Below are 218,063 nucleotides of genomic sequence, written 5' to 3'. Positions count from 1 at the left end.
TTATCTCCACCTTGGCCAGTTTCATTGATTTCTGCTGCCTGATGCAGCAATTCCTCCTTGGAACAATTAGTTGGAAAACCCATCTTGGCCGCCAGATTGTTGTCAAAGCTTTTAGCTTCCTGTTATTAATTTTATGCACAACAATGCCCATTTTAAAACAGCTTGAGGCTACATTCCCCTCCTGATAGGTGAAAGATAATGCAGCTCAACAGTGGCAGCAGCAACTTGAATGTGAACCTATTGTTCTAATATAGTCATAATCTAGCACTTGACCACAGATAGCTGCAACACAAAATTAGAAAATAAGCACTTTATTTCAGTGATGTGTGGTCAGGGGATTCACCTGTAATCCTTACAGGTAAAATGAGAACATGCGAAGTAAAATAGATGCTAACGACGATGAGAGGAAATCAATTTGTCTACTTGAATTTTCTATAACCTGTTTTTTTTAAATATTGGTAATATTTTTGCAATCAATCACCGAATTTACTCATTGTTGAAATTCATAAAAACAGTGCAGTGTTGTGCCTCACCTCTAGGGGCGCTGTGTTACACAAAGTGGATGAACCAAGCAGTTGGAGTGTGCTTATTGTAGTTCTCTTTATATCTCCAATATATAAAGAAATATAAATACGTTCACACTGCATCCTGAAGTGGCCCGCATCCGTTTGTTTTTGTGTGAAGTATGATTTTTTTGTGGGGTCGTTCACACTTCCAAGTATGTGATCTCCAATGTGAACTTCAAACGACCTAAAAGTGATCCGCATGCGCAGTAGAGGGCGTGCTCATTGTTTGCGGAAGTAAACGTGGATGCTAACGGTGGTGGGTGTCTTCCGATTCTGAAGTCGATGTCCGACCGGAGCCAGCACATTAACGCCTTAATCTTCATTAAGGTCTGCCATGGTGGTTGTTTTTCTTCCCGCTTGCGCGTATCAGGACGCAGAGAAGTGACGTTTGTCGAGTATTAATGACGTTCAGGTCGGATGACTGCGAAGAAATCGGATTTGGGTCACTTCAAGCTGCAGTGTGAACGTAGGGTTGTTTAATTACACATGTTCTACATATGCGGACATTCCTTTGTCTAATAAATTTAATGAATATGAGTCATTGTGTGACATATTTAGTATTTTTGACCGGCCATAAATGCGCAGTGAAAATGCGGAGGTTGAAAGTACTGTGCCTCACAGATAGGGGCAGTGCTGAGCCCCATAGGCACAATAGGCAACAGGTGCTCTTCTTCTACGCATTGAAAAGACTGAAAACATTCGTAAAAATAGAGACGTTCAAGCCCTTTCTACTTTTTTTACTGCCATATTTTTAAAAACGAAAGAAAAATGGGACAGAAACGATGACACTTTTTACAAGAGAATGACAAAGATATTCGTGGAGAAGGATAAGAGTCTGGACGTCGAATGAAAATGAAGGTAAGCTCCTACACGATGTACAATTTTTACCTGAAAAGAGGAAAGACGGCTAACGTAAACATTTAATGTTTTTAAGAAATCAACTGTGACCTTTAATTATTTATTGTTGAATTGAATTTTATTAAAGCACAACTAAAAGCTTTAAGCAGCTGAGGTCAAACTGAAATGTAAGCTTCTACACTGGGTTTTGGATTTGTATGAACGTGACGTCACTGCTTTATAATGATTTCATAGTCAGATTGTGATTCAGTTATGGATTTTTGCCATCCAATAACAATCAGAAATCTTTTCCCTTTCATTCTTTGGGACTTATTGATAATTTAGAATTTTGGTAGTTTTAATATTTTGTTTTTGATAGCGTTACAGAAGAATTATTTTGAATGTAGAATCAAGTTTGTCTTCCTATCTAATGTTGCACCCCAATTTTTTTGTACAAGATGTTTCATACTGATCCATAACTCCTTCGCACTTGCTTTGACAATATTTGAAACTAATCCTGTACTGAAATACGACTCCAATCAATTTCTCCCAGCAGGAGGTTGCTTAGTTTGATCCTTCAGGAGGATTTTGGTCTGAATTATACTGTTGGGAAGCTCCACAGTATAATTCATTCCATTTTCTTCAGATTTAAAACCCCTTAGAGGATTTTTACAGCAGGTGTTTGACCTGTGGCTCACCTTCGTTTTATGATGGAGCATTTCTGAATTTATGTGCAGCAATGCAATAAAAGGAGGTAAACTCCGCATGTAAGAGCAGCCAGTGATCTGCTGCACAGGCTGTCTGGACTTAAATGGTCATGACATTTCGCAGCTGCAGCGGAGCAGTGCATCATGGAACGATGTTTAATAGCTGTTCACACATCTGCAAATGGAAAGCCGGGTTATTTTCAGCTGGAAACGTGTTTAGATGCTGCAGCCTAAAGCTACTGAGATGATAGCCGAGGCATCACAGGAAAGGATGTATGCATGTTTGAGTAATGTGTTAAAGAGAGAGGAGGGAGGACAGGGCGTGTCTGGACCAGCTGGATTGTGAGAAAAACACTGAGCATAGAGAGGAGACAGGTTGTGTCTTCGCAGCTTCTTTTCCATTATTCTTCTGTTTTCTGATTTTTCATAGCTTATTTAGGAGATGATTTTACATTTATTTAACATTTGATAGTTTAAATGTTTAAAGGACTGAATAAAAGTTCTCTTTAGAGATTCACTGTATTTCTGTAATTGGCACTAGGAATTAGCCGCATAGGAACTTGTTTTTTCTTCACAAATTACTGTCATGGTATTAATGGGGGATATTTAAAGTTTCTTTGTATCTACTGAACAAGTAAGAAGTACTTGTCTTTTTCCATTTTAATGAAAATGTTGAAGTGTATGCTGCAGGGTTGTGGTCGTCTCCATTACTTCCTTTACTGGTTTTGGTTGTGACTCAGATATTCATCACAACATCATGACATGCTCTGACACAGCGTTTTTGAAAGCAAAGTTACTACGTGTAGGAGGATTTAGTTTCTTATATTTGGGCGTACGTACTACATACAGTATGTACTAGCAGCTGAACATAACCTGTCCTTTTAACCAAAGGATTAACTTTACCATGGTCTTGTCTTTTCCATGTTTCCATCATCTATTGAAGGATAATCTGCATTAATTAGATGGATTTGGTCCTTAGAAAAGGAATGGAATTGGTGAATAACACTTGAACGATCCAACAAGAGAGTGGGTGAACTGGAATGTGTTCAAGAAAGATTGATCCTAAGTCTACATTGGGAACTAAAGACAGAGTGAAAGCCATAGAAGCACACATTCATTGACTTTCTTTTGCACAAACCTTAAAAACAAACATGAAAATCTTTTGTTTTCTTATTGCTCTGACTGATACAATAGAATCTCATACTGCAAGTCTAAGCTTGACCCTCACCTTTCACTGACTGGAATAACTGAAAACAAAGGAGTAATGGTGCTAACAGTAAAATCGTGATGCTTAACATCTTTTACGCATAGAAAGCATGAGATAAAAGGGAGCTGAAAACACTTTTTATTTGTTAAAAAAAAAAAGAAGAAAACCGTTCATATTTTTCTCCTTACAATTCATATTCATGTGCTACTTTTCTATTGCAATGAAGCAGCAGTGTGAATGCATCATGCAGGTTCCTGCTTGCAAAAAAAGGGGCAGAGTCAGAGTGGGGGGGATGAAGGTGTCCGTCCGTATTATGGCTGTCAAAGCGCATTAAATCCCTGCTCCTGCCTTCATTTTGCATTATTCACACTAACCCTGCTCCGACACGGCTGGCTGACTGGAGGAGGAGGATATTTTTGGGATATCACCTGTTTCCCAACCATATTTCGGCTGCAGCGGCGCGCCGATTGAGAAAAAGAGAGACAACAATGCCAGCACGGAGAATGATGAAGCGCGCATGCGCGGCAGCGATGGGATAAGTTTTAAATCTCACAGAAGAAGAAAGAGTGAGAGCTGCAGGGCGTTTGGGTCACTTTTTAAGAAAAAAACAACAGAGCGACACACAAAGTACAATTCATTGATGTTGTAGCATCGTTATCCCCACCCAGACGGTACAGGGAGCTTCTGAATCAAACCAGGGGAAATTGTAGCGGAACACGGACTCGGGTACTTCCAAAATAAAAGCATCGCAGTTAATCAATAAACAGGGAAAACGGTTAAAGTCAGTGGCGCTTCGGAGTTCAATGATAACACAAAAAGTATCGGTAAATATGTCGCATTTAATCATTTTTAAGTCATGTTTTTATTTATTTATAACATAAATATGCTTAGTTTATGTGTATTTCTATTTTCTAGTTAGGATTTCAACATCTTTGGTTTGTTGAATAGCTACCCCTATGAAAAACTACTGCCACAGATTTCTGATTTCTCATGCAACGGCATAATTGTTTTGAAGCAGTATTGTTTGTGCAGTGTAGTTCTGAATTTGCTAGAAAAAACAAACAAACAAAAAAATAATCTTTGACATTTTCTAGAAAAAACATTTGGAAATTTTCTGACCTCAGAAATTTGGAATTTATCATTTTTTTTCTAAAATTTTTTTCTTATTTCTTAGCCTTGTCTTGAACTTTTTTCCTTTTTTTTTTTTTTCCTTTTGGAGCTCAGAAATTTTCAGGTTTTTTTCTAGAAAATTTCTGAGGTTAATCTCAAAGTTTCTGACCTTTTTGGCAGAAATGTATTCCTCCTTTTTTTTTTTTTCTATCTACATTGGCTCCAATACACGGTTATAGAAATTGGCATCATCACTACCTGGTTTTTATATGTTATCTAACAGAAAGAATACATACGCAGAAGGCCGTCCACGGAGATTTGAGGTTTTATTTTGAAAGGCACTACCGGAAGCCAGTCATTTAGTTTGGTGGAACTTGACCGCTGAGTCTGAGCCGACCCTGATAACCGCCGGAGCAGTGCGGTTGGTTCGCCGGAGAGACAGGGAGGAGGTGAGCGGACTGGGAGAGCTTTTTGTGGCTGCAGACGGAGTTTCATCTCCAGTCTGTTCCCAGCAGAAGCTCCGGAGGAAACAGGACAAAGAGGGAGTTTCAATTTTTATTCTTTTTTTCTTTTTTGATCCGGCTTTTACTCTTCACTTCGGGCGTGCTAAGGGGGATTTGTTTCAGGATCAAACGCCGGGAGTACATCACGCAGCTGTGGATGTGAATCAGCTGAGGTTGCAGGGCACCAGGGGAGCCGTGCTCTGCAGCATCAATAACACCCACTTCCACGCAGCGAGAGGGAATCCTTCCTTAGATGCTTCCCCGCGGCAGACGCTGAGGAGTGGAGGGATTTTATGGAAGATTTGTTGGATTTTCTTTGTTTTATTAATCGCCCTGTCGTTGCAAACTTGAGAGTCCGGGATGGGGAAGGAGCAGGAGCTGCTGGAAGCCGCCCGCACTGGGAATGTCGCCTTGGTGGAGAAATTGTTGAGTGGGAAAAAGGGAATACTGGGGTCAGGATCCGGCTCCATCCCTATCCCCAACCTCTTGAGGTAAGCAGCCTCCTTCAGGTGGAGCTCTGCAGTGTCCTGGGAGTCCCAGGGGCACTGCAGGGGATTCCTGGAGGTTTCCCTTTCTGCAAATCTAGGCTATTTTTTAATCTTATATTTTAGCTCACAAGTGCACTACAGTTATCACTTACTATTACAACTGTAGAACAGACGGCACATCATGCATCAACATTAGTTGCTGCAGGAGCTTTATGTTTATAGCATGAAGCTGAATACAGACGTATTCACACCCTTTAATATGTCTCACATTTAGTCAGGTTACCACCACAAAACCAAAAATGAATCTTATTGGGAAAGGTTTGTCACGCATTTGCTTTCAGGCCTCGTTTACTCCGATATCCCTAAATAAAATAATAAAGTTTTCCCTCCGTCTGGGTGAAATTTCTCTTGAGAAGCATCCAAGAGGTCAGTGGTGGCTCTGGAGGAGCTACAGAGAGCCATAGCTCAGGTGGGAGAATATGTTGCCATGGCAACTGTTAGCAACGCAATGCAAAAATCTGGCATTTCTGCAGACTTGACAAGAAGAAAGCTATTTGGTGTCCTTTTTAAAAGTTTTTCTAAAGCGGTGTAGGGAAAAAGTCCAAATTTAATGTAGGGGTAGGAATTTATCATGAAAATGTTAGTAATATAATGATATTTTTTAATATCATTTTTCATTTTTTAATATAATTGAGTTTTTAATAAACTCAACTTACTGTTAAAAAACAGATAAAAATTTTATTTCTGCTATTCACTGTTTTGTCCATGAGATCATCAATAAATATCAGTAAATATGGTTAAATGACTGCTCTATATGAAGTTTAGTGATATAAATCACATTTCCTTTTGGCATTTATGTTTGGGGTGCTATGAATTCTGTCATGCTTTTATCTAAAACAGAAGTAATACATAGTTTTTATCATTATTTTTATCATTATCACAGTAGTACTACAAAATATTTTGATAAAATTCTAAGTCTATATCATCCACCCCTTTGTTAACCCTTTGACCGATATGCAAAACACTATTTGTTGGTCAAAATTAAGCATCATAATGCAGGGTTTATTGGAATAGTTTGGAATGTTGTTAGAATGGCCTAATCAAAGTCCAAAATTGTACATTACTTTGAGCTGCCACATCAAATCCCATTAAAATTCACTCAAGTTTGTGGTTTTAACATGACAAAATGTGTATGAATATGTCTGTGAGTCACTAAGACTAGTAGAGAACCTGAGTGAAATGAAAAATATTGGATTGCTTGTCATTTCCTGTTCTCTCCTGGTGCCAGGTGTGCTTTCACTGTTAGGTGGGGAAACCTCTGCACAGCAAGAACAAAAGAACAGACAGCAGCTACCTTGAGATTCAGGGCTGTGACAGCTTCTATAGTGCAGGGACACACTTTGATGCTCAGATGATGGAAGCATTTGTAGCTTTGAATTCAGTCTTTCACTCATTTCTCCATGCAGCAGGCGGCTTATACTCCAATGGTGCGCGGATGTAAGTTTGCCATCGCTACGTTGATCATTTTGTGTGTTTGGAAAGAACTGAGTCTTTTTGCATGAAACCTGGCGAGCTGAGTGTAGGAGTTGACTGAAGCTTTTAACAATAATCGAAACGCTTGCAGCATCACTTCTATTTTTGTTCCGAAGAAAGAGGATGTCCAGTTATGAGGAAATGCAGTTTGACTGTAGGGTCTGCAGGTTCCACCTTTTGCTACTGCGAATTTTTACGTCAAATTTCCCATGAGCCAAACAAAAAACTTTAACTTGAAGTGCGGTTTTGATTTTTTTCCTCTTGGTCTCTGTGTTCATGCTGACGCTGACCCAGGTGATAATCAGATCAAAGTTAGGGAGGGGTACCGCCTCAGGCGCTGCCCCTCCTCCACTGTGTTTCTTGACTTCCTGCTGGGGAAAAACTATGCCACTTTGTAAAAGAAGTTTGGTGTAACTTCTTTGGAAGCTATTTGGAGGTGAATGTTGAAATTTCCTCAAATTCAGCAGCACTGAAGCATAAATTAGCACTTAGGGGGCTGTTTAGGGGTAGTTCTTGTTTACAACTTCTACTAGGAAGTTGCAGATATTCTCTGTGGGCTGTCAGTTCATGAGAAGTATATTTTGTGTGTAGTCTTTACGTGCGTTCATGAGTCTGTTCCCTTTTTTCTGCAGGGTTAATAAAAATTAATGTTTGGCCTGTGGTAATGCAATGCTGCTACCTCAATATTGTCACCTTCCTAAAATCATTTTTTAATTTTTGTTAAATATCTAATGTTTTCACACCTTATCGTACGGCACTACACTATCTGATGATTTTCGTCAGCAAAGAGATCCTTTCTCTTTCCCATATTGCTTGAAACCTGTTTCCTGCTTAATAATGTGGAACATCCTTCTTAAATAAATTTCCTTTAATTGAGCTCACCAGACAAACTAATCAACCCAGCTCTCTGAAATTAATTATAGTGATTCAAAGAGCCCTGGCACACAATACCATCTATAAATTTAATAGCACTACAAAATATTTAATCTTTATGACACTTAAATCCAATTTGCATAATAATTTGGAACACGGTGTATATCTCATGTAAGTGTGTATCACGTTAACGAGCTTATTCATGTGGGATTTTAATTTATGTAATGGAAACATTGCAATTGTGAAATTGTGGGGGGGGGTTTGACATTAGCAGAATATAGACAAAAATTGACACATTTTTTATTAGGAAGTCGGCTTATGATGTTTTAAATTTAAAAGTTTCAAAAGCCAAAAAGAACCAGACTCTTACTGCGTCCAACTGGTAGGAAACCCAGTTGAAGACCCAAAACTAACCGTAGGGACTAGAAAACCCGTCTAGTTTTCTAATGCTTTGGGATCCCCCACAACGAGTGGCTTAACGTGGCTCCCTTTTTACCTGTCACACCTATGGTCAGTAAGTCCTGGATTTATCAGCAAGCTAATAGATGGAAGGATGAAAAGAAAGAAGATTGGATACCATGGAAGTTTACGCCCACAGCCAACTGTCACTATTGTTACTGTTGGGACGGTTGCTGATTGATGTGTAGCTTCGAGCAACTTCATTTCTTTATAAAAAATGGTTTCTAAATGACGTCCTTTCTGTCGGGTCTCATTCTTTTAATAAATAATAAAGATACAGTTGGTGCCTACAGATCATTTAGCTATGCTCAACTATTGTGTACCACTGAGCTACAAAATGCCCTCAGTATTTGTTTATTTTTTATGAATGTAAATAATGAGAAAGGAGCCCAAATGTCAATTGTAATATATTTTAGGAGTATTTTTATTTTAAACCCAGTTTTCATTGATTCTGAGTCATTGTGAGACCAATAAACTGACCCCTGAATAACCCAAGATAACCCTTGTTGGTGGTTAAATGGAAATTATTTATAATCATTTTGTTAAAAAATACAAAAATTCAAGTTTAGTAAACAAGTAAACATTTTAACAGGTTAACATGAAGAGTTCATGCAAGTATGGGAAGAGATCAATTCCAATAAAACTCTAAAATTAATATCTTAATCAACATATCTTGCAAATAATAAAAGTATATATAATCAAATATACCATGCCATACTTTTACCTTGCTTATTTGATTAACATGCTCTTAACAACACAAAGATTTGCTGTGAATAACCAACTTAAAACCATGAAATAAATAAAAAGCTTTAACAGCATAACTACTAATGTATTTAAAAAAGTCAGATTCTTTCTAAGCTGTTGATCAGCAGCTAAATTTGCTTCATCGCTGCTATAAATTCCTCTTAATGTGACCACAACACTGATGTGTCATTAAGTCCGAACGTTTGTCGTAAAATGTTTCAGTAAAACCTCGACATGTTTAGCTGGTGATTCATAGAAAACTCTGCATGTTTCTCCAGAAATGTATTCCAAATAACTTTCCTGATCTTCTTTATGAGCTTCATGGTATATTAGTAACCGTGGAGACGGCAGTTTCATGCACAAGTAGATGTTGGTAATTTTCTGAGCCTTGTCAGACATCTTTTGGCCTTCAACACAGACTGTTGTTATGGTGATCATTATGTGGTTACTTTTAGTGCCACTGAATAAAACTACTAAAGACTTTTAGTGATTTACACTGATGTGAGATTTGTTTTGCTACTTTACCACTAATATTAGTGTTGTATATTAGTTAGTATTATGTGGTGATATGGCTGGAAAACAATATAAACATTCCATGTCAGTCGATAACAATAAGTATACATTTTATGTTTTTAAGTACTGCCAAACATGACCTTTCCTCTACTACTACTACTCAACAGGTTGTTGCTAGGCAACCAAACAGCGAGGGAGTGAGTGGGTTGTTGCTAGGCAACCAAAGAAATGAGTGAGTTAGTTGATTCCGCCGAACTTGCTTAGCTAGCCATGAGAGATTGAGCAGATAAAAGTATTGTTTCTGCCAGAATCCCCCAGAATGCCTTGCGGTTATGGATAAATTCAGTGAAATTATTGAATATTCTATTGATATTGACCACCTGCCTGTCGCAATATGTATTATTATTGATTTATTATCTCGTCATAGTATGATGCTGTGTGGTAATATTTTTGCTTAAACCTGACACTACCCATTGTTGCTTTACAGTTATTTGCATGCATGCATACATAGTTTATTGACACAAACTCAAAGATTGAAGGCAATGTTTAGGATGTAGTAGTAAGAATGTGTAAAAGATCACATTTTACACAGAGTCAAAATACTGGCTTATGATGTATGCCTCCAGAACATTGGGTAGATAACTCACACACAATACTGCTCATGTGATTACTATGACACCCCTGCTATCAGAGCGCTCCCTTCGGTGGGTCATCAGAAAGGTCGCAGCAGAGGAGTGTGTGTGTTGGGTAATGTTTTAGGAATGATCTGTGGAAATAAATGCATAGTTTTCCATCCTTATGTACCCAAGCCAACGACAGCATTCCTAAGTCATAAGGTTCACCGTTTTCCTGAAAGAATCGCCCTCGATGGACCGGACCAAAGGCACTCTGCGTGTAAAATCAGACATATGCGTATTAGGTAACGGGATGTGGGGAAGACGATCCTCGGCTGCAGATTTGTGGTGTGGGGCGCAGTGGAAAATCAATACCGGATGATCTCACTCCAGTTTAATGGCTTTTTTTGTGTGTGTCTGTGTAAATGAAGTCTACTGTAAATGGCAAGTGTCTCTTTGTTTGGGATGGAAAACTAAATCATAAAACACTCATCTGTTGGATGGATTTAGGGGAGTATTTAATTATATTATAAATACTTAATAATTGCACTTTCTCCTGAATATCTAAGTAACTCACTTAGAAAATGGCAAACGTGTCATTTAAATTAAATGCCTGTTCACTGCACTTTTCTATAAATTCACTTTACTTATGAACATCATGCTAGTTATTAAAGGGAAGTTATTATGTAAAATTGACATTTTGAGCTTTTTTATCATGTTTATAGTGTAATTCCCTCATCTAATAGATACCTGGAATATTACTTGATTCTTTCATGGATGTTTGACAAATCCTTGGCAACCAAACGGCTGCTCTCAAAACGTATCACCTACTTCCACTTTGCTCCTCCAGACTAGTGGCAGCAGCAATTACCAAAACACCTGGTGTAATTGCGCGTCTGTTGAATTCATCATACAAACTATTTCTCAGTCCAACACTCTAAAGATTATTTTGTAAATGCCATAATGGAGGAGCTGAAAAGGGAGTGTCAGAAAGAGCAGGACCTTCTTAAAGAGATAGAGGCCCAATTTCAAGGCATTAACTTGCAAAGTCATATTTCTTTTAAATCATATTTGGTATATATATAGCATTTTTGTGGTATAAAATGTCACCATGTGCCTGGAAAAATATACTGCCACTTTAATAAATGCAAAACAGATCGCTCAAAGTTGGAGTAAAATAATAATGGTACAATAAAACGAGCTACTGGCTTTCCCTTGCATTAGTAATGGCATAAAGAGGAAATTAAAACCTGTTTATGGATTGGTTTTGACCAGCCGACAGCTGATCTGCTTATTCAGGTCAGTAGCGGCCCTGACACCAATCCGATAGGTCGGCCCAGTGGTTCTCTGAATCAGCTAAAGGAACAAATTCACTGAAAAGCAACAGTTGTTGAAGAGAATGATGGCTTGTTGACACAGATAGATTTCATTTTAATTTGCTGTATATGAAAACTGATTGCATTAGAGGAAAGGGGTTTTGGTGATGTTTTAGTATAATGAGGATAAATGTGTGTGTTGTACATCATGTACTAGTGAAACGGATTCACTGTTGGACAGATGGTGTGTGATCCCTCCCCGTTCTCGGTTACGTTCAGGGGAAACCCGTCTTATTCTGGTGTTTACTTCCCTGTAAACAAACAGCCTCTAAGTGGAAGATGGCGACTCCTGGAGGGAACGAACACGTTCACCCACTCCTGAGTGGTGGATGCTCCGTTTTAATTGCCATCCCCACAGACCCCCTCTTGAGTGTTTAATATTTGATTTCTGCCTGTACTTTGTCACAGTAGGGAGTCTAGAGGTGTGCTTTTCAGTGTGGTCCACTAAGGATGAGGTTTTCCAAACCAGAGTTTATTTTCCTTGCCACAGTACTTAAGATCCGATCCAAAGGGAAATGCGATGACCAAAAAACCCGCGTCTGGCAGGTTTTTCTCTGTGTGTCTTTGGGAGCCAGAGCGTGTGACATAACCACTGGCTTTGCGTAACCGCAGCGAGTATCCACGGCTGTGAGTGTTGTGGGAGGGGAGCAGTGAGGAGTGAAAGCTAACGGGGGAATCTAGGAACCACATGTGGTGCTGGGAATCCAAAATAGGTCAGAGGTTAACTCCGGGAAAAGCAGTGCATATGAAGAGGCGATTTAAAGGGGACACAAACATCCTGAGAGTGGATATTTAACATAGTTTTTAACAATGTGGAAAAACTGAAATAATTAAAGGGTGTTTTCACACTTTATAGTCTGGTAGATTCAGTTTGATTGGGGACCAAAAGTGCAGTGTTTGTTACATTTTCAGCTGCTGCAGTTTGCTTTCACACTGCGTTGTGCCAAACAGTCCAAACTAATTGAAAAAGCTGTTCCCCTCCTCACCTGTGGTGGCGCTGCAAAAAATAACCACTGATGAAAACGACACAAAAACATCTGAAGACATGAGCGCCACTTTCTTCTTCAGAAAATGTAAACAAAACTAGAGTGGCATTAGATTTTAACGGTTGTAGGACATTTACAACAACAACCAGGAGCCATTTATCCCCCTAGGATTAGACTCGCCCCATTCTTTTGGTTCTATCTACCCAGAATACCTTGCACCATAGTCCACTTCCTGCTTTTGGAGCGGTATTTCTTGTCTTCTTCCATCCACATATTCACTTCAACTGTACCAAGACCAAGTTTGTAGGCGGACCAGAGTTAGATTACGTGTTCATACCTCCCCAAGCAAACCAGACTTTCTACACAAACGAACTAGAGTTGAATTAAAGTGGACTAAATGGGTCAGGTGTGAAGAACTGGACCCTGCAACATGACAATGACCCAAACAAACCTGAGAATCTATCATGGAGTGACTAAGAATGAAGATATGGAAAGTCCTGTTCTTTAATGCACCTTTTTGTTTTGAGTTTAATAAAAAATAACATAAATGGAAAAGGATGTCCCAGTAGAGCTGCAGTGTTTAGGAAACTTTAGTTCATAATCCTGTACTGAACTCTGGCTGTCAGAAAACCCAGAATGTCTGAAACTGGACTGGTTGAAATGAGTTGAAGATGTGAAAGAATATGATTTTCCATGCATGTGATTAAATTAAAACTCCTGGATCCTGCCAAGAAACCAAGCTGTGCACTCCTTTAGCCTGAGTCTCTTTTTGTTCCTCCCTTGTTTGGTCTTTTTTTTCCATTTGAAGATGAAGCCTTTTTCAGTCTCTGTCCATCTGCTCCCCTGAATTCCCCTTTAATTTCACTTCAGTTTCCTCTCCATCACTCATTTCTCTCACCAATCCCTTCCTAAGCCTCCCCACTGCCACGTTTTTTCTGTTTTTCCTCCCACTGCAGCCCACCCTCTCCCATCTTATCACTCACCCCCCCGTCTCACCGCTTACACTGCACTACATCTGTTGTCGTCATGCCAGAGCATCTTTTACCCATCATGCCTCTGGGTTTAACATAGATGTCGGTTGACAGCAGAAAACAAGAATCCAGGGAATCTGTATCTATGACTGTAAGAGAGTCATTGGGGATTATATTTGTTTTATAAAATCTGAGGTTCGTTTGTTTGGATGATGTGTATTTGTTGCACCAATTTCTAAATAAAATCAGTTGATTAGTTTTAAATACTTGGTAGTTTATTCCATTTACTCTTCCATTTATGAATGAAATCAGCTAGTAAGATGTTTTTATAATCTATCACACATTAAGTGCTAATTAAATGTTACGTATCAGCATTAGACAGTTCCTACAGTTTTGAAAGATCTGAGATTGAATTGTATTAATTCCCAAATGTAGAAAAATAGTTCTAGAATGGGGAAAATTGTCTTCATAATTTATTTTGTATTGTTTTCTGGACAGCTTTAGATGCATTTTTATTTCACCAATCTATGTTTGGTGTTAGAAATCCAGTCTAGACTTGATAAAAGTGTGTTATAGAAGATAAGTTTAGACAAATCATTGTTTCATTTTAGTTTAGATCTGTTCTGTTTGTGTAACAAATATTTAGAAAGCAGAAAATATATTTTGATGCAACATAAAATCAATATATTCAGTTCCAAACTTTGGAAATGGGCCGGAAAATAATCTGGAGCTTTTCACTTTAGAGACAGAAAACTTTGTCTTGTTTTGAAGAAAATGAGAACAAACATTTGAAAAAGTGCATTTAGTGTTCAGATAATTATAGTCTTTAGTAAGAAGAATGTGTAGCTGTTTACACATTACTGACATTATAACACTGTTGCATACTTGCAAGATGTTAGCATGATTAACGCTAGTCCTGTAACTATCCGGTATTATCACAGCTTCTTTGTAAGTTAGAGGAATTATTGCTGGGGTTTTTTTGTATCTTGATCTGATGACTTTCTCTTCAACACATTTGGCAAACGTGTTCGGGTCGGGTCTGTTAAGGACCAAACATGTTGATGCAGAGTGGAGGAGACGTGTAGGCGGGGGGATGGAGGTGTGACGCCCCGTCTGCCACGATAATCTGCAAGTCGGCGACCCCACGTACCGCGGCGAGCGTTGTGGAGCCACATTCCACTCGGCTCGCCGCTCTCTGATGGATGGCAGCTTTTAATGAAGCTCTGCTTTTGCAGCAGATAAGGAGCAGAAGCAGCAGAGAATGGGGCTACAAGTGCTCATGTCATTATGTGGTCAGGGGAAGGCTTTCGCTGGAGGCCTGTTACGCTTCCAAGTGTGTGTTTTAGTCGTTTGGATAACTTTTAATGCCCAATTATTTTATTTTTAATTGAAACTTACCAACTCTGTGGGGGTTTTTTGTACTGATTTTTTAAAAAATCTACATTTCACCTCACTTTCTCCTGTCATTTAGATCATAAAACTCGACCACTAAAACATTTTTGTGGCGATAGACCTGCAGGTCCACTTTCAGCATTGATTTATTTTATAAAGACTTTAGTTTTGACTAATGTACTTGTTTTTTCTTGTCTAACTGCAGTAAAGCTGTAAGTGTAAAGCACATTTAGGTTGTTTACAGGTTTTACTGACTACTTAGAGTCATGTAAATTTTGCTGGGGTGTTTTTTTTAATTTTTTATTCCTCCTGATCACCAAAGCTTTTAGCTTTTTGTCTTGATATAGGCTTTTCATATCTGTTTAGCCAAAAAATTCTCTGGGTTTTTTTTCAAGTGAATTAGAACTCTTTTGCACCACTGAATCCAAAAATCACTTTGGTTTCTGAGCTATGGATGTAACATGAGCATCAAACTTTTTTTCTCTCTCCTTAAAACCTTTTTGGGTGAGACATATTAACATAAATGAACTGATAATGACTCAAAATTGTCATCAATTTAGTCCGAAAATCATATTTCTCTAAATCAAATTATGGTAGAATAAAAACCTGACCTGATTAAGAAAAATGGATGTTATTTTTGGATTTAGTAAGTTCTAATTCACTTGAAAAAACTGACAACTTCCAAAATATATTTTTTGTAACCCAGTGTAATAATTGATTAGACGTTTATGTTTGTGATGGTAGGACAGAAAATTCTTTTCCTGGTTTTTTTTAATGGTTACTATGGAGACTGGAGACTTTCTTGGCTTTGGAGATTTTGTGGGAATATAAACTTGAATTCCTCATCCAGTCTCGTCCGTCACAGTTTTATTCTTTTTTTATTCTGGGAGTTAAACTATATTATAAATCGGTGCACCCCTAATTTTCGGTGCCATCCAATAACGTTCTTCTTTTAATGATTATTATATTTAAATCAATACAGGATGAGATTCTCATGTCTTTTATCAACACATCTCGTTTAGATCTTAGTGACTTAGAGCAAACATTTGGTGCATTAAATTATGGAAAAGAAGCATTGTAGTGTGAAAAGTGTTGGTCGTCTTAGAATAGTTATAGGCCTAATTATGTTATTTTTATACTGCAGGCAGATGGGAAGAGTTTTACAGAGATCAGCTTTAAAAAGTCCAGTTTAATTGTTTGAACAGTGTTTATTCAGGAAATTGAATAAACAATATGCAATTGTAACAACAACAAGAAGCTTTGTGAAAAGCAGGTGCATAATGTTTCACAATATTGCTACATTTAAAAAAAAAAAGGTGGTAAATATAATATGTCAAGTGAAGACTATCAATAATTATGTCAAGCCAAAATGATCTATGGCAGAAGCCCACAAGTCTGTAAACAAATCTAGTTTCAAATGAAGTTTTGCAATACTTTTTCCCATTAATTAGACATTTTTAAATCTTCTTGGCATTGAAGAAATTTTATTATGTTCATAAATCTAATTTGGAGTATTTTAGCTTTCTTATTTTCTAATCCACCCAATGGCCCAAGATAGAATACGTAGGTTTGAGTGGCAAATTAAAGTTGAACATTGTTTGAGTTTCTCCTTGAATCCAGTTTAATTGAACAAATTGCTTCTGTTTCTTTGCACTGATTAATGGGATTGCATGGACTTCAGATACAGGAAATCCTTCCTGCCACATGCCATCTCACTGTACAATAAAAGCTAAATCATTGTTCTGCACTAATCAGTCCAATTTTGCACAACTGCACCGTGGCACACTTACTGTACATATATTTACATATACATACTGTATCTGCATTTTTTGAATCTTTGCAAGGACTGCTCTAAGCTGCTTTTTATATTGACAGCATGTTATATTTTATTTTTATTTTTATTTTGTCTACAATTGCTACTCAGTGGTGGTTGTTGTGTGTCTTGTCTCTATGCTGTAACTGCGAAATAATTTCCCTGCTGGGATGAATAAAGTTATTCTATTCTATTCTATTCTATATCCACATTTGAAGATAAAAGACAAAACTAACAAAGCAGGTTAAGATTTAAAATATAAATGTTGAAACCTAGTATTAGCCTTGCCACATTGTGTTCGGGTATTATTGTTCTGTTGTATGAGACATTCAGGTTTGGAGTTGGACAGTGGTAACTTCATTAATCTTGTTCCTGGTGTCGTATTAGAGATATAATCTGCTTCTGTTCCTGTAGATGAAAGGCGCTTTCTTCTTACAACTCGTCCTGTTTGTTGTCACTCCCAATTAGCTGCTAGCAACAAGAGGTGGAAGCATTACAAATATACACAGACAGACTGTGTACAGTTGCAGTAAAACACATGCAACTGTATTTAAGAACTGTGGGATTTGAACTATATTGCTGTATATTCCACATCTTTGGTCCTCAGGCTCTGCTGACATGGAGTCTTCCTGCTCCTCTGCTAATCACATCCGATTAACTGAGTGACTCTGCACCTCCGGGGCCGGGCCGTCACGGAGCGACTCCATGGAAATGTAAAACACAAAGTCAGACTTTATGTAAACACCCTGCTGGCGTACGGATGCATGCAGGTGTTTTTTATGCGTTTTTTGTCCCCAGACGTGTTTACAACTGTTTGTATGAGTGATTGAGCTGAGCAACCAGCGAGTGAGTTATGATCAACTGGCAGATTCCCAGTGGACGCACATTTCCCAGCAGGCCTCACTGGTGTCAATACATCACATGTTGTTATGTCAGGTTCATGCATGCATGGAAAAGCACTCTATTCATTATATTTATGCTACAGGCTAGTCGATGTAGCACATAAATGATGTAATGTAATTAAATAGTCCCAGCTGTTGTGGCCTTCCTTCAGTTGTGATTAAATATACAAAACTTCCTTTATTTTTTATTGATTTTTAACACTCGGAATAAGTAACTAAGTAAGTAGATGCATCAGTTGCTTGGCTCCTAAAAAGAATCTGAATTTTATATCTATTTTTGTCCAACCTGCCAAAAGGAGTCTCATTATTCTATCTTTTTTCCGTGTTCCATGAATGCACCATATAGTAATCGTACCCATCATTTTCCCACATTCTATTTTACCGATTATTTTAGTAATTTATTAATCTATTGATAATTCTGGCAATTAATCAGACAAAAAAATACCACTGAATACAATTTTTTTTAAATTTACTTTACCGTCCTACAAAAATATTGCAAATAATAAACAAATAATTCAATTCCTTTTTTAAATAAGAAACATTTTATTGCCTAAAAAGCAATACCATATCATTCCTTTAGTAAATCTGAACCAGTTGAAGCTAAAACTATACCTATCGCTTTACTCCAGGAGATTTGGCTAAAACATACTTATAAACAACGTTATAATGTTGTTTATAATTAATGTTTTAGAGCATGTTTATTTGACTTAGCCATGAGATTCATCTCGGTTGTATTTAAATTAACCTATCTGAATATTATTTTTAAGATTTTATTGAAAGTTGGTGCCATTTTTAGAGAAAATCTTGGTAGTTTTGTAACCAATTTTTTTAAATATGAAGACCAATTTGCATAATTGCTTAATCCAGCTGACCAGCAGTGTGGAGCTTCTTACGGTTAGTGACTAAAGCTGCTTAACATGATGATCTAAACAGTTCTGCCCACATGGTGATCCAGCATCAGTGCACTCTGTCTTCCTGATAATGAGCCTCAGTAACTGGACTCTTTCACAAAGTCCTTCTTGTCATAACCTCATTCTTCATTTGTGGGCCAGTGGGAGCTGCGCCGTGATGAACGGCTCTTTAAACAGAAAGGCATCAAATATTCAGCTGCCCCCGAACTGCAGTAGTAAAAATTGAGATTATATTGTTGGTGGTGATGAACTCATTGCCAAATTCAGAATTCACTCCTTCTCTTCTCTACAAGCGCAGAGAACGAGGAAGCAGCTGGCTGTCGAATTCTCCTTCAAATTGTTTTATTCATGATGAAGATAGAGATTCCTGAGATGGGAATGGATGGCAAATTGGAAGCAAAAAAAACGTCCTTTTCGTGGCTATGAAAAGTATTCACACCCTTGGGTATTTAACTGTTTTGTGGGCGTTTTTTGACCTGATAGTCTGGTAGACTTGGTTTGATTTGGGACCAGAATTGCAACATTTGTTACATTTTCAGCTGGTACAGTTCGCTTTCCCACTGCACTGAGTCAAATGAGCCAAAGCCTGTTCCTTCAGTAAGGAAACGACAGGAAAACCTCAGAAGAAGACATGAGCACAACTTCCTTTTTCGGAAAATGTAAACAAAAATGGAGTATTGTGAGATTTTAACAGTTGTAGGATTTCGCTTTTTTATTTTGCAAAAAAAACTAAAAGCCATTTCTCCTCTTAGCACTAGATTTGCACAGTTGTTTTTGTTGCATTTATCCAGAATGCACTATGGTATATTACACTTCCTGCCTTTGGAGCTGTTTGCATCCACATATGCATTGAGAGTTCACTTAAAACAAACCGATGTCAAGGTCTTAAGGCGGACTGCAGCTCACACAGATCAGAGTTTGATTGTGCATTTCCTACTCCCCCCAAATAAGGCAGAATTGGATTAAAACAGACTAAACATAACATTACTGCACTCTAGAAATAATGACAAAAAAAAGACACAAAACAAACTTACTTAGCCCCAAGTTCCCAACAATCTGCATATCAGTGTTTAAGAAGTGTGTGTGTTTGTATTATAGGTTAATGTGTCTGTTGTGTAAGGCGCTTTGAGTAAATGAAAAGAATTACATCACATTAGTTATTCTTATGGTTTGGTTTGAACGCAGCTGATTAGTCCTGGATAAAAACAGCAGATATGTCTTTTTCTTAGAACTAGATTGAGGTTTTAATATCCAGTCATGGTTTTCTCCTTTGAGTCTCCTCTTCTCTCTGGGAGGAACTGGGAGACAACTGGAAGTATCTGCTGACTCAGCATTCCTACATCTCTAACCTGTGAAATCAACTGTCTTCGGCCAACACATCATCCGCTGTGTGTGGATTATTTTTTGTCGTCTTTGTGAGTGGGTTTCTTGTCTTTTTTTCACTGTCTGCTGTCTTGTTTTCCAGTATTTTGGGGGAGTGAACTCTCTCTCTTTTTTTCTCTTTCTCTCTGTGCCTCTTTGTCTGTTTCTGGCTGTGTGTGTTTGTGTGTGTGACTCTTTCTCTCTGGCATCTCCACAAAATGTTTTTTAGCTTCTCCCCTGTGTCTCTATCCCTTCTCCCCCTCATTTTTGTCTCTTCTTTTTTTTTTTTTGTTCAAGTGGATGAGTAAATGAATCTCGGTCTTGCACTGCTGTGTAACCTGCTAATCAGGCCATTCACTGATTACACGCTTCATGCTAATCATGAATGCGTGTGTCTGTGTACAGCGACTTTTTTCTTTATTAATTTTTTTTGTCTAAAGCTTCTTTGCTGTTCTGGCTGCTCATTGTTCCAAAAATAATGCTGAACGTGACACACCTAATGTGAAAAATGGTTTGTACACCGATTCCCTGCTGCGTTCTTTGTTACCTGCATGGCTGCATGTGGGGTTTTACGCATCTGTATGTGCAAGAGGAGATAAAAGAGCGAGGGAGAAAACGAGGATGCGAGTGGAGTGCAGAGCGTAGAGGGGGAACCAATTATCGTGCAGATAACAGAGAGGCTATGGATTTTCTACCCGGCTTCTTCTGCAGCTCTTTTCATTCGGCTGCTGTCACTCTGCCTGCGTCTACCTCTCCGTCCTTGTAGCATATTTAAATTGTAATGTATTGACTGGCAGAAAATCCCCAGGTATAGATTCTGTAATGTGTTGTCTTGTGTTTTCATTCAGGTTGTGTGTGCGAATTTTATTTACCACCGTAGATGGTGGGTTGAAACGTGTCAGACACAGAGCGACGTTTCGTCAATATGCCCCCTGCCTTTTTCTGTGTGTCATTGTGATTGACAGTCACATTGTCTGACCTGCATCGTCATGCTGCTCTTCTTCAAACTTCAGCGTTTCCACGATATTTTCCAGAATTGGCTCTTTACAACTGGTAGCTTATTCTAAATAGAGGTGATTCTTCCATGGAATATATCACAGGGTTAAATAGTCCCTCTAGGTTGTTGCAGTCATTGTTTTTGTGACTTTTGCAGCCTAAAATTCCTGATTTTTCAAAAACGTTGCAGTCAAAGTTGCAAACTTTATTTTTGCCATAACACGACCTTATAAAATAAGAAAGATTTTTGCACATAGCCTTACCAAAAACTTTTTTTTTGACATAGTCAATATTTAATGGAAAAAAACATATGTTCAAGTACCTTCTAGAAACAGACCTTTAATACAAATACAATCATTCACAAAGTCATAAAGAGTTGTGAAAATGCAAAAGAAGAATTGCAAAAACAAAACCTCATTGTAAGAAAAAAAAAGGCATAATTTCATTGAAACTATTAGAATTTATGCAAATGATGTGAAAACGGTAATTTAAACAATTCATGATCTAGCTAGTGAGCTATCTCTCTAGCTAGTTAGAGCTAGCTCTTACTGATTTATTGTCCAGCCCTAAATTCATGTTAACTTTAACTTTAATGCATGTTTGCAGCCCTAATCCTGATTCAGTTCTAACCAACTTGGTTTTCTATCAGTGCTTTAAATTTACAGCAGCAGCGTATCAGACACAAATCAGTTACACATTTTCTTCTTCGGAAAAATTGGAAAATCTTTTCACAGATGCATAACTGTCAGTTGTGAATCAGTGTGAGGAAGATATTCTATGAATATATTACAAATTTTCTTTCTGCAGCTGTCCATAATTATTCATGTGTTTTGCTTCTTCATTATGTTCTTTCCAACTGCTCCAATTACACTATAGTATGACGTAGTCGCATTGATTTCAGGGATGAAAATACATTAAAGGATGGAGTACCTGTCAGATATATTTAATTCAATTTTTGTTTTTTATCCAGAATTATTCATGAATTCTCCTGTTTTGCTTTTACTTCTTTTGTTGATTATAACTGATTTGTAGAAGCAATCCAAGATGGGGAATACTTTAATTAAGCACTGTATGCTGAAGGGGCACATGTTGGTGTATTTTATATAATGGAAATAAGAACTTAAAAGATAAAAAGTGACTCTAAAATACACAATATGGCTGGATTTTATTCTATTTTGCATCCACGCAGCTAAATTTATGCAGAAATAAAAACAACCAGGGACCCAGGAGGGTTAATTCTTCAACTTTATGCAGCAAAGTACTTTTAAAGAGTTTTCTCCTGTTGATTTGCTGTGTTTGGTTTGTATATCCCAAGAACTTGGAGAGGAATTTTGTTTTTTACACGAATAAGAGTTTGTTTGTGTCTTTGTTGAGAGGCCTTAGGAAGAGATGTGTTTGGTTTTGCTTTTTAAAAAATCTTAACGTGCTCTGTGTGAACTCCAGACGGTCCCCAGTGTCTGACTGGGCTGCAAATAGCCATGGGAAAAAATCAGAGAGGAACACACTCTCACAAAGACACAAAGATGCTATTTGGATGTTTTTCATTCAGTATTCAGAGATCTGGTCTCTCTGTCCTCATCCTCACAAAGCAGGTCTTTCCTCGTCAGTGTTTAGGAATAATTAAGTGGCCCCACTTTCACTTTGGCTGAGGTTTTGATGGAAGTTATAAAAAAGACTGGTGGTTTGTTTTCTGGTTCATTTGTACATGTGTAATGGTGACTTTTTGTTGTAAATTGCTCACATTTTTAGGGTGAATTAAACATTACTGTAATGAGACGGATAATAAACACTGTTGAACATTTTATTTCAGAACGTTATCAGAACGTAGAATAACAAAGTTCCTGTAATCAAATTTAAACCATTTTATCAGCTCAGTACCTGCCTGCCAATTACAGTATTGTTTAACACACTGGAAACTTAAACAGCTTGTCTGCCCTGTCTTCAAATACTCCTTTCATGTACCAATTAGAAAAGTATGCAGGAAAGAGTGGGAGGTAATGAGAGCTCAGAGTTTGACATTTTGCCAAGCGGTAGATTAAAAATCTCAAATATTTGTAGATATCAGCTGTAGATTAATTGCTGGCACATTTATTTTAGAAGAATTATTCAGTAGTTATGATAAAAGAAGCAGATATCGCTCCTTATACGGCAAGTTATGACTGTTCTTAATCCAGTGGCCTTTTCAGGTATGTCATATGTAACGATAAAGGCTTCATCAGTCTTATAAAACGACAGAAAGCTTTCAGAAATAGGTCACTTTAATAAGCGTGCTCCCTGTGGCTCACTGTTTCAATGTCACAGTGACAATTTATAAGGAATAAGTTCATGCAGGTTGTGTAAGACATGCCTCAGTGAGGAGAGCTGTCAAAACCGGCAATTTAAAAGTATAATTCGGATACACAGTGGAGACAGTCACAAGATTTAAAAATATAACACTTTAGTATATTATTATCAGGGTTTCCCCGGTGTATTATAAGTCTGGTGGGCCACCAGGCTTTACTTGTGCCGCCACCAGGCTTAGCATTAATCATTTATTTAATTTTATTTTTAATGTTTGCATTTTTTAAGACTTTATAGTTGGTGTTCAGATATTAAGCTTCCCATCTTCCAATAACACATAATTATTAAGCAATATTTTCAAATTCCTGTCAACTTTAAACATATTTTAACTCTAAAACATGATGGGCTGCTGGATGAATGACTGCTGAGTTCCCAAGCACTGGGCTTAGCATGTTTTCTAGGGGAAACCTTGAATAGGTATAAATTTCCGCCTCTACATATTTAAAGCAAACATAGACAGACTCCACAAAAGGCAGTCTCCACGCTGAGCATTTGTGGCTCTGTGCACAAATGCTTGCATATTTTCTTAAATTTAAAAAGTTGTATCATTTTCAGTTTGCAAGGAACTCCACTTGTCTAATTCTGATTGCTTAATTAGTCCAAGTTTGCTGTTTAGAGCTCATCTAAATTCTCCGAACCATGTTGGTTGGATAAATATTGCCCCCGTTAATCAATAATTGCACTGATGAGCAATGTGGCTACTTGTATTATTATCACAGGATTATTCTCTCTAGAAGAGTTCTTTATCACCCAAAGGTGTCTCTTCTCAGGGTTTTTCTTACTTTTACCGTTGTATTTTGTAGGAAATGCGATCCGTTTCTCTTTGTCTGGTTTCACACATCTGTTATTGACTCAAGGTGAGAAGATATGAGTTGAATATTTAGTTTCAGTCGACTTAAAGAACAATGAAGGCGATTATGGAAAGATGTCAGTCATTCACTTCTAAGTTAGTTTCTGCTGCAGATCGTTGTTTCGCCGCCGTCGCAGACATTCAGACGGTGGATGACATCCCAGCCATTTTCACAAATGAATCGAGCTTCTCACAAATGATCTATCACTCCTTTGCTCCGTCTCGCCCCCTCCCCTCCCACTGGCATTCTTCATACCACGGCGGCATTTTTTCCCTGCAGCACACGAGGTCACACACCCACAAACGCGCACATTGCGACTGTCATGAGCCACCTCCTCTCAGCGGGAGCAGTCGGCCTGGATCTCGGCGCTCTGCCTCCTGAGGCGTCTCCCTGAGCCAGGGAGCATCTGACCGTCTGTTGCTGTCATGGAAATAGTTTGTCGGGGACAGAAGTGGGCGCCAGCAGGTGTCAGCAGGTGGGCCTCGCCTGATCGCACGCTTGCAGCAGATCTGCTCATGTGTGTGGTTTCCTCTGACCAGCAGCCCAAGGCACCAGTTGACCCTTTAACTGAGCTATTCTTGCCATATTAAGAAATAGAAACTAATCTTAAAGAGGACATATTGTGCAAAACTCACATTTTGCATTTTGCAGCTGCTTCTAAAAACAGCCCAAGCTGCACTTAAAAAAACAAACAAATGAAAAAACACCCTACTTTATGGCAGTAAATATTTATAGGTGTCTGGAAAATTTGTTGTTTCAAAACTTTTGAATGTTACGTCACAAATCAGCAGGCACTACCCGTCACCTAGCAACCCTGGCTAAGCTCAGTCTGTTACCTGGCAACCCCAGCCAAGCCCAGCCCGTCACCTAGCAACCCCAGTGGAGCTCCAGCACTACAGGAGACTCTTGTACAACTTCTGTTTTTCAAATATGTTCGATTGTATAATTGGGCATCTGTCTGCAGCCATTTTCATGTGTGAGTGTAAATGTTGAGTTAGCAGAATCTTATTTGGATTTAAAGTGACAGGATGCTCTTAAAAACAGCTCATTCTGAAAGAAGCTCAAAATAGGCAGAACTGATCAGTCTAAAATCTTATCTAAGAGAGTGTGTACAAAAAAATTGTAGTGAACATGTTTTATGAAGCCCATAGATCCTAATCTGTTCAAGGAAGCTGAAAAGTAGACATTAGATTCTAACATCACGTGGGAAGTAAATATTTTCAACATTTTGTATTCACTTCCATTATTATTATGACTATTTTTCACTTATTTCACTTTATTATTTTTCACAATAACAGAATGGGAATTATTCCAAAAACTGTTAAAAGCACAGTGGCTGGAAAACAACTAGGTGCAACCAGTTAGCACCTGGTAATCATGATGATGATGATGAGGAGGAGGAGGAATAATGACTCCATTATAAGAAAATCAGTGGATTCTTGACTTAAACAGAACATCAATGACTTAAATAGCTTTGCAGTTTAATGGTGGAAACAATTAAGTGGAAAAATACCAACATGAAATGACTCACCAAGCTCTATTTTTATCTCGGTCATTTTTGGATAAGTTTCCATGTCTAGTAATACTTTACAGAACTCAGAAACCTTTTAACAACAATAAATTAAAGTAAGAGAATGATTCTATGTAGGACTTAAAAGGTCCACAGTTTAAATATTTTAAATTTCAAAATCAAAGAAGGTAGCAGCAAACACTTAGCCGTCATATTTGATAAATAATGGTAAAAACAACAAAATGCAGAAGAGAAAGTCAGGAGTACTTTCTCTTGTAAAGAAAAGTATACAAATTTAATGCTCTCCTTTTCTGGGTCTGTGTAGCAAAGACATACAGTTAAACACAGTAACTCTGTGCCAAAAATACCTTCAATGGGAAATAAAACAACTTTAAAAGCAGCAATAACTCTGTTAATGGGCCTTCTGCAGGAATAAAAATGCAGGGAGAGAACAACCAAACAGCGAAAGTCAGCCTCATAAAATGATCTGTTTCTAATTACCTACCTGAAGTTGATATTTATGTGTTTTGAAGCAGCTGATGTTGAATCTCTAACATGAAGGTCACAGGTTTCTAACCAACCCTGGTTTTAAAATCCAATATGGCTGCCTTATTCAAAACAATTAGCGTATGACACTGGTTTAGAGACCTAAAACTGGAACTGGTTTAATTTCTCTCATGTTTTCCCATTTTATAGCTCAGTTTAAATGGAATTCGAGAGAAACTAAACACACAACCAGTTGAAAAGCAAAAATATTGAATGTTTTCTCCAAATTATATGTCTAGACATAAAAGGTTTTTGACAGTATTATAGTTACAAAATTATAAAAGTAAATGTTGGTTTTTGCAGTTCTTCAATATGTTTTTATGCAATATTTGCTTAGAATATATACAACAAAAGGCCATAAAAGGAAATTTAATCGTTTTTTTAAGCTTCAAATGACCTGTTTTATACTTTTAACTGTTCTAATTATTTTTTTCCAAATGGAAAGGTTTACTTTATTTTTTATAAAAGTTATATTAATTTTATTCTAAAATCTGGACATAGAAAAACATTTTGGTTCAATTTCCTGAACCAAATAAGATGTTTTATTTAGTGTGTCTTTATAAGATCTATATTTTGGTGCAGATCTAGACAAAATTTTATTCTGTAGCAGTGTTGGGAAAAGAGTCTCTGCTGAGCCCTGATATCAGCTCTGCCTTTTACGGCTGATTGATGTTGCTAAGGTTTATTTTTAAAGGTGTAAAAAAATCCAACATGAATTTGTATTGATTGGGTAAGTTGTGTTTTATAACCTCTCTTGGCCTCTTTTAAGGTTTTTTTATTTATTTTTTTTTATCTGTGGTTATTTTGTGCCAAGAAAACAAACTAATGGATCTTCTGGCTCTGTCAGGTCTTGTGTGCAGTGCGGCTCTTTGACTTGCCCTGATCGATGCTCTTCTCCTTGAATCTCCTTCCAGGTTTGGAGAGGGTAATAGCTGCCCAGAAGTTGTGACCTCTTTAATGAGCAGCTAATTTATTTATGTGGGTTAGACGGTGATGCTGAGACAACGGCAAGCCGCTTGTTTGGCTCTGCTCTGCTACCCCAAGCAGTGAGACGCAAGAGTTTTCTGTGTTTTCCCAGAGGCTGAATGTAGGAAGATATTATAGCTTAAACTCTACTGTTGACTCTTTTTATTTGTTGAATTGATAGATTTCTAAAAGTTTGAATGTGTTGGATTATTTTATTTCAGATTCCTGATTGGATGACTCCAGGGTAGTTTGGTTGTAGATTGTTTCAGATTTAGATTAATTGATTTTTGTTGTTTCAAATGCAGAATCAGCTGCTGATTTATTTTTATGCTAGTAATCCTAGAGCTTAGTTTACTACTAGTATCCTAATTGTAAGCTAAGCTCTGACAGCTTTTTGATTATCTTGCTTCTTTTGCAGTTTAAAGAACCACAAAGCAAAAAAGGCAAGAAAAGAAAAAGTTGTGAACTAAAAAGATACCAATATTTATTATTAACGACTTACTGTTGAATAGGTTTGGTTCAAAATGACTTTATTCTTACTAAAGTAACATGGTTTTGCATTATTAATTAAAAATATATAATATGATCAAACTGATTTTATTTAAAAAAGAGGATTAATTATTTCTGTTACAATTCTACAATGCTTATTTATTGTAGGTATTATAAGGTTGTCTAACATTTATTTTAATTTAAACAAAAAAAATTAAAAATTTTGGATATTAAAAAAAATCAAAATTTGACTAAAATTTTGAGATTTTTTCGACACTAGTATCAGTTGACGGATAATTTTGCCACTTTTAGTGCTGGTAACATAATAAAAATCTGTCATGTTGTAAAACTTTTTCCTAATTATGATTTCTCTGTGTTCGTTTTGATTTCTGATTAACTTAAATAATTTATGTTTTTAACCCCAGTTGTAGTTAATAAGATAATTGGTTTATTGGAAGTAGCCTGTAATTGGTATTGGACAGATTTTTGATCTCAGATTTACAGAAAGTATTGAAAACTGAAATGCAATGAATTTCCTTCATTATTTTTGTCATTGAAATAAATCATGAATATCCCCAACTTTTCTGTTAAACCCAAAACAATTTGGCTTTAAGTCACAAGTTTTTGTTTTAAAAGCTTTTCTTTTGATCCAAAGAAAAGTTTGGCTCCTCTTCTTTCAACTATTATTCTCCCTCTCAGTTGTACATTTTTGCTTTGAAAAATCTTAAACATAGTTTTTACTCCAGCCATGGTTTAAATTCCTGGCAACTGTCAGGTTAACTTCTATTGAAACTAATGGTAAAAATGTCTTAATTTGTCTAGATTTGCTGTGGTGTATCAAGGATTTTGTTTATCTTTACATACAAAAAGGCAAGTTGTGTGCAGGAGAAGAGAATGCTTCTTTCACACGTCTCCCACAAACCAAAGGGCGCTCCCTGTCCTCCTACTGCGCTGATGGACACGTGGGAGTAAAATCAGCGCTCCGCTCAGGGTTTGATCGATCTGCTATGGAGGAGTCCTCTTTGGCAGCTCTTCTTGTTGATTATGAATCATCTGGGTAACAGTTGTGCTCTGAGAAATGGAACATGGAGTTTTCTTCCCTTTTCTCTTTCGGGTCCTCGCTGTTATGCAGGATATGAATAATTGCTCCTCTGGCTGGCACAATAGCAGCTCAACTCGGCTAATAATTTAGGTGACAAAGGAGGCGATAACAACTGTAATTTCTCCATTCTATCCCGTTATATTTCACAATGAGGAAGAGTTGAGAGGATCATTCAGGCGCTGGAGATAAAACGAGGACCGGTTGTGAATGAATGATTATTTGTCTAACTGGACAAAAGAGATGCCTAAATGGCCGAACAATGACTTTGTAGCCGACGGCATGAAAGTTAGCATCGAGATTAGCATTCTTTACTTCCTCAGCAGTCTTTTCCTTGCACATGAGCTGCTCCACTTATAGGGAGACTTCTCTGTCGTGAAGGAAATCTAAAAGTTCTAGATTTCTTTGGATCTTTTCCGTCAGTCAATTAAAAACAAAATGGAGGCACACCGATACATGTAGTTTAAGGTGAGAGTGTCATTAGCTACAAGAGTCCTTTACCTGAAAAGCAAAGAAGAAGCCATTACTCCAAACAAAACGTAAAAAACCAGATTCATTTCTGGAGACATTTCCTGTGATCTGATAAAACTGAATTTGAAATTTGTCAACAATTATAATTTTTACATTTGAGGGGAAAAATGTGAGAGCTTGCAATTTGAAAACACCATCCCAACTTTGTGGCTCGGTGGTGGCAGCATGATGTGTTACAGTTTGCTGCAAGAGGAACTGGTGCACTTACGCCAAATCGAAGGCATCTTTAGAAAAGAATACTATGTGAAAACACTGAAAGAGCTTAAAACAACAGCCAGGAAGTTAAACCTGACAATTGCAATTATTTTGTCAACAAATATAAATGAGTTTTAGTAAGCCTAGCTAACCTAATCCTGGGAATGTTTAGTATGATTTATTGTCAGACATGAAGAAAAAGTTATGTTTCTCTCCTGTTTTGTTTTTTGTTTGTCTAAATATTTGATTTAACCCTTTATGATCTATGTTTCAAATGTCCGCCTGGATATTTTTGCTTATTTTAATTGTACGCAGTTCTCTAAATGTCCTGTGAGTAAATATATTTGCCCATTTATCCATAACAACTGGAACTTTCAATAGCTAGCAGTTATTTTTACCAACTATTAAAAGAGCGCCCCTCAGATTAATTTTACTTCCTGCTACGGCGGGAGTGAAATTACCGTAATAACCCGATATTGGCTGGAAGGCACAACATCTCCCCTTTCAGAAACTGTTGGAATTTTTCATATTGCACAAAGTGTGGCGGAGTTGCTGCAAATTTGGCTGGATCATCGCCGATACGTTTGGTCTGGAAAGGTTAGTGAAAGTAAAATGGTGACTGGGACAAATCTGTAAAGATTGCACAAATTCATTGAATCAGATTTAAATTTATCGACTCGATGTGGGACACGTTACTTTATACTTCCTGCTCTCTGTCACGTTCAAAGCATTTCCTCTCAAACATCTGTTTGGTTCTGATAACCGGTTTCCCCGTCAACAAAGCAATCACCTTCTCACATTTCATTTAAATAAGAAAACTTGCGAGCTGGTTTGTTGCTTGTGGGATTCGGTGAACGTTCGCCTGCTCAGTGAAGGCCGGTGAGTTAGTCACCATGCAGGTCAACCTGGAGTGGGAGTCAGAAAGGAAGAGGAGGAGATGAGCTGAAAGGAGCGAGAAACAATCCCACTTTGATTTTGTTATTTCACCGAAAAAGATCCACCCACTTTCAGAGATGCACTGATTGCAGATTAATGGTCAATTTCTATTTTGACAACTGTCAGACAAAATAAAAACATTGGAAATGAAGTTTTCTAGCCTTCACATGCATTATTTTGTAAATCAGCAATTAATGTATAACTTAAACAATAGTCACTTTGTGAATTAACTAGAAAATTGGTATTTCTGACCTTGAAGATTCCCAATATGTTGCCAACACGACCAGATCTAAATGTTGAAAAGGATGAACAATAACTTTCTGTTCAGCCTTCCCGTTACCTGCTCAGTTTTACTCTCTGAAGCTCTTTTGTTGCCTGAATGATCAGATGTCACAACATATCTAAGAAAAAAAGTTTTCTCATCTTCTGGCTTTAGTGATATTAAAAATAGATTATTTTCAGTTTTCTTTAGTCAGTAACAGCATCCACACCAAAGAGTGTTAACTTAACAATTTAGTTTATTCATTCACTGATTAGAAAACATATGATATTTTTTTAGTTTCCAACCAGAGAATCATTGGTCAGCCCTGACTAAGTAGAAAATCTTAACCTGTTTGTTTTTATGCAGCTCATTATGATTTCTTCACAAAAAAATGGCATAAAATTTCAGTTTTGTCTATTTTTATTGGTGGTTCTTTTCCCTCCAGGATTCCCAGTGCCAGTTCTCCTGTTCTGCCATCTGTGTATATTTGGATTTTTTTTTAAGGCATTCCTTGTTTTTGTTTCTATATTTCCATCTCACTTTAGAATTAGTTTGCTCAAACTTTGGTTGACTTTTTTTAAAGCCATAATGTCCGAATTACGGCAGACATTCATGAAGGAAATTCAAGAATGTCTGTCCTCTTGTTGGACTGCAGAGCCATAGGGAGTTCTACTTAAGCGGTACCATCCATCTTCACTGCTTAGCGCTCACGTGGGTCTTGCTGAGTCACATATTCCTGGACTCTGGAGTGTGTACATATTTGTGTGTGTGTGTGTGTGGGGTAGAGTGCATGCAGATGGGTGTGTGTATACATCTCATTCTTTCTGCCTGAAAGATCTTTGGCATCGGCTGGGACTTCCTGGCCGGTTCTGAGCCTGGCACATGGACATGTTGGACTGCCGGTTTCATCTCCCAGACAACCTGAGGGGGTGAAGGAGACGGGTCAGAGGGATCGGGCATGGAGAGACAGAGAGGGGGCATGTGAATGTGTTGATGGAAAGAATCCCGAAAGAACAGAGGGACTGTCTTGTACTCCGTAGTTTTAAAAAGTATTTGAAAAACATGGAGTCCCAATTTTAAGGTTTAGTCTAGTTGAAACCACCATTTATCCCTAAAAATGTAATGGAAACATTTTATGATGTGCAGCTTAGTTCTGTGAATCATGGTTTAGAAAATGTCAGCTTTTTCTCTTTCGCAAAGTTTAAGTTGCCGGATTAAACCAAAACATCAAGATTTCTCCTGGTGCATTGTAAACCTCAGAGGGGAAAACATAAAAATAAAACCTGTTTAGTCTACTATTAAGTTCTCACTTTTACACAGAATGTTGATATAAGTTATCCACTGGGCTCATTTAATACTCTTTGGATGTCCTTTAATTTGAAATTGCTCCTTGAACTTGAGAGCTGGATAAGATTTCTAGTTTTAGAGAGTACTCAAAACTCATCCCTTTTTTTTTTTACAAAAATATAATTTAAAAATGCCAATGTCCTATTTGGCAAAACAGTAGACAGGATAACAATTAAGTGTTAATTGTACAGCATTATTCTGTCCTAAATTTGCTTTTTAGTGTACAGTCTTTTACTTTTACTGGTTAATATATAGAAAGTGCAAGTTGGTTTATTAGGATATAATAGAATACAATATTTGTGTTGCAGAGATAAGGAAAATTGATTGATTGTGCAGTTTTTCTGCGACCTGGTGTTAAATTTCATGGTGACATTGCAGTTTTCAGGGCATGTTGGTGTCCTTCAGAGTGCAGGTCTGTGTCCACTGGTCACGTGAAATGACCTGAAGCTGTAAAGCAGACGAACACAGCCCATTTCTTTTTGCTTTAATCCACAAACATTTCCTCAGACATCCAACATTCACCCCAGGCAGCATATTCCCTGTTTGCAAGCTGAAAACAGGGAAGGAATCAAATTCATGCAGCTCAGTTCTGCTATCACAAACAAGTAGCAAACGGAAAAGTGTTATGTGATCTTGAGAATGGAGAGTCGACCTTCGCCTCTTTATGACTCACCAATTGGGGGTATGTTGGCACCAAATTGTGTCGAGCCGCTTTGAATAGCAAAGTTTTGACTCAACATACACCTCGAAATACCAACATGGTCACCTTGGTGTTATCAGAACTTTGTTTTTCTTTTCTTTATGCAGTACCTTAAGCTAGATTATACGTATTTATGTTGTTCAACAGACATGTTTAAGGTTTTAGATGCTGTCTAATACTAAGTTTTAGTTTAGTTCGCTTTAGTCAAACTCTAGTTCGTTTGTTGAGAACGTCCGGTTCGCTTGGAGAGGTTTGAATCCGTAAAACCTAATTTTGGGTTTGAAATGAACTCCAGCACCATTTGAATGCAAGCAGACCAGAGACTGCAAGAAGTGGAATACAGAGAATGGCATTCTGGGTAAATAAAACCAAAACAAACACGTGAGTCTAGAGTTAGCGGGAGAAAGGACTCGTAGTCTTTTACTGTCTACAAAACAGAAATCCTACAACCACTCAAATTTGCTGCTTCTCCATTTTTGTTTATGTTTCATGAAGAAGGAAGTTGCAGTCATGTCTTCTTCTGAGGTTTTTGTGTCGTTTCCTTCAGTAGTTCTTGGTCCAGCGCCACCACAAGCGAGGTGGGGAACAGGCTTCTCAATTATCTTGGTTCGCTTGACTCAGTCCAGTGTGAAAGTGAACTACACCAGCTGAAAATATAACAAATGTTGCAATTTTGGTCCTCAGTCGAGTGTGAAAACACCTTTAGTGTCTACATAGGAACAACATAAGCGGGTAGGTGAGAAAATGCATCGGAAATCAAATGAGGAACAGAAAGTTCTTATTTGATTTAAGTGTGAAAATGTATTCGGTATCATTAAACTCAGTTTATTATCATACAAAGCCAAGCGAAGCTCTTGATTTAATGGACTTTTCCACTTTTGTCTTGGGAATAACAGCCTGTTTAAAAATGCAGTAGCAAGTTCTGAGATAACCATCGACTTAGCCTAAAAAAACTAGTTTTCCATCCACCACAACACCTTATCGGTTCACCCTCTTGGCCCTCAGTTACACAACAGTCTGCCCTTCACAGCGGAGCCTGCCGATAACTTTAGAAATTACTCATTACTTGCTAGATACAGAAAACTCAACCCAAAACTGTATTTTGTATTTACTTAACAACATTTAAATCGGTTTCAAGTTCTGTGACACTTAAGTGTGACCAACTTGCAAAAAAAGAAAAAAGTAGGGGTGCACCAATTGCAGTTTTCTGGCCGATTATCGATTACCAATCTTTTAAAAAGCTTAACCTGCTGATTCCGATTTTGGCCGATACCAATTTTTTTTGTCTGAAATGTTGTGCAATATAGTGAGAAAGTTGTTGAGTTGGCAACAGTGGGGTAACTATTGTTGATTTTAAATGTGCAGACAGAACTTGGAGAGCCAGTTTGTCAGTCAAACCTTTCTCAGAGAGCAAAAGACGACAGTGGTTTATTCTTAGACCTTTGATCGGTGGATAAGATCAGCTTCACATGTAAAAATCGGCCAATCACCGATCTCCCAAAATTAAGGAAATCGGCACCAATAAATCGACTGGCTGATAAGTCGGTGCACACTTAGAAAAAAGGAAATCTCTGCAGATCACTAGAGATTAAAATTAATTTTACTTTTCAAACTTTGGTTTAAATCTGAAGTCTTTCTCGTCAATTCAAACAAAATTGGTAGTTTATATTGTTTCAGTGTTAAACCTTTAATAGTAGGCCCTGCAGACTTGACATTACGAATTGTCACTGTGGAGGAGAGGATATCTAAGAATCCTCAGATTTATCGGTGAAATTCATGCAGCGTTTCCTTTTGCCCTCTGCATAACACCGTTCGCTCGTCGTCTCCTGAGCTGCATATAAAATAGGTCATGCTGTATATTCAGTGAAAGTACAGTATACATGTGTGTGTATGCATTTTTCATGATCACACTTTGTACGTGTGGAGAGATTGGCGTGCTGCTGTGTGGAGGAGGGACACCTGGGATGGAAATCTCTCTCTGTGTGTTTCAATCTCTCTGTTAATTGAAAGGGCAGGGAACAGAGGAAGAGTTGGACGGCCTGCAGGGCCACGGAAAATCCAGAGGGAGGATGATGGGGGGAGTTAACTGAGAAAGGAAGTGGGGATAGTGCAGATATTTCCCTGCTTTGATTTAAATATTTTTCACAATTAGAGCCTAATTAGTCAGATAAAAATCCTAATCCTCTGCTATATCAGTTGTTTCAAGCATTTGGCATGCTGAGGTGAATGCATCTTTATCAGTGCAGACAGGACGTCTTCATAGAGAAGAAGTATGTATTGTTATTATTATCAGATGTGTAGAAAGGTGTTGCTGAAGTATTTATGTGTATATATAACATATCCTACTGCTAATATAAGGCAATGAGAAGCAAGATGCTCATACAAAACATGACGGTTTCTTTCTTTAACAATATCTCCGACTTTTTAAACCATTTCTATTTGCTATTAAATACATTTCCCATCTGTAACTAACACATTTTTCAAGCCTCGCTCTAAACAAATTCTACCTAAGCATCCAAAATCACAAAAACAAAAACAGGAATTTTTTGCTCCTTTTAAGCAAATTATAAAAAAAAATATGGAATGACTTAGAACTTCTGAACAGTTTACGTTTTAGGTGTGTATGACTAAGAAAACCATGCTGTACGTCAAATTTATTCACAGATTTGAGCTTTGATTATTGTGGCGCTGTTTGAAGACAGAAAAGATTACATAAAGATGCTGCGATGTGGTGCTTTATTTTATGCTGCGCATTTAGTCAGACTGCATTAGAGAACAGCAGCTGCCAGCATGAATGGGCTTTCTGTCGAAATTGTTTACAGGGTTAAAGACGATCTCTGAAGCTCAGAACGTGGAGGCAGCTGACGTCTGAAGTGCATTTCTTCTCTTCAGTGATTGCTCATAAAGTAGTGCTCTTAAAACAACTCTTTTGCATTTACAGTTGTTTAACTTCTTTTTTTTCCTGCTTGCAACACCTGAAGTGCTGAAACTGCTGCTGGAGAAACTGGGTTGTAATCAAGGCCAGGGCGGGTTAGCTGGTGGGACTCAATTGGACCTTTGTCTTTGGGTGCATTTAAGTTTAAAATTAGCCTGTTTACGTGATTTTCAGCATTCCTGGAGGCATAAACTGCGCCGCATGACAGGAGGGGACGTCTCGGAGTGGAGTGGAGTGTAGCTGTGGGGTGAAACTAATCAGGACTAAATGTTTTGTATATTCAGTTTTTTTGCTGACTCATAGAATAAAATTATAATTTTTAAAAAATGTAATTGGTGCATTCTTATCTAAATTCAGCATAGCAAAGTTATCAAACAGGATAATGGTTTGTCTTACTGAGTTTCTTTACAGAAATCAGGAACATGCTCAAAGTTAAAACATGCGACTTGGCACTTTGTAGATTTCTGAATCAATCAATAATCTTTCCGAACAGGATTTAAAAAAAAAAAAAAAAAAAAGTTTTAAGGCTTAATCACCCGCAAAATTGTTGCAATCTTTTATTATTACAACTATTTCTTAGCGTCTTTTAGCAAAACAAATCGTCATTCAGGCTTTGTTTAAAAAAAAAAGAAAGAATGAACTGACCCCAGTTTTTTGTTTTGACATAAATAAAATGATAGTAAAAACTGTTACTTTGTTTTGTGATGCAGTTTGTTTACTAATTAGGTGATTTCTAATGATAATCTGTTTTATTTTGGGTATCAGAGTAAAATGGGGGGAATACAGTAGCATAGTACGCCTTTTATTGTTTTATTTGGTAAAGTTTATTGTGAAAACTTGAAGGGAATCCAGACATAAAGTTAAATATTCCTAAATTACATGCAGTAATGCAACATAATCCAGTTGAAGCAGAGAGTGATGTGATTTAACTCGGTATTAAAGTTGTACTTTAACGTTCAACTTTGATGGTTCAGGTTCTCTTTTAAAAAAATAAAAAGATATCTAGAATAGCATTTCTTGACTGGCAAACTGAGCTCTAAACTTTTAAAGCTGAGTATTTAAAATTTAACGTTGCATGAAGAGCAGAAGGTGACAGGAAGTCAGTGAATATTAAATCAGACAGATCAGCCGCAATGATTAGAGGTTTTCAGTTTAAAAAAAAAAATGCAGATATCAGGGGAGGAAGTGACAAATTCATGCCAAGCATCAGTTCTTGTCTAGTGAGGCTTCTTCTCTGCATATTGAGCCTGTGTAACTTTTCATTTAGAAGAGCATCACTGTGGGAGTTTCCCACGCTAACTGGGGCTGAGTGGGCATTTCCCATAACGTAGCCGAGTCTGTGGGTGTGTTTGAACCAGACAGAGGTTAAAAAAACATGGGACGAGACATGCAAATTGTTTAAAAAGACTTTTCTTTTGGGGTTTTCTCTTCATGCACGGCTGATTTTCTCTCGGACTGATGAAAACATCCAGCTCTGCAACCAGAGCGCCCAGTAAATGCCTTTCAGGCCTTGCACATCCTTGTATTCCTATCAGAATCTACTGACGCCCAGGGACTGATATCCGCTACAGAAATATGATCCTTCATCTTGTCTTTCTTACATAACTGTCTGCACAGACACCGGCAGTCGTAATGCAGAGGAGCTGCTTTGGTTTTACGCTCTAGAAATCACTTATTGAGGTTGTTGGATGTTTATGAGCCCTAAACATTCAGCGTTTTACAGGATACACTTGTCCACATGCTCCCTGTGTCTGCCATGTATTTATAGCATGTGTTAAAACTGCAGGGCCGTCTGCATGTATAATAACACAGCGTGTTCACGCTGTGTGTGCGCTGTCTCCAGTCTGCGTCGGTGCGGCTGGCCGTAGATTTATACAGTGGCCTGTAATTGCCCCTTGTTTGCCTGCACCTTTTTTGGAGGCGTCTTGCTCTCTGTAAGCGAGGAGATTAGTTAAATGACAAAGCGTTTCCCACGCGACGCCTCACACGCAGTTGTGCGAGACCAAAAAGCGATCATTACGTTCTTGTTTTCTCTCTTTAACTGACCCCACGCTCTAAATTACACCGTGCGCCGTTCCAGCATTGTGTCTGAGAAAGGGACCGGGATTACAAGGAGCTTTGCGTGAGTTACAGCAGAGCCGTACGTTTCCTCTGTGCCGACATTTGGCAGGTGGATTAAGTTCAGCTAAATTAAACTAAACTTTTATTACATTTCTTCCATTGCACACATGTGCTGCTTGTTTTTTATACACAATTTTTGGCATCCCAGCTAAATGTTTGCATAATCTTTGATTTCCCATTCATTTATTGTGAAAAACTGGTGAAAGATGGAGACAAATACAGGCCAATGCCGAATGAAAACCTCTTGGAAGCTACAAAAACATTTTCATGTGTCATGATGGCCCAGTCAAAGTCCATAAACCCAACTAAGATGCTCTTCATCGAATCTGATTGTGCTAAACTTCTGAGAAAAGCTGATGGAGACCCCAAAAGACTTTTATTGTTCAGAGAGATTAAACATATGTATGCCACACTTTTCAGCCATTTTCTCATGGTTTCTTATCTTGATATCTGAAAAAAATAAACATATTTTGTGGAATATCAAGTTCTGCAACATCTTTGAGATATATCACTTTTCATTCGCTCCTTGGTTTAGAAAGTGCATTTTTATTAGAATTTAGGGTCAAAAATTCAGTGTTCAACTGTGTTAGCGTGACGTACATTACTGCTTTGGTTTATTTTTTGAATCAACTACACTTAGGTTCCCTTTAGTAGGAAAAGAGAGAATCTGTTTTAGCTTCCCAGCGTCCTGCTAGTTAGCGCTACGTAGCTAACCTGGAATAAAAACAAAGTATCAGCTGATATTAGCTTTGTCTTTAATTTGGCTGTCAGTCTGATTTACATTAAAACAGTTGAAACTAGATTTACATACACTATATAAAAAGACAAAACCTATTTGTTCCTACTGTGTGATTAAAATTAAATTTTTAATTAGAAAACATTTATTTTAAAACTTAATTTTTAATTTATTTGTATTTTTTTAATTCAAAATTGACAATAATGAATTAAATGACAAATTAATAATAAATTAATGCTCAACACTTTAAATCTAGCTTCATTAGACAACAAAATTGAGGTGCAGCAAGAACATGGGAACAACTTTTAGGACTATGACCTTTTAAAAACCGTCTTTTTACCTTCATACTGGTTAAATTGGTTGAACTGGCAGTTTAATTAAGGTTTTCTCCCATTGGAGACATTTATTTTCCCAGTTTCTGCCTTTTTCTTTCCCTTTTAAATAAAATTACCTTTCTAAGCTAGCATTATTTCATTGTGACCAACTGAAAACAACTGCAGGGATAACATAGATGCCATCCTTTATACAATAGTAGTAAACGTAATATTCTGCTGCTCTCATTGGATACGCCTGGTTTCGTTTTTCTCGTAGCGATTTATTTGCGGTCCCAGTCAATTACATGCTGACAAATCGCCCAGAAAGAGTTTTTTTTATGGATAATGAATTTAGTGATTTGCTTTGAAGGCTGTAAGTATTAATGAGTAAAGTTACAGCAGCGTGCTGCGCTGCGGTCAGACGGTTGTTAGTCTGAGGGAAAGCGGAGCTTTGGTTGACCTAGTCACACCGGCAGCTTCTTCACTTAGATTGGTGGAAAAATTTGTTAGATTAAACACTCAGTTGTTGTTTTTCTGCAATATCACCACTTTTTAACGGGTCCTGATTGTGATAGAGTTCAGTTTTGGGAGTACGAGATTGATTTTAAGTTTAAGATGACGTAGAAAAGAAATGAAACGAGTATTTAAATGTGTCGGATTCATGGGAGATTTCATCCCCGCATTGATTCACACTGACACACTTATTTACTCCTACTCGATGGGTTTGTAGACATGCATAGAAGAGCTATTTTGATGGACCCGATAAATAACGCAGGCCTGAGAGTCTCATGTTTTAAAAACCTTCTTGTGGTGGGTAATTGCATGCAGCTGTGCGTGAACACAACTTGGCAGCGGACTCCTTAATTTGTCTGTATGAGCTCTTTTTGGCTGTTTGTGTGAGAGAGAATCACTGTTTAAATTAAAATAAAAAATATAAAAGTGAGTTTGAAAGCAGCAGCTGAAGAAGCAGGTCGTAAAGGTATTTAGATGTAAAGAAGGATAAAGTAAAGAGCTGTCGTAATGTCGGGGTTAAGGGTGGAGAGAAAGTGTTTCTGCTGTGGCTTCAGGCAAAGTTTGTTTCATCTTCAACTTAAAAATAAAAGCTCTCTGTGAGGATTAAATGCTCCATAAAGTAGCCAAGCTGCAAAACATTCAAAGTGCCTCAAGATCTAAATAACGAGCGTTACATGAAGGGACAGAAAGATTATTTAGATTTTAACATTAATGTTAAACGCATATCCTGTGAATGAAAGTTTAGCTTAATTCTGAGCAGAAATACAGAATTAAAACTAAATATAGTTTTTGTTTAAGAGGTTACTGCACATTTATTGTTCAATTATTGCCTGGGTAGCTAGCCTGCAGTCAGTTGCCGAACAAACATGCAGCTATTAGCTTAACAGATGTAGTTTTAACACTCCTGTTTTTGCAGTCAGTGTAATACTGTAACCCAAAAAAGAAGTTCTTGTTATTTTTATTGTTATCACAATAATACCACTAAATATTGTGATAAATGCTATTGATATCCGGTTGTTTTTCTTAAACACTATTACAAAATTCAATTGGATGCACACTTTCCAAAATTGTCCAATTTTGTCTCTTCAGTCCATTGAACATTTTCCCTAAAATCTTGAAACACTAAAAGTTTTATTTGCCCAGCATTTTTCCTACTTTGCGACCTTCTGAATGAAGAGTTTGGGTAGATTTTGGTTTGACAATTTAAAGTGAAAATGTGTAAGGCAAAGTACTTTTTCACAGCCCTACAGAGAATATTACAAGTATATGTTCAAACATTTGAATACATTTGTTCTGGACATTTGAGCATAATATAATTTAACATGTATTTATCAGTGTGTAAGTGTAATTCTATTCTAATTTGGCCTCCTTACTTTCTGGGACTGCTGATCATGTTTTTTATTATTATCTTTAATTTTGTTTCAAGCTGTATTTAAATAATCAAGACTAAACTAGTGAAATTCGCTGAACCTCTGGACCCGACTGCTCCCTCTGTGTTTAGAAATTTGGAGTTGTGCGTGAGAGAAAGAAGCATTAAAATGCCTCTTGGGTAAACTCAGGTCTTCAAGGAGTCCTTTTATAGCCTGGACTGCCTGCTACTGCTGTGGGGGTGAACGCATGCACACACATGCATACACACACACACACACCCCTACACACACAGAGACGGAGAGCAGCCAGAAACGCCTTCCCTGGATATCTGCTTTGTCACCCAATAGAGCTCTAATCAACACAGTAAAACCGGAGAATAAGTGTTGAGCTTTCTGATGCAGCTTTTTGTTTTAACCCAAATGACTTTCCCTGTGGTATCGTCGTCTTATCGTGGTTTCTATTGCAGCTGCTTGGCTAATTTGTGTTCCTCGTGGAGCTGTAGATAACTGTAACTACACTGATAATTTGCCAGATGATATTTAGCTTTAACTCAGTCACCCAGTTACGTGCCATGCATTAAAGCAGTCTGGTGTTGACATGCATTTGAAAGCATGCTCTTGTATTTAATTTGTAAAAAAGCTAATTAAAATCAAGATTCGACCGCGGAAATCCAAATCGAGGAAGGCTTGAGACAAAATTGAGGGGAATCTAGAATATCAAATGAATTCATGTTCAAGAAATTCAAGGTTTTCAAATATCATTTTCCAGTTTTTTAACTGATAGGGTTGGACAGAGAGAACTGGATTGTTCTCTATTGTTTTAAGAACTGGAAATCGTCCGACTAAAGTGATGCTGTTGAGCTGAATTAACTTTTACGAAGGTGAGTCAAATTTCTAGAAACCACAGTGTGTCTAATGAGAAACAACAAAAACTGTACATTTGTCGTAATGCAAAAAACTTACGTTTTCTTTCTCACTCATCTGTGAATGTGTTCATTACCTACACAGACCGATTATTTCTCTCAACTCGGAGTGAGTTTCCTAGTAGATCTGCAGGATAAATGCATCGGCTGGTTCAGTCCAGCGAATAGATCCCAGAGCAGACGACCTTCCCTCCCTCATGCTGAATCGACATTGGGCCAAATGGATTTGTGGCGGCTGCGGTTAAGTGGAGATCCAAGGCTTTCTGTCACTTACTTACTGTGAGGAGAATAGCTTGAGGAACACACACACGCACCCCTACACACACACACACCCCGGCCCACACACACACACCCTCACACACACACAGTTTAAAAGCTGATTGTTTGTAGCTCCTCAAGGTTGTGACTGATTAGGAAAGCTGCAGCATAAATCAGTAATGGCGGTGGTTCTTTTCAAACTCCTCTTCAATTTGATTAATTTGAGAGGAGTGAAACAATGAGCATACTGTTCTGTTTCCTCTAATGCAGCGCATTTATTACAAGTGTATTGTACAGAGTTTTTTCCAGATGTGATTGTTTTTTTTGTTTATTTGCAAGAATCGATTAAGATATAGAATTTTTCTGGGGATAAACGTCCCAACGGGGCTCATTAGAAAAGGATAAATTACTATTTTTTCCTATTTGAGATGATTGTATTTATTTGAGACTTTATTAAACTTGTTCTGTGAGCTTAGGACTACATACATGCTAACTGGTTGTTTCCATCTCTATTTAAGGAAGAAAAGCAGCGTGAAGCTGTGAATCAGCTGTCTTTAGATGAAAGCATTGCAATATCTTACAATAATAATCTAATCTAGTAATACATCAGTTTTTGACACATCTGAAATATTATTATCTTGCTGCCTGCTTTATCTTTCCCCTTTATTCGCCCATATATACAAAAAGTCTGACAGTTATAAGTCAAGTTAATATCTAAACAACCTGTTGGTTATAATTCAGGACAAAAGTCAAAGATATTTAAGTCTAGAAAGTTTCTTTGATTCATTATAATCTTACTAAACATTGGTTAATTCCAGGATTTTTTCTCACTTCAGTTCAAATTCCTCATTAATTTATAGAGCTGCCTTTTAAGCGCTGTAATCTGAGTCAAAAGCTGAATTTAGTCAAGTTTAACAGTTGGGATTCGACTTGAACCCCAATTGTTAAATTATCCACTCATCTGCAAAGATGAGCGAATAATTAATCAAAGCTTCTTAAATTTGTTCTTAAAGCATCTATAAATTTACAATAAATACAAATTGAATTTTAATTTGTCATTTTAATACTTAGTTGTTGTAAAAAAGACAGCTTTGAGACTCAAAATGCTCAGCAGACTCAGGCTCAGTTTCCTTCTCATGTATCTAATCTTGTGCTTTAACTGAGAGGTGTGACTGGTGTATTGATTTATTGATTATTCAGTCCTTTTATTGGATCAGGTTTAGGGTTCAGAGAGTTTATCTGCCTGTTTTCTGCCAGCTGTTCAGCAATGCACAGCAACCTGTCAGTGCGGCGTTACTCTGTATTTATAACAGCTGGGAAAATCCCTCAAACGTATTCTAGAGTATGTCATTAAAAAGACGTTAAACCACAAGGCAAGTTTATTTATATTGCACCGAAAGTAATTTACAGGACATCAAAGGGAAGAAAAAATACATGAAAAGATGTTAGAAATCGGATTTTAAAGGCAGAACAGAAACAAATGTTTCAAACAGCTAATTAAATAGCAAAAACTGCAGGAAACGAGTGTTTTCAGGAACCAAAAAAGCAGAATTCCTGTTGTATTCATTATTATAGGGGTGTGTTGACATAAATTACCTAAATAAACTACTAAATCATCAGCAAAAGCTTTGCATTGTAATCCAAACCACAATAGCTGAAGTGTCTGCGAGGGGTGACCCAATTTATCGGCCAACGGATTTTTTGGTGCCAGTTTTATTAATAATCGGTGATCGGCCGATTTTTACATGTGAAGCCGATCTTATCCACATTGGCAAAGGTCTAAAATCCACCAGTGTCCTCTTCTTTTTCTCCCGTGAGAAAGGTTTGACTGACAGACCGACCAACCAGGTCACGTCTGCATGTTAACAGTTCATAGTTGTTACCCCACTGTTGCCAGTTCAGCAACTTTCTTGCAATATTGAGCAAACTTTCAGACAAAAAGAATTAGTATCGACCAAACTTGTAATCGGCTGGTTAGGCTTTTTTTAAAGGGTTGGTTATCGGCGATCTGCCAGAAAACCGCAATCAGTGCACCGATTGTAGACAACGTTCAAACTCATTTTTGTTTCCCTTAAATGCTTTAGGAGACAGTCTCTTTTACAAAAGTTAGAAATCTTAATTTACCATCTATTTCTTGCAACTATACCTGATTTAAAAGTTGATGTATCAAATCTAGTTATAAGGAGTGAAAAGGATGTTAAAAAATTTGGAAGTCATCAGGATCACCAGAAAGCATTTGAATTTTTCCTTTGTCTGTAAAAATTCATGAAAAAACTTCTTCCTAATGAATATTTTATAGTCCAAGACTGAGTGAGGATTTCACTGCTTTTGTAATTGGTGGAGAGCAGCAGACAGTGACAGATAGGAGCGATGGGAAAACACCTCCATGTGTGAAACGGGGCAGAATCGCCTGCAGCACTGAGGAGGTGTGAATGGGATTTTCTTCCTGATGTGGGAATCGACTGAAATGAAGATCGGTGTCATTCTGACGGCAACACCTGGGGAAATCCCTCAGCTTCAAATATTATGCAAGTACACTGTACTGTTATAAAAGTAATTGATTTCTTGCGTTTTTTTGTTGCGCTAAAACACGTGTCAAACTCAAGGCCCGGGGGCCAAATCCAGCCCGCCATAGATTTTTATGCGGCCCTTTAGAACTGTCAAAATAACTGTGTGCTTAAATATTATTTTATCAATCTAATCAAAGCAGTTTTCTATCTATTTACTACCAAATTACGTCATGGAAATTCACACAAAATCAACAAATCGCTGCACTTTTTCAAACTAATACATAATTGTGAGTTTATTGCAGATTTTTGGATCTAAATGATTATTTACAGTATTTCTTTCTTCTACTATACAGCTGCTTCAGCCTCACTTGATGTGAAGTTATAATCCATAATGATACGGCAAGTAATAAGAAGTGCAAATATTTCCAAATTAGTAGCACAGGCTCTTTGATTTTTATTGCAAAAAATCACAAAAACAATCGTTAAATCCTGGAGGGACGGAAAAGATTTTCAATATTATTTAATCTTAAGAATTGATTTATATTTTAACAGTTTTTTTTTTGTGGGTTTTATCAATACGTTCTGGCACAACCGGCCCCTTTAAAAGCATTCACAATCTTGATTTAGGCCAAAATGAAAATGAGTTTGATACCCCTGTGCTAAAGGATCACAAAGATTTTTAGAGGAGAGAAAGAGAACCTGAGTAAATATAAAATTCAGTTTTCAAATGGTGATTTTATGTACTAGAAACAAGATTTTAAAAACACATGGCCGTGTGTGAAAATATAATTGCCTCCCATATTAAATTATGAATTTACTCTCAGTAACCGCATTTCTCTGAGTGCAACACTCAACCCTAATTATGACCAGATCTGTACGATCAAGAAATGACTTCAGTTGGACCCGCCTGAGAACATGGAGCAGGAGAAAAGATTTTTAAAAAGCAAGACATCATCTGAGTGTTATTTTGGATGTTGTGCCTTTTTGCTCATCCTGTAATTGTGCCAATCAAGATGCCATCTTAAAACATTCACACATTTATTGAAAGTAGTTCTCTAAAATAGTCCCAAACTTGTAAAGATATCTTTGGATAAAGGGAAATTTTCACTCAAACTAACAGTTCCGTTAGTCTCTTCCAGTATTTTTGCAAATTTGAATTTCACCTCTGAATTATTTGTAAATTTTTATAAAAATCCTTAGTTGTGCAAATTTTTCCGCAAAGTGATGCGAACCATCACTTTCTATGCTCTGATTGGTCAGTTTTGTAAATTTTATATTTATTCCACAAACAAGAAAAGAGAAAAATGCGGCATTGCTTCGTATTTTTCTTTTTGCAGATGTAACCAGTAATGTTGCTGTTTTTCACAAACATAATGTTCGTGACATGTTGTGAGAGCGCTGTGTGCGTGTTACAGGGAAAAAAGACGGGAACATTAATAACTTGCATAAAGCCACAAACTCATTCTGCTGTATCTGCTCTCTTCCTGTGTATATTTGTAAAGCCACGCATATTTATCAGCTTTGCTTAAATTTTACTTTTAGGAAAAGGAGTGATTCAAGTTTTCTTCACATGCTGCCTTATAAATGCCTACTAGTTGCTGCGTTGTCATTTCAAATGTGCACAAAATGTTTGCTAATGTTGAAAAAACACAAAATTGACATCGCAATGTTTCCATTAGATAAGAATCAAAATAAAAAAATCACATCAATAAGCTTGTTTACGTAATAAGTCATTAATAAACATCATCCTCCTGTGATGATGGCGTCTTCTTTGTCTTTTCTGCCAGTAGAAACGTCCAGATGTTGGTCACATGACTTGTGATCAACACAACCTTTTTGTCTTTCCTTGGGTTTGTTGTTTTGTTGTATTTCCTTATTATTCATGTACAGCACTTTGAATCGCCTTGTTGCTGAAAACGTGCTATATAAATAAAATTACCTTATGGAAAAAGTGTCTCCATTGCAGTTTTGTGAATTTTACTAATTTCAATAGAGCCGAAAAACTACAAAAAATGTTATTGACGTTTTCTCAAAATTGGTACCTTTCCATTGAACTAATTTATCTCCGTAATTCCAATTGGTGCAGTTATATTGTCAATGGAAATGCAGCTAGAGACTAAAGTGATCCCGACTCCGAAAATATCAATAAAATTTTATTTGTGTAGCACATTCAGCAGCAAGGCATTTCGAAGTGCTTTACATCATAAAGACACAAAAATACAAAGTCAACAACATTACATTTTGCCATTGTTACACATCAGATTATTGATTGATGTTTTGTGATTATGTTTCAAAAGCAGCTCTAAACAGCTGGGTTTTTAGTCCAGATTAAAAGGAACTCAGTGTTTTGGCTGTTTTGCCGTTTTCTGGTAGTTTGTTCCAGATTTGTGGTGCATAGAAGCTGAATGCTGCTTCTCCATTTAGACCAGAACCAGAAGACCTGAGAGGTCTGAAAGGTTAATACAAGAACAGCAGATCTTTAATGTATTTTGGTGCTAAGATGTTCAGTAACAACAATATTTTAAAGTCTATTCTAGCCAGTGTTAGGACTTTAAAATTGGTGTGATGTGCTCTTACATCATAGTTTTAGTCAGAACACCTGCAGCAGCGTTCTGAATCAGCTGCGGCTGGAGGACTGATTTTTTAAATTTTATTTTATTTTTCCAGACACTGTTGCAGTAATCAATGCGACTAAAGATAAACGCATGGATGAGTTTCTCTAGAGCTCGCTGAGACATTAGTCTTCTAACCCTGGAAATGTTCTTCAGGTGATAGAAGGATCCTGATCTGTGCATGTCCGCCTGCAGGAGACAGGAAAACGCTCCTGGCCTGAAGCGTCTCTGTGGCTGGACTGACTCTGTGAGAGTTTGGGAGTTTAAACATCCAAGTAAACTACATATCTCGTCTTTGTGCACCTTGTTTGGTCATATCAGCCAGAGAGGATTCTCTGTGCTGCTTTAAATCAGCAGGTATCTCTTCTGCTTCTCTCTCAAAACAGGATGTGAAGCAAGTCCACTTCCTGTGTGGCTTGTTGTGCTCCGATAACAAGCCGCACGTCGCCTTATATCTGTTCCTCTTTATGATTTCCCCTGAAGTTTTTGCTGTTGTTGAACCCTCAGTTCCCCCTAAAGTGCCTTTGATTTCGTTTTTATTCAGAAGCACGAACCTCAGCAGGTTCATGGATTAATTCGACTTACCTTTCCCTCTTCTGAAAAGAAGCCTTGACTACAAAGGTTTCACTTATTTTTCCTCCCTCCTTTGATGGGAATTCTCTGCTTTGATGTAGCTTGAACTTTCCTGCAGCATGATGCCTGCTTTACTGTCTGTAATGAGATGCTGCTAATAAAAACGTTCCTTCTCAGACGCTAAACGAGGAGTTTAAATCCAAAATAAGAAACTGTGTTCAACGTGAAAGACGTCAAAGGTTGGCTTCTTTGAAATGGCACTTTTAAAGATGAAAGGAGTACGTTTTGCTCCTTCCTCCTGCCTTTGCTTTAAATTTGGACAAATCTCGCTACTGCAGCACTTTGCTGAAATATGCAAAGCAATTAATCTGTTTCGCATCTTGTTGTGTCACATCTGCAGACTTCAATGTATTAGATGGATATTTGAGGCATCAAACCAACTCAGAGTAGTACATAATTGTGAGTTTGAATTAACACATAAAAATCTGTAAAGTGTGGTGCTGCTTTTGTCCCACTTTCCTTTGATAGTAGTGAATAAAATCAACCAAATTAATATGTAGTCCAGCTGAAATGATCTGATTTTGTAGTCTGGAAATTATAATACAAATTCAGCTTAATTAAAAAATGTTCATATTTGATTTGACAGTGAAAACATGTGCATACATAACCAAGAACAAAATAATATTTTTACCACTACTTTTCTGTTTGAAAAGGAGTTGAACACTTATTCAAGCCTTCCTCTTATTTCAATTTAATTTAATATACTGCTTACTGACTCAATAGTTATTGAAAATTTGTAATTAAAAGATGGTCATAATATTTATGTGCCTGTTCAATATACTGTTAAAACAAGTAAATTATATTACAGACAAAGTAGTAAACTAAAATAATGACAATTGTAAATAACTGGACATACAGAATCAGAAAAATGACCAACTCTTCTCCAATTTACACCTATAAATTCTTCTTAAACTGTTCTATAACAATAAATAAAATATGAAAAAAAACCTTATGATAATAAGATAACCATAATAAAACAATTACATGACATGCTTTTCAGAAAAAAATAGTGAAAATCATCTCCTTTTTCATACATTTTTTATCAGAAACTCATAAAAATCATTGCAAGATAACAAAATGTAGTCAAATTTCAGAAATTTTAACTTCTCTCTGTCTCATCCTGTCTTTGATTTGTACATGTAGGTGCAGGTGATGTTTAAAAGTTTTCCCATGTGGTTGTAGAGCGGTTCAAACCGTCAGTGTAACTGAAGAAGGGTTCATACAGAGGGCAGCATTGCTCTGCCTGCTGGGACGCCTTTCATGGGGTTTGACCTTTTCACCTTTCAGTGATTATGATAAAACAATGAATGAGTTGAAGATGGAGTCAAAAATCTCCTGTGGGAGTAACCAGATGAGAATCGTTATTAAAGCTTTTATGGAAATGTAAAGTTTGGTCGTCGGTAAGGACTTTCCGTTTCATTTCTGGGGTTAATTAGAAAGGATTATGTCTGCGTGTTTGACAAACGCAGCAGCTACTCCCTCCCTATCGCCTTAACTCAGATTAATCTTCTAATTCTGTTGGAACTCGGCTGGACGGGTCCGCGGTTCCACTGGAAGCAATGCAGAGGCAACCGGGAGGTGGAGGAGCAGATAAGAGAGATGGATTCAGCAGGAAGTGACTCATCAAGTTGTGATCCACTGAGTGTGATGTTTTATTTTCTAACAGGGACGGTATCTGTGTTTTGGATTTATTTCCCCCCCCTCCCCCAGTAGACAAGAGTTTATCATTTTTGCAGGTTTCAGCATCATCTGTAATATCTGGTTCATATAAATTAGAATTTGAGTAATGGTTGTTTCAAACAAAATCACAATTTCTAGAAATATTTGGTTGGTAATTCATGCCTTTCTACTTCCCTACGAAGTGAATAAAGTTACACTAACATTTGTAATTAATTTGTGTGTTAATTCAGTTCAATTATAGCAAACAAATTCACAATAAATGTAGCATCAGATCCAGTTTACATAGATGAATCATAAAGGCAGATTTAAAACCAATTAAATTAATTACCAATAAATTTATGTTGCTGACTTTTTTCTTTCATCTTGTGGATGTGTGTGGCGGCAGTGGAAAGAAAACCTCTATTTAACAGGAACAAATCTCCAAAATCTTAATCGTACTGGATAAATTATTAAATTTAACACATACTAAAGAATAAAGTCACAGAAATGTTCTGCAGGTCTTATTTTCAATCAAATTTGAGTCAAAACATAAAGTTTTAAGGACATAATGTTTGTTGATCTGTTTATGGACTCAAAAAAGGTGGGAATTTTCAGTTTTCATTCATGTAATAAATGAACCAGAGTTTCTACCTGGTTTTTAAAAAGTATGGAGAACTGTGGAATATGATTTCACTGCTTTCCAGAGATGGGTAAATATTAGTATTTCCAAATCTTTCCCAATGTCATTTTGTTTCATTCCTTCCTCCCTTATTCACTTCCTTCTTTTATTTTTTTTTGTTTTCTCTCTTTCTTGTGTCCTTCCTTCCTTCCTTGGGCACTTATTTTACTTTTTTTTGTCTTTCTCTCCTTGTATCCCATCTTTGTCTTTTCTCATCCTTCTTCCCTCATTTCTTCTAGATTATTCTTTCCCCCTATATACGTCATAGAACTGTCTTCCTTAAATTTGTGGCGAACTTCAGTATTTTATTTTTAAAAACTTACTGAGACCTCTAGAAAGACAAAAAGAATGTTTAATGTTTACATCAAAAGTGAGACGTGATGATTTAGTTGCCGATTATTTCACAGCAGAAAATCAGAAACTGTCTGTCTGTAGTTTAACTGGACTCCAGACGTCACCGTGGCTCATTATTAATTGCGATGTGTGTTTTTGTGCTGCAGCATGTGGAAGGGCGTCAACGTGAACTGCACAGACAGCTCAGGATACACACCTTTACATCACGCTTCGCTCAACGGACACAGGTAGGAAAACGCTCCCTCTGCATCCATTCACACTCATTTTCTTGGGCCACATTAAAGTCATGAACGCTCTTAAAGGGCCAGTTGTTCCAGAATCCATTGATAAAACCAATTAAACTGCTAAAATATTAATAAATCGCTGTCCCTGCAGGATTTTGTGATTGATTGTTTTTGTGGGGGTTTTTTAAAATAAAAATTATAGATTTTGTGGCACTGATATTTTTAAGGATTTTGTTTTACGATATTTGTGCTAATGTATGATGTTAAATGTGACTTTTTATCACATTTAATATTAATCACAGACTATAACTTGACACCAAGTAAGGCAGCAGTCACTTATACCCAATGTTTTTGACCAATTTGGAGAAATTTTTTTAATAAAATAAAAGAAACTGTGGGGATATGTTGATTTCGTGTGAATTTTGCATATTTGTTAAAACCTGAAAGGTCTTATTGATGTAATTTAGAGGGCCACATAAAAACCAATAGCGGGCCAGATTTGGCCCCCAGGCCTTGAGTTTGACACGTGATCTAAACTGATCTAGAGGAGCAATACAGGATATGCATCTGGTTTAAAGTTTCCTGCTCCTTTATGTCAGCATCATTGCTGTGCTTCTTTAGTTGGGACTTCTCAGAAAACACATGGGATTATCTTTCCATTTGTTCTGCTCGGTGGAACTGAGGGATTAATGTTTGGGGGCAATTATGTGGATTTCTTCCCTTATATCAGCTGGGGAAGGAAAGAAATGAAAATACAGACTTACTAAAACTTAGGCTGCCAGTAAAAAGCCTCAGAGATCTTAACATTTAGTTAGGAAGTAAAGAAAGAAAATACATGGATCTGTTCTCAGGCTGGTAGTCAGTACTTTTTTCCCCCAAAATTTCCTTGACATTTATTGAATCTTCCAGGTTGAAAGCAAACATTCTCCTCATGTAACTCAGCTCCCGCCTGTCACCACAATCAGATGGAATAATCTGGGAATATTACGACATTAACATGAGGCGAGCAGCTCATTAAAATGCTGAGCTCCTGGGAGACGTTTTGCCCTTTTGTCTCCCTTCTGACATTTTCAATGCTAATCAAGCTTCACATAATTTCCCATTTCCTCTTTGGATGGAGGGGGCAAATGCAGCCTGAATTCTGTCAAAATAAAACACATTTTAGTCAGAATAACAAGATCAAATTGATGCTAGGAAGTGGGATTATTTTTGCGTAATGCGGTATCCTCATCTTAACTTAAAGATGAACCAAGTATTTTGTATGGATATTATTGTTTATATCCAGAATTAGAGAGGGAATTTCAGACATATATGCTTTCTGAGACATATATACTGTTATTAATTAATGTTTCTGTTCTTTTAGGGAAGTGGTGCTGAAGCTGCTGCAGTCCGAGGCGTCTCCAAACCTGGCTGACAGTAAAGGCTGCTTCCCGCTGCACCTGGCCGCCTGGCGGGGTGACGTGGACATCGTCCGCATCCTCATCCACCACGGCCCGTCACACGGCCGGGTCAACCAGCAGGTAATCCCAGTAATCCCATTGTTATCCTCAGGTAACCCTGTAATCTGGAATAAACCTGCTCCTTCTTCCTTTATTTATCCTTTATCTGATGTCTATTTATTTCTCATTTTGTACTATTCATTTCTTTATCTTTGTATATTACGTATATACACATAACCTGCATCTTAACTCGAGTCGAGCAAATCTCAATCTCGTTGTAATCTGTTGATGACAATGACAAATAAATCTTATCTTATCTTATCTTTATTTAGCACTGCTGACTTTTGAAGTTGATGCCACAAATTCAGGAAACCAGAAATAAATAAATCCTGAGTATCAGATTGTTAACATGCCATATTGTCTCATTTACAGTAGTATCTAATATCTAACAGTAATATTTTTTGACGTTAAAGCTAGAAGCCAAAATACTGACAGTCATTAATTAATTCAATGGAAATGTCAGAGAAAGATGGAAGAAATGAAAGTGAACAAAGATCCTCATAAATAGGAAATGAGCACAAGTTTTTACTTTATGCAGGTTTTTGTATGTAACATATTTTGGCGTTGGGTGTTGAACATTTTTAAAAGGAAAACTTTCCTCTATATTAAAATTTGATTCTTAGTTTTGCACATAACATTTGAGTTTTTGGAAAAAACATGTGCGGGAAACACTTTTGTGTATTTAAGTATTTTTATTTACACGTGGCAGCTGATTTCCGACTATTTTTTATTTGCCAAAAGTAGTTTACATTTGTATTTATTTTATAATTTGTCTGACACACTAAAAGTATTTTGTGATTATATTTATATATAAATATATTTTGTATTCTGTTCTATAAAGTAAAAAGGAGTTACTTATTTGTTTGGCCAAATAAATAAAAAAACAAAGCACCCGTTCTGCAGAACAAGTGGAATATTGTCTGTGATATTCATATCAGGGTATTAAAACAACATAATGTGATCATTTTTATTTTGGCAATATCGCCCTCCTCTATTTCAGATTATTCTTGTTTTATGTCTAATAGTTTGGATTATGAATGTTTTATAATCTTTGTCTTAAACATTCAGTTTACTTTCATGGCTCCTCGTCTTGGAACAATGGCTGCACGTTTGCGTTTTATCTCTGCTCTTGCTTGAGGTAAAAGCATCGTCTTCTCCACCGCTGTATTTCTGAGATCATGCGATCCGACGCCGCTGCAGGTTCTGTTATGGTGGCCTCTGTCGGAGTGAGCCCATCCCTTCCCGTTTCTGACAGGCTGCTGGGAGCGTTCAGCCTGCCGCCGCTGTCATTCCTTATCTGCGAAAACGACCTTCTTCTCCTCCCTCACGCTCTTCCTGTCCGTCTTCGCTTGCAGCATATTGACGGCGGCACGGATCACTGGCGCAGAAAGTGGCAGTGAATCAGATCCGCTGTGGAAAACGCTAAATGGATGTGTGTGTGATGCCAGCGTAAAGCAGTAATGGACCCTGTAGGTTATTGGGAGGGTTATTTAGCCTAACTAATAACTCAGTTTTCCTGTGTCTCCATTAGCCAAATGCTTCTCCTATGGGAGCTGTTGCTTTAATTGTTTGCAATGAGAAATGATGCACCTTGCCCCTGAAATTAAGAGGTTTGTCAGCAAGTGAACATGCGTAATTTCCTGTTTTTATTTACCCACTCTGTGACTGAAAGAGCTGAGAGAGCGGCTGTGTACAAACGAGTAAAAGCTGCTGATGCAAAAGATATCGTACAGACATTATGACCTTCAATGGGTTCGTCTTCTGGTGTCTGCTTGTTTGGAGTAGATATTCTAGTCAAATTGTAATTTTTAGGCTTGTTGGTGAATCATTTCTGAAATTTTATGGATTTGACCACAACGTCTGGACTTTGAGATCAGCTTTTTTCAGATGTGGAAGCAGAAAAATCATATTTTTAAATTTTTTCCCCATAATAAAACCATATAATTGTGCAAATTGGAATTACGAAAATAAATTAGCTTAACTCACATTTTGTCATAAAGGTTTTGAGCTAGGATTTTCAGCTGTATTGATATTTCTGAAATGGAAACACTTTTCCTTTTTTGCATCACACAAGTTGTCATTGACAATCGGATGTTACTACTGGTGGGAGAGACGAAGAAGACGACAGAAAGTAGCAGGAGAATGATGGCATGCCATGTTTCGTAATGACTTATCAGATGAATGTGTGATTGTAATTGCATTTTTTATTTAATGGAAACACCACAATTGTTGGTGAACATTGACAAAGTTTTGCTCACATTTGTGATGGACACGTTTTGTGGATTTAGTTCTGTCTTTTCCTTCCATCCATCTGTCTTTTTTTTTGTAACATTTTAAGTTTTGAGTTCATAAAATTAATCGAATAAATTGGTGATTCGATGGTCATCCTGGAAAGAGAGCCAGCAAAGCTTATAATAGTTGCAAAAAAACACCTAAAAGGAGAATCTCCTCCTGGTAGATTCCCAAACATTCACTTGAGTTTGTCCAAAGATAAAATTTGAAAGATATTGTACCTAAAATAATAATGCAGAGAAACCTTGTTGTTGCAGTTATTGATGTGAGGTAGTTGTTGTTTTCAGGTGGGAGTTAAATGGATTGGCTGTTTGAGTTTGTTTAGAAGCCTAAGTCTAGTATTTTCTCTCTGCCTGTCATAGGTCGCCATTAAACTTATTTTCATTCACATCTTGAGAACTAAAAGTTGCAGAACGTCACCCGGTTCTACCAATTCAGACACTATAGTTGTGTCAGTAAAACTAGTTTTAAATCTGATTTAAGATGTTGTTTTATTTGTCCTTATTGGTGTTTGTGAAGAGATGAATGACATCAATAAGGAGAATTACTTGGAAGTAAATGAAAAAATGGTGTGTAAGTAGGTTAATCCCACTCTGCAATCAATAGGTGATTATTGGAAGTTGGTGGATGTTATGAGGGAGAGGTAGACCAGTTCCAGCTCACTGCTTGTTGCCTAATTGGTCCCAGTAGTTTCCATTGACGGCTTGTTTTTGTTTATCGCAGGAGCATGTGAGTGTGAGAGGTCTGGCTGCCTGGATGGAGAATGTGATTACTATATTCTGAGTGTATGTATGTGCAGGAGAGACAGTGATTGATAGTGAAGGATTGCTTGTTTACCGAAGGCGTACACTCGGCTTCTAGAGGCCAAGTGAATGTTTTGAAGGCTGACAACTTACTTGTTGTGATTTCTTTCTCTGATTGACTCTGAAGCAGCTGGCTTACTCAAGCCTGGACTTTGATATGTTGATTTTTTTTTTTTTCTAATTCGTTTTGGAGTAAAGTCACACCTTCATAAAGGAAATTACTTAAAGTTGGTATGGGAATCTGTCATCCTTCCATTTTTTTTGATATTGTTGAATTATTAATGCTTTACATAAATAAATATAATAATTTTTTCAAGTTTATCTATTTTTCTAACTTTTCTGCAGTGAGGGGATATAATGTTTAGAATAGAGAACAGAGAAGTGTCCTTACATTAGCTGTTAGCATGATTAGCAATTGTAGGATAACGAAAGCAGTAATGTTTGTCTTTATTTCCCAAATATATAGATTATTACCTTTACTGTGAGATTTCCAAAACCTTCATAACAGAGGATGACAGCTGTAAAGAACACAAGAGCGTCTGTTTTACCTTCCTGTTATCTGCTCAACATCTTGCTCTCTTCTTATATATAACTGCCTGAATGAACTGCAGACAGAAATAAAATGCAGCTTTTACAGCAGATATATTCCAGCAATGTTATGTTTTCCATCAGCAGAAGGAATAAAGTTACTTTGTTTTGCTTTCCTCCTCCTTTCTTCACTCTCCTAAAGAAGACATCAGCAGCCTGCTAAAGAGCAGCACACCTTTCCCCAGTAAGGCCTACTGGAAATCATGTGAACCAAGCCAAAGGTTACAGACTCATGAGGTCATTTGCCTTTCATAACTTTCCCCCCAATTTATTTCTGTGCAAATACCCATAAGCATTCACCTTACATTCTTGGTAACTCGACGCTCCATGTTGCTACGACACAGCAAAAACGAAACCATATGTTTCCCAACGATCAACGTGAACTCTCTGAGAACACATGCTACTGCTGGGAGAAACCGCTCTGGGAAAGGCCTCCGCCACGCCGACGGCTGCCAAAACACACAGTCACTCACACCGAGCCGTTGGGCGCTTTCTTATGAGTAATCTGTTTAAGGAGAAAGAGGCGGCAGCCGTATGGTTTCCACAGCCCGGTTCGGTCTTATTAAAGTTCAGCTAACGAGAACCGGCTCATCTCCGTGTGATCCCAAACAAATTACCACCCTAAGTGATTATTGCAAGATGCGAGCAGATTGTGTGTGTGAGGGCATTTAATTGAGGTGTCATGTAGAAACACTAATAAAAAAAAAGTTACTTTGCAGTTGTGTAAATAAAACCAGAGCTGTGTTTAACTTTGTAGGAAGGTCAGTGTTAAAAGAAAGCGTTCACCAGGCAGAAAACATTTGAAGATTTTTATACAATTCCTCTGGTGTCTCAATCATTTTCTAACCAAATCGGGTAATTTTTAAGAAACTTTTGCCATAGAGATTATAAATAGTTTAAGGTTTATGAAAAGAACATTTCTTAAAAAGCAGTGTGCATTAATTTGTATGTTAAGGAGATGATTTCTCAATGATCCACATTTCTTTTGGCATCTCTGCTGTTAATCCATCCATTTGGACGTCAATTTTTGTATAATCTCTCTACATCCAGTAGAGTCCAGGCTCTTCCCTTCTCAGTTTTTCCTTTGGATTATCTTTATTTAAGTCCAAAATTACAGTTTGTTTGATCAGAAACATTTAGGAAGAGCAAAATCTCTGAAATACTTTATTTATCTTTTATTTAGTTTAATTAATTTTGATTTACGGATCTCTTTTTAAAACAAATCTGGAACTAAATAATCAAGAGTCAGCACTCATCTTTGGTTTCTAGAAGGTCAGAAATCTGATGTACTGTAGTGATGGACTCTGACCTGAACCTTCAGAAACACTTAAAGATAACTACAAAGTCAGCCTTCTATCAGCTGAAGAACATTCAGAATTAATGGACTAATGTCCCAGCAAGAACTATTGAAACTTATCCATTCATCAGAGAATACTTTTAGTTTATGGCTTAGCACCAAAGTATACTAAAGATCTGTTGATGTTGTAGCTTCCAGACCACTCAGATCGTCTGGTTTTGGTTTACTTTGCATCCTCAGAGTCAGAACCAAATATGGAGCAGCAGCATTCAGTTTTTAGCTCTTTTACTCTGAAATAAATGTCCAGAAAAACCACAAAACTGCTTAAACATTGCTGAAGGCTAAAAAACATACTAAGGTGTAGTCTGGTTTTCAGTATGTCACTGTTCTCCTTTACTTTACAACTTAACTCCTTTGCTTGCTTTTTGTTTTTTTCTTTGCCTTAGAAAAAAAGGCAAAGAAAACAGGAGTTTTGTGGATAATAAAAATACTTTGGTGTAAAAAAAGTGCTTATTACTAGAATACTCCATCATTAGAGGCGCTGTGTTGTGATAGATTGGTAATTATTTTTTGTTTTCACACTCTTATGAACTTCAGCCTGTTAATCACCGCAGACTTTCAGTTTCTTTTTCTCACATTTTGCCATTTTAATCTAAAGATGTGTTAAGAGGGAATAGAGATTGAAGTAATTATCCTCATTTCTCTCATCCTCTTATTCTACAACTCGTTTCTCTGAGCTGCCAGGATTATGGGATGAAGCGACAGAGCTCATCCTGCACGTCAATCCATCAGGCGTTACTGCAGAAAACCTTCAAACAACTCTGCTTCACCTGCTCTGGTTACAAATGTAGCTGCTGCAGCACAGATATTTTTATTTTGTGGACCATATTAAAGAGAAAACAGGAAGTTATTTATCTCTTCTGGTAAAGTCAAGGTTCCAACACATTTTTGAAAAGTTTGCAGATGTTTTAAATCTGTTTGTCCTTTCTTCTGCCTGTCCATGTATAACAAAATAGGTATACTTCAGGGGTGTCCAAAGTGTGGCCCGGGGGCCATTTGCGGCCCTTGGAATGCTTTGGAGTGGCCCACTGCCACAATTCAAGAATAATAATAATTTGCCAGGCCATTGCGCAGGCATTTGGAGCATGAAGACTTTTTATTTTTAATTAAGACAAAATTATTACAGAAAAATTAAAGTCTTACAATGAAAAATGTTGGTGACAACTCAAAGTATTTAGTAACCAAGCTTTTGTCCTTGAATTTATAAAATGTGGCTGTATACTTTTAAATAAAAGTGACATAAATCTTGTTTTTATTGCTACGACTAGATAAATAAGTTGCAGACAAGATGTTTCAAAAACCTGCAAAACTCTGTTCACATTTTGGATCTAGGATAATTTATACAAAAAAACATGACTACTTGTTTAATGTATTGGAGCTTAGCTTGTTGTTGAGTAGGGAAAAAAATAAATCACAGTGTCTTGTTTTTCCTCTTTTGTGCCTTAGTTTTTTGGCCCAAGTGTCAAAAAATTTGGGCATTCCTGATCCACTTGGCCGTTTAGTCCAGCTGTGTTTGTCCTGGCCAAATGTAACCAAAACAAAAGTAAGCTATTTGTTTGGTTGCTTGTTGACAGGATTCCTGCTCAGCAGCCAATGTGCAACAATGGACCAAGTGCTGATGATATTGAGAGACTGTCAGACTGCATGTAATGGAAATATATAACCCGCTCTGAGATCACAGAGCGAGGATTTCTCTGTTTCCACTCCTCTTCTGCTTCATCTCCTCGTCCTGTCACGCCGAGTCTGAGCTCATCTCTTTGTCACTCTCCTTTCTGTCGAGGAAATCACATTTTCCAATCTGAAGCGGCGTGTGTGAGACACAGCGGCTCAGACCGCTACGTTTTATTGTCCATTTAAGGCTGCAGGGACAAATGGGTCAGTGGCAGAACCAACAATAGCTTCAGTTTTTGTGCCAGTGGTTCCTGGATCACATTTGTGATGTTCTTTCAGTATTTTTTAGTTTCTGGGTTGTTTTTACTCTTTTTAGAGCAGATATTTATTGATATTAGTGGCTTTCAGATGACCATTTGAAGCAGCGTTCTTATGGTAAAGATTTAATTCTTTACACAGTACAGAATGTAAATTAAAATATATTCTGAATGAATATAGTAAATAAAAAGTAATTTACAGTAATTTAAAGAAAGTATATAATTATACTTAATTAATCCATCAACAATATTTTTGGATGGATCCAAATTTACAGTAAGATAAGATAAAGGTAATTTTATTTCATTTTATTTATACAGCACATTTTCAGCAACAAGATATTTGAAAGTGCTTTGCATAAGTTTAAGGAAATACAAACAAAACAAAAAAGAAAACCAAAACAATAAAGCTTAAGATTTTTTTACATACCAAAATAAATTTCAACATATATAACATATACATATATTTTATGTTACACATAACATATATATGAATAAATATCAGTATTTATTCATATATCTCACATCCTCAGATCAGTCACCAGTGCAATTTTTGAGAAAATGAATTCATTACACACTTAAAATGTAATAATTGAGACAGTATTTCTACTGACTTGTGTTCATTAACTTTGCTTTATTTGTATTTTAAGAATATGTAAACAGTTTGTCTCTGAATGCATCTACTGCTTCCAGGAACAATATCTAAACAATATGTGGTTCATCGGTTTGGATTCAGAAATACAGTGCTGAATTTGCTTCTATAGCTACATGTATACTATACTTTTTCTTTTTCTTGGGGTCGGTCGTTTATTTATTTCGGTGTGACCTCAGGGAATACCAGCGACGCTGCTGATGGAGGCTGTTTGGAGACTGAGGACATGGTCAGACATTCTCAGACAGTCCATGACCTTTAAAATGCCCAGACAGACCTTTCTTAAAATATTTAGCTAGAGAAATAAAAAGGAAAAGATTCATTCATGATATTAAGCTATAATAAGTTGCTGATTTCAGTTTATAAAAGTTGTACTTCTTGTGTTGGAGGTCTTATTATTTTGAATAAAGCTGTCCAGTGTTAAATATTTGAGATGTTTTAAAATCTAAATAATTGTGTCCTGCAGATCTGAAGACAATCCTGTGTCCTAATTAGAGGTACATGTTTTCATTTAGGAGGCTCCAAATAATCCAACGTTGTTCAAAAATTTTCTTGGAAACAGATTAGTCCAGTCAGGTGTTCCTAAATCAGTTTGAAATCCCTGTGGTCAAAAGGACCTCCATTTTTAATCCTGTATTCTTTCTCTGTTTTGAAGAATGATCTGTATTCTGTGCTGTTTTTCTCAAAACATCTCCACCTTTTCTTGCTAACCATGTCTCCTGCTCCATTAATCCTCCAACTGTCCATCTCAAACTCTGACCTTTTCTTCTTCACCCCTGAATCGGCTCCACCACTTCTACGTCTGTCCTTTCACCCATCATTGCTCCCATAATTCCTGCAACCATCAAAGCCAATCGTCCCAACGTTTTCTTTCTGTTCTGCAGAACCATGAGAGGGAGACGCCGCTCCACTGCGCGGCCCAGTACGGACACACCGACGTGGTTTCAGTTCTTCTTCAGGAGCTGACCGACCCGACGATGAGAAACAACCGGCAGGAAACTCCTCTGGACCTGGCTGCACTTTATGGACGCCTGCAGGTCTCTGAGAATAAAATTTATGTGTTGTATTAAAAAAATACTGCCTTCTCACGGACTACAAGACAATATAAACACATTCGTGTGTTCAGGCGACGTGCAGTGATAGTTTATCTCCACGAATAGTTGTTTGAATTTGTCCAAAACGTAGCAGTTTCATATATCTCCTACTGGGTTTTTATGTATTATTTCTGGTGTCAATGTAAAGATGGCTGAATACAAATGAAGTACAGCATGCTTCAGATGTTTAGATATGTGATATTAGCATAGCTAGCTGCTGCTCTTAGTAGAATTACAATCTATTCACATTGTTTTGTTGATTTATTGAATCAGGTTTTATTCTTTTGCCATGCTGAGACTTTATTGGCTTTTGCAGCTCGTAATGTAACCTGCTCTGTGCTCAGACTCTGTTCCACATAGAGACAAACTAAAGAGAGAGCAGCTGAAACACCAGTAGATAATTTGATGCCGTTCAAAGCAAGGATCTGCAATTACGTTTCATTTTTTTCTCTCATGCAATTAAATGGGAGCATATTGAAATACATTACTGGGCTAATTAACAAGTCAATTCAAAACAGAGAGCAAATATGCTATCGCTAGCTTACTTCTTTAGCAAGCTTCTCCATTTGAAAGCATTTTAACTGGAGAAATATTGACTTAAATGACTTTAAAATCTTAATACTGTCCTTTAAAAGCTTCTGTTTGTCCCCATATGATACAGATGGAATGTAACTTAATTTATTGGTCCTTCAAGACATCAAATTGATCAAATTTATAACATTGCTAATTGTGAAACGCATGGTTGTTCTACATCATATTAATTTATTTCAGTAACTCATTTACTAAGTGAAAGATATAATGCTGATAAATTACACAAATAAAATTTTCAAGCCTTTAGTTCAGTTAATTCTGATAATTTTCTACTGGTAGCCGATGAACACGCATTTAATTACTTTAATTAATCAGAATGTCACATCAGACTACTAATTAAAAAAGTGTTTTTTATACAGAAATGTGGATTTAATGAAAAATATGCTAACCTGCTGCTGCTTTACACCATGGACATACTATATTAGTTCAGTTTTGTGAAAAATGTGGCAAACCACACACTGAAACACACAGATTTCTGCTGCAAATGTCTGCTGACGTTCCGACGCAGTCACACATTCTGCACGCTAAGCCAGCTGTAATTGCAGTCAAGCCACACAGGTTTATCTGACTGCAGATGAATAATTTATGAAAGCAACAGTCTCTTTCTGCATTATAACGAAGAAAAATGTAACTTACACTGGAGGAAGGTTTGAGACATATGTAGAACTCACTCTAGAAAACAGGAAAGCTGTAAATAAAGGTAAACCTTGTTATTTTCATACAGAAATCTGAGCAAAAATATAAAATAAGGTCCTTCTAAATGTATTAGAACATCACCCGATGCTGTAATAGTAATCTGGTTAAGTCAGAACTAAATAAAAAAGCATTATTGTCAGACTAATGGATGTTTTTTGTGATTTCTAATAATGAGCAGAATTGCAGATGTTAATTATTGTGACTCAACACTGTTTTATATCTGATAATTAAGCATTTTTTTGAGAGCCAGGAGGAAACGTGTCATCATTTCTGTGGCGTTTTGCTCTGTGTTTGTGGACAGGTGGTCCGCATGCTGGTGAGCGCTCACCCAAACCTGATGACGAGTCACACCCGCCTCCACACGCCGCTTCACCTGGCGGCACGAAACGGACACCACAGCACCGTCCAGACCCTGCTGGAGGCCGGCATGGACGTCAACTGTGTGGTGAGTTCAAGTCCTTCTGTTTTTTTTATATTCTTATGCTTATTAAAGGCGTGGCACTGCAAGTCAGCTCAGGCTATAAATGGTGATAAAAGAAAACATGAAAAATTTTATGGACTTTTGAGATGAGCTCTGATTATGACAACTTTTTTATCACTTGACCTAAATGTTTTGACTTTTTAACAATATATTTATTGAGCTTTTGCATATATGAAACATAGAAAATATACATTCAAACATTGAACATCCTCCACTCACAATTAACACTCAGCGTAGAAAATAATAAAAAAAGAAAATAAATAAAAACAAAAAATATTCTGATGCATAAAGGTAAATATATGTATAGATATACAGATAAATAAAATAAAAATTGAATCATTCAACTCTTTTATCGCTCTTTTATTTAAAATATTATAAATATGAATTAATATTAGTCTTTTTAGGTGATGTTCTATTTTAAAGCAGCTGTTTTTTAAGTTTATCCATGTTTCAATTACAATTATTTCCGTTATTATCAGAATCAGTTTGAACTTAAAATCAGAACCAAAATTATCCTTCCAATCACCTTCTGCAAATATCAAAGAATTGATTTAGATTAGATGGTTATTAATGTTTTTTTGCACACTGTCCCCGTTTTAAATAAACTAATAAAATTAATTTTTTCCAGTTGGATAATTTCCTAATTTTTCAAATGGCTAGTTATCCAATAAAACAAGCTTAACTTTGATCCAAGTATTTATTTCAACATAATGAATACATGATCATGAAGGAAACCTTTTCTGATTTTAAAATACTATAATGGCATAATATTTAGTTTTTATGCGGTTGTGCTGTCATTGACAGAATTAGCTAATAAAGACATCCTCAGGTTGGTTGACACTCACTTGGTTATTTGTAGAAACGGTTTTGGTGACACACGAGACGTGAATCCCACAGTTAAAATACTGTTAGTGGCTGTTAGCGGCTAACCATTTCTGGCTAATAACAGCGAAGTTTACCGTCTGATTCAGGGCTTCCTGTTGGTGTTGAACTAAAAGACTTTCCTATATCTTTAAAAAGTCTGAACCGAAGTACCTGTATCATTAAAATTAAGAATGTGATGACTTTCTTAAGTTTAACTAAAATATATATACTGAAATCATGCTAATAGCAGCCAAAGAAGCTAGTAAGACACTGCTTGTTAACGTATGAGAAGTTTTACAAGTGTAGGAGTTAAAGTGAAATCTCTCTGTGATCTGGGCAGCCAAGTAAGTTCTTTGGGGAAATTTTGTTTTTATCAGCCGAGGCGTTATGAGACAGTAAGCCTTGGTTTTGTTTTTGTTACATCCCAGCTAGATATCTGTAATAAACTACGGGGGGCCAATTTCTCCAACTCTGGCCTCAATCCACAGACTGCCAGTTTATTTCAAGACCTGGCTTAAACTTCTTTGATTTAATTGAGAGTTTCTTAACTCCTCCGCTCCATTTGATCTCCCTGAACTTTGACCCATTTGTGCACCGTTTCAATCTCTCTGGTCAGCAGATCAGAAGAATCCCAAAGCGGTGCTGTTAAAAAAAAAGAAAAGTTAAATGCTTTGCCTCTGCAGGTCAGACAGGCGCTCTTGCTAACTGTTCTTAAAGCTCCTTTAAAAACAGACAATTGCTGTTTGTAAAAACAGCATAAAATGTTGTTTTTTTGTTGTTGTCTCACTTCTACAAATTCGAATCTTCTGAAATCTACAAGCTGTGACTAATTGGTCAAATCAAAAAATGTTCAGTGTCATGTTTAATGCTTATATATGCTTTTTTTTTTTAATTTAGCAGAAGGATTTAACTGTGACATTTTGTTAAAATAATGTAATCCACCATGAAAATTGAATGCGTCTATAAGGACATTTACCTGGATAAACCCTTTAAAAATCCTCTGCTGCATTTCAGTAATTGAAGAAACGAGTAGCTGCAGACGTTTGTGTTTCATGAATGGCTTAGGAAGCCGGCAGATTAGCAGTCGTGGCGGGTTCCTTCGTTTAAACTCGACGTTTTCTCCCCGAGTGTGTATCAGAGAGCCATGTACGCTGAACGTACCTCACATGGTTTGGTGGTTTGAAATGAATAATTGATTGTGAGGAAAGGGAGAGAGAGAACAAGGTGTTCCTGAGGGGTCCTCATAGTTCATGGTCTCTTTTCTCTTCATGCATTCATAGGGATTAGATGTAGACATTTACTGGATGCAAAGCTTAGTTACTGATAGTTCTCTGCTGAATTGGTTAAATGAGCATTACAAATTGGTTAATTTTGTTCAGTGTAGCTTCGGAAAAGTGGCTACAATCACTGTTACAATAAAAGTAACTTACTGATATTGTGAGATGTTTGATTTAAGTGTTAACCCTTCCTTACACTTCACAGCTTTTTCCTTGGAATATGGACAAAAAAAGTTAATCATGATAATGGTCGTTTTTGGCAATAGATGGTATGGCTGCAAATCAAAGCATTAAAATCTGTGAACAAAAATGGTAAAAGTAGTAATTGAATTGAATCGTATTTACTCAATTTAATACCAAAAGCCAGAATTATATGCTGGTAAAAGTTGAATCCACAGAGTGCTTTCATTTAACACTTGCTAGTGGATTTTCTTTTTTTAAACGTTGGATTATTTCTCACCCGATGTGCTGCTGTTCATTGATCATAAAGATTTGAAGGAAGAAGAAAAAAAAAAAACACTTCAAGGGATTTATTGCTCAGAGTATGAAAAATTCAGGGAGCTGCTGAGTCTGAAGCAACATAAACAAGGAGATGTAAAAGTTTTCTCACCAAAGTTGAGACACTTAAGAGATGTTACAAATCTTTGAACAACCTTATTATTGAACTTGTTTAAGCTCCATCTTCCTGCTGTTTAAAAGAAATACATATCAGATAATCTCAAGGCACTTTACAATCAACTAAATTCAATACATTCGTTCATTATTCAGTTGGGTTAAAAAGTTTTCTGTTCAAGGAAGTCATCGACTTGCAGTGTCTTTACTGAGCAGACCTGCTAAAATGAAGTCATTAATTTTAGTCTTTCTTGTGCAGATCCCTGAATCAGTGACACTGCAGTCATTACTGCCTTCACTCCTTTTATGTGTGTTCATGCCTACTCTGATCTGGAGAGCCGGGGTGTTTCTCAGCCTCAGGCTCCATGCCCCTGGTGAAGATGAGCACAAAGGTCTTTGATATGTCATCTCCTCTGCAGGACTCACTGCTGCTAGTTTATCAAGCTTGTTATGCAGAGTGGTGCAAGCCTTTGATAAATCTCATCTTTACTTTGCACCCTGCACTTTTGACTAATTTTTTAAAAATCAGAAAGGCATTAATACTGTACTCTTGTGCTTTTCAGGTTTAGCCACATATGGTGCAACAGTTTATGTTCAAAAGAACAGATAAATGGTGTGCACCAAAAATCATTTGTGTTGGATAATCTTAATTTTTTTTCCGGTCGTAAGTTACTTACTAACTCCATTTACTGAAGTATTACTTAAAGTGAGGTCTTAAATTATTAAATCTAGTAGTAGTGCAAAATTACGAGTCACTTCCATTGGTTTCTTTTTGTTTTCTTCAAATGTATTTAAATCAGAAAAAGCCAGTGGAAAATAAAATGATGTAACTGAAACTACATTAGCTGTAGTTCATACAGGTAGCTTCTGAAATCTTAGAAAATGATTGATAGGCATGGATTTATGGCTCCAATGTGATGTTTTGGTTAATGAGCATGATTCATTTGTGTCTGTGGTATTTATACAATCTAGAAAGACTGCCTGAGAGGAAAATTAAAATTAAAAAAATAAGGGAAATGAAAGAAGTCATTATAAAATATAGATATCTTATGCTGAATTTATTTGTTGGTAACCAAGGTTGCGTGCAATTTTGTTCACTTTGGCTAATAACTTATTTTTAAGCAGTTACGAGGCACAGTTGCGCCAGTAACTTGACAGATTGTTGCTAGGTAACCAAGAGTGAGTGAGTGAGTTGCTAGGTAACCAAAGAGTGATCTTGTCCCTTTCCACTTGACATAGCATAGCATACTGAATTATGTCAGTGACATCAGTAGCACCTGTGATGTCACCAGCATGGTTACCTACATTGACTTAATCCATTCAATATGGTAAATATTGCTAATAAATATGAAATTATGTAAAATGATTATTTTAAGTACAAGGCTAATGTTAGCATAATGGCTATCATTAGCACATTGAGTCAGTAGCATGTTGATACTACTTGCATTACTTAAGCTAACCTTAGCATTTTGGATCATTTTAACCTAACTCAGTACTAAACAAACAAGTTTAAAATGACCTAAGTACTAATTTAATTATTTTAAAACGACCTAACTAACTACTAAACCAACAACTTAAAAAAAAAAACCTAAGTACTAAACAAGCAAGTTTAAAATGACCTTACTAAGTACTTAAACAATTTTAAAAAGCTCTAACTACTAAGCTAACAATTTTAAAATGACCTACAGTGGATATAAAAAGTCTACACACCTCTGTTTAAATGCCAGGTTTTTGAGATGTAAAAAAATGACAAGACAAATATTTTCACAACTTATTTCTCCTTTAATGTGACCTATAACCTTTACAATGCTATTAAAAAACAAACTGAAACCTTTCAAGCGAAATATAAACTAAAAAACTTGCAATAACCTGGTTGCATAAAATATGCACACCCTTAAACTAATACTTTGTTGCAGCACCTTTGGCTTTTATTACAGAACTCAGTGTTTTTGGGTAGGAACTTATCAGCGTGGCACATCTTGATGTGGGAATATTTGCCCACTCTTCTTTGCAAAACCGCTCCAAATCCAATAGATTGCGAAGGCATCTCCTGTGCACAGCCCTCTTCAGATCACCCCACAAATGTTCGATGGGATTCAGGTCTGGACTCTGGCTGGGCCATCCTGAGACCTTTATCTTATTCCAGTGAAGCCATTCTTTTGTTGATTTAGATGTGTGATTTGGATCATTGTCATGTTGAAAGATGAAGTTCCTCTTCATCTTCAGCTTTCTAACAGAAGGTCGAAGGTTTTGTGCCAACACTGACTGATATTTTTAACTGTTCATAATTCAGTCCACCCTGACTAAGGCCCCAGTTCCAGCTGAAGCAAAACAGCCCCGAAGCATGATGATACCACCACCATGCTTCACTGTAGGCATGGTGTTCTTTTGGTGATGAGCATTGTTGTTTTTGTGTCAAATATACCTTTTGGAATTATGTCCAAAATGTTCACCTTGGTTTCTTCAGACCATAACACATTTTCACATGTGTTTGGGAGATTTCAGATGTCTTTCTGCAAGATTAAGTTGGGCTTTGATGTTTTTCTTTGAAAGATAAGGCTTCCGTCTTGCCGCCCTATCCCATAGCCCAGACATATGAAGAAGACGGGAGTTTGTTGTCACGTGTTCTGCACAGCCAATACTTGCCAGAAATTCTTACAGCTTCTTCAGTGTTGCTGCCTCCCTGACCAGTTTTCTTCTCGTCTTATCAATTTTGGACGGACGTTCTGTTCTTGGTAATGTTACTGTTGTGCCATATTTTCTCCACTTGATGATGATGATAGTCTTCACAGTGTTCCATGGTATATTTAATGAATTGGAAATTCTTTTGTAGCCTTCACCTGACTGATATCTTTGAATAATGAGATTCCTCTGATGCTGTGGCAGCTCTTTGCGGACCATGGCTTGTGCTGGATGATGTGGCTACAAAAATGTCAGGACAAGCTGAACAGCTGAACTTTTCCAGAGGCACTTTAATTGGTGACAGGTGTTTGCTGACTCCAATTTAGCATGAGTTTGAATGTAATTGGTTAAATCTGAAAACAGCCACACCCCCAGTCCTAAAAAGGTGTGCACACTTAAGCAACCACAGTACCTCAGTTGTTTATTTTTATTCCAGCACCCTGAAAGATTTTTGTTTGTTTTTCAATTGCATTGTACAGGTTAAATGTCACATTAAAGGTGGAAAAAGGTGTGAAATTGTTTGTCTTGCTGTGATTTTTACATTAAAAAACCGAACTACTAAACAATTTAAAAATGACCTAACTACTCAACAATTTTAAAAGACCTAACTAACTGCTAAACAATTTTAAAAGACCTAACTAACCGCTCAACAATTTTAAAAGACCTAACTAACTGCTAAACAATTTAAAAAGACCTAACTAACCGCTCAACAATTTTAAAAGACCTAACTAACTAGTAAACACACAATTGTAAAATGACCTAACTACTCAACAATTTTAAAAGACCTAACTAACTGCTAAACAATTTAAAAAGACCTAACTAACTGCTAAACAATTTAAAAAGACCTAACTAACTGCTAAACAATTTAAAAAGACCTAACTAACCGCTCAACAATTTTAAAAGACCTAACTAACTAGTAAACACACAATTGTAAAATGACCTAACTACTCAACAATTTTAAAAGACCTAACTAACTGCTAAACAATTTAAAAAGACCTAACTAACTACTCAACAATTTTAAAAGACCTAACTAACTGCTCAACAATTTAAAAAGACCTAACTAACTAGTAAACACACAACTGTAAAATGACCTAACTACTCAACAATTTTAAAAGACCTAACTAACTAGTAAACACACAACTGTAAAATGACCTAACTACTCAACAATTTTAAAAGACCTAACTAACTGCTAAACAATTTAAAAAGACCTAACTAACTAGTAAACACACAATTGTAAAATCACCTAACTACTACCAATTTAAAAAGACCTAACTAACTGTTCAACAATTTTAAAAGACCTAACTAACTGCTCAACAATTTAAAAAGACCTAACTTACTAGTAAACACAATTATAAAATCACCTAACTACTACCAATTTAAAAATGACCTAACTAAGTATTAAACAAATTTAAAATGACCCAATGAATGGCTCCACAGGTGTGATCTCATCAAATTTGGGCTCTGGCTCGAAATCCTCTTCCTGCAAGGTCTTCGTGTAAACGAAGGCCTCCCTGGGTATGATTTCAAATCTTGGCTCCAGTTCTAATGATTGTACCTGTGAGCCTTTGGTTGACAAAATCTCTGGTAGATAGGTTTCTAGATCTATGATGTCTGACACATCATCTTGAGGAATGTAGGCCTCCACAGGTGAGATTTCATGACACCTGGCCTCCAGGTGTAATTTCTCTTCCAGCAGATCTTTGGTGAAGATCTCTGGAGGAATCAAGGCTTCCATGGCCACAGTTTTGTTGGCCATGTTGTGGGAGGTTCCTGGTTTTTCTGGTAGGTTCACCGGAGCCACCCTAGAAGAATGTTTCCTACTGAACTTGGTGAAAAAATTCTTGATCCTTCCTTGCAGACCTTTGAGCATAGATTGTGGCTCAACTGGGTGGACAACGGCTTTCCTGGGTTCCTTACTAGATGCGTGCAATCTGACAAACAGATCCTTAACCACTACTTTGATTTCGCCAACCATATCGTTGATTGCTTCATCAACGTGATTGCGTGGATTGTCGTTAGAGTCAGAGTCTAAGATGGAATTGACTCTTTCCACCACATATTTGACAATGAGATGGTTTAAATTGTCAGTATGTTCTGTTCGGACTTCTCCGCCAACCTTTACGACCTTAGCAAAGGCTTCAGGCAACTTGTTGCCTACGATTGCTTCAATTGCTTCAGTGCTGCAGTTGTCCTTAGGAAGACTATCCAGAGCGTTGGCTATAAAGAGCTCCAGGATATCTTTCAAAATCCTGACCAGAATGCAGGTGGTGGTGCGAGCGGGGTCCCCTGTTGCCAGAAGCATCCACTCCATCCAGGTTAAGTTGGTGAAAAGTGGGTGGATTAAACCCCTCAGGATGTTGACTGTGATGTTCCGGGTCTCTACAATTGGAGAACGCATTCCGCTTGTCATTCTTGCTGGTTTGAGGATAGGTTTCACGTTTTCTGCTCTAACAGCAAGATCAACAATAAACTAATCCGTACTCTGCGACAAACGACTGCAAAGTGAGGATTAGAGAATAACAGAGAGCAAATAAACATCTATATGACGTCCGTTATATGAAGTCATAAGCATCAAACCCGCCGAATTCTAAGTTCTCACGTAATAAGTCACGTTTTCTAGACTTGTGTTAAAAGCTGTTTCCGAATTCTGGGTTTGCATCCGGGTCCTTCGGAGACCGGAAGAGAGAAGCTATGAACAGTTCTAGCCTTTAGCTAGCAAAAACAACCAATGCGCTCCTTTAAAGTTAGCCAAAAAACTGACATGTGGTAGTCTAATATCGCTTTTATTCAGTTTATTTCACTTTAAAAATGCTCACAGGATGCTGCGCGGTAGGCTGCAGAAACGGATAAGCATAAAAACCAAACTTGTCATTTTATTACTTAACATTTAAAGAGGAACGACGCGGCGGCAAATGATAGCAGCTGTCAATCATAATGACTGGCAGCCCTCGGTGTAACAGTGAACAGTTTTTGTCAGGTAAGAAGACTACCTCACCTTCTCCCCTTTCACAATAAACGTATACATTCGGGTGTGAAATATATACATTGTATACGCCACAATGTACTTTATTAGTTAATGTAATTAGAAAGATATTGCATTATGGAGAAGGTAAGCGTCCAACCATTGGTAACCATGGAATCAGTGCCGCACCGTCATGTAGCCTAGCATGTATGGACAAACTGGCTAGCATCTCGTCTTTTCTACGTTTTTCTACTGCTTTTCCGGTTTAAGGGGAAACAATGTTTAAGACATAGTGATATAAATCATGTGGTGTGAATTCAGACAAAGTCGGTACTTTGATCAGCACATCAGGAGGGAGGAGGTTAGGGTCGGTTTCTAAGCTAGCTGTTTCCAAACTTGGTAAATACCGCCGTCTATGAGCCCCAACCAGGTGTGTTACGTTCACAGACAAATTAGCTCGACTCGAACAAGTTAGAAGCCATGAATAAACTGGCAAAACAACTTTGGAAAACAATTTCAAGCGCTCTGTTCAATACTTCGTCCCTCACTTCCGACGTCTGTCATGGCGCCTCGAATGATTTAGTGACGTAGTTGCAAAAGTAGCTTGTTGAGTTCATCAACCTTGCTTAGCTGGCCATGAAAGCTAAAGTTTTTCCTGTGCCTACATCCCCCAGAATACTGTGTGGTTCTGGATCAGAGCTACGAAAAATGATTGGTTATTCTATCAGACGTATTATCAGTTGATATTAATCATGTGTCTATAGCGATATATATTGTTTTTGGTTTATTGTCCAGTTCTGACTGATAGCGTGTGTTTTAAAAATGAACAAGTATCAACTGGGGTTGTCATAAATTGTCTCTAGCAGACAGGAAGTTGTACATGTGAGTGGTAGTACAGAGCTGTGTGTAGGTGTGAGTGTGAATGAATAATTTATACAAGTAGCAGTGTTTCTCTTTCTCACTTCCTACTGTTTCCATTTTAATGAAGGAAATTCCCCGTAGAGGATAATTCTACTACCTGCATGTTGGGCAGGAAGCCAACGCAGGGTAAAAGCCGTAGATTTGAACCAGGATGTCGACAGGACAGCGAGTGCTTTCTTTATCTTCTCAGAAAGTGTGCTGGTAAAGCATTGTGCTTTGGATCAGCTGCCAGTGTTGCGTAAAGCCATCTTAATTATGTAGAGAGACTCAAATGCATGTCTTAAGTGATTCCTCTGTTGACATGCTGTAAGTTTTTACTCTGTCATCTGAATTCAGCACAGCCAACAGATCAGACTGCCCTCCACTTTTCAATTGCAGGAAACTCCTCAAGAGTCAGAATCGCCTTTTTGCTTCCTCATGACATCACGGTATTATTGCCAGGGGAAACGGGGCAGGAAGTGGTATGGGAAGTTGAAAAGGGAAGGTCAAATGTGTCAGAATACGGGGCGGCTCCCTTCCTGTACCAGGGCCTCCTCTCAGGCATGGGCTTTAAAACCTGGATGATTTTCTTTTTGGGATTATCCAGCAGAAGCCTTTCTTGAACCTTCCGCAGGCTCTCGATTTTTTTTATTTATTTATCTTTTTTTAAGGATCCTTGCAATTGGTTTCCTTTCCCGTGCATCACTGGTGATGTTTCAGGAGAAACGGTTGGGTCACAGTAAGTCTGATGTGCCGCAGCGCTGCGCTCAGGGTGCAGGACTGGCTGCTGTCCAGATGATTTGTCTTCATTAAAGCTGGGAGTTCAGTTCACGGCACTGTTTTCATCCAACCATGAAGGATGCAACGTATTTAGCTGTTTGGCTGCATTTACGCCTTGTTGTTTCTGTGTTGATTTGTGCGTCTTTGTGCCCCACATGGGCATTACTTCTTGTAGCGATGGTTGATATGAGATGCAGAAATCAAACTTTTACAACACTTTGTTGCTAAAAAACTTCCTACCCCTGCAAACCAGATTTCTTCTGGAGAGACATAACATGTAATTGTGATAAAAATAGTAAGAATTTGACTTTTTTTGGTAATTTTTCCAAAAGACCTCATTTAAATCCACTTGTAAGCTCATAAATAAGCAGTTACGAGATGGAAATAATAGTTATGTAGGCTCACTTAATAAGACTTTAATGCTGAGTTTTCTCTACTTTGTGTTATTTTTGTGCTGCAAAAGCTCACATCATTGACCCAAGATGCCACTCTTTGCTAGACAAGGGAGCTTTGGAAGTTTTTATCATCTCTCTCTTATTGTACCTGAGGGTAAGATGATGCCACTGTGCATTAAACAGTTATTTAAAATGTTTTAATTATTGCTCTGATAACTAAAATATGTTCAAGTCAGTCTGGAGAATAAAATGGAAAATTGAAACAGAAGTAAAAGGAAACGAAAAACAAAAGTAAAACAAAACGAAGTGGTAGGAAACAAAAAGAGGAGAAAGTAAAACACAGTCAACAACAACCTGCATCTTCATCGCAGAGTTTTCTTATGGGCCATTAATAACTTTGAATGTCTAAAAAGAGAAAGATTTGGAGTTGAGTTAATATTCTCTGCATTCTGGATCAGCTGAGGAACTTGAAAAAAACCGCATCAAGCGGTTACATCGCAACTAAGTCTACAGATCACAAACACATGCCTGGTTTTTCTCCATTGCTTTGGGTCGGGATGCATCAGATTTTTCAAATATTGCTCAAGTTGAAGAATGTAGTTTTAAAGACTTTACTTTAAGTACATTATGGTGTAAAACGTCCCCAATGTTCCTCACAGTAGCACTCGTAGTGTATTTTTTTCATTGTGTGGAATTAGAGCAGCTTGTTCTCTGCAGCTTAATGAATTTCATATTTCAAACCTCCTTTTTCCAAAACATCCTGAATTTGGTGTTAAAATGTGATTTCAGTCACTGAAATCTGTGCTAATAAGCAGAAAAAAAACATTAATCAATGTTCCAAGCACCACCACAAACTCCAGAATCGGTTCAACTCTGCAGCCTTTTCTGAGGAGGAAACAGTTTGGTCCTTTATCTGCCTCCCTGTGCTGATTTCATTGTATTGCGTCATACCTGTATTATTATTAGCACCCAAGACAGATACTATAGGATGAGTGAAAATGGGATGTTTACACACACAATAATATCACTGCATGACTTCTTTTAATCTTTTGACCTGTGAGAGAGATTAATATTTATATCAGATCATAATGATGAATTTGATACGTTTTAATTGCTGCGCTCTTCTGCGATGTCCGTTGTGCTATCAGTCCACCTCTGGTCTATTTCTGTCTTCGATTTAAGTTGTAAAAGTTATTGAATATTACCACATGTGTGTTCTCTCCGTTTCTTGCAGACGGAGAATGGGAGTGCCCTTCATGAAGCTGCCCTTTTTGGAAAGATGGATGTGGTTCGCCTTTTGCTTGACTCAGGTTGGACTATAAATATGCTACAATAAAACAAGTGCTGTGCTTTTTATAGGTCTGCGCTCCCCTTGTTTTTATCGTAACCTGCAGTCAAATGCTCCACATGTTTAGTTATTTATGTAGACGCGAGTGTTCAGTTTTTTTTCCCCTCTGATGAATCAAAGTTAAATGTTTTATTTTTGGCTTTGATAATCACATATTTCAGGATGTGATATCAATGAATCACTCAGTTTGATTGTTGAAGTAAATGATACATAATTGTATGAAAATGAATTCATATGCTGAATTCTTATGCTAAAACCACATTTCTGACAAAACGGTACGTTAAACCCTGAACTACTTTCTGGACAATGTTGTCCTTTGGTTGCGCTGCCATCTTCCCTGCAGCTCCCTGTTTCCTGCAGGACTTCCTCCGGTGGCCATGCTCTTTCTGGTCAGGGTTACAGTACATCAACATCCTGGATTGTTGTAAACTGTGCTGTCATAAATCATTGGACTTCCTATTTGAAGCTTTGAATGTATTGTATGTTGTTTTGCTAAAATAGTCATAAAACCTGAACAAAATTCATATTTTGTCAACTACAGGCTTCCTTTGTGTGTAACACTGGGACTTTATATGATTGATGAACACAGAGTAGTGCATAATTTATGAAGTAAATGAAAATGCAAGATGGCTTGAACAAATGAAAATATGAAAAATTTGTTGTTTCTTTTATGTCTACACCTTGGTTGTTACCGCTACATGTTTTTTAGACTCATAGGCCATTTCTACATGAAAATTCTACTGACTTCATTCTACAAGGTCAACAAGGAACTTGTTGACCTTGTAGAATGAAATCAACAAGTTCCTTGTTGACCTTGAAAATATAAAATAAAAAAAATGGGTTTGCAAAAACTTCTCTATATATAAAAGAAGAAAAAAATACAAACACCCTTTTCAGAAATTTAGCAGTTAAAAAATTGTGAACAATTACAATTTTCCTTCTGCTTCATTGAATTGTTTGTCTCCCACATAAAATCCAAATAATATTCATTATGTTGGATAAATGGATTTGTAAGACACAATGACGTTTCCAACTTAATTTTGTAATATTTATCAATGAAAAAAAATGGTTTCAGTTGCAAGATTTACTTGAAGAAGCAAATGTTAGAAAAAGCAACAAGAAAGAAATTAATAGATTATGACAATCGCATCTCAGTTCGTCATTTTGACTTTCATTCATCATTTCAGTCGTATAGAGTGAATTAGTCAGTCAATAATGTGGAAAATTTAATAAAATAGTAACATGGACAGTTATTCATCTGCACAAATTAATGGTATTTTGATTATTTGCAATCTCTTCTTAGACTGTGACGGCTGTTTACTCCATAATTTTGTGGTAACTTGTTGCTTCAAAGTCAAGTTTTTTGTATTACATTTAACAAGTTAATAACATTTGCGCCTCTAAAAACATTCAATTCACCAGTTTTTGATTCGTCTTGATTGATTACATTGTAATGGTGCGTTAAGTTCTGTCAAACATTGTTTCAATTTTTCGCTTTTGTGTTACTATTATTTTGCATGTGAACTTCAGGGATAGATGCCGATTTGAGAGACAGTCAGGGGAGAACAGCGCTGGAGATTCTCAGAGATCACCCAGCACCTAAATCTCAGCAGATAACCGCTCTTATTCAAGGTAAGAGACACAGACTGTCACTGAGAGAACCTGAGAATTTGGGGTTGTTGCTGTTGCACAAATAAAAAAGGTAACGACTTCCAGATTTAAGTGGAGATTTTTAGTGTTTTCATTTTTCCACACCTGACTGCACAGTGATTTGTGTTTGCTCAGAGATCAGTGGCTGCTGTTTGGGTTTTATTGGCTGTAGGTGACAGTTGAGATTGAATTTGTTGAATGGTGTGGACATATTGAGCCACAGAGCAGCATATTGGCACATATGACATTGTGACCTTTGAAACAGGTTGTTGTCTAACTGAGAAATCTCATTTGTTGAGAAACTTTGTCTTCCCTCTGGGAAACAGTGCAAGTTGCTCTGATACCAAAAACAATAAAGCATCCGTTCCACATCTCTTCAATTGTCTCACAGGATGTGATTTATGACGTTGATGGGTTTCTGGGATGTGTAAAGTGAAAAGCAGTTGGTTTAAAATCTAAATCTGTTTAGAGAGTAATATCTAATAGCAAAAATGCTGAATTAAAAAATACATGTTGTAGGATGTACGTGTCTATTTAGAAGTTCAAACAATGATTTGAAAAAAACTTTACATTTTTGCATTTGGACAAAAATGTCAGTACATAAATTAAAGAATCTGTGAGTAAAGACGACAAAATAATGTATCACAGAGGTTTAAAGCGGAGCGGCAAAAGCAAAGGCGGTGGATTAGGAGTTCTTGCTAACAACCGATGATGTCATCCAAGACATGTTGCTGTCTCTGCTGCTGAGAAATTAAGTTATAAGACTGTCATACAGCAACAGTCTTCAGTCAGAGGCCTTTTCAGACTGACTGCTACTGAAGTTCTTTCCTCTTCACAGTATCACCACCAACAATGACTCTTGAAGGAACAGGAAAAATTAAAACTAACTAACTGTTCCAATGGGCTTTATTGTGTTTCTTTGGAGGTTCAAGCACTGGAAACCTGATTGGCATTAGGGTGTTAATGTGTGATAGGCTGGTTCTAAAACTGTTTGCGCAGCTAGCATTTATCAAAAGATATATTTTTATTTCAGAATAATTCTTTTCCAGGTTGCCGCCGTGTTCTTTCTCATGATCTTACTTTAATTTGATCTCAATTCATTGGTCTTGAATCATTAGGTAACTAGGTCATAGATTTGTCCTTTGGACTTTAAACAATAACAACTCTTTTTGCAGTTTTTTCTTTCTTCAACCATGCACTAAAATTCCAGTTTTTGCTCTCGTACATGTTTTGTGTTTAACCAGTGATTACCAGTGTGAATTTCCTGCGCAGTCCCCAAGGATCCAAAAATTACATCTTCTAAACGCGGTAAACATTAAAACGCTGTAATCCTGTGGCTTGGAGGCCCTCTCTGTCTGTCAACGTGGCAACTATGGCGTGTATAACGGGCACGTAGTTATCGTTAATTTAAAGCAACAGAGATAAATGCGCACAGAAACCAAGGAGTAGTTGGATGAAGAGCATTTGCGAGAGCCAAAGTCAACCACAAATGAGGTTTAATTAGGAGGCAAAAAAAAAAAGAGAAGCTGAGGCTCGGGAATGTGACGAGCTGGCAACAAAACTGATAGTTAAGCCGAAAAACACAATGAAATGGAAAGAAGACTGTAATCTGAAGTTAAAAGTACAAAAATCATGGAGTAACAAATTAGCAAAATATTTATCCTGATCTTATCTGTTCCATTTAGTTCCTTAATAAGGATTTGGGTTTTTTGTTGGTGGATGAAATTATAAACGGTTCCAAATACTCGACAGATTTGACTCTGTATCTTCAGGTGTCTGCAAGAAGATGTAGGTGAAGAAAGTGTTTATTTTTCAGCATCACAGTGACATGAGTGTATAAGAAGTCTATCCACTGTGTGATGAACAAGGAAACCACTCAGTGATCCAAAATAATCACTTTGCGATGGTGGACAGTTTAAAAGATAAATACAACTGAATGTCATCTGCATAGATGTGATAGGCGTTATGTAATAAAGGCTGAATATTTTCAGCTAATGGAAGAAAATAATGTGCCTAGAATTGACCCTTGTGGAACACCATAGATTAGAACTTGATGCAGGATCTTCTATCAGATATATAGCTACTAGAGCTACCGGCATCACACAACACAGTTAATTGAATGCTTATGGATCTATCTTAAATTAGTCTGAATGCTAATATTGAATGAAAATGACAACTTTAAAAAAAAAAAGTTCCGCCTTAAACGTGCAGCATACAAGTCAAATTAAAGGTGGAACTGGTTTTAAAGTTTTTGCGTGACAAAAATCTGCCTCAATGTTCATTTTGAACTCAGTTTATCAGCATAAAGCTGAAATACTTTATATTTGAAGATGCATTTTAATATTCTTTTCAGTTAATAATACATACAAGAATAAAGAGAGATTAGATGTTCTTCCATGTCTTTACTTAACTGGACTTTGCATATTGATCATGGTTAAGGAAAAAGATCCTACTGCTACATTATAAATAGTCCTGCATTAATATGGAACAAATCTTTATATATATGCTTTGGAAGGGATTACAGCATTCGAAACGTAAAAATTCACTCCGCTGTAGATGTCTGTCACAAACTTTTCTATCCAAATCCAATCTCACCAAGCCAGAAGTGGAAAGATGTTTGGGCATCAGCATGAACAGGAGGCTGGCTGTGTTTGCGTGTGATAGGAAGGAAGAAAGGGCGAGAAGGGCGCACAGCTGCGGCTGGGTGAAAGGATCAGCTGCGAGCCATTTCCTGGTGGAGAGGAGACGGAGAAGGACACACGCATGCAGAGAGCTTGTAGCTGCTGAGACTCGGCTTTCTGGCACATTGTTAGGAATGATTCTCACTTGACTTACTGGACGCCTCATGCTGCACACAAAAACAAAAAAAAAATAAACCAACTGGTTGTCGTTATTCTGCGGTTTGTAGAGAATCTGTAGAAAGTACAAGATAAATACTTTCTACATACTATACTTTCTCCCTTATTTTCAGTCTTTTCTGTTAGATTCATAATTAAATGCCAAAATTGGGGATTATAAACAATAACTCAATTAATCGCATGATAAATTAAAGCAAGCTCAATAATTTCCATTTGCATGATTTATAGTTTTTCTCCTTCTCTCTCTTTCTACCAAAACTGGTCTTCAGTTTGGTTCATTGGTCTCATCTAACCTTTTTGTTTAGAGAGACTTCATAATTAATTTTTATTTGGTGTTTCAGTTATTTTGTTTATTCATTTTGGATATTTAAAATGTCTTCCAGTTACAGTGTTAAATGTTCATTAGAATTTAAAGTTTATTGATCTTTGATGGCGTTACGATGTTACGATAATGTTGCAGCATTATCACGATAAACATAATTATTTATTGCAATAACTTCTGGGACAATTTATTGTTGATCCTGCTTCGTCTCCTCACTCACTGGAATTTCTTTCCCCTATGTTGCTCTATAAACAGCAGACAGCTCTGCTAGCAGAAGCTGTGAAGTGACTGTGTGGCAAAGGCGAAGGTGTGAATTGAATGCAGCTCAAGCTGTTTTCCATGCTGCTGATTGCTCTACTTTATTGATCCAGGAAAAATAACTGAAGTGGGATCTCCGACCCGGTTTGGCTGGTACCGTTTTGTCCTTTCACTCATTGACCGTCCATGTCTTTGTAGAGTACATGATGGACGACATGGAGAGACAGAGTATTTTGGAAGAGCCGGTCCGGAAGTGTCCCGTGCCCGCACCTCGGACCTCGATCTCCTCGCCTGCTGCCTCGCCGTCCCTCCGACATAAGAGTGAGTTAGAAGATGGCTGATTTTTCTGTGTTTGAACATTATCCCATTTGTGACCCATTTTCAGTTTACTATGAGAGACCAACATATTTTTATTCCAAGGAATTCGTAATTACATGCATCCCAGGGATTTGGAAGAGAAAAAGGCCCACAGCATCATAGATCCTCCACCGTACTTTACAGTGGTCATGATGTTCTTTCCTGAAATTAACTGTGAAACTTTGTCTTGCTTGGTTTACCCATCGGCTTGAAACATTTAAATTAATGCACCGACTGTAGTCGATTATTCACAATTATTCAAATGAATCATGATTAATTGATTATAATCAACTCATTTAGTAATCAATTAATTGTTAAGAAAAGACGGACTTAAAAAAGAGGCCATTTACTGGAAGAACAGCGTACTCGGATTAGTATTTAGGAAAAGTGTCCAAAACAACCTGTTTTGCATTTAAGATAAAAAAAAAACAAAAAACCTTGTCTGTAAATATGTTCTACACAAAACTCCTCAAATGACAAAACTTTAGCTTCACTTAGTTCAAAATTTGTTAAAAAAACAGTCTCCTATTAGGCTCATCCTTATTTTAAGACACAAATTTGTTCATTTACATTTTTAATGCATTTCTAATATGATAATTGAATATAATTTAATGAAAAGTCAGCAGAATTTATCAGTTTTCTTGTCTGATTAATTGTCAGAATAATTAAGACTAAAATAATCATTAGTTGCAGTTACTGTAGATATGATAGAAGAAATTGATATGCCACTGTTTTATTATAGTCATTATCTGATCTTTGTTTTCCTCACACTGAAAAGTGATTTTGAGAAATTGGCCGCTAAGTCACAGGAAGTAATGGATTTACCAGTTAAATTCCTCGACTCTTTAATTTACTTAAAGTAAAATTAATAAAGTGCTCGAGTTTTGTTAAAAGTTTTTCTCCACAGAATAAATGTACTTGAATAATTTTTTTATTCAAGTAAATGTAGATTTATGCTGCTGCAATAAAACACATCTAAGGCTGTCAACAGAACTATGAAGGCTTCAGTGAATGTTTAAATCCACTACAAGATTATAGATGTTTAGAATCCAAATACTCAGGATTTATAACTTCAAGTAATTCTGCAACAGCAGCAAGGAAAACAGCTGTGAGCGCCACACAATGTTTTTAAAAATTGGTTAGCCCTCTTAATGTTTCTGCTTCATCCGTCAATCAGAGGTTAAAGTAAATACTGACACTTAAGAAGTTTCTGGATGCATGCATAATAATATTCCAGTAAAACCAGACTGTATTTGCATAAGATGATCACAATGCATTTGCTGCATTCGGTTTAGTTCATGAATTATTGGTCAGGACTATATTCCAGATAGAAACTAATTAATGTGTCTGATTATCATAAAGACAGTCAGGTTGCTAAATATTCAAAATATGTGTTTTTTCATTATTCTGTCATAAAAATCAGGTCTTCTATAGGGGAACAATTACTGCCCATCTGTGCAGCCATGTGTTAAACTGGTCCAACACTGCCCCCTCTGTTAGAAATATGGCATAACAAGTTACATTCCTTCATATCTCCTGTTCTATTAATTATTTAAAAATGTAAAGAGTTGATTATCATTGACCAGAAAGCAGATAAAATAGGTCCAGTCTTCTATTTTTGCTAAACTAAATAATCGTTACTTTCTAATCGTCCTCCTCTCACTCTCTCTCCCTCCACAGATGATGCCGTGACGAGCGAACTGTCGAAACTGCTCCATGACATCAAGAAGTGCCGGGACCGGGACTACTCCTTCGAGGAGCTCTGCCACACCATCTCGTCCCACTCCATGGACAGCTTCGGCAGCGGGCGGCTGTCTGACGAGGAGCGCCCCGACAGACCGAACGGCACCTTGACTCGAGTCAGCAAGGTACTTTTTAAACTTAAATTAGCATCTGATACAAAGTTTACATCCATTCATCCTGGTAATCAGTGTCGTATTTCAGGGTGAAATGGTAATGATTTTTGTTGAAATTGATAAATAGACACAAACTACTATGCGGATAAATGTTCCTCAGCGACACCTTTTGTGTTTCTGGCTGGATATGTGAGCATGCTTTTAGACAAAATTGATAAAGCTGATTTTATCTCTGCCACATACCTGACTTTTAAGGATAATATTTACGTTTTCACTGAGTACATGATCTTTCCAGTTTGTTTGGAATCATTGTCCTGTTGGACAATTTCCTCAAAATTTCATTGAGTATAATTTTGATCCTTTTTGAATTAGAACAAATCCAAAATAAATGCAAGATTGTCTAAACTTTAGTTAGAAACAATTCTGTTATCTAATAATTTTACGCTGCAGTAATGGTTTAAATAGACCCTTTAAAGCCCAATATTAGCATGAAAACAGCCATGATGAATGCATATAAAGTATGAGTCTCTGGTGAAACATTTAAAATCAAGTTTAAAAGAAGTCTCCATTAAAAGGAAAGAAATCGGTGTTATCTTACTGTAACGTGGGATTGGACGGTGTTACGCGCAGCTTCCTGTTTACTTCAGGAAGAGGTGTACGCTGAACAGATGGCGTATGAAAATCCCCTTTACGTTGTGCAGATTCAGCCCACGCTTCACATATCATTTCGTGGGCAGGAGTGTTTTGGTTTCCTGTGCAGATTATCTACACAGAGAGGGAAAACACTCATTTATACATTCTGTATTCCTGTTTTTACTTGTTCTGTTAAACATTCAGACTTTAAACTTCAACAGCACTTCCAGGGAATATCAGATAGATGTTTGAGGGCTACGCTTGAGGGATTTTTATCCTTCGTCTCTGCTATTCCCTTTTTACAAACCACAGTCAGCTGTGTTACAAAATAATTTATTCCTACTGGTGCAACTTCTATTTTTCAGCTTGTTTTACATTTCCTGTCATTAAGGATACAAATTAGAGAATATTTAATCAAGAGTTTGATTTCTTTAGATCCCAACTCCTGATAAGCGTCTGCTGAAATCGATGTTTTCTGATTAGAGTGGTTTAATTCAAACTTTGGGCTGTTTTTCTCAACACATAAAACTGACTTAAGACTTAAACTTAATGTTAACAAGCATGACAAGCTTGAAAGTTAATTTTCAAATGTTAGTGTGGTAACCCAAATGCATTCCTGACGTACACCAATGCAGGGTTAGAGATGCACTATCTGTCATGGATTTCATGAGAAAATATTTATTTCAGTCAGTAAGAGAATTGAAAGAAAAATGCTTGTGAACTTCTGTGCATGACAATAGTTTTAAAAAAACAGCTGCTGCTGTCAACTCTTCAAATTTATTGGGGTGTAAATGTTTGCAAAATAGTATGTAAATCTGCTAAATGAAAACACAAAGTCCTTTCTAACAAGCAGCTTTTCAACTGAGAAGTTAATTAAATATTTATGAGTGGAGTGGTAACGGCATGCGTTTTTGACAGATTCCAGAGAAGCTGCTGCAAATACTGATAAATAATAAGATCTTATTAAAGTACTAACTCTTTAAACATTTTCTGCTTTCTCTAACTTATTCCAGTCATTATTTTTTAACTCAATTTATCTATAATTGTCATATATTTACAATTGCATGTGATCTTATTGCTGGATTAAATTGACTCCATTGCTGATCCATATTGGTGTTTTTTTGTTCCTTCCTCTTTATACTTTGGTTTGTACTTTCTCAGATTCCCCAGCAGAGGGCAGTATCAGACAAACATGCTAAAAACGCCATTCTTGCTGCAGTTAGAAAGCGGCTGTAATGTGTTTGTTGAACGAATAGCTGCTCAGAGCCTGGAGATGTTAGTTTTCTGTCATTGATCCATGTTTGGACTAAAAGCTGATCAAACCTTAACTGGATCTATTGGTTATTTTTACGAACCGATCGGAAAACTTCAGCTTCATGCAGATCGTTTCCACCTGAGCCTTCATGCCGCAGATGCCCACACAGAAATCAGTGTGTGTCTGCGCTTTGTACTCCCTCGTTACAGCGCGTCTGTTTTTCTTTCTCTCCTTTCTTTGAGTGTTGTGACGCTGATCAATAGCTCATCATTTTCCCATGTCTGCTCTGTGTGAATGGAGCCAAATTATATTTATCTGCAGCAACGCATGCACTGAAACCATGAGGCTCACACACCTGTGCCTGAGCAGTGAACACACACACACCTCAGGTCATTTAGGTTGTAATTATCTCAATCCATCTTATGCCTCTCTCTCTCAATAAGCACCAATTTAGGTTGTGTTCCGGACTTGCTTTGTGTGTGTGTTTTTGTGCCTCAGGGCTGGTGTGTGAACATGTTTCCAGGGCCATTAGTTTGTGATTTAGTGAGGCCATTAGTCATGAATAAAGCTCTGAACAGCTCTCTGACATGGCATCTCGCTGTGGCACTGTGCCCATTGTGTGCAGTGGAGAAGAATACAACTCAGTGTGTGTGGTAGCTGGAGCCAAGAGGCAAAATAAGTAACAAGATGAGTATTTCCTCAGACCTGCCTTACTCTAAAAAGGAGCAGCAGAATTCCAGAAATGTAGCTCATATGTAATATTTTTAGCGTTTAATGTAAACAACTCCATAAAAGCATGCTATATGATCATTTTAAATGTTTTTGTTTGAATTAGTTACAAATGAAGAGCAGTAGTGCCACCTAGTGGGTGGCACTACTACTATAACTGTATTTATTTGAAAACAGTTTTTTATGCAGTAAAAAACAATAAATTTATTAAATTTAAAGCAGGGGAGACAAGTTATATTTTGTTATGGTATGTTTGAGTATTTTTGAATTTGATGAAGCATTTTCAGTCTTGTTCTTACCTAAACCTGAATTTATTTTATTACAGTAAGTTGATAAGACCTAATTTTCTAACAAGTTGCTCAATTGAAGAGCAAATGTATAAAAATATGTATTTTCCTTGTAGGGTAGACAGGTTTCTGGCAGCAACAACCATTATGACAACATCTAAGCATCTTTATTCAGACTTTATCCAAATCATAATCTTTTCTGATATGAAATTAACTCTTCTGTCCATCAAATGAGACGAGATAATTCCTGAAAAATTGCATGATGTAGACGCAGAGCATGCTTTGACAGCCTGTGTAATATTGATTAGCTTTGCAGCTCTGTTGAATAATTAAACAGATCCTTTTCCTTGAACATGGACTGACATTAGATTTTTACTGTAATGAAAGGAAACGCCTCCCATCCAGTGCAGCATGTGTGTATGGCCACTGCAGTCCATTTTAGATGGATCGATGACTGATTGTTCAAAGGGCCCTCTGCAGTCTGCAGCGACTGGTCCACCTTTTACTACCCATAATTCCATTCCTTTTTCATTTGCTGCTTAGAATGTTTTCTCCATCCTTCCTCCTCTGGCTTCTTCTCCTTGTATTCATATTCTGGGTGTATTCACTTTGTGCAACCTGCTGGGGTTTGTGTCCTCAGCTGCATGGAGGTTCACAGTGGAATCAGGTGGGATATATCTGTCCTAATGCACCTCACACACACGCACGCGCGCCCACGCACACACACGGAGAGACAAGCCCCCAAGAAAGCATTTTGTAGATGTGTGTAAGTTTCCGTCTTCTTCTTTGTCAGTACTACCTGTGCTGTGTGTGGTCCTTTATGTAACCAAACCAGTGTAGCTCTGTCTTTGTTTTTAGGATCTCGTTGTTGTTGAACAAATTGAAAAATAAATTTGCTTAATGGAAACACACCAATTCAGAAAACCTCACATTTTTGACGAAAAGAGGAAGAAGACGACAGGAAGTAGTAGGAGGATGATGGTGCGTCCTGTTTTTTAAGGACTTGTTTCTTATTTACTGGAAACACTGCAATTATGAATTGTTTTTTCCAATATTAACGGAATATTGTAAACGTTTTCCACACATTTTAAATGGAAACGCAGCTGGTGACTGCACATCCATCAAAGCAGTAGAAAACTTGTGCATGGTGCAGCTAGTAAGTTTGTTTTTGACACTTTTTACTTGCCGCTTTTGGTGCCACCATTACGCTTTTCTAAAGGTGCCACTGACCAATCACTAACCACCATTAGTGCTTCGAAAGAGAAATATGAAGCAGTTATTGTTAGTTTTGGGTGTTAAGAAAAGACAACAAAAAACCCCTGTTTATTAGGATGGTGTTAATTAGTCAGCAGGTGGATGTGCTTCAGCAGGATTCTGTCTCAGTTCATGCTGAGGAAGTAATTCTGGTTTTTGATTAGTTGGATTAAGGACGCATTGGAAAGCTGCCTGACATGGACCCAGAAGAGTTTAGAAAAACCGATCTGACAATTTAGCGTTGAATTCCTGTCTGCGTCTTGGATGTTATCAATGATTCTCTGCTTCATCACACCTGACTGAAATTAAATGCTCATTATCAGACCTTTGCAGACCTTAAAGAGATGATGAAAGTTTTTTGATCAGCTGTGGTTAAGCAAAGACTGAAACTTCAATTAGACGGGCCCTGCGGACTGAAATTCGGACACCATTGTTTCATGAAAGGTTTATTACGCTGATTCCTCATAATTTGCAGTAATTAGACTCCAGGACTCCAGGTTTCATTTAGTTGTTCGATTTTATTGAATCATTTTAGATCACGGGTCTTCAAAAGGCAATCATTGCACCGGTTTTGTGCCAACAGCGTCCCACCCCGCCTCTCGCTGCAGCAGCGGAGGACGACGATGCAGAGAAGACGTGCGGCCCCACTGGATTCTGGGAAGCTCTCACCCCTTGCAACGGCTGCCGCAACCTCGGCTTTTCCAGCATCTCTCAGGTACATAAACACAACACGATGTGTGCCGTTGATGCAACTTTGCTCCCCTCCATGTGCTTGCTGTGCAAATGACAACCTAATAAAGAGATTGTCATTTAATGTTAGTGCATTTTCATTTAGCATATGTCTATTGTATGTTGCAGTAGAAAACAGACATAGAAGTTGAGTGAAATGACAGCTTGGTGATGTTTCCGTTACGCTGGCTGATTTTTTAATTTTTTTTGTCCACTGGTTACCTTGGGAACGCAGTGAATAAGACTTGCTCTCTGGCAGTTCTGAGTATTTTCTGCTCAGTTTTCCTCATTTTTCTGTTGACAAATGAAAACTTCTTAAGCATTTTTCATCACAAGTATCTCTTGGGTCATTTTATTTTGAATAGAAAGACGTTCAAATATCTATTTATTAAAGGCTACTCATCCCTCTAGAAGGAATGTAATGGAAAGCGACGGTTGGGGCTTTGCAAACCAAATCCCCTTCCTGCTGCTGTTCCTGCTCTGTGTGCTTTGCCTATAAATGCGGTTAAACTTGCATCGATGAATGTTTAGTAATGAAATGCATGCTGGCTCTAGCAGCAGGACACCTGACATTTACAACAGAGCAGACCCTGTGTCTTGTCCTCTGGCAGCCTGCCTGGCAGCCTGGCTGGCTGCCTGGAGAGGTTCGCACCTGCATAGCCGGCCGTTTGTGCTAATGTCGTTTAAAAGAGAAAGGAAAGACTTTCTCCGCATTAGTTGAAATATGTGGAAACATGAAAGCATATCAGCATTATCATCTAGACTTTCTGTCTGTGTGAGTTTAACAGAGGAGGAAGAGAAAAGGGAAATGAGGTTGGCATAATTTGATTCTGACTCTGCTGAGAAATAAAATAATTCATACGACGTCTGAAAAAGTGAGAGTCTGGAATTACATTGAGACAATTTCCAGGTCTGGGTAATTTGGGGAGAAAAATGATAATTTCTAGAAATCTTTCCCATCTGTCTGCTTTTCTGCTCTCATTGTTTTCAAGTTTCTGTTTTGTCCAAGATTTAATTACATCATAATGATGCTGGGTTTCTTTATTTCGTCCTAGGAGGAGTTAATTATTTAGTTTTTATAAAAAGAAACGCATCCAACTTAATAAGCTGGGAGCACAGGATGCAAGATTCAATTTGTTCATCATTACACAACAGATTGCATAATGAAGTTCGAGGCTGTCTCCCTCTAGTTGACAGAAACCTGCAAACAGAAATAAAATGACTGGCTGGTTAGGAGGGGATAAAGGAAAACATGGAGACCAAAATGAACATCTGGAGAAACTTTGTAGCTGTCAGGAACGTTCACTTTGGTGTTGTCTCCCCTGGCAACGTCTTAAAAGTGAAACAGTGACGATTAAATATAATGTACTTAAATCCATGAGAGTTTCTGTATCACAATATCACCCAAAATTGTGCTTTATGTTATAATGAAGTGTAGTACAATGTGAGAATGTGTAATTAATTACTATGCATTTCAAGACGCCACACCGTGATGAAGATTTTACTTTCTACGTTTGTTTTAAAGCATGTGTCAAACTCGAGGCCCGTGGGCCAAATCTGGCCCACCACAAGTTTTTATGTGGCCCTCTAGATTCTAGACTAAACACTAACTGTGTTTAAATATTATGTTATCAATCAAATCAATGCAGTTTTTATCTATTTACTGCCAAATTATATCAATCAGTCCCTCCAGTCTCTTGCGAATTATTGTGAAAATTCACCCAAAATCAATAAATCCCTACACTTTTTTTACGCTAATACATAATTGGGAGTTTATTACAGATTTTTCTCAAAAATTGTCAAAAATGTTCTTACTTGTACTAAAAAGCTGCCTCAGCTTTAATTGATGTCAGATTATAGTCAATGATCTATTCAGTAATAAAAAGTCGCATCTACTGTCACAAGTAAGCACAAATATTGCAAATATTTCCAAATTATTACCACAAACATTTAGATCTTTATTGCAAAAAATCACTAAAAGAATCACAAAGTCTTGCAGGGACTGAAAAGATTTTCACTAATATTTAATTTTAAGAATGCATTCATATTTTAGCAATTTGTGAACAGGTTTTATGAATACATTCGGCACAGCTGGCCCTTTAAGAGCATTTATGATCTTGGTATGACCAGAAATGAGTTTGACACCCCTGTTTTAAAGTTTTAATTTAAAATATACACTTGGTCTTTGGGGTTTCTATGAAATATGTTCTATTTAATATAATTAAATTATTTTGTTTCAACTTTCATAATCATTTTGTCATTGAATAAAATGTTAACAGTTAAACAGAAAAATGGATCAAATTCTGTTTTTAAAAGCTTATAGGAAACTGATCTGTCAGTGTTTTGTAATTTAAAAACAGATTTTATTGTTCTTAGACCATTTAATTTTTCATTTCATCTGCAGATCCATGTTTTTCATTGTTGTGATTTTCTTCTACTCGATTCATCCACATTTAATGATGTTAAATATGTACTTTTAATTTTTTTACATAATTCCAATACTTTGATTCTCTTGTGATGTATTTGTCGCTCATTCTTGTTTGTGCGTTACGTGAAGATAAGCAGGTTCGCTACAGGAAGTGTCTCCTGTTGAGAACGGTCCTCACCACTCGCAGCGTTTCTCCTGTCGTTGACGTCTCAAAGTCGTCAGATCCTGGGTGGAAGTTTCCCCGTTTGACGTCAACTTCGACCAGAAAACCTTTAAAGCAGAATCATGTCATAGGCAACAGAGAGAGATGTTTCACCAGTAAAGGAAAAAGATTCGGATGGAGAGAGATTGACTGGGTTGCCAGGCAACACAGAAATTTAATAGATGGCAAATGTGGGATGTCCACGATTTGAAAAGGAAGTAAAACCTGAGCCACATCAGCACAGGTGCGTCAGAGAGCTGCATGCATCAGCTTCTTCTATTCTCCTTCATTACTCAGAAACATTACTTTCTGTTTCTACCAAACGTCTTCTTTTTTTTTGGCGTCCTGTTTTAGAAGATCAGAGCTCCCCTTACTGATCTGGGGCAGGTCATAAGAGCTCAGAAGGAGATCAGGAAGCTACAAGAGTCGTTGAAGATGTTAACGATCATCAGAGGCAGGTGTGTCTGAGAGGCTAGTCATTTATCCAACTACTTTATATCATAAACACACATTTAGTGGAACTATAAAGAAAACTTACATGGTTAAGAAATATTTTTCCAAAAGAGAAATCTTAAAAGTGTGGTGTGCATCTGTTGTACCTCCAATACCTCTTAATGAAATCTAGGTCAACCAGGGTTAGCTAGGTTATTACCTAGCTAACCTAGTTTGCCACAAACCATGTAGGAGCCATGCCGAAAAAAAAAAACACACATCCCATAGTAAAACATGACTGTAGCAGCATCATGCTGTGGGGTTCGTCTATTTTAGGAGGAAGTAGGTAAAAAAGGCTAATTCTGGACAAAAACCAAATATGTAAAACCTTCAGACCCCAAAAGACTTGCAGCTAATACGGCAGCAAAAGGCTTTTAAACAGAGCACTGACTCATAGCGGCTGAATGTAAATGCATGCTGCACTTTTCAGATTTTTGTTTGTAAGAATTGAAAACAACAAATCGTCATCCTTCCATTTAACTAGTTATGATCTAAATTTCAAATCTCCGCCTGGATATTTTTGCTTATTTTAATTGTACTCAGTTCTTTAAATAAATGTATTTGCCCATTTCTCCATAACAACTGGAACTTTCAATACCTAGCAGTTATTTTTACCGTCTATTAAAAGAGTGCTGCTCAGATTAATTTCACTTCCTGCTACGGCGGGTGTGACGAACTTACGGTACTGCAAATTTGGATGGATTGCCTGCACTCTGTTTGATCTGATAGGATTAATAATTAATGTGATACTTTGTGTTGGTCTGCCATATATTCCCACTTAAATCTGTCTAAGTTTGTGATTTTAGCAAGAAAAATGGGTACAAACAAAGTCAGAGAAAAATTATACCACCTGTTCTGAAAATTTGTTTTTGAGCCTTTTTATTTTTGTATTTCATTTTGCTTTTTGAATTCTCACTTTCTGTTTTGGTTTGAAAAATACTACAGTCCACAGACCAGGCTGAATCTTGTAATTATTTTGTGTATTTTAGCTGCTTTGATTCTCATTTTTTGACAAATTCTTTTCTTCGCCGCTGATGCGTCTCTCTCTCTCTCTCTCTCTCTGTATTGTATAACAGAGCAGCTCAAAGTCCACAGTGTCCTTGTTAATGGACTTTATTCTCTGGAGACTGCAGCGTTTGGCTGCTAAAATAACCTTCGACACAAAAACACCTCTAACCACCACATTAGGAGTTCTGCTAGACATAAGACAAAAAGTCGTGTTAATTTTGTCCAGCCAGGATTTGCATATGTTATTCCTGAGGTGAAAATTACCTGCAACAAAGTTTTACCCATTTTATAAAATCAGATTTGATGGAGCGTCAGGACTTCAGTTTTAACATCTTTCTAGATATCCCCAATTAGCTTTTTGTCTGGACTTTGATTGGGCGATCTTTACACACAAATTTGACCAAAATTTTGTTGCCTTGTCTATTCTCGAGAATCGAGAACCCTCAGCATGACACAGCCTCCACCATTCTTCACTTTGGGGAGGCTGTGATCAACTTTTTATCCTAATGCTGTTTCGTTTTTTTAAGTTTTTATTTAATTTTTTTTTTTTTTCAGTTAAAAACATGGGGGATTTAATTGTTTGCAAATGATTCATACTGGGACTCACAAAAGATAATTTTCTTGCTATATTTCTCCCAAAATAAAATTCACACAGTCTCGTTGAATCATTCACTGCTGTACATTTAAAAACACATCATCTGTCAGGCTGCACGGTGGTTTATCATTAAAGTGTGGGAATCGTTAAAGAAAACGGCAAAAATCCTCTGAAGATATTTTTCAGCATCATGACTGAAATATAAATGCAGAATCCCTAATAAATAAGACAGGAAATTGCTTTTAGCAGCAGATTAAACATGCTCCCTCATGCAGAAGAGAAATACAAAGATATTCTGCAAAACAACAGGAGCTATTTAATGTCATTACACTTGTGATGGAACAGAAATGACATGTTACTTTGAATTTGTTAAGTTTATACTGTGGAAAGTTATTTCTATTTATTATAACTCTAAGCTCTTTGTTCTCCAGCTAAACAGGGTGAACATTTGTTCATTGTCCTTGTGAATGCTGTGGGATTATTTCTGGAGCCAGGATAAGCCATACTTTGATCTTTGCTCAGTGCAGCGGCCGTCATGAGGAATGTGAAAGATGTTGTTTTCTTCCCAGTGACCCATCGTTACCTCAGACTAGCTTACTTCTCTCAAACCAAACAATCAGAGTGGAAAATCAACCTTTTTGTTATTCATTGTTAGAAATTAAGATTTGAAAACTGTCATGTTTTTGTCTTCTTCCCCTTTTACTGTAAAACTGTAAATAAAATCCACATCAACCAATGAACTATCCTAAGAAATCAGAGTTGAGGATGAGTGGAGTTAAGTTATAAAATCATTTCCAAACAGCCTAGTGGTTCATTATAACTCTGGAGGAGCTGCAGAGAGCCACAGCTCAGGTGGGAGAATCAGTTGGTAGGATAATTATTATAAATATGATCTTTATTAAAAGAAAACCTGGAGAGGTAAAAAAATCAAACATATAGACAGAGTTACAACAGAAAACTTATTTGAAATCATCCCCAGTATATTTGAGTGGTTTAGTCAAAGTCCAGAGCCTGAGAATCTGTGCTACAAATTTAAAAATGCTATTTATGAACAATCCCCATCCTGTTGATGTTTCTTTTGCAAAGAGAAATTGGCAAAACTTTATCATCCATTCACAAAGCAGACAGAGATTTTACCTTTAAAAATGTATAAAAAGGGCTTGAATTTGACCCTGAAACATAATTATCTGTAGCATCTATTAATCTGTGTTCGCTGAGGTGCTACAAAATAAGCTGGTTTCTTTTTTAAGAATGTAAATAAATTTGTTTCTGTGAGGGTTTTTCTTCGTTGTAGTCCTCCACGATCAGCGAGGGCTTAAGAGGGTCCATTGTCCTCTGCTGCGTCCGGCCCTCCCCGTTCTCTCTAATCAAATAGTCTCCATGAGGAAATGCCAGCAGATTATAGCATCTATTCATATCTGATGGCCTATGAACTCGGATCTCAGAGTGCAGGGTTTGGGTAACAATTGCTGGTCTGACACAGACTGAAAGACCTGCTGGATTTAAGACTTCAGGACAGAAAAAGTGAAAATAATCACTGCAGAAGACTACTTCCTCTCTGGGTCGTCTCATAGAGGGAACCCCAACACCCCCCCATTCACACAATTACAGTTTGGAATAGGACAGAAGGAAAATCTTAAAGTATGCAGAAAGCCGTCACATGATCAAACGAGGCATTTCCTGCAGCTGCTCTGCGTTTTTACTCACGTATAATCAGAAAGTGTTTCATGTAATCCTGCAGTCACATGCACTCAGATGTTTAATCTGCCCGGAGCGCTGGGACGGGAGCCGCATACGACCTGCTAATTAGTGGCCAGAGGAGGCCTCTGTTTGTCTGTGCTCTTCCTGTGCGCCTCAGAAACAAGTCTGTCTGTGTCCCTATCTCTGCCCTGAAAGATAGAAAGGGAGGGCGGTTTTATTTCGGACCTCTTAGAGCGACTTTTAGCACATTTAGGAGATGATCAGGAGGAGCGGCAGGCAGGAAAACCATCAGAATACCAGGTAAATGTTGTAGTGTTTCATCTTCATGCTTGAGTGAGAAGGAATTTCAATTTCATATTTTTTAAAAATGTAAATATTTAGTCTCTCTGCTCTCATTTTCTTTAGAAAACGAACCTTCATGTGTCTGTTTGCCCGTCATTCCAGTGTTTTTCCTACATTTGTGTGTGTGAGGAAATCCCTGCTTCCTAACTCACCGCACTCCCACTTCCTCCGCTTCCCTTCCTCGGCACAAACTCAGTTTTCCTCTTCCCGCTCTGTCTGTCCCATGCTCATCTCCGTGGGATTTGCTGACACAAACCTTCCAAAGTAAGTGTTGACTCGAATCCTGGTGGCTTTACTTCAGCTTTCTGCTGCTTTCTCTCTCTGTTGTCTATCGTTTCCTTGTTGTGTGTGGCCATTTGACATATTTTTGTCTTTCGTTTTAGCTCAACAAGTGAGGTGGAGATAGCTTTGTTCTTTTTTAAAAATCTTAATCAGCATTTTTAGAAAGCTCAGGTTTATCAGAATATCTCCCTAAATGTTTCTTTTTTAAATTTAATTCATTCCTCAGCTGGAATTACTGTGCATTATAAATTCTTCATTAATTCACTGTGACATTTATCTAAGCCACCTGGGTTCTAATATTCATAAACCTTTCTTTCCTCTATTGCATTTATTGCGATTAACACTTTATTAAATCAGGACTGAACGCCGGTGTTCTGTCACTTCTTCTCTAATTCAAAAAGGAAAATCTTTCTGTTTCTTTTTGACTTTCACTTCCAGTAGCTCTCCTGAGATTTTAACTTCAGTTGCTTTGAAGGACAACGCCCTCTACCACTGCGTGCCACAAAGTAATCTGCTGCATTTCCTGCCTAATTTGACCTGGTGACACACAAGTTCATGTTCACTAAATCCTCCAAGATATTCAGGGAAATCCGGCACTTTGTCTTTTCCTTATATTTGAGAAGCTTCCTAATAGTAGAACTGCTTGTAAAAGTTTAGAAGGCTATTTGGGGAAAAGCTAAGGTCTAAAAGTAACTTCTAAATACTGCATAAATACAGAATACTTTGACATAACAGAGATGATCAATGTGACATGAACATGAAGGAAGAAAAGGTGAAACGTTATTGATAAACTATATGAATTTCTTAAAGTGGAAATTTATCCATCATCTATTTATTGGTTTGACTAATTTGAGTTTCTGTCTCACTTCCTTCTATTTAGATATTTTGTATGTGTGTAGTCAAAATGAAAAATGTGTGTTACATGGGTCTAAATTGAGAAAGTGAAGAAGATTTTGTGGAACATAAAGTCTTTTGTGTGTTTGTATCTGATACCTTTCGAAGAGTGAATGTATATTGGGATCAGGAGTGTGGAATTAATCTGGACTTCTGCTTAGTGTTTGTAATTTTTACACATTTAAAGAACCCAACTCTTTGGAAATATTATGTCAGTATTCTTAGTGTCTGATCTGCTATTTTAGTCAGTCAGGTTTACTTCCAGCACCAAGCGTCTTACATGCTGAGGTGAGTCAATGTTCCTCTGAAGCCCATAAAGTTGGAATAAAGTATTTGGTATGAGAGACAGGTTTGTTATTTCTCACATATTAACATAAAAGTGGAAGTTAAACCACAAACGTTTAGTTGTCTTCAGTTATCTGCTTCTCCTGTGACAGGACAGGAGGTCTGTCCTGCCACCAGCAGCAACTCTTTGAAGAAAATTTCTCTTTGAAATTTAGGCGGTATTTTTTTATGATGGAGTATTAGGCTAATACTAAGAAGAAATAAAATAATTGAAAAACTGAAATTACGATTAAGTCATATTACAAAAATAAACTTGTGCAAGAAGAAAGTCGTAATATTATCAAAATAGTTGTAATAATGAGAATATTTCAAAAATAAAGTCAAATTATGAGAAAAAGGTTTTAATATTTTGAGAATAAAGTCATATTACCGGGATAAAGTCGTAATATGATTTTTATTATCATACTATTTTAACTTTATTCTCATACAACTCATAATTGTATTTTTATTTCCACAGAGCGCCTAAATTCTCCATTGTAAAAAATTTTTAAGTAAACTGAACTAATGTAAAAAAATATTCTCACTTCAGCGGCAGTTGTGTAAACCAAAGTAGCATACACTCGAATATGACTTAACTATTTTTTTGTTTGCTTTTTTCACCGCTGATTTATTAAAGGAACAGGTTTTTCTTTTAGTTTGGTGTGAAATCTTGAACTAACCAGTCTGTGGACCCAAATCAGTGTCAGCTGACTCAGGCCATGTGTGGAGTGAAGGCGAACAAGCCTGACTGGATCAGCATTAACCAGTAATGACAATCTAATTGAGAGATGATGAAGACTGAAAGGAGTAAAAAAAGAAGAGAAAGATATGGCTCTTTGAGTTTGTTGGCTTTCTGTGAAATACATTTGAAATTGAGAGTCAGTGATGTGAGAGAAACCATCAGCAGACTGATTGCTCTCTCAGCCAAAGTGATTTATGGTTTTGGAGTGTGCTCTCTGGAAGATTGATAGCCTGGTGCAGTGTGGGTAATGTAGTAGCAGATAATGGCATAAAGACTAATAGATTTTGAATTACGAAAAAAGGTAGGAAGTAGGTGGAGGAGGGGGATAATGGAGTCATTTCATAATATATTTAAACCAGTGATAAGACGAGGCGTAGCCACACACAAGCTGAGGTCATAGTGACATATTAACCACTGTTCCCATTAGGAAAGCTGCAACGTCGGCCAAATGATACTCCAGAACGATGAGTCCAGTGTTGTGGGAAGAGGACGTCCAAAGGCGGTGTAATGGGGAAGGGAATGTTTTGTCTTGTTGGCTGGAATCACGGCGTCTCCTGTAACCTTTCCCCCTTCTCCACATGGCTGCTGTTTTTCATTCCTTCCCCGTACACATCTGCCTCACTGATAAGGGACGTTCGGGCTTTGGCTTGCTCTCTGAGCCCGGTGGGACTCAACCTTTTCACTGCAGCTGCAGGAATGTGCAATGTGAAATCTTCCTGTTGTATCCTGCAAAGGTGGCTCCAAAATCGACGTTTATGTTTTCAGTCTCAAAGTGTAACCAAATTTAACTTTTATTTAGCTGAAATATTAAATGTTACTGGAGCAGTTCTTCCAAATAATGTGTGATTTAAGTCAATACAACTTTTTGTTTCTCCACTTAGGGCTCCTTGTCTCCTGGTATGTCTTTGAATATCGAGAAACAAATTGTGTCATTTGAAAATGTCAGTGTTGGATGCTTTTGGAGATAAGTTTCATAAATGTGTAAAGAAAAATCTATTTGACAGTCAAACTGTTTTAGTTGATTTCTGGAACAAAAAGATGTTTTCTCGTGCCTTTATCTCGGGTTTTGGGGAATTTGTGGGATTATTTAACTGCTTCTTTTTTCACATGAGACCCTGAAGCGATTCAAATATCACTAGACATGTCTTTCATCTGTTTAAACAAACCCTCTGAAGCATCAAACTTTAATTTTCCATGTTTATTTTATCTTTCATGATCAGATTAATCATATTTGAAAAGTGCATACATTTGCTGATGATGTTGGGAATACAAATGTTCATCACAAAAAGAAATAAAACCAAAAGTTTTAAAAGACAGGAGAGTTGAAACTTTTTAGATGAACTCTGATGTTTGAATTTTGTAGCTTGTAGCTGAATGGAGAGTTTACAGAAGTGAGGTGTTTGGCTTGTTTTTAAAGGATTGACCCTCAGAGAATCATCTGAATGCACTCTTGCTCTGCTGTCTGCTCTCATCTTGGTTTTTTGAGCCAGATTCACTTGTAAGTCAGAAATCATCGTCATGATCCACGTTTCTGCTTTAGTTAATGACAGGCTGCAGTATGTGCTGTAATTGGAGGTGCTCTTGTGGTAAATGGATAGAGTACATGTGTTGTACCCACCAAAGTGCTTGAAAAAAATGGTGGTGGTGGAGGAAAGGCTCCCGGGAATTGTCCCGGTCCCAGCCATGTTATGTTTTAGGGAAGGGAAACGATCAACATTTCTGTGTTTTCCTTGTCTTCATCCAGGATTTTAAGCATTCTGCTGAGCTGGTCACCTCTCCGTCACTGGACGTTTTCCTGCCTGAAGACGAGGACAACCCGTACGAGTCTGTGACCACCGCCGTCACACGCAAACCCTGCTCCCTTGAAATCAACCACCGGCTCAACGTCTGCTCCCGTAACAGTAAGAGAAACCGCTTTGTGATTTTTCTGTCTCTCTTCCGCAATTCAAAGTACAGCAATGAATGAATAGGACAAATATAATGCCAGGTGTACCGTGAGTCACGTTTTGTATTTTAGAGTTTCAGGATTTAAGAAAAGCTTGGCTTGTTTAGGTTTTTTCTATCTGTGCTATTTAATTTTGACAAATAAACGTAAGAAAAAAACACCTAAAAGAAAACCTAAATTTTGTAGCAAATTTGATGTAATCTAAACATGCTGTATGTGTGTGAAATATTTATACATTTATGCCTTATGACTATAAAATAACAGTGGGAGTCAATATTAGCTGGTTAATTATTCATAGTGTTAACTTCTTTCACCTTACGCACTCAGCTGCTTAGCAGACATGGAACTAACCTACAGGAGTCTTGAAGCCGTGTTAAATAAATAAAAAAAGGTGATGAGTGTCACTCTTTTGGTTTCCCAACAATAGTTGTTGGTTGTTCTGTTTTTTCTCAACAGAAATATTTCCACTTTTTTAAAGTGTAGGACGAAATCTTGTACGTTTTTCTCTGTTCAACTGATTCTGTGCAGCAATAACTGAGCGACATTAGAAAATATTTTTAGAAATCATTATATTTTCCACTGTACATCAATGTATCACAATGGTACACCTTCTACAGTTGCACATGCAAACGACCTCGTTCAGGAGGTAGCTGATTTCAATGGGGATGTTTATGCAATACGCTTTATTTAGAGCAACACCTGTAAGATGTGGTTTATCTGACTGAGATTGAGACGAGACTTCACCATCACACCTTTCTGCCAGAAATTATACTGATATCAGGATCAAACAATAGAATTTTCTTTTTGAGAACCTGAACTTGGAAAAGTCAATAGATATTGCAAATGCATAAATATATGTTTTAATCTTTAATAAATGATTTTACTGGACATCCACAAAGTTTGCTTGTTTGTGCTTAAATTATTCCTTTGTTAAACCAAATGTGGTTCATGTGAGGAGGAAAAAAACAGAAGGAGTTTGTATTGTAAATAGTTTTATGGGAAGAGGATGTGAAATCAACATCTTGAGCAAATATGCTCTATTGAAGAACAAGTGTATACAATTAAGCCTGATGCAAGTTGTTGTGAAAATCACAGAAATTCACAGTGGGAATGGACGGAAGAAATGGTGTAAGAATTTTGCTCACTGCTAGTGAAGTTAATATTAAAGTGATAATCTCCGTGATGGCAGTAAGCACGTTTACTACACATCACAAACATGACTTTGAAAGAAGTGGTTTAGACTTTTCTAACCTGTGGTAGCTAACGTTAGCTGCTCTGCTAACGTTAGCTTGTTCATAAAAAACATATATAAGCAGCTGTGTTATTTAGTTTCATCCTACTCTACAGTGTGCTCCAGCTACAATTTATCAGCTCGTTGAAAAAATTAGGATAAAGCTGTTGTGTTCTGCAGCCACCACAAGGGGGCATTACATCGCAGCTAGATCAACTGCTAACGTGAAGCTTAGAATAAAAATAAAGTTATTTAGTAATCTAACCAAGTGCAGTTACACTTAATTACTCACCTGCTGGATGCTAGTTGGGATATCAAGCTAAAAAAGCTATTTTGAAAATATTTTTTGAGCTTTTGTCTTCAGATATTAGAGTTGGACGTGCTCTGAACTTTTCCTCCAGCTTTAACTTCCTCTCTACTTCATGTTTGCTTGTCACGTTTCGCCTGCTCCATTGTAGTTTTGGCACCCACAATGCACCCTGCCCCTTTTTCGCTGGTCTCCCACAGCAAAACTACACACTGCAGGTTGTCAGGGCAACTGCATCCCTGGCTGGTGAGTCACCTGTATGTTGCCATGGGAACTGTCTTGGTAGTGACATATCAACCCCTCCTTCCTCCCTCCCACCAGCGGAGAAGTGAGAGGCTACCACCGAGGGAAGTCTCGCCCCGTGTTTTTTTGGGGGGGGGTTTGCGTTAGGGGGAGGAGGCGGGGGGTTTCGTTTTGATTGGCTGAAGAGTTGAGCCGCCGGTTCGCAGTCAGCGGCTCAAGTGCGAGAAGCTGAATGCTGGGTGATTTCTGTCAGTTTGAGAATCTGTTGGTGGAAAATTGCTCGAGTGACGTAAGTGAGCTGTGTGGGTGCTGTTTGTTTGTCGCTCTCTAAGTGCTGTCTTACCTGACCGAAAGGTTGGGATGGGGGGAAGAGAGAATGAAAGAGTCGAGCCTGAACTCCCTACATCTGATGTGAAATCTTTCTGCCTGCATCCACTCCATTGTGGAAGAAAAACAGGGTTAGTGCAGATTATGCATTGAGCTGGTGAACTTTGGGAGCAGCTTTTGGCTGATTCTTTTACATAAATTTGAACTTGTGACACAGCAGGAAGGAAAATCTTGGATTCCTGCTCTGAGCTCGGTCACATGCCAGGCAAACTAGACAAGGATGTGAATCAGTGTCTTTATCTTCCCCTGAGAGGAAGGATGTGATGACAGAGGAGCACAGAGTCATTGGGTCTGAGATGAGAAGCAGAACGCAGAAACTCGATGCATTTCAATTCAAAATTAGTTTCCAATTGACCATATTCTTTTAACAATGTTGGTCCACACATATCCAGATATCTGGGGAAACAAATACACTTTTATGTATTTTGGCCTTCAGCCACTTAAAAATTCAGTTTAAAATCACTGAAAACAATTATTTATTAAAACCGCCATCAAAGTGGAGATTTAAACAAACTTTGGGCTTCCTTGCGTACATGGAAAACTTGAGATTTAGTGTCCCGCACATTATAGTCTGTGACAAATAATGCACAAATATATTTGACACAATTCCCATTGGACATTGTCTTGTGTTTAATTTATCTTAGATTCTAATATGCTATTTAGAAGTAGTTCAATCTACATGTTTATCCACATAAATGAAGTTCCTGTTGCCGTGTTTAACTCCTAACAGGAAGTCATTGTTATTTTGAAGCAACCTGATTGGATGTTAGCTTTGTGCTACACTGCCCCCTATGGGTTTGGCATACATAAAGCGACAATAAGGAGTGTTTTTGTCTGAGTTCATGGGAATGAAAACTTTTCTGAAACAAATCCTGTGTATAAGATATTATCTTTTATATCACGTGTCAAACTCAAGGCCGCGGGGACAAATCCGGCCCGTCATAGCTTTTTATGTGGCCCTCTAAACTCCAGACACCAAGTTATGTCAATCAGTCCATCCAGTTTTTCACAATTTTGCAATCGTGGAAATTTACAGACCCCTGCAACTTTTCGCACTAATGCATAATTGAGAATTTATTGAAATTTTTTTTCAAGGCGGCACTATTTATTTAATTTTACACTATTACTGTTTCCTCAGTCTTACTTGATGTCAAGTTGTAATTGATACGACTAGTAGCAAAAAGTCACATTTACTGTCATATATGTTTGTCATAAATATCTCTAGTGGCTCCACAAGATCAGTGATTTGATTTAAAATCAGATCAGTGTGAAAAGATGTTCAATATTATTTCATTCTAAGTACTTATTGACGCTAGTTATTAATATTTTAACAGTTTTTTAATGAGATTTATCAATATATACTGAACTGGCCCTTGGAAACATTCAAGATCTTGATCAAATAAAAATGAGTTTGACGATGTGACAGAAATATGTGCTTTGTCAAGGTTGTGTGTTTACAAAACTTTAGTCTGTAAAGATAATTGTGTCAGATGATGAACTGGCCAACACAAAACAGGGCATAATGCTAAGGATACGATACATTATTTCCAAACTTTTTGCAAACAAAACAAATAAAGTGTGCAGTGTATTGTTATGAGGCAGAAGGAATTCATCTGGAAGGCACTAAAGATAAACCTACAAATTTATTCCACTTCATAAAATAAACATCTGAGCCAGCCACAGTTCATGAAGCGGTGGTTTAAAGTTTCCAGCAGCTCCTCAACACTAGGTGAGATTATGCATGACAGGAATAAAAGCAAAAAAAAAAAGTACAATGTCTTAAGTGATTAAGTTTTTACATTGACATACATGTTAAACAACAAAAAACTTTTGATCAGAACTTCAATATTTGAAGTGAATATTTCCTGAAATGCCCCATATAAATGTTTCTGTGCTGGTGGAGGGTTTTCTGCAGGTATTGACATCAGCTTTATTGTCACAGCACTGCAGGCTGAGAGTCTGTACCTCTTCTCTGCCTCAACAATCAAAGCAGCTTTATTGTATTCTCTGTGCTCGCTGTGGCTCAGACCAGCAGCCTCTGAAGCAGCAGAGACCTGTTGTCTCTGCACTTTCTCAGCTTCTCAAACTTCTCCTACCTTGGATGCTGCAGTATTTATGGGAATGTTGCATCCCACTGCACCACACGTCCTCCCACTTCATAGCCTGTCACTCCTGAATGGGAATAAATGGAATTATATTCTTTGTAATGCTGCGCATATTGGGAGAGTTTTTAGCCTAATCCTCCAACTGCATGAGTTTTAAAGCAGTCATTAAGTGAATTAAGCAGGGATTATACTTGCTGCATGGAATGGATTTGTTTCAAACAAGAGGATCTGTTTCTGCCGCACTGCTTGTCTGCAGATGCCGTTAGCCCTAATTAACCACAATCTCTTCAATTATTTCACATACACAGAGTGTAATCTTTGCTGTACAAGTTAAGATTGTTGTGCATTTTTCAAAATGAAGCACATACAACCTTAAATAGACAAGTTGGCTTGGTGATGCATTTTTGTTTTCATCTCATTTTCACCAAGAATTGAATATCTTAGATAATATTTTTGAGTTGCAAATTTTTCTACTAGAGGTGTGCCGATTGATCGACCACCATCGGCCGATTTCTGTGAAAAAGTGTATGATCGGTGATCGCCGGTCACTGTCTCTTGTTGCTGATCACCTGCATCTCACTTCACAGCCTGCATGTGCAGCTCATCTGTGGCGAGAAATTATAACGCTCTGAGACTGAATGGGGAAGGTTGCGTGTTCCGCCGAAGAAATACCTCAGGGGTGAAGCATGTCAAAATGCATCAACACAACGAATCTAATATGACGTTAAAAAAACAAACATTTGACGGAGTTTGGCTACATTGAGGCTCACTGCAGGCAAAAAAAGGGAGATCCGGAGCAACCAGATAGCAGGTAAAGCAGCGCACAGCTACCAATACTCACCCGGAAGAGCATCACGGTCGGACAGCTAAACAAATAACCCGAAAAATAATTTAAGTCAACGAGCTAGCGGTGTAAGACGCTGGTTCTCTCGCTGTTGGACCGCCGCTACACGCTACAGGTAGTAATATTTCACAGATGGAGCATCGTTTCTGCTCCACCTGCAGTGAACTCTCACACCGAACGTCTGCTTAAAGCTGCAACAGATAAGAGATAAGATAAGATAAATCTTTATTGTCATTGTCACAAGGACAACGAAATTCAAAGGGTGCCATTAACAGGTAACTTAAACAAAGATTTTACATATGTATTAAAACTTTCACTATGTAATAACATGAGATAGATAATCTCTGAAAAATATCATTGCTGCCTCCTCCCTGTGTTCTGCATAATTACTCCGCTCAGGCACAACCAACCAATCAGAACCGGTATTAATCAGCTAGCCATGCTCTCAGAAGGTTTTGATTCAGTAACTCAGTATTGTTTATTTTGATGCAACCTGCATTTGACTCTGAATGAATATTTCTTTTTTCTTGACATTATTTGATATAGGCAGTGTTGTGAGATTTATTCGACTTATGCATAATCTATGGTACTGAGGACTACTGTTAAATATTATTTTACTGATTGCAGGTTTTTCAGTTCTCCTTTTGACTGAATAGTTGCTGTATTGTGCCTGCAAATATTTTGTAATCTATGTCTAAATTAGGTGAATTTATTGCCAGATCACGTAGCAGTATTTACACCTAAAGCAGAAAATGTACAGCCAATCCAGGTGATCGGCAAAGATCGGCCTCATGGGTGATCGTTATCAAAACCTTATTGGAGCATCCCTAATTTCTACTCATTGTAAATAAGTAGAAATATACCTGATTCAAAGGTATATTTTTCATTGTAGTTAAATGGTGACTTATATATTGAAAAAGCAGCATTAAGGAACCTTCTATATCTGTCCACATACATGAACCGTGTTTAATTCCTATCAGGAAGTCGTTGTTTTGAAGCAATTTAATTAGGTGTTAGCTTTGCAGTATACTGCCCCCTATGGGTTTGGCGTGTTTTAAACAACACTAAGGAGTGCTGTTTATGTAAGTTTATGTGGATGAAAACTTTTTTGAAACATATCCCATGTGTACAAAATTATATTTTAAATGACTTGATGGAGATATTTGGTAAAAAAAAAAAATTTGCAAACAAAATGTAAAAAAAAGAAAGACATTCTACGCCTCTACAGCACTCAGTCCAGGGCTCCCTGGAGCCATTTTTAGTCTAAGGAGGATTGATGATTACAAATACCTTAACATTTAAAAGTAAGATTCGGGTGTACATATTTACATGAAATCCCCAATTTCCCTCATTAATATTTGGTTAAATATGCTTTAGCTTATTGCATTTTAGCTACATTATTTTTATGGCAATAAGTTTCTAGTGAATTCTGGTTGAGTATTTGAGGATTTTCTCATTTTATCAAAACTTTCAACGTTTTAATACTGAGATTCACCAGAAGTGAGACCAAGACTATCCTTCCATCGCTGGAGTCTTTCTAAAAATCTTTTTTTCAAAGGTAAACATTTTCATTCAGGTCTTTGCAGTTGTTAGTAGTTAAAATGTTAATGAATAAAGACTCTACCACCCACATGAACTTTCTCTGGCCCTTCTCTGTGGTGGATAAAGCGGCGATGCTGCTGCTTCTCAGTTCATTTATCCCACTTTGGTCGACACTTGCGGCTCAGTCAGGCTAATGGCAGCTTGTAGTCGCTCTGGGCTCTGACATTAAAAGTGTTTGGGTCCATTGACTTGTCGGGAGAAAAAGCAATAAAGTGTTGTCTTCTCTGACAGCCAGAGGAAATCACTGTGGAGAACTGTTATGCACACAGCCAAACTCTCACACTTTTACTTTGTGTTTTTGCTTTGTTTTTAATTGCATTTCAATTAAGTGTAAACTTTTAATTATGTTGAGTTTGTTTCGGCTGTTTGCACTAATCTAAGTTTGGTTTAAAGTTTTTCTTAAACTTTTTGTAAATTTTCCTGACTTTAAATCATGTTTTTAGACTGTATATAGATGGAAAAAAGTGTGTTTTTTTTTCTTTTTCTTTTTGTTTTGCCTTGAACTTGATCAAGCGCCAACTGTAAGATGCAGAGAAGAGCTGTGTTTTGGCTCACATGCACAAAGAGTGAGCATGTAAAGTGTTAGAGCTGCACAGCAGCAGATCTGACAGCCTGAAGAACTCATCTCGACAGGATTCGTCTTGATGGGCACATATGAAGGCAGCATCTGATGAAACACTTGTCAGAACCAAATGCTCACAAACACACGGAAATGTTTGAGAAATATAAGCCTGAGCCATTTGAAGCTTTTGAATGTTTTACAGTTTACGAGGATGCATTCTGACACTTTGAAGCTTTCCTAGGAAAATTTGTATGGATATACTTAAAGAGAAGAGTTTTGTTAATTACTTGTAGCGGTTTGCAGAAGAATTTAAGGCTTACGTCTGTAGAAATCAGAGATGTTCAGCCTGTGAGTGAAATTCATTGTGTGAGCATCCAGACTGAGAATTTTCTCCAGGCATCATGTCTGGATGCCATCTAGATTTTTAGTATATTGGATGTAAGAAACTCAGTCAAAATGTCAGGTTTATGGAATGCAAAAGTTTTTAGCATAAACAGAATTTTTGCTAAACTTGTTAGCATAACTTCCATTGTTGTTTTGTTGTTGCTTTTGGTGTAGCGTTGTGCCTTTTTCATTTTGACAACCCTTCTGGGCCACCGTATAAATGAGTAAAGTTCATAAAACTCCCACTCAGAGAGCTGAACTTTATTTGAGGTTAAAACATTTTTAAAATATTTTTTTTTTACCAAGGATTACTGAATGCTCCAATTTAATCAAAAGGTGATGTTAGTTTTGTTGTGATCATACATGATGGGTGGCACGTTAAAGGAGGAAAGGTTTTCTTTGACAGGGTGTGTACACTTTTGAGATCCATGAACATGTTTTTATTTTTTGTCTGTTTGAAATAAATAAATGTATTACTTAGTGGAGGGATAACGTCTCTTGTCCAGCTCATAATTGTTTCTCTCTGAGGAGTTAGAAGTTATGTGCAACAAGCCATTCCTGCTGCTCTGCTTTGGTTTCTGATTGAGTTTTAAATTTTTTTTATTTTGAACACATTCCTCTACATGTTTTCTCACTGCTTCACACACACATACAGTATAAATCTATAGATAAAAACTGTATAGTTCCAAATGCTGACATAAACACACATTGTCGTTGGGGAGGAATGCGCGTTTTTCCCAGGAGTGAAAAACCTTGGCAGATCTGACGGAAATACAGTTGCACACACATAGATCCATCATCAAAAGCCTCAGTGTTGACAAGCTTATATATTCAACAGTAAAAGCTTCAATCTCTATATTTATCCCTCCGCTGCTTCCTTCCTTTTGTCTCGCTCACATGTTGCCAGTTTTTATTTTCTGTTCACACCCACATTAATCATTGATTCAGCCACAAGCAGATGCTGGATGATTGTCTGCCTACTTGTGGATCCTTGAGTGAAACCACTGCATTGGTTTGGATTTAATTTCAGTACACAGAGCAGATCACATCAGGACCACTTGCTTAGTTTGTCGTTATTCAGCGTTTTTGAGGACCTTTGAATTTAACCTTCATAGTAGGTGTGAAGAAGAAGAAGAAACCTTTGCTCTATAAAAAAGGGACAAAATGTTAAACTTTTCCGCAGAGAATGTAGACAAAGACCAGAATTCTGAAATGATGTTTTTCGAAGCAGAGGAATATCAGTTTTATTTATTTTGGAGCCATTCTTTTGATATTTTTGTAAACAAAAGTCAAACTTAACATGTATCATTCAGTTTCACAATCATTCCCTATTTTGTTTTGGCCCATCTCATAAAATCGCCATAAAAAGATTTCTTTTTGGAGGGATGAAATGACAAAATGTGAGAAATCCAAGCGGTGTCAATACTTCTGCCAGGGACTGTAAATAAACTTTATCCTTAAACTTGCATCAGATTTCTGAGGTGCTTTCACCGACAGCGATGTCGCTGTGTGTGAATCTTTGTAGCTGGCTATCAAACCATAATTGGATGATACTCTGACCTCTGATTGGGTCTTTGTTGGCAGGTAGCAGCTGACAGAAAGCTGCAATTATATTTGTGTATGTATGTCGCCACCTCTGCCAACAGTATTGCGACAAAGTAGATCGGTTTGTTTTTTGTGTTTTCCTGCCAATTTAAAGAGTCTCTGACTATTTTATCAGCAGTCTCTCCTGTCCTTCCCCATCTTCACTCTTATCCGCTGTTAAATGGCCGTACACTGGGGAAATTAGCTCCACAGTCATTGGCCACACACACACACACACACACACACACACAAACACGCACACACACACACACACACACACATGCAGTGTCTCTGTGTGTGTGAAAGACATCACTGTACTGGGCAGCACTCATATTCTCCTCCTGCGGTTGTTGCTATGGCTTTTCAAATTACAGAACATCTCCTCACCACAGCCTTATGCTACCATGCCTGTGATTGCTGGTGTAGTGGGTGGAAGTATGCAAGACGCTAAGTGTAGAACTGAACTCCTCGATTTTCTGTTCCGACCTGGTCCACAAAACACATCTCTGCTTTGCCAACACAACTGGTTCAGCTTCACTCTTACTCTTATTCAGAACTGATATATTCAGAGCAGAAACAACTGTTTTATAAATAATACAAAATAAACTTAATATGTGCAATATTTAGTTTTCAATTCCTTCAGTGTCAAATAAGCTCTTATGTTTCAAGGTGTGGAAAAAGATAATCTTTGCTCTCTTTGTCAAGTTCAAGAGTTCTCAAACTTGATGTCTAATTTTGTTTCTTCATTTATGAAACATGTATATATTAACTTTATTTGTTAGCACTTTCAAAGAGAAAATAAATACGCTATAATATTAAATCAACACAGTAATTAACATTAAATCAATCTTAAGCATAAGTGTTAGTTTATTTTGTTAAAATTAGTCATAAAATACTAATGGTGTGTTCACACCAAACGCGTTACGCGTGTCAAAAATGCATCCGCGCTTCAAATTACATTTTATTTCCAAGATGAAGAAAACTAAGGTTCATTTATGATTTGTTATTGTTAATACAATGCAATAATTTTCTCCTACTCATTTGCTTTTCTCCATATGGATAAATAGATCTGATTATCATCAGTAAAACACTGGAATACAATGTTTCCACCACAAGAAACCTGTATCTTGTATCTTGCAGCTAAATAATGTTAACAAGTGTGGGCATTAAGCCAACTTTCTTGAATTAAATTCTTAGTTCAAAGCCACAGAAAGCTGACAGGCTTACTTTAATCTTTATGTGAATATTTATTTGAATATCATCAACAAAGAAAAAATGGGGCCCAAAAGCTGCAGGCAAAGAGTAAGTAATATGGGGCCCAAAATATTATTTTTCAGTTTGTTTGTTTTTTTAATCGTTTCCGTTCATCATTAGTTGAATTCTTTAAAAGCTTGAAAGGTTTGGATGGATGCTGTTCCCCAAACAGCTGCAACTTAGGTTATATTTAGTAAATTAAAAATATTTAAAAGATTGAAAAATATTATAGACATCGACTACAGAACAATAATTTAGGACAATAAAATTGAAAAAGAAAAAAAACCTCCAAACAAATCTTTGCTTTGTCTCTGTGCCTGGCTTTGACTTTTTCTTTTGGTCCAAGGTCACTCGTCCCATGCAGCCGTGAGCGAGGAGGAGCACGGTAACCATGACAACTGCTCAACGGGCCCCACACCGGACTGCTCACCCCCTTCCCCTGACACGGCCCTGAAGAACATCGAGAGAGTCATCCGCCCACAGGTGAATGAGCGCTCACACACTAATGAATGCGTTGTAGGTCGCTTGATGCATTATTGAGCATCCCTGCATCCTCCCACAAGCAACTCATACACACACACACACACACACACACACACACACACACACACACACACACACACACACACACACACACACACACACACACACACACACACACACACAGACAGACAAGTAATGATATATTATTCCATCTGCATGAAGTTCGGTATCACTTCTAGAAGTCTGAAATATTATATCTGAAAACAAAAAACAAACAAAAGTTGCTTCAGTTCTAACTTATCTTGAAACATCTGCAATTATGGATGAACAACTGGCTGCTTAACGTGAGTTTTAAAGAAGCGGATGTGAGTGGTACAAGCATGCAGAACATCATCTGAGAAGCACAATCTGAACCTAATGCAGTTAGACAAACCCATTTAATGGCATATTACCAGCTATTAAAATGATATACTATTTATGTTTGTGTTTTATTGTGTTTGGGAGATTTTAGCAGAAAATTCCCAGCATCTGGAATATAAATCTAATAACAGATGCATGTTTATTATTTTACTACTTTGATAAATGTATTATTTTAACTTCTAAGAGTTTGTTTTGGTCAAATATTAAGTTTTTTGCAGTCAGTTACCGCCCTTGTGAAATATTAATCTCTGCGGATTTTATAGATTTAGTTTCTTGCTTTTCATTTTTTGTAAACCCATCCTTAGGCTTTCATCTCCATCTGAAAGGGTCACATTTTATAGGACATACAGTATGTAATCAGTTTTCCCCATTTCCTTTTGTTATGTTTGGGCTAGTAGCTTGACATTGTTAATCTCCTTGTGAAATACGCTGAAAAACTTGGAAAAAGCAAATGCAAGATTGAATAACATCCCCTGAACGACAAAATGCATACAGGACATTGAACTCATCAAAACATAGCATCTGCTAACTAAGTAGATAAATTATTTCTTTGAGTCTTCTCTATTAAAGAAGAGGAAATAAAAACAAATGTTGTCTAAGATCAGTAATTTGGAGACCTAACAAACAAGCACCCTACCAAGGTTTTAAAAGCACACTGTGGTGAGCCCGGTACTGTCACAGTTTTTAGAAGAATTGCATTTAAAAAAAGAGAAAATTCTGGCTTCATTCAGATTGGCATCATAACATTTACTCCAATTCTGACCAACATTCTTAACTATGCAGTTGTTTTGTAAATCATACAATTAGTGAAAGAAAATAGCTGACAGTTTCACTTTCCTACACATAGTAAGTCAGAGTTTTTTACTAGTCACAATAAAACTGTTGTATGCCATGTTTTCAGTCTTTATAAGTTTATCTACACTTATTTGTGTCTCATAATCATTCATATATGATAATAATTTGGTTTCCTTGGGAGAGATGTGTAGCTCCAAAACTTTTTTGTATCAGAAAAATGTTTTGAAATTACCTGCTTGAAAATTTCAGTTTAAACCGTCAAAATGTTTACGTTTCCTATGGCAGTTAGTAGCTTATTTTATGAAATAGTTATCCAATAAATGTAGTATAGGAAAATATATAGAGTAGGAAAATATATAGAATGATCCAGAGGGAAATGAACTTGCATGAAAGCATAAAGCTGAGCAAAAGATACAATGTGTTGAAGCAAATTCTAAATATTTTTGTCCAGCATATATCACTGCTGCTGCTTTATTCGGCTCATGCGACTGCAGAGTAGATTGCCGAGTTGTTTCCGATCATGAATAACTCATTTGAAACTCAGCAATTTAAGTGCAACAAGTCAGCCTCATTAGTGACTCCAGTTAAATTTATTCCTCTCACTCCTGACTCTGAGTTGATAGTATCATATACCGAGGAGCTTCACGGATGTTTCACACCTTGATAATTAAAGGCAGTTGTTTTCTCACTGAGATGATGATGTGACGTAATACAAAAAAAAATAAAAGTCCAACTCCACTCCCTGTTCACTGCAGGGAGTCATAATCAGACTGTTAAACACTGGAGCCTGATAAATAAACTTTAATGAGCTGCTTGAGATTGATGCAGAAATGATGATGGTTTTAATTATTAAGGAAGTCACTTATATTTTTTAAACAATTTGAATAGTTTCTTACCTCAAAAAGCCACATTTTTCCCGTCATATCATTTACTCTGCCATATTTAAAAACCAACAGTTTGTATGTTCACTAAAGATGCACCGATTCCGTGTCACTATCCGTATCGTTTTCGATTTTTAAGAACATTCTAGATCAGGAAACAATTATAATGATGATAGATTATTATGTGTCTGATCCATAAGATCAGATCTATTCAGTCTAATTCTGTTTTATTATTCACTTTACATTATATTTTTAATTCTTAATCACACTTTCTGAACCATTGAAAAGAAGATTTGTTGCAGTTTTGTTTAACCAAGTTAGTCAACATATTGTTTTTGTCCGTTTCAGTTTCTTTATTATTTATTTTACATTGGCTGTTATACTCCTAATTGCGCTGACTAAACAATATAAAGTTGTTTTTAAATGTTTGACCAAACTTTAAAGTTTCCCTTTAATTTATTTGATTTATCAAATAAATTTCTAATTCAGTAAAAATTTTTCTGTGTTTGAAAAAGAAATGGTTTAAGACAATTCAGTGCTGTTTTTATGTATCGGATCGGTATCGGCCGATATTAAACCTCAGATTTCAGTATCAATATCGGAAGAGAAAAAGTGTATTGCTAATATAGCATCTCTAATTCCTCTTTAACATCCTTTTTTTTTCTTCCATTGCTCCTTCTCTCTTGAGTACATGTGAACTAGTTGTGGGACAAATGTGAAATGTTACACCTAATATTTGCGGATCAGTCAATTAAGACAACTTATAGGTGGAATTATGGTAAAATTACATCTAAAATTGTTGCACTCAATTATTTTCAAGAGGAAATTTTAGGTTTGTGATGTAATATTGACATGAAGGAGCTTGTTAAAATGAACCACTTTCCTCATCTTGAGTAAATCGTTTAAATTTCCCAATAAGCTCCACCTTCTCCTCTCATCTGTTGTTCTCCCACCGGGACCTAACTTTGGCATGTGAACTAATGTGTGCAGAGGGATCACACGCTGTGCCCAGCAGGCCGCTGTTCGGCTTGAAGTGTGCATAATCAAGAAGCACCACAGTTCAGTTTTATAGCTCATAATTAATACTCCAGAATTCATTTCATCTGGTTTTAGTGCTCCCGCTGGCAATTTCTCCACTTCATAGTTTCAGCAAATGCAACTCACAGATAAGAAAACAAGAGCTTCTGTATTTATTTGGATGCATAGAATGTATCACTGTAGTGTAGTAGCAACCTTCTGGCTTTAATATAAATATTGATAAGGTGCTGTAAGACCGGCAGTAAAAATCCAGATTTCATAGCAGCTTCTAAACAGGATGACTTTTTAATGAAGATTTGATTCAATTGTTTGCTCATAGTCAGATTTAAGTACTCATAATGCAGGAGATAACACTGAGTTTCTCAGACCTTAAATCCTTTTGCAAGAACACCTCCTAATTTAGTAACTACCTGTGAGCAGTCGTATTTTGTTTTATTGACGGTACTGACCGAGATTTGAACCGGGCTCAGACCTTTGATCAGATATCACATCTGGAACTGGGTTGTTAGATGTTTGGGTTAGAAGCTTTACGACCTCTGTTGTTTTTCCTGACTGCCCCCTTGCCTGTTCTTCTTTGACAATAAAAACAGGAGCTCATGTGAGAGCAGATCAGAACGCTCTGCAAAATGCTCGGAGGAGAAGTTTGGTAGAGCCTTCCCTTTTGCAAAAGCGCCACGTAAAATTCATATACGTTGTCTGTGGTTCTTTCTTTTATTTAGGTTCGAAAGGAAAATACCTATCACGGTTTTCCCTAAAAGCTGTCGTATTTTAAGACTGAGAGCAAAACCCAGCAAAATTGAGAGAACACCAGCCACTGACTTTAAAAGCAAACATGATCACACAGGCTGTATTGCCGCGGTCCAGATTCTTCATGTTTTGCTCACTTTTATGTCTTTATCCTTTGCCTCCTGTCCAAACTGTCAACTGTACTTGTTAGATCTCCAAAGGCTCACACTCTGAGCCCGCTTGAATGTGAGACGCTGAGTTGAAAGACATAGAAAGAGCAGAGGGCCTTAGATGACTGCACAACATCATGGGGTTATCAGCCTCATGCCCACTGGCTCTGTGTCCTACTTTGCTGGCTGTGTGAATCATTTGAAAGGAAAAACCCTTTTTCTTTGCTCATGATGCAGTTTCTGATTACAGGGAGCACATGATGAAACTCGTGTCCTCTATCGTCTAATAAGATGCCAAAATCAATTTACATTTTAATGTGTGAAAATCTTGATCTTCAAAAAAAAGTTGCAGCATTAATTTTTTTCCAGTTTTGTTGGGTTAAAAATACAGTTTTTAAAACTTTTATTATCAAATATCTTCAAAACGCCTTTGAAAGTTGTAGAAGAAGACTGGATAGATTGAATAAAAGTAATTGTAATTATATCAAGTTAGAGGGGCTAAATTATGGACTCAGATCTCACTGTAAGGACTACAAATCTTTTTTGTCCTTAAGATTTCCTGAAACAAAGTGCTGCTTATGGGAGGGATCTCTGGACTTGTTAACTTCACAATCTAGTTTGGTTAGAAAACATAATTATTATGTCGTTTAGTCACTGATTTGCAAACTTATACGGGAATCTTTAAAGGAAACAAGCTAAAGTGGCATTTTTTTTGTTGCCTTTATTTCAATGTTTTTCATCATAACATTGAAAATCAGCTTCATAATCATGTCTGACATGAAGTACTAGCATCTGAAACACACATTTCCTTACTTATTTATGCTTTTATTCTACTTTTATTGTGTCTTCTGTCTCCTGAAAGAGGGAATCGGCAATGCACAACCGGTAACTATTTAAATTTGGCTGATTGTCAAAGATGAAATCATTCAGTGGGTTCGCTAATGCAGATAAGATCCTGACTGCCGCTAAAAAAAAGTTTGAAAAAAGTCTCAAACTATCTTTTTAAATGTAGTCCATAAGGTTATGTTGGTATAAAATCTAATATATTCTTTAGTAAAGGATGAAGTGAGGAAAAAATATATAACAACCTAAATAAATAAATAGTATTCTAGTTGAATACTTGGAATCAGATTTGACTTATGAGGGAGATGAATCAAAAGTATAGCTGCAGCACCATTTAAGTCAATTTGTGTCTTTAATAAAGAAGAGTGTTTAATCTTGCTTGTAGATTTATACTGCAGTCTGTAGTGCACACTTTAGAAGGAAGTAGCTACATAAGCATTGCCACGTAAGAGCAGACCCGGTGGTGGTGTGATTGAGTGGATAAGCCCCTCTGATGCGTGAATGCTGAGATGCACACACTCCAGTGGAGTGGAGATAAGGCACAACAGCTACAGACCCATCCTGAGGGGCAAAGATAAGATATTTGTGCAGGGGATCTACCAACACAGACCACTGCATGTAACACAGGAGTCACATAAATTTTAACTTTACCCAACTGCATTATATGTCGGTTATTTATTTCATCAAGTTAAAACGAGTCTTTCTAAAAACTGAACGTGCCAAGTTGGTGACTTCTGGTTAGGGTTATCCAAATAAACTTTTGAATATTTGAATGCGCTCCACACTTTAAGATTTGTGTTTGTAAAAAATAAAATACCTTTTACTTTTACTGTTGTTGGTCCTAGGATTAAAATCCCAGTAGTGCCCATAAAACGAACTTTGTAGTTGTAGTGTTTCCAACTGTCTGAATACTTTGCATCAGAATCACCTTTATTGGCTAAGATTGTGTGCACAAACAAGAAATTTGTTTGAATGCAGACATTAAAACATTAAATATAAATAAACAGTACAGACATGAATGTGTCCAGGATGTGTGGGGTCTGCAGAGATGTTAGCTTATGACCTTTTACAATCCCTGAATGGAGAACGGGTCTAATAGTCTGTTTGGCTTGTGTCTCCTAATTATTTTTTTAAATGTAACATTTCCTACGTTTCAGGACATTCAGGAGTTAATTTAATACTCCAGTCTACACTCATCTAGTGATATTCTTTCACTTAACATTTTCAGTGTGTTTTTCAGATTTATTTGGAGTATTATTTTCCATGTGGGTGTAAGGAGACCTTTTTTGTGTTTGTGTGCACAATTAAAAACAATCTGCTTTCCCAGCCTTTGCCCCCCATGAGGAAAGGCCGGGATCGTACGCAGCTAATTGAACAGACTAATGCTGAAAGCTCTCCAGTGGGAGTTAGACTTCTGAGCTGTTTTTTGGCATTTCCCACCCGTATTAAAGGATTTGCGAGTAGCATTTTGATGATTTCAACAAGCCAGGGGGCCTCAAACACATCATTAGTTTTGAGCTGAGAGATTTGGTAGCCTCAGCCGGCCTCTGTGCTGCATTTTGAAATGTGGAGGGAAAACAGCTTCAATGCTTGATTGGAGATAAATCAAGCATATAAAAGATAAGATAAAAAGTATTCACCACATTTTTTTTTTTTTTTGGCTTTTCGGTCCAAACTTTAATGTCCAAGTAAAAACACTTCTACAAAATAATCACAATTAAATAAAAAAGTAAAACATTAAATAGTTGATTGCATAAATATTCATCCATTTAAAGTGACGTGTCCACACTCTGCTGTAATTTTAGGCAAAGATATTGATTTAAAGGGGGTGAATATTTATGCAATTACTATTTTTGTAAAAACAGTTTTGAGTTTTCTGTAAACTTATCAAAAAGCCTAATTTTGTTGTTGATGATTGATTTGTAAAAGCAATAAAAAGGTTAATAAAGGAGATGAATTGTTTTTACTAGCAATGTAAAAGCAAAATACCAAATACTACCTGATGAAAAATGAGGAATAATTTTGTAAGAGTAAAGGGAATTAGCAATTAAATTATTTGAGTGTTTAAACGATGAGAATATAGCAATTTCTTATGGTACCAAATGAATCTTATAAACTCAGGTACAGTTTTCTTATTTTTTAAATGAATAAATCTATAAAAGGGACGTATTTGTTCTGATTTTAAGCATAAATCCTTCGGTATGGGAATGCTCTTATGTGTATTTTATTGCAAAAAACAACCTGATTTCTACAGAATGCAGCCAAAAAAAGGAACACGATGACTGGGATTACTGGGCAAAATGAGACCAAAATACACCATCTTGTTTCCCGCAGTCATAATGTTGGTCATAATGAATGACTTGGGTAGTCGGAGACTAGTTTTCATGAGTGATTCAAAGTTATTTTCAGTCAGTATGGGGGAATTTACAAAGTGGATTTATGTAAAAGCAACACAAACTGTTTTGAAGTATATGAACTGATTTTTCTATTCAAACCAAAAGAAAAATCTGGTTGTATTAAAGTTTATTTTATCGTTGGTAACTGAATTAATAATGTTGGTAGTAAGTGCTTTTTTCATAAAAATAAACTAAGGGAACATTTTGGATCGTGGTTCAAAGATCAGAATGTTTTTTGATTAGTTGAGAGGTGAGAATATATCAGGTGATTACACTTCACTGATTTTGCATTTAGTGAGGGTGTTAAGAGAAATTGTGGCATATGAGTGGACAAAGTTACTTGATGCAATATCAATCAACACAGCAAAATGAAACTTGATAAATGTCCGTGTCTTTGCATGTTTTTTGTGGTTGTGTCAGAACAGAAATTAAGGATACGGACAGAAAACAAACAGCCTGACAACAAAAGACATGAATAACAATTCATATTCAACCTAATTAATTTTAATATAATCAGTCGGGAAGTTGCCCCGTCATCTAAAAATATCAATTACAGCCATAACCAAGAACATAATTACCTTTCAGTCTCCGACTCGTGTTGTTTTACAGCTGGCATCAAAGGGGAAGTAATGGCAACAGCATTGATTTAAAGTAAAAGTGTCTTTTAGAGCTGCAAGATAAATCATGTTTCTACAAATATCTGAACCACTGATCAGCGTAATTTTATGGCAATAATTACGTTCTTTATACGTCAGCAACAGTTGCTTTGCTTCATTTTTCCTCTATCTTTTTCAAGTCGGTGTTAATTGAGATTTTGAAGGTGTGTGAAATTTATTAACACCCAGACTCATTAGAAAGACGTTAGACATGTTTTCCCCCAGCGGATGCTGTTCCAGCTGAGGAAAAAGGTTTCTTCTGAGCCTGATCTGTGTGTGTTCTGCCTCTGCATCTGTGTCTAAGCTCATTAATCCCCTTCCAATCGGCTGTGACATGTTCATTAGCCTGCTGCCCGTTCGCATTGTTAATGCCAGGCTTTCCAATGTTTTCTGGTGTATACATGTGTAGTTTAATAAGCTCGAGTCCAGAAAGAAGATGTAGAGGCCAAGTGCACAGACAAGGCTGATGAGTGCTGTAATAAAGAGAAGTTGAAGTTGCAATTGAACTCGTTAAACATCTCGGAGGAAAAACCCCGGAGTGTTGAGCTCCTGCTGAAACGTGGCAGGAAACAGCAGCGGAGTCACCGGGTTGGATGATGTTTTGATTTCAAAGTGAACATCACAGAGTGTATTAATGATCAATTCATTCTTTTCTAATAACTCTTCATTTGCATCTGATCATTAATTCTTCAGATGTCATAGAGCTTCATGATATAAATCATATTTGCAAAACTATCTGGAAACCTTCAGCTTCACATTTTGTGACGTTCCAACCACAAACTTTCATTTATTTTCATTTATTCTACTTTCATTTATTTATTTTTTTTGCGATAGACATAACTGTACTTTGGAAACATGATGTGACATACAGTAAATGTGAAGTGCAATGAAAATGAGTATTACCCCCTGAGTCTGGACTTTAACTAGGCCATTCTAACACATCAATATGATCTAATCCGTTCCTGTGTATCTCTGATTGTTGGTTTGTGGTTGTTATCCTGCTGGAAGGTGAGGTTTTTTTTATTGCCCTTTTTGGGCATCTAACATGTTTTCTTCCTGTTTTTACCCCCAATATACTGCAAAAACACAAAACTTTACTCAGTATTTTTGATATAGTTTCTAGTTCAAATATCCTACTCCTTGAAATAAGACAAAACTAACTTATAAGCAACTTTTCAACAAGATATAGGAGCTTGTTGTAAGTCAAAAGTTTCTTAATATTGATGAAAAACTACTTATTTCATTCATTGTTGTTATAACAAGACATTTTTCCCATGTTATGAGTGAAATAATCTGTCAATGGAACCGGTACTTTTTTTGTCAATATTAAGGAAATTATTCACTTAAAACCCCTATTTGTTGCTGAAAAGTTATTGATGACTTAGTTTTGTCTTATTTCAAGTGTAGTAAAATATTTGAACAAGAAACTAGACCAAAAATACTTGGTAATCTTTTGTTTTTGCAGTTCAAATGTTGCCATCATTTTCAATAAGGTTCCCCCTCACCTACTGAAGAAAAGCACCCACAGCATGATGCTGACATCACCATGTTTCCCCCATGCGGATGGTGCATTCAGGATGATGTACAGTTTTGCCTGAAAGGCAAAAGTTCAACTTTGACTCTTCTGACTTGAACACCTTCTTTCTTGTCTCCTGATTGTAGCAAACTTAAGTAATTTTCTACTTCTCCTATGTTGCATTACATGATATATCAATATTTGTGGCTGTTCCTTAACAAAATGTGACAAAGCTCAAAGGGTGGGAATACCTTTGAAAGGGTACTGCGTCTGTGTTTCCTTTGGTAAACCGAGTAAAGTCCAATAAAAGATTAATGGAATAAAATCCTGTTTTTGACAGCAGGCTTGTGTATCCTCCTCCTCTCTGCCCACTCAGGGTGATTCCCCATTGGCCTCATATATCATTGTCATTATTCCCTGATGCCTCTCTGCATTGTTGGACTCTTGTCTAGTTGATGCATTGGACCTTTAAACATCCCTGCTCTCCCGTTGGTTGTTGCTGCAGAAGTGTTATTTTCCAAGAGGGACAGAGAGTTGTAAAATAAAAAAAGTGGAGTTTATTGCTGTGCTGTTTACTGGAACATCAAGCTGTCTTTGATTTGTCTCTGTGTTCTTGTATTACATTTTAAGTGTTTTGATTTATGGCAGATGACAGACTGGAATTGCAGTATGAGGTGTTGTTGTGAATTTTCAATTATTTTGAGCTCTGTGCTGTTTGTGGGTCATGTTTTTGAATTTATCCGTCTCTTGTGAAGATTGTAGAGATTATAAGATAAGGATGAGTGTTGTTTGGTGCAACCTAGTATCACTTTGCTGCTTTCCTTTATTAAAGGAGGATTATTGACAACTGACTAGAAGCGACTCAAGTTACTAGCCAGTTTTTCAGCGCATCTCTGTTGAAGAAAAACAATGTTTTAATTATGGTCGAACCTATTTAGGATTTAGATATTTTTATCTGTACCCGTTTTCTGGACAATGACAGATGCCTGGTAATTCTTTCTAGAAACCGACACGTCTTCAGCGGTCAGTCTCAGGCCAAACATTACTTAGGCTAAAGACTTTATATTAAATTTTATATAACTTTATGTTGTTAAAGGAAAATTACATGCAGTGTTTTCACTTCATTTTTAATTTTTTATTCACATTTGTCTCAGTTCCTCGTTTGTTTGTCAAAGATGGAAAGTCAAACAATGATTGGGAGAAAATCCATTTCACTTTGGGCTGATTGTTCAACACTGGTTAAAGTTAAACTCCGACTGATTGAAGGAGCACTGCAAGAGTCATGTCTGAATTTATCAAGTACATTAAGTGTGCTATTACCAAAGCAGACAAAAAAGAAGTTCAACTAAACTGAAAAACAACTTCACTGCAACTTACAGGAAGTTAAGCCTTTAATTAATCTTACAGCACAAGGAATAATGTTCATTTGTTTGGTTCTATCAGCTACTGTTTGTGACTTCTTCTCTTTTCCTAGTGGAGTGTTTTCTTCTGCTGAGATGTTAACAGTTCATAAATCATATTTCCTTCAGCCAGTTTCTTACAGTTCAGGCACAAACATCAACTCTTCATACCGTCTGTTTGTCTTTTATTTCTTTTCTTTTCCAGGCTTATTCCTATCGGTTTTTCATGCCCTGATGCTTTGATGTCTACCTGGATGTTTCCCCTGTCAGAATCTTTCTTTGCTGTTTCCTTCTTTTTCAAAATGATAAACACCTTCTGCAGCTCTCCGTGAGGATTTCACTTCCACAAAGATTTTTATAATCCTTTCCCGTGAAGGCCTTCAATTGCTTTTTTAACTGCTGCCCCTTTTTAATACTTGTATTTGTTTTAGAAAAGCAATTCTTTGACTTAACCTGGAAACTGTGCCATCACAAAACCAACTTTCAGCTGTTGAAAGAGAAAGCTTTGTTTCTTATCTGTGATTTCAGATTTTATAGCCAGTTAAACCGATTTATGGTAGCTTGAAAAGCAAATAATCCAGCCCAAACAGTCAAACACAACAATCTGCTGTGTGATAGATTTTAATATAAGACTGTCCATAAATCTAGAAAATGTTTTCTTAATGATATTACTCCACTTTTTCATTTCTTTTTCCTCCTAATCACTGTAAACCATCTTCTTCTCAATCTTTTTATCTGTTCGCCATTAATTCTTCAAGTGTCTGCCCTTCATATCAATAACGCTCATCCCCCGTTTCTCTCCCGCTCTTCAGCTTTCAGTATCTTCTTTTCAGATTTGTCACTGTCCCTGGGTCATCCACTTTGCTGTGGTTTTTAAGTTTCAGTCCATCTAAATGTCCTATTTTAAACAGTTCTAGTAGAAGAGCGTCCTCTCCTGATCCTGTCTCCATTTTCTCTCCTCCCTCGAGTCACAAAAGAGACCCTGAAGGTCTCGTGAAGGTTGTTGGATTTCCGTCTTTAAATGTTTCAGAGTTTTTATTTTTCCGTGGTGGTTTAGCATATTGATTCGTGACACACGCGCCAGCAGGGTTTTAACTGCAAGAGCTGTTTTTTAAGGCACAGCAGCAGGTTCTTGGGAGCTGCAAATACTTCATTATGTAAGACGTGTTTACCAGATGCCAATTTTATTTGTCTTCATCTTTGCTGCTGCTTTCTCTGATGTAAATTAGATCTGAGCTGTTAGCGCATTTTCGCTTCCTTGTTTTCAGTCATTTCATCTCGTGTTCTTCATCTTTTTCATAAAGCACAAATATTGAGATTCTCAAACAATTTAACTTGAGTAGAGACATTTTGCATGAAAGATCTCTTAGTATCTACATTTCAGAAAGTTTACTTGAGCTGATGTTTGATACCAGAAATACTTTTTGTTACCTAACAGTTATTAAAATTTCATAACTTTTTAAAGTCTACTGGAGTATTGAATTTCAGCTGTTTACGACCAAAGTACAATGGTTAAATGGCTTTCAGAGAGCTGCTAAAGCAAGTTAATGAAGTCCTTTCCCACTGCCGGCTGCCGGTTTCGCTTCACTGCTTTAAGAACTACAACATATCCACAAAACTGGAGGTAGATTCAGGGGAGTAACCTTCAAGAAGATAAACCTGTAAGCTGTGACAACATGAGAGATTACATTATGCCATTTCCTGCAGGCTCTGGTGGACCAGTTTGTGGTAACTTTGAGATAATTAGGCCACTTTATTATCTTTGGCTGGCGTTCATAAGGCGGCTGATATTGCTTGACTGAAAATGAACTTCTGCTTGTCTTGCGGATGAGTAAAATAGATTAAAATCACCTTAATGTCAACACAGGGCTAATAATCTAAATGCAGACTCCATTTATATCTAGTTTAAGCAAATTGCACCAGAACCACATTGTTTTTGTAGTCCTCAATGTCATGCTGAGGGAATTGAGGGAACATTTTTTGTTTTCCTCCTGTTGAGCATGTCGATATTTGTTTGGCAGGGTTTCCCTCAGTGTATTATAAACCTGGCAGGCCACCAGGCTTTACCTGTGCCCCCACCAGGCTTAGCATTGTTAATTTATTTTAGTTTTTTTTAAATTATTGCCTTTTTTAAAGACTTTATAGTTGTTTAGGTATTAATCTTCCAGTCTTCCAATAACGCATAACTATCAAGTGATATTTTAAAATTTCCTGTCAACTATAAAGATGTTTTACCTCAGAAGCATGTCGGGCAGCTGGATGACTAACCTAGCGCCCCGAGCAACGGGTTTAGCAAGTTTTCATTCTCATGTTAGAAAACATCCAGTTGTGCTCTAAAATTGTATATATGCACCCAAATATCATTTACTCTTTTGCTCAAAATACTGCGGATAGGCCTGGTGGAGGCAAATATTTGGTTCCTGTTTAACGTTTTCAGAGCAGCAAGGAGTTAGGTTTTAATATGTAGCGTATTGTTTCATCTCACTAGACCTGGTCTTTGTTCTTCTTTTTTATTCAGCCCAAGCAGCGCACGTCCCTGTCTTCCTCTCTGGATGTCCAGAGGCCAGTCAACCACAGCTGCGAACCCAGTGAGGTGAGCTCGTCTCTGGGCTACGCCAGCTTCAGCACCAGCCCTCCTGCCAGCCCCCCCCTCAGTCCCAACCAGGAGGACTCTGCAGGCTCCAACGACGACTGTCAGCTCACAGGTAGAGCCCTGGTGTTGATATTTCAAACTAAATGACCACTGTTTTGAGAAGAAAAAACATTAAAACCTACAAATGCAGTGTTTATCCATCTGCTGACTCAGTTATAGGTGGTTTTAGCTCAATAGTTTATATGACTTTTGGCTTTAAAGGGTGAAAAACATATTTTTTCGTCACTGATGTTCTTTTTTTGCTGCATCTTTGTTGCCAGACAAAGCACAGAAGATAATCGCTTTTGCCCCTGGGACCAAATGAGATCTTATTCCCTTTGCCCTTGGTGTCAAGGAATTGAAATCATATTTCTGCTCCTGTCACACAGGAGGGTAAACCCAAGAGGTAGACGAACACCTTATAGGCAGAAGTCAGATCTCTGGAAAAAGACTGTTGGCCTCAGATGGACTGAGGAGGCAGAAAGCTTTCCATTCAGACTGGATAGGACAGCAGAATTACAGATTATTTTTTAGAGTGATCCAAAGTAATAGAAAATTGGCATCATTTGGTTCTTGAAGTAAAAAAACCAAAAACTATTCACTGCATTCACAAGTTAAGTTGGTTTTATCTAATCTTAGGAAGTAAACGTTATTTAATTGAGATACCTTGTATTTTTATTAAAATCAACCATTCAAATTCAAAACTTATTTGTAGATATGAGAAAATATTGGCTTCATATCTCAAGAAAACACGTTTTGCAATGGCAAGATAATTAAATATTTTCTTTTGAAATAACATCTTGCATTCACCATGTTCTGCCTGTCATTAAAATGAGTTTGACTCATTTTCCTGTTGACACTATTCAGCTTTAGCAATTAGTTAACTTAAATTAATATGTATAATATTAGCTCATTTACTGGTGCTAGCTAACACTAGCTGCTATGCTAATAATATGTTATATTCCAACAGTAGTTGATTGTACTTTTTTGTGCTTGAAAGTCCTATTTTAGAAATACAAGAAATCACAATTTAATTGGAACAGAGACATTTCTTCTCTCTGTGCAAATTTTACAAGAAATCATTGTAATTTTTTGGATACTTAAAATAAGTTTTAAAATGTTCAGTGTGCTGCATGTTATGTCCAGTGTGTACTTTGTGGCTAAAGTAATTTTTTCTTAACAAATTAACAGCTACCTGTTTGACTGTAGCTCTTGTAAATCAGTTTGTAAAAATCTGTGCAGCTGATAATTAGATAAGATCATTGCTCTCCAAAGGGAAACTTCTCTACATATCTTAAAATCAAGGTTTCAAAACATCAGCAGAAAAAGTTACTTTGGTTCAGTGGGGAGTCCTTTTTACTGTCATAGCAGATAAAGTGTTGTTGGTTTCATCTAATAATGCTTGTTCTCCCCTGCTGAGTTTCGGAGTTTCATCTCCAAATGGAATAGAAGCAGTAATGAAATGAGGTGGTTTCACCAACAGTTTAACGATTAAGTTGCTCACAGACACTTTATTAAAGAAGCAAATAATAAAAACAAACAGATTTCCTTTCTGCTCGCTGCTTCTCTGTCAGATTTACTTCTGACCTTCATGGCATTAATGTCATTTCCTTGTCAAGCTGCTTGTGTTACCATAGCAGTGGGACTCTTTGTTGTCATGGCGAAGCAGTGGCCTTGGTTACACTCATTAACCAGTGACGTAATCATTAGTACTTCCGTCTCTCACCTGGCTTTCAGTCCAGCTGTCCCTCACACACACACGCGCGCGCCCACACACAGCCCTACCAGGCACAGTGGAGTGATAGCAGGAGAGAGGGTGTGTGTGTGTGTGTGCTTGTTTCATCCTGCTGCAGTTCAGAAACCCTGCTGGACTTTGATCGGTGTGGAGCCTGAAATGAAAAAATAAATAAATAAACCCACACCATCAATCCACAGGTGTGTGTGTGTGCAGCAAACACACGCCGACTTAAAAAGAGTGAAACCCTGAGACATTTTCTGCTTTTATTCCCATTGAAGTGCTGCAGGAGTAGTGGTGTAGCAACGAGTCGTTTCCCTCTTGAAACGTCCGCCTTGGCTTGATGATGATTTCTTCTGAGGAACTAATGTTGCTCAAAGTCAAACATTTCCTGTTTTGACTTTCAACACCTTCCCTATGTTTTCCATAGGAACATATTAGAAAGAATTACTCCCTAAGTCCCACTTGAGCAGCTCTTAATCCCTTGTAACCTGTAATAGCATTAATGTGTCTTTGGTGTTTTGTTCTGTATGCAGTGAATGGGATTTTTGAATATGCTAATCTGGCTCTGCTTACATCGAAGCGTCCCAACAGAGTTTCCTACCATGATGGAAAGAGCAAAGCAAAGTAAAATAATGATGTGCACTTTCGGTGAGAATCAGAACTGCAGCATCTTAGTCATTTTTGATTTTTGCAGTTGTGTCCAGCACAGATGATTGGAATATTGTAGGAGAGCAAGATGGTTGAAAAAAAAATGCATGAGAAATAAGACATGCCGCCTGAGTGTATGATTTGTTCAACATTTAATAATTTTGGTTTGTGAGCAGATTCTTTTTTTTTAATACACAGCTACTCAACACTGTAGACTATTGTCTGGGTGTTGTTCAATTCAATAACATTGGCAGGAGAAAAATAAAATAATCAAATGCATACAAATTAGTGTGTTTGGGAACAAAGTTGAAAGTTGGTGTTCAAGTGACACCACACCACAAAATCCAGCTTTGTCATTTTGGATAAATTTGCCAACAGTTTTTCTTTGAAAGAACAAAAATAACACAGACATAAAAGCAGGAGGGTTTCCCAATTCAGCTCTGTTTTTAAATTGCTTTGGTCTTTACAATAATGCCTTGATATGATTCTGTATACAGTATATGGAATAGGGAATCCATAAAAGTGAGAGAAAACATTGAAACTGAAGTAGTTAAAGTAAATAAATGACAAAATATCACATATTCCATGAAACTCAGTGAATTTCTTGCTTTAAGCTTTTGCATAAATAAATCCACCATATTATTTTCTTAGAATGCCTACTTTGTGTAAAACACAGGGAGATCATTAATTGTGCATACAAATACGCAATAGAACATGATTTGTTTTTATTATTTTGTTACAGACCCAAAACAGACTGGCGCCCTGGCCCAAGAGCCTCATCTCCTATATCAAAAAAATCAACTTAATTAGAGGTTTAAAACAAATGTTTAACAAACCTAAACAAATTTTTAATGAAATGTAGAATTACTTTAGACTCAACAACAAAGGTAATTTGTTTTTTATATAAAATTGTTAGAAATGTTCCTCGAACACAGAGAAAGACAACAAAGTCAGAGTTTTCAGAGTTTTGTTTTGATAGTATAGTTTATCAAACTATACTATTCAGAGTTTTGTTTTGATAGTATACGTGACTTTTTCTAATGTTAAAAAACAAACAAAAAACCTCAACAACTTCCAAATACTTGTCCTGATATAAAAATGTTATACTATATCACTCTATTTTGTGTTAGGCATTTCTTCTCCCCACCTCCTTTGCTGTTTCTCTCTTTCCCCCTCTTTCTAGTTCACTGTCTAAACTTCCTGCACCAGGAATAGATTGGCACCTATTTATTTTTTCCATTTTAAGTTTTTTCACAATCCCCCACTCCCCCCCCCCGCCTTCTCTCCTTCTCTGTTTTCTTCTGCCACTCTGCTCATCCCTCTTGCTCTCTCCACTTATTAGCCGTGTAAGGCTCATTGTGGGGTAACCATGGTAACTAGAGGCTAACAGGGAGAAAAGAGACGTTGACAGACCGAACAGAGCAGCATTACATGCATGTGGGTACAGAAGACAGTCTCGGGATTCAAAGGATGCCAGTTTAGAAAGCGAGTGGGTGATGGAGAATGGGAATCTTGTGTTGCAGGGAGAGGAGGGGGATGTAATGTGAGAATTAAAAACGAGGACAAGGAAGTGAGGAATCACTTTTGTTATTCTGCACACCATATAAGGTGCTTCCTTCCTTGCCTTCACATCTGTATCTCCTCTAATTTTCTTCCCTAAAATCCATAAACCGTTCTCTGATGCTAAGCTAACAATGTACACAATGAGCCCTCCAGCCCTGCAGCAGTTTATGCTGGTGTCAGCCACCTGCGTAGGCTGCTGGACAGAAAGTAGCCCTATTTATAACCCAATCTATCACCAGGGCTGCTGTTTTGCTACATAACTCAGCTTTATGCAATCCCAGCTACAGACAGAGTACCGAATGCAGTGCAGTGTTTATGCAGAAGCAGTTGCAGTCCATGAATTATGCAGAACCCCCCTTCTATAAGTCGGTAACAAACATGCACCAACCTGCAGGTGTCAATTTGTTTATCTGGAAATGCTTTAGTTGCTGAAAACGTCATAGCGTCTCGTAAGCTCATGTTTTATTTGTTTGGGGTTTTTTTTTGCAGCAGCAGCTTTCTACTTTAAAGACATACAGTTGCAAAAAATAGTTTTAAAATTTAGACAATTGAGTCATCCGAGTACTGTACAGATTTTCTTTTCCACCTTGGCTTCACTTTTTGATTCATTTACCAGATAATTTTCTTTGTCAAATTGTTATTAAACTAACAGTAGATCTCTGTTTTTAAGTGTAAAGGAGTTTAATTGATGATCAACTATAAGGTTTAATTCATTCATTCAGTTATTTTCAATGAAATAATGAATATTTGTTGTCTGCTTATCAGAACATTATTATATAAAGTATTATGGAAGAGGACTATTGCCACCAGGAATAAAAACTAGACTTTTTCTTAGAATTAACCCTAATTTTATAGTTTTAGCCAGTGATTTGTTGTTGCCAATATTCATCACAAACCCATCTCACTGAACAAGTCTGATTATTTTGTGTCCATTTTTCTCTTTTGTTCAGAGCTACATCATAGGTATTCACTCACCTTACAGTGCAAACATCCCACCTGGGACGAAACTAATCAATGATCTTGATCAGTCAATGAGCCTTCAGTACCTGAACAATGGACAGTGTTGTGTGTTTGACTGCACTGCTTGTTTTACACAAATAATCCACCTTAAACTCATTAAACTGATGATGTTGGAATCAAACACTAATCAAATATCACTTAGCCCACCTGCACAACATAACATGATGCATAACTTTAAAAACATTCTTTTATTTTGTAAGACACACCTACAAATACCCCAACAAAGCCTTGAGATGTACTGTTCTCATTAGAAGAGGAACAAAACTTAGCAGAACTTTACATTTGTGTCATAAATTGAAAGTATTTATCATTGGTGAGTACCGGACTCTGTAATTTAACTCTAATTAACCTAAAGTTGTAATTAATGATTAGTAAGGTCTGGAACACATCTTCTTTGTTCTTGACCTGATGCAGCTGCGCTACCAAGGCAGGGTCGGGATTTTTTTCTAGTCAGTCTAAACGTTCCTTGTTTTTCTAGCCAGGATAACAAAATGATTTGTTTGCTAGTTGGCAAAATTATTAGGAGAAATTTTTATATATCCCTAAAATTTTTCTTACAGTTTTGTAGTACTGCATTTTAGCTGCATTACTGGCTCAAACCTTATAGGTTTTCTTCCACCGAATGTCTCACAGTAGTTCCATTCAGCTACTTTTGTAACTGAAAAATCTACTTAGGGTTCCTCTTTACATGGTACAATAACAGTCAATGTGCTTCGATATTTCCACATTGTTCTTTCCTCATGTTTCCATCTGTTTTGTAAACAGCAAAACATCCGCAGAACATAATGCCGCTTTCCCAGTTTGGATGCTGTTATCCCTGTATTCTCTAAATGTAGTGGTTTTCTTTATGAGCAGTTGCATCAAGTTTAGTTTCATCAAACCATGCAATTCATTTGTCTCTATATGTATTTTCAAACTGTAGCTTTCCTTTTTCACTTTTGAAGTAATGACTTCTTCCTCAGGTACAGGACTTGTTTTACTGTGGATATTGATACTGTTTTATAATTTAAGTAATTCTACCTCATTCAAAGTTTGTTTTAAAGTCAAACATTGGTCTTTTATTTATTTTTCTATCCTTTATGATCACCTCAGCATCTTGGCCCGAGAGTGTAGCGCTCACAGATGGTGAGTCCAAATGCGATGAAATAATCATTAGCTGAACTAATCTGAAAGTCTATCCTCTGCTGCACCAGCCGTTGCATATAAATGTGAGAACATCTTTAGCAGTGTAGATGGAGTATCTGCATAGTGTAGCCTGAGATAAAAACACACTAATTTGGACTTTTATTTAAATACAGTGAATTGTTCAGCATGTTTCAGTCTCTGTAGAGATTTGTCCGTGATCCTTTGCACTAAATTCAAGCTTTCCTGAGTGCTGTATTTGCACACTTGTCAATACCTGGTCCAGTCTATGCATCATTGTGTGATTTTCCATTCAGTCTTTTCTGGTTTAGCTTTTAAAAGGAAGACCCAACATAATGATGAGTCATGAAGCTCACACAGACATCCAGACTCTGTTCAGAAAAACTAAATGGAAAGAATGTGGAGAAATGTACTGTGAAAGTCATCCTGCTGTTGGTCACACAGAAAAAAAGAATAAGATCAGCGAAAACCTTATATTGTTTAACATTTTACAGTGATGTGGACGAATAAAATAACCCCTCTGTTCGGAATTGAATTCATTGTTCAGACGTTTTAGGCTTGATAATTTAAAGCATTGCAAGGTGATGAAAAAGAAGATCTCCAGTTTGATATAAATAAAAAATCTCAACTTTGTCACTGCTTTCTGTCTCACACCAGCACTAAATGTATTTCCAGTGACACCAGTGAGAGACTTCCGTCACTCTTCATGGGACTTGAAAAATGTGTTACCACAGGAGACAAGCCTGTTGCTGTGGCAATAAACACTGGAGTCAGAAATGAAAGAGCGAATTCAGCGTGTGGAAAGTGGCTCCCCTCCACCCGAAGGCTGGCTTTAGATGCGCACAGGCTATCAGCAATAAAGTAATGCTCTCAGCAGGGAGTTGCTATCTGCAGCCTTCCACAGAAAAGAGTCGAGCCCAAACTGTTGGTGCGTGTTACTGTAAAACCACTTCTGGTGTCATAAACACTTTGTCTCCAAGCAAATTACCAATGCATTCACATTTTGTTTTTAGGTACGATACAATATCCAGTGTTTTAACTGGTAAAAAGTGACAAAAAGGCAGAATTAGATACAGATTCAGATTTGTGTAATGATTCATGAGTAAGTGACTGAAAGTTTTTGGTAAAATTGTATATTTAGCTACAGTTGTTTGCCCACAAGAAATATTTTGAGGGTAAATAGCAGCAAACAGTGGTTAAATAAAAAATCATACCATTTTTAAATCTGGTTTTACTTTGTGAATATATTCAGATATGACTTGAAACTTTAGAGGTCACCTTTTAAACACATAGTTTGGTAAAAAAAATATATATATATCCTGAATGAGTAAAAAAGTGCTTTCAAAAAACATCTATAGAGCATATTTATTGGGATAAAAGTTGTAAAATTTAGCTGTGGCGTTAGAATTTCTCTTTTTTTCTGTCTATTAATTTGATCATATTTGGATGAAAGTTTAATTCTCTGTTTGTTGTCTATGAACACCTCCAAAAGATAAAATAATAACTGAATTAAGAAGTTTGACCTGTTTACTGTTTTAGCCATTCCATGCAGTGCATTTTCATCAGTGCAGACAGAGCCTCTGCATAGTGTCATAGGAGGTTTTGTAACTTTTTATGAGGTTGTTGCAGAGATGATTTCTTAGTTTTTTCATATATTATCTATATGTGGCATCTGAGTTGTAACTATGTAGTTTTCTGACATGTTAGCTTATTGGCTTACTTAGAGCTCAGTTTAAGTCATAATCTGACTCTTGGTTGGAATGAAAACTTTCTGCCTGCCTCTTGAAAGTATTTTTGTTTCCACTTGACTAATTAATGTGACCTTTCCAACAACTCTCAAAAGGAAGATTTTCCTGGCTCTCATTTTTAACTCAACTAGTTTTTTGTTGCCTTTTATGTTTTCTCAACTCAATCAATTATCATGTGATGTCGCATCATCTGGATGTTGGTTTGTTAGCGCAGCCCCGCCCGTAACTGGATGTTTGCTTCAGCTCCTGCAGCACCAGCGACATGTAGAGATGACTGACAGCTCAGATATTGCTGTGTAGTTTTTAATAACAGTTGCTGCGCTGCCACAAGAGACGCAGCGACGAATGCATCCTTATCAGATGTTTGGATCATCTCTCAGGTTCTCCTGCTGATGCGCACAGAAAAGAAACAGCACGATGCTATTTTGTTTTTTGCATGTGCGTTCCTTTGAGCCATTTTCAACAAAAATGGGGGACATGATGGTGATGTGGCGAGATTGCTTGTCACCTTTTTTTGCTCACGTTTGTTGTGTTTTTCTGGAAATTCGGAGTACTCTGTGACCTTCAGGCTGTGTTAAAATCAATAATGAATAAGGCTCGGCTCCATTTTTGATAACCTGTCATGGATACTCGACTTTTAGAAGCCTGTTGTGATCATGTCAGAATTTACTTTGACAGATAAAACCTCATTTTCACCTCATTTTCTCTTCTTTCCATTTCAACATGCTTTCACCTGGTCTCTCGTTCATGCCTCATGTCAGTCAGGCCTTCATTCTGTCAGACACTTTATTCTCCAGACACTTTTGTTCTTTTCCTATTCCTTGTTTTCAAAATCCACCCTTAACTTTACCTTCTTTTAAAATTTCGTCTTATTACAACAGTCTGTTTCACCATTGCTTAATTGTCTTTCTCTCAAATTTTATTTGTACTTGGTCAGAAAATCTAAAATTAAAGTCAGTTTTATTTTCCTTTTTCCTCTTTCGTTTTTTTCTGTGCTCTTTGTATTCATTTAGTATAGTTTGACACATTAAATGTGCCTCGACTGCAAGGTGGCAAGGTATTTAAATGTGAAGAATAAACCATATGATAATTTTTTATACACTATTTTTCTCAACTTTATCTGTGTAAAATTGTATTAATGGTTTAATCTCAAAAGTAATTCCTCACTTCTTAAAAATCACACTTGCAACATCTTTAACATTCTAGCGAGATCTGGTAAGAAAAGCTTAAAGTTGTAGCTAAATTATGTATTTAGCATTTTCATGATTAATGAATAAAATATTTTAGGATACTTTGATACATTTGCACAATTATATAAGAATATTGGTTTATCTGTGAATTAATTTTCACTGATGTGACGTCCCACCTCTGAAGCCCAAATTAATTTGATATTTTTCCTTTCAATATCCTGCAATAAATGTCAGTCAATATGCAAAACAAAAAAAATGCAGAAGCAGACAGTGTTTTGTGACCAAACTACAAAAGTATTTAAAATAAGGCATATATTATTCTTAAAAAAGAAGTCAGATCAGCAGTAACTGCATTACTTCAGTGGAGAAATATTAAACTTTGAGAAAAAGTCTGTCTTTAAAGTCTGTGTTGTAAAAAATGTTAGATATAATTTTGTTTGTATTTTTAGCGCCATTTCTGAAAGGAAGTAATGAAAAGCCTAATGGGATTTTTTTTTTTTTCGCAGTTACTATTTCCAAAGCAAAGTGAATCCAATATAGTTTGAAGTTTTTGGAAAAATAGTAAGTCTGTGTATCCTCTGTTCTCATGCAAATGGAACCAAAAAGTTAATATTTTTCTGTTGAACTTGGAAAATTTAATATGAATGGACTTCCTTTTGTTTTAACGTTGCTTTTATAGTGACGAGGGAACCTCAGGCACCGTAAACACAGATTGTCATAATTCTGTGAAAGATAATTACTAAAACACAATATTTAATGACACTACGGTACGTATTACTTTTTAATCTGAAATGAAATTGTGTACTCAGATTGCGTAGTTTCTGAGCATGTAATAAAGACGGCACGTCGGAGCGGGATAACCGCAGTTGGAACTAATGAAGTTAATTATGTCCACATTCCAGTTCCACGCCTTTCATAACAGGCTTACAGGCTGTGTCATATTTTACAGAGGCACATAAGGAATAGCAGCTTGGGATTTATGCTATACATCCCTGTTTTCTTTATATATATAGTGAATAAAGCCTCTTAAAATGTAGAGTCAGACGAGAAAAAAGCCATGGAAAAAGTGTAAACATCAGCAAAACAATGTTTTTTATATTTATTCCAAAAAATATAAAGTGATTTACTATGAATAATACTAGGCTGTTTTCTTTTGATCATAGTTATCTAAGCATGACCAGATAGTGACCTACTTTCAGCTTTTTGGTTAATTTCTGAAAACTAGCACTTGGCTGAGTGTTGTGTGTTAAAATACATGGATTTAGCTATGTATTTGTTGTTTTGTTACCCAAAAGTATATCTTAACTAAAATAGATAAGACTAAAGGACATCAAAATGCTCCATTAGTTTACATTTTTGAAGTTTTACCAAGTTTTATCACGTAATTATAAAGGAAAAAGAGAACAGAATATTTAGAAAAATACTTGAGTTTAATAACTATTCAATATTCCAGTTTTCTAAGAGATAAATATATTGTTTTAAGCTCTAGATTCCCTCATATTAACTTTATTATGATCAACTCATGGTAGGCAGCTTCTAGCTTTAGCTTGGTACCTGGAAGCATTGCTTAAGACTTGAGGAACTCTTAATAAATTACATACTTGTGATGTTTACTGCACAATCACAGCTGTATTAGTGTTGTTGTTTCTTCAGAATTGAACACATCTTTTCCAAACAGTCTGTCTGCAGGCGGTGCTGCTGCATGCCACAACCTGTTTGCAATAGTGTATATTGTGTCGCAATAAAAATCCAGGTATGCAGTGGGTTGCATCCACTGCTCTTTCACCATTCCATTCTTAGATAGCTGCTGCTCTTCAGCAGAGGAAGACAGAGTTTTACAATAAAAGCTTATTGCCGAACATAAACTTTGATTGCTCCTTCATTTGAGCCGGTACTTCTCAGGTAAGGAACACAGCTTTACTGAAACACATTTACTTCAGGAGGCCAGCGATTGTTTGGAGCCAAATTAGAAGTATAGCCTGTCCTGTAATCATGCTTCAATGAGTTATAATTATGCTATTTTAACTTCGCCTCTACCTGAGGTATAACCGTTGTATGTACTGTAATTTACTTTACAGATAATTTACTTTTCTGTCTATAAAAACCTTTTTTTCCCAGCTCTGCTTACTCCACTTTTCCCTCACTTTCCTGGAGGCTGAAAGCTCTCAGATACCCAGAAAGTCAGGTTGTTCCCATAGCTACCAACATGCTCACCTGTTACCATTGGTCCTCAACTTTAGCAAATAAAAAGCAAAAAGCAAAGGGTGAAGAAGAGTTCTGGGTAGAATGAATAATGTAGATGTACATACAGAGAGAATACAGTGCAAGTTTAAATATGAAAAATGTTAAGTTTTTAGGATTTAGGGAAAGAATGACCTTAAAATATTTCAATGAGTAGTTGTGCAGATTTACCATTACTATTCTTTGTAAAATAAATGACATATTTCCCCACACAAGTAAATTTTCAGTGCTTTAAATCAGAAGTCAAACCGTTTTTTTTTGTGTTAACTTTGCTGCTAGCTGCAAATCTTATTCAAAATGACAAAAAAAAATTCTAACAAAAAACTAATTAGAAGCCAAGCAGTTTTAATATGCGACCACACTCCATTAGCATGTACTCAAACCAGCTTTTCAAACACCTTAGCTTGTTTAAACAGGTTGAACTTTTAGATTAAAATATTTCAAAAATGTATTTTTTTAGCTGATAGTTACTTTTTAATTAGTTACTTCCTATAAAGAAATGCACAATCCTACACTAATGTTATTCTCCACTGAGGAGGTCAAATGTGATGGCACCAATGACCAATAATTTAACAATATTGTTAAATTATTGCTACATCATTTTTAAAAAAGTTGCTTCTTCTATGTAGCACCTGGTTTCAATATGTGAAATAGTGCTGTGTGAAAATAGAAGCAAAGATTCAAGCAAAACCTGAGTTTTCAGAGGCGACCTGGGAAGAAAAAGTCTAAACATGATTACAATAATCCTAGTCAGCAATAAAACTTTAAATTTTTTGACACTTATAAAACCTATAAAACCTGCTTAGGTTTTATAAGGTTATACAACCTGCTTATAAAATATTTTATTCTGATTCCTCTGGATAAGTTAAGCAAATTTTTTGCCCATTCAGGGTTTTTTTTTTTTAATTGAGATACAATAAAACTATTTTAAATAAAAATGAGTTCAGTTGTTTTTGCAACATGAACTTCTTAGTTATATTTCCCCTAATGTCAGACATTTACAAGTTTTGCTGGTATAATTGATGCTTTAACAACATGGACCAATTAAATATGAACTAAATACATTATTGAACTGCTGGACTGAGTAATATAAGTATTTAGGATTAAAGCTTTTTCAATTTGCTCAGTGCTTGTCAGAGCTTGGTTTGCTGTTGGAGATGAGATGCTATCGGCTCTATTTCGATGGTTGTGAAATGTGTGTGTATACACAACCATCTTAAAAACACACACCCCGGGGAGCAAAGGGAGGAGTGGAGCCAAATGTTTCACTACACTTCCTAAAATCAGCAACAAAAGGATAACTAGAAAGATTTATGAAGTGCAGTGTTGTATTTTACCAAAATAAATGTTGTGAAGACCTGACAGAATGGTTAGGGTGTAAAAATGTGGCATTTTACGTCTCATTTATTGAAAAAATAAAAAAAAAGTTGTTTTCCTGTCTGAGCTAAATGTGAGAACCTGCAAAAAATCAAACCCCAGACAGTTTGTCGGCTTCTCAGATCTCTAACAATTTGTTGCTAAAGAGGGCAAAGTTGGCAATACAAAGAGAAGTTTTCAAATTCTGATAATTTGCTGAATTTTAACCACTTGGTCAGTCAATGCAATTAGTTCTACCAAAAGAACCTTTTAGTTTCTGTTGGAAATGACATTTCGAGTCCGACTAACACTGAAGAATGAGTCTCATCTTCAGGCCTGGTAAACGGCGGGCTGTTAATGAATGTTCTTTGTGCTTTTCAAACACAGCAGACAGCACAGTGGTGCAGTGAAAACACAACACTCACATACTTGAAATGAAATGAAATGGCTCTCTGTTCAAGGGCTAACATCATTATTGTTCCATTTAATCACTGTTGGTTAAGTTTGTCACTTTGCTGGGGATTTCTCAGAAAAACCGACTGGCCTTGTTTTGTCTTATAAAGATGTTGCATATGTGACTGCATGAGGCAGCTTCGAAAGTTATATTCAGTTTGTGCAATTATTTATTTAAACTATTTGAACTCTGACCCCAAAATCCACTAAAACATCTGTTAAATAATCCACTTGCTGCTAACTAATAGCCTGAATATGGCATATGATACGATAAGTCTTTGGTATTTATTGTTCTTTTTACATTTTATACATGTCTAAAGTGCCAAAGTAATATAGAAAATAAATGATGTACATTATTGTAGTTGGGCTCAGTTAATAAAAGGTAATCTATTATTCGAAATTCAAATTTAAAATATATATTTTTTAACTTCCACTTGGGTTTTTACTGCTTCTTAAAACAGCCCAAGTACTTAAAAAACAGTAAATTAATGTTTTTTTGGTGTGTGGAAAATTAAACATTTCAAAAACCTCTTGATTGTTGAGTCACAATTGACTGGCTCTGTACTGTTGCCTAGCAGCCCCAGCAGAGCTCCAGCACTTCCTCTGCACAGTGGCTGCTGGAAAAATCAAGTGTTTTGTTGTTGACTTACCGTCTAGAAACCACTTGCTGCATTCTCGTTGGTTGCGCAGGAGCATCTACTAATGCTTTTCAACAAAGTATGGTTGTATAATTGCATATATTTTCACGTGCAAGTTGGCAGAACTGAGCGGACTAAAATCTCATTATCTAAGAATGATTTTGTGCAAAAAATGTGATGAATCTGTTGTAAAAACCTATCCTATCCTGTTCAATGAAGGTCACTTTTTAAATAAATCAATTCTGTGTTAATTCATATAGGCATGTTCAAACTGTAGGCAGAAGATGATTATCAGCTGTAACTTCCAGGAAGATTAGTAATTTAGTTTTCCGTGTCTTTTCTGCAGACGACGGGACCTACCAGCGAGACCCGCCCCATCTATGCTCTTCTTCCAGTTCAAGTCGTCTCGTTGGGGAAAACAGAAAAAGTCTCGTCCCAGAGGAATTCGCAGGCCTCCTTCATGGATCCTCTCCAGCTTGTGAGCCACCGGATACGCCTTATCACCTTTATAGCCCCAAGCACTTTAAATACGCTTCTTCAGAGGTGCAGGGGAGCGTGCTGCAGACTCCCGAGTTCAGCATTGTGATCGGCGGCGGAGCCTCTCAGGGTTTCTCTAGAACTGAGAACAAATCGTCTCCCCAGAGGTCCCAGAAGCCGCAGGTCGTTTACCGAACCATCTTCCACACCCGGGTCAATCAGGACCAGCTTCAGCCCAAGAACTGTGAACAGGCGGGCCTACCTGGTGGATGGTCGACACTAAACCACCCGTCCTCTTGTTCCCTGGGACAAAACGGAGACGTAGCAGAGCTTCAGGTGAAGCAGGTGGGGGGCGAGGTCAGGGACGGCTACGAAGAGAGAGCCTGCACTCTGGGGAGGATGAGGTCCGTCCCACGCAGCGTGTTGGACCTGCAGCTCTCCAAGTCTCTGTCCAAGTCCGATTCCAACCTGGTGGCTGTGTCACCCATTCAGGTGAGACCTTTTTTCTTTTTTTTTCTTTTTTCTCTGTTCAGTCTCAGTTACAAAAATCATACCTACTCCTTTTAAAATGTCAAGTCAGGCAATCATCTCATAACTTGTTGTAAATCTAATATGGCATATTTCCCCTACAAAAGGGATTTACTAAACTTCCCATGAGATATCCATCAGCAGAAGAAATTAAATCCCACCAAGAGGCTGATAAGAGCACTGAAGAAACTATGTCTTTGCTAATCACCAGTATTTTTCAAATGTTTGGACTGCGAAGTAGTATTACCTGACAGAACCAAAGAAAACATTCCTACATCACTAAAATCTCCCAAAGTATACGGACCAGTGTCTCCTCCAGCATAGCATTCACAAATCAGTTGAGATTTGAAATAAATATTTGAATTTAGAACCATTTTTCTATAAACATGTCACTTTAGTTTCCAAAACAAAAGGAATGTTCTGCATCACCAAAACACCACCATATCAGCAGAAAAACACAGTAGCGGCAGCATTTTTTAACGCTGGTAGATAATGCTGCAAGTCAGTGACTCAATGTGGAGCATTCCTTAGATAGAAACTTTTAAATCTACTTACTGCACTGTTTGATGACAAGATTTAATTGGTATTGGATTTTTGGTATTCACAGTCAGTGAATTTAATCATGACTTCACCAGAAGAAAGTGAAAGTCATCAAAGACTAAATGTTAGTTTCAGTTTAAATAACCAAATTGTTGCAGATTTTGTGTATTATTCACTTAAATTGTGACACCGCATTAAAAACACGACATTTGAAAAGGGGTGTGAACTCTTTCCAGATGCACAGTATGTGAGACTTTAAGGCTACCACAATAGTTTTAAAAAATATTTTGTCATTTGTGTCCTATTTAAAGAGAAAAAAAGTTCCTGTTTGGTGCATTTTCAACTATTCAGAATATTCATGTGTATAAATCAGAGTTTCTATGATGTGGCTTCAGCCAATGAGATAACTCAAGAATCTGGGCCACAGTGTTCCAGTGGCTGGCGCTTCATTTGAGATTTGTTTAATTCAGCCTAAATAAATTATAAACTACAGAAAATACATATTCCGTTTGATGGAAATAAAGCTATTAGCGATGAAGTCTTTTTTTAGTTTTTTTTAAAGAATTTTAAGCTCAAAGATGTTTTTAAGTTTTTTTTTGCAAGTCATAGGTTATGTGTGAAAGTGTTTTTTTTTATGTGTTGTATTTTTCTTCAGGAGGAACACAGCTGGGGGTCTGGGTCCCGGGGCCAGGGGCCAGGAACGCCCGGCTCCAGAGAGGGAGCCAGCCCGGAGAAACGACTGGAGCGGACCCCGTCCTTCACCGCCGAGTGGGAGGAGGTGAGATGATGCAGACAGTTTAAGATCTGAATTATCTAATCAATGGCGATAATAAAGGAGGAATAAAGATTCAGATCAGTGGCTGTGCTGCGACTCGTGTATTCTTACTATAAAATTGATTAAAGCAAATCAGCATTTGGTCTCTGCAGGAAAGAAAACTGCAGCCTCAGCACCGAGCAGCATCATTTACTTTCCTTTGAAACGTTCTCGACTTCTACAGCGCTAATTTACTGTGTTCCCACTCCAATGTTCCTGGACCTTCAGAGAGAAACCAAATATTTGAAAGTAGTTTGATTTGTGGAGGGTAAAGGTCAGGGGTCAAGGCTGCTGTGTTTTAGTTCCTGACATGAAAGTTATTCAGCTACTTTTTTTAAACAGACATAACTTTGAGAGATATTAAGATATTACGAATCTTTTTTAAAGGAAAAAATGCAAATGTAACAAAAAATGCAGATCTAATCATATAAATAACCTGGACTATTTTTAAAATGATGCTAATGATGCGAGTGAAAGCCCATTAGTGTATGCTGTGCCACATTTGCACGTACATGTTAATTAATTACCCAACGCAACTCCTGACTTGCTGTCTTGATGAATTACCATCAGTGTTTTTTTGTTTTTTTTTTCCTATTTATGGTAACATTTCTTGTCTAATTTAATGTTATCTAAATGTTATCAAATGTTTAATGTTATCTAAAAGCAGCAGATGGAAAGAGTTGCATTATTTGCAAGAAACGAGTCACAAAAGATCCTCAGGATTCAAGCAAATTAAATTTTTGATTCAAATTTGGTATTTGTACATCATGTACTACTAATTACTGAAGTTATTTGTTAATAATTATCACTTAGGTATAGACTGTTAGGACGTTCTCATGGTGTTCAGATGTAAATGCTTTTATTTAAAGAAAATAAAAACAGAATAGCATGCATATCTCTTTAGACTAAATGTATGCAACAAAGCCTGCTTGGATGTTCTCAGTGAGAGCGGTGTTTTAAAACATTGACATAATTAAATATATAAGTTGCAGTAGCATCTAATCTGTCCTTAAACTCATCTGCGTTGGGATATTTGGCAGTGCCAATTTATTTACCGTCAAATAGGGTTTTCTTCATAATCCTCTTGCGGCTTGGTTTGTCCGTGTTTCTTGTTCTAGACGAGTTTTTCCTTCCGTTTAACTTTCCATCAATGTATTGTGAAAAACCAGCTTCTCTATCAGTGATATTATGTGGCTTACCTTCCTCGTGGATGATTTAAGTGACTGTTAGCTGGACAACCGTGAAGTCAGCCACGATCTTCACGTTCATAACATGGAGATAATATAACATTTCTGTACTGGAAATTTGTTACTGTTGGTTAAATTTTCAGAAAAAACTATGTTTTTTTAAGTCCTGGACATATATTATTCCTTGTGTAACGGATCTGATTAATTAGCTTGTTGGGATGTGATTGTGATCACTGCTTGTGAGACTCTGTGGATGGCGGCTCTGCTGCCTGGTTGACAAATGAGCAGGTTGTACAGTTCAGTGGTTAGCAGCATGTCCACTGTGCTGCAGCCAGCAGTCACTCTTCCTCTCTTCATCTCGGTTCAGCTGTCTGAAAGTTTCCGGCTGACACTCAGCATCCCGGCTGCTATAAGGATCACATTATGTGACGCATGAATCCAGAAATAGGAAATAGCTTTTTTCCTGGGAAATAACTTTTCCCCCTATTAATATGTACTGTACACATTGCTACCTCTCTGTTTGTTTCCCGTCTGTTTAGATTGATAAGATTATGAGCTCCATCGGCGCGGGGATCGGCAGCGGATTGGACGCCAAGGAGGTTACCTCAGGTAAACAGCATCCAGTGTGTTCGAGTGTGGGTGACTTAAAGAATAAATCCTGGTAAAACACAAGATTGATACCTAAACTATATCAACTGTCACCACGTTCCCCAAAATTGAGCAGATATTTAGTTAAGCCATCAGATAGTTTTGCAGATCAGCATAAGAACCAGGCATTTGTAAATACTCAAATAAATAGTTCAGTTTGTGTTTTAAATCTAATTAAACCAGAAAGCTTGATGACTGGGCTTGACAGCACAGGCAAAGTATCTCAATTGTGTTTGAATACTATAGAAATGCCACAAATTAAGATAAATACAGAAAAAATATTTTAAGGAAAAGATCTCTATCTTATGACATACCAAAGCCAGTGTAATCAAAACAGAATATGAAAACAGAGCTGGGAGAAATACACTAAGACATGAAATTGAATAAAAAAATTCAGCTTACATAAATTTGTGAGGTCAAAGTAAATGGGAGCTGAATTTGATCTTATTTAGTTTCTCTCAGGGTTTTTGTTGTTGTTTTTACTGTAGTAATATTCACACAGTCGTTCTCTCGAATGCTCACTTTCATACGCCGATGTGCAGCTTGATGAAAGCAGAAAAATGTGAGGGGAAAAAACCCCCAAACAAATTAATAAAAAGAAAGGGTTGCACTGAATTTTTCTCGATGCAGTCATCTGAAAAATAGGTTTATTTTTATCTAAAAGCAGCTTGACTCTCCTAATTTTCTTATTTCCTAAAATGTTCAGGATATTCATGTAAATTACAAGCAAACTTTTGAGCTTCTTAGCTAAACAACTCAACAACTCATGGTTCAGTATAATCATTTCTACTCAGTCAACTAAACAGGGGGTGACAACAACACAAACAAAGTTTTTCTTTCTTCACAGTTTTATCTTAATGAACTCATCTGCTTTTAAGTGTAGAATATGTGGCTCTTTTCTATAAAATTTTATGAGTTTCTAACATCTGAAAAGTGTTTTTTTTATTAATTCATCCGCTCCCAAATGCTCTTTGTTTTTATTTCACTTCCTCTAATACTATTAGGAGTATAGGCTGAATTTTGCGGACACAAATTTGTTGCTCGTTTTTAGAAAACAATGGAAGTTTTAACGGGACAGTCATGAGTAAAGACAGGTGAATGTGCCAAATTCTTAGTGTGGGTTCTTAGTCTAAGTGGGAAAAGTGGGCGTAGCGAACTTTCACATAATAATTTCTCCAAATCTCTCTAAGCCCACACATTTTTGAGGAATCCTACACTTTACCTCAGTTAAATGCCAGTCGTGTGGATGAGAGGTACAAATGAAGGAGAAACATTTGCTTTGTGACACATCAGTGTTTTTGTAGAAAGTAGAATAAGACAGGGAATTTTTCTGCATATTCTAAATGCAAAACATCCTCTCCCTCATGCAGTTATTATATATTATTCTTATCTAATAAACTGTCATGAATCCGTCACAGTTAAATAAGCTTGGATTCCTAGTGAAGGTGAACATTAAGTAAAATAATTTGTTCCTTCTGACAGTTACCCATTGCAGATAATCTTTTGAAGTAAATGATTAGAAATAGAAATTCAATTCTATGATTTTCCCCTTTTAAATTTGGGTCCATGTTTTTATAATTTTCTTCTTAAAAATCTAAATATAAAGTGCATTGATCAGCACCCCTGACTAAAATACAGTGGAGGCTTCGGCAGTCGCCTAAATGGATGCCTCAGAGATTTGTTAGAGAACACAGCAGGAATAAGGATTAGAAAAAGTGTAACAAAGGGTTAAAATCTGCTTTAAATCTGTAAAATAGTTCAATCCTGTAGGAATCTGTTCAGAGTTGAAGGGAAGAAAAATACAAAGCAGTTCTGAGTAAAATCTGTTGTCACCATCAAGCAGGACAAACCTAAATATACAAATCAAACTATTATAGAATGGTTTAGACCAAAACATATTCATCCAGAAGTACGGCCAAGTCAAAGTCCAGTCATTAAAATAATTGAAAATGTCTAGCATGACTTTCAAATTGATGGTCTCCATCTAGTCTGAATGAGTTTGAGCTATTTTGCAAAGAAGAATGGACAAAAATTGTCTAGATGTGCAAAGATGGAAGAAAAAATCTGCAGCTGTAATGCAATAAAAACGATTTTAATGATTCAATCCCTTCTTTTCCAGATCACAATTTGTCTATCATAACAAATGCAAAAAATTAAGTTTGCAGTTGTAATATGAAAATAATAAATTAAGGGTTTGAATAGTTTAAAAATGTATGTCCATAAAGTACAATTTTCCTCCACCTGCACACCTGATTCCTCCTCCAGTGATGATCTGTTTTCTGCATGCAGCTCCTCTCGTCTGTATTAACTTCCACATCCCTCCGCCTCCTGATCCCCCATTCTTGTTTTTTTTTCTTCTGCTCTTTCATCCATCAACGCAAAGCCGTTTCTAACCATGGTTACTGTTGCCAGAAATCTGGTTTGTGCCAAAGCAGCTCCACCTTCCCATCAATGCTGCTTTCACATACAACATAGGCAAACGTGCATATGCAGGACAGCATGTATTCACTCAGAATTTTGTATGTGTGTGCTTGCGTGTGTGGGAGGGATTCTGGCTTAAAGACAAAAGAAGCTGCAACTGTTGTGGCTGTTATCAACGGAGTGAGGCAGATATACGTATAGCAGCAGAGACGGCATGCAGGGTGTCGATCGCCGCTGAGGGAAGATAGAGACCAGAGGGAAGTTGGTGAGGAGGGGGGAGGCAGAGCTGAGAAAAAAACGAGAGAGAGGAAGAAAGAGAGAGGAGGCTGCAGAAGCATACAGATGAGAGTGGGAGTACTTGATAAAGAGAAATCTACAACGCAGCAGCTCGCTCTCTCTCTCTCTGCTCGCACACGCACACACACCGGCTAAGGGCGAGCGAGCGAGTGAGCGCAACAGCTGAAGTGAGAGCGGCGGCGGTGGCTGCACTTTGCACGGCGACAGACTCGGATCTACACTTGGCCTGATCTCTGGCAGGATTTACCGCCGCAGGAACGGATACAACTTTCAGTTCCTCCCTCCGCCTCCCGTTCTGCCTCTGGCTGGATTCTGAGAACATCTGGACATCGACGCTTTACCTGATTGGCTTCCCTGCATGCTGACCCCATAAAACCCCATCATGCCCTTTGCCTAGCCTCTTCCCTCCCCCCCTTTCACCCTGTGCCCTCCCTCCATCCCCCTCTGACTTCCCCTCCCCTGTAATCGTCCTCGCCAACAGACTCGTCCGAAAGCATGGCGGGCTCCTTCGATAGCCACTTTGCCCGCCATAACATGATGTGGCAGTGCCAGCTGTCTCAGCCGGACTGCCGCTGCTACCGCGTGGATGGCTACTCCCTACTGAAGCGTTTGCCCCTCCACCCCCTCATAGGTCCCCGCTGCCCGCTGCAGTCTGTCGGACAGTGGCTGGACTCCATCGGTCTGGTCCAGTACGAGAACCACCTGCTGGCCAACGGATTCGACAACGTCCAGTTTTTGGTGAGTGTTTTTATGATTTAAATTTAATTTTGAATATTTTGATGAATGGGAATCATCTTCTTTTGATTGCATGTTTTTGCATCATCTGGATGTTTAGAACTGGCTATATTTCTTTCTTTTTGTGATTCTTTTCCTCTCTATTTGTCTGTCTTTTTTTGTAATCACTGCTGCCTCTCCCTACTGATGCCATGTGAAGTCCCTCCTACGCACAGAAATCCTTCAACATATCTTCACCAGCAGCTCTAACTGCACACATCACAGAATCGAGCCGCATTCATTGTAGTATTTGCTGAGATTTTGTGCTTCCAACCACCTGTAGCCTGTGGGTACAAGAGCGGACTGATCCTCTTGGTTTGCTCCGGCGATCCCATCCTGTGACGTAGGAAAGAATCTCGTTTGGGTCACTTTTTATTAGAAAATGATGTGCATCAGTGAGAGGCTGACAAATTGGAAATGAGGAGAAGTGGGGAGGGCTGGGGAGATGCGATGAAGTTAAATTGGGAGAAACTGCAGCAAAGGCAGAAAGACACAAAGCACAGGGATGCTGACTGTACGAGTTTCCCCGGAGATTGGCCCCGGCCGCGGTAGAGCCAACTTTAAAAATTCAACAAGTTTGACTTTTTATTTCCGTTTGATGTAAACTAATTGCCAGTTGCTGTCTCTGTTATGAGAACAAACAAAAGGTATCAGGAGAAATCTGTGCAGACATGTGTGTGTGTTCTGGTCCTCCACTCTGAGTGACCTGCATCTGTTACTGTGGCAACCGCATAAAAGCCAACTTTCTCTATTCCTCTGTGCTTTCCCCACATGTGGTAACTGTTAATCTGTTTGTTTTAGCTCCAGTCAACAAGAAACTGTTGATTGGATATAATTTTCTTATTTCATATATGCGTTTCAAACTTAGCTTCCTCTTCCTCTCATGTTTTTATCATTAAAAATATCTAAAGAGACAAAATTAACAAAAATCTGAACTCGAACTCTGCACTTTTGGACTAATTTTCAATCATGTTTTGTAACTTGTCTTGCAGACTTCTAGCCTTTCTGCTACAGGTGGTCATGAAGTTTTAGAGTCAGAGGCAGTGAGAGATTAATCACTATAAAATAACATTTTACGTTTTTCTAAATAAGACAAAATGAATTTGAAACTGCCTGTAGCATCTATTATTAATATGCATGATTAACATGGTTAGTGCTGTTTACTGTGAACAACAACCTTTGATTTGAATTTGCTTTGGAATAAAAACTTTTACCTTTAAGTTAGAGACAGCAGAGCTACAGCTAACATTTAACGTAACATTTGCTAATAAAAATTGCAGTGATCGTTGCTGCTGCTTGAGCAACTTTTCTATTCTACATCTAGATGACTTTTGTTGCAATGGCAAAATGTTTTTGAACCGTTTGTGCATTAACATAAAAACTTAATTTTAGAAGATCCTAAACATTTCTAGTTACATGTTTTAGTGAAAAATCCATGTAAGATGTACTATTTTTCAAATAGTACATCTGCACTATTTTTCAAATAGTGCAGATGTAATCATGGAGACTTTTACCAAAAATGTCTCCAAAAATTAGATTCAATTGTACTTCAAGAACATGGAGCTCAATTTGATTGTTTTAAAAAAATTCTCGTTCATTCAGAGTTCATTTTCAGCTGTTGTTGTACAAGTGTGTTCGTTTAAAACCTATGGATATTAACACAATGTCTTCAATATATTTTAGCTGTTTTTTGTGGTGTTACTGTAGCTTAATCTGATTCTTTAGAACACGTGTCAAACTCAAGGCCCGGGGGCCAAATGTGGCCCGCCGTAGCCTTTTATGTGGCCCTCTAGACTCCAAATTACACCAACAAGTCCCTCCAGTTTTTGAACAAATATGCAAAATTCACACAAAATCAACACATTTCCACCTTTTTTCAGATTTTACTGCACATTTTTTCTCAAAATTGGCCAAAAACGTTTGGTTTAAATGACTGCTGCCTCCTTGATGTCAAGTTATACTTCGTAATCAATACAGCGATTAATAAAAAACCACGTTTAACACATACATATCATAGAAATTCCTTACAAATACACTCCTGATCAAAATCTTAAGACCAGTCAAAAAATTGCAAGAATTTGCATTTTGCACTATTGAATCTTAAGAAGGTTCTAAGTAGAGCTTCACAATGTTAAAAGAAGAAATCAGCGTAAGAGACAAAACCTTTTGAGCGGGGAATTAATTGAAAACTGCATTTATACTCAAACATGATTTTTTTCAGCTGATCAAAAGTTTAAGACCATAGCTCAAAAAAGCCCGAAAACCCCCCAAAACAGAAGCAAAGTGTCAAAAAAAGGACTCAGTAATGAGTAGCTCCACCATTCTTGTTGATGACTTCAAACAATCGTTTAGGCATGCTTGATGCCAGTGTTTCCAGGAGGCTAGTGGGAACGTTGCTCCAAGTGTTGAAGATGGCTTCACGAAGGGCATCCACTGTCTGGAACTGATGTCCATTTTTGTAAACTTCCCTTGCCATCCATCCCCAAATGTTCTCAATTGGGTTTAGATCCGGGGAACATGCAGGATGGTCCAAAAGAGTGATGTTATTCTCTTGGAAGAACTCCTTTGTCAGGCGGGCATCGTGAACTGCAGCATTGTCCTGTTGAAAAACCCAATTATTACCACACAGACGAAGGCCCTCAGTCATGAGGGATGCCCGCTGCAACATCTCCACATAGCCAGCTGCTGTTTGACGCCCCTGCACAACCTGAAGCTCCATTGTTCCATTGAAGGAAAACGCACCCCAAATCATGATGGCGCCCCCACCACTGTGCCGTGTAGAAAACATCTCAGGTGGGATCTCCCTGTCATGCCAGTAACGTTGGAAGCCATCAGGACCATCAAGGTTAAATTTTTTCTCATCAGAGAAGACAACTTTCTTCCACCTTTTAATGTCCCATGTTTGGTGCACCCTTGCAAAGTCCAAACGGGCAATTCTGTGGCGTTGAAGAAGACGTGGCCTTTGAAGACGTTTTTTGTTTCTGAAGCCCTTCTCTCGCAGATGCCGTCTGATGGTTATTGGGCTGCAGTCAGCACCAGTAATGGCCTTAATTTGGGTAGAGGATCGTCCCGTGTCTTGACGGACAGCCAATCGGATCCTGTGGCTCAGAGCTGGTGAAATTTTTTTGGGTCTACCACTTGACTTTTTTGTTCCATAACCCTCAGGATCGTTTAAAAAAATGCAAAATGACTGTCTTACTGTGTCCAACCTCAGCAGCGATGGCACGTTGTGAGAGGCCTTGCTTATGCAGCTCAACAATCCTACCACGTTCAAAGTCAGTGAGCTTTTTTGCTTTTGCCATCAGGAGGTCTTGACAGTGTAAAGACTTCACAGAAAATGACATGGAATCCAGATGTTTGCACAGCTTTTGGCTTTTAAAGACTATGGTCTTAAACTTTTGATCAGCTGAAGAAATCATGTTTGAGTGTAAATGCAGTTTTCAGACGATTCCCCGCTCAAATGTTCTTGTCTCTTGCACTGATTTGTCCTTTTAACATTGTGAAGCTCTACTTAGAACCTTCTGAAGATTCAATGGTGCAAAATGCTAATTCTTGCAATTTTTGGACTGGTCTTAAGATTTTGATCAGGAGTGTATTTCTAAATTAGCGCCACAAAATCTATAATTTTGACTCCAACAAAACCCCCACAAAAACCACCACAAAGTCCTGGATGGACTGATCAGTGTGAAAAGATGTTCAATATTATTTAATTTTAAGAAACGTTTACTGAATGCCGAAACAAACCGCTGTTTATTGATATTTTAACAGTCGAATTGGTTTTATCAATACAACATGGCACAACGGGCCCTTTAAGAACATCCATATTTTTTATATGGCCCAAAATGAAAATGAGTTTGACATTCCTGCTTTATAATATCTTATTAGGAAGACAGAATAATCACTCCAGCAGCTATTAACATCACACTGGAATGTATTTTCATTCAAGAAAGTAACAATTACTCCATTTAACCCCCATTGATTTGATTATGTATATATATGACTGATTTGCTACCTAATATGCAGCAGATGACAGACGTTATTTGTGGATTATGGAGATTTGGGGATTTTTTCACCTCCTGTTGTTGCTTCTTGGGTGTAGAAAATGTTCTAAATAGGTTTATTACAGTAGATATAGTGACTTCAAAGATTTCCTCCTGAGTGGCAGCGCTCTTGGGATTAAAGGTTTTCTTGCTGGAGAGCCTTTTTGTCATTTTCATGACTAAACATGCCAAACAAGCCTATTCTGTCGCTTAAATTCAAAATTACTCCCTAAATTGCCCTGCAGTGATATCTCAGTAATTCAGAACACCCTTTATTATTGAGTGCAGCTCCTTTTAAGTTTAGGGTCAAATTCATTTTGTCGCAACACAGTGGTGGGAATTTAAGATAAACGCCAAGTTCAAACCACAAAAGTCAACAGATTTAAAAGTCCGAGCTGCTCGTCCTCTGTTTCAGGGACAGTTCAAGTTCATCTGTAGACCTGATTGCTTTTGCAAATGAATTTGACCTCGATTTTCATCTGTGCCTCTGTATGAATAGAAAGTATGTGCTGCAGGAGTGCACATGTAAATGAGCACAGCGATCCAATCTACTATTACTGTCTTCTGCTAAAGGGGGCCGTTAAAGTGGGTGTGTCCGAGCGCTTGGACCAGCCAGTGAGGCTGGATTGATGGTCAAATAAAAAAGGAGTGGACAGTATTGACTGCATTTCTTCTGAAGGACACAAGATAATGGCCAATCTGAAATGATGTCACTGTAGAAACGCCTGACATCAACCAACAGAACTTTGTGTGTAAAAATCAGATACACTAATAGCATTCTGTTTGGCTTTACCAATGCCCATCTTGTACACATTCTTTGCTACTTCATTCCTTTGTGGTTCTATAAATACTTTATTTCCTTTAGTGGATCAATTTGCTCTCAAAAATTTATAGGAAGGCTCATAAAAATGTTCATGTGTTTTGTATATCTTCCCATCAAGCTGCTGTCAAGTAAAGCCAACTAATGCCATAAAAATCTTTTATTATTATTATTTCTTTTATTTTCTGAGAGCTGCATATATTATCAACTGATCCTTGCTTGAAATGGGACACATTATGCAATTTATTTATTTATTTTTTTAGCCCTTGGATACATTTTGAGTCTCTAGGAGTGCAGAAAACTTTAATTTAGTCTCTTCTGGTCATCCTTAGATTTCTTTATATTCCGTTTGGATCATATTTCTCAATGCACTTAGTTTTTACATTTTTTTTAACAGTTCATAACTCAATCCCACAGTGACAAAACCTCTTCAAACTGGAAATGTACCCCAAAAGAAAGCAAGAAACATATTTGGGTAAAAATAACTGGAACTGGTTGTTTTGTATATGTAACATGTAAAAAGTGAACCATAAGGATAGCAAATCCTTTTCGATACCATAGACATAAATACTCTATTCTTAAACTACAAACCTTAACATTTAAAGATTAAAAAAAAGTCAACCTGATAATATACACATCCTTTTTTACATAAATTTAATTTACAAGATAAATGTTATGATGCTCAAACCAAACTTAAAACTTTGTGGATTTTAATCTGAGGCGTTGTTTTTTTGTAAAACTGTTGAAGAAAGAACCAAAGAAAATATAAATACATTTTTTTTTAATTATATAAATGAAGAATAAAATCTTGCTATAAATGTGATGTGATGAAAAAGAAAACCTTACAAAATATTTTATTTGCATTATTTTATCACAGTCCCTGATTTATTATTTTATTGCTATTATAAATTATTTTTCATTAAAAAAATATGGCTGCTGACTTAAAAGTGGTGAATATTTATGCAGTCAATTGTGTTATGTTATATATTTTTGTTTAACTGTCATTATTTTGTAGAAATGAGTTTTCATTTTATTATAGGGTTTTTTGTATTTTTTTTTTTTTTACAAAAGACAAATTTTGTTGATTATTATTGATCTAAAGATGTTAAAACAACCAAAGAAGTGAGTACTTTATATTGCGCTATATTTGGTTAAAGAAACTTCATTTTGTAAGCAAGGCAGACATTCTTGAAAGCAGAAACTGAATAAATAAACTAGAAGAAAAGACAACCCTGCATTTATGATGATGATGGAAGTCATGATTTTCCTTTGGTTTAGTGCTCTGCAAATATGCCTGATTTTAAATCGCTTTTAACAGAGAATTTGTTGACCTAAAATTAGAAAGAATTTGAAGGAAAATCTGATCTAGCAGCATGTTTTCCACTCCTGAGAACTACTCCAGGAATGGACGGAGCTAATGTAAAGACAGAGGAGCAAAGTGGACAAAATAGGTTTGATAAAGAAAGGAAACCTTCAGGATCTTCATCTCTCCGCATCAGGACCCCAGCAGGGAGCAATTAGTCATGCCTTTGAAGATCCACACTCCACCGCAGCATCCAGGTCTCCAACAATTTACTCCGCTCTCGCTCCGAGAGTCATTATTCTGCTGTGAAGTTGTTGCTCGGTGACTCCACCTCTATTAATCAGCCTGGGAGCTTATCTGTGAGCTGCTCTCCTCTGACAGAGGAGCCGGCGCGCAACACGCAGAAGCAGAAAGCCAGCACAAGTTCAGCTGCAAAATGAGCCCAATCAGCTGTTGCCTTTGGTTACTTAGTTTGGTTTCAGACCTGGGGAGCCCTGGAGATCAATTTGGATTAATTTTTTCCCTGAGAACGTACCTTGGCTTTAAGGGATCATTGATGTGTGCAAATGTTTTAAACCTTCCGCAGAAAAGTTTCAGATGACTGTCTAATGTCGCAGTGGGGTGAAATAAAACAATAACGTAAAATATTAACGTACAATAAGTTTTTGAAAGGTTTCCACCTCTGCATTACTCTCTATAAGATTAAAACAAAAACTATTCTTTCCACTAGTCCAGCAAATGGTCGGTTCAAAAAGTAGCGTCAGGTATTTGGTGTAAAACGTGTGGCTTAGTGGTAGAAAAACAGAAAACATTTACTGATTTTTAATTAGATAATTTGGTTTTCTGTTTGCTTCAGAAGAACAAATTCACAGAATTTCTCATCTTGGGACCAAATCACTGCTTTTTAATTTTTTTATTGCAGAAACAAGTGGTGCTATGATCCATCTCTTTATCCAGAATATTACTACTGTTTCTACTACAAGGAGCATCAGATGACTGTTTCTGGAAGTAACTGTTTAAAAATACCAAAGTAACTGTATTTAAATGTAAATCTATGTATTTAGATTTACATTTAAATACATATACTCCAAACTTTGTATTTTTTTAATAGTAAAATCTTAAAACATTCATATATATATATTGAACTGTTGAAATGCTAAACCACAATTTGCATGAGAATTTTCTCTCTTTTTTAGGTAGAAATATAAGTTGTATATTCTGATTATGTTTGTCTGCTGATTTTTTTTAAATTTTCTTTTTGGTGATGTTTACATCATCATCGTCGTCGTCGTCGTCTAAATGATCATTATTCCACATATACAGCTTGCAGTCTCCTGATGTAACTTCAGAGTTCTGCTTGTTCTTTTTTGACCTTTCTGTTTTTACATAAAAAGAGTCCAAACTTCTGCTCTCAAATATTTTATTACATTTTTTATTCCTATATGCCACAACCGACATCCAGATTTTGTCGTCTGTTTTCTTGATGTTGAAAGCTTGTCAAACTATGCAGGTCTTGTTAAAGTAAACATGCAGCATTTACAGTGCTGCTCAGAAGTTTACATACACTGAGAATGTAATGTTGCTGAAATTTCACATGCTAAATATCTATCAACATTAAATTGTTAATCTTTTATGCGAAGTAGTCCAACACAAAGATCTTTATCTTTGTGTTTTAAACAGTTTAGATGTGCACTTTGGATCATTGTCCTGTTGGATCACCAAGTTGTGTCTAAGATTTAATAATCACATTATTAAATCTTAATAATAATCATCAAATAATAATAATAATTATTAATTATATAATTATTAATAATCATCATCAATATCATCATAAAAATGATGATAATCATCATTTTGGCCATTTTAATAAACATCAAAAGTCAAAAATTTCTGAAAATGCCTGAGATTTAGAGTGACCTGTTTATTTCAAAAGTAAACTTTAAGTGGATTTACTTTAAATGTTTTCTTTATGTTTTCAATGATTTTTGAAGTCAGATCTAATCATTGCATCCCTGACCAGTATGCAGACAGTTTAAGAGTTACTGGTGGGTGGATTCCCCTCAGGCTGCTCTCCGTTCCTCCCTGGATCTGTCTCTTAATCATCATCGTCCTTTTTCCTGATGATGTTTCTTTGCCAGAGTTGTCTCTTCTGCTCCAGTCTGCGGTGAATCCTGTAATTATGTGTGTGAACCCTCTCTGCCTCTCCAGAGGGGGCAGGACTGATAGCTCTCTCATGACTTCCTGCTGGAGTAATTAAAGGTGAACGCTGCAGGAGACCCAAACAGGCTCTGGTGTTAGTCTGATTTAAATATCACATCAAATGTATCTTCGTTCATTGTAATCTGGTTTATTTGGAGAAATACTGTCTCAGAAAAGTGGACTTTAATGTTTTGCCTTTTTGATAGTTGATCTTAATGTTGTTTAATGTACTAAGTTTAAAGTTATTCTGCATCAGGGGTGTCCAATGTGCAACAGGTGTTTGATGCAGATGAATAAAAACTATTACTAACAAATTAACATTTTCTGTAATGGCATACAACATCTATCAACTGACATCTACTTAAGAACAGACTTTAGAGAACTCAAATCTGCTTTTGCTTAATTTATTAAACCAGCAAGGTTTTTAAGAGCTTATTGCTGAGAATAAACTGAATGATTTTCTTTTAACAATGTGAAAAACTCTTAATGTTTTGGATCTACAATGATGCAAACTTCACTTTCCAACAAAAAAATATCGTTTGAATTTGTTTAATTGAATAAGCAGTGAAAAAATTACATTTATTTGCCATTTTTGGCTTATATGACAAAAAGTTTGAACCCCACTGTTCTGTATAATTAAGAATTAAATGTAGAAAAATGAAATTTCATTACTTTGTAATATACTGGACCTGTTTCGTGTGAAAAGTGTGACTTTGAGGTAGTTCTTGTAGTGGTTCTGATTAGGTTTTAAGTATTGCTTCATAAATTCATGCTTTCATTTTTGAAAAGTGTTATTACAAAAACCTAAATGGAGTTAGATTTAGGTCTGTACTTTAACTAGACCATTTTAACCGATTGATAGACTTTGTTATAAACCTTTGATAAAAGTCCACCATGGGTTTTTAGCTACAAACCAGTGGCTTCGTTTTTACCAGGTGTGCACATAAAAACGTGAGGATCTGCCTCACCTGTCTGCTGTGCTTCTTGGTTTTTACCAATTCATAAGATTCATAACAAATCTTTCACAAAACAGCTGGATTTATTCTGAGATTAAAATACACACAGCTAGACTCTTCACTGATTCTATCTTCTGAATGCAATTAGTTTCTGAATTTGATTTACCATGACCTCCTGGTGACGGAGTTACACCAGAAATCCAGGACTGCCTCCTGACAAGTTCTTCAGCACAACTATGAGATGTTTATTGAATCGGTTGTAGTAATAAAATACAAGATGTTAACTCTGAAACATATCCATGTTCTACAGGAGTCGGCTTTTAACCACCACTTGATAATTTAATTAAGTCAAAGCTGTTGAAGTCAAATAAAAATATTATTTAAATGTACATTTAAGAAATCAGCTAAAAACTATTTTGCAGAGACAGTTTAACCTGTACAATTTAATAAAAATATGGGTTACTTTCTAAATCTTTAAGGGCTAAATTAGCCGTTTTTAGATGGATATGCTGTTTTTTCAATATATCAAATCTGTTTTTGTTAGAGCATATTTTTGATTGATTGATCATGGAGGGAAGAAGTCTTCTCTCAGAGCAAATTAAACAGGAACTCTTTAATTTATCTGGCTGCCAGGCAGAAACAGTTGCAGGGTTGTCTAAAGATTCGTCCGGCTACCCAAAAACCAAAACAACAGCTGGTGTTTGTTTTATTTTGGATATGTTTAGGCATAAATAAAGCTGTTTTGGTTTTATTTTGCCAGATAACTCTGTCATGAGGATCAAATGGTCAGTTTCAGTGACTAACCTTTTTTAAATTTGTTTTTGTCTTACAGGGAAGCAATGTGGTGGAGGACCAAGACCTGCTGGAAATAGGGATCCTGAACTCTGCCCACAGACAGCGCCTCCTGCAGGCCATTCGGCTGCTTCCCAGGGTCAGTTCACCTCATATTTAACACAAAATGTCATGAAAGTATCATGATCCATCCTGAAAGTTAATTTTTATTTTCATTCATTCACTGGTGGTATTCTTTTATCCGTTCTTCAACCTGACCCACCGTGCTGTATCTCCAATATATGGAGGTCCAAACTATTAACTTACAGGAGGTGCTGCTAATATTTTACTACCTGATATCACAGCACATGTTCAGATCAGTAGAAGGAGAGATGGCAAAAATGGTGTTATTCATGATCTTTGCATTAAAGCTAAAATTTCTGAAAAAAATAATGTATTTAGATTTATCTTTTGCTGCATCGACAACCTGCGTAAATCCACGTTAATCCAAAAATCCAAAAATGTGGAGTTTACTGCTTTTTTTGACTTTGGAAACCTTTAGATAAAAATTTGAGGTTCTGAAACTGGTTCTCTTTCGCATTTTAACAAACAAAATAAAGCAATTAGACTGCGATAATCTGTCTCTGTTAGGCAATGGTTCTTCACTGGTCTGTTTATTGGACCCACAATCACCGCTTAATGATGAGGTACAATATCTTGTTAATACCAAGTGATATACAGTATATTGCACATATACCTGTAGTCATATTAGAAGTATTTAGTGGTTGGATTTGTGTTTTTGTTGCTAAAATAAATTGCAATTGCAAAATGAATTTAGGCGGTAAGAAGTTAATGAAGGTAAAACAAAATCGACACTAGAATGGAAATATTCCCTTTACACACAGTAAGCTGCTTATTAATTCAGACCCCAAAAAATTAGAAATGTCAGCCTTTTTATGATTGCTTCAAATTGCTTCAAATCAAAAGTTTTATTCACAATCATGAAATAAAGAAATCCAACCACTGAACATGAATTAAAAAAGACTCAGAAAATGTAGCTTTAGCTAAATAGCCGCTCACTGTTCAGACTGACAGAACAGTCAATAACAACCAGTTCCAGCAGACTTGGATTGTCTTTTTAAGCTAAATCTAATAAACTGAGTCTGGCGTTGAATCCAATGTTGTTGCTGTAGGCCAAAAATAATGTCGTTACTGCAATAAATGAGCACAGTCACATGCAAAGAAGGAAAAAGGAGTTGAAGGAGTCTGAAGTGAGAGATAAACTTAGATCTCCAGTCAGCATTTTCTCTCCTCTCACTCACACTAAACTTTTCCAAACAGCACCAAAGATGAAACCTTTTAACTCGGAGACGTACAGTCGCACACATCCTGAACGTGAGGTGGAGGTTGTGGGAAGCTTGTTTGAAGCAAAACAAACTCTGGGGCTGTTTGGGCTGTCAAAATAAAGGTGAATGAATTATTAATAATCCGTTCCACTCCAAGTTTTTCCCTCTACACGGTAACCCCCTGCTGTTACTGTCACATTCAGACCTGTATCAAAAGCAAAGCTTGTTTACTTGGTTTTACTATAAAAATATAGTCGCATTCACAGAGACGTCTTACGTTTGCCTGGTGGCTGTTTGGACGTTTGTAGCGCAAAGCAGAAAAGGATTCATTTAAAAAAAAAAAAATTCTGCACAGAATAAATATGTAAACATTAGAGATTATTATTTTTAAACAGCAGAATTTTCTTTTTTATTAAATTTAAGGTGAAATGAACAGAATAGCATGTGTAGTCACAATTCAATTATCTTTGCTATTATTTTATTGCAGATGCTCATGTAAAGTTTGTCAGTTTTCATGTATATATATATATATAAGTGCCTTGATGGGAGTTTTATTCTTATTTTATTTTTTACTAAGAGTGACTGTCATAAATTTGCAGTACTGAGGGACAACAAAAGCTTGAAATGTGTTTTCATCAGAATATTTTAAATTGAGCGTATTGGTATTTGTATTCAGCTGCTAAATACAAGCAATGATGCTGAAATTCACCCATCATCTAAAAATATCTTATAAAATCTTTGACATGGCTTTAGAAAGGTTGTTTTCCTCCCTAAAATGTGATTTGTGTTCAGGTGCGACCGGTGGGCTACGATGGCAACAACCCCACGTCAGTGGCCGAGTGGCTGGAGTCTCTGGAGCTTGGCGACTACACAAAGTCTTTCCTCGTCAACGGCTACACATCCATGGAGCTGGTCAAAAAGATCTGGGAGATTGAGCTGATCAATGTAAGTGTCACAGCTACCTCAGCAGTGCTGAAAATGTCTCCCGCATATTGGGATTTTATAGAAAAAAGGCATAAGAACAGTAGTTAATCTGCACTCATGGTTCTGCTGCATCAACAAAAGTCAATCCAAAGCTGTAAATAATTCAAAATAAAGCAAAGGCGCTCGGTCTTTCAGTGATATAAAAGCTGCAAACCTCAGCTTTAAGGGGAATAAAGATTTACAGTTACTATCAGAAGCTTGCATGCACTCAACATGGGCCTCAGCCTGTTATATGAACAGGTGGAATGAAAATAATACAATATATAACTGTAATTTAATGGAAACAATGGATTTATTATAGATTTCTCTACTTCAGAGATCAAGGTGTGCACAGATACCTAAATGTGACTTAAGGAGCTCTTAATCACTGACTTATGTTACAAACTTTAACAAACCTTTAGAATCATTCCGGTTGGATATTTTCCTGGTCTTCTTATCAGAAATTGTAGTGCTGACTGGTTTTCTAACACAAACCTGGCTTTTCAGCATCGTGACAAAAGTTGGACAGTTTTGAGGTCGATGCCTTTAGAAAGGTGTAGTGTCAGTGGAGCAGGAAATAATCTATAGAAATGACCTCCGTGGTCAAAGGGGTCAAAAAGGGGAAATAAATCGAAGTAGAACAACTAAATAAGGTGTTTTAATATACCCAGAATGTAGAGTAAAGCTGTCCTGTTGAACTGCAGCCACCTGGAGGAACTTGTAGGCACAGTGGATCTTTGTGCCTCCAAATTATTCGCACCAAGAGGACTGTAGATGTTAGTTTCTGCTGTAGTGCTAAAACGGTTTCCACTATGCGTATCAATGCACATGAAGGCATATTTGGTGTTTGAGCTATTAAAATATGCAGTTAAAGCATTTTTTAATAAGTTGATGATTTCAGTGGCTGTGGATGCTAAAACCCATGAACATACTGCAGTACCGCTTTATCATTGTTCCACTCTCCACAGCCACTGACAGAGAAACAGCCCATTAACATAATGCTGCCACCACCATGTTTGGTAGTGGATTCTTAAGCTTCATTATTTCAATCTTTCTCTCATCTGAGAAAGATGAGACACATTGAGAAAACTCGACTTCTCAATGTGGGCAAGTTGCACGTTTTTACTTTTGTTCACTTCAGATATTTATCAATCTTTTTCATAAAAGTTTAGATAAAGTCTTTCACCTTGACAACAGGATGCATTTGTGTCCTGTAGTTAATAAACTGTCCGTCAGTATCAGTCCCTGCTGGCTTTCGTTAGCCTGAGCTGATGTGAAGATTACCTGAACGCCCACTGGGCTTTTCTCATTACTGGGCTGTGTGTGCTGACGATGCAGATGGAGTGTGTGCGCTGTTGCTGTTCTGGTTCTGTGGCGTTTTGCTGCTGCATCGTTAACCTCGCTCCTCTTGTGAACGTTAGTGCGCCTGCTGATAGCGACGCTTGTTGCCTGAGTTCTGATGGTGCAGTCGGCGTTTGTTATTCAGTTTTGACGACGCAAAATCTCCACTGGAGCTGTGATTTACAGCGACTTGATCCCGTCTGACTGACGGGGGCTTTTGATGCCGACTGTTTAACCAAATCATGCTCGATTGCAGGAGGCCGCCTGTTCGGCTGATTTGACTGGGAGAGATGGAAAGCAGAGAGAAGTGGTGTTTTTTTCTCCTTCCCAGCAGTGGATAAAGTGATGAGTGATCAGCTGGAGGAGGTAGAGAGGGAGTTATATAAGCATGTGGGATGCAAGATGTTTCATCAAACTGGGGATACCGCCCACTCACTGCGCTGCTGCTGCTGTTTCTGCTCCTCTGAATGTGACATAGGAAATGTGTTAATACATCATCATGTTTAGGTGATAACAATCTCCTTCCTTAAACATAAAATCATCTCCACACCGGACACGCATGAGCTGTAAATTATGTATGCACTGTTTTATATGAATGTTGTAAAATAGGATTGCATCCATTCTGGTTGGTGTTCTGCAGCTAGGGGGCACACAAGTATGCAGAAGGGAGTAAAGAAAAGTCTGAATCTGCAGTTTTGACATTGATTTTAGGCTAGAATGTTTTCACAATGAAAAGAAAGTTTTGTGTTGCAGCACTGAATGAAATCAGCTCATGTAAACTAACTTCTTTGTCATCACCATCCCAAAATAATAGCCTTAGTTTTTTTTTTTTTTGCCTAAGGTGCCCCGCCCCCCCCATATTACCTTTAGGGGGAAAAATAACATAGGATATTATTTTAAGAAGGTGACTATATTCAGTGTTGCATCACCATAATATCTTAGAATAACGTGATTTGGATATTAGAGAAACAATTTTAACATATTTGTCTTGTAAAAATGACAGAGTTTTGGAGTTTTCAGCCGTTATTTAGTCCTTTATGGATGAATGAATGGATGGGCAGATAAATGGCTAGATGGACAGACAGGGAGAAACACCACTTTTAAACCAAGAGTGAGAGTGAAAATAAATTTATTTACTCCCTCTAATTTCTTTTTTCACCAGACCCAAAAACCTTGAAAATACCTAAATCAAATTCTAGACTTTTCCAGAGGAACCCTGTAGATGATTTTACATTGTGTGTATAGGTCTGTAGGATTAATTTGAAAAATGCTCTTGATTAAAAAGATGCATTTAGTTGTATAGAATGTGTAATAAACATATGGTACTAATTTAGGATGCCCCTTTTGTATTTTGCATCGTTTCTTGACTTGACTTATAAAGATCAACACAAATCTGGCTCATTTGAATAATATGTCCTCTGATCTCTCCCATTTTAGACAAAAAAATGTTGTCTGTTTTAATCCCCAGAAAACAGAAAGGCAATGATTAGTCAATAATCTTAAAAGAAATGTTCAGTTTCAAGAATAAGAGAAGAATCCAAAATTAAACGTGTTGAGAGTTAGATGGTCGGACATTGTAAACAGGAAATTTTCCATCAGAAAGAGACTCTTTCCTCCAGCTTTGTTTGCAGCCCACTCTTTAATCTATCCTTGTCTAAGTGGACTCATCACTGCATTAAAAATAGTCTGTCTCCAGGCTACCACACAGTTCAGCACAGAGAAGATAAAGCTTCTAGTTCTTAAGGCAATTTAAAGAATTCTTACTTAACTAAAAGTTTGTTGCAGAATTTTAAGCTAAATGTTACAAAAAAATCTAAAAATGCACACCCATATGTACTGCATATTTAGTTTTTTTAGGACATCAGAATGCTCTATTCTTGCTGATTTTCAGTGAGTGCATATGAATGCACAATGTAACTGGAGGAGTCTCTGGGGTCATGGGGAGGTCACCGCTCTACCTGAAGGAGATGCTGCAGAGAGATGTTGGCTGGACACAAGATGAGATTAAAAAAAAAACTAATTTGAGAAATTGTTTCCCAAAATACACACAGAAAAAGAGAAAAAAAAAAGTGAATTTATCTCCTGGTTTTATGTAATTACCAAGGGCAACAGATGCTGCTGCATGCACAGAGACAAGAGAGGACGCTGTTGATGGAGCTGGAACACAGCTCAGTGTGTGTCCCGGTGACTGGGCACATATGTGCAGCCCTGCAGTTTGGGGGATTAGGTTTAAAATACTGCCTGATCCCACACACACTCAGACAACACACTGCAGAGGGAGACGGTGCACACACACCTCTCACCTTTTAGATTACCAGTCATCTACAGGCTTACCTCACAGCCGAAGGATTACTGTTGGAATCTTAATGCCTCCACTGATTGTTGAAATTTATATATTAAAAAAAAAATCTGAAAATGCTTGGAAATACAAAGTCATAGTAACGATATAGTTAAATTTTTTTACATAGCTCAAAGTATTTGTCACATTTATAATGGGGAAGAAAAACTTCATCTTTTTGACTGCATACGGTACAAATACAAATAAAATGTAAGTCACTTAGTAACCAGGCTCTAATTAAGAAATTAGCTATACTCCCTCGTTATTGCTAAACAATTTAAAATAACGTTATTTTGAAAAGGCAGCTTTTTATTGCTTACTTCCCAGTTGCTTATTTCCAAGATGAACAGACAAACCCAGCTTGAGATCACACTCAGTCCTCAGGCAACTTTTTGACCTTAAATATGATATGTATGCATTTAAATTCTACTGAAAAATTAATCTTACAGATACAGAGGTTGTTGTTTTTTTTGCAGGACTATCTGAATACTAAAAATAAATTAACGCTGATTTGTATTTCAGCTCAATAATGTTGGATAAATATGTCAAAGTGAGAAACGTTTTGGATTTTTTAAAACTTTTTAATTCTCTTTTTGAAGGCTTATTGTAATTTTGGGATGTTTTGCATTCACTCTACATAAATATGGAAGGATTTTCCTCTAAATGCATGCAGACATAATACTTCATTTAACTGTGGGCAAGCAGAGTGAGCCCAGGGATGCTGCTGTTCGGTGAAGCTATTTTAGGAGCAGATCTGCCTTTATGTCTTGTTTCAGAATTGGGGCATGCAAACGCAGGTTTGCTCACAGTTAGCTCCAAAAAATACATAAATTTGGCATTAGAGCACAAAAAAAATGTGTCTGCAAAGAGATACCTTGAAGCACTCTTTTACAGGCTCAGATAATGTAATTAAAAGCTATTAATGTAATATTAATTTACATGTTAGATTAGAAATGATCTGTTAGATGTGGTTAACATGTTACCTTAACTATTGTTTTGTCTGTTTATTTGCATATGAAATCCAATTTAATAGCAAAAGACAAGAACATAACTGTCTGAACATTTAAGTTCAATAATTTTTTTTCACAACTTGAAACAGACGCCAAGTAATAAGACGACAGTAGCAATATGTTGAGTTTAATTCTTGTCCGAAAATACTTAAAGAAAAAACATCCCTTACATTTATAGATTAATTTATTATATATATAAAAAAAGAAGCAATTGAATGAATAACTTAGAATCTACAATGAAAACTCACTGTAAATGACATTAATTATTAAGTTTCTATTAATAATACATAAAGAATTCAAACTAAATTCGTTGCTTAGATTTGGATTTTGTGCCCTTTGTTTAAATTTAGTGAATTATACCCTACTGGCTCAGAAAATTTAATTTCAGATATGAACCAAAATGATTTATGAGCTGCGCAGTTTGAAAGCACAGCGGATATCAAATTAATTCAACCGAAAAATATAACATATTTGGTAATCAGAACAAAATGAAAACTTTTTTTTCTTGCTTAGATATTAAAAAAAGACATTTTTTTTCTGTTTGGAGGTGGTTTGAGTTTTTATTCTTTAAACTAATTTAATCCTATTTTTACATATAGTTTCAACAAAACACCACCGTGAACAAATCTCCTGATTGGTTGTCTTGAGAATGATTTACTCTTTTTTTTCTACATCTTTTGATGTAAGCCTGTACAATCTCAAATTTCCTCTAAGTAAATCCCAAATATATTTACATTTATTAGAATAATATATAGAAGTGACCATAGATTAATCTACAGATACCTTTTCTCTCTGCCGCTGTTGCATATTTATTATCCTGCAGTGCAGCAGGGTGCATGCACGTTGCGTAGCAATCCACACGATGGCGCTGCTGCCTCTCGCTTTCAGCCCAGACTTAGTCTGGAGGTGAGAAAGCAGAAAACAGCTCCATCAGGGATCCAAATTGCTCTCATTTAAAGGAGGTCCTCTGAGAAGCAGAAGTGAGGTAATTACAAATGGATTTCATTTCGGAAAGATGCTTTCACGGTGAAGTGCAGATAGTTTGAAGCCCTGGAGGAGCCGTTCCCCTGATGTTTTCCAGACGGCTGCATCCTGGTATCGGAGAAGAAATCTTCAACTGTCTGCTGTGTCCTCAGTTACCTGTGTAGCGTTAAAACATGGCTTCTCCATGGACTGATTTATGTTATAGGTCTTTCTTGTGTTTAACCAACATTATCAGTCATTTTATGACTTTGTGAAATATGTCTTATTTAGGTAACAGACTACGTATAAACACTTTTGGAATAAAATATTCACTCAGCTTTCTGCTTTGTGCCATTTTGAGTTATGAAATCATGTTATTTGGTTTTTATTAGCCTGAAAAAGGAAATTTGTGTAGATTTCCTTACAAAAGGTTTTGAGTTGCTCCACTTTCTATTGATCCACATTAATAATTCCAGAAAGTGTAAAAACCTTTGAGCCAGCAGATTGGCAGTGTGCAGCAACATGTGGGGAAAAAACTTCTTTTTTTTTTGCGATTTGGTAAAAAGATTTTAAATGTTGCAAACGCTGACTGATTTCTCTTGCAGTTTTCAAACAAGACAGAGATTCATTAGTCAAATTTTATAGTTCATCACACTGAACAACTCATCAGAGGAGAATATTATCGGTATGTTTTTTTTTTTCATTTGCCATTTTTGGTAAAGTACTTAAGCAAAGATTTTCCTCCTTCATGCCTTCCTCTAGCTTGTGAAGGCTTGTGAGTGTGTTCGAACTGGTACCTGCATTCCCGTCTTTCATTAAACCACGTTAACATCAGGAAGTGAAAGAAAATACTTCAATGTGTCTGGAGAAGAAAAAAAAAAAAGAGTCTGAGCAACAAATCCTTGGTCTGTTTTCTGTACGAGTTATCCAAATCAAAACTTAAAATCAGAGTTCAAGGTTTTTTTTCTAACGTCGTTTGTACTTGGTTGCCATGACAGCTACTAGTTACCATAGAGACAGTGCAATTGGTTTAAGTAATCTAAAACCTGTTTGTGTGTACGTGCATAGGGTTGTGTTTTCTTGACAAGATTCCAGATCCTCTGTATGTGAGATTTCTTTGCTTATCGCCTTCTCTATCGCCTCTCCAAATGGACAGATTGTCTCACATCCCATCACCAGATGGTTGGACACTGCAGGATCATATACCTCATATCTCCCACACCTATATGCATCCAGAACTTCTGCTAGTTCAGTTTAGTGCGCCCACGTTTCCCCCAACAATGACGATCACCTGTCCATGTGTTCAAACTTACAGTGATGCTGCGTGTCAGCAGAGGAGCCAGATGTAGATTGTGTTGACCTTTATGTGGGAAGATTCGCCTCAGGACTGGAGTGTGTGTTTCCTGTTGTGTCGCTCTCTGAATGGTGGATCATGTGGGAGGTACCAGGAGAGAATGTGTGTGACCCCATAGGCGAACTTTTAACCAGTGTTTCTGTCTAGAGGTGGGCTGTGTGGTCATTCTGACTCCAGTTGCAGGAATCGAGTAAACACTGCACAAAACCTCTTTCTATTTCACAGGAAGAAAATTGGCACAAAAATGCAGAATTACAGCCTCTTATCCACATTTTGCAGCAATTTTACGGTGAAGAAAAACAATGAATATATAAAAATCAGCTGTTTGATGTATCCAAGTAGAGTTTTTGGGTTGTTCTGCCATTTTTCCCCCTGAAAGCTGACCTTTCTATGTGTCGTCAATAGACTGTGATTGACCAAACAGCTTAACGATTAAGTCAATTATGCCAAATTAAAAGGAAGCCACAGTGTTTTTGCAACAGTAAAAGGCTGCAGACTCTAAATTATGTGAAGCAGTGACTCTCCATGGACTCTTCCAGTTCCTGAAGGAACAACAATCAATTCAGTAACTTTTAAATGTAGTTAGTTTCGTTCAGTTTAGAGAAAAGTGGGCAACACCTGTTCTCAAGTGCCAATGACACATGCAAAACTCCTTTATCTTCTCTCCTAGTTCTGTAAAAGGATTTCAAATCCAATGTGGCTGCCTTTCCTTTAAAATGTGTTGAAAGTTGCAGGAATAAACAGTTCACTTTTCATGAATCAGCATCCTATTTACACATGATCCTTCACTGCATCAATAAAATGCAGGTAAATACATTATTGTCTTGTATTAGTTTTTTTACTTGTAACTGGAACACAGATTATTTGGATGTCATGATTTTCAAAAATCCAAGTTTCAACTTTCAAATCAACTAGAAAGCAAAAATCAAGTTTTACCAATTGGAGGGAAAAACATTGGTCATTGGTTTGCCACTTCTTTGTGAACTGCACTGTTTCCAATGTGCAGATTTGAGATAATGTTCATGATGTTAAAAACTGATAACTGTTGTAAGTATACGTTTAGATGAAGTGCACCAACGTCTCATGTTTGAACAGTAATCCAACTTCATAAATCTCTGCAGATGGTTTATTATTTACAAAGATTTTTTAAAGACAAGCTTGATGCCTTGTTCAAATTTAGATCAATAAACACAACATGTAAGTTCCCTTATGAACTGCAGGGTTTTTGTTTTTATCAGTTAAAGTTTTGTCAGGTAAAATAGAAACGGAGTCATGTTCTATGTTTGGTTCGGTCTACTTGATCACTTAAGTAGACCACTGAAAAGCTTGAAATAGCTGGCCTGACGTCAAGCTTGGTGGGTTGACTTCCATCTGATCTGACTCTGTTAACAAATACCCTTTACAGTTTACTCATGCTTTGAATGAAGCATCACATTTCTTCTGGTGTTTACCTGATTCTGCAAATGTCAGGTTAAATAGATCTAGTACCCAAATAACCCAACCTTCAGAGAAAGAACTAGAAATCACATCGTCAATAATAAAACTGTTCCTCTGATGTACGTAATAAAAGAATGCTGATGATCAGATAAAGTATTTTCAGCATTCTGAGCCATTTCCTGTCCATTGCCCCGACATGTCTGTAACTCAACCAAATAATAAAACCCAAGGTACTTAATGTACTGAAGTGTCATTAGATAACACAATGCAACTCATTGTTTTAGTTGGAGAAAACATCATCCGTCATGATCACGTTACAGAATAGTTTGGACATCAGACTCAAAATCTCCGATTGGAGCAGCTCTACTATAATTATGTTCTTTGCCTGTTAAATTTGTGACATTTCAAACTAAAAGCTGATTTTTTCTTTGTTTGTTGAGCATGACCTGACCATACAGTTTGGTTAAATTATCCTGGAGAGTGGATAGAATAATTTCAATAAGTCAGAAATAGTTTGACATTTTAGAATCCAATTAAAAGGAAAGGTTGGCCAGAGATTGTATATTCAGTGCAGTAAAAAGTATTTAACAGATTGTTTCAGGGTTTTTTTCATAGTTATCAACTGAATGTTAATATTAGACATAAATAAGCTTTGTAAAGACAAATTGCAGTTTTCAAATTCTGTTTTTACTGATTTAAAAGTAGAAAAGCTATTTAAACAAAATTTGTTCTGTGGGAAACAATTTATGTATCCACTTGTTGATCCATAAATTAGTGGCAATTAACATGTAAAATCAGGAAACCACTGAAAAAGAACCTGAGTGACAATATGAAGTAGGCAAAACAGATGAGCATTACTTTGTAATGACCACCAGTTTCTAAACTCATGACCCAAAACACATCAGTAAGTTCAGTTTTGAATTCTGTGGTTGGTTTGGATAGATTTTGGATAGAGGGAATCATTTTAAGAAAGCATTTTATATTTTGTATGTGTTTCGTATTAAAGGTTTTATGATTTGACAAAAGAAATCTTCAAGGAGATGATTTCTTTTCTCCAGCTCCTTTATGCCCCAATAAGATTTTTTTTCTTAAAAATCTTCATGATATGATTGCACTGCTGTTGGATTCTTTCAACTTGGGCTGCACACAAAACAGACGAGCTTCCACTCCTTGCGAGCACGAGCTTGTCTCAGTCAAAGCTCAGTGTCTCCATAGTGATGAGCTAGAGGAGGAAGAGGAGGAGGAGGGTGAACGTAAGCCTGGTAGAAGCAGAGAGAGCGCGGGGAGAGGGATTGTGCGTGCAGCGGAGAGAGAAAGGCAGAGCTCAGGCAGAGACATGCAAGAGATGTAGCCCGGCTGCCGCAAGCTGAAGGAAGAGGAGGAGTTGTTGAGCTCTGGAGATCTGCAGAGAGGAGTGAGGGTGAGAGAAAGGGAGACAAAGCCGGCGGTGAGGAGGCGAGGAGTAAAGATAGGACAGCGTGGATAAGAGAGAAAAGAGAGAGGAGAAAATAAAGCTCTGGTCCTGCACAGCAACAAAGCAGCGGTCAGGAGGAAATAAGACGAGGGGAGTGAACTGCTGCTGCGTTTGGAACGAGAAGAGGTAAGCTGTTTGGGACAAGATGGGGAAAGAGAGATAACGTATAACTGTGAAACCCAGATACAGTTGATCCAGATACTGCTTGTAGTTGTTTTATGTATCTTTAATCTCTTTCTCCATTAAGGCTGAGATGATTACAGCACACTAAACTAGTCCAGGGCACTCAATCTCCACAACTGACTGGACTAATTTACTGTCTGTGCATGCAAGTGGTGGATCTGGACTTTAGTGCTCACTATGCAGGATTTGCAATAAAGTATCAAAGCGCAGATGAGGCTTTGGTGAGTCAACGAAGCATTTTTGCACAAGTTTGAGCTGTTTGTCTCCTGCTGGTAAATTCCTGGTCTTCTGATTTTCTACATTTTAGTAAAAATGTAGCTGAAGTACCTCCTCGGTTATGCAATAGGCTCTCCTCATAGTGAGGAAGTCATGCTGTTTCAGTAATAATTCTTTTAGTTCTTAGTTATGCATATTTTAGAGTGGTGGGCCACATTTTGGCATCTGAAAGATGTAATGTTCACAGAATTATTTTAACATAGAAAAAAAACACAAATCTAGTTTAGCTTCAAACCAGCTGCAGACATAAAAAATAGCAATCAGGTTAAATCTACCTTTTGCTCAATTATTTGTTCCCTAAGGGGCAAAATAATTGGTCTGTGTTGTATTTTATCACCACCATGGTGGCTGAGGTAACAGACATTTTTTAAAGAGATTTTTAATCGTTAAAGGGAAAAATCACCACAAAAAGTTCCTTTTTATGGGCTACAGGCAGAGATTTAGCTCAGACTCTGTTATAAAACCAACAATTACATGAAGAATTTCACTCATTTCCAGCCTGCATGAACTTGTCCTACAAAGTTATGAAAGTGACCAAAGTAACAGTCAGGTATGAGCATAAAGGGAAGGAAAGTTGGGAGGTAAACAAAGGGAAGGATTAGTGAGATTCCAGCAGGAGGAAGGAAAGGAAAATAAACTGTTTTTCTCTCATTGAGCAGTGAGATGAAGCAGATAATCATCCAGATTTTTACTTTGGATTTTACTTGGTTAGTCTTACTCTGTTCTCCTGTTTTTCAGATCATTACTTTGTGATAGGAAAGCTCATAGAAAGCACTCAATGGGTGGTTTTATGAGAAGTTTTTATTTTTTATGAGTTACAAGACAACCAAATATTCTGAGTCTGATCTTTGTTCACTGCCTGCCTCCGTAAACCGCTCTGATCTGACCTCATTTAGACCCACTAAATTAGAAAAACTTTAAAATTATATATTTGTTCTGCTCATATAAAGTGGCACACAATAATATTCATTACTTTTAGCCTGTTTCACATTTATAAATCACAAACTCCAATCTATTTTATTATGAAAACAACACAAATTAACTTAGTAGCGCTGCGACTTTCATTTTCTGGGTTCCACATATTAAGTTAAGATTTGTGTATATCACACCATGCCAAAAAATGATTTTAAAAAAGCCTTATTATTTATTTTCAAACACATATCATCAGTCTGTGATTCCAAAACCGGAAATGTTTCTCTTACATCTTTTAGGTAAAGTGTGTTCATCCTCATACCATGATGCTGCTTCCCCTTTATTTTGCCTGATGTCAGAATCCAACAGCAGAACTCTGTTAAAGTAAACAGCAGGTAGCTAATGCAAAGCTAATCCTATTAGCATCTATCTCCACAGCAGCCCGTATGGCTGATATAAGCATCATGCTATCCTGATTACGCACCTTTAATCTTTTCCAGGATAAAATATTGCATGTGCAGTAAGTTTCACGCTTTGCTGGCTCTGACTGCAAGCAGCTGCTGCAGAACCAACACAATGTAAAAATCACCAACCTGGACACTTCAACCTTAGCTGGTAGAAAAACGACCTACTGTTTACAAACTGACATTAAAACCTTCAATAAAAAAGTGTTTAGTCCTTCATGAGTGGTTTTTTGTTTTGTGGACAGACCAAAAGGTGGCTGAACTCTGGTGCCACTGCTTTCTATTTTTCCAAATACACATGCACAGCTCTGCGCCCGAGGAGAGCTTTTTGTGCTTCTCTGCAGTGTGAAGATTGGTTCCAGTGTGAGGCTTTGAAGCATTTATTAACCCAGAGACCATTTCTTCCCATCTTACTGGGAATTCATGAGGCCCTCTGCGTACAGTAGGGTGCGTAAGCATTGAGATATCTCATTTCAGTCAAGATCCTACAGCATTTGGCTGTTTGCACACACACACACACACACACACACACACACACACACACACACACACACACACACACACACACACACACACACACACACACACACGTGATCTGTTCTCTAAGTCATAGTTACAGTTCTCATGCTATTAATGGAGATATATCTGTCTCCATGTAGACAGACTTATTAACAGCCAGCTTTCATTGGCTGCCTGTGAAACGACCCGTCCCATTGGTTCCTGCTGCAAATCATTTTTTAACACATCTACTCGTAACTCCCCTCTGGTTGCTAAGAAACCAGTCATCTCTAGTTTCTCATAAGTCATCGCCACAAGAATGATGTGTGTGTGTGTGAACAGTAAACATATATATTTAGTTAGTTTTCTTTGTGAGTGCCCCGTTAGCAGCAGCTGTGGTGGAATATCGGGGCGAAGTGTGAACATCACTGTCATGAACTCAGCCGAGCCCAGCACTGCTTGCCTTCAGGGGGTTAGATGTTGTGTCTTGGAGCTGCCGGTGTGCGCAGTAACTCGTGAGTCCAGACAAATCGATACTAATCTTTCCAGCCGAAAGCTCAGAGGAACAATAAGAAAAAGAACCAGCGGGAGGACGGCAGTGATTCAGTATTTAGGGTCAGGAAAATGTCAATGACTGGGGTGAAAAATGAGAAATGAGTCGTTTCTGTAAATGTAAATGTCTTTGCTAATACATAAACTTGAGCCAGCAAATTAGATCAGTGCTTTTATACAGAAAGAGGATCTTTATATATTATTAATAATTCCTTTATTTAATCAGGTAAACCCCGTTGAGATCTAGATCTCATTTTCAAGAGGGACCTGAAACAAACTTCACTCCCCGTCGGGAAATCGAACCCCGGTCTCCCGCGTGACAGGCGGGGATACTTACCACTATACTAACGAGGAGACATTTACATTTAACATTTACTTTTATCCAGGTTGTAGAGAATTACATGGTGTTGAATGGCTACCACCTGAAATGATCAAACTCCAGTTTTCGAGAGCCAGAGTCAGTTTAGTGTTGCATGTAATTTATGATATACTTTTACATGTTTGCCTTGTAAAATGAATATGTTTCCACCACGTTTTACTACTGTTGATGCGGGGAGCGGCCATATTGAAACACAAAGTCTGTTTGTAAGCAGTTGGAGTTTTTCCCAGTTTCCCCAGTGGAAAGTCCAACTCCAGAGGGCGTTCCAGTTGATTTTTTTTCAACTAGGAAGTCTGAATTTCCCACTTCCAAGTACAACCGAAATACAGCATTACAGAAGACTGTCGATAGATGAATATTACAGCATTAGTTTCCTCCGTTATACCATTTCTGTTTAATCCAGCTGAAACCTACTCTAAAAGCGATGCTATTTGTTTTTTTTACAAGAAAAGTCACCTTGGTGTATCTGAAGCCATGTAATCAGGTTCTAAGATTGCATTCAGACAGACCTGAGCTGTTTACTGATCAATACTACCACTCAGTTGTCCTGTAATGCCGTCTGACCAAGGCAATTAAAGTAAGCTTAGGCCAGTGATTCTTTGATCTGCAGGAATTAATGGAAGAATCTTCAGAGGTTTGAACCCCAATTGCTCCATTAGCATCAGATGCTGCAGGTATTGTTGATGTTGCAGTGAACTAAACCTTGCAGTCTTGCAAAGAGAAGGTAAATCAAAAATTTCAACAAAGGTGTGGCAATGGGGGCCAGATTTCATGGGTGAATGGTGCTGTGAAACCTCGTCTTTTCCCCAACCTTTTAGATTAACTAGATAACAAAAAAGACAATACTTGAATTGAACCAGGCAAATGAGGAGGTTTGAGGTCAAGGGAATCTGGACAGAAAGTGAAGGGAGGCGTAAGGAAAGAAAATATGAGGGTAATGAGGTAGACAGTTTGGCGAGTCGGTGTAAATTAAAGAGACTTCTTCCTTCTGCCATCATTAAAACGGTGTGCTAGCTAGAGCACAAACAGCGGCTTGACTGTCGGTTCCCTCAGTGCTTCACGCTCCAGTAAACCCACCAGCTCCAGCGTCCCCTCCAGTAAGACGCACAGAAAAGGCTTTTTGTCTCCAGCGTCCCGAGCCAGAGGTCACTGTGAATGCAGCTCAATCTGACGCCTTCTGTTCTCCTTTCAAAATAAAACATCATCGTTCGGCTTCCAAAGAGGTGGATCTGTTCTTGTGATTTCCCTGTTTTACTGTCCTGAAAGAAGGTGTTAAAATGACAACTTTATTCACAATCAGAGCAGAACAAATCCTCCTGCTCCTAAATCCTGATCGCCAACTTAAATGACTTGAAGGTTACTTTTCAGAGATTGAGAAAAATTCAGCAGGAAGAAGTGAAAGCGTGTGTTCGTTAACTGAATGCATGGAGGCTAATCTGTTAATCAGGCACGTTCAATCTGGGGTAGCGGGGCCGCTAACAGGATTAGTGTCCTGATTGATGCACAAAGAAGACACTCAGAAGAGCTCAGCAGAAAAGAGGAAGCAAACAGTGACCCAGATGACTTCATACTACGGCGATAACACCATGAGCGCCGGTGGACTGAAGCAGCTCAGTTTACCACTGTTTCACATTTCTGTGTACGATCAGAGACAAACGGTAAAAACAAGTCATGACTTCTTCATCTCTGTATGTCTGTTAGATAAGGAAATCTTATTAAAACCTGTCAGGTTATTCTGTTTAGAGCATTAAAAATGTATTTGATTAAATTTGAATGCTTTAATGTTCTGTCAGGACTGTGGTAGCTTAGTAAACCCAACATTCAGACCAAACTACAGTGGACTTTTGGTATTTGCGGGGTTGGAGACCACAGCCGCCTTCAAATAGCTGAAATCTGCAAATATCTGAAACTTCCCTGTTACATCGCTCATACCTTCCTGTTTTAATAGCAAAAACATCACATGTACCTTAATATGCATCAATATGGACAGTGAAAATCATCTTAGCATGACTCCAGAAGCTAATATGTACAGTCTTATTCTCCGATCTTGTGGGAATAGCCAATTAAAAGCAAGGAAGATGAATGGCGCTCCATGATTGGCTGATTTGCTGTGTGCCAAGTAGTGTGTCAAGGGATGTCAGCTCCCCAAGCTGCATTTTCTTTTGAATATTTTAGATAAATCTACGACCAGGCAGGTGCAATATATTGTCTTACAAAACGTGTCAAACTCAAGGCTTGGGGCCAAATCTGGCCCGCTGTAGCTTTTTATGTGGCCTTCCGTCTGGACTACAAATTACATCAATAAGTCCCTAGCGAGGAATAAAAAGTCACATTTAAAATCATACAATAATGCAAATATCATAAAAATGTCTTCCAAATATTTCTAAATTAGCACCACAAAATCTGTGATTTTGATTACGAAAAACCAAAGAATCAAAATATTGGAGGGACAGCTATTTGTTAATATTTTAACAGTTTAATTGGTTTTATCAATACATTCTGGCTCAACCGGCCCTTTAAGAACGTTCAGAGTTTTGATATGGCCCAAAATGAAACGGCGTTTGACAGCCCTGTCTTAGAGGGACTGAAAATAAACACGCATTTCTTTTTTACTTCACAGTTATGAGCTACATTCTGCTGCTTCATCACATAAAATTAAGTAAAAGGCATCAAAGTAGTTTTAATGTGACAAAACAGAGAAAACTTCTTGATTACTTCTGACAGCATCATATTTACCTGCTTTGTTTTTTCCTCCAGTTATTATTACGCCGCTGGAACAGAAGGTACAAGCGTCGCCTTATCAAGGTTATGTCTCCTGTTGATGCGAATGGAGTTTAGATTTAATGAATAGCTGTTCTGTTAGGATTACATGGCGGCACAAGTGTCACACATGAGTATTCACAGACATCATTTAAATTGAAATGGGCTGATGTAGCAGTTCGGCAGCATCACAGAGACTGGAGTGTGTGTTTTAATAATAGTTAATTCTCATCCATTGAAGAGCAACAATATAATCTTCTCCCCCTCACTTTTAACAGCTGTTTAGGCTGTTTCCATGTGAGCGAGAGCGCACACATTTCTCTTTTTTTTTTCTGGTTGTTTTTTTAAAGAGCGATGAGAGTGTGTGTGGGTGACTGCTGCAGCAACCATTGTTGCTATGGTGAGAATTGAACTCCAGGCAGAGGTTGAGGCTTCTGGTGTATCTGAAGTGGATGCTGTTGCATAAGGCAACAAGTAGCACACCAGTTCACACCATGCAGGGCAATTGCTGTGCCTTTTTTCTGGATATGTGTGTGAGAGTAATTATTAATCCGTGATGAAACAGAATTGTGAGAACTGAGTCGTGCTGCTGCCCCACAGCCACAGGAGGCACCGTAAAGGCTGAAGATCTTGTAACCTTTTTTATTGGCCATCATCGTCTTGGTGGTTTTCTACATGGCTACAAATTCACAAAATAAATTTCTGTGATGAAAGTCCAATTTTGAGAAGCTTCAGTTATAATTGCATAGATTTTTGAAAAAGAAAAAGAAAATGGGAGAAACGTGAGCATTGAAGTCGAGCTTGACAAGCTTTGGATCAGAAACAACAGATGTGAAAAGTATTTTATGCATTTTAGTTTAACTGGAATTAAATATAGTAAAATATATGATTTTAGAAAAAGTGTGTCCATGTTCTGTTAGAGAAACTTGTCAGTTTGATTGTGCTGATTGTTTAACAGATGTAGAATAATGATTTATGCAAAGCAGCCTTCTTGTTCATGCTTTTTGGAAGACCTCAAGCAGCAGTTATATAAAAGCTTTCTGAATTTCCTTGCGATGCCAGGAGGTGCAGATGGCGCCAGCGACATCCTTGCAGAGTCCCTGCTTGTCTCTGTAGAGGATTCGGTACCTGGCACCGGCAGCCTGCGCTGCAACCAGGAGCAGAATGAAGGATACTGTGTTTGTGTCTGGTTAATGAGCGCCTCAAGACGGGACTATGTAGACAATTGCCAGCCTGTCACAATCTCACGTTGTTCGACTCGGATCTCTTCAGGGAACTAAGAGTCCTATGAAAACCTCAGTCAGAAAGTAGAAGAACAGATGTTTAAAATTATCTGGCTGTCTTCATTAAATTATTTTTGTCAATATAGAATGAAATAAAGTTTCTGTTATGGCAGATGAGATGAAAATTTATTCTTTAAATTCATATCTCTCACAGCATGCTAATGATCTCAGTGATTTAGAAATACTTTTAATTCAACTCCTAATCAATGACTGTGTATGTTTTCCATTCATAAACAAACATTTCTTGTAGAATGAACACCCAGAGATACATTTCAGTCAGTAAGGTATAGATTTATAAAATGCTTCAATTTGATGCACTTTATAAAAATTGTTTGATTCATAACAAAAATGTTATGAATGGCTGAAATTGAGCTGTCTTGTAAGTTGCCTCTCTTTTCACTTCATCCTCCAATAATTGGATGATTAGTAATATTTGTTAAGCAACAGCCTTCATTTTTGTTCATTTGGTGCCTTTACTACTGCGTTTGGTGAAGCTTTCTCTGATTGAGACTGTGCAACTGCTAAAGATGCAGAAATGAACTAATTGTTTAAAAGCAATTTTATTCTTACTTCTTTAAAGATGCATTTAATCTTTAACCTATGTAAATAAAAACAAGAGTCCTCAGTTTTCTGCATACTTTCATCTTCGGCATCTAATTTCCTGAATTGGGTGTTGAAAAGCAAATCTATTAAAAGTTCCCCATCAGTTTCTTTCCACCCCACATTTGTAGAAGTTTCTTTTTCAACGCTCTGCTGTGTCTGTGTTCATTCAGGTGTTGAAGATCAACCTTATTGGGCACAGAAAGCGGATCCTGGCATCACTGGGGGACCGGCTACACGACGACACGCCGCAGAAACCTCCGCGGGCCATTTCCTTACGGGTAAGGATGGTACAGCTGGAAACACAGTGAACACGGTTCACACATGCACACACACACACACGGTGAGTCACAGTCAGATTGTAGCTTTCCCACTCTTTCTTTAGCCAGATGATAAAGAATAAATATAAAATCTGACCATAAACTTAAGGCTGAAAATCTTTTAAAATCTGAACCTTTGAACTGGGTGGACTTAAAAATCTTAGACACATGAATGCATGGATGGATGGATTAGTAGATAGATGGAGAGAGGGATAAACGGGAAAAAACAGATGGGTTAATTAATGGACAAATGGATGGATGGATTAGTGAATAAATATATTGACAGATGGATGGAAAAGCAGAATGACAGATTAATAATGTAGATGGATTTACGGATGATGGATGGATAAATGAGATGAAGTACAGATGGATGGATATTATTCAGATTTAATATCTGAATGCAGTTATTTGTGTGGATAAAGGATTGGAGACAACTTTTAAATTTAACTATTTTCTTCATATATTTACTTTTTCCATACTGAAACTTTCCATCAGATCATTTCAATTAAAATAAGTATTAATGCACAAATTCTAATTCTAAACTAACAAAGAGTAAATACGACTCTATTTATCTAAATGTATTGTGAAGATAAATCCTCCTGCTGGTGATGTCACCACCACCTGAATGCCCAGCCTGTTCCTCTCCAGTCATAACAACACTGTATGTCACCATAAAGGCGCTCTTCCTTTTCATGCTATGTGTGTGTGTGTGTGTGTGTGTGTGTGTGTGTGTGTGTGTGTGTGTCAGCAGAGGAAGTGATGAACAAGTCCACCCAGTTGAACCCTTTACACAGTGAACAATGGAGCTAAAACACAAACTAGAAGAAATTTCTTATTATTTTTGCTGCTTCACTTTACTTTTTTGGCAAAGTAGAAAATATGCTGATGTGTTGAACATAAAAACTTGATCACATATAAAGAAAAGGCCTCATTTGTGCTCGATAAACTTGATAGTTCAGCTCTACAGTGATTACAAATATATGTTATGATTGAAGGCAGATTATATTGGATGTCTTAGATTATAATGTATGACTCTGTTAAGATGATTAGTGTAAGCTTCATCATCTTGTAGCATGTAAGCAGCTCAGTAGAAGGAATGATAGAAAATCCATCAGACACAGTCACTACTCTGTATTAGTCTGTATTCATGTAGATGGAGTTTGGATTTTAGATTTTTGCAGAAATGGACATGTAAGAAAAAACATCCATCCCTCCATAACTTCTTAGGTTTTAATGATTATTCTTCCTCTTATTTTCCAATTTTCAAAACTGTAGTTTATGAAGCTGAGTACTTTAGAAAGACGGTAAAACCTTGTGCCTCTATTGCAGCAGAAGCAATGGGAAATCAGGTTATTAAATGATGGAGGTCGCCACTCACGCTCGCTTCCTGTGTTGGGTTTTGTTGGGTTTTGTCCAGGAGCCTGGAGGAAACCACACTCCTCCCCAGCTCAGCCCCTCGGTAGGCCAGGCAGCGTATGCGGCGGGGGTCCCCGGTGGATCTCTGGACGTGCAGCACCTCATTATGCAGGCGGACGCGCGGCGCAGGCAGCGCAGCACCGAGAACTACTTTGACGACGTGCCGCGATCCAAGCTGGAGCGACAGATGGCTCAAGTCAGCATGGTGAGGATGGAGGGATGAATGGAGGGACTGGTTAGGAAATCTGACCATTAATGGTTCACATGTTTGCTGGAGAAAATTAATCCTTTTATAGACTATAATTAGTCTAATAATTTATGCCTCTTTTCCTTGTATACTAAATTATTTTATCAATATTTTATTTCAACTTGTCTCTTTTAGCTTTCTTGTTGTTGATTGTTTTGTCTTCAGATCTGAAGACATCTTCAGTCTCGTTCTGATTATGCAGACGTGCATTTTTATGTAAATAGCAGCAGTATGAAGGGGCCATGATGACATTTAGGGTTTTTTTAAGACTTATTTTATTGTCTTGCGGGCTGCTTTCAGGGCAAACTTGCTTTTACAGACAGATTTGGGTGTGTTATTTTGAATTTTCTCCACTTGTAGACGATTGTTGGTGCAGAAATGGTTAATTTCACATATTTCCAGTTTTTAAAGCTCCTATCAGACCCATAAGCTGCTACAGTCACCATTCTGTCGCTCTTTGGATCTAAATGGTGCACTCATCCTTGAAAATGTTGGTCAAGAACTTGTTTATCATTCAAGTCTATTATTTTAGACATTAGATGGACATCAAAATAAGGATGTTTTCATTTAATATGTACAGAAGCAGTTATTATTGTTCTTATTTTTGTTAAAATTTGTATTAAAAACATCCAAACGGGCTTTTATGGAGTAGATTTTTTTTCCCTTTTGGTTGTATATGTATATATTTGTCACCAAATTAATATATATTTTTTTCCCAACAACTTTTAATTACATCCAAACTAGAAACTCAGACCTTTTGACTTTTAATCAGCGCAGTGCAGTAATTCAGACACACACATCGAACACGGCAGCTGTGTTTTGATTTCCAATGATTAGGGTCTTTTGGTGAATCACGGAGCTCATCAGTGCAGAATAACACACTTCTGTTTGTGCATCTGAATCCCAGATGTGTGTGTGTGTGCGTGTGTGTGTGTCAGAGTGCATCTCCTCTGCGCTGAGGTGGCGCTGATGAGTCAGCTTTGCATGAATTGAGAGATAACGGTGACAGGAGGGAGAAAGGATCTTTCTTCTGTCATTACACCTGTTGTTGCTCCCGCATTGTTGCTGAGATCGGTTGCCTCAATCCCAGGAGGGCAATTATTACAGCTGATATCTTTTAAGACACAACTAACTTTTTAATCTTTACAGTGTTTTTCAACAACTTTTAATAAAAGCTGAACGTTGAGGGGATTGGATTTGCCCAGATTTGGCCGGAGGAAGTTTGAAAACCTCCTCTCCAAATTCCTCATCTCAATTCCTGGCATACATCAACAGTCATTGGATTTATGAAAACATTCTCAGGCTGTAATAATCTGGATTCAATTATAAAGGAATGGACTCAACGATAAGCTTGATATGTCCAAATATTTGAGAAGGATGTAGTTTGGATTTCAGAAATCCGCTTGTTAACAAAGCAAAGACTCTTAAGCTAAGCTGGAGTAGGAGAACCTGCAGAAGAGTTGCTTCTTCTCAGATGTCGGAACATCCAGTGTACATCTGGAGCAGCTGTGGCAGAATAAGCCAAGCAATCAGTGCTAATGTGTGTTTGTTTGCCGTTTCAGGCTGGCGAATGGTGCGAGCCGATCACATTGCGTCCGCCCAACGAGGCGACATCCTCCACTCCTGTTCAGTACTGGCAGCATCATCCAGAGAAGCTCATCTTTCAGTCCTGTGACTACGAAGCTTACGTGAGTCCAAACCCTTTAACCTGGTTCTTACACAGAGTCAAAGATGCACATGTAACCCCATCAGCAGTAGACTAAATGTTATGTGGAAAGTTGCACCCAGATACAAACATTTTGAGCTATCAACAAGGTTCTGGCATTATTGTGACCAGACTTTTGACTGGTAAAGTTAATTTAAATCAGTTATTTTCCTGGCATTTGCCCAAAGGTTTTGCATAATGTTTACATTTTCAACAAAGTTGAAGTTGCAGATTTGGGTCGGCGGTGCAAAAATTCAACATCCAACTGTGTTTCAGCCTCCAATGAAGGAATGCTTTATGTGAACATGAACATAAAACTACCAAAAGAAGTTGCTGTGCCGACAGATAGACCAGAACCATGGAAAACATTTATGTGCAGAACTAAAGGAAATTGAGCTACAGAGACATTTGAAATGGAACCAATCAAACCAAAGCTTTATGCCAGCCTAACTCACTCTGTTTTGAACTTAATTTATCCACTTGAAACATCTTCAATTCAAATGTAAACATCTGTGGTACAAGAGAAAAATCAGATGGTGTGAAAATCAAATTCAGGTACACAGTACATTTACCAGACAGACTGGTGAGGTGTTGGAGGAATCTGGTACGTTCAAGTACAACCAAACAACTCTAAAGTCATTTAAACATTTTTGACTCACAAATATTGGCATCCTAAATAATATGCAGACCATTTTAAGTGGCTTTAATATTGTTTATGATGTGTCCAGGTGTCGGCTACACAGCTTTATGCTTGATTGATTGGAGAAAATTGGTCACTTTTTGTAATTTCTAGAATGAAATAAAACAAAATATGCTTAGAAATGAATGAGATTCTTTGTTCACAGCGCAATAGTAAAAACAACTAGACATTTTATTTAGTTTTTCTTGAGTAAAGCAAATCAGAAACGTTCTGACCTGTGGTTTCTGTGTGCCGTTACACCGTAGACGGACGGATCCACATTAATGCAACACTGATAAGATCAATGTGTCTAAACTTTGGGTTTTTCATAAAACACTGCAAATAATCCAAATCTAACTGTTTCTGTTGATTCTCAGTTCACTGCTGACTGAACCCTGGAGATCAGCTTCCCTCTGTTTCACCTGCAGTCAGTTTTTTTAAATCCAGACCTTTGGTTGGTTACATAAAAGATGTTTCATGTCCGCGTAAGCGCAGAAAGAACCTCTCGAGGGCTTCACAGTTATACACCCAGCATCCGGACTGAAAATGATTTCTGACTCGCTGCAGGAAAACCACTGCAGAAAGAAATGAAATCTTAGGAAGGTTGAGAGGAAATGTAAGTGGATCTCTCAAATAAAATTGTTCTGATTGATTTGACAGCGTTGCAGTGGAGATATACAACAGTTATGAGCTAAATCAGTGTCAGCGCATGAATTAAATAAATGGGAAAACTTATATGGACGTAATTTGAGGAATAATCCAGCGCAGATCTGCTAGAGAAGGCATAAATTATAGATCACAAACACATACAGAGGAATAAATTAACTTAATGTTTTACACAAGTCGACCGGTGTGAGCTTTGTTGAAATGTAGGCATGATTTTAAAATATATTATCTTTGTTTGGATGAGAAGTTTGACTTTGAACTGACCAAACATGCAATCGACTGTTTGTGCAATCGACAAAGAGAACACCAAGTAATTATTTAATAAAATACTCAACTAAAATGTTGTTGGTATCAGCAGAACCATCTATCTGTAAACATGCATCTCCTCTAACAACTTCAGAGCTGACAGAAATCAAGCTGTTGCTCCAAATCCCAGCTTGTTACTGGGAAGCCTCTCTTTGAGCCAATTGGAGCTGGCCGTGTTCACCAGTAATGTCTGCTCACACAGATGAAACCACGACTGGTGGAAAACCCATTTTATGACACGGTTCACACAAGAAACTGGAGGGTTTATTAAGAAGGGAAACATTAGTGAGCAATTCAGGTAAAGATGTGTAAAAACTGTGCTAGTGGTTTTTTTTGGAAGCATATTTACACACCGAACATTTCAGAAAACTTTGGTTTCAACAAAATTATTAGTGGAACAATTATTAGCATCTCTGCTGTCAAAAGGACAGTCTGAGTTTAGCACTGTCCTACCATCATAAATGTAAACATTTGCAATGGTGAGACTTTTTTCTGCTACACTCCAAACAGCCATTTGGTGTATTTAATGTTGCTATGGAGACTTGGTGACCCCATTTTCTATAAGTGCGTATGGTGACCTTTACAGACTTTTCTCTTCTGCATTCATCATCATCCTCACTGTGTGGTTGCAGGAAGAAACTGTTCTCTTCTAGGCTTTTGTGTCTTCATGTTATATTTATATCCCACAAACTTGGAGAGTACAAATTATTAGTTCCTAAAAACCCTATTCATATAAATAAGAAAAAAAATCTATAGTTACTGTTAATCTAAAGGAATTGATAGAGATACAAAGTAAAAATGTGAATCTATTTTGAGCTTTTTAAACATTTTTATGGTATTATAAATAGCGCAGAGTTTAGCTTTAGGACGAGTAGGAAGTTTTAACTCTCAGTTGTAGAAAAGATGCAGGGAAACATGGTGGTGCTTTCAAACAGCACCTCCAGATCCCTGTTCCTTGTCCAGCAGGCTAAAGGAAACTGAGAAAGTGAGATAAACGAGCAAGAGCCACAATGGAGTGAATGCCAGCGAGGTGGCAGGAGTTGGAGGATGGACAGAAATAAAATGTATGGAAAAGACACTGAAAAGGCAGCTTTGCGTTTGTTTTGATGGACGGATGGTAAAAAGCCAGAGTCAGTTCTTGTTCTTCAGTGCTGTACAAACAAAACGCTCTCTGCTGCTTTCAGCGCCGACTCTGATGGCGTCTTTATTGTGTTAGCTTACAGCCACAGCATAGGAAATATATCAGCTCACAATTTAGGGAAATCATGCTAACATTATTAGCACCATCGTTAGTTGCCAACATAATCTAAGCAATAACAGTGGAGAAACACTTAAAACTTTGGAAGATAAATCCAACATAGTAAAATATTTTTTATTGAATTCACAAGATGGAGAAAAAGTAATAAAAACCAGCTTTTCATGACTGAATGTAGACTTAGAGAGACTGAAGCGTCATTTTTTAAAAATAAAAATCTAATACAAACTTAATGACTTTTTGTCCAGCCTCGATTGTCTCTCTTCTCCAGTTTTGTTCTCAATTTTCCAACTAGACTTATTTACAATAAGAGTAATCATCCAAATGTTCTCATTACTCTCATTGTCCAGCGCCGTTCTTCTCCTTCTCCTTCCTAAACTTTGCTTTCTGTCCAGTCTTTTTTGTTCTAGTGGTTTTAAACTGTTTAGCTATTGCTGACTGTAAATTGATATTTTTTTAATGTAAATTATGAAGCTCAATCTGAATAGTGGCAAGAAATGAACTTTTGCCACATATACATTATACCAATGGGAAGCAGAAGTTTAGATTTTTTTTATTAATACAAAGTTTTCCTATGAAATTATGTAAGATGCGACTTTAAATATGGAAAATGCATAAATAGTGAGTCTGCTAGCTTTACGAAATCTGGAATTTACTTGTAATTATATAATAATATGATTTTTTCCTTTTTGTTGTGAGACCTTTTAAAAATATTTAGATGGGATGCCAAAAAATGTGAAGGGCAACATAAAATATTACTATTGCTGGAATACTTTTTTTTTTTTATTGACATTTTTGTAAACTTATGTTGGCGTGAGGACCGAGTCCAGCAGCTTTACTTTACCCGAGTGCCGTCCTACGCTTTAGCCTTGTGAGGGAAACTTGAAGTCAATAAAAAGACGTTTCGCTGCACAGCAGTGACTGACACGGGGACGCGGCGTAATGCAATTTCCAGGACAGCTGCCAGCAACTCTGACACAACGATTTAATGTTATTAGCTCCACTCAGGGCAAAACATCAACATTTTCAGCCAACCTTCTGATATTAGGAAGCAGACTTCATTAAGAAAACGACGCAAAGATGCAAAATGAAAGATAAGAAGTCAATAAGAAGAACTTTATCTGAGTCATTTGGAGCAAAGTTAAACAGATGAGACTAAAAATCTTCAATCTTCCCCTCTAATTCACTGAAAGCCTTGTTATGTTCCCACTTTAGAGAATAAGGTCTCCTCTATAAGCTGATGGGCAACATGAGGTGTTGAGTGTGTTCCCTGTGTAACACTATCACTATTAGCAGATGGTTTTTAAATGAAATTCTGCTTGTTCAGACTGAAGGGTCAGACAGAAAGCAGCACTTCTGGAGCTACGGCAGCCTGTACAGTTCATGTAATTACAGCTGTCAGTGTTTGTGTGCATCTAATGAAACTATTTAGCTAGACTTGAAATCTACAGACAAAAACACATAAAAAATAGGAATTATTGGTGAAGTAAAAGTTTGTATTCCACCAAGGTGTCTGTCTGTACTCAAGGTCCAGGCAGAGAGAATCCTGCTGGTGCCGTTAATGTCAGCAGGATGGTCCGTTCATCACTGGAGGATGGCTCTGACTGTTTTATCATCATCGTCAAAACTGCACACAGAGTCATTTCCTCATGTTGGTCTTAGAATGGAGCATGTGTCTAGGTTGATCATTGTTCCTTTTTCTTGAAAAGAATCAAATTGACCGTAATAAAAATCAAGTTTCCATAACTTTCTAGATATAAGAATAAATGGATGGAATGAAACTTTGCAATCTGTTTGTCTTTTAACTGTGTTTGTTGACCTGTCAATCCACCAGGGTTTTAATTAGGCTGCTGTAATCTGGCGCTGACAAACAAGCTACCAGCTTCTGTTTGTGTTTTCTACAGTACCTGGGCTCCATGTTGGTGAAGGAGCTGAGAGGGACAGAGTCCACACAAGATGCCTGCGCTAAAATGAGGGTAAAGCTCAGTCTGATTCCTTACTACGTTTTAACCTGCAGGTTTACAGGCTGCGTACCGACAACAAGATGCCAAGATAAGGGCAAAAGTTTAAGTCATATTTGTAAAGGCCTAAAAAAACATTCCTGTCAAATAACTCTTCCATTAAACCTATATTACCTTTGGAACATTGTGCCATTAGCTTTAATCCAACCAAACAATAGATCTAATTGTATCCTTGTGTTTTAAAATAAATGTTTTATCATTGGTTGTACCTCTTTATAATAGCTTATTGTGCTTCTCTTACTGTCTGTCTACTGTAACCCAGACTTCTTCTGTCTTTCTGAGCTGCTGCAGTGTAAAGATCGCTTTTAAAATTCATGAGCAGAGCGTCCCGTTCTCTTTTCTCCCTTTTCATTGCAGCATCTTTCCTCTCAACTTTCTGCAGCGTTGCTCGGCCAACCCCTTTGCAACACGCCAAGGTTGCAAAGGAAGTGCAATGAGATGCACATTGCTAATGTACCTCCACCTGCCTCACCTGTCCCAGCAGCTCCTTTTATCCATCCCTTGATAGAAACAGAGACGTTTAACTTCCAGGTTCACAGACGAGCGAGGAAAAGCAAAATGCAGCTGCTGTTGGCAGATCTTTTGGCATAACCTGTTCGTAACCGGGTTCATCCTCTCTTGTTCATGCAGAGAGGATGAACAAGAGAACAAAAAAAAAACTAATAGGTATAGAAAATAAAGCAGGCATGAAGGACAAATTGTTTATAAAATGTGGAAGAGAGAAAAAACAGAAAAAGAAGAAGTACTCTGCTCACGTCTTTGAATATATAACAGGTTTTGGCAGGTCGAGCTCTTTGCTGCATAATCTCTTCGATATGTGTGCGTAATTAAAAAGAATGAGGTGAGATATACTGCAGGGGCTTAATGAAGTGGTATAGAAAACGCCTGCTGCTGGTGATTTGGTTTAAAATGTATTTTCTGTTGATTCTCATGGAGATGATATGCTTTTAACGGAGGAGGAAGCCATCAATACTCAGTTGAATGAGCTTTCTCAGATGGCGCTACGTTTTAGGCTGAGGCAAACAGATGCAAAGTTTAAAAGTCACAGATGCCTCTTCTTTTTGTTTCCACATTTTATCCCCCGTGCCCTCCAAGAAGTCGACAGAACAGATGAAGAAAGTGCCGACCATCGTCCTCTCCGTGTCCTACAAGGGAGTGAAGTTCATCGACGCCACCAATAAGGTAACAGCGTGCAGTCCCAGCGACGCCTACGCTAAATAACACATGAAAGGTCAGCAAACATGAAGGGAAGAGTGGCATTCAGAGGTGTCATGTCTGACTCCAAACAGGATCAAAGTGTGGAAGTTTGCTTTATACTTCAGCTTTAAAACAGGCCGCAGTCTTTAGGGAAATGATGAGGAGGATCTCAGGAATAAACACTAAAACATCAGTAGTGTAAAAATAACACAAATTCATCTAAGAGTTTTACCAAGCAAGTAAAATTTAGTGATGTTTGAAAACTTCTGACACAGGAGGTCAAAACACAGAGCTGGAGAAACAGTATGGGTCAAAAACATAGTGAATGGACGAAGTTAAAAATCACAAAAAGACCTTTTTGATCTGTCTGGGTGTCCTTTCTGCAGCTGTTCATCAGTCATAATATTTTTTGTAGTTTTAAAGCAAACAGACATACATCTGTGATCACCTAACTCCAGTCTTTAAAAACTCTAAAAAGTTAATAGTATCATCTATTTTGGAGGGAAATATGCAGAGCTGACTAATGACTGGTTAGGATTTGTTATACCAGCAGACTATGGACATCATAGATTACACAGCCCTCGTCTACAATCTGTAGAGTTGAACCACTTTGCTCGCAAAAGCAGTGATAAATATCTGTTAAATTTTTACCGTGATCATTAATTTCCTGCGTCAAAGACCAAAAGTTCACCTGATGTTGAGTGAAATGTCCCCACTGATATTATCTCACAATAAGTATTTATATCTTTCTTCTAAAGAAAATCTGGTGTAACTTTTAAATATTCTTAACTTCGCACAAAAAACAATCCATCCCTTTCATTATGTATAATTTATTGCCTTAATTAACACAACACAAAGTGCTGATTAAACCAGAAAATTACCACCAGCAGTCACTTCTAAAAACTTTCCAATACTCTGCAGTATTAATTATGATTGTGGGATAAATAATAAATCAGTTTGTTTTTCTGCGTCTTTTTATGCACTTCATCCTCTCCTCTCTCTGCAGAACATCATAGCGGAGCACGAGATCCGCAACATCTCGTGTGCAGCTCAGGATCCAGAAGACCTGTCTACGTTTGCCTACATCACCAAAGACCTCAAATCCAGTCACCACTACTGCCATGTCTTCACTGCTTTCGACGTGGTCAGTCCTGACGCTGCGCCTTTACGGGTGCTTCGTGGTTTTTACCTTCCTGTTCGCATAAATGTTTCCTCTCTCTTCAGAATCTGGCCTATGAGATCATCCTGACGCTTGGCCAGGCCTTTGAGGTGGCCTATCAGCTCGCTCTGCAAGCCAGGAAGAGCGGCCACGGCTCGGCGACGCTCCCCGAAAGCTTCGACAGCAAACCCGGCAAGCCCGTGCCCAAGCCCCGCGTCAACATCCGCAAATCAGTAAGCATCGATGCAGCGGCAAGAGAAAATCCATCCAGAACTGTGAAAAAATTTTACATTCGATGAAATAAAAGCAGCTTAAATTTGATCACTCTTTGTTCAGATGGATTTTCACTTCTTATCATCTTTTAACCACTGAACTCAAGTTAGGCATTCTTTTATTAGCTTTTGATGCAACACTAACATCATTCTATTAACCTCCATTTTCGACACATCCTCACATCTCCTCCCTGCTCATTCCCAACTTCTTCACCTCTCAGTCCCGATCTTGTGCTGCTTTTGTCTGCTGTGTGTCTCGGCCCAGTGGACGATGTGGCAAAGGTTTATGTGGATATTTAATCTGTTAAGCTTCCACTCGGTCTTGCTGTCCCTGCAGTGTCTTACACACTCGACTGATTGATGAGGCCTGTTTTCATTTCGCTCCTTGGAGGCTTGCTTGCTCACTCCGGGTTTGTGCGAGTTGTGCGCTTAAAGGATATAATAGACCCTGGTGATAAGTTGGTAAAAACATGACAAAAAAATAGACGTGTCAGTCCTTTAGAACCTCATTAAGAGGGAAAATATAGGTGATGCGTTTGTGTCACGGTTTTATAGTTACACTTCAATATGTTTGTTGCTTGAATACCAAAATATAAAGCCCTAGTTTTACTATCTTTGAAATACATGTCTTTGAGAAGAAAAAAATCTCCAACCACATAACTTTTAGGATCCCAATCAAAAATGCAGCCAGATGTTCTTCTGCTCTGCTAAGTGGCAAAATTCATAGGAAGATCCAGACTGATGGGAGGAATAAGACCTTTACTAAGTTATAAAATGCAGTTAGCTTCTGTATTCAGTTTTATTCTCTCATACTTATCCAAAGTTTATTCCTGGATCAAATTCTAGACTTTTTTCAACTTTTTAGAAACTCTGACATGTGAACATGCACATCAGACCCATTCTACATTTTTACTTGTATTTTTTCCACCCCATGGAAAGGAGTCAGTCCGCCGCCGTGACCTTATTGGGCGACCTTTCAGTTTGAGATTAGCGTTTTCAATTCTGTAGTCCGTATAATATTAGAAATAGTATAAAAATTATTGTGATGCTTGATTTTTTAGCATCAGTTTAGTCTGCTTGGTTACCCTGGTAACGCTTTATGACTCTTTGCATCCTAATCTTAAGAAGAAAGTAAGATGAAAGAAGAAAACAACAGAAGTAAACAGGAATATTTTTAATCATAGCAAGTGGTCAGATCAGGTTTTGCTGTTACTCTTCCGTATAAAATTGGCTTGCCTCTTGTAGTCATAACAACCCAAAGTGAGTTTGTCAACAGTTCATAAGCCGCCGGCGGCGTTTTAAAATAGCCGCGGTAACATGCCCAGCAGCACACGCAGTGTCTGGTTTCTGAGGACGCTTTAGGCCGTAGCACACAGCGTGATGGTGGCGAACGCGGTGTCAGAGGGACAGCCTCACTGTCCAAACTTAGACGTGAGATGCTGTTGAAAGAGCAGCGAGAGGAGAGAAGAGACGGCTAATGAGCCCACATGCTGTATCTGTGAGTGATCAGATGCCTGCAGTAGAGATGATGGATGACGGCATATGTACGCACATTCTGCTGAGTCTGCAACCACTGCATTAACTGTTATTTGTAGTTTTTCTTTTTCATCGTGTGTGTTTATGCGGTCTAGTTAAAGGCTTGTGGTGTGAAAACACTGCAGCACTTCCTCTACAGAATCTGTAGATCTGTAAAGTTAGGCCTTTGATGCAACATCGCTGCTTCTTTTAGTCGAGACGATTACAGGCCAGTAATGTGAGTCTATTTTATTTTAAGACTGACATGTAATTCTGTATCCGAACGTGGATGGAAAAGCTTGCCAGCACTATAAAAACAGGCTTGTTGCATAGCTGCTGTAGTCTGTCATGGTAACTCAGCTTCTTGGATGCCAAGTACTCCACAAATAATTGCTATAAACACAGAACTGGGTGTGATATTGACTTCTTAATTTATATTGGGTATAAAATTAACGCTTGTTATTTGCCTGCCAGCTTGGATTTCTCCTGAGTCAGTGCGTGGTGCCCCTCTCTATCGCCCTCTGTTGGTGGATAACCCGTCTGGGCTGATGATTTACTACTTCTTACTGCTGCTAACTAACTTTGTTGTAAAATTTTTAGCTTGGAGTCGAACTCTCGTTCATTAAGAGAACCCAGGTAGTCCAGGGATCTCATTATGATGCCTTCTGGGTTCAAAACTTTAAAAGTCTTCCAGGCTTGCCTGCATGTTAGAGGGCCCTCAGGTGAAATTTGTAGGCTTAACGACTTTATGAAGCTTGGGAGGGATTTAAAACCCCGAGGAGGAAACTGGTTTCTGCTGCAGTTGCCTCCCTGACTTTGGATAAACAGAGGAGCAAATAAACTACAAATAACAGAAATATAGATTATTTTGAAAGTTATAAACGGGAATCTAATGTCTGGTAAATGTCACAATAAGAGTGAATCATTAAAAACCCAGACAGACAATCCATCTGAAGGCGGAATGTTCAAAAAAGAAATTTAATCAGCATTAAAGCGACAGTTAAACATTACTGATGTCAGGTTGTGTTAAAAGAACATTTTTCACTCAGACTTAATAATCAGCTTTCAGCTTAAGTGTAAAACAACTCCAACCTCTAAACTGTCACAGCATTTTGTGCCACTGCTGTTTATGACCTGAGTGATGTTGGCTGCCCATCTTCTTCAAATCAGGCAAAATTGGTGTCAAACGTTTTTGCAGCAAAATGTTTTGTTTGTGCCACTATCATTTTAAAGACATTAAGAAATGTTTCCAGAGGTCATGAAAGGTTAACCAGACCTCCCCCCTTCTTCAAATCAGACAAAATTGGTGTCGATCAACTCAACTACGTTTGTGCTGCTTTGGCTTTGAAGATGTTAAAGTTTAAAGGTAATTTTGATATCGTAAAAGTGGGGGGACAGGTTGACCTTTAAACTTTCATTAATATCTTCAAAGCCACGGCAACACAAAGAAAAATTTTGCTGCACAAACGTAGTCGAGTTGATTGACACCAATTTAGTCTGATTTAAAGAAGATGGGAGGGGTGATTGACCTTTCATGACTTCTGGAAACATTCCTTAATATCTTTAAAATGATAGCGGCACAAACAAACATTTTTGCTGCACAAACGATTGACACCAACTCTAACCAGCCAATAGAAATGGTTGGTTTCTATTGGTTCAATAAACTCTATTGAACACAGAAGGTGACTGGATCATAAACGGCAGGGAATTAGTTTTTTATTTAAACAGAAAAGTAACATTAATTATTTTAGCAGCAGAAGAAAATGTATTTATTGATAGATTCTAATAGAAGTGGATAGGTGTGAGAAGTCTACGACTTGATAAATATTTCTTTTTGGTTGGGATAAACTACATTGTCTAAAAGATTTTGCTTGTCCAGTTATTTGTCTTACAGACGTACACAGAAAAATCTGCTTAATTTACTATGTTTTAGAAGAAATCATGCCTGTTGAGTAGATTTTCTCTGGCTAGCCTAGCTAGCCTGCTGCTCCTTTGATTATTTTTCCCTTCTAAACAAAGATTTACATAAAATCAGATTTTCTGGCTTTGGGATTGTAATGTCCACTTTCAGTTGAGTTTTTCTGTCAGCCTTGCAACGACTAATTTCCCAAACTCTGTTTGTTCTGTTGCTGTCCCAAAGTCCTTTTAGCTGTTGCCATGCAGACGTTGGTGGATTAATGTGGCGTAACGTTGCTTTTTCCAGCTTGGGTTTGGCTGAACTGCAGTAACGATGCTGTCCTACTCTGTTGCCAAGGCAATGAGTTTGCTGCCATGTCGTTGCCATGGTTTTTGCTGTGTATTTTTTTTTTTGAGTGCAGCTGCTGTGTCGTCGTGGTTTTTGCAGTGCCGCTTGTTGATGTCCGTGTCTTTAGAGCTCGCCCACGTTGACGAGTTTGACCTCTGCCCCTGTAGGTTATCATGTCTCCCTCCAGCCGCTGGTCGCTGGGCCACATTTACACCCCCCACCGGCCTCCTCTTCACCCTCCTCTTCCTCCCCCTCGACTCTTCCATCTTCCTTACAAAGCTCACTTCCAGGTCCTTCACACTTTTCCTTCTTCTGTTCTTTATTCCCACATGATTCTTACAGTTTATCCATTCAAAACTGCAGTTTTCTTTGTCCTGTTCTCTTTCTTGTATCCATATTCATATTTTAGTAACAGCTGTGGAGAATAAAAAGCTAACCTATTTCTCTTGCCTCGGCTTTAGTGCTTCAGTCTGTTTTGTGTCCCACCGTTTCCATTTAGCCCCTGAACAGAAAGAGAGTCGTACAGACAAACATTAAAATAATACCACTGAAAAACCAGGAATACAACAGGTTCATTTGTAAAAGTTTTAATATAGCCTGTTGTCCTGGCAGAATTATTCATAGTTGTACAGCCAGCTTTTGTCAATTGAACAGCAATATATATAGTTGGGGCCTCCATAAATCTTTAAGATTTTTGTTTGGATCCTCTTGAGCTCAACCCAAAGCAATCCTGGAGGATTTAGGTAAGATAATTTTATTTATATAGCATATTTAAAGTAACAAGGCAGTTCAAAGTTCTTTACATGAATTAGAAGGAAATACAAAAGAAAGACTAAAAGGTAAAGAACAAAACTAAACATTGGTTCCACATGTTTAATAAGAATAAGTGGTCCACAATTTAAAAACTACATGTTGGTTCCAGTTGTTCTGGGTTTAGTTCTACATCATGATAGTCGTAGAAGAAGGTGAATTTTGTCTCTTACAAACCATTTGTTTGGTTCTTTGGTAACACTTTATTTGACGGGGTGTGTATAAAACTGACACTCTCATAAATATAACACCAGTCATGAACATGAAGGAGTATTTATGATTGTTTATGACTCTTATCATGAAGTGTCTTTCGGTAAATAATGACACTTGATGCAAAGTTGCTCTAAAAGTTGCATTAAGTGTCATTATTTACCAAATGACTCTCCATGACAACAGTCAAACATTAATGAAGACTCCTTTATGTTCATAACAGGTGTTACGTCAGTGTTATGCACAGCCCCTCAAATAAAGTGTTACCGCTTCCTTTGACTAGATTGTTATCAGGTTTTACTTGCAGAGTCCACCAGATGTGTAAATAAAAAGTCTTTGTATGGTTTATGACGCCATGCACTAACAAGTTGCTTTGGACTTTTGGAAGAGAAACGGCATCACAGATCTTCCATCATGCTTGTCAGTAGCCAGTAGCTGCTTTTTCATTTTGCCTAGATTCACATCAGACCCCACATGTGGGGTCAGGCAGTGGAGGCCTGTTTACTTTCCAAAAGGACAGGACGCCCTGTTCCACTGCATGGCAACGAATTGCACTCAAACTAAAGGATGTTCATCATAGTGGAGGACTCTGTGAGTTACATAGGAAATTATTCAGCTTATGTCTGATTTTCTGTCTTGGATTCTTGTCTGTTTGCGCCAGATGGAGCAGCCGTCAATGGACCCAAAGGGCCATGCTAACGTGCCGTGGATTGTGGAGCCCGGACAGGAAGCAAAGAGAGGAGTCAACACCAAGTACGAGACCACTATTTTCTAACATACACCCGCCTTGTCCACTCCTGTGTGTGTGTGCCTTTCAGAAGTTGCCCTGTATCGGGGCCCGGCCCCGGAGTTGGGTACGAGCGACGCACGCCGCCGCGTCACCTCACCGGCTGAAAAACAAATACTTTACACCTCGTCCCCTCCCCGTTAGCCCAGCCTGTCCACTGCATGATGACGATTGGCGCTGCGTTCTCTTTTTCTTTCTGCTCTCCCAGGCCTCATCCTCCTGTCTGCAGGGCTATCGCATGACCTTTGAACCCAGGGTAGTGGTGCATTTCTGACTCCACCTATAGGGGGATGGTCAGCTCAGTTTTTTTTTGTTGTTGTTGTTGTTCAGTTGCTCTGCCTTTAGCTTCTTATCTCTTCGTTTTAAGCTCCATCCCTCGCTTTTCTCTTCACATCAGCCCCTTTGTCTAACTGTTTCTGACAACTTTAAAGATTTAACAAAGAGTACTGCTCTAAGAGCTGTAACAGTGTTTTAGCTGTCTGTTAAGCCGACAAAGACGAGGGATGTTGTCTGAACGGGACAACAAGCTTTTACAGCATTTTTTTAATAAAGAAGAGAGGCTGTAGCACAGCGTAACTTTGACTGAAGCTGATTCAGCTAGCAGGCTATTAGAATGTATTTTAACTTTTCGATTCTTGATATCCAGTTACTTTTTTGGAGAAACTAACTGACTTTTGAATTTCTTTGTGAAATTAGACTTTAAACTTGACCTGTGACACAGGCAGACGTTACTGTTTTTGTTTTTCTAGGGTCTTTTTCAACACGTTTGTTTATGTGTTCAGGACAAACCGAGGCGCTCTGAGTTTATTTAAGGGATGGGGAAAGAAACTCGTATGTAGACGGTATAGCATGTGGCTTGTGGGACGCATGATGGCCATTTTGGATTTGCTGAGCAGGGTGGCCAGTGGAGAGGCGGGGTGTGAGGGCTCTCTGGATAAGTGATGTCATCTCATTTTGCAGGGCAATGGCGGACGCTCATGTCTATTACTGTGGAATGCAAAGAATGTAGCCAGCCCTATTCATGGACCTTGTCACACTTACAATGCAAAATGGACTGCAAACGGACCCTCATGCTCACTTTTTAAAAACAAACATGGACGCTGCTCCACAATGTTTTGAGGTTGACTACGAAATGTTCCCACCCATCCACACACACTAACAGGACAGCGTTGCGATAAGACGACCCGTCTGCTCTGAATGTACACTTACTTGAAAGCAGCCTCAAATATCTGCGCCTCTAGCGGGATCGGTTTTATGCAGCCCACCTGGGAGGCATGATGCTTGAACTCTGGAAACGGAAACAGGACATCGGTGGGCATGTTTAACACTTTGGCATGGGTTTCAGGATATCTGGCTGGCTAATTTCTTTTTTATTTTCTTTAAATGTCAGAATAATAATTAAAAAAAACATATGCACAACTGTGTAAATGTGATTGGATTTGCTGCAACAACACGCTAAAGATGCAACAGATTTGTCATGAGAAGCCGATGTGAACAAAACAGCATCTAGCGTTAAAAAAAAATAAACGTATTTGTATTGCCCGACATTTTAATGTTTATTATGAGAGTATTATATTACCATGATGATAATCCTTGTGCAATTCTTGTCTACTGTTGTCTTAATGTTACATTATTTTTCTATGATATGCTGAGATGAAAACTTTGAGCCTGAGAATGATGGCAATCCTTTAAAAAAAGAAATCAAATCTGAGTTTAGATGTTCATACTTGTGCAGAGAGTGAATGTTGCAGGTTGCTTGCTAATTCCTAGGTCAGGTCAACCTCCATTTCTCATGGGGCTCTACTCTTACCTTGCAGATGTACTATTTTAAACGCAGTATTACTGTATTATTTGGATGAAACATTATCCAACTATAAAATGTATATAGATATTTTGCCAACTCATTGTTAATACATGAAATGTAAAGAGAAAAGAATAAAGACTTTGCAGTACATGGCACTGGAATCAAGGTACCAAAATAAAGGTTTGACATGTCAAAAAGTGGTAGATTGTAGAGGTTGTATTTTGAGTGAAAATATGGATCATATGGTGACATCACTGCTGATTTACTAATATATAGATACATAGATATATATAGGCTTGGGCTTCCAGCACACTGATTTTTGTAATTTGGGCCATTATTTATATCCTTGTAAAGCACATGAAATAAAATCTGACTTGTACAACCATATTTATTCTCAAGATGTCATGAATTATTCCCATTTTAATTAACTTTAGAGGCAAATTATCAGTGCAACCTCATAAGGCGGCAAGAAAAGTTTTAACTTTTCAAGCCCAATTGCTTTTCATGTTCAGTTTTGTTGGGCTTATAAAACACTTACTTCATGGAGGATTTAAATCCAGGCTGTGACGTCAGGAACTCCGCCGCTACAAAAAATAGAAAATGATTATTAATCTTTAGCACATCTTCTATCCATTCAGAGTCCAACATCTATGTTTACACCTTTGCTGATTAAATTGTACAAGGAAATGACCTAAAGTTTACTGTGACTCATCATGGCCATGAATGTGATTAATAAAAGCTGCAAAAACACAAAATCTTGGTATTTTTGGTCTAATTTCTATTGCAAATATCTTAGTACACTTTAAATGAGAGAAAACTAAATTACAGGTAACTTTTCAGCAAGATATACAAGCTTATTTTAAGTCTATTATTGCTCAATTTGTACTTTTTTCCAACTATATTTATGACATAAACAAACTACAGTTAATCACCTAGCATACCATAGCTAACATTAGCGACCTGAGGATCCAAATTAAAGAATCAAATGGAAGCTCTAATCTGTCATCACAAACATAAAGCCTGTGTGTAAACCTGTTTATGCAATAAAACTATCAAAGCAACGCAGTGAGGGATTTACACAGCAAACAGGAGGAGGCTGGCAGCGCTCTACATGGACGCACAGAGTCTACAGCTCTGAAAAGGTAAGAGCTAACCACACATTTACATCACAACATGTTCTCTGAGAACTTCAGCATCCAACACTCACAGCACTGCTGGGGGAAAAATTGCATCTGATACGAAGCCGCAGACTGGATAACATCACAATTCAACACCGTCGATCGTTAACAAGCGAGTTAGGAAATAAAATCTCATCTTTCTACAATGAATGAAGTTCACGTCAGTGATTCTAGCGTTTAATGACAGAAAACAGCAGTGCTATCCTCCTACACCTGTTGGGACAGCTTCAGCTCAAACAACCTTGCAGATGCATCCTGCATTCAAGGTCTGCAGCTGGGAAAAACTTCCAGCTTCCTAAAATAGCACCCAACTTAGACAGTCGATATTTGCTTCCACATTTCCTGTCTCTGCTCACCACAGTGTGGCATATTATTGCAGTTTTGACATGAAATTCATACAAAACAAGAAAACTGTTGACCTACAACATTAATTCAACACGTTGAAAGCACAGATGAGCGTCTTTAATTGTGTGTTGAGCTACAACAGGGTGACATTTACGGCGAGCGTCTGAACGGCTGGACGAGGATATTTAAGGGCAGTAAACAGCAGAACGAGGGCGCTCACAATCTGTTTCCAGGCCGGACCGTTCCCATCTGCAGCCGTCAGATAGGAGCGCCGATTATTTACTGCCTATGTGCAACTGGATGCCTTCCGCTCAACTTGATAATGGTAGTAATTGTATGGAGAGTCAACCAGTGCAAAAGGAGTTAGGAGCCAATTTGGGATATTTTTCTTTTCTAGATTTAGCCAGAAGAGAAGCTGCAGGAATTTCAATAAAGATAAAGAGTTGCAGTTAAATCTATATGTCAACTAGCTGCAGCAAAATGTAAAAAGAAAAAACAAACAAACGGGGAAGGTGACATGTTTTATTTCATTATGTGTGTCAGACTGTGGGACAGGGCCAAAGTTACAGATGGTGTGTGCTGCCCACGGCTACCAACTAAATGAGACAATAGAAAAAAGCTGCTCATGTAACAGTCACAATTATATCTGGCATTTATTCAACACACACAGTTTTGTCCTGCTAATGCATAAAAATCAACTCCATACACACACCAAGGCCTGCAGTTTATCTTATGTATTAAACACTTAATGAATTTGGATCGGCACCAAGAAACTGTTTTCCACAAAGACAATTTCAGCTGAACACCAACATGTTGTTATGCACCTGGCAGATGTCGTGCTACAGCAATCACATTATCATAATGCGCTGAAAGAAGCCAACACAGCAGTGGGCTTGTTGAAAAGTAGACAAATATTTTGGCTTGTGACGTAATGCAAGGAGCAGAAAACATGCGGCCTATAAATAATCAAACAAAACCGCAGCTTGGATAGTTCACTGTACTGGAGAGGTCAGAAAGAACGCTAACTTCATGCTAGCCTCTAGAAAAACCTCTAATTGTTAACAATTAGCAATCGGGCTGTAATGTCTGATGTGAAAGCTTAGCATGAGGTCAGAAATAGACTTAAAATACTTTCAGTTATTTAGTTCCTAAGCCATGAAAGGAAGGAATAATTTCTTTTCAGAGTCGCTTCCATTTTTCTTTTCCTTCAGTACAGTAGCCGGCAGCAGCTTTGGGTCAGAAATGTTTCACACTGAGCTGCTGCACGGAGATTAAACTGAGCTTCACTTGAGTCTGAACCCAAATGTAAAATACTGCTGGGAAGGAAGTGGAAAGAAGAATTACGTCATGCTAAAAAAGTGCTGATTGACCTGGAGGAGTTTCTGTTTAGCCCAACTCATTTTACGACACCAGAAATGAGATATTGTTGATTTGCTGACGAAAGAAGTTCATGAAATCTGAACGGATGTTCCCTAAACTACTGGATGGAGATATTTTCTAAGCAGACAGAGAAACTTATGTTTTTTAACGACTGCTTCACTTGGTTTAATTCTTATTTTCCAAGTAAATCAACATTTAAGCTACTTTTATCATCTTAGGCACAAAACTAACACAAATTTACTTTGCAAACTTCAGAAATAGAGATTGTTTTAAAAAATTACAAAGGTTGAAAAAAAAACAATACACTTACTGCACTAAAATATTAGAGAGTTGCCTCAAACATATACAGAAATATATATACTCTTTTCATTTGAGTTGTTAGCATCAGAGCTAGCAAATGAAAAAGGTTAAACAAGGTGAGAAAGAAGAAGGTTCTGTTCTGGGAACTGCTGTGGAACCACAGGGGATTATTCATAAAATAAGGAACTTTACAGACGACCCTGAACATCCTCTTCAAGAGATCCTTATGCTGCAGTCAGAGGCTTCAACAGAACTGCTTCAATACACACTGCTACAGGAGATCCTTCCTGCCTACAGTCATCTGTATGTACAATACCTCTGAAGATATTTAGCACATTTAACTTTACTTTGGGTATTTTTGAGCTGAAAAGAGATCTATCCATCCATCCATCCATTTTCTGTACACCCTTGTCCCTTAGAGGGTTTTTATTCAAGAAATTACTAAATAAAAATATATCCCAAGGATTCTCATGAATTATTTTGCACTTTGGTACAAAAGTTGGGTCATAGGAAGTATTTATCATTAGATTCTGCTACATTTTCTGCAGCTGGATGCGGAGCTGATGCTTTTCTGTACGGCATGACTGTGATGAGAGCTGACAGGTTTTCACTGATGTCCTGGCCAGCCTCCCTGAATCAGGTTTGACATCCCAAAGCTGATGCGACACAGTGGTCTCAGATCAAGTCGTCTCCCAGCGGTCAGACATCATGACAGTCGTGATGGTAAGAGAAAAGCTGCTTAAGTCACCTCTCTAGTAGGAGCAAGAGAGAGGAAACATATTATGCAATTAGGGAATCGGCGAGAAGGCGTCACCAGACATGGAGAACGGACTTGAAAAACTTCCCTCATACTAAATCACTGATGGTGTTTGAAAAAAGAAAAACATAAGTTGTTCTGTCTGACCTTGCTGACTGGCTTTGGATAATCTTTGGAATATATTTTTATATTAAATGAGTTTGGGGGAGGATACATGATTAAAACAAGCATCTCGTGCCCATTTTGGCTGTAAAGAGCCGTGTGCAGAGGATTATGTTTTCTTAGAATTAAGATTGTAAGCAGAGTAAAGCAGCTCATCTGTGTTTACTGACTTTCCATATAGAAAAGTCTTGGTTTAAGCAGGACATATTGCAAAAAATCAATTTATCGTTGGTGTTTGTTTAAGATGATGAATGCTTCAAATCTCTACTGCAAACCAGTGAAACCAGACCTGACTAGTCACAGACAGGTTTCCTGTTATAACAAGATAACGAGTTAATTTTGAGAAATATTTAAGACTTTATAGTTGGTGTTCAGATGGTCATTTTCCAATCACACATAATTATCAAGTGATATTTTCAAATTTCCCGTCAACTTTATAAAACATTTTTTAACTCAAAAATTCAGCAGGCCCCATCCACCAGGCTTAGCAAGTTTTCTGGGGGAAACCTTATTGTACATAAATAGTCACCATAATATGACCAGACAACTTCACATGTCCAACGTCAGAAAAGAAGGCTAGCTTGATGCCGATGTTTATGCAAATCTGAGTCATTGCTAACAATTTGCTGCAGGGCTTAACAAGATTATCCTGATGTGCACAAACTTAGCATTATTTAATCACTCATGGGAAAGATAGTTATAATTAAAAACGTCACCTAAGTCCCATGGCATTTTGTGTAATTTACAAAGTGCATCAAAAATCACTAAATGTGGTATTTCTTGACTACGTTATTCCTTATATCCACTGAAATGAATAAAGAAATCCTACAGATTATAATTATTCTAACAACAGTAATCCATCTCAAACCAAAGCAATTTAATCTAGATATACATGATGATGCTTTAACTTTTTTGTGAAAATATAAATGATGTTATTCAAGGCTATATCACAGAAGTTTCATACTAGTTCAGAGCAATGCGGTGTCTTCTGTATAATCAGACTTTTCTAGGGCAAGCTTGCTTAAATAGAGAAACTCCTCCATAGAGACCATCTGTTGTAATAAAAAGCTACAGCTCACGACAAGAGAATTAACCAAGCAAAAACCCATCAACCACTTTCATAAAGCGCCCATCCAAAATCTGGGTTTTGTAAGCAAGATTTTATTTTTAGGACTACAAATGAGAGAACAAGTACTTTTTTAAGCACATTAAAGATGAGAAGAAAATGCGCACAAGCACAGAAGCTTCCTGAGGCTAAGTAGACGACAAGCCCGCACAGCTCCTCGCGCTTTTCTACTCACTCTGCTCCAGATCTGTCTGCCTTGCTGAGCGTTGAAGCTCAGGAGCAGCAGCAGCACTAATTGTTTGAGACAAGCGATGTTTATGACTAACTGGTGTGAACAGACTGACTCATTTTTCAACATTTTCGACGTCAAAGATTTCCAAAAAAATGACATAGTATAGTATGTCATTTTTCAGACATTATATTTTTGACGTCATAGAATAGTATGGTATTTTTCAGTCATTTTCGGCGTCATACTATACTATGTCATTTTTTGGACATTTTCCACGTCATAGTATACTATGACATTTTTTGGACATTTTCGACATCATAGTATACTATGTCATTCTTTTGGACATTTTCAACGTCATAGTATAGCATGTCATTTTTTGGACATTTTCAACGTCATAGTATATAGCATGTCATTTTTTGGACATTTTCGACATCATAGTATAGCATGTTGTTTTTTGGACATTTTCGACATCATAGTATACTATGACATATTTTGGACATTTTCGACGTCATAGTATAGCATGTCATTTTTTGGACATTTTCGACGTCATAGTATAGCATGTCATTTTTTGGACATTTTCGACATCATAGTATACTATGTCATTCTTTTGGACATTTTCGATGTCATAGTATATAGCATGTCATTTTTTTAGACATTTTCGACGTCATACTATACGGTATGTCATTTTTTGGACATTTTCGACGTCATAGAATACTATGACATTTTTTGGACATTTTCGACGTCATATATACTATGACACTTTTGTAGACATTTTCGACGTCATAGTTTACTTTGACATGTTTTGGACATTTTCGACGTCATAGTATAGCATGTCATTTTTTGCACATTTTCGACGTCATAGTATAGCATGTCATTCTTTTGGACATTTTCGACGTCATAGTATAGTATGTCCTTTTTTTGGACATTTTTTGGACATTTTCAACGTCATAGTATACTATGAAATTTTTTGGACATTTTCGACGTCATAGTATAGCATGTCATTTTTTGCACATTTTCGACGTCATAGTATAGTATGTCCTTTTTTTAGACATTTTCAACGTCATAGTATATAGCATGTCGTTTTTTCGACATTTTCGACATCATAGTAGAGCAGGGGTGTCAAACTCCAGTCCTCGAGGGCCACTGTCCTGCAGTTTTTAGATGTGCCACAGGTACGAAATGCTGGAAGGAAATGGTTTAATTACCTCCTCCTTGTGTAGATCAGTTCTCCCAGCCTTGCTAATGACCTAATTATTTTTATTCAGGTGTGGTGCAGCAGAGGCACATCTAAAAGTTGCAGGACAGCGGCCCTTGAGGACTGGAGTTTGACACATGTGTAGTAGAGTATGTCATTCTTTTGGACATTTTTGACGTCATAGTATAGTATGTCATTCTTTTGGACATTTTCGACATCATAGTATAACTATGACATTTTTGGACATTTTCGAAGTCATAGTATATGTCATTTTTTGGACATTTTTGACGCCATAGTATACTATGACACTTTTTTAGACGTTTTCAACGTCATAGTATACTATGTCATTTTTTGGACATTTTCGACGTCATAGTATAGTATGTCCTTTTTTTGGACATTTTTGACGTCATATATACTATGACACTTTTTTAGACATTTTCGACATCATAGTAGAGTATGTCATTTTTTTGGACATTTTCGACGTTATAGTATACTATGACATTTTTTGGACATTTTCGACGTCAAAAATGTCATTTCTTGGACATTTTCGATGTCATAGAATAGTATGTCATATTTTGGACATTTTCAACGTCATGGTATACTATGACATTTTTTGGACATTTTTGACGTCATAGTATAGCATGTCATTTTTTGGACATTTTCGACGTCATAGTATACTTTGACATATTTTGGACATTTTCAACCACATAGTATACTATGACATTTTTTGGACATTTTCGACATCATAGTATAACTATGACATTTTTTGGACATTTTCGACGTCATAGTATATGTCATTTTTTGGACATTTTTGACGCCATAGTATACTATGACACTTTTTTAGACATTTTCAACGTCATAGTATACTATGTCATTTTTTGGACATTTTCGACGTCATAGTATAGTATGTCCTTTTTTTGGACATTTTTGACGTCATAGTATACTATGACATTTTTTGGACATTTTCGACGTCATAGTATACTATGAAATTTTTTGGACATTTTCGACGTCATAGTATAGTATGTCCTTTTTTTAGACATTTTCAACGTCATAGTATATAGCATGTCGTTTTTTCGACATTTTCGACATCATAGTAGAGCAGGGGTGTCAAACTCCAGTCCTCGAGGGCCACTGTCCTGCAGTTTTTAGATGTGCCACAGGTACGAAATGCTGGAAGGAAATGGTTTAATTACCTCCTCCTTGTGTAGATCAGTTCTCCCAGCCTTGCTAATGACCTAATTATTTTTATTCAGGTGTGGTGCAGCAGAGGCACATCTAAAAGTTGCAGGACAGCGGCCCTTGAGGACTGGAGTTTGACACATGTGTAGTAGAGTATGTCATTCTTTTGGACATTTTTGACGTCATAGTATAGTATGTCATTCTTTTGGACATTTTTAACGTCATAGTATAGTATGTCATTCTTTTGGACATTTTCGACGTCATAGTATAACTATGACATTTTTGGACATTTTCGACGTCATAGTATAGTATGTCCTTTTTTTGGACATTTTTGACGTCATAGTATACTATGTCATTTTTTGGACATTTTCGACGTCATAGTATAGTATGTCCTTTTTTTGGACATTTTTGACGTCATAGTATACTATGACATTTTTTGGACATTTTCGACGTCATAGTATAGCATGTCATTTTTTTGGACATTTTCGATGTCATAGAATAGTATGTCATTTTTTTGGACATTTTCGACGTTATAGTATACTATGACATTTTTTGGACATTTTCAACGTCAAAAATGTCATTTTTTGGACATTTTCGACGTCATAGTAGAGTATGTCATTTTTTTGGGCATCTTCGATGTCATAGAATAGTATGTCATATTTTGGACATTTTCAACGTCATGGTATACTATGACATTTTTTGGACATTTTTGACGTCATAGTATAGCATGTCATTTTTTGGACATTTTCGACGTCATAGTAGAGTATGTCATTCTTTTGGACATTTTTGACGTCATAGTATACTTTGACATATTTTGGACATTTTCAACGTCATAGTATACTATGACATTTTTTGGACATTTTCGACATCATAGTATAACTATGACATTTTTTGGACATTTTCGAAGTCATAGTATATGTCATTTTTTCGACATTTTTGACGCCATAGTATACTATGACACTTTTTTAGACATTTTCAACGTCATAGTATACTATGTCATTTTTTGGACATTTTCGACGTCATAGTATAGTATATCCTTTTTTTGGACATTTTTGACGTCATAGTATACTATGACATTTTTTGGACATTTTCGACGTCATAGTATACTATGAAATTTTTTGGACATTTTCGACGTCATAGTATAGTATGTCCTTTTTTTAGACATTTTCAACGTCATAGTATATAGCATGTCGTTTTTTCGACATTTTCGACATCATAGTATAGCATGTCATTTTTTGGACATTTTTGACGTCATAGTATACTATGACATTTTTTGGACATTTTTGACGTCATAGTATAGCATGTCATTCTTTTGGACATTTTCGACGTCATAGTATACTATGACATTTTTTGGACATTTTCAACGTCATGGTATACTATGACATTTTTTGGACATTTTTGACGTCATAGTATAGAATGTCATTTTTTGGACATTTTCGACGTCATAGTAGAGTATGTCATTCTTTTGGACATTTTTGACGTCATAGTATAGCATGTCATTCTTTTGGACATTTTCGACGTCATAGTATACTTTGACATATTTTGGACATTTTCAACGTCATAGTATACTATGACATTTTTTGGACATTTTCGACATCATAGTATAACTATGACATTTTTTGGACATTTTCGAAGTCATAGTATATGTCATTTTTTGGACATTTTTGACGCCATAGTATACTATGTCATTTTTTGGACATTTTCGACGTCATAGTATAGTATGTCCTTTTTTTGGACATTTTTGACGTCATAGTATACTATGACATTTTTTGGACATTTTCGACGTCATAGTATACTATGAAATTTTTTGGACATTTTCAACGTCATAGTATAGTATGTCCTTTTTTTAGACATTTTCAACGTCATAGGATATAGCATGTCGTTTTTTCGACATTTTCGACGTCATAGTATAGCATGTCATTTTTTGGACATTTTTGACGTCATAGCAGAGTATGTCATTTTTTGGACATTTTCGACGTCATAGTATACTATGACATTTTTTGGACATTTTTGACGTCATAGTATAGCATGTCATTCTTTTGGACATTTTCGACGTCATAGTATAGTATGTCCTTTTTTTGGACATTTTTGACGTCATGGTATACTATGACATTTTTTGGACATTTTTGACGTCATAGTATAGCATGTCATTTTTTGGACATTTTCGACGCCATAGTAGAGTATGTCATTCTTTTGGACATTTTTGACGTCATAGTATAGCATGTCATTTTTTGGACATTTTCGACGTCATAGTATAGTATGTCATTCTTTTGGACATTTTCGACGTCATAGTATACTTTGACATATTTTGGACATTTTCAACGTCATAGTATACTATGACATTTTTTGGACATTTTCGACATCATAGTATAACTATGACATTTTTTGGACATTTTCGAAGTCATAGTATATGTCATTTTTTCGACATTTTTGACGCCATAGTATACTATGACACTTTTTTAGACATTTTCAACGTCATAGTATACTATGTCATTTTTTGGACATTTTCGACGTCATAGTATAGTATATCCTTTTTTTGGACATTTTTGACGTCATAGTATACTATGACATTTTTTGGACATTTTCGACGTCATAGTATACTATGAAATTTTTTGGACATTTTCGACGTCATAGTATAGTATGTCCTTTTTTTAGACATTTTCAACGTCATAGTATATAGCATGTCGTTTTCTCGACATTTTCGACATCATAGTATAGCATGTCATTTTTTGGACATTTTTGACGTCATAGTATACTATGACATTTTTTGGACATTTTTGACGTCATAGTATAGCATGTCATTCTTTTGGACATTTTCGACGTCATAGTATACTATGACATTTTTTGGACATTTTCAACGTCATGGTATACTATGACATTTTTTGGACATTTTTGACGTCATAGTATAGAATGTCATTTTTTGGACATTTTCGACGTCATAGTAGAGTATGTCATTCTTTTGGACATTTTTGACGTCATAGTATAGCATGTCATTCTTTTGGACATTTTCGACGTCATAGTATACTTTGACATATTTTGGACATTTTCAACGTCATAGTATACTATGACATTTTTTGGACATTTTCGACATCATAGTATAACTATGACATTTTTTGGACATTTTCGAAGTCATAGTATATGTCATTTTTTGGACATTTTTGACGCCATAGTATACTATGTCATTTTTTGGACATTTTCGACGTCATAGTATAGTATGTCCTTTTTTTGGACATTTTTGACGTCATAGTATACTATGACATTTTTTGGACATTTTCGACGTCATAGTATACTATGAAATTTTTTGGACATTTTCAACGTCATAGTATAGTATGTCCTTTTTTTAGACATTTTCAACGTCATAGGATATAGCATGTCGTTTTTTCGACATTTTCGACGTCATAGTATAGCATGTCATTTTTTGGACATTTTTGACGTCATAGCAGAGTATGTCATTTTTTGGACATTTTCGACGTCATAGTATACTATGACATTTTTTGGACATTTTTGACGTCATAGTATAGCATGTCATTCTTTTGGACATTTTCGACGTCATAGTATAGTATGTCCTTTTTTTGGACATTTTTGACGTCATGGTATACTATGACATTTTTTGGACATTTTTGACGTCATAGTATAGCATGTCATTTTTTGGACATTTTCGACGCCATAGTAGAGTATGTCATTCTTTTGGACATTTTTGACGTCATAGTATAGCATGTCATTTTTTGGACATTTTCGACGTCATAGTATAGTATGTCATTCTTTTGGACATTTTCGACGTCATAGTATACTTTGACATATTTTGGACATTTTCAACGTCATAGTATACTATGACATTTTTTGGACATTTTCGACATCATAGTATAACTATGACATTTTTTGGACATTTTCGAAGTCATAGTATATGTCATTTTTTGGACATTTTTGACGCCACAGTATACTATGACACTTTTTTAGACATTTTCAACGTCATAGTATACTATGTCATTTTTTGGACATTTTCGACGTCATAGTATAGTATGTCCTTTTTTTGGACATTTTTGACGTCATAGTATACTATGACATTTTTTGGACATTTTCGACGTCATAGTATACTGTGAAAATTTTTGGACATTTTCGACGTCATAGTATACTATAGTATGTCCTTTTTTTAGACATTTTCAACGTCATAGTATATAGCATGTCGTTTTTTCGACATTTTCGACGTCATAGTATAGCATGTCATTTTTTGGACATTTTTGATGTCATAGTAGAGTATGTCATTTTTTGGACATTTTCGACGTCATAGTATACTATGACATTTTATGGACATTTTTGACGTCATAGTATAGCATGTCATTCTTTTGGACATTTTCGACGTCATAGTATAGTATGTCCTTTTTTTGGACATTTTTGACGTCATAGTATACTATGACATTTTTTGGACATTTTTGACGTCATAGTAGAGTATGTCATTCTTTTGGACATTTTTGACGTCATAGTATAGCATGTCATTTTTTGGACATTTTCGACGTCATAGTATAGTATGTCATTCTTTTGGACATTTTCGACGTCATAGTATACTTTGACATATTTTGGACATTTTCAACGTCATAGTATACTATGACATTTTTTGGACATTTTCGACATCATAGTATAACTATGACATTTTTTGGACATTTTCGAAGTCATAGTATATGTCGTTTTTTCGACATTTTCGACGTCATAGTATAGCATGTCATTTTTTGGACATTTTCGACGTCATAGTATAGTATGTCCTTTTTTTGGACATTTTTGACGTCATAGTATACTATGACATTTTTTGGACATTTTCGACGTCATAATATACTATGAAATTTTTTGGACATTTTCGACGTCATAGTATAGTATGTCCTTTTTTTAGACATTTTCAACGTCATAGGATATAGCATGTCGTTTTTTCGACATTTTCGACGTCATAGTATAGCATGTCATTTTTTGGACATTTTTGACGTCATAGTAGAGTATGTCATTTTTTGGACATTTTCGACGTCATAGTATACTATGACATTTTTTGGACATTTTTGACGTCATAGTATAGCATGTCATTCTTTTGGACATTTTCGACGTCATAGTATAGTATGTCCTTGTTTTGGACATTTTTGACGTCATGGTATACTATGACATTTTTTGGACATTTTTGACGTCATAGTATAGCATGTCATTTTTTGGACATTTTCGACGCCATAGTATAGCATGTCATTTTTTGGACATTTTCGACGTCATAGTATAGTATGTCATTCTTTTGGACATTTTCGACGTCATAGTATACTTTGACATATTTTGGACATTTTCAACGTCATAGTATACTATGACATTTTTTGGACATTTTCGACATCATAGTATAACTATGACATTTTTTGGACATTTTCGAAGTCATAGTATATGTCGTTTTTTCGACATTTTCGACGTCATAGTATAGCATGTCATTTTTTGGACATTTTCGACGTCATAGTATAGTATGTCCTTTTTTTGGACATTTTTGACGTCATAGTATACTATGACATTTTTTGGACATTTTCGACGTCATAGTATACTATGAAATTTTTTGGACATTTTCGACGTCATAGTATAGTATGTCCTTTTTTTAGACATTTTCAACGTCATAGGATATAGCATGTCGTTTTTTCGACATTTTCGACGTCATAGTATAGCATGTCATTTTTTGGACATTTTTGACGTCATAGTAGAGTATGTCATTTTTTGGACATTTTCGACGTCATAGTATACTATGACATTTTTTGGACATTTTTGACGTCATAGTATACTATGTCATTCTTTTGGACATTTTCGACGTCATAGTATAGTATGTCCTTTTTTTGGACATTTTTGACGTCATGGTATACTATGACATTTTTTGGACATTTTTGACGTCATAGTATAGCATGTCATTTTTTGGACATTTTCGACGCCATAGTATAGCATGTCATTTTTTGGACATTTTCGACGTCATAGTATAGTATGTCATTCTTTTGGACATTTTCGACGTCATAGTATAGCATGTCATTTTTTGGACATTTTCGACGTCATAGTATAGTATGTCATTCTTTTGGACATTTTCGACGTCATAGTATACTTTGACATATTTTGGACATTTTCAACGTCATAGTATACTATGACATTTTTTGGACATTTTCGACATCATAGTATAACTATGACATTTTTTGGACATTTTCGAAGTCATAGTATATGTCATTTTTTGGACATTTTTGACGCCATAGTATACTATGACACTTTTTTAGACATTTTCAACGTAATAGTATACTATGTCATTTTTTGGACATTTTCGACGTCATAGTATAGTATGTCCTTTTTTTGGACATTTTTGACGTCATAGTATACTATGACATTTTTTGGACATTTTCGACGTCATAGTATACTATGAAATTTTTTGGACATTTTCGACGTCATAGTATACTATAGTATGTCCTTTTTTTAGACATTTTCAACGTCATAGTATATAGCATGTCGTTTTTTCGACATTTTCGACGTCATAGTATAGCATGTCATTTTTTGGACATTTTTGATGTCATAGTAGAGTATGTCATTTTTTGGACATTTTCGACGTCATAGTATACTATGACATTTTATGGACATTTTTGACGTCATAGTATAGCATGTCATTCTTTTGGACATTTTCGACGTCATATTATACTATGACATTTTTTGGACATTTTCGACGTCATAGTAGAGTATGTCATTCTTTTGGACATTTTCGAAGTCATAGTATATGTCATTTTTTGGACATTTTCGACGTCATAGTATACTATAGTATGTCCTTTTTTTAGACATTTTCAACGTCATAGTATATAGCATGTCGTTTTTTCGACATTTTCGACGTCATAGTATAGCATGTCATTTTTTGGACATTTTTGATGTCATAGTAGAGTATGTCATTTTTTGGACATTTTCGACGTCATAGTATACTATGACATTTTTTGGACATTTTCGACGTCATAGTATACTATGAAATTTTTTGGACATTTTCGACGTCATAGTATAGTATGTCCTTTTTTTAGACATTTTCAACGTCATAGGATATAGCATGTCGTTTTTTCGACATTTTCGACGTCATAGTATAGCATGTCATTTTTTGGACATTTTTGATGTCATAGTAGAGTATGTCATTTTTTGGACATTTTCGACGTCATAGTATACTATGACATTTTTTGGACATTTTTGACGTCATAGTATAGCATGTCATTCTTTTGGACATTTTCGACGTCATAGTATAGTATGTCCTTTTTTTGGACATTTTTGACGTCATGGTATACTATGACATTTTTTGGACATTTTTGACGTCATAGTATAGCATGTCATTTTTTGGACATTTTCGACGCCATAGTAGAGTATGTCATTCTTTTGGACATTTTTGACGTCATAGTATAGCATGTCATTTTTTGGACATTTTCGACGTCATAGTATAGTATGTCATTCTTTTGGACATTTTCGACGTCATAGTATACTTTGACATATTTTGGACATTTTCAACGTCATAGTATACTATGACATTTTTTGGACATTTTCGACATCATAGTATAACTATGACATTTTTTGGACATTTTCGAAGTCATAGTATATGTCATTTTTTGGACATTTTTGACGCCATAGTATACTATGACACTTTTTTAGACATTTTCGACGTCATAGTATACTATAGTATGTCCTTTTTTTAGACATTTTCAACGTCATAGTATATAGCATGTCGTTTTTTCGACATTTTCGACGTCATAGTATAGCATGTCATTTTTTGGACATTTTTGATGTCATAGTAGAGTATGTCATTTTTTGGACATTTTCGACGTCATAGTATACTATGACATTTTTTGGACATTTTTGACGTCATAGTATAGCATGTCATTCTTTTGGACATTTTCGACGTCATAGTATAGTATGTCCTTTTTTTGGACATTTTTTGGACATTTTCAACGTCATAGTATACTATGACATTTTTTGGACATTTTCGACATCATAGTATAACTATGACATTTTTTGGACATTTTCGAAGTCATAGTATATGTCATTTTTTGGACATTTTCGACGTCATAGTATACTATAGTATGTCCTTTTTTTAGACATTTTCAACGTCATAGTATATAGCATGTCGTTTTTTCGACATTTTCGACGTCATAGTATAGCATGTCATTTTTTGGACATTTTTGATGTCATAGTAGAGTATGTCATTTTTTGGACATTTTCGACGTCATAGTATACTATGACATTTTTTGGACATTTTTGACGTCATAGTATAGCATGTCATTCTTTTGGACATTTTCGACGTCATAGTATAGTATGTCCTTTTTTTGGACATTTTTGACGTCATAGTATACTATGACATTTTTTGGACATTTTCGACGTCATAGTATAGTATGTCATTCTTTTGGACATTTTTGACGTCATAGTATAGCATGTCATTTTTTGGACATTTTCGACGTCATAGTATAGTATGTCATTCTTTTGGACATTTTCGACGTCATAGTATACTTTGACATATTTTGGACATTTTCAACGTCATAGTATACTATGACATTTTTTGGACATTTTCGACATCATAGTATAACTATGACATTTTTTGGACATTTTCGAAGTCATAGTATATGACTTCGAAAAGTCATATACTATGACGATAAACTCTGATAAAGTTTATCAATAAACTTTATCAGAGTTTATTGATAATGTAGTATCCTAAATCTGTGTATGCTATCAAGATTTAGGATACTAATATCCTAAATGCTATACATTTTCGACGTCATAGTATAGCATGTCATTCTTTTGGACATTTTCGACGTCATAGTATACTATGACATTTTTTGGACATTTTCGACGTCATAGTATAGTATGTCCTTTTTTTGGACATTTTTGACGTCATAGTATACTATGACATTTTTGGACATTTTCGACGTCATAGTATACTATGACATTTTTTGGACATTTTTGAAGTCATAGTATAGCATGTCATTTTTTGGACATTTTCGACGTCATAGTATATAGCATGTCATTTTTACTATGACACTTTTTTAGACATTTTCGACGTCATAGTATAGCATGTCATTTTTTGGACATTTTCGACATCATAGTATAGCATGTCATTTTTTGGACATTTTCGACGTCATAGTATAGCATATCATTTTTTGGACATTTTCGACGTCATATATACTATGACACTTTTTTAGACATTTTCGACATCATAGTATACTATGACATTTTTTGGACATTTTCGACGTCATAGTATACTGTGACATTTTTTGGACATTTTCGAAGTCATAGTATAGCATGTCATTTTTTGGACATTTTCGACGTCACAGTATAGCATGTCATTTTTTGGACATTTTCGACTTCATATATACTAAGACACTTTTTTAGACATTTTCGACATCATAGTAGAGTATGTCATTTTTTTGGACATTTTCGACGTCATAGTATACTATGACATTTTTTGGACATTTTCGAAGTCATAGTATAGTATGTCATTTTTTTGGACATTTTCGATGTCATAGAATAGTATGTCATTTTTGGGACATTTTCAACGTCATAGTATACTATGACATTTTTTGGACATTTTCGACATCATAGTATAACTATGACATTTTTTGGACATTTTCGAAGTCATAGTATATGTCGTTTTTTCGACATTTTCGACGTCATAGTATAGCATGTCATTTTTTGGACATTTTTGATGTCATAGTAGAGTATGTCATTTTTTGGACATTTTCGACGTCATAGTATACTATGACATTTTTTGGACATTTTTGACGTCATAGTATAGCATGTCATTCTTTTGGACATTTTCGACGTCATAGTATAGTATGTCCTTTTTTTGGACATTTTTTGGACATTTTCAACGTCATAGTATACTATGACATTTTTTGGACATTTTCGACATCATAGTATAACTATGACATTTTTTGGACATTTTCGAAGTCATAGTATATGTCCTTTTTTTAGACAGTTTCAACGTCATAGTATATAGCATGTCGTTTTTTCGACATTTTCGACGTCATAGTATAGCATGTCATTTTTTGGACATTTTTGATGTCATAGTAGAGTATGTCATTTTTTGGACATTTTCGACGTCATAGTATACTATGACATTTTTTGGACATTTTTGACGTCATAGTATAGCATGTCATTCTTTTGGACATTTTCGACGTCATAGTATAGTATGTCCTTTTTTTGGACATTTTTGACGTCATAGTATAGCATGTCATTTTTTGGACATTTTCGACGTCATAGTATAGTATGTCATTCTTTTGGACATTTTCGACGTCATAGTATACTTTGACATATTTTGGACATTTTCAACGTCATAGTATACTATGACATTTTTTGGACATTTTCGACATCATAGTATAACTATGACATTTTTTGGACATTTTCGAAGTCATAGTATATGACTTCGAAAAGTCATATACTATGACGATAAACTCTGATAAAGTTTATCAATAAACTTTATCAGAGTTTATTGATAATGTAGTATCCTAAATCTGTGTATGCTATGAAGATTTAGGATACTAATATCCTAAATGCTATACATTTTCGACGTCATAGTATAGCATGTCATTCTTTTGGACATTTTCGACGTCATAGTATACTATGACATTTTTTGGACATTTTCGACGTCATAGTATAGTATGTCCTTTTTTTGGACATTTTTGACGTCATAGTATACTATGACATTTTTGGACATTTTCGACGTCATAGTATACTATGACATTTTTTGGACATTTTTGAAGTCATAGTATAGCATGTCATTTTTTGGACATTTTCGACGTCATAGTATATAGCATGTCATTTTTACTATGACACTTTTTTAGACATTTTCGACGTCATAGTATAGCATGTCATTTTTTGGACATTTTCGACATCATAGTATAGCATGTCATTTTTTGGACATTTTCGACGTCATAGTATAGCATATCATTTTTTGGACATTTTCGACGTCATATATACTATGACACTTTTTTAGACATTTTCGACATCATAGTATACTATGACATTTTTTGGACATTTTCGACGTCATAGTATACTGTGACATTTTTTGGACATTTTCGATGTCATAGAATAGTATGTCATTTTTGGGACATTTTCAACGTCATAGTATACTATGACATTTTTTGGACATTTTCGACATCATAGTATAACTATGACATTTTTTGGACATTTTCGAAGTCATAGTATATGTCGTTTTTTCGACATTTTCGACGTCATAGTATAGCATGTCATTTTTTGGACATTTTTGATGTCATAGTAGAGTATGTCATTTTTTGGACATTTTCGACGTCATAGTATACTATGACATTTTTTGGACATTTTTGACGTCATAGTATAGCATGTCATTCTTTTGGACATTTTCGACGTCATAGTATAGTATGTCCTTTTTTTGGACATTTTTTGGACATTTTCAACGTCATAGTATACTATGACATTTTTTGGACATTTTCGACATCATAGTATAACTATGACATTTTTTGGACATTTTCGAAGTCATAGTATATGTCCTTTTTTTAGACATTTTCAACGTCATAGTATATAGCATGTCGTTTTTTCGACATTTTCGACGTCATAGTATAGCATGTCATTTTTTGGACATTTTTGATGTCATAGTAGAGTATGTCATTTTTTGGACATTTTCGACGTCATAGTATACTATGACATTTTTTGGACATTTTTGACGTCATAGTATAGCATGTCATTCTTTTGGACATTTTCGACGTCATAGTATAGTATGTCCTTTTTTTGGACATTTTTGACGTCATAGTATAGCATGTCATTTTTTGGACATTTTCGACGTCATAGTATACTTTGACATATTTTGGACATTTTCAACGTCATAGTATACTATGACATTTTTTGGACATTTTCGACATCATAGTATAACTATGACATTTTTTGGACATTTTCGAAGTCATAGTATATGACTTCGAAAAGTCATATACTATGACGATAAACTCTGATAAAGTTTATCAATAAACTTTATCAGAGTTTATTGATAATGTAGTATCCTAAATCTGTGTATGCTATGAAGATTTAGGATACTAATATCCTAAATGCTATACATTTTCGACGTCATAGTATAGCATGTCATTCTTTTGGACATTTTCGACGTCATAGTATACTATGACATTTTTTGGACATTTTCGACGTCATAGTATAGTATGTCCTTTTTTTGGACATTTTTGACGTCATAGTATACTATGACATTTTTGGACATTTTCGACGTCATAGTATACTATGACATTTTTGGACATTTTTGAAGTCATAGTATAGCATGTCATTTTTTGGACATTTTCAACATCATAGTATACTTTGACATATTTTGGACATTTTCAACGTCATAGTATACTATGACATTTTTTGGACATTTTCGACATCATAGTATAACTATGACATTTTTTGGACATTTTCGAAGTCATAGTATATGACTTCGAAAAGTCATATACTATGACGATAAACTCTGATAAAGTTTATCAATAAACTTTATCAGAGTTTATTGATAATGTAGTATCCTAAATCTGTGTATGCTATGAAGATTTAGGATACTAATATCCTAAATGCTATACATTTTCGACGTCATAGTATAGCATGTCATTCTTTTGGACATTTTCGACGTCATAGTATACTATGACATTTTTTGGACATTTTCGACGTCATAGTATAGTATGTCCTTTTTTTGGACATTTTTGACGTCATAGTATACTATGACATTTTTGGACATTTTCGACGTCATAGTATACTATGACATTTTTTGGACATTTTTGAAGTCATAGTATAGCATGTCATTTTTTGGACATTTTCGACGTCATAGTATATAGCATGTCATTTTTACTATGACACTTTTTTAGACATTTTCGACGTCATAGTATAGCATGTCATTTTTTGGACATTTTCGACATCATAGTATAGCATGTCATTTTTTGGACATTTTCGACGTCATAGTATAGCATATCATTTTTTGGACATTTTCGACGTCATATATACTATGACACTTTTTTAGACATTTTCGACATCATAGTATACTATGACATTTTTTGGACATTTTCGACGTCATAGTATACTGTGACATTTTTTGGACATTTTCGAAGTCATAGTATAGCATGTCATTTTTTGGACATTTTCGACGTCACAGTATAGCATGTCATTTTTTGGACATTTTCGACTTCATATATACTAAGACACTTTTTTAGACATTTTCGACATCATAGTAGAGTATGTCATTTTTTTGGACATTTTCGACGTCATAGTATACTATGACATTGTTTGGACATTTTCGAAGTCATAGTATAGTATGTCATTTTTTTGGACATTTTCGATGTCATAGAATAGTATGTCATTTTTGGGACATTTTTGACGTCATAGTATACTATGACATTTTTTGGACATTTTCGACGTCATAGTATACTATGACATTTTTTGGACATTTTCGACGTCATAGTATAGGATGTCATTTTTTTGGACATTTTCGATGTCATAGAATAGTATGTCATTTTTTGGACATTTTTGACGTCATAGTATACTATGACATTTTTTGGACATTTTTGACGTCATAGTATACTATGACATTTTTCTGACATTTTCGACGTCATAGTATAGCATGTCATTTTTTGGACATTTTTGACGTCATAGTATACTATGACATTTTTTGGACATTTTTGACGTCATAGTATACTATGACATTTTTCTGACATTTTCGACGTCATAGTATAGCATGTCATTTTTGGGACATTTTCGACATCATAGTATAGCATGTCATTTTTTGGACATTTTTGACGTCATAGTATACTATGACATTTTTTGGACATTTTTGACGTCATAGTATACTATGACATTTTTCTGACATTTTCGACGTCATAGTATAGCATGTCATTTTTTGGACATTTTCGACGTTATAGTATACTATGACATTTTTTGGACATTTTTGACTTCATATATACTATGACACTTTTTTAGACATTTTCGACATCATAGTAGAGTATGTCATTTTTTTGGACATTTTCGATGTCATAGAATAGTATGTCATTTTTTTGGACATTTTCGACGTTATAGTATACTATGACATTTTTTGGACATTTTCGACGTCAAAAATGTCATTTTTTGGACATTTTCGACGTCATAGTAGAGTATGTCATTTTTTTGGACATTTTCGATGTCATAGAATAGTATGTCATATTTTGGACATTTTCAAGGTCACAGTATAGCATGTCATTTTTTGGACATTTTCGACGTCATAGTAGAGAATGTCATTCTTTTGGACATTTTCGACGTCATAGTATACTTTGACATATTTTGGACATTTTCAACGTCATAGTATACTATGACATTTTTTGGAGATTTTCGACATCATAGTATAACTATGACATTTTTTGGACATTTTCTACGTCAAAGTATAGCATGTCATTTTTTAGACATTTTCGACATCATAGTAGAGTATGTCATTTTTTTGGACATTTTCGACGTCATAGTATACTATGACATTTTTTGGACATTTTCGAAGTCATAGTATAGTATGTCATTTTTTTGGACATTTTCGATGTCATAGAATAGTATGTCATTTTTGGGACATTTTTGACGTCATAGTATACTATGACATTTTTTGGACATTTTCGACGTCATAGTATACTATGACATTTTTTGGACATTTTCGACGTCATAGTATACTATGACATTTTTTGGACATTTTCGACGTCATAGTATAGTATGTCCTTTTTTTGGACATTTTTGACGTCATAGTATACTATGAAATTTTTTGGACATTTTCGACGTCATAGTATACTATGACATTTTTTGGACATTTTCGACGTCATAGTATACTATGACATTTTTTGGACATTTTTGACGTCATAGTATACTATGACATTTTTCTGACATTTTCGACGTCATAGTATAGCATGTCATTTTTGGGACATTTTCGACATCATAGTATAGCATGTCATTTTTTGGACATTTTTGACGTCATAGTATACTATGACATTTTTTGGACATTTTTGACGTCATAGTATACTATGACATTTTTCTGACATTTTCGACGTCATAGTATAGCATGTCATTTTTTGGACATTTTCGACGTTATAGTATACTATGACATTTTTTGGACATTTTTGACTTCATATATACTATGACACTTTTTTAGACATTTTCGACATCATAGTAGAGTATGTCATTTTTTTGGACATTTTCGATGTCATAGAATAGTATGTCATTTTTTTGGACATTTTCGACGTTATAGTATACTATGACATTTTTTGGACATTTTCGACGTCAAAAATGTCATTTTTTGGACATTTTCGACGTCATAGTAGAGTATGTCATTTTTTTGGACATTTTCGATGTCATAGAATAGTATGTCATATTTTGGACATTTTCAAGGTCACAGTATAGCATGTCATTTTTTGGACATTTTCGACGTCATAGTAGAGAATGTCATTCTTTTGGACATTTTCGACGTCATAGTATACTTTGACATATTTTGGACATTTTCAACGTCATAGTATACTATGACATTTTTTGGAGATTTTCGACATCATAGTATAACTATGACATTTTTTGGACATTTTCTACGTCAAAGTATAGCATGTCATTTTTTAGACATTTTCGACATCATAGTAGAGTATGTCATTTTTTTGGACATTTTCGACGTCATAGTATACTATGACATTTTTTGGACATTTTCGAAGTCATAGTATAGTATGTCATTTTTTTGGACATTTTCGATGTCATAGAATAGTATGTCATTTTTGGGACATTTTTGACGTCATAGTATACTATGACATTTTTTGGACATTTTCGACGTCATAGTATACTATGACATTTTTTGGACATTTTCGACGTCATAGTATACTATGACATTTTTTGGACATTTTCGACGTCATAGTATAGTATGTCCTTTTTTTGGACATTTTTGACGTCATAGTATACTATGAAATTTTTTGGACATTTTCGACGTCATAGTATACTATGACATTTTTTGGACATTTTCGACGTCATAGTATAGTATGTCCTTTTTTTGGACATTTTCAACGTCATAGTATAGCATGTCGTTTTTTCGACATTTTCGACGTCATAGCATAGCATGTCATTTTTGGGACATTTTCGACATCATAGTATACTATGACATTTTTTGGACATTTTCGACGTCATAGTATACTGTGACATTTTTTGGACATTTTCGACGTCATAGTATAGCATGTCATTTTTTGGACATTTTCGACGTCACAGTATAGCATGTCATTTTTTGGACATTTTCGACTTCATATATACTATGACACTTTTTTAGACATTTTCGACATCATAGTAGAGTATGTCATTTTTTTGGACATTTTCGATGTCATAGAATAGTATGTCATTTTTTTGGACATTTTCGACGTCATAGTATACTATGACATTTTTTGGACATTTGCGACGTCAAAAATGTCATTTTTTGGACATTTTCGACGTAATCGTATACTATGACATTTTTTGGACATTTTCGACGTCATAGTATATAGCATGTCGTTTTCTGGACATTTTCGACGTCATAGTATATAGCATGTCATTTTTACTATGACACTTTTTAGACATTTTCGACATCATAGTAGAGTATGTCATTTTTTTGGACATTTTCGATGTCATAGAATAGTATGTCATTTTTTTGGACATTTTCGACGTCATAGTATACTATGACATTTTTTGGACATTTTCGACGTCAAAAATGTCATTTTTTGGACATTTTCGACGTCATAGTAGAGTATGTCATTTTTTTGGACATTTTCGATGTCATAGAATAGTATGTCATATTTTGGACATTTTCAACGTCACAGTATAGCATGTCATTTTTTGGACATTTTCGACATCATAGTATAACTATGACATTTTTTGGACATTTACGAAGTCATAGTATATGTCATTTTTTGGACATTTTTTACGCCATAGTATACTATGACACTATTTTAGACATTTTCAACGTCATAGTAGATATGTCATTTTTTTGACATTTTCGACGTCATAGAATAGTATGTCATTTTTTGGACATTTTTGACGTCATAGTATACTATGACATTTTTTGGACATTTTTGACGTCATAGTATACTATGACATTTTTTGGACATTTTCGACGTCATAGTATAGTATGTCCTTTTTTTGGACATTTTTGACGTCATAGTATACTATGAAATTTTTTGGACATTTTCGACGTCATAGTATAGTATGTCCTTTTTTTGGACATTTTTGACGTCATAGTATACTATGACATTTTTTGGACATTTTCGACGTCATAGTATAGTATGTCCTTTTTTTGGACATTTTCCACGTCATAGTATACTATGACACTTTTTTAGACATTTTCAACGTCATAGTATAGCATGTCATTTTTTGGACATTTTTGACGTCATAGTATACTATGACATTTTTTGGACATTTTTGACGTCATAGTATAGCATGTCATTTTTTGGACATTTTCGACGTCATAGTATACTATGACATTTTTTGGACATTTTTGAAGTCATAGTATAGCATGACATTTTTTGGACATTTTCGATGTCAAAAATGTCATTTTTTGGACATTTTCGACGTCATAGTAGAGTATGTCATTTTTTTGGACATTTTCGATGTCATATAATAGTATGTCATTTTTTGGACATTTTCGACATCATAGTATACTATGACATTTCTTGGACATTTTCGACGTCATAGTATAGCATGTCATTCTTTTGGACATTTTCGACGTCATAGTATACTATGACATTTTTTGGACATTTTCGACGTCATAGTATAGTATGTCCTTTTTTTGGACATTTTTGACGTCATATTATACTATGACATTTTTGGACATTTTCGACGTCATAGTATACTATGACATTTTTTGGACATTTTTGAAGTCATAGTATAGCATGTCATTTTTTGGACATTTTCGACGTCATAGTATATAGCATGTCATTTTTACTATGACACTTTTTTAGACATTTTCGACGTCATAGTATAGCATGTCATTTTTTGGACATTTTCGACATCATAGTATAGCATGTCATTTTTTGGACATTTTCGACGTCATAGTATAGCATATCATTTTTTGGACATTTTCGACGTCATATATACTATGACACTTTTTTAGACATTTTCGACATCATAGTATACTATGACATTTTTT

General features: G+C 36.9%; 1 protein-coding gene across 4 annotated transcripts; it reads left to right on the top strand.

Moving 5' to 3' along the window:
• The first annotated feature begins 4,844 nt into the window (after nt 1-4,844).
• anks1b (ankyrin repeat and sterile alpha motif domain containing 1B) lies at nt 4,845-192,523 on the top strand. 4 transcript variants are annotated; one of them, XM_023350596.1, is made up of 29 exons: nt 4,845-5,421; nt 50,399-50,479; nt 51,840-51,996; nt 60,477-60,629; nt 62,275-62,418; nt 74,161-74,236; nt 75,805-75,906; nt 79,561-79,683; nt 81,400-81,587; nt 86,317-86,448; nt 97,217-97,373; nt 108,267-108,403; nt 121,763-121,949; nt 135,961-136,583; nt 137,815-137,937; nt 139,700-139,769; nt 143,158-143,264; nt 153,451-153,549; nt 155,528-155,680; nt 173,696-173,803; nt 175,260-175,463; nt 177,068-177,193; nt 182,021-182,092; nt 183,236-183,319; nt 184,341-184,478; nt 184,559-184,726; nt 188,693-188,815; nt 190,207-190,298; nt 191,293-192,523. In XM_023350596.1, exons 1-29 carry the CDS (start codon nt 5,291-5,293, stop codon nt 191,339-191,341), a joined length of 4,107 nt encoding a protein of 1,368 aa, XP_023206364.1. In that variant the 5' UTR covers nt 4,845-5,290; the 3' UTR covers nt 191,342-192,523. The 4 variants fall into 4 exon arrangements, with proteins under 4 accessions (XP_023206364.1, XP_023206363.1, XP_014329144.2 ...); XM_023350595.1 differs by having other exon boundaries at nt 183,233-183,319; XM_014473658.2 differs by lacking the exon at nt 188,693-188,815.
• The last annotated feature ends 25,540 nt before the right edge of the window (nt 192,524-218,063 follow it).

Source organism: Xiphophorus maculatus, chromosome 17, assembly GCF_002775205.1.
Source record: "Xiphophorus maculatus strain JP 163 A chromosome 17, X_maculatus-5.0-male, whole genome shotgun sequence".
Lineage (NCBI taxonomy): Eukaryota > Metazoa > Chordata > Actinopteri > Cyprinodontiformes > Poeciliidae > Xiphophorus > Xiphophorus maculatus.
Note: the sequence above shows the minus strand (reverse complement) of the source record. Positions and strands in the feature narration are given on the sequence as shown.

Bases quoted from the DNA above. Each gene is read 5' to 3' on its own strand.
- anks1b (XM_023350595.1), top strand. From the start codon at position 5,291: ATGGGGAAGGAGCAGGAGCTGCTGGAAGCCGCCCGCACTGGGAATGTC. The intron at 153,550-155,527 runs GTCAGTTCACCT...ATTTGTGTTCAG, and splicing joins CCATTCGGCTGCTTCCCAGG to GTGCGACCGGTGGGCTACGA. The intron at 175,464-177,067 runs GTGAGGATGGAG...TTGCCGTTTCAG, and splicing joins AGATGGCTCAAGTCAGCATG to GCTGGCGAATGGTGCGAGCC.